Source organism: Phytophthora sojae (genome assembly GCF_000149755.1).
Source record: "Phytophthora sojae unplaced genomic scaffold PHYSOscaffold_9, whole genome shotgun sequence".
In the NCBI taxonomy this organism is placed as follows: Eukaryota; Oomycota; class Peronosporomycetes; order Peronosporales; family Peronosporaceae; genus Phytophthora; species Phytophthora sojae.
Genome location: NW_009258123.1, coordinates 2269373 through 2536439, shown reverse-complemented (window position 1 = coordinate 2536439; position 267067 = coordinate 2269373). Strand labels below are relative to the sequence as shown.

General features: G+C 54.9%; 76 protein-coding genes across 76 annotated transcripts in view; 34 read left to right on the top strand and 42 right to left on the bottom strand.

The window, feature by feature from the left end:
* The window catches only part of PHYSODRAFT_355843 (hypothetical protein), a 924-nt gene extending 503 nt beyond the window's left edge, over positions 1 to 421 (bottom strand). Inside the window, exons 1-3 of the mRNA XM_009536729.1 lie at positions 344 to 421; positions 212 to 239; positions 57 to 143 (exon numbers count right to left, since the gene is read on the bottom strand). Of these exons, the coding sequence (XP_009535024.1) occupies positions 57 to 143; positions 212 to 239; positions 344 to 376 (148 nt within the window). The 5' untranslated portion in view covers positions 377 to 421. The remainder of the gene's footprint in view (positions 1 to 56; positions 144 to 211; positions 240 to 343) is intronic.
* Positions 422 to 6728: 6307 nt separating this feature from the next.
* PHYSODRAFT_522365 (hypothetical protein) lies at positions 6729 to 9002 on the top strand (the record flags this gene model as incomplete). The annotated part of the gene is made up of 8 exons (XM_009536728.1): positions 6729 to 6825; positions 6892 to 7235; positions 7307 to 7369; positions 7435 to 7520; positions 7592 to 7747; positions 7820 to 8368; positions 8489 to 8885; positions 8949 to 9002. 8 exons carry the CDS (start codon positions 6729 to 6731, stop codon positions 9000 to 9002), a joined length of 1746 nt encoding a protein of 581 aa, XP_009535023.1.
* A 65-nt stretch (positions 9003 to 9067) lies between these two features.
* On the bottom strand, positions 9068 to 11029 carry PHYSODRAFT_523651 (hypothetical protein; the record flags this gene model as incomplete). The annotated part of the gene is made up of 5 exons (XM_009536727.1): positions 9068 to 9311; positions 9530 to 9609; positions 9677 to 9740; positions 9804 to 10591; positions 10697 to 11029. 5 exons carry the CDS (start codon positions 11027 to 11029, stop codon positions 9068 to 9070), a joined length of 1509 nt encoding a protein of 502 aa, XP_009535022.1.
* A 1232-nt stretch (positions 11030 to 12261) lies between these two features.
* On the top strand, positions 12262 to 13695 carry PHYSODRAFT_521681 (hypothetical protein; the record flags this gene model as incomplete). The annotated part of the gene is made up of 2 exons (XM_009536726.1): positions 12262 to 13251; positions 13384 to 13695. The coding sequence occupies 2 exons, from the start codon at positions 12262 to 12264 to the stop codon at positions 13693 to 13695; spliced, it is 1302 nt and encodes a 433-aa protein (XP_009535021.1).
* Positions 13696 to 15052: 1357 nt separating this feature from the next.
* On the top strand, positions 15053 to 16668 carry PHYSODRAFT_564447 (hypothetical protein; the record flags this gene model as incomplete). Its single annotated transcript, XM_009536725.1, has 1 exon — positions 15053 to 16668. The coding sequence occupies one exon, from the start codon at positions 15053 to 15055 to the stop codon at positions 16472 to 16474; it is 1422 nt and encodes a 473-aa protein (XP_009535020.1). The 3' UTR covers positions 16475 to 16668.
* PHYSODRAFT_564446 (hypothetical protein) lies at positions 16647 to 17211 on the bottom strand (the record flags this gene model as incomplete). Its single annotated transcript, XM_009536724.1, has 3 exons — positions 16647 to 16874; positions 16949 to 17026; positions 17134 to 17211. 3 exons carry the CDS (start codon positions 17209 to 17211, stop codon positions 16743 to 16745), a joined length of 288 nt encoding a protein of 95 aa, XP_009535019.1. The 3' UTR covers positions 16647 to 16742.
* Positions 17212 to 17439: 228 nt separating this feature from the next.
* PHYSODRAFT_347850 (hypothetical protein) lies at positions 17440 to 19321 on the top strand. Its single transcript, XM_009536723.1, has one exon. The coding sequence runs from the start codon at positions 17467 to 17469 to the stop codon at positions 19261 to 19263; it is 1797 nt and encodes a 598-aa protein (XP_009535018.1). The 5' UTR covers positions 17440 to 17466; the 3' UTR covers positions 19264 to 19321.
* Positions 19322 to 20229: 908 nt separating this feature from the next.
* On the bottom strand, positions 20230 to 22895 carry PHYSODRAFT_523343 (hypothetical protein; the record flags this gene model as incomplete). Its single annotated transcript, XM_009536722.1, has 3 exons — positions 20230 to 20419; positions 20483 to 21021; positions 21093 to 22895. 3 exons carry the CDS (start codon positions 22893 to 22895, stop codon positions 20230 to 20232), a joined length of 2532 nt encoding a protein of 843 aa, XP_009535017.1.
* A 101-nt stretch (positions 22896 to 22996) lies between these two features.
* PHYSODRAFT_523501 (hypothetical protein) lies at positions 22997 to 28586 on the top strand (the record flags this gene model as incomplete). The annotated part of the gene is made up of 10 exons (XM_009536721.1): positions 22997 to 23098; positions 23184 to 23255; positions 23333 to 24351; positions 24412 to 24499; positions 24569 to 25443; positions 25528 to 25822; positions 25900 to 25940; positions 26045 to 27102; positions 27214 to 27799; positions 27965 to 28586. The coding sequence occupies 10 exons, from the start codon at positions 22997 to 22999 to the stop codon at positions 28584 to 28586; spliced, it is 4758 nt and encodes a 1585-aa protein (XP_009535016.1).
* PHYSODRAFT_564443 (hypothetical protein) lies at positions 28552 to 29601 on the bottom strand (the record flags this gene model as incomplete). The annotated part of the gene is made up of 1 exon (XM_009536720.1): positions 28552 to 29601. One exon carries the CDS (start codon positions 29599 to 29601, stop codon positions 28588 to 28590), a length of 1014 nt encoding a protein of 337 aa, XP_009535015.1. The 3' UTR covers positions 28552 to 28587.
* A 691-nt stretch (positions 29602 to 30292) lies between these two features.
* On the bottom strand, positions 30293 to 31183 carry PHYSODRAFT_523774 (hypothetical protein; the record flags this gene model as incomplete). Its single annotated transcript, XM_009536719.1, has 3 exons — positions 30293 to 30594; positions 30674 to 30737; positions 30812 to 31183. 3 exons carry the CDS (start codon positions 31181 to 31183, stop codon positions 30293 to 30295), a joined length of 738 nt encoding a protein of 245 aa, XP_009535014.1.
* A 2730-nt stretch (positions 31184 to 33913) lies between these two features.
* PHYSODRAFT_355840 (ATP synthase beta subunit) lies at positions 33914 to 38426 on the bottom strand. Its single transcript, XM_009536718.1, has 2 exons — positions 38107 to 38426; positions 33914 to 37993 (listed from the first exon to the last, which is right to left on the bottom strand). Exons 1-2 carry the CDS (start codon positions 38398 to 38400, stop codon positions 36791 to 36793), a joined length of 1497 nt encoding a protein of 498 aa, XP_009535013.1. The 5' UTR covers positions 38401 to 38426; the 3' UTR covers positions 33914 to 36790.
* Positions 38427 to 39587: 1161 nt separating this feature from the next.
* On the bottom strand, positions 39588 to 41822 carry PHYSODRAFT_564434 (hypothetical protein; the record flags this gene model as incomplete). The annotated part of the gene is made up of 7 exons (XM_009536717.1): positions 39588 to 40009; positions 40139 to 40488; positions 40565 to 40699; positions 40801 to 40879; positions 40969 to 41108; positions 41213 to 41409; positions 41495 to 41822. 7 exons carry the CDS (start codon positions 41820 to 41822, stop codon positions 39931 to 39933), a joined length of 1308 nt encoding a protein of 435 aa, XP_009535012.1. The 3' UTR covers positions 39588 to 39930.
* Positions 41823 to 43129: 1307 nt separating this feature from the next.
* PHYSODRAFT_521892 (hypothetical protein) lies at positions 43130 to 44959 on the top strand (the record flags this gene model as incomplete). Its single annotated transcript, XM_009536716.1, has 2 exons — positions 43130 to 43369; positions 43502 to 44959. The coding sequence occupies 2 exons, from the start codon at positions 43130 to 43132 to the stop codon at positions 44957 to 44959; spliced, it is 1698 nt and encodes a 565-aa protein (XP_009535011.1).
* A 941-nt stretch (positions 44960 to 45900) lies between these two features.
* Positions 45901 to 46764, bottom strand: PHYSODRAFT_338833 (hypothetical protein; the record flags this gene model as incomplete). The annotated part of the gene is made up of 4 exons (XM_009536715.1): positions 45901 to 46080; positions 46149 to 46311; positions 46340 to 46512; positions 46615 to 46764. The coding sequence occupies 4 exons, from the start codon at positions 46762 to 46764 to the stop codon at positions 45901 to 45903; spliced, it is 666 nt and encodes a 221-aa protein (XP_009535010.1).
* Positions 46765 to 46796: 32 nt separating this feature from the next.
* PHYSODRAFT_256403 (hypothetical protein) lies at positions 46797 to 48143 on the bottom strand (the record flags this gene model as incomplete). The annotated part of the gene is made up of 1 exon (XM_009536714.1): positions 46797 to 48143. The coding sequence occupies one exon, from the start codon at positions 48141 to 48143 to the stop codon at positions 46797 to 46799; it is 1347 nt and encodes a 448-aa protein (XP_009535009.1).
* A 935-nt stretch (positions 48144 to 49078) lies between these two features.
* On the bottom strand, positions 49079 to 49873 carry PHYSODRAFT_523321 (hypothetical protein; the record flags this gene model as incomplete). The annotated part of the gene is made up of 1 exon (XM_009536713.1): positions 49079 to 49873. One exon carries the CDS (start codon positions 49871 to 49873, stop codon positions 49079 to 49081), a length of 795 nt encoding a protein of 264 aa, XP_009535008.1.
* Positions 49874 to 51533: 1660 nt separating this feature from the next.
* PHYSODRAFT_256379 (hypothetical protein) lies at positions 51534 to 52141 on the top strand (the record flags this gene model as incomplete). Its single annotated transcript, XM_009536712.1, has 2 exons — positions 51534 to 51985; positions 52132 to 52141. The coding sequence occupies 2 exons, from the start codon at positions 51534 to 51536 to the stop codon at positions 52139 to 52141; spliced, it is 462 nt and encodes a 153-aa protein (XP_009535007.1).
* Positions 52142 to 52154: 13 nt separating this feature from the next.
* On the top strand, positions 52155 to 53644 carry PHYSODRAFT_523571 (hypothetical protein; the record flags this gene model as incomplete). Its single annotated transcript, XM_009536711.1, has 2 exons — positions 52155 to 52527; positions 53403 to 53644. The coding sequence occupies 2 exons, from the start codon at positions 52155 to 52157 to the stop codon at positions 53642 to 53644; spliced, it is 615 nt and encodes a 204-aa protein (XP_009535006.1).
* A 373-nt stretch (positions 53645 to 54017) lies between these two features.
* PHYSODRAFT_305407 (hypothetical protein) lies at positions 54018 to 56032 on the bottom strand (the record flags this gene model as incomplete). The annotated part of the gene is made up of 2 exons (XM_009536710.1): positions 54018 to 54547; positions 54670 to 56032. The coding sequence occupies 2 exons, from the start codon at positions 56030 to 56032 to the stop codon at positions 54018 to 54020; spliced, it is 1893 nt and encodes a 630-aa protein (XP_009535005.1).
* A 1919-nt stretch (positions 56033 to 57951) lies between these two features.
* PHYSODRAFT_407169 (hypothetical protein) lies at positions 57952 to 58704 on the top strand (the record flags this gene model as incomplete). The annotated part of the gene is made up of 2 exons (XM_009536709.1): positions 57952 to 58125; positions 58603 to 58704. Coding segments are annotated over 2 exons (276 nt in total), but the record flags the coding sequence as incomplete, so codon positions are not given.
* A 2131-nt stretch (positions 58705 to 60835) lies between these two features.
* Positions 60836 to 62616, bottom strand: PHYSODRAFT_423295 (hypothetical protein; the record flags this gene model as incomplete). Its single annotated transcript, XM_009536708.1, has 2 exons — positions 60836 to 61168; positions 62464 to 62616. Coding segments are annotated over 2 exons (486 nt in total), but the record flags the coding sequence as incomplete, so codon positions are not given.
* A 1831-nt stretch (positions 62617 to 64447) lies between these two features.
* PHYSODRAFT_305404 (hypothetical protein) lies at positions 64448 to 65131 on the bottom strand (the record flags this gene model as incomplete). Its single annotated transcript, XM_009536707.1, has 1 exon — positions 64448 to 65131. The coding sequence occupies one exon, from the start codon at positions 65129 to 65131 to the stop codon at positions 64448 to 64450; it is 684 nt and encodes a 227-aa protein (XP_009535002.1).
* A 437-nt stretch (positions 65132 to 65568) lies between these two features.
* On the bottom strand, positions 65569 to 65979 carry PHYSODRAFT_305403 (hypothetical protein; the record flags this gene model as incomplete). Its single annotated transcript, XM_009536706.1, has 1 exon — positions 65569 to 65979. The coding sequence occupies one exon, from the start codon at positions 65977 to 65979 to the stop codon at positions 65569 to 65571; it is 411 nt and encodes a 136-aa protein (XP_009535001.1).
* A 1808-nt stretch (positions 65980 to 67787) lies between these two features.
* Positions 67788 to 69854, top strand: PHYSODRAFT_338826 (hypothetical protein; the record flags this gene model as incomplete). The annotated part of the gene is made up of 4 exons (XM_009536705.1): positions 67788 to 67906; positions 67954 to 68164; positions 68324 to 68537; positions 68680 to 69854. The coding sequence occupies 4 exons, from the start codon at positions 67788 to 67790 to the stop codon at positions 69852 to 69854; spliced, it is 1719 nt and encodes a 572-aa protein (XP_009535000.1).
* A 2931-nt stretch (positions 69855 to 72785) lies between these two features.
* On the top strand, positions 72786 to 74534 carry PHYSODRAFT_305401 (hypothetical protein; the record flags this gene model as incomplete). The annotated part of the gene is made up of 1 exon (XM_009536704.1): positions 72786 to 74534. One exon carries the CDS (start codon positions 72786 to 72788, stop codon positions 74532 to 74534), a length of 1749 nt encoding a protein of 582 aa, XP_009534999.1.
* A 579-nt stretch (positions 74535 to 75113) lies between these two features.
* On the top strand, positions 75114 to 77227 carry PHYSODRAFT_522882 (hypothetical protein; the record flags this gene model as incomplete). The annotated part of the gene is made up of 3 exons (XM_009536703.1): positions 75114 to 75276; positions 76237 to 76513; positions 77002 to 77227. 3 exons carry the CDS (start codon positions 75114 to 75116, stop codon positions 77225 to 77227), a joined length of 666 nt encoding a protein of 221 aa, XP_009534998.1.
* A 264-nt stretch (positions 77228 to 77491) lies between these two features.
* Positions 77492 to 78292, top strand: PHYSODRAFT_523238 (hypothetical protein; the record flags this gene model as incomplete). Its single annotated transcript, XM_009536702.1, has 2 exons — positions 77492 to 77809; positions 77870 to 78292. 2 exons carry the CDS (start codon positions 77492 to 77494, stop codon positions 78290 to 78292), a joined length of 741 nt encoding a protein of 246 aa, XP_009534997.1.
* A 6637-nt stretch (positions 78293 to 84929) lies between these two features.
* Positions 84930 to 86299, bottom strand: PHYSODRAFT_521961 (hypothetical protein; the record flags this gene model as incomplete). Its single annotated transcript, XM_009536701.1, is given in 2 exon segments — positions 84930 to 86099; positions 86111 to 86299. The coding sequence occupies 2 exon segments, from the start codon at positions 86297 to 86299 to the stop codon at positions 84930 to 84932; spliced, it is 1359 nt and encodes a 452-aa protein (XP_009534996.1).
* Positions 86300 to 87834: 1535 nt separating this feature from the next.
* On the bottom strand, positions 87835 to 88188 carry PHYSODRAFT_522554 (hypothetical protein; the record flags this gene model as incomplete). Its single annotated transcript, XM_009536700.1, has 1 exon — positions 87835 to 88188. A coding segment is annotated over one exon (354 nt), but the record flags the coding sequence as incomplete, so codon positions are not given.
* A 1249-nt stretch (positions 88189 to 89437) lies between these two features.
* On the bottom strand, positions 89438 to 93398 carry PHYSODRAFT_318494 (hypothetical protein; the record flags this gene model as incomplete). Its single annotated transcript, XM_009536699.1, has 5 exons — positions 89438 to 91746; positions 91813 to 92258; positions 92337 to 92514; positions 92590 to 92635; positions 92709 to 93398. 5 exons carry the CDS (start codon positions 93396 to 93398, stop codon positions 89438 to 89440), a joined length of 3669 nt encoding a protein of 1222 aa, XP_009534994.1.
* A 1615-nt stretch (positions 93399 to 95013) lies between these two features.
* Positions 95014 to 95256, top strand: PHYSODRAFT_374783 (hypothetical protein; the record flags this gene model as incomplete). Its single annotated transcript, XM_009536698.1, has 1 exon — positions 95014 to 95256. A coding segment is annotated over one exon (243 nt), but the record flags the coding sequence as incomplete, so codon positions are not given.
* A 2017-nt stretch (positions 95257 to 97273) lies between these two features.
* On the bottom strand, positions 97274 to 97489 carry PHYSODRAFT_523032 (hypothetical protein; the record flags this gene model as incomplete). Its single annotated transcript, XM_009536697.1, has 1 exon — positions 97274 to 97489. The coding sequence occupies one exon, from the start codon at positions 97487 to 97489 to the stop codon at positions 97274 to 97276; it is 216 nt and encodes a 71-aa protein (XP_009534992.1).
* Positions 97490 to 100614: 3125 nt separating this feature from the next.
* PHYSODRAFT_288549 (hypothetical protein) lies at positions 100615 to 101421 on the top strand. The gene has a single exon (XM_009536696.1). It carries the CDS (start codon positions 100693 to 100695, stop codon positions 101287 to 101289), a length of 597 nt encoding a protein of 198 aa, XP_009534991.1. The 5' UTR covers positions 100615 to 100692; the 3' UTR covers positions 101290 to 101421.
* A 146-nt stretch (positions 101422 to 101567) lies between these two features.
* On the top strand, positions 101568 to 102953 carry PHYSODRAFT_256397 (hypothetical protein; the record flags this gene model as incomplete). Its single annotated transcript, XM_009536695.1, has 1 exon — positions 101568 to 102953. One exon carries the CDS (start codon positions 101568 to 101570, stop codon positions 102951 to 102953), a length of 1386 nt encoding a protein of 461 aa, XP_009534990.1.
* Positions 102954 to 103286: 333 nt separating this feature from the next.
* Positions 103287 to 103939, top strand: PHYSODRAFT_355836 (hypothetical protein). The gene has a single exon (XM_009536694.1). It carries the CDS (start codon positions 103321 to 103323, stop codon positions 103918 to 103920), a length of 600 nt encoding a protein of 199 aa, XP_009534989.1. The 5' UTR covers positions 103287 to 103320; the 3' UTR covers positions 103921 to 103939.
* Positions 103940 to 104047: 108 nt separating this feature from the next.
* PHYSODRAFT_338817 (hypothetical protein) lies at positions 104048 to 107907 on the bottom strand (the record flags this gene model as incomplete). The annotated part of the gene is made up of 5 exons (XM_009536693.1): positions 104048 to 106781; positions 106846 to 107020; positions 107086 to 107131; positions 107204 to 107574; positions 107667 to 107907. 5 exons carry the CDS (start codon positions 107905 to 107907, stop codon positions 104048 to 104050), a joined length of 3567 nt encoding a protein of 1188 aa, XP_009534988.1.
* A 703-nt stretch (positions 107908 to 108610) lies between these two features.
* PHYSODRAFT_318491 (hypothetical protein) lies at positions 108611 to 110543 on the top strand (the record flags this gene model as incomplete). The annotated part of the gene is made up of 4 exons (XM_009536692.1): positions 108611 to 108993; positions 109068 to 109327; positions 109353 to 109531; positions 109596 to 110543. The coding sequence occupies 4 exons, from the start codon at positions 108611 to 108613 to the stop codon at positions 110541 to 110543; spliced, it is 1770 nt and encodes a 589-aa protein (XP_009534987.1).
* Positions 110544 to 110637: 94 nt separating this feature from the next.
* On the bottom strand, positions 110638 to 111188 carry SOL5 (elicitin; the record flags this gene model as incomplete). The annotated part of the gene is made up of 1 exon (XM_009536691.1): positions 110638 to 111188. Exon 1 carries the CDS (start codon positions 111163 to 111165, stop codon positions 110638 to 110640), a length of 528 nt encoding a protein of 175 aa, XP_009534986.1. The 5' UTR covers positions 111166 to 111188.
* Positions 111189 to 111662: 474 nt separating this feature from the next.
* On the bottom strand, positions 111663 to 111930 carry PHYSODRAFT_338814 (hypothetical protein; the record flags this gene model as incomplete). The annotated part of the gene is made up of 2 exons (XM_009536690.1): positions 111663 to 111677; positions 111766 to 111930. 2 exons carry the CDS (start codon positions 111928 to 111930, stop codon positions 111663 to 111665), a joined length of 180 nt encoding a protein of 59 aa, XP_009534985.1.
* A 3359-nt stretch (positions 111931 to 115289) lies between these two features.
* On the top strand, positions 115290 to 115490 carry PHYSODRAFT_522299 (hypothetical protein; the record flags this gene model as incomplete). The annotated part of the gene is made up of 1 exon (XM_009536689.1): positions 115290 to 115490. A coding segment is annotated over one exon (201 nt), but the record flags the coding sequence as incomplete, so codon positions are not given.
* A 3497-nt stretch (positions 115491 to 118987) lies between these two features.
* On the top strand, positions 118988 to 120910 carry PHYSODRAFT_338812 (hypothetical protein; the record flags this gene model as incomplete). Its single annotated transcript, XM_009536688.1, has 6 exons — positions 118988 to 119140; positions 119229 to 119343; positions 119414 to 119615; positions 119948 to 120017; positions 120093 to 120653; positions 120701 to 120910. The coding sequence occupies 6 exons, from the start codon at positions 118988 to 118990 to the stop codon at positions 120908 to 120910; spliced, it is 1311 nt and encodes a 436-aa protein (XP_009534983.1).
* Positions 120911 to 121655: 745 nt separating this feature from the next.
* On the bottom strand, positions 121656 to 129962 carry PHYSODRAFT_352612 (hypothetical protein; the record flags this gene model as incomplete). The annotated part of the gene is made up of 6 exons (XM_009536687.1): positions 129509 to 129962; positions 129319 to 129448; positions 128998 to 129204; positions 122343 to 122720; positions 121849 to 122228; positions 121656 to 121779 (listed from the first exon to the last, which is right to left on the bottom strand). Exons 1-6 carry the CDS (start codon positions 129862 to 129864, stop codon positions 121656 to 121658), a joined length of 1575 nt encoding a protein of 524 aa, XP_009534982.1. The 5' UTR covers positions 129865 to 129962.
* A 1960-nt stretch (positions 129963 to 131922) lies between these two features.
* Positions 131923 to 132273, bottom strand: PHYSODRAFT_305391 (hypothetical protein; the record flags this gene model as incomplete). Its single annotated transcript, XM_009536686.1, has 1 exon — positions 131923 to 132273. The coding sequence occupies one exon, from the start codon at positions 132271 to 132273 to the stop codon at positions 131923 to 131925; it is 351 nt and encodes a 116-aa protein (XP_009534981.1).
* A 374-nt stretch (positions 132274 to 132647) lies between these two features.
* On the top strand, positions 132648 to 132818 carry PHYSODRAFT_457550 (hypothetical protein; the record flags this gene model as incomplete). Its single annotated transcript, XM_009536685.1, has 1 exon — positions 132648 to 132818. A coding segment is annotated over one exon (171 nt), but the record flags the coding sequence as incomplete, so codon positions are not given.
* Positions 132819 to 136485: 3667 nt separating this feature from the next.
* On the top strand, positions 136486 to 136851 carry PHYSODRAFT_521470 (hypothetical protein; the record flags this gene model as incomplete). Its single annotated transcript, XM_009536684.1, has 2 exons — positions 136486 to 136602; positions 136711 to 136851. 2 exons carry the CDS (start codon positions 136486 to 136488, stop codon positions 136849 to 136851), a joined length of 258 nt encoding a protein of 85 aa, XP_009534979.1.
* Positions 136852 to 141092: 4241 nt separating this feature from the next.
* PHYSODRAFT_305390 (hypothetical protein) lies at positions 141093 to 141539 on the bottom strand (the record flags this gene model as incomplete). Its single annotated transcript, XM_009536683.1, has 1 exon — positions 141093 to 141539. One exon carries the CDS (start codon positions 141537 to 141539, stop codon positions 141093 to 141095), a length of 447 nt encoding a protein of 148 aa, XP_009534978.1.
* Positions 141540 to 141682: 143 nt separating this feature from the next.
* PHYSODRAFT_305389 (hypothetical protein) lies at positions 141683 to 143175 on the bottom strand (the record flags this gene model as incomplete). The annotated part of the gene is made up of 3 exons (XM_009536682.1): positions 141683 to 142312; positions 142380 to 142685; positions 142711 to 143175. 3 exons carry the CDS (start codon positions 143173 to 143175, stop codon positions 141683 to 141685), a joined length of 1401 nt encoding a protein of 466 aa, XP_009534977.1.
* A 666-nt stretch (positions 143176 to 143841) lies between these two features.
* PHYSODRAFT_256409 (hypothetical protein) lies at positions 143842 to 144194 on the bottom strand (the record flags this gene model as incomplete). Its single annotated transcript, XM_009536681.1, has 2 exons — positions 143842 to 143865; positions 143892 to 144194. The coding sequence occupies 2 exons, from the start codon at positions 144192 to 144194 to the stop codon at positions 143842 to 143844; spliced, it is 327 nt and encodes a 108-aa protein (XP_009534976.1).
* Positions 144195 to 145513: 1319 nt separating this feature from the next.
* On the top strand, positions 145514 to 145744 carry PHYSODRAFT_522612 (hypothetical protein; the record flags this gene model as incomplete). Its single annotated transcript, XM_009536680.1, has 1 exon — positions 145514 to 145744. The coding sequence occupies one exon, from the start codon at positions 145514 to 145516 to the stop codon at positions 145742 to 145744; it is 231 nt and encodes a 76-aa protein (XP_009534975.1).
* Positions 145745 to 146787: 1043 nt separating this feature from the next.
* PHYSODRAFT_338803 (hypothetical protein) lies at positions 146788 to 148164 on the top strand (the record flags this gene model as incomplete). The annotated part of the gene is made up of 4 exons (XM_009536679.1): positions 146788 to 146856; positions 146943 to 147399; positions 147478 to 147563; positions 147598 to 148164. 4 exons carry the CDS (start codon positions 146788 to 146790, stop codon positions 148162 to 148164), a joined length of 1179 nt encoding a protein of 392 aa, XP_009534974.1.
* A 6358-nt stretch (positions 148165 to 154522) lies between these two features.
* PHYSODRAFT_256424 (hypothetical protein) lies at positions 154523 to 156940 on the bottom strand (the record flags this gene model as incomplete). The annotated part of the gene is made up of 2 exons (XM_009536678.1): positions 154523 to 154956; positions 155104 to 156940. 2 exons carry the CDS (start codon positions 156938 to 156940, stop codon positions 154523 to 154525), a joined length of 2271 nt encoding a protein of 756 aa, XP_009534973.1.
* Positions 156941 to 158165: 1225 nt separating this feature from the next.
* PHYSODRAFT_256385 (hypothetical protein) lies at positions 158166 to 158812 on the top strand (the record flags this gene model as incomplete). Its single annotated transcript, XM_009536677.1, has 2 exons — positions 158166 to 158382; positions 158580 to 158812. The coding sequence occupies 2 exons, from the start codon at positions 158166 to 158168 to the stop codon at positions 158810 to 158812; spliced, it is 450 nt and encodes a 149-aa protein (XP_009534972.1).
* A 3175-nt stretch (positions 158813 to 161987) lies between these two features.
* On the bottom strand, positions 161988 to 162494 carry PHYSODRAFT_338800 (hypothetical protein; the record flags this gene model as incomplete). Its single annotated transcript, XM_009536676.1, has 1 exon — positions 161988 to 162494. The coding sequence occupies one exon, from the start codon at positions 162492 to 162494 to the stop codon at positions 161988 to 161990; it is 507 nt and encodes a 168-aa protein (XP_009534971.1).
* A 302-nt stretch (positions 162495 to 162796) lies between these two features.
* Positions 162797 to 164431, bottom strand: PHYSODRAFT_521544 (hypothetical protein; the record flags this gene model as incomplete). Its single annotated transcript, XM_009536675.1, has 1 exon — positions 162797 to 164431. The coding sequence occupies one exon, from the start codon at positions 164429 to 164431 to the stop codon at positions 162797 to 162799; it is 1635 nt and encodes a 544-aa protein (XP_009534970.1).
* Positions 164432 to 166273: 1842 nt separating this feature from the next.
* Positions 166274 to 166756, top strand: PHYSODRAFT_338798 (hypothetical protein; the record flags this gene model as incomplete). The annotated part of the gene is made up of 1 exon (XM_009536674.1): positions 166274 to 166756. The coding sequence occupies one exon, from the start codon at positions 166274 to 166276 to the stop codon at positions 166754 to 166756; it is 483 nt and encodes a 160-aa protein (XP_009534969.1).
* A 987-nt stretch (positions 166757 to 167743) lies between these two features.
* PHYSODRAFT_522617 (hypothetical protein) lies at positions 167744 to 168355 on the bottom strand (the record flags this gene model as incomplete). The annotated part of the gene is made up of 1 exon (XM_009536673.1): positions 167744 to 168355. The coding sequence occupies one exon, from the start codon at positions 168353 to 168355 to the stop codon at positions 167744 to 167746; it is 612 nt and encodes a 203-aa protein (XP_009534968.1).
* Positions 168356 to 170295: 1940 nt separating this feature from the next.
* On the bottom strand, positions 170296 to 171951 carry PHYSODRAFT_549331 (hypothetical protein). The gene is made up of 2 exons (XM_009536672.1): positions 171140 to 171951; positions 170296 to 171088 (listed from the first exon to the last, which is right to left on the bottom strand). The coding sequence occupies exons 1-2, from the start codon at positions 171476 to 171478 to the stop codon at positions 170339 to 170341; spliced, it is 1089 nt and encodes a 362-aa protein (XP_009534967.1). The 5' UTR covers positions 171479 to 171951; the 3' UTR covers positions 170296 to 170338.
* A 1254-nt stretch (positions 171952 to 173205) lies between these two features.
* PHYSODRAFT_338794 (hypothetical protein) lies at positions 173206 to 179642 on the bottom strand (the record flags this gene model as incomplete). Its single annotated transcript, XM_009536671.1, has 11 exons — positions 173206 to 173234; positions 173325 to 173406; positions 173497 to 173769; positions 174535 to 175190; positions 175239 to 175412; positions 175639 to 175888; positions 176030 to 176119; positions 176197 to 176386; positions 177264 to 177723; positions 178349 to 179478; positions 179560 to 179642. The coding sequence occupies 11 exons, from the start codon at positions 179640 to 179642 to the stop codon at positions 173206 to 173208; spliced, it is 3417 nt and encodes a 1138-aa protein (XP_009534966.1).
* Positions 179643 to 180891: 1249 nt separating this feature from the next.
* Positions 180892 to 182832, bottom strand: PHYSODRAFT_521906 (hypothetical protein; the record flags this gene model as incomplete). The annotated part of the gene is made up of 3 exons (XM_009536670.1): positions 180892 to 181002; positions 181159 to 181503; positions 182068 to 182832. Coding segments are annotated over 3 exons (1221 nt in total), but the record flags the coding sequence as incomplete, so codon positions are not given.
* An 849-nt stretch (positions 182833 to 183681) lies between these two features.
* On the top strand, positions 183682 to 184140 carry PHYSODRAFT_420806 (hypothetical protein; the record flags this gene model as incomplete). Its single annotated transcript, XM_009536669.1, has 1 exon — positions 183682 to 184140. A coding segment is annotated over one exon (459 nt), but the record flags the coding sequence as incomplete, so codon positions are not given.
* Positions 184141 to 184625: 485 nt separating this feature from the next.
* On the top strand, positions 184626 to 185249 carry PHYSODRAFT_452102 (hypothetical protein; the record flags this gene model as incomplete). Its single annotated transcript, XM_009536668.1, has 1 exon — positions 184626 to 185249. A coding segment is annotated over one exon (624 nt), but the record flags the coding sequence as incomplete, so codon positions are not given.
* Positions 185250 to 186079: 830 nt separating this feature from the next.
* On the top strand, positions 186080 to 187402 carry PHYSODRAFT_522600 (hypothetical protein; the record flags this gene model as incomplete). The annotated part of the gene is made up of 2 exons (XM_009536667.1): positions 186080 to 186496; positions 186545 to 187402. The coding sequence occupies 2 exons, from the start codon at positions 186080 to 186082 to the stop codon at positions 187400 to 187402; spliced, it is 1275 nt and encodes a 424-aa protein (XP_009534962.1).
* Positions 187403 to 187472: 70 nt separating this feature from the next.
* PHYSODRAFT_256392 (hypothetical protein) lies at positions 187473 to 188804 on the bottom strand (the record flags this gene model as incomplete). The annotated part of the gene is made up of 1 exon (XM_009536666.1): positions 187473 to 188804. The coding sequence occupies one exon, from the start codon at positions 188802 to 188804 to the stop codon at positions 187473 to 187475; it is 1332 nt and encodes a 443-aa protein (XP_009534961.1).
* Positions 188805 to 189060: 256 nt separating this feature from the next.
* On the top strand, positions 189061 to 190212 carry PHYSODRAFT_318485 (hypothetical protein; the record flags this gene model as incomplete). The annotated part of the gene is made up of 7 exons (XM_009536665.1): positions 189061 to 189251; positions 189330 to 189372; positions 189446 to 189506; positions 189573 to 189648; positions 189833 to 189917; positions 189984 to 190054; positions 190131 to 190212. 7 exons carry the CDS (start codon positions 189061 to 189063, stop codon positions 190210 to 190212), a joined length of 609 nt encoding a protein of 202 aa, XP_009534960.1.
* Positions 190213 to 190489: 277 nt separating this feature from the next.
* On the bottom strand, positions 190490 to 191827 carry PHYSODRAFT_338788 (hypothetical protein; the record flags this gene model as incomplete). Its single annotated transcript, XM_009536664.1, has 2 exons — positions 190490 to 191647; positions 191714 to 191827. 2 exons carry the CDS (start codon positions 191825 to 191827, stop codon positions 190490 to 190492), a joined length of 1272 nt encoding a protein of 423 aa, XP_009534959.1.
* A 2361-nt stretch (positions 191828 to 194188) lies between these two features.
* On the top strand, positions 194189 to 194941 carry PHYSODRAFT_393864 (serine protease trypsin-like protein; the record flags this gene model as incomplete). The annotated part of the gene is made up of 1 exon (XM_009536663.1): positions 194189 to 194941. A coding segment is annotated over one exon (753 nt), but the record flags the coding sequence as incomplete, so codon positions are not given.
* A 362-nt stretch (positions 194942 to 195303) lies between these two features.
* Positions 195304 to 196663, bottom strand: PHYSODRAFT_521989 (hypothetical protein; the record flags this gene model as incomplete). Its single annotated transcript, XM_009536662.1, has 2 exons — positions 195304 to 196479; positions 196550 to 196663. 2 exons carry the CDS (start codon positions 196661 to 196663, stop codon positions 195304 to 195306), a joined length of 1290 nt encoding a protein of 429 aa, XP_009534957.1.
* A 680-nt stretch (positions 196664 to 197343) lies between these two features.
* On the top strand, positions 197344 to 198648 carry PHYSODRAFT_338785 (hypothetical protein; the record flags this gene model as incomplete). Its single annotated transcript, XM_009536661.1, has 4 exons — positions 197344 to 197565; positions 197636 to 197692; positions 197763 to 198396; positions 198470 to 198648. 4 exons carry the CDS (start codon positions 197344 to 197346, stop codon positions 198646 to 198648), a joined length of 1092 nt encoding a protein of 363 aa, XP_009534956.1.
* Positions 198649 to 198796: 148 nt separating this feature from the next.
* On the bottom strand, positions 198797 to 200797 carry PHYSODRAFT_522340 (hypothetical protein; the record flags this gene model as incomplete). The annotated part of the gene is made up of 1 exon (XM_009536660.1): positions 198797 to 200797. One exon carries the CDS (start codon positions 200795 to 200797, stop codon positions 198797 to 198799), a length of 2001 nt encoding a protein of 666 aa, XP_009534955.1.
* Positions 200798 to 201167: 370 nt separating this feature from the next.
* Positions 201168 to 202235, top strand: PHYSODRAFT_338783 (hypothetical protein; the record flags this gene model as incomplete). Its single annotated transcript, XM_009536659.1, has 1 exon — positions 201168 to 202235. One exon carries the CDS (start codon positions 201168 to 201170, stop codon positions 202233 to 202235), a length of 1068 nt encoding a protein of 355 aa, XP_009534954.1.
* Positions 202236 to 202367: 132 nt separating this feature from the next.
* PHYSODRAFT_523711 (hypothetical protein) lies at positions 202368 to 204211 on the bottom strand (the record flags this gene model as incomplete). Its single annotated transcript, XM_009536658.1, has 5 exons — positions 202368 to 202494; positions 202560 to 202787; positions 202852 to 203303; positions 203382 to 203431; positions 203494 to 204211. The coding sequence occupies 5 exons, from the start codon at positions 204209 to 204211 to the stop codon at positions 202368 to 202370; spliced, it is 1575 nt and encodes a 524-aa protein (XP_009534953.1).
* Positions 204212 to 204749: 538 nt separating this feature from the next.
* Positions 204750 to 205871, bottom strand: PHYSODRAFT_338781 (hypothetical protein; the record flags this gene model as incomplete). Its single annotated transcript, XM_009536657.1, has 1 exon — positions 204750 to 205871. One exon carries the CDS (start codon positions 205869 to 205871, stop codon positions 204750 to 204752), a length of 1122 nt encoding a protein of 373 aa, XP_009534952.1.
* A 451-nt stretch (positions 205872 to 206322) lies between these two features.
* Positions 206323 to 208116, bottom strand: PHYSODRAFT_338780 (hypothetical protein; the record flags this gene model as incomplete). The annotated part of the gene is made up of 3 exons (XM_009536656.1): positions 206323 to 207454; positions 207499 to 208080; positions 208112 to 208116. 3 exons carry the CDS (start codon positions 208114 to 208116, stop codon positions 206323 to 206325), a joined length of 1719 nt encoding a protein of 572 aa, XP_009534951.1.
* Positions 208117 to 210121: 2005 nt separating this feature from the next.
* Positions 210122 to 211081, top strand: PHYSODRAFT_523701 (hypothetical protein; the record flags this gene model as incomplete). The annotated part of the gene is made up of 4 exons (XM_009536655.1): positions 210122 to 210381; positions 210445 to 210544; positions 210596 to 210655; positions 210713 to 211081. The coding sequence occupies 4 exons, from the start codon at positions 210122 to 210124 to the stop codon at positions 211079 to 211081; spliced, it is 789 nt and encodes a 262-aa protein (XP_009534950.1).
* A 10404-nt stretch (positions 211082 to 221485) lies between these two features.
* Positions 221486 to 243561, bottom strand: PHYSODRAFT_256420 (hypothetical protein; the record flags this gene model as incomplete). Its single annotated transcript, XM_009536654.1, has 7 exons — positions 221486 to 222049; positions 222104 to 222156; positions 222351 to 222782; positions 222851 to 223039; positions 223101 to 223344; positions 223366 to 223417; positions 243497 to 243561. Coding segments are annotated over 7 exons (1599 nt in total), but the record flags the coding sequence as incomplete, so codon positions are not given.
* Positions 243562 to 267067: the final 23506 nt, after the last annotated feature.

Sequence of the window (267067 nt, the reverse complement as noted above, 5' to 3'; positions counted from 1 at the left end):
CCCTATCAACGCCTGCACCCCTCTGCAGTTATATCGCAAGGACAGGACCCACGTACTCTCGTAGGGCGACGACTGCGGGCCGGCGATCACCACCTGGAAGTAGCGGAGGTTGTCTTCGTACGGCGTGGCGCTGATACCGGCGACTGCATACGAGAACATCACTCCGTTAGCGCACAACATCATCCCCTCCAAGTAATCATACTCCACACACCAGGCTCAGCGAGCAGCCGTTGGGTTTCCTGCAGATACGCGCAGTGTCAGTCTCTCGATCCGACGGATCCAGCGCCCCACAGGGAGGAGAGGGGGGGGGGGGGGGTAGCAAGGCGCCGTTAGAGCCGCGTACCTTGACGATGCGGCGCGGGAGGGCACTGGCCATGGTGTCTTTCTTCTTGAGGGGCTTCCGGTCCACGCACGCGGCCGCGCACTAGCTCGAGCTTGCTTCAGTCTGTAGATTCCCACTGAACTTCTTGGAAGGAGTTCTATTACGGGTGGACGACCTCGTTTGATGCTGATTTGACTAAGTACGGAAATATGCAACTTAACGATGGGCGATCCAGAGCGGCACTCTGGGGCGTGGAGTATCCGCGCAGCGGCTCGTCGAGTCATCCTCAGGGCCGAAGACAAGGCGCTGGATGAAGGAGTACAGAGTGGCTGTGTCGACCTTGACCATGTGGCGTCGACGGTTGAGCGAGCGCAAATGGGCAATGAAGGAGGACTTGACGCCGGCAGCAATGACCTTGGGGCTAGCAGCTTCCCGACCGAAAGCGTCGTTGGTTCGGTTGATCCAGGTGGCTCGCATGAAAATGCCGCGGATTATCAGCCACAAGCCGTATGCCAGTTCGTGGTGCGCTGCCCAGCTCGAGTGAAGCAGCTCCGTGGTCCCGAGGAGAAAGCCCAACCAGGAGGGCGTGCAACGGAGTAGCAGGGACCAGATTGGACGTAGTGCAGACCACGTCTGCTGAGTTGGTGAGCAGAGCCAAAAGCAGTGGGCCAGACTCTCGCGCTGGTAGCAATCTTGTCTGGGGCAGGTGGTCGGGTCGCGGCGTCCGGTTTGGAGAAAGAAACGCTTGCTGTTCACGTGCATCAGCTCATGGAGCACCCGAAACTGGATGTCGTAGGTGGTAGGCAGCATCCATCGCTTGACTAGCGCCAGTCGGTTGGAGTGACCTTTGAGCGCGCTAACTTCGCAATGAAGGCGTTTGGCTCGAGACTCCCATGCCGAGGTCGGAGGACGGAGGAGCGCGGTCCAATCTTGCTTGCGGAGATGAGGAAAGAACCGAAAGCGTGACTGTGTCGTGACGCCGAGTAGACCGGCGACTGAGTCTGGACGTTGGAGAACGACGAGTAGACCACCGGTGCTGGTTGTAATGGCGTGGATCACCACGGACAGTCTCTGAAAGACTCTCATCAACAAAGCGTGGGCATCACGAAACCGGAACAGTTCATGGCGGCCGAGAAACCAGTGCATGAAGTCAGCTAGAGAGAAAGTGGCTCCAATAGGTTCCAGAAAGTCGAAGAGAGACCGGTAACACTGGCGCCACGCCCATTTCCACCATGACGTGACGTGGCCAGGTTGACGACCACGGGCGGATAGGTAGAATATGTCGTCGAGACGGGTCGAGCGTGAAATCTCACCGCCGTTGGCGGCCCAAAGGGGGAGAACTGCCCAGAGCGGAATCGTAGATGTGGTCGACAATTCGACCGTCGCTGCAAACTCTTGGAATAGTCGCATCTTGTGGCGTGAAGAACAAGGCGAGTTCTGGGACACCGAGGCCTCCTTGCGCTGTCGGAGTCACTGCCAATTCTGCGGTGGTAAGGCGGATCCGAGCTGAGGCGGGTGGTACTTTCTTGTAAACGACGAAGTCAATGATCATGCGCTGTCATCTGTGCATCGTGGTCGGACGGATGACGAGATGAAGGGCGTTGTACCAGAGCAAGGAGAGTACCATCGTCGTCACTATCAGTTTGCGGCCTTCGAAAGTGCGGGCGCGATACTGCCATCGTCGCAGTGCTTGGCTCAGCTTCTGGTCAAGGTCCCGCTCCGTGGCCTCGGCGTTAACATTATACCCAAAGTCGATGCCTAGTTATCGAACACGTTCATCGGCTGCGACTACCGGCAGCGGAGCCGAAGTTATCCTGGCGGAGGTGCCAGACAGCGGAAGCAGTCTAGACTTGGAGGCATTTAATTTGGCTCCGGAGCCCGCGCAATAGACTTGGTCTGTCTGAAGTTGGGCGTGTACCCCCTCGATGGACGCTGCGAGGAGCAACGAGTCATCCGCGAAGAAGAGGCTTGTAGCAATGCGACGCATAGGCAGAGGGATACCTACGCCCGGTTGACGGCGAAGCATCACTCCCAGAGGGACCATTGCCAGCAGGAACAAGTACGGCGAGAGCGGATCACCCTGCTTCACACCACGAGACGGGAATAATTTGGGTTGGCTCCAGCCGTCCAGCATGAGGGAGCAAGCTGGTTTCGAGTAAAGAATGTGGATCCACTTGAGGAAGCGGGGACCAAACCCTTGTCGTTCCATGACACGAAGCAAGTACTTCCAATCGACTCGGTCGTAAGCCTTCTCGAAGTCTAGAAAAGCGGCGAACCCCGATTGACCCGTGGACTGGCAGAAGGCTTGCAGGTCCAAAAGCAACAACAGGTGGTGATGGAGCGAGCGACCGGGGATGAAACCTTGCTGGTCCTCATGGACCAACTTGTGCATCAGAGGCTTTAAGCGCTCGACGAGAACCCTGGAAAGCACTTTTACCTCCACTGGCATCAACGATATCGGTCGGTAGTTCTCCACGCGCGCTCTCGACCCTTTCTTGTGCAGCAAGAAGACTTCGGAAAGGTTCTGGTGGCTTAACAGAGTGCCGCGCTGGAACTGACCGTCGAATACCCGAGCCAAAACTTCCCCAAAGATGTCTGGAGCGATTTGATAGAAGCGTGCCGTTAATCCGTCGGGGCCCGGTGTACCGTCGCTCCGCATCGAAATGATCGCCTCTGTAAATTCCTCTGGTAACTCGCTGTCGTGGTCCAGAGCCTCGGCTGGTGCAAGCACATCTTCCACTGCATTGAGAGCTGGTCCTGAGCAGACAGGTCGACAGCGACGTCTTGTGAGTCCGTGACAAATCGTTTATCGCCGAAGATACAGCCCCATTTCTGCTGGAAAGTCTCGTAGATGGTTGCCGGATCCGTGGATACGGTCCCATCCTGCAGCTCGACGCGATCGAGCGGTACCCGCCGCGCAGGCTCCGGTGGACGAAAGAAGGCCGACGAGTTGGTCTCCAGTGCAGTCGCTAAATAGTCAAATCGATAGCTTCTCCTGTAGACTTCACGTTCCTCCAACATGAGTTCGACGTCCCGCTTGGCACTATACCATGCGATGGCCACCGCTGGGGAGGAGTCCACTGCTCGCAGCGATGACAGCCTTTCCAGACGGCGGACAAGGGCGTCGTGAACATGACGATTTCGCGCGCGGAGGAAACTGCATTGGCGTTGGAGGTACTTACGGACCCGGTATTTCCAGGCTGACCAGAGGACGCCTGGATTGTCAGAGCTAGGGAGGCTACGCAGCAGCTCGGCGGCCGCCGTACGAATTTCCTCTCGGATACCTTCGTTGTCGAGTAACCACCGGGGCACCCACCATGAAGCCGGACCGCGTGGATGATGCCAACTGGTTAGCTGGAGCTGGACGCCGAGGTGATCTCCTCCTTTGTCCAGGTTCACGTACGCGGAGTCAGCGTACTGATGAGTGCAGAGGTCCTCCGAGACGGCGATGTAGTCTATCCTGTTTGCCCTTGTGGGCCCGGAGAAAACATAGTCCGCTGGATGATGGGTCCGCCAACAGTCCTCCAGTGCCAGGGCAGTCATCCAGTCCCGACATTCAGCTTGGCTCGGGTCTGACGCGGGTCGTAGCGCGTCAAGCGAGGGGTTCAGCGTCAAGTTGAAGTCGCCACACGCAATGTGGACAACATCCTCAGGGAAAGACCGAGGTAACGTTGCGAAGAAGTTATTGCGCTCCCTGCTGTCATTGGGGGCATATATGTTGTGGATATACACCACCGAAGGCCCGATCACCAGTCGTACGATTGAGTATCTGCCCTCGCGACGGTGCTGAACAAGTTCCTCCGCAGATGATAAACCGGGTAAGCTGGGGTCAATGACCGTCACGATGCCACCGCTACGAGTGGCCCTTGAGCCCGAGTGATTTTCGTTCCTGTCATTGATGAAAGCTTTGCGCTTGGCCGAAGCCTCCACCACGAAACGCAACGTCGAGGCTTGAGACGCATCACGCAGCTTGGATTCCTGGATACACACAATGGCATGGCGCCGGGCGAGGTGGGCCACTTCCGTGCCAGTTGGCGATATCCCGTTCAAATTGGCGGAGAGCACGCTGAGGTTATGCCAGTCCGGCAAGACCTTAGCTGCGGTCGGGGCCCATATCCTGGTCAGCCGTCGCTGGGTTCACCTCTGACAGCGTCAGGTCCATCCAGACCGTGTCGGCGGAAGCTTGCAACCCAGAGAGCTCGAGTAGAGTGGCGAGGCCTGGCAGCCGAAAAAGGCTTTCCGTGACAACCGTGACACCGTAGCTGGAGTGGATCAGATCTCGCAACGTGGCTTCCGCCAGAAGACGCAGCCCTTTACGCTTCAAGAAGGACGGGGAGCTGGTCGCGAAGATGGCGAGCCACGAGTCGTCTCGAAACGTGTGAGTAGCCATAAGAATCAATAGTAGCTCGAAGAGACTGACACATCGCGCGTGGAGCCAGCCAATGCGACCTTCTTCGGATGACCCTGCCGCAGCTGTGATAGAGGCAATGAGTTGAGAGCGGGACCCAGAGTGGAACTGATCGACAGTCGCGAGCCGTGCTGTAAACGACTTGGAGCTGGCGTTTGGCAGGCGGAGCAATTGCCGGTTCAGAGCGTGTAGCGAGATGAAGTCTTCGAACTGATCGACCACCTCGGAAGCTTGGAGTGCAAGTTGCCAGGCATGAGGAGCCGCCACTATCGAATTAAGTAGACTCTCCGCGCTTTTGGCCCTGGATAACTCCAACTTGACCGCCTTGACGTGGCGTTCGGCCACCCCTATGGCGTCGGCGTCCACTGCCGCTTGAGCTGTTAGCGATGTCTCCTCGAGTTCCTGCAGAGCTTTGGTGATGGCTTCATCGGCGTCGGGGTCTCGGGAACCAGACGAGTGCTTTGGGCGCTTCGACATGAAGCGGTGGCGGACTCGGGCTTTAGTAGCTGCAGACACCCTAGGCAGAATCTGATAGATGACAGCGTCCTCCTCGTTGGCTGTGGCGACTTCTAGGTCGGCATCGCCGTCGAAATCATCAAGTACGTTAAAGCGATTTTTAACCCGCAGCGTTGGGGAGCGAGGCGGAGAATGGCTCGGCGAGTGAGCGCGCTTCCCCCCCCCCCCCCCCCCCCCGAGACTTGCTCCAGCATTGCCTCGTCATCGTGGACCGGCTCCACCGCACCGACCACCTCCCTGCCCAACATGGAGCGTGCGCGCGAGTCTGCCGACTGAGTCGGCACCCCACCACCCTCCTCAGGCTGGGGTGAGTGACTCGACGGTACAGCTTCCTGGGGAGCGACAGTCTGTCCTGGATCTGAAGGAGCTGGCGTGGCCACAGCAGCGTTTCCGGTGACTGCAGCCGTGGGTCCGTCGTCACCACTTGATTCTCTCGTGCGCTGATGCACACGCAGTGCCGGGGTTTCCCCCGGTGGGTTTTGACGGCGAGGTCGGCCGCCAGACGCGTCATTCTTACCGAAGCATCGGTAGGATTTCCTCCCCACACGGACGTAGGAGCGTAGGCTCCCATCGCGGAAGAGGCTTGGTGGAGCCTCTTCCCCTGGAAAGTAGAAACGCCACGTTGTAGAGCAAAGGCCTGAGACCTTATCGTAGGCAGCAGGTCGGAAGTACACAGGTTTAGCCCCACGAGAGGCCAGGGACCCGATCACGGTGGGTGCCTCCTCCGCGGGTGTGAGGCCGATCAAGGAAGAAGCATTGAGCCAGAGGCGATTCTAGCCCAATCCGGAACTTCCTCCCCATGATCGATACCTCTTCGCCATTCAAAGCTTGCTGCGCTTCGCTTGTGCGAACCAGGATGCGTAAGCCGCCATCTCGGCGTTTGTCGATCGCGCCGAAAGCATGCTCACGCAGTAGACGTTTGAGAACCGAGTTCCCGTTGTCCCGAATAAGAGAGTCCATGATGCGTGGCATCGACACCCCTTGGAAGAAGTTGCCGGAGTCAAGCATCAATGGAAAGGTGGCAGTGGCCGTGCCAGTAGGCCGAGTCTCACACACCCGACGGAGGAAGTCCTCAAGGGGAACATCAGCCCGGTGATGGTCGAAGAGCTCTTGAAGCTGCGCAGGCGAGGGGAGTGGTTCCTGAAAGTCAGGTCGAGCACCGCCGCGCAGGCCGTGGAGGTGTTCAGCCATCGATGGCCCCACCGAGGGGATCACGGTGGCAGACATGGTTGGTCTTAGTTCGTTGGTGTCCGTTGGTTGGAGCGACTGGTCCTCTCTAACCGCATATCGTATTCTATCCAAAAGGTTTCCAGGAGTGATGGTCATGAAGTTGCAGTTGCCTTTTATTATCCTCCATCGCCCTATATTTAGCGCCGATTGAGCGGCGCCGCGCTGGGATGCGGCCGAGAACGGAAACGGGCGTCAAAGAGCAGCGAGCGACGAGCGCCGGCGGATGCCGCGGGGCTGAGTACGGGGCTCAACATGGCGGACTTCGACGACATGGACGACTTCAGCGACCACGCGGTGCAGGGGAAGCCCATCAAGGCCTTCAAGAACGGCCACTTCGACAACCCCAAAGGTGGCCCTATAAGCGATCCCTAGTACAATTGAGAGCAGAATGCTAATATTTAGTACTGTGTTGCAGTGCTGTTCGTGCAGCACCACTGGACGTGGGACGAGTTCCTGTGCGCGGCGTCGCAGCGGCTGGAGATGGTGCCCATGGCCTCGCGGGTCTTCAACGCGGACGGCGCCGAGATCGACGACATCATGTGCATCGAGGAGAACGACATGCTCTTCTTCTCCACCGGGAGGTCCTTCAAGGCGCCCAACTCGGGGGCCGAGGACGCGCAGAACAGCACGGACGAGAAGGTGGCCAACGTGGTGGGGGGCTACAAGGTGACCACGCTGCTGGGCAGAGGGGGCTTCGGAGAAGTGCGACTCGGGGTTCACCAGCTCACGAACGATAAAGTGGCGCTCAAGTTCATTCTGGTGAGGGCTGGCAGGGTGAAGGAGATTGTTGGTTGTGGAGTATTATATTGACGCAGTGTTTTATAATGTAGAAAAGCGAGATGGGGTCGTTGGGAGACGTGGAGCGCACTACGACGGAGATCCAATGTCTGACGGTATGTATAGCTGCTATACTTGTTCTATGGTATTCGGTGCAGGATTGACGAAGCTATGATGCTAGGCGCTGAATCACCCGAGCATTATTAAGTTGCTGCGCGTGATCAACGAACCCAACCATATTGTGTTGGTGTTTGAGCTGCTGGAAGGGTAAGTGAATCAATGTCCAGAGCTTATTGTTTTCGATAAACGGTTGCTGATATTGTGTTTTATGTGTACAGTGGCGATCTGTTTCACTACATCAAGCAATTTCCGGGTGGTCTGTCGGAAGAGGATGGCGTTGGGCTATTCTCTCAGATCCTTGGAGGTGTTGGCTATGCTCACAACCAACACATTTGCCACAGAGATCTCAAACTGGAAAACATCCTACTCACCAAGTACGTTTGTACCAATTTCAATTGCCTAAACGTCCTACAACGCTAAAGTCTGCAAAATCTTGTCTTTGCCAGTAAAAACGATATTTCCACAGCCAAGATCGCCGACTTTGGTTTGAGCGATTTCTACAAGCCGGGTGCGATGATGAAAACGAGCTGCGGATCTATATCGTACTTGGCACCGGAAGTTTTTCGTGGCACGTCCAATGCAGGTCCGCCGCTCGATGTGTGGAGTCTCGGTGTAATTCTGTTTGCAATCGTGTGCGGCCGGCTCCCCTTCGAAGGCCCTGATCTTCAAGGGACTAATCGACCGAGGGAAAACGTCATTCGGAACCGAATCATGCGATGTCAGTTTAAGCTGGACCCAGACTTGAGTCCTGCGCTCACAGATCTTGTAATTCGGATGCTCAAGCCTGACCCAAACGAGCGAGCCACTATCCCCGAGATTTTCAGTCACCCATGGGTGCGCGGCACGGCCGGCGCATCTGGTTGCCTCCCCACTGCTTTTGCGTGTGCTTCTTTGCAAGATAATGTTGACGAAGATGATGATGACGACGGGAGCTTCGCGATCACATATACGCCTGCACCTGCGTCCATGGCAGCCAAAACTAACGACGATGACAAGTTACCATCGATTGTTCCGCGGCTTTCTCGGACGGATCTCGCGGGACTAATTGGAAATGCCCAGGGTGCTTCAGGGCCATCTAATGGTGGCGGTAACACGGCGGTAAACTCAAGCGGGAGCCCTTCGCCGTCTACGGGAACACCGACAGGAGGGCGGTCACGCGGTGGGAGGATCATGGATAACCCACTTCAGCCGAAGGGGGCATTAAGAGCAGACAAGCAGTCACCACGACCAAGTGGAACCGGGAGCACAGGAACGATGACTACGCCAATGCCAGTAGCGTTAAGTCCTAATCATCCTGTCACCTTCAAGCGGTATGCCTCGTCCACGGGTAATACTCGTGCGCGGCCACGGCAACCTGTGTCATCTCCTACAAGTAGTTCAAGTGGTGCAAATTCAAATAGCAACGGAAGTGACAAGTCGCATGCCGAACGAGCTCCAGCGCACGCCGACTCGGAGCGATTGCCGGTTGCCCACCACAAACACTCAAGACGACGGTCCGATAACTTTGATGATGTGGATTCAGCCCACCACGGCGCGAAAGCATCGCACACAGGACTGGGCTCACAGCCACTAGAGACCATAGGTAGAAAGCACCACACCCACGCAGAACCTCCGCAAGCAAGCGAATAAGTGAAGCGAAAGGAACCAAGACAGCGAACAGTAAGGATACCCAACGTATAAGTTAAAGCTCCCACTCACCCACTCACATCGTTCCAACTTCCCCAAACTTTGCTCCTACCTCCAACCACCAGATGAAAAGTACGATTTGTGAGTGAGTAAATGTCGTGCATCAGACGTTGACCTGCTTCCAAATGCTCGGTGTGCTGCTTGGTGCGGAATAACGGTTGCTCAATCTCGACTTGATCACTTCGAAGCCGACGCTGCAATTGTAAGAGAACGGAAGGTGTCGATGACAGATACACTATAATCAAAGACATACTCGTTCATACATGATTGAAAGTCAGACTTACGGTTGGTTAGTGCACAACCGAATGTAGTTGGAGCCCGTACCTGCTAGATCCTCATATTCCTTGCGACTAAAGGTGACCAGCTCTGGCATGCCTAGATTTTCCAGTAGTGAGAGTCCCACGCGGCTGGCACAGTCAACCCAGGGTTAGCCAAACAACTTAGAAAAAAAACGCCGTACAACGAAGCACCTTGCGAAAGAGTCACCGGCTAGTGTCAACACAGGAAGTCCGGCATAAAGCGCGTCGGTCGCGGTGGAATGCGCTCCATACTACATGCAGGGGGCATTTGAAAACAGTAAGTAATATGTCCGAATTCAAAGAGATTATTCAACGTACAATAAAAGTGTCAAGGAAGAGCCCTCCCGTACGGTGCCGTTGAAGGTGTTCAAGCTTTGGGGTTCTGGGTTGGCAGTATACAGTTAGATAACTAGCTTCGCAACGTTAACGCTCGTATTCGACTCACCTGGACACAAATCGGATTCTCCTGGTTGAAATTCCTTGTGCTTGGGCCTCCCTCCAGAGGTTCTTCCTAATTTCATGACTCGTGACGGATTGAGTCATATTACCATCCAGCACGTGTCTTCCAGGGTCCAGCAACAACAGCGAACTCCGAGGTACACGCCGCAAAATGCCCATCCACGTGCTGAATACGGATGCCTCTAATTTGTCGATTTTGTTGAAATTCACGAACAAGAATCCATCGTCCTCATCTTCCTTGTCATCGTCAGCTCGCCACAAATCGGATCGACGAGATATCCTTTCGGACTGCCGGAGTACTTGTTTGTAGTAGTTCACCTGATAGGAGTGAGGCATCACCACAAGTTTTTCCGTAAATGCCGAGGCTAATTCTGCAGGAGGTGCCACGAACTTGTCGACGAGCACATAGTCCACAAAAGGTGCCCCAGAGGTTCCAGGATACACCAGATAATTTACAACGATTGGCGCAGGCCGGGCTGCCACAATTTGCATGCGACCTCTGCGCGTGTGTCCTTGAGCATCCATAACAATGTGTATATGTTCACTCCGAATTCGCGCAGCACTCTCTTCGAAGGACACTGTAGACAAATCGACAAATTTGTCGACACTCTCGACCACTCGCTGGCGGAATGCGCTGCCATCATCTCGTCCGTATCCAAACGCTACAATATTCATCGAATCTCGATCTCTGGTCGCGAATGTGCCCTCCATCAGGTGAGTAGTTGGGTGGTCCGAGTAGTCATACGATAGATATCCAACATTCAGCCTGGTCAACTGCTCGGTACGTTTGTTTTCGGGTGGCTTCACTTGAAACGCAGTCGATAAACTGTCGTTCTTCTTGTTAGCGAGATCGACATCGTACTTCATAGAGAAATGCACAGCCAGCGCTTTCCTTTCTTGAGGTGAAATCGGGTGTAGCAACGAGTCGAACGGCGTCAAGACATACAGATTGCCCACTGTCATTTGCAGGTTGGTCACCGTCGCCCACAGAGAGTCAAAGTCGTTTTCTGCGTCTGTCCACACGCAGGCGCTCAGCTTGGCCCTCGCCATGTGCACCATGAGATGCAGCCGTGACGACTGAGTCGTAAATCTGTCTGTGAAGATGATTTCTGAAGAGGAATTGATTTCTTCTAGTGCCCGCTCGTACCAGCTCAACGCGTTCACAATGTCGCTGGAGACTTCATAGGCTGCACCGACATTGCCCATAGCCATGATCCTGAGGTTCGCTGGTGTTGACGGCGAGTTAATCACATGCTGCAGCAACAAGTTAGCCTTCACTGCTCGATAACCCTAAATCAGTAGACAAAACGCACCAGATACTGAGGAATGGACTCGTTCACGTCGCCATACTGGTGATGAAGTGCGGCGATGTTAATCCTCGCTTCTGCCTGGTTCGGATCAATGTCAAGTGCCTGGTTGTACGCATCCCCTGCCGCCAAAATCTGCCCCACCCAAACATTTCCGTCAGTCTTTTCCGGCTAGCAACGCTGATAAAGTATCAACGACATACGCGCCTTGCCGAGTTTCTCCAAAGTCACTCCGAAGTCGAAGTAGAACGCTGCAGTGCGCCCTCTTTCGCCCACACGACCGAACAACGTCTCCGCCGTGGCGAAGTCTCCTCCATGGTGATATGCCAACGCCAAGCGGTGCGACAGGTCGCCCACCTCGTCTGTATCCATTGTATGCATTTGCAGCTCTGCAGCGTGGAGAAACTCCAGCGCCTTGGGGATCTCGCGCTTGTCCGTGTAGACTTCGCCGATCCTCTGCAGCACCTTGGGGTCTTCTGGTGTTTGGGCTAATACTACGTCCAGCAACTCCAATGCCCGATCAAAGTCCCTCCGTCCCTGGAAAATCGACGCCATCCCCACGAGAGCAAATCGATCTCCTGGCTGCAGCGTCTCAATGCGCTGCAGGACGGTCATGGCCGAGTCCAGGTCGTCGGACTGCCACAACTTGTCCGCCGTTTGCCACATCTCGTCGATGCTCGACGACGTTGCATAGCAGAAGAAGCCACAGCTCCAAAGCAGCAACGCAGTGAACCAGCGACGAGTTGACATGGATATCTCTTCAGCTTTTGACCTCCGTTTGGATCTTTGTTGACCCAGAATAAGTGCATACTAGGCCTCCAGTATTGAGCTGACTACTTATTGCGGAGCAGATACTTTGGATCATGAAACGACACAAAGCCGTTCACAACCATGGGCGGTACAGCGGTAGAAGTGAAGGACGATGCCAAGTTGGACTCGACGTCGCTGGCGGAACTATTGCGGTGCGTAAGTGAGGACTCGAGTGTGACCAAGTTGAGCTTGCGCCGCTGTGGAGTGACCCCCAGTCTGGCGGTGCAGCTCGCAGACTTTCTGGAGACCAACTCGACCCTCGCCCACGTGGATCTGTCCGGGAACCGACTGGGCGAGCATGGCGCGGCTTGTCTAGCCACGTCGCTGATGAAGAACCGTACAGTCACGACGCTGGTGCTGGCTGACTGCGGGTTGAACTGCGAGGCGTTGACGGAGTGGGTCGCCTTTTTCCGAGCTGGGACCAACACGACGCTGCGCTCCCTCAATCTGGCTGACAACCAGATCGACGACGACGGAGCTGGGGCTCTTGGTAAAATGCTGCAGGCTGCCAAGGCGCGGGGCATGAGCTTTGATTTGCGCGGCAATGAACTGTCGACCCTGGGGCTGCAGATGTTAGCCGACGCGATGAAGAATTCGTGCCCGACGGCAGTCACTGCTATTCAGGTGCAGAACAACCAGGATGACGACGAACCGGACGCTCTGTTGTATCGATCAAGGATGGAGTTTTACCTACGCAGGAACAAAGCAGCAATTGAGCGAGAGGTGCTCCGCGAGACGGTTATGTGGGTTGAAATGTCGTCGTTAGAGCTGGAGGTTTGCCATTTGAAGCACGTCGTACTGACGATAGCCGAGGCGGATTCTCTCGGTGCTGCGCTGCGTAATAACCATTCGGTTACCGAGTTGAGACTTGAAGACAATGCGTTGCCTGAAGAGGGCACGAGGCGTATACTGCGTGCACTGCGCTCCAATCGTAGCGTGCGGACTTTGTCTCTAGCGGACAACAACATCGGTGACGGCGGATTTCGTGCACTGAGTGAGTTGCTTCGAGTACCAACGACGGCGATCAGGACTGTTACTGTTGCCAACCCAACACAGTTGACCCCACGTCTCGAAGCCATCGCGCCACGCACTGGCAGCGCTTTGCACTACACTTTGGCCAACTACGCTCTTCTCACAGCACTTTCGCTTGCTAACTGTGGGCTGGACGATCTTATGGTTGGTGTGCTGGTCTCTGGTATTGCTTGGAGTGGAAGAATTGAAGCTCTCGACCTGCAACGCAACAGTTTTGGCAATCGAAGTGTTCACGTACTTGTGCGCATGATGCAGCGGTGCTTGAGGCTCTATCGACTGGATCTGGTACGATCATGTTACTCTGTTGTTGAAATCTAATGCGCCTACTAATTTGTTCCTCTTTTCTGTCAGTCCGGCAACGACTTTACTCCCGACGGTCTGCTTCCACTGCTCTCTATTGTTGCCTCTCACCCGCAGCTCCGTGTGCTACTTTTCGGTCGCTTTGACAGTTGCGAGCAGCACACAATGAACAAAATCGTCCAAGCAGCAGAGCAAAGTCAGACACTGGTACAGTTGGAGTTGGTGACGACGAGCCGAAGGACGAGCACGAGGGAGCGCATTGCTAGCCTCAATACTAGACTGCGTGCGGCTGACTTCGAGCAGGAACGGCAATCGCGCAAACACCAGCTAGAGATGCATGCGATGAGGTGCCGCCGACGCGCACTTGTGCATCAGCAGGCGAGAGAGGTGGCTGCTCAAGCACTGTCAACGTTCAAGCCGCTTGAGTGATGGCAGTGGATTCTCTTACCTCACTTGCATGGCCACTCAAGCGCACACGGGCGAGTGACGGTTTGGGATGTTGAGGGCGCCATAAGCGAGTTTCGTCGGCTAGTGCGAGACGGTGGACACGACGTGGAGGTTCTCCTGGCGACGAGCGTTTATCTGAAGAAGTGGCGACGAAACTCCTTCGGGAACACCTTAACAACTTCGAAAGTTTCATAATCGAGGCTCGCTACTTTGGAGATGGCACAGATCCGCTGACGACGGTCGATCTGTGCGTCACCAAGGCAAGATACCGAACGCACGAGGAGATTCTCATACGGATACAATGCCAGCTCCAAGCCTACGACCCCACCAACTTCGTCGCATGTGCTGAGCTCATGGACATGGTATGTCAAGGGACGCAGTATCGCGTCGTGCGTTATCCCGACACGGCCCTCGTGCCGAAGACTTCCCTGGCGGGTGAAAACCCCGTTCAGCCTCGACTGATAGTCGAGCTCGAGTTCTACAGAAGCTTGGAGGGGTCCCAGCAGTACTGTTGCGACTACTTCCAGTTGATCCCGCAGCTACGCGCGCTGCTGCTGCTCAAGATTTTCCGTCGTGGGGCAGATCGAACGTTCGCGTGCCTGGCGATTTTGTATCGCCGTGTCTTAGACAGCGGGGAGATCACGGTCGCAGATGTTGTGAGCTTTGGCAGCACCCCACTCAGTTCTGCCGCGAGTGGTAGACCCTTCTCCGTCGCAACCTGCCATTTCCTCCAGCGAGTTCCTGAATTGCCCCTGGACTGCCAACGATCGACCGTTTGTGAAGATTCCTGCCGCTGATCTGTACTCGAACGTGTCCGTGGGTGAAGCCAACCCGGAGCGAAGTGACCTCCGGGTCGATCTCTGGCAGATCGGCCTTTTGGCGCGGTTGCCATTGCTCCGACTCAAGAGCCACGAAGCGCTCGGTGGGTCAACTTCAACGCGTGTGCCACACAAAGAAAAGGATCGCTTCAGCTTTAACAAACCTCTGTCTCCTAATACCCGTCTATCTCCTTCCTACCGGTTTTACCATTTCGAGCCAAATACATACAATCGCTACCTGTCCGGATGGCTGCATCGGAGACGCGCCCCTTCCCTGGTCAGGATCTCGCTCGATGGGCAGCGCCAATTGGTCAGCGGAGCGGCGCCCTGCACAATTGCATTGCTGCCTTCAAGAGCTCAAAGCCGAGCCACACCCTCACACGTCACCCGCTCTCGAAGCTGCGGCCAGGATTCGTTCGGGCGCCCGCTTCCCCCTCAGTCTCGCAATCACGTCGGACCCCACTCGCACCCCCGCAGCAGCAGACATGCTCTCCGCCGCCGTCAGCAAAGCCTCCTCGCGCATGACCGTCAAGGCCGTGCGCGCCGCCAGCACCTTCCGCGTCGAGACGGACTCGATCGGCGAGGTCAAGGTGGACGACTCCAAGTACTGGGGCGCGCAGACGCAGCGCAGCCTCGAGAACTTCCCCATCGGCGGCGCGCGCGAGCGCATGCCCATGCCCGTGATCAAGGCCTTCGGCGTGGTCAAGAAGTGCGCGGCCAAGTACAACCTCGAGAAGGGCAAGCTGGACGCCGCCGTGGCCGAGAAGATCATCGCCGCGGCCGACGACGTGATCGCCGGCAAGCTGGACGACCACTTCCCGCTCGTGGTCTTCCAGACGGGCTCGGGCACCCAGTCCAACATGAACACGAACGAGGTCATCTCGAACCGCGCCATTGAGCTCGCGGGCGGCGAGCTGGGCAGCAAGTCGCCCGTGCACCCGAACGACCACGTCAACATGGGCCAGTCGTCCAACGACTCGTTCCCCACGGCCATGCACATCGCCGCCGTGCAGGAGATCCACCGCGTGCTGCTGCCGGGTCTGCACAAGCTGCACGACGCCCTGGACGCCAAGGTCAAGGAGTTCGACGACATCATCAAGATCGGCCGCACCCACACCCAGGACGCCACGCCGCTCACGCTCGGACAGGAGTTCTCGGGCTACCGCGAGCAGATCGCCCTCTCCATTGAGCGCGTGGAGCGCGTGCTGCCCAACCTGTGCAAGCTCGCGCTGGGCGGTACTGCTGTGGGCACGGGCCTCAACACGTCCAAGGGCTACGACGCCGAGATCGCCAAGATCATCGCCGAGGAGACCAAGCTGCCCTTCGTCACGGCCCCCAACAAGTTCGAGGCCCTCGCTGCCCACGACGCCGTCGTGGAGGCCAGCGGCGCCATGAACACCATTGCCTGCTCGCTCATGAAGATCGCCAACGACATCCGCTTCCTCGGCTCGGGCCCGCGCAGTGGCCTGGGTGAGCTGACGCTGCCCGCCAACGAGCCCGGCTCGTCCATCATGCCCGGCAAGGTGAACCCCACGCAGTGCGAGGCCATCACGATGGTGTGCGCGCAGGTCATGGGCAACCACGTGGCCGTGACCGTGGGCGGCTCCAACGGCCACTTCGAGCTCAACGTGTTCAAGCCCGTGATGATCAGCAACCTGCTGTCCTCGATCCGCCTGATCGGCGACAGCTGCAGCGCCTTCACGGACAACTGCATCGTGGGCATCGAGGCCAACCGCGAGAAGATCGACCAGCTCATGAAGAACTCGCTCATGCTCGTGACCGCGCTGAACCCGCACATCGGCTACGACAAGGCCTCCAAGGTGGCCAAGAAGGCCCACCAGGACGGCGCCACCCTGCGCGAGACCGTCATCGCTCTGGGCTACCTGACCGGCGAGGAGTTCGACCGCTTCGTGCGCCCCGAGGAGATGGTGGGCCCCAACTAAGCTCCCTATAAACTCCCTCCTCGGCTGACTGCATAGCAGCCAGGACGCGCAGAGCGCGCTGCAAACGACGGGTCCGTCTCGCCTTCATCTCGCCATGTGTGTTTGACGTGGTAGCTCGACCGTTCGTCCGACCCAGTGCACTTGTGTAAGAACAGCAACAAAACAAGCAAATAAACAACAAAACTACAGACTACATACACGCACCATCAACTGGCCATTGCTCTATCAGTCACACAAGCTACAGGAAGTGGAAGTCGTCGCTCAGCGTCTACAGCTCTGTCCGCTGGGCATCGGGCGTGGCAACGGCCGTCACTGTCGGCACTGACAGCGTCGTCCTCCGGCGGTCGCTAGAGCTCTGCATCGCATAAATAGCGGCTTGGAAAGGAAGATACAGCGCGTTCTGGCAGCGAAAAATGACACACACAAGCTCTATCAGACCCTGCCTGCGTCTTCAGCTCTGCTACAGCCACTCACCAGCTGCCTCTCGGCCGTGCCCAGCTCCTTGGACAGCTCCACAGTTTGTCGGTTGAGCTTGGCCAGCACCTGATTGAACTGCAGCAGCACAGAAGCAAAGAGCACAAAATGTGTCAATGTCAGAGAATCTGCCAGTCTATTCGGTATAGCTCCCGCCTCAGAGCGCGTTCCGAGCGCGCGCTCACCTGCTGCATGGCGGTGGACACGCTGCCCATTGCCTCCAGCAGGCGCAGCTCCTCTTCCGCCGCGTCCTCGCCCTCCATCCAGCGCTCGCCGTCGCTCTCGTCCATCGCCCTCTTCTGAACCTTCTCGCGCGTCTAAAAAAAGTTTGTCGGAGTGATGGTCTCCACAAAAACCCCACAGTCGCCGTTCCTTATTGGTCAAAACCCCGCTTCAACCTCTCTCATTGGCTGAAACCGCTTCGATAATCAGATGCTTTTCAACTGGGGAGAGGTCTGTCACAAAATCTTCACATTTCCACATCGATCACTAAGACCTCAAGTCCTCCACCTCTAGCCATGTGGATGCAGAAGTCCGTCGGGGGCGGCGGCTCCTCCAGCTTCTCGTCGAGCGGCAACTTCCACGACCGCAACCGCTTCGGCTCCCCGTACGGCCAGGGCGGATCCTACGGCGGAGGAGGCGCCAGCAGCGCCGCGCACGACGCCGGCGACTGGAAGAGCAAGATCCTGGAGAGCGGCCAGTGGCTCGGCGGCAAGGTCATCGAGTACGGCGGCAAGCTGGCGCGCGGGCCCAACTCGGACGCCATCCCGGAGCACTACGCGCAGCAGATGCCGCGCAATGACGGTCGCGCCAACTGGATGGCGAATATCCGCAGTTCGTCGTCGTCCTACTCGGGCGGAGGCGGCGCTGGGGGCTACAACGCCGGCTACAATGGCAGCGGAGGGGGTTACCAGAATGACTTTGCCACGGAGAGGCCCAAGGCCTACTCGGACTACACGAGCAACGCGTCCAAGGCGTACGAGCCCAAGAGTCTGAGCTCGACGGACCACCACCACCACCACGGCAAGAGTCGCCACGCTAAGAAGAAGAGCGACTCGAAGAAGAGTAAGAAGAGCAGCAAGAAGAGCAAGAAGAAGCAGCAGAGCGAGAATGAGTCGGAAAGCGACGCGTCGCAGCAGAGCGAGAGTGAGGAGCTGTCGATTTCCGAGTCTTCCGAGACGGAGTCGGCGGATGAACGACGTCACAAGAGCAAGGCCAAGGCAAAGAAGAAGAGCAAGAGCAAGAAGCAAAGCGGATTCTACTCGGAGGAGAGCGAGAGCGACGAGGAGGACAGGAAAAAGGCTCCGGCCAACTATTCGTACTCCTTCGACCCGGCCAAGCTGCCGCCCCCGCCTGTCGAGGAAGAGAAGGAGACGTCCAAGAAGTCCAAGTCCAAGTCGAAGAAGAGCAAGAAGGAGAAATCCGGCAAGAAGTCGCGAACACGGCGGCAGTCGATGGCGTCGACGGATGACGAGTCAACCTCGGAGCAGGAGAGCAGTCGCAAGGCGAAGAAGCGCGGAAGCAAGAAGGCGACTGCGGCCGCGGCTGCTAGCAGCGCGAGTGTCGATCTGTTGGGCGTGGATCTGGATGTGCAGCCTGCGGCCCAGCCCGCCAGTGCTGCTCAGGAGATGCAGCCTTCGATCTTCGATGCGCCGCAGAGCCAAAACCCTCTGCAGGATCTTGCGGGTCTGAGCTTCGCACCTGCTCCCGTCCAAGCTCATGCCCCTGTGCAGCAGTCTGTATTCGACGGCAGCTCTCAAGCCCCAGCTTCTAATGTGGCAGCTCAGTCGCAGCAGCAAGCGGATGCGTTCCGCACAAACCTCCTGCCGGAGAACAACATCGTAGACTTTGACTCTCTGGCGAGCGAGAAGAAGAAGACCCTGTCCGCCAACCCGGAGGAGAAGCGGACACTGAACGACTTGCAGAAGGCTCGCGGCGCTGATCAGCCCACGCCTGTGATGGCCATGCCGATGCAGGGACAGCAGCAGATGCAGCCGAACATGATGCAGCTGAGCATGAACATGAACCAGCTTCAGCTCACCGACGGCTCGACGGGCATGCAGCAGCAAATGTATCCGAACATGCAGATGCCGATGCAAGGAATGAGCCAGCACCAGATGCAGCCTGGAATGATGATGCATCCGCAGATGAGCATGATGGCGCAGCCCCAGATGATGAACATGCAAATGATGCAGCAGCAGTTCGCGCAAGGCGGCGCGTCCATGGGCCAGTCGGCAGGAGCGCAGCCTTCGCAGGCCATGATGAGCGGAGCGTCTTCCTCCAACAGCTCAGATCCGTTCCACCAGCTCCCGTAAATGTGAACATGACGTGGGATGAAAGCCAAGTTGACTAGCTACAGCTTTGTGTCTTGTCATTTGAGTACGATGAGCATGTTACCCGTTCCAACTCTATCCTATCCGAAAAACTTCCATCTACAACTCGTGTTCAAGCATGTATGGGGCTTTCCATGGCCCAAGCCAATTGCAGCGAGAACTCCACCTAATATCCCCGGGACTCGCTATCTGCCGAGTCACCTCGAGGCGCTCTCCTCGTGCTCGGTTAACCTCGCCACCAGCTTACTAGGCAGTCGTTCAGCTTCTTAGGGAACACCGGGCAGCGTGGGAAGCCTCCAGCGAGAGCGCTCTCCACCCAATCGACACCGCCTCCCTCCCCGAAAGGAGAAGAGGCGCAAGAGGTCTCGAGCGCTTGTCGGCCAAACGCGCACAAGAACGAATAGATTCATGTATTGTATTGACTCGATGCATGTCTGGAGCGTTTCATGGTCCGAGCAAATTGCAGCAAGAACTCCACACAATATCTCCAGATACTTCGCTATCTGCCAGCGCAGCCCGAGGGGCCCTCCTCCATGCCCAGGATCTCGACAGGGTATGCCGCTTTTCAGCAACTGCCCCACCCACCCAGACACCAAGGCAAGCAATCCTCGGCAGAACTCTACGCCCAACCAGGGGCGCCTTCAGAGAAGGCGCAAGAGGCATCAAGCTCCTGCCGGCAAAAGCACATACAACAAGGGGCACAACTTCCTGCGACGTACGATTCTTCGCGATGAAAATGGCATGAGGATCCCCTCAGATCTCTCGGATTTAGTGCGGACGTGTACTGACCAGTCGTTTTGCTAAATTCGATCTGAGTGGTTACCATATTCTAAAGGTGTTTGCAAAGATATTTTCAAAGATCTCGGTATGTGATTTTTAAGGCTATTATATTTCTGATCCCTGTCAACGTCATTCAAACTACTTTGAAAGGGGATCTTGTCGGAATGGCTACATTTCGTCTTCAACGTTGTAACGCGCGTCGATGTCGTGCAGCAATGTCTGCGTGTGCAGGTACGAGTTGTACAGCGCGTTCTCGTCGTCGGCCTCGACGCAGGCGACGTAGAGCTCGCGGAGGAATGCGGAGTATTGAGTTTCGTCGGCCTGTTTCACCAACTGGCCGATGAGCTTGGCCATGAACCTGAGCACAGCAAACAACACTTGTCAGCCTTCAACCAAGTGAAAACAGTGCGTTAGCACTTACACAGCGATACGGGTGTCGCAAGCTTGCAGGAACGGAGTCAAAGCTGTCAGGCCCCCGAGCTTGGCGAGTGCGGTGTTGTTATCCGACAGAGCATCGGTGAGAATGAGCGCCGTGCACGCTGCAACGTCCCCGACCAGAGACCTCTCCACTCCACAGCAGACCCGACGACATTCAATAGACTGGTGGCTGTTGGAGCTCTCGTGGAGTACTCTCAGTACGTGCAACAAGAACTCCGTGTCAATCTGCCGCAGCAGAGATTTGTCCAGTGCCACGTCCCCATTCAGCACCCTCGACGCCAACGAGTCCGACCACGCCACCCGCTTGTAGGTGTCTTCGTGCTGGTTATCGCTAGAAATAGAAGACGAGGAGAAGTCCCTCTGCTGCCATCGCTTGTCGATGTATGACAACTCGCATTGGCAAATATCAAGGATGAGTAGCATCACGGGTATCAACACTGCTGGTTCGCTCTCTTGATGATCGAGAAGCACGCGCAAACACGTGTTGATCTCTTCGATCGTCGTCACCTCTGCTTTACCCGACTGCACATAGCACATAAGACACCATTAATCTACTACATCAATAGCCACGCTAACGAGAGTCTCATACTTACGCTGAGTTGCAGCTTTCGTCTAACAAACAGTGTCAACACCCTTGCAAAGGATTCACGGAGTGCGGGAGGGTTTGTCCGCGACGCTAACTCCCAGAATTTCGCTTGAGCTGCTAGGCCGATCTCTCCCCCTTCGTCATAACAGAACGTCTCTTCAAGCTCTTCTCCAGCAGGGGGACTTTGAGCAGCAGCTTCAGGCTTTGGGCGGACTAGAACTGCTTCAGGGTGCTTGCGGACGGACCCTATAGTCGTGGTTGCCTTGCTGTCATACGACGTGAAGACGTCGTCGTCCTGTCCGTACGTTAGAAGCTCCGCCAGCCAGCGCTCACCACGATAGCGTTCCACGGCGCGATTCGAGAGCAGCTGCTTGGACACTTGCTCGAGCACTTCTTCCGAGATACTGCCGTTACTATGGCTCTTGGCCACTTTGATAGCCTTGTCCATGCTTGGATTCACGCCGAAGTACGCGTCGATCTGAGTGAGCAAGCGGAACTGGTTCACGAACGCATTGAGCTGCTTCTCCGGCACCAACGAGCAGCTCGGGACCAGTTGCTTCACAACCCGAGCGCTCGAAATATATGGCGAGAGTAAAGCCTGCCGTATGCCAGTGGACGGGTCTTCCCACTCCACAAACGTGCGCCATATCTGATCGAGACCTGCCGTGCTGATGCCTTCCCGGCTGCCAGTGCGTCGGAGCTGCTCGCACACTAAGTCCACAAGAACCATGCAAGCCAAGCGCTGCAAGCGAGCGATCGGAGCGTTGTAGAAATGATACAGCAGCAACTCGAGACTCACGTATTGCTCCACCGCAGCGACTGGCAGGCCACAATTCCAAACCGTGTGGTCCTTGCTCGGTTGTTGCCACTCTGGACCGACCGATTTCCCGGCCGGGACGACTTTGAACGCGTACATCGTCGCGACAACGAGCTCAATCGCCTTCTGCTGAAGCTCAGAATCTATGCGACTTCGGTTGCTAGCCTCAGCCACCAAGAAGAGAAGCGTGTGTTCATCTAACGCCCTCAGTCGGTCCGAGGAGTAGCTCCCGTTCGCCTTCTTGACGAAAAACTCCAGACACCCGACCGCTTGTTCGACCCAATCGAGACCACGACGCCTACCTCGAAGGCTGGATAACAGTTCGTCCCCTAGAGTCGTCGTTGACACCACGACAGCCTTGCCCAGCATCTCTCGGAGCAGCTTGAACAAATTAACATCGAGGTGCTGAGCTCGAGCAATCGACGAGTCTTCCAACGACGACAATATCGCTGCAACTGAGGCGATGCTTGCGTTCAAGAACAATGTAAACGCTAGACAGCGCCACTGCTCGGTCGGCCGCACCGCCAGCTCCAGAAGCTTCACTCTCACACCCGAAGCGTCCAGATCTCCACGGTCACCACTCAAGCAAGCGTGCGTTAAGGTCCTCACTGCAGCTTTGGTAAGTAACTCGGCGTACTTTTGCTCCCGAAGCGAGAGTATCACTTCGTCACCGCGTTGGTACAGTTCATGCAGCTCGCGAACGATCTCTTCCAGCTCGTCCCATGTCGGGCTCTGCCCCTTTTGGTTGCTCGTAGCTGATGGGATAGCACACTCTGCTGCTTCTTCGCTGTGAGGGTGGAGAGCTCGCTCCGTTGCTGCCAATTCACGAGCCAAATCATGGAGGTTGGTCACAGCGAGAGTTGGGCCTTCGGCCCCTAGTCGTCGACTCTTGATAGATTGAGGCCGTGCTCCTGGCGGTTGGCTGACGTATCCATTGCAGCGTTGAAAGAGGCGAGAGAGCAGCTCATCCGAGTCTTCTTCATGCAGCACCATGGCCGTCGAAGAGGCGGTGGAGGAGTGGATAGATAACTCGCTAAAAACGACAGACTCTAGTAACTTGGTGTCGTTTCACGGTTCACAGATTTGGGGATGCAATGGACGCTGACTCCAATGCGGTGACCTCCGCTCGCGAGTGGGACGCACTGAAAGACGAAGATGTGACGCCACTGCCGGCGTCCAAGCCCCACGTCGTGTTTGTACGATCAACTTGGCAATCGGAAGTTAAAGTGTCCATTTTGTTGTTGATAAAGCATGACGTTAAATTGTTTTCCTTTGTTGCAGAGACTCCGACGAGATGAAGACGAGAACGTGCCGTGGATCGTCGAGCTCGTGTTCCTCCTGTTCAACGCGCAGGTGCAAGACACAAACTGAAAAATTGGCTTCCAATCGGACACTTTGATTGACACCATGGGCTTGAATTAATCGTTCAGGGCGATGTCTTGCAGGTTGTTCGTGGTGCCCGATCTACCGACACGTCCTCAAGGAGCCACCACACCAGCTCAAGTCCCAATGCTTCCTTCTTCGGGGAGGACAATTTCCGAGCAACCCGCGCCAAGTCGAAGGAGGCGAACGAGCGGGAGGTTGTGCGGTTCTCCATGGCCAAACTGCACCCGTATGTCGAGGTCGTGGGCTGCTTGGTCACGTACGCAGAGGACGAGATCGCTGGATCCCCTCAGCTGAACGCGTTCTCGCTCACCTGCGACCTGCACGCAGTCGACAGCGCTCAAGCTGAAGCCGAAGCACAAGCACTGGCTGCAGGCGGCAAGAGATTCGTGTTTGATGCAGGGGAACGCATTCGTTTATTCGGAATCTCGCACGACCCGAAATCTGTACGAAGACAGATCGGCAAGCAGCCGAATGTCGTGGTGCTGTGTAAAATCTTCCGACGCCACGGGAACCACCACGACTGGGCCTTCCACGCTGCCACCGACGACCGCAGCAACGTTGTGGTCCGAAGCGCAGTCACGGCGTCTCTGATTGAAAGCATGCAGATTTTCCTCTTGGACCTCATGCCCGACATCAAGATCCCCAATCGGAACCCGCTGTCGAGCGTTGCTGGGATCTGTGCCGCTCTCAGTTGCAACGAGTTCCTCGGGATCGAACGGTATTTCCCCGACGACGATGGGCTTCCCAAAGTCGAGTTTGCTCGACTTCTGCTCTGGGAGTTGATGCGCAGTCGACCGAGTCTGATGCAGCATCTCGGCCGCGCGACTGCGTTGGTTGGTCTGCTGTTCGAGATGTTTGAGCAGATCGACATCAATGGCGATGCAGTTGTGGACTGGGAGGAGTTCACGTCGTTTTGTGTCGCGATTGGACTGGTGGCTACGCGGATACCTCATGACGAGAATGATCATGACCAGGGACAAACCCACGGGGATCCGGATGATGCCCCTCCGCGATCGACGATAGTCTACCGGCAAGAACCTCTCAGCAGCGGCACGGCAGCACGGTACGAGGTGTTCATGTAGTAAATTCTTGCTATATTTTACTGACAATTGACATAATACAGGACTTTTCCGTACCAAGTGAGCAAGTTGAAGGCCTTCCCACAACTAAAGCGTCTTGCACTGATCGAACACAAGTCTCCACGCATTCTAGTACGTGAGATGTGATGCTCAAGTCTGTATTGAGACTGCAAAAACTTACAGAACTTTTTTTTGCTGTAGATGTTCGACCTCGACATGAACTTCCTTCATGAACTCAACTGCAGCGAGAAGTTGGCTGCGGAGAAGAAGGCGGGCGAGAAACAAGTGGACGTGTTTGACTCTCTCGAAGTTATGGACGCCGAGCACGTTCCGTCTCGGAACGCGTTGGCCATCGCTAGCAGCGACCTGTGCATCTCGCTCTGGTCGATCATCGACGCCACTGTCGGCTCCTACGTCTTCAATGGAAAACTGGTCGGTCGCTTCCCAGCGCTCTTCGTCAAGTGGTGTCCCCCTCCACTCAAGCGCTTGTTTGTCGCTGGCGGATCCACCGATCAGGTTCAGCTCTGGGACCTCGAGGTACCGATGCACGCTGGTGCAGCCCCTCCACCGCCTCCGATGCTTCTCCCCCGACATCACACGGAGCGCTTAGCTGCGTGTTTAGACATCCCAGAGACGCCCTACGTTGCTACGGCCTCGTTCGACCACACGATCACGGTCTGGGAGACTGTAGCAGGCACCAATTCCTCTGTCGGAGGCCCATCCGCTGTGTTAACCGTCTCGTTCGTACTGCGAGGCCACCAGCAAGCCGTCTTGACGCTGGACTCCGCTCACACTTTACTGTTGAGCTCTGGGTTCGAGTACCAAGCCTACTGCTGGGGGATTCCCGGTAGAACGCTCAAGACGAAGTTGGGAGGGCACCACCACTGCCTGATGGGCGCCAAGTTCGTGTCTTCTTCTACTTGTCTGGCGGTAACGGGGGATCAAAGCGGACATTTCAAGCTTTGGGACATCACGCGCTGCGCCAAGGGCTTCTCTGGGAACCATCTCGCCTCGATGCTGCAGACTTTCGAGCTCCACACGCCCAATTTGTGTCGCTTTCGGATGTTCATGACCTCGTCGAACGGACCAGGAGGGGGAACAAGCTCCGAGAAGGCTCACGAGCCGCACCACGAGCCAGCAGCGAGCATAGCGTCTGATAGCCCAGCGTGCGATATCATCACGGGGAACTTGCGCTTGTATCGCTTCAGTGCCGTGATGCAGTCGGTCGGACAAGAGGACGCAGCGGTGGACGACTCGCCTGGCACCGCCCCCACACGGTTCGTGGTGTTCAACACCGTGGCCAATACGTTCGTTGGGGTCGTCGAGAACCGCATCACCGTGTGGAGTGCCAACTCGGGGGCGAAGATCGAGGAGCCGGTCTCCATCAGAGATGCTGATGTCTGTGCTATTGCATTTGATAGCCCTCGTGAGCGAAAGCTTTACGTGGCGACAAATGTACGCATCTCGTTAGAGAAAATGTCTAACGAGGCCATGCATTGCAGCTAACTGTGAATGACTGTACTATTATACAGGACGGTGCAATTCGACTGTACAACCCGGTAACTGGAGCTTTGTTGACGAAGACAATGGTGCACAACGGCACCGTCACCTCGCTCGTGTTCTGCTCTCATGCCAATGTAAGCTCCTTGTATTTAGCAGATAGTATTCCAGCTCGAGTTCTCACTCGATGTGTTTGCAGTGTTTAGTATCAACGGGCGAAGATCGGATGATCTGCGTCTTGGATTCGCCGCCAGGAGAGTCGAATCTGGAAGTGGTGCACTTTATAGAGAAGGCGCACAAGTCGAGTATCACGTGCTGCACGTGTTCACCTCCGCCATCGTCAACCGAGTTGCATACCACGAGGTTCGTCGCTACAGCGGACGACGCTGGCGGGGTACAAGTCTACGATCTCCGCCGTATCACGCTGTTATTTCGTTGCGCTTCTGTCCACACTCGAGAGATCCGAGCGCTTCACTTTCCCCCTGCAACGCCCGGACTACTAGTCTCCGCCGACGTGACAGGAGGCATCTTCGTCTGGCCAACGATCGGCGTTCGCAGCAGCATCGCTTACCCCCTCATGCGACTCGTGATGGTCGAGTCCACCCCGTCCCGGCCTCTACAAAGCAAACTCGAGCTGGACGGCGTCACTTCCATTTGCTCGACCAGCGTCTCACCTGAACCATCACACGCAGCTACCAGTACACACCCAGAGATGCTGTACGTTGGCATTGAAACGGGCCAGATCTTCGCTTGGGATCTCCGCTTCCTCACTGGGAATCCTCAGTCTGAAACACAACCAACGAGACGCTCGGCGATTCTGCGTCGTCGATCATCCAACGCACAGTACAACCACGTTGACATTCAAGCGATTGAAGGGGGAGTTGCCAGTCGTCGGGCGTCGATAGTCGAAGGACCAGCAGCTCTCCCAGTGGTGTCGTCGACCAAGTCCTGGATGGCGCACCATGCCGGTGTCTTGTCACTGCAGAGAGTTCCGTGGCCTGGTGAACTGCTCTCGTTAGGCGCCGATGGCGTGGTCAAGATCTGGGACCAAACAGCAACGTGTGTCGGCCACATCTTGACCACAGGAGAGCAGTCGTCTGCCTCTGCTTCGGCCTGGAAGTTCGTCCGTCGCGATCACACCGTGGGTGGAGACAGGAAGGAGCTGTTCGAACGCATCGCCCGCGAAGTTATCGCCAAGCACCAGCGTCGCCTGAAGAAGGAGCAGAGGAGGCAGCGTAAAGCAGGACATCAGCAACAGCCTCAAAGCGATCAGGTGGCTCCTGATACTTCCTTCGCTACGCCGTCGTCGCTGTTGGAGGCTGAATCTCCGTCGAAGATGACGGAAGCTCCGTTGTTCCCCGACGCGTCGACGGCTTTGACCCACGCAGCGAACGTCTTGCTAATGCAAGCGCCGTTCTCCGTGACTTCGGTCACTTCAGGCGTTCAACATGGGGTCTTTGGACCGGAAGAAGCGCAACATCTCCGTTGTATCGCGAAGAACTCAACTGCGTTGCTGGCGGACGTCGCGGACAAGAAGAAGCGCGTGGCGGCGCTCGCTCCGCTGTTCTCCACGCCGGAAGAAATGGGCAGGGCGAGGGCCAAAGCGAAGGCCAAAGCTCGTGCCATGGTGAACCACAGTCCACAACCAACCCCGGAACTCTCTTCAGCAGCGTCGAAAACGTTGACCAATTATCCTCTGGAGGTTGAACGTCGTGCGGCTGCGGTGGCTAAAGCTTCGGTCGGAGCCTTCAGGAGGTTAGATGTCGAGCCGTCCCAGTTCTTGCGCGATAAGCTGCAGGACGCTGCCTCCCCATTGAGCAAATCAGTTAAATCCACACCAACGAAGCGCCTGCAACTGCAACGCTCGTCAATGGAGTCGACCGGTTTAAACATCAAAATGGACGCGAGTGTCATCGTCCTCGCTCGCAACGTGTCTCTCCCCAAGCTCACACCGTCCTCATCCGCTGTACAAGTGCAAGAACTCGACCATCCTGATGCTTTATCATCTTCTCTAAACTCGAGTGCATCGGCGCCAATACTACAGCAATCCACAGCCGAGTCGCCGCCTACCAGCCCGGAGAAACTGCGTCGCAACAGCAACATCGAACGCAAGATCAAGTTGTGCCAGAAGATCGTCGCGAACGTCTGTCTCTTGAGTTCCAAGCCTAAAGTGCCTAAAGAACACGCAGAGCAGCGCCAACCGATATCTCCGACTGCGAGCAGTATGCGTCGCTCTACATCCACGCCAGCATTGTCACCGGGCAAGAACCCGTTCGGACCTCACTACACTGTAAAACAAGTCGAGCAACTCGCTGTAGGTCTCGCTCGACTCGATGAAGACGGATCCGGGGACTTGAACCAACAAGAATGGACGCAGTTGGTCAGGTTCTGCGGTCTCGAGGGCAGCGACCGAAGGAACAGCGCTACGAGCGTCGAGAACCTCTTCTACTCCATCGACAGGGACTCCAACGGCACCATCAGCCTCAAAGAGCTGCTCCCGACACTTGTACGTTATGAATATGGCTATTGTATTATCCTTGTTTGTAGTATCCTAACACCTTTTCATGCTTTTGTATTAGTTCCGCCAAGCTTCACCCGAGCAGCTCCAGCAGATGCGAACGTTGATCCAGACGCGCATGAAGGTGCTGCGAGCAAGACGAAGTCGAGTCAGAAGCAGCAGCCCCGCCCTCATCGAAGAAAGCGACCAATAGTCTCCTGATCTACTTCATCATGGCCGTAGACGCAGCGATACAGTCCGGAGACTCGGCCACGAGCGTTCCAATAGGGACGCGGTGCAGCTCCCCCTTGGCGTCATGCACCAGCACGGGCGTGTCGAGGAAGCCGAACTCGAAGAAATAGGCTCGTGCGCGTGCAAACGGCGCGTGGAGGATGCCGAACTGGTCCACCTGCATCAGGAACTCGGGCTTGGCGGGTTGTTGCGTATTGTACTGCTTGTCCTCGACGAACGGGATGAGCTTGGAGATGGCGTCCAGGGAGCTGCCGTACTCGAGCGTCTTGTGTTGCCACGTGACGCGCACGTCCCCGTCCGAGAACTTTGTGCCCGCCGCGTACCTCAACGGGAAGAGGTCGTCCCTTGAGTCTCTCTCCGTCGCCTTTAGAGCTCGCAAGTACACTTCCTGTTCGTCCGGAGACATGCGAGAGAGCTGCAACTTGATGAACGGAGTGACGAGTGTCTCCCCCTCTTGCGGTTGCAGGTTACTACTACTACTGCCAGCGAATTGGCAGCAAAAGTTGCGGGCGAACGGCAACACTTGAGTGCGGGGCAGTCGGTCGTAGAGCGACGGGAACGGGTACAGCTCCTTCAACGTGGTGACGCACGGGCGGCAATTCTTGGCGCGTGACACGAACGGCGTGTCCTCGCTGATCAAGGGGCTGGAGAGCAGGAACTCGCGACACAGAGTGCCGGGTGTTAAACACTGCGGCGAGTCCGACACGATGTAGATCTTGCGCACGCGCTTGACGGGCAGCAGCTGCAGCTGCGCCATGGCCGCGCGCTCGGCGCACGTGGCGCCGCCGATGTTGGCGCACTCGGCGTTGGCCCCCACCACGAACTTGTCGGCGGTCTGGCCGTCTACGTCATCGTCATCGTACGAGAAGAGCGCGAGGACTCGGAAGTTGGAGAGCAATGGCGCATGGGTGAAGTGCTGGTCGCGACGAGCTTCCAGCAGGGACAGGTACTGCTCGTCCTCGGGGGTTAACAGAGCCTCGCGCATGGCAATGGATTGAGGGGGGGGGTGAGAGTGTGAGAGGTCGCTGGTGGAGAGACGCGGAGGAATGGGAAGTGATGCAATTGTGGTGGGGGATTTAGAGAGGAGGATGGAGGGTAAGCATTGCTGCGTTGACTTGACGCATCTGCTGCAGCGTGAATGCATGGTGACGTGCATAGATACGGCTGGAAGTTGAAGTTGGCGACCTGCAGACGAATAGAGCCACTTGCGATGACGAAGCAGCATGGAGTTCGGTTCGCTGCAGTTACGATGATAGCGATGGCATTAATCGTGAGGGGGGGGGTACTTGAGGTGATGGAGTGTGTGCATTTGGAGGTTGGTGAGCTGGTGCGGTCTGGTTTGATGCCGACGAAGAAGGGATGGACGCTCGCAATGCATGGAGACATGGTGAAATTGTGCAAAATAGACGAGGTGCGGTCAGTGCAGTTGAAGCATGGGCTTCAACGGCAAGTTGTAATCTGCGACGTCGAGCGTGGCGGCCTCCACCGTGGAGGCTCCACGTAGGTGGAGGCGGAGACAGGCGATATAGTATTCGTGATTTGACTAAACTGACCATGGCGCACCGGTGTATTTGATCGTCTACTGGAAAGGAAGTGAAACATGGTGACGCTCATGGCGGCAAGCTTTACATGATGTTTCATACTTTCAACGTCTACGATCGATTTCATAGCGCGCCTCATTCTCCGTAAAAGTGGCGGAGCAAGCTCTTCCGAGTGGCATGGAGGAACTGAGCAACGTCCGCTTGGCTGTCTGGACTGGCAGGAGTGCTCGAGTCACCGAGCGCCACGGCAACAGAGCCAGCAGCTCCTTCTCCGTCGAGCATCGCCACCTGCAAGTCGCTCGTGCAGTTCGTCAAGAAGAACGCGGCCGTGAACTGCAGCCGCAACACGATGATACGCAGTGGGGACTGCGCGTCCAACTGCTCCTGAAGCATGAAAAACACCTGCGAAAAGTCCACGGCGTCGTACTCTAAAACTACTCAAAAGAACAAAGCCAAACTATAGGTTAGACAAACACCCATCAGAGCGACACTGAATGTACAGTACTACACGCTTACCTATCACGTGGCGACGCAGTTCTGCAATAAATTCTTTGCGCCTCCTCCACTGTTGGAGAAACATCTACAGTACACAGTCGATTTCTCATCAGCAACAATGCACAAGCCTCAATACAAACACTCCAAATGAAAACTCACCTTTTTGCAGGACGCGATTAATTCGACGGAAGATTGTGCCTTACTTGACGGCGGAGTCTGCGTCACTTGGCTCGACAGCAACATCCTAGCGGGCCACTCGACGAAAAGCGGCCACGCGCCGTCAAGTTTCATGTCAGCATCATCTTTTAGAGGATATCCGATGGAAATCGTCAATCCGTCCGTTGCAGTCGAGAAGTTGGGGGCGTGGAATCCGTGAGGGATGAAAACCAGCTCCGGGTCCTCTGTCTCTAACAATTTCTTCGGATCCCATTGAGGTTTGTCTCCCAGTAATGGTAGAGCAAAGAGCACGTAGCTTCCACTACTGGAGCTGGTTAACACCAGCACCTCCAGGTCGGGATGATGTTGCAGCATCTCGTACTCGAATTTCGCTCGCTGCGATGTTGCAGCTTGCAATGCCTACAGTAAAAAATATTGAATTAAGGTTAATTCATCGGTTAAGTGAACCTTGCAGTTGCCATTGCCATTGCAACTCACTTGCACTTGCACCTCCTGAAACGCGGCAACAAGTTGCGTTACCACTTCTTCCAGTGTTGCAGTCAACTCGTCGCCTGTCAACGCCGGCAGCTCATCCCCCCTAGAGGAAACCTTTATCCCAAGTGGCTTGACTTGCTGCAACTTTTCCATTGCCTCTTCACTCGGCGCCTCCAATGCAACATCGTTTAGAGACTCGTGAAGATACGCACCCCCCGCCTTCACTGCCAAATATTGTATCATAATCTGATTAATTAAAGTTGCGTTGCCGAGATTACTGCCATTTGCATTTGCATTTGCATTTGCACCTTGGCGGAAGCAAGTGTCTCTGATCGTCCAGATGTCCACGCGCACTGCCAGCCAAGCGTTGCGCGCGTGCAGAACCTCCACGTAGCCGGCGAACAACGGCGTCCTGTCGCCCTCTGCGCTCGCGGCGCCGCTACCATTGCCAGTCCGGACGGTGCTTGAGCTGCTGGACGCTGCGGCGCCCACCGTCACGAACTCGGCCACGCGCACGCAGCGTCGGCAGCGCCGCGAGAGCTCGCGCTCCATGGGCGTAAATCGGCGTCTAAATCGCCCATGCGATTGCTATTTCCTGCCTCAACCAGGTGGCGTGAGGATCCCCTATCCGCTACACAAACCACTTGAGTTTTGTATAGTGCCAATCGGCCAGCCGGCAGTCGTACTGTAGCGGTTTTCATATAGATAGATACTTAATGTAACATATTATCAAGGCGATTGGTTTTGATAGGTGATAACCGATTGTAAAAGGGATGGTATAATATCGTTTATCCAAGGGTATTTGGTTATATGAAGTAAACTGGGTGTGCGTGGAGGGCGAAAGGGGGGAGGAAAAGGAAGGAAAGAAAACGCGACTGAGAGACTCGCAAGGGAAGCCAGCGGACGGCCACCAGCAGCACGCAGTCGCAAGTAGCCAGCCAGCCCCCCCGCGCAGTCACCGGCGGCCAGCAGCTCCATCTCTCAGCGTACGTACGCGCGCGTGTGTTGTCTTCGTCGGTTGCACCTCCGTCGGGCCTCTTTTGCCGGTCGGTTAGGTTTGACTCGCCCCGCCATCTTTACCCACCCTGTCGCTTTAAGTGGTGCTAAAAGTCTGGCGTGGCAAAAAGTGGCTAACCTGGTGTTGCCAAGTTGCCATTCATCACTCACTCACTTTTTCCTCTCTCTCATTTACAGTGCGGAAACGACCTGATTTGGGTTTTGAAAATCCTCAACTGGGTGGGTGAGTGAGAGAGTTCCCCCCCCATCGGACTAGAAGACACGCTGGCGGGGTAACTAAGCGATGAAGGGGATGCTGCAAACGGTGAAACGGAAGCTTAGCAACAACGGAGAGCACCTGGGCGCCAACTCCCCCGATCGGATGGACGTGGACGGCGCGGCCAAGGGCGTTGGCGCCGGCTCGCCCGTGGGCGAAGTGGCGCGCTCGGACGTGTCGCTGCCCAAGCGCGAGCGCCGCCGCTCGTTCATGGCGCGCAACCAGAAGATCCAGGCGCTCAAGGACCTGCCGCACCTCAAGGACACGTCGCTGCAGCGGCGAGAGGCGCTGTTCCAGCAGAAGCTCGAGCTCTGCTCGGTCATCTTCAATTTCGACGACCCCACCTCGGACAAGCGGTGAGTTTTATTCTGCCTTTAGAGACAGATTTTTGGGTTTTACTTATCCAGAAACTCGGTTTTATCTAACCGGGTCTTATTTTGCAGGGGCAAGGACCTGAAGCGCCAGACGCTGCTGGAGCTGGTAGATTACGTGAACAACCCCGGAGGCCAGAAGATCTTCACGGAGACGCTCATGCCCGACATCATGTCGATGGTGTCGGTCAACATTTGCCGCGCGCTGCCCCCGCAGACGGAGGACTTTGACCCGGAGGAGGACGAGCCCGTGCTGGAAGCCTCGTGGCCACATCTTCAAGTGGTGTATGAATTTTTCCTGCGCTTCATCGTGTCGGGCGAGGTGAACGCCAAGGTGGCCAAGAAGTACGTGGACCAGAAGTTCTGCCTGGCGGTCATCGACCTGTTCGACAGCGAGGACCCGCGCGAGCGGGATTACCTCAAGACCATCCTGCACCGCATCTACGGCAAGTTTATGTCGCACCGGTCCTTCATCCGCAAGGCCATCAGCAACGTCTTCTACCGGTTCGTGTACGAGACGGAGCGGCACAACGGCATCGGCGAGCTGCTGGAGATCCTGGGCAGTATCATCAACGGCTTCGCCATGCCGCTCAAGGCCGAGCACCTGCAGTTCCTCGTGCGCGCGCTCGTGCCGCTGCACAAGCCCAAGTGCGTATCAATGTACCACCAGCAGCTTTCCTATTGCATCACGCAGTACGTAGAAAAGGACCCGGAGACAGCAGTGCCCATTATCCAGGGCATCATCAAGTTCTGGCCGTGGTCGTGCTCGTCCAAGCAGGTGATCTTCCTGAACGAGCTGGAGGAGATCCTGGAGCTTATGGGCAGCGAGCAGCTGCAGCAGGTGCACAAGCCACTCTTCAACGGCCTGGCCAAGTGGCTCGGCAGCCAGCACTTCCAGGTCTCGGAGCGGTCGCTGTTCCTGTGGAACAACGAGCACCTGGTGAACAACGGATGCTTGAGCAAGCAGCACGCGCACCTGATCCTGCCGGTCATTTACGGCCCCCTCCATAGAAACTCGCTGGGACACTGGAACACGACAGTCGAAGGCCTCGCCCAGAACGTGCTGAAGCTCTACATGGACTACGACATGGCGCTTTATGACCAGTGTGCAAAGGAGTACTCGCTGAAGGAGCAAGCGATGGCCGACGTGAAGGACAAAGAGCAGGAGAAGTGGCGGAAAATAGAGTCGATGGCAGCATCGAAGGCTCCATCGTCAACGGCCTAAGTTGCGTCTTTTTGCAGAGCAGATCGCGGCGAGCGCCTTGCACGAGCTTGCCTGCGGACACTATAGCAGCGAATGATAACGAGTTGGACCAAGCGGGCGGAGATGGGGTAGAGCGAAGATCGCAGTAGGGGGAAGGAGGAGAGGGGACGACGACCAAGAGGAGGCGAGGGCTCCATTGTTACTGCTGTGGCCGGATGACGCTCGCGCTGCAAAGTCTGGCGGATCCGGCGCGGCGGCGACTGTGTAGCTCTGTCCTCTGCTTGCGACGATCCTGTCACAACACTCCTCGCGCAGAGCGCGGGAGAAACAGCAGCACATGAGAGAGAGGAGGTGGCAGGCAGGCAGATAGGTTTTCATGAACGGCGATTGCATTTAGATGACGGACGACCTGGTTTGCGGACGCACGAGTGCGAGCCAGGAGGACTGAAGTTACTTTTTCATTCGCTGTGGCCGCTAGTGTACTGGTTTATTATGAACCAACTTCAACTTGGATGTGTGCATTTTGTGTGTATTTTATGTAGTGTACACAGACTTGCAACACCATATTTTTATCCAATGGACGCGTTCGTGGAGGGGTCCACACGAGATAGGCGAACAGCTCCGCTGTCAACCACAGAAGCAAACCCCCGAGCAGCGAGCGGTGGAGGAGCATCCGAGAGACGTCAAGATGGTGCGCGTGTGGCTTCGTCCCTGCGCGTCTGCGATCGCTGGTGCGTGTTGCGGCGGTTAAGTGGTGCTAAATTTTAGGCTAGTGCTGAACTCCCTAACCCGATCTCTCTCTAAACGTGCGTATCAATGCATTAGCGCTGGGTCGTCGTGCCGGTCCTGGCGCCAAGTCCGCCGTGCTGCGTGCGCAGCTCCCGCGCTCATTGGCCGTGCACAACGATGCGCTGTCTGTGATTGGCGGCGTCCGCTCGATGGCCACCAAGGGCAAGGACGACGGCAAGAAGGGTGCGTATCCAAAGTCACAAACCTTTTAGGCTAGTGTTAACCTGTTGCAACGCAACGCAACAGGTTTACCACTAGTGCATAACCAGATAAACCAGTGCTAACCTTTGTTGCTACTGTATTATATTCTAGATTTCAAGAAGAAGTCGACGTTCGACAAGGTGGAGGACGACGAGGACCTGACGGAGCTGCCGGACGCGGTCAAGTACCTGAGTCAGCAGCTCGACGAGAGCGACCTCAAGTTCGCCGAGGAGTTCGACGACGACGACGATGACGAGGACGGCGATGAGGACGCCGAGCTGAGCCCCGCCGAGTGGGCCAAGAAGTTCGAGCGCGAGGTGGCCGAGTGGGACCAGGAGGCGCAGGACGGCGAGTACGACGACGAGGAGGGCGTGGCCCTAGGCAGCTACACGGGCGACGTGGAGGACGACCGCCTGTACGTGGAGATGCCGGGCTACGACGCGTCCCTGAGCCTCGCGGAGAGTCAGATCGGCGTGAACGCGGACGAGGACGTGGCCGACCCGTTCCAGCACTGGCAGCAGGGCTACGCCGTCTCGCCCGAGATGCTCAACTGGATGCTGCCTGCCGAGAAGAGGAAGCCCTTCCGGAAGGACAAGACCAAGCCGTGGAAGTACTTCGTGGCCGCTAACCACCCGGACGTCGTGGAGCTGGCGCTGGACGTGGACCTGCTGCGGCTGTTCATCTCCCCCACGGGCCGCATCCGCCCGCGCCGGTTCACAGGCCTCACGGCCAAGCAGCAGCGCAAGGTGGCTCAGGCCATCAAGATCTCGCGTCAGCTGGCATTGCTGCCGTACCTGTCCCGGTACCCGGAGCCCACGCCCGAGCAGTGGAAGGCTATCGACGAAGAAATCATCGCGGCCGCGGAGCTCGAGGACGACGACGAGATTGTGGACGACGATGACGACGACGAGGACTTCGATGAGGACTTCGAATATGATTAGAAAATAGAAGAGAGGAGCGTGGCGTGGCGTGGTGTAGCTGCCCAAGGACTGTCCTCTGTGTTGCGCCGCAATTCGTGATCGTCATAAATCGAGAAACAGCAAAAGACGCGTGCGTTCGGGGTCTCTCAATGATGACTGTACTGTAGGCTAGGCTCGTTCTGTGCACACCGCTGGAAAAGGTAGGTGATCGGTCCACTATGAACTGAAGCAATACACCTGCTGCTGTCCATGTGCACTTCTGCGTCTCGACAAGTGCCGACAAGCCACAGTAGATTATCAGAAGAGTGTGAGGACTCAAGACCACGGCAACACGACTTTGTGCCAGAAACCACCACCTTGGGTCCGACGATCCGCCTCGACCACACGTGTCGAGCGGTGAATGAACAAGTCGCCACGCACTCTTGAACGTTTTGACGTAGCGTAGCTGTAGCTTCATGGCGGAATGAATGAACAACGAACGACAGGAGTGTTTGAGTTATGTTTTTCATTGCTTTATGGGAGAAGGTTGGAGCTCGTACACATCACGTCGAAATGAAATGAGAAGCAGCAGATACAAAGAAAGCTAGTCCAATTACAAACCGCAGAGGCCTGCTCGAGTACTTTGTTGCTTTTTCAATTTCCGGTCTCACGTGCCGCACACTAGACGCCGCTTTCTTCCGCTGGAAGGAGTTGGGTTGCTTTTCCGCTCTGCATATCGAACCGAGTAACTTATTCGTCGAGCTCGGCCGCCAGCTCAGCAGCCTTCGCCTTCACCTCCTCGATGCCACCGACCATGTAGAAGGCGGCCTCCGGAAGGTCGTCGTAGTTGCCGGCGATGATGTCCTTGAACGACGAGATCGTGTCGACGAGCGGCACGAACTTGCCGGCCTTGCCCGTGAACACCTCAGCCACGTGCAGCGGCTGCGACATGAACTTCTGCACCTTACGGGCGCGAGCCACGGTGAGCTTGTCGTCCTCCGACAGCTCGTCCATACCCAGAATGGCGATAATGTCCTGCAGACCCTTGTAGTCCTGCAGCAGCTTCTGGGTGGCACGGGCCACGTCGTAGTGCTCCTGGCCGATAATGCGGGGGTCGAGCATACGCGACTTGGAGTCGAGGGGGTCCACGGCCGGGTAGATACCGAGCTCGGAAATCTGACGCGACAGCACGGTCGTGGCGTCCAGGTGGGAGAACGTGGTGGCCGGGGCCGGGTCCGTCAGGTCATCGGCGGGCACGTAAATGGCCTGCACCGAGGTAATGGAGCCCTTCTTGGTCGAGGTAATACGCTCCTGCAGAGCACCCAGGTCCGTGGCCAGCGTCGGCTGGTAACCCACAGCGGACGGGATACGGCCCAGCAGAGCCGACACCTCCGAGCACGCCTGCGTGAAGCGGAAAATGTTGTCGACGAACAGCAGCACGTCCTGGCCCTCGACGTCACGGAAGTACTCGGCGACGGTCAGACCGGTCAGGCCGACGCGGGCACGGGCTCCAGGGGGCTCGTTCATCTGGCCGTACACCAGGGCGGCCTTGGAGCCGGTGGTCGTGCCGTCCTCGTTGATCTTGATCACACCCGACTCGATCATCTCGTAGTACAGGTCGTTACCCTCACGGGTGCGCTCGCCCACGCCGGCGAACACCGACACACCACCGTGGTTGTTGGCCACGTTGTTAATGAGCTCCATGATGACGACCGTCTTGCCGACACCGGCACCGCCGAAGAGACCGATCTTGCCACCCTTGGCGTACGGGGCCAGCAGGTCCACGACCTTCATGCCCGTCACCAGGATCTCGGCGCCAGAGCCCTGCTCCGTCAGCAGCGGGGCCGACGTGTGGATGGGCGCGTAACGCTTGGCGTTGATGGGGCCGCGCTCGTCCACGGACTCGCCGATCACGTTCATGATACGGCCGAGCGTCTCGGGACCCACGGGGACCTAAAACCGCGTTCCAAATAAGAAAAAAAATACAGAATAAATATATAAATAACTTTGATCTAGACTTGTGCTAAACAAAAATCTGAAGAGGTATCTGAAAATTTGAAACGTACCATGATGGGGTTGCCCGTGTCGACGCACTCCTGGCCGCGGACGAGACCGTCCGTGCCCTCCATGGCGATGGTGCGGACCGTGTTCTCACCCAGGTGCTGGGCGACCTCGAGCACGATGCGCGTGTTGTCCTGGGTCTTGATCTCCAGGGCGTTCAGGATGGGGGGCAGGTTGTCCTTGAACTGGACATCCACGACGGCACCAATGATCTGCGTGATCTGGCCCACCGAGCCCGAGGCCTTCTTGGCGTCGGTCGCGAACGAGCGCGCACCGGCGCGCACCACACGAGACAGCATCTTTTCTTCCTTAGGTCGTCTGCGGCCGAAAGCGGAAATGAACCAAAGAGCCCTCAGCCGCACACCGGGGGGGCGATCCGCCCCGGGGGGAGCCAATGAGGACCACACAAGCCAATTTACTTGGGTTTTGTATGCTGACGGAGGGGGTGAAAGGACCGCCAAAAACAGCGCCGAGTTAAAAATCGCTGATTGGGTAATTCTACGCGGGTTTCGCGGGCTGAACCCGTTCGATAGGGTTAATTAGACGCTTAACGGGCCTTAACGGATACGGGCGTGCCTTCAACCAACGCGGCCGCGCCTGTGACGTGTGCGGCTGGAAATGCCCGCGAGGGGGGGAGCAATGACGTCGTGCTGCAGCTCGATGCCACAACCGGCATGGCCTTGCGTCGACGCGGCCATTGCTGTGCTGCTGCTTACTGTTGTTGCTCCTGCCGTTGGTGTTCCTCAGTGGCACGAATGGTGGGGTCATCTCCAGCGGCATCGCCGTCGAAGCTTCAATGTCTGCGCGTATCCTCGTTAGCAGCTGAATGACGTCCGTCTCGCACTGATCCGCTGAAGCGACCTCCGACGGAATGCCGCGATCGCTGTGAGGTACCTGGTGGTTGTAGCCTCCATTGCCAGCATCAGCGACATCAGCAGTGTTGGGATCCTGATTCCCTGGCTCAACATCCACTCGAAGGGCACTGCTGACAACGGTCTCAGCTTCGGTGCCCACCTCAAACGCGGAGGCACTGTCAGCAGCGTCAAACCTGAGCGCATAGTTGGGAACACGATTGCCATGCATACGGCGAACACGCTCGGCTATTAGACCCAGTCTGTAGGGGCTCGCTGCGACCCTCGCATTACGAAGCGTGTTCCGCAGTGATGTTGGCGAGGAAGTCACGTTCCGCAACACGCTGTGGGGGTGTCATGGCACTCGCCAGTCGTTCGATCGATCTGCCTCCTAGTCGGGGAATTCCAGACTGAGCAGTCTGAGCAAAGGTGCACGACGGTGGCAATTCCAGACGTTCCATCGATGTATGGCGTCATTAGGTGTCCAGTGTGGTGCTCCCTTCGATTACCCGTAGCTATTGCGGCAACTTCAAGCCGTACGACACTTGCGCTGATGTCCTGGAGCTCCATGCCATGCACTGCGATGGTTGAAACACTTGGATAACTTCCTTCACAATGAAAAGCTATTGATACGAGCGGGTCGAGGCGTTGATACGTTATGTGGGCACCTCGAAGCGCAATGCAAAAAAGGCAAGAGATAGAGAAACATGCAAAACGCGGCGCGCGCACAAGACAAAAGCGGCGGGCGATGGGGCGAGAGCGAGCGGCTTGCACTGGCGCGTCCGTCATGCCTGCCTATCTACTCGAGCCGATAAAATGAATATACCAACCGTTTGCAGATCGGACAGACGCCTGACTCGCCGCACTGCTCGCGCCGCCGCCCTCCGCAGTCGGGTGTGATGTGATGGCGTGGCTGTATCGCGTTATTTGTAGTTGTCATCGTTCGGTGGCGGCAGCAACGGACTTCGTGCGCTTCTGTCACATTGGTCCCTGCGCCTGCAAGCGGTGTTCTAAGGCTGCCCACTTGAACTGGCGCTGCTCCGTCGTCTGCTGCGCTCTGTAGTCAGGAAGGACACATAAACACATAAATACCGTTAGCGATGCAGATCGGGGATTTTGTTAAACGAGAGTGAGCCCGTGCAAGAGCAGGGCTGCGCAGACGTTGCATGCATGAATGCTGACTCACCTTCCTTCGCGCTCCTCGAACTGCGCTGAGCACTGGTCGAAGAGCTGCGAGTCCATTTCCATGAAGAGCTTGAGCACGTTGTACGTCAACGTCTGCACGGTGCTGTGCCAGTGGTTCTCGCAGTTGCGGTACAGCGCGCCGAAGATCAGCGGCAGGATCTCGGCCCGCCGTGCACTCACGAGCCGCACCAGAGCCTCGTTATTCCATAAATATAAGGCGCGCTGAGAGACCTGGAAGTGGCTGCTGCACACAGCCTGCGATATCCGCAGGAAGAGCGGCCGCATTACTGCCGCGAACTGCTCCATCTGGATCATTTCGATGATCTCCTCGAGCTCATTCAGGAACAGGATCTACAGTAGAACAGAAACACGCATGAGTGACAAGACCCGAATAACCCGCTTGACAGGCATCCAGACAATGCAATACCTCTTTGGCGCTAGCAGTAACCGGCCAGTACTTGAGCAGCCCCCTAATGATCGGCTCCGCGGTCTGAGGGTCCTTCTCCACGAACTGCGTGGTGCAGTAAGCCAGTTGCTGGTGAAACATGGCTAGATTTCCTGCCTACTCGCCAGATCACACGACGATAGCAGCGGTTAGTTAGATATCTTAGATCTATCGGATACCCTGTTTGCTCATTACGTGGAGAAATAAAGAGAACGCACCGTGTGAAGCGGGATCAGCGCGCGCTCCAGGAAGTGTTGGTGCTCCGGCTTGAGCGGTAGTGCAAAACCATTGATAATACTGCATGGTCAAGACGCAAGGGGTGAGCCACTGCCCATCACGGCCTAACTCAGCGTAACGCAACCCAACGGGCATCTACGCAAACGCACCTTCCCAAGATTTCCAACAGCTCGCCCACGCCTTGAAGTGATTCCGTTTCGTACACAAACGTGTAGAACATGTCGTTCATGGAGCGGCGGATGAAGGAACGCAGCGCCATCGACTTGCCGTAAATGCGGTGCAGAATCGTCTGCAACATACACCGAATAAAAGTATCCGAGCAACAATTCACGAATCCAGTCAGTGAGCGATCCACGACTCCCCTCTTTGAGCCATGACCAGACACTCCCGGACCTTCAGGTAGTCCCTCTCCCTGGGGTCCTCCGAGTCGAACAGATTCAGCAGCTTAATCATGAACTTCTTGCTGAAGTACTCCTTGGCCGTCCTCGAGTCCACCTCCTTCGACAGCACGAAGCGCAGCAGGATCTCGTACACCAACTGCATGTGCGGCCACGAGGGCTCCAGCATCGGCTCGTCATCCTCCGGCGCGGCTGCAATAGATAAACACCACCAATACATTAGGGGGGGGGCAAGAGAGAGGAAGGTAGAGCAGAGTGGGGGGATATCCTCCCTCACCTTCGACGTTCCCGTTGGCGTTGACCGTCGTGGGGTTGGAGCTGCGCCCCAAGTGGCGGAAGATGTTGGCGCCCACGCACTCGAGCAGGTCGGCCACCACCGAGGGGTCCCAGGCCACCTTCCCGGCCGAGATGTACTCGACGATCTGCAGCAGCGCGTTGCGCTTGGCCTCCTTCTCGCGCACCTGCTTGCGCATGTCGCTGAAGTCGTAGAGCGCGCAGCAGAGCTTGAGCTTCTGGCGGAACAGCCGCATGCGCTCGCTCGGGGGCACGTCCTCCAGCGCCGGCAGCTCCCCCAGCTTGACCACCCCGTTGGCCATGGACGTCATGATCTCCTCGTCCTGCTCCTCCTCCTCGGCGGGGACCGGCTTTCGATAAGGCGCTCGTTAGCTCGGGCAAAAAGAGGTGTGGACCACGCAAATGTAGTGTACCTGTACCAAGCGCAAGTCAAGGCGTCACCATGACGATGGCGGTGCCACTCCCCACTCCGCGGGATTGGGACTTGAGCGGCTCGCAACGTTGCCGCGCCACAAGTTGCAGTGCGCGACGTCGCGACGCTGCCTAGAGAGATTCGTGTAAAATGCTGGAGCTTGAGCGTGTCCAACAGCCTCAACTCAAGACGGGCCAAGATATGCCTGCCGGTCGGCGCGTGTTTGCAAGGTCGAGTCGAGATGGAGCTGGTCATCTAGGTACTGCTGCTGCATGGTACTAGAGTAGGTATCTGAGAGCTCTGGCGGGTGCTTGGTCATGACAGGCTAGGTGTCCTGACCCGCCTGGTATCCACGACCTTCTTATCGGAGACCGTCGAGTCGATCTCCTTCGGACGCACGCCAGCGATGGCACTTGAGAGCCGGGCGAGCGACTCGCGCCTGGTGCTTGCGCAGCAACTGATACACTGAAACCGGGCCATTGGCCTGGGGAGGAACTTGCGGTCCGAAAGGTGATGAGGCTCACCAAGAAGAAGCCCTAACATCTTCGCTTGACGAGACCTTCTTGAAGTCAATGGTGAGCGAGGCTGTAACACTGGTGGTGCTGCTGCGGCTTCAAGCAAGCAAGCGAGCGAGTCGCACGCTGCTTGGTTTGGCGTCGGTGCCCTGCCAATTAATTCGGTGCTCCGTTCCGGATGTCGGAAGTTGCTCTTCCGTCTGTTTGGCCGAAAATTCAGGTTTCGCTAGATAGACTTGGCGGTGCGCCGCGCGTCAGAGCACGGCGCACGCTGCAAGCAACTGCCGAGCGCCGCATGGCGTGCAGCAGGCGGCGCTTGACCGGCCAGGTGGGCCTCTGCGTGGAGAACACGGCGGGAGCTGCGCCGCGAGCGCGGCAATGCCCATGATCAGTCCACATCTTCTTGGTTTGGCGTGGTGGCATCTCAAATCTCAAATCCTTATGCAGCGGTACAGTACCCGCCAAAACGTTTTGTTCATTCCTGCACTTTCACATAACCTTGTATAACGCGTCACATGTTAAATGAGCAAAAGCTCTAAACGACACGGTAAAACTTTATCATAATTCTACAAAATTGACGCGCAACGGTACTTCTACCGCAACTGCTTTTCTGCTCTTCAGATGGGACCATCGCCGGGCTCACTAAAGAATTGGCCGCGCTGCTGCCACATTCATTCTTGGCGTGTTGAACATGGCGGCTTCGAGTCCGCCGCCGCTGGAGAACGAGCTGCTGCGCGACGAGGACTTCGCCGAGCTGTCGCTGGAGCCCGCGGCCGTGGACCGGCTCATGGGCGGCAAGTGCCTCGTGGAGCAGCTCTCGGCGTCCCAGGGCCGCAAGCGCCGGCGCGCGCCCACGCTCGACCAGGACGTGGAGCTGCAGGACCCCGCCGCGGCCGAGCCCGAGGCCGAGCCGCTCTGCTGCCTCAGCGACGTGGAGGACAGCGACGAGGACGCCACGGACGCAGACGACGACGACGGCGCGGACGCGCTCATCGCCGCCTTCGGGCCGGCCCAGGACCAGAATCAGAATCAGGACCACCAGCAGCGCTGCACCGCCGGCAAGGCGCTGCCGCGCACGGCGTCGGCCTCGGCCATGCGCCTGTGTCACTGCGGCCGCGTGAGCCGCGGCTCCTCGCTGGATGAGGAGGAGACGGCCAGGCAGGAGGCCTTTGACCCGCACTGCGCGTCGAGAGAGTACCTGGACCTGCACATCCGCTACGCCGTGGTGGTGCGCGTCGTGCGGGTGGAGAACGTGGAGGGCCACGACCTGTTTGTGCTCAAGGTGTCGGACGCGGAGACGCAGAAGCGCTGGGAGGTCAGGAAGACGCTCAAGGAGATGATGCAGTTCTACTCGCAGATCCAGCAGATCAGCTTGGCCGACGCACCCGTCAAGAGAGCGCTGTGGGGCACGTTCAGAGGCCTGAGGAGGTTCCGACTGCCCAAGAAATTCTTCCACTTCCGAGGCTCGCTGAACACGCAGAGACGCGTGGTGTTTGACTCGTTCTTGAGGCAGACGGCGGCGCTCGTGGCGCCTGCGCCCCTTGGACCACGCCGGAGGAAGGCCGTGCTGCTTCTGCAGGAGTTCGTGGGCGTGCACCGCCATTGTGACGTCTTTGATCGCGGTGGTTGCAGATGTTTCCTGCTCAAGAACCAAGTGAACGCGTCGCACTTGGTGGCGGAGATTTTCGCGGCGCCTAGCCACAAGGTCGCGCGTGCATGCGAGTCGTTTGTGGCTGCACTCGTGCGCATGAGTGTTGACGACAAGCACGTGGTCATGCCGGAGCGTAAGGCGCGGACGTTGCTGAACACCGTGTCGAGGAAGATGGGTGAGATCAAGGACGTGATGCTCAGGGACGAGGTGCTGCTTAGTCAGCTTGCAGTGGCCCGCTCGGAGCGCACAGAGCCGGACTACGACGAGTTCTTGGACGAGATCAAGCACGCAGTGTGTGGATTTGTGCAGAAGCGCGTGCTTGTGCCCCTGGAGGACCATGTTCACGAAGCGCTGCACACGCTTACGGACTGTGACGACGAAGGAGCTTTGAAAAACAAGATCAAGGTGCTTCAGACCAAGCCTCAGTCCTTTTTCGGCGTGCCGCCGCACATTGTGGCCGGATCGGGAAGCGATTGGGAGGATGCTCGTCGCGAGCTTCGCCGCGTGAACGACTACGCGCTGCCGCTCGACAAACTCAAGTGCCTGGCTCGTGCTGCGGGGGCTATTTTCCAGACGTGTGGGTCGTCCCGTTCTCCGTCATCCGTTGGAACGACTAGCAGCCTCACTTCCGTTGAGGAGCTGGACATGGTGCTGCGGCCTTCGATGACCACGGACGAGTTCATTTCGGTGCACTTGTTCGCGCTGGTCACGAGCAATATGTCGCAGCTGTTGATCACGCGCGAGTTTCTGCGGGTGATGTGCGACCCTCAAGACATCACTGGCGAGCTCGGCTACTATCTCACAACGTTTGAGGTGGCAGTGGATCTGCTCACCAACCACGCGGACCCCCAGCAACCGATGCTGCCGTAAGCTTCGTGAGCCAAGTATGTGTCGTCCCAGTAGCGTTCAAGAGGGTTGGTAACATTAGTTGTTGTGTCGTGAGCCTGTATAATAATATATTAGGTATGAATACGAATCCATTTTCTTTGAAAGACCAGCATGTCTGCGTTCAATCGTGGCTTCACTCGTGACGATGCCTGCGGCAGTACTTTTCGGGCTCGCTTCTTGCAGCCAGGTTGCTTGCACTGAGAGCATTTATCGTAGAGTTTCATCGGCTTAGCAGGCTCAATAGACTTCGACTGCTCCGACTCGGTTGATACGCCTTTTGGTGTAGAATCGTCACTCTGCAGTGCCTTGTCTTGATGATCGCTGCAGTATCTGCTGTCTCCATTCCGCATTCCCCACTTCATGCAATCCTTGGCTTGGCATGTTGTGTGCCTAGAACGCTTACCAATGGAGCTTCACTTTGCTGCTCCATCTCAATGTTGTTGGATCTGTCACCCTGATCGAGTTCAGCAGCTTGGAGACCATGGTAGGACCGTGACGAAAGCACCGATACCAGGACACCGCCCTTTGGTCGCAACCATCAGCCTTGCACATGCGGTAGCTGCCGTGACGGCAACACAAACCCTTTACTTGGGGGCCGTTTTGGCAATTAGGGTCCCGGTCTTGCGTTTGAGTGGAGATCTACCCGCCGCAGCGCTACGGTACTCAGCACCTTCAATCGGCTCGACTCCTACGGCTGAATCCTCATCAGTGTTCTTCGGTGACTTGAGCTCTTCCTGAATCTCGTCGTCAGCTTTAGTTTCGGCGATAGGAATTATCACAGCTCACTTGCACATTGCAATGCTTTACTCGCTTCTCATCATCGCTGCCTTCAACGCTCCGTTCAGCAAAAACAACTTCGTGTTCCAAACCACAGCCGTCTTTGATGATCACTCGCCGCTCTTGTTGTCTTTGCGTCTGTCGATCTACTCTCCGTCGTCACGAAAATTCGATGGTTCTTTTCGATTGGGGCGTGCTCGGTGCCACGGCAGCGTCGATTGATGCTCGTGGGGCTCGCTTGAGCCACTTACTCCCATTTTTTCGCCACAGTTACGCTTCTTGCAGTCGATTTCCTCCACCTGCAGCTCTTGAATATTGTTCTGGCTCTGATCTCTCGACTCGAGATTTCCCCCTCTGTTGGTGTCGCCTCTCGCACAGTGCATAAATACCCCACCTCACTTGGCCCGCTGCTCTCGTTCATCGTCCCTCGCCGCTCCTGGAGCCATTGCAATGCTCGTTGCAGGCCCACAACCTCGCGTCTCTGGCTCTGCAACTTCTCACGCACAGCTCGAGTCGACTCGAAGGTTCGGAGGAAGAAGTCCAAGTCAGCCATCGTTCTGTCCACAATGTGGATGTGGACTCCACATCGTCTCCAGCCTGTTCATCGTCCGGTAAGCAGAAGTCGCCGTCTTCTTCTTCTTTGCTCGGCGCTGCAACGTGACACGGACCGCATACGTTGAGCCGAAGTTGTCCAGGAAGAAGCCCAGGTCCTCCAGGACTTCGTCCTGCTGCGTGGGCGTCAGCTCCGAGCCCACGGACTTCACATCGAGCAAAAACGTTTTAGTCTTTCAACTCCAACTTGTTGCCTTTTACCTAGAGAACTCGAGTGCGGCTTGGCAACTCATTTAGGCGTGGCGGACCTGCTTTCTGAGGTGCTGCTGCTCTCCAGGATGTGGAGTGAGCAGTAGCGTCGAGAAGCCTTGGCCGGGTTCGGGCAGCCTTCCACGCCGCACTTGTGGTAACCTCCGTGGGCTCGGCATAGCCCCTTCAATTGACGCTGCTTGGGGCATCCTGGTACGATGCAGGTGACGCCACCGCCGTGTTAAAAGCAGTAGCCCCTCTTGTCTCCGTAGACATATCCCTGCTTGCTGCATCCTGGTTCTTTGCAGAGGACGGGGCTTTTGTAGTCGCGCTGGACGTCCTTTTCGCCATTGAATTCCGTGGCCTCCACTTGCTCAACACTCGACTCGTCCTCGGAGTGGGTGAATGATGCCACGCTACTTCCTCTCGAGATCACTGAGCTGCCGTCTTGGGCTCGGTGAAGGACGCAGTACTCGCTCGGGTCTCCATCTCTCATCACCCACTTCATACACCCAAGCCACTTGCACACGCTGTGGCGACGATAACGACGATCGGTAGCGCGGATGGTCTCATGCGGCTGCGCTTGACTCGATGCTTCGGCTGCGTGATCTCCATCCAGTTCCTCTTCATCCAAGTGCTTATCGCAGTAGTCGAGTTGGACCCACACCTTTTGGTTCTTCGCGCTCTTTCCATTACCGTCGTATTCAGCAGTGTGCAGATCATTCGTGTCGCTGGATACGGCGCGTTTGCGATGAAAAGCTCGTACAGCAGCCCTCCGGTTACAACCAAGAGCATAGCACACCTGATATCCGCCGTGAGCGTAGCAGAAGCCGTTCGCTTGAGCCGTGTTGGTGCAGTCTGACAAGAGACAAGTTCCATCTTCAAAGTCCTCGTCTTGCCACTCGTGCTCGGAGGAAGCGATGACCACAGCCTCAGCCTTCTCAATGATGCCACCGTCCCCAATGCCTCTGACCATCTCCATCTCTACGCCAGCGTCTTCAATCTCCATGCTGCTGCCATCACTTTCGTCGCTCGAGCCCACGATCTCATCGACCTCACGACTCCAGTTCATGATGCAAGGGCCACCTTGCGGTTCCATCTCTAGCTTCTCTCCCCGCATCGAACGCGTTGCTGGCTTGGTCAAGTATTCCACATCACTCGAGTCATCGCTCTGCTGCCGCTCTCTACGCCGCTCTTCCAGCCACTGCACCGTCCGCTTCAAGCCCACAATCTCCCGCTTCTGTTGCCACAACTTGTCACGCGCCGCACGCGTGGAGCCGAAGGTTCTCAAGAAGAAATCCACGTCTACCATGATCTCGTCAACGCCATTCCCCCCAATTTCCTCGTCACCATCTTCCACCGCCGCGGCAACTTCCTCCTCCTCTTCACTCTGCAACCCCTCGCCTGTCGGGGTCAAAAGACGTTGCACTTGCTCCTTGAGGCCCCGGATGCTGCTCTCTTGCTCTTGCAGTGCAGCACGAACAGCTCCAGTCGAGCCGAACTCGTCGAGGAAGAAATGAAGGTCGTCCATGGTTTCATCTCGCTGCGCGGGCGTCAACTCAGCGCCCACCGTCTTGACGTCCAGCATCGTGTTGGTTGAATGAGTTGCCGGATCTCGTGGATCACGCGTGCTTTCTACTGAAAAATCCGATCTGGCGGCCTTCTTCTCTTCTGTAGGGGAAACTTCAACTTACTCTATTAACCACTGGTCAACACCCCGTTCGAATACCTACTGTCCGATTGCTCAACACTACTGTGTTGGTAACAGTAGCCTCTCACAAACGCACGCTTGCCGCATCCTGCTGTCTTGCACACGTGGAAGCCGCCATGAGCAGCACACAGCCCCTTTAGCGCGCGTTCCTTGTTACAACCAGGCTGACGGCAAGTAAACCCACCGCCGTGCTCGAAGCAGAAACCTTTCTTGACTCCGTAGTTTTTCCCGACCTTCAGACATCCAGGTTGTTTGCAGGTGGGGCGGGGCGTCCGTTGTTACCTTGGTCTTTGGGCTTGATGTCGCCTTGCTCGTCTTGGTTGCTGTTGGAGTCCCTGGGACTGTCGTCACGCGATGCTGAAGGACATCTGTGGTGGACGCAGTACTCACTGTCATCCCCGTTTCGCTTGACCCACTTCATGCATCCTAGGGCTCTGCACGTGGCGTGGCTGCGAGTTGCGGAAATGGCCCCCCCCCCCCTCCACCGAACGATTGCGCTCGCTTCTGTGATTCTTGCTTGTCCTTATCAGACCGACTGTGCTCGCGGCAATAAAAATTGCTCACTCGAAAGTCGCTGCACCCCGGCACTTTGCAGATGAGCTTGGGCAACACTCCGTATTCGCGAGCATGTCTGGTGCAATGTCCTTTGCCACTAGATTGTGCGATCTTGTTACAACCATCGATCTTGCACTTGGTACCCCCACCATGCTTGAAGCAACGGTTCTGCGAGGCGACTTTCTTGTTGCAGCCATGGACCTCACACGGGCGGAAGCCGCCGTGAGCGACGCACAAGTGCTTTAGCTTGGCATATTTCACACAGTCGGGAACTCCACAGAGAACGCCGACTTTACCGACCGACATCCGCTGTGAGGGGTGGAGTCGCTCTCGTCAGCAACACTGCTGGCACTAGAAGCACCACATTCATCTTCTCTCGGGGCCATCACTTTGCGCTGCATCTCTGTTGGCTCCACGTCGGCTCCTTCCGCCTTCTTATCTTCTGCATTCCGCCCACGTGAAGTCATCACAACGTCGCCATCATCTCCAGGCTCTTCATGCTCGCTGCCGTCTCCGTTGTCCGTCCCGTCGACATCTTCATCTTCGTCTTGAGAAATGCCGCTCTCTGTTATATCAGCCTTTGACGCCGGCCCCGTGCCCAAGTACTCCACATCACGAGAGTCATCGCAGCTCTCCTCGGTCGGCTTCCAACGCTCTTGAAGCCACTTGGCGGTGTGCTGCAACCCCACGATCCTCTGGCTCTGAGCTTCCAGTTTCTCTCGAACCGCTCGAGTGGAGCCGAAGGTGCGCAGGAAGAAGTCCACGTCGACCATCGTCTCGTCGACGCCTTCTTGTGCTTGTCCTTCTCTTTGCTGTTCTTCTCGTTCTTCTCGTTCTTCTTCTTTTTCTTCTTCTTCCGATTGATGCAAGTTTTTGTCGCGCGGGAGGAGCACTTTCCGGTCGAGGCGCTTGATGTCGCTTTCCTGCGCTCGCAGCTTGGCGCGGACGGCACGCGTGGAGCCGAAGGTGTCCAGGAAGAAGGCCAGGTCGCTCAGCGTCTCCTCCAGCTGTGCAGGTGTCAGATCGGAGCCAACCGACGTCACATCTAGCATTTCGTAAGGGTCGTGCCTGTTGTACTCGAAAGCAAGATTCTGAAATATGGTCAGACGACTGGAAATATCTCCACAAGGTGCTGTTTCTTGCGTTATCTTTATTGCTGCTCGACTGGCACTCCACCATTTGAAGTTGACTTGAGTTCATTGAAGTGCACGTGACAACATCCGCTCAAGATTGATCGCTTCTTGCATCCGTCCACTTTGCATTCGTAGTAGCCGCGCACAGACCGTGTCGCTGGCGTTGCTTGGTACAGCCTGGTTGGCTGCAGGTCACCCCACCGCCATGTCGGAAGCAGTAGCCCTTCTTCGGCCCGTCATTTTTCGCAAACTTGGTGCAGTTTGGCTCCTGGCACAAACCACGACCACCCCTCGCTACTTTGGAGACAGGCCCGTTCTCATTCTGGATGACAGACACACCAGCGGGCTCATGCAATGTCGTTGTTTGTCGGTGCTTGACACAGATTTCGCTCAGGTCTCCGTTGCGCTTCACCCACTTCATGCAGCCAACGGCTCTGCAGGTTACGTGGGGACCTCGACGCTTTATCGTCTTGGTGTTTGAACCGGGTTGGCTGGAGGAGGTATCTACTCGCTCTGAAGATGGAGCTGGTAGTGGTGATGCTTCCTTGCATGCATCAAGTCGGCTTGACCTCGTGAGACTGGTGGTCTTCGCAGTACCCCTGACCTCTGTGAAGATTCTGGCACCCCTCGAACCCGCATCTGGTCACGATTTCTCGTTCTGTAGCGTACCACCGCCAAGTTTTTACAGTCTTCAACGCTGCACTTCTCGTCCGTGAAGCTAATGACGTTCTCTCGAGCATGTCGACGGCAATAGCCTTGTCCATGGGCGACCGCAAATTTTTCACAGCCGTCGATGCTACACCGCTTGCCAATTATTACAACCACGATACCATTCTCCCTTGCGTGTCTGCGGCAATACCCACGACCATTACCAACCGCAAGCAATTTACAGTCTTCAACGCGGCACGGCTTGTCACCTCTAACGACGATGCCGTTCTCTCGAGCGTGTCTTCGGCAATAACCCTTCGCATGAACTTTTCACAGCCGTCAAGACTACATTTCTTGCCAGGACTAACGATGATACCATGCTTCCTTGCGTGTCTGCAGCAGTAACCTGCAGCGCGACCTCGGGCGAACGCTTCACAGCCGTCAGCACGACACTTCTTAGCATTTATAACGGCAATGCCCTTCTCCCGAGCGTGCCTACAGCAATACCCGTGCCCATTGGCACTAAGCTTAGCAAACTTTCCACAACCGTCAATGTTGCATATCCAGCCGCTCTTGACTGGGAAGCCGTGGTCGCGAGCGTGTTTACAGCAATAACCGTGACCGTGACCTCGAGCGAACGTTTCACAGCCGTCAAGAGAAGAACTTTATCCCGCCTTGGTCAGTTGAAAAGCTGTTGAGCCAAGCACAGATTGAGAACGCCAAAAAGACTGCGAAGTGATTCGATGAATACAAGGCTGGGAGATACCAGGATGAACAAAAAGATAAAGGTAAGGCGCAGGCTTGATACACTGGGGGTGCAAGTTGAAGATTGTCTGCTGTATAAGGTATTGAAGGTATGTTGCGTATCGTTTGTATACAATTTGACAGTTGCTAGTCAACTTCTTGCAGGGACTTCCCAGCTCACCTGGCCATGGACGTCACGGCGGTGGGCGTCGGGCTGACGCCTGCGCAGCGGGACGAGACGATGACGGATCTGAGTTTCTTCCTGGACGAGTTCGGGTCCACGCGCGCCGCCCGTATCAAGTTACAGGAGCAGCAGCGGGAGATCGGGATCCTCGAGACGCAAGTGCGATATCTCCTCATGGATCGGAACCGTGGCTTGCCTTCTCCCCAGGAGGAGGGCAAGACGACAGATAGCGAGAACCAGTCGCCAGGCAATTATGAATTTTCAGAGGAGAGTGTAGACGACACTATGGCGGACTTGGACTTCTTTTTAAGAATTTTCGGATCCACTCGAGCGGTGCGTGAAAAACTTGAAAATCAAGAACGGAAGGTCGTGGGGCTGCGACGCACCGTGCAATGGTTCCAAGATCGCAGAGGGGAAGATGACGATAGTGATAGTGCTGGATCAAGCGACGTGGAGTACCTGGGGACCGATCCTGCTCTGTCTGGGCGTCAATTGGCGGTGAGCCGTGAAAATGATGATGACAATGATCAAGTGGTTATTGTTCTGGACGACGACGACGACGATAATGATGGAGGTGACGACCCTGCTGAACCGTGGGTAGACGATGGTAAGCTTACTGAAGGTATGAAGCGACGTGAAAGCCAACCCAAAGACTCGAACGAGGGAGTAGCGAAGAAACCTGCGTCCACGAAGTGCAGAGTTGGCGACGTTGATGAGCTGGCCGTGGCTGGCAGTGGAATCCGCGATCAAGAGCAGGAGAACAGGACCTCGCGGGTGGAGGGGAAACGCCGTGTATGCAAGGAGCCAGGGTGTACGAAAAGGGCGAGATACGGTGGTCCTAAGCCAGGTTGCTGCTTTCCCCATGGTGGGGGGCCAAGGTGCACGGTGCCGGATTGCAACAAAAAGCGGGTGCTGAAGGGCCTCTGCATTGCCCATGGAGGATACCGAGAGTGCAAAATCGATGGATGCTGCAGACGTTCATACACCAAAGGGTTATGTCCACCGCACCGCCTCCTCCAGATTTTTGAGCCGTTGGAATAGTACAGTCGAAGAGGGTATCGAATTCCCGCCCTGCTGGAGGACAGATTATAACTATTATGTTGCGCAAAAGCAGGAATGGAACAAGACGAGAAGTGTGTCATAAATAGCACTAAAATGCTTTGGGCACTGCGTGAACCTTACCTAGATAATTTACTGTCGTCCTTATCCCCAACACGATCATAATAGACGCGAGATGATTCCCGCTTCACACGTGGATTTCGCTTGTCGGTCGCGTCGGAAGTTCACATGGTGAACGTCAAAGCGGTTGGTGCCGACCTGACACCAGCGCAACAGGATGAAGTTATGGAGGATCTTTCCTTCTTTCTGGACGAGTTCGGCTCCACGTCCGCTGTTCGTCTCGAGTTGAGAAGCAGGAGGTAGACATCAAACGTCTCGAGCGCCATGTGAATTATCTGCCAAACCCTCAACAAAATGCGAGTTCGCACCAAGAAGAGGGCGAATTTGACAGCACGGACCATCACAACGGAAATGGTGCAGAAGGTGTCCATGAGACCATGACAAACGTGGAATTCTTCCTTCGAACCTTCGGCTCCACGCGAGCAGTGCGCGACAAGTTGCGGATCCAGAAGCTGAAGATAGTAGGATTGCGACGGACATTGGACTGGTGCCAACGAAAGCAGAGAACCGACAACGACGTGGCATTGGTACCACCTGCGGAGGCAAAGGGCAAAGTGGTTCGAACGCCAGTTCAGACGGAGATATTGCAGGTTGGCCAAAGGCCTGCTTCTGAACAGTCTGCACCACCACCCGCAGCTTTTTCAACGCACCCCACGCAGGTAGATGTCATCGAGCTTGGAGTGTCGGGGCGAGCGAGCGGTAAACGAAAACGCAACCTCTGCAAGGAACCAGGATGCACAAAGTTGGGGAGGTTTGATGGAGAGAAGAAGGGCTGCTGCTTTCGGCACGGAGGTGGACAAACCTGCAGCGAACCTGGATGCACCAGGGCGCGACTTGTAAAAGGTCTATGCGGTGCCCATGGAGGCTATTACGAGTGCAAGGTGGACGGATGTACCAAGCGCAAGCACAGCCGCGGCTACTGCTACGCACACTAACGCGAATATGAGACGGCGGCGAGCAATGGACAGAGTTCATCTTCCGTGATACCGATATAAGCTCTCGAGTTCAACATTCAAACAAGCGATTCGGTGGTGCACGTACCTACCGATTCCTGATCCAGTGGTCCACCAGGATTATTACACGCAAGTGTAGTACGTTGGGGAAATGTTGTTGTCACTATGCCGTTCTTCCGAATGGGCTACAAGCGAGTTTGTAGGCGTTCGGACGAAGTCAAGTGCGGTGCAAGGTGTCGAATCCTCACTTTGCTAATTCACATCGATTCCAATAAGAGTGCCATGTTCTCAAAACATTAAGCAAGGAATTTAATGCCAGTTCTCATAATGTAGCACAATCCCCTTCATGCTAACGTTATTCAATATCGCTAGGGGAGATGATTCTCACACTTCGAATGGCATGATTCGCCGCAAACTCAAAAATCTTGGTGATCACGTGCGTGTCTGGGGCATGTAGCCGAAAACGTTCGGGTTGGTCTTTCGCTTGCTTCTTCAAAGGTGGGCGCGCTTCATCGGCGTGAAAAACACTCAAGAACGCCAACTTGCACGCGACCTGCAGCTCTCCGTTGCCTTCGAGCTCCTGAAGATGGAACTGCATCAATCCAGCTTTTAACGTTGGTAGATAATATCGGTCCCCAACCACTGTCAAGTAGCGCAGCACTGTATTCTCACTCAGCATACGAGTCAAGGCCCCAAATGTCGCCCTAAAATTCCTGAACCGCTCCAAACTGCAGTGCCACCAGCGAAGGTTATTCGTCAGCATACTCGACTCATCACTCAAATGTCTCGGCGACAACGCGGATATCGTCGAAGTGGCACTCAAGACGACGGAGTGGCGGATTGTACTGCTTGCACGCCCGAACAAAAGCATCAGCGGAGATATTGCTATTGCGTAGTGTCAGCTCCTACATGTTTCAAAAATTCCTTGGGTATTGATGGGTCGGCCTCGCAAAGGAAAATCAATCCAAAGACTGCATAGCTGTCCTCCAGCACGTCCACCCACTCACTAAAGCCGTTATCGTTGGGGTTTACCAGCCTTACACCGCCAACTCCACCTTGTCGAAGTATATCCGCCGAGTTCCATGATACCACACGGCCGTTTGTTTGTTCAGTAACTTGCACCACTGCATTCTGCTTCAAATGGTACTCGCGTGTGTCACGAGCAGTGTTACTTGTGCTGTCCAGCCCCGTAGCAACAGTGAATAGTTCCTTCTCCGTATTGGTGGCTGTTAGAATCCTAGATATCGTATCCAGTATGACGCGACTTAGACGAGCGTTGTAGATCGTAACTTGCTTCACAGAGGAGCGCAGGCGAGCTCGGCTCGAGAAAAATGCGTACGCCATCCACATCCAGGTTTTCACTTCCGAAGCCGAGCCTTCCGGGCAGAGGCTGAAGGCGAACGACCGACAGGAGCGAGTCACCACCAGCGCTGAGCAAAGCGCATTCATTTCCACGCCGCTCTCTTTTTGAAAGGTGACGCACCCAAAATTCACGAACGCGCCGCGTTGATCATCCACGCAAGTCATCTCACAAAATAACGTTGAGATCATGCGGCACGCGATTTGAGAATCGTGTCGTGGCACGAGGCAGAAACTTAGTGCCGATAAGAGAACTCCACGACTCATTTCCGTCACCAACTTCATAAAGACAGCACTGGAGCCAGCGCGCGTACGCACGTTCATTGCGTTGATGGAGTTGATGAGGTAAGAGGCGTAACATGCGGACCTGGGTCTTCTCGCCATTGTGGAATTCCTGCTCAAGATCGGCGTAAACCACCCCCACTGGACTTGGTCAGGGTTTAATGCGCTCTTTATGGCATTCCAAACTCGCTGAGACGCAGTGCCTCCAGCTTTCGAGTACTCCGGTTTGCCAATAATGATCCGAATCGGAATTGCGAGACCCCTCAACGACTGCGACTCGGTTGTAGAGTGCATTTCAATTTTTGCCCATGCCTCCTGGAATGCCTCGCTGGTATTTTGCTCGTCCAGCTGGCAGCAGAGCGATACGAGATCGTCCTCAACCCACGCGAAGTCTTTGCTTGGGTCTTTGGACAGCTTCCGAGTCACTCCGATCTCAACGAACACAGGCAGCTCGGCCATCATAAACGCGTGTCTTCGCATCTCTCTCTTAACTGCGCATACCCCTTTGGACTGCAGCAGTGAGACCAGTGCGTCTGCATCAATCCACGCCACTGCCGCGAATAGAGCGAGTCCCTCACGGAGTGTCCGAAGCTGCTCTGCGCGTTCAAATGAAGTCAACTCGCTGTCTCTCGGGGGAACTGGAGAGCTGGATTGTAGTCTGGGCCCCACTGCCATACCGTCGCGGAGCTCCCCGTGTCTGTAAACAGTGCTCGCATCGCTCCACACCATTCGTCCAGGAACGCCCACTCCTCTAGAGTCATTGTTTCAGTTGCTACCCAAAAGTGTGTTTGGCCTCAAAAAGATCATCGTGACGCGAAATTCTCGGGTCTTTCTGCGTAGTCAACATCTATGTATCATAAATCTTGCGTGAAGTGAAAAGGATTGATTTTGACAACTGCAAAGAGCTGTCACGTGTTTACCTATCCTGTGTTTCTGACTTGCCAATTTACTGCGCTTGTCAACTTCTACGAGCGGATCTTAAGTCTGGTAGACCCCTTTTCAACACAATGTTTGTTAGCAAAGACCACGCCGATGAAATGCTTCGCGCACAACCTTCAGCGTTGCATGACTGTGCTGGTTTGAGACTTTTCGATGGCGTGCCGACGGCAGTACCCCCTCGCCGCATCGCCTTCCGTTCCTGCACTCTTCGATTCGACACATCAATCCTCGAGCGTGAACGCCACAGAGGACCTTGAAGCAAGCCTTTTCGTCGCATCCTTCAGTCATGAAAAACACAACATTCATTTTCTTCGGCAGCGTCGGACGCAGTCAGGGAACTTGCAGCACTTCCAACCGCCATGACGACAATGCAACCCTCCCCAACACCGCTCGGAAATTTCTCACTTATGTATGATCGTTTGTATTATGTAAAAAACAATACTATTTGAAATGAACGAAATAGAAATGAATATTGTGCTTTAGGTCTATTTTGGGTCCGTTATTTTAAAATAATGGAACCAAAAACCATTTCTCAATAGTGTATAAATATAAAGAGACTAAACTTAGAGATAAAAATAAAGAGACATGGTAGCCAGAACAATCCCGTCCTATCAAAATTCACCAGTCACGCAACAAGCTGCTGGAAGGAAGGTGTGCGCGAAATAACAATGCTGGACCCCACGGCTGTCGGTGCCAACCTGACGCCGGAGCAGCAGAGAGAGACGATGGCGGACTTGGTCTTCTTCATGGACGAGTTCGGCTCCACGCGCGCCGTGCGCGACCAGTTGCAAGCCCAGGAGAGCGACATCGAGCGGCTCCAGAAGCAGGTGTGGCAGCTGCTGGGCAGTCAGAGCGACACAAGTGCGCAGCAACAAGAAGAAGATCATCATCACGAACACACAAAGTCCGGGGAAAATGCTACAAAACGCTGCGAGGAGGAGCCGGAACACGTAGACGACATCATGACAAACGTGGACTTTTTCCTCCGAACCTTCGGCTCGACCCGCGCCGTGCGCGACAGGCTACAAAGTCAAAGCCAACTGATCGCGGGCTTAAAGTGCACGGTGAACTGGTTCCAGGAGCTAAGGAAAAGCGGGAAACCAGGTTCGGCCCCTCAACTGACGTCAAATCTGATGGAAAAGTTGGCGAGTGCCTTGAGGTCGGTACCGGTACTAGAAGATTCCGCACAATCAAGGACTCAGCAGGAAGGGATCGTCCGAGTTGATGGAGAAGCTAAAGGAACGAGGGCTGTCAGGGGCAAGGATGCAAAAGCGGGTGAGGCTGTAAATGCTGCGTCTCACCATCGTGATGAGGACAAGGCGGCGTCGCCGAGTGCTGCCCCCGGTAAGGCGAGTCAAAAGGAAGTGGACGTCATGCTGAAGCTGCTGTCTCCAGTTCGAAAAGAGCGAGGTGCAAAGGACGAGCGTGGCGGTCGTAGTCTTCAATCTGCGACTAATATCGCGTCGTTGGTGGGCACCGAGTTTGTCAACAGTTCCGTCGTCACTGCCTACTTGAACGCACTCAAATGCGTAAATGAGGTATGCGCCGAGGCGAGAAGTTTAAATAACAATAACTCCAGCGACCCTGTTGAGTTGCCCAAGCAGATCAAGGAGATTCAGCCCATCTCGAAGAAAAACGTGTCCGTGACGAACAACGAGAAGACAAACGTCAGCGCAGGGAAGGAACCAGCGAGCAAGTTCAAGTATACATGCTCTCAAGAGGGATGCAGCTCGAGAGTTCAAGTTAACGGGCTGTGCTATCGTCATGGCGGCTACTACACGTGCAGAGAAGACGGCTGCGATAGGAAAGCCATCACGCGTCAACTGTGCCGGCTACATGGAGGAGGCAGTTTGTGCCACGTCCCTCACTGCACAAAGCTCATCGTCTCCGGCGGCAAGGGATTTTGTGCCACTCATGCTCGAAACAAAGGTGCTTTGGCCAAGTACAAGTGCAAGGTGCAGGGGTGCACCAAGACTCAAGTGAGCCAAGGCTTCTGCCATAGGCACAACGCTGAGAGTAAAGTGGGTCAGGCTCGAGCGCCGCCAACCCCAGGGAAGCTTACGAGTTCGAGTAATTTGGCTCGGATTCCCAGAGGCCACCACGAAACCTGCAAGGTCATTGGCTGCATGAAGTGGGTGAAGCGCGACGGAGACGCGAGTGAGTTCTGTGACAAGCACCGGCATGTGTTCACCACGCAAGAGCCCAAGGACGGACTTATCCCGGACGCAACCACGACGAGGCATAACTTGTGCAAGGAACCGGAATGCACGAACCACGCCAAAAACTATGGACCGAAGAAGGGCTACTGCTTTCGGCATGGCGGTGGCTTGCCCTGCACCCAACCCAACTGCAACAAGCAGCGCCAGCGAAATGGCCTGTGCGCTGCTCACGGAGGCTACTACGAATGCAAAGTGGAGGGATGCAAGAAGCGTGCCGCTGCTCGGGGCTTCTGTCGCAGTCACTGCCAGGAAAGCCTTTCGGTATCAAAGTCGGATAGGGAACTGTAGAGACAAGGATACGCTGGTCAAGTTGAAACGATGCTGGACGTCAAGGCGGTGGGGTCGGACCTGACCCCTGCGCAGCAGGACGAGGTCATTGCAGACCTGGCCTTCTTCCTGGACGAGTTCGGCTCCACGCGCGCTGTGCGCGCCAAGTTGCACGAGCAGCAGAGCGAGATCAAGCGCCTGCGACGTCTCGTGAGCCATGATTACCAAATCTTGCAAGAAGAAGACTCGAAAGAGGGAGCGTTTGCCATACGCAGCAGCGAGAAGGAGTCTGAAGAAGTGGACGAGATCATGGTGGACTTGAGTTTCTTACTGGGGGCCTTTGGGTCGACGCGAGCGGTTCGTGAGAAGCTGGAGGATCAAAAGCAGGAGATTGTGGCCTTGCAACGTGCACTGCAGTGGGTGTTGGAGATTCAACAGGCGGGTGGTGGGCCTCCTGTTGACTCAAATAAGAGAAGACTGGGAGATGTCGAGCAAGTGACACAGCATGCGGCCACGGAGCGGGAGCCGGAAAGTGGAATTGGTGGAGATATTGGCAGCAAGAACTGTGAAGTTGGCAGCACCAACATCAATACTGGAGTTAAGATTGTATTGGCGTCACCACAGCCAGAGACAACCCGTGCGGTTACGAAGTGGACCAACGTGGCTGACATCGTGGATCAGGTGATGAAGGCCAGTCTGACTGTGCGCAATGTGGAGATTGGCATCGCAATGCCTTCGGTACTGGATAGGAGCACGAAACCAGCCGAGGGGCAAGCTGATGTTGCCCGCGAAGGTCGCAATGCGACGGAAGTTGGCGTACGGGGCCCCTTTGCATGGAGGCTCTGTCGTTATCCAGGCTGCACCAAGCAAATTCAGGCTCGCGGCTTGTGCTGCAGTCATGGAGGGTACCACATTTGCCAGGTTGAGGGCTGCACCCGGAGAGCAGTCACAAAGCATTTATGCCGCCATCACGGTGCGGAAAATTGAGTGCTTCTGGGTGCAAGGGGTACTGCTACAGACATGCTCGTGAACAAGGCACAGTTCCACTCCGACGTAAGTGCAAGATTGAAGGGTGCCACAAGCGGCAACAGCAAGATTGTTGCCAGGAGCACAGTTCTGAGGCTAAGCTGAACGAGATGCGTGCGAACGAAATCGAAGGGTATCAAACACCACCGCAAGCTGAGTCCAAAGACGATTTGATCGGCTCTCACCCAAGTTGCAGCGAAAACCTTCCAAGCAATTCAAATATTCGTCACGGTGGTGGCCATACAACGTGCAGAGCCGTCGGCTGCCTGCAGTGGGTGCAACGAAATGGAGACCCAAGCGAGTTCTGCGTCCTCCACAGAGGTGCTCCTGATTCGCTTGGAGGCAATCTGGCCAAAGAATCGACGACTCTGCTTGTCCATCTCGATGGCCCGCTGACCGTATCTGGCGTTCGTGAGACCGAAGCTTCAAGTTACTGCAAGGCTCAATGGTGCACTAACATGATAGTTCTGTCCGGAGCTATGAGGGGATATTGTTTCCGGCATGGTGGTGGTGTTACCTCCAAACAACCGGGCTGCCCGAAGTGACATCAAGGCGATGAAGGCTGCGAGAAACATGTTGCCCAGCAAGGTTACTGTTGGGAGCATCGGCACCAAGTGTTGTTGAGCCGAACTTGTTACTTAAAGTATCATTGTTGTATGACAGTATTTTTACAGTGAATTTTCAAGTTTCAATATAAAAATAAAGAGGTCGTTCGATATTCGACGTTTTTCAGCTTAGAGACTGTTGCAGCATTCCCCACAATTTCACCACCAGTTGCCTCTTTTTCGGGTTCATCTTGTGATATTTCATGTTCAGCGCGAATGGCTAGAAATTGCTGAACGATTGCCCAGGCGCGCGATGACTCTCTCCAGCAACTTGGCGCGGACAGCGCGCGTGGAGCCAAACTCGTCCAGGAAGAAGCCCAAGTCGGCCAGCGTCTCTGCCTGCTGCGCGCAGACCCTTTTGTTGCACCCCTCAATCTTGCAGGGCTTGAAGCCTCCGTGCCAGACGCCTTGGTAGCGTACGGTATGCTTGCGTACGTTGAGCAGCCTGGGAATGAGCACTTCTCATTGGGTTTGCTATGGAAAGCACACTTTCCTTCTGAGACCGCAGCATTGTGGCAGTTGACACGAGAGCATCGAGACTCATTGGCGTGCACCATGCAACTGCCGTCAGACTTGCCAGCGTTGACACATCCTGGGTACCAGCATTTAACCCTTCCAGCATGCGCAGCGCATTTACCTTCAGACACGGCGCACCTTTCACATTCCGGCTCGCAACACCTGGTCCCTCCTCCGTGCTTGAGGCAGTTTCCCTTCAACGCCACATGCTTCCCGCATCCTGGGTACTCGCATCGAGGGCCATGCGCACGACATCTTCCTCCGGAGAATGCCAACCTGGAACATTTCGGGTACTCGCACACAGCACTGCGCCTTTTACCACTTTCGGTTTTGATCACAGTCGAGACGGGAGCTACGCGGTGTGCATCCTTCGCGTCTCCATGGTGTTCGCCAATTTCTTTGTCCTCTATGGCATCACTGGGTGTCGTCTTGCTGTTTTCGTCAGCAATGGACAAGTCACGCGTATAACCCCCGAGCTTGAACCGCTCGCCCTCCCACGATGCTTGGTGCATTTACCCCCATTTGACAACGCATACCCGTCACAGCCTGGAATCGCGCATGAAGGATTGTGTCGACGACATTTGCCTCTGAAAGATGCCAAGTTGACGCACCTTGGATACTGACACAACTTCTTGCCATTGCGTCTTCGTGTACGGTCATCCGTGCCGAGCGTGCTTGATAGTCTTGAAACAGGAGCTGCGCACCGGGCATCCTTCACATCACCGCCATTGCCGCCAACTGCTTGGTCTTGTGCGTCCTGAGTCGATGCCTCCTCTTCGCTGGTCTTCGGACTTCCGTCCGCAATGGGCATGATAATGCCCGGTGACCTGTCGACATCGCTCCCCCACACGAACCCATTCTCCATACATGGCTTGGTCTCGGCAGTCTCACTGCTAACAGGGTCGACAATCTCCTTCTTGAAGAATTCGTCCAGGAAAAACTCGTGGTCTCTATCGGAAGTGGCCGCGCGTTCTAGCGGATCAGATGCTAGAGGTTCACGCCACGCCTGTGAGTGTGGCCCCTGGTTGAGGAACTGGTTCGGGCGTAGCAACCCTGCGCTGCTGGTAGCAACGGGAACAAACATCCACCGACTCCTGCGCAATGCCCTTATCGGTTCTGTAACGGTTTAGTTCGAATCGGATTCAAGAGGAATTTTTATGGGGTGCATATATTAAATTACTCAATTTCTCGGAAACAATTCCCAAACATTCTTTACGAAGCCAACTTCGGGGTGCATTGCTTGCGTACTGTGGCCTTTGCTTCGACTGTGCTAGACTGGTGCCTCCGTCCGTGCAATTTTCTTCAATAACAACTACAAATATATTGGCGTTTTGTCCTTACCAGTACCCCACAACTTCTACGACCGGACGGTCTTGATAAACCTCTTCATGATACAATGTCTGTAGCAGTAGCTGCGGCTGCAGATGGCTCGTCGACAACCTTTTTCCTTGCATGCCTTCGTTGGCTTCAGGCCCCTTTCGATCGCGTGTTGACGGCAGTAGCGCTCGCAATAGCTTCCTTTCTCGCATCCTTCAGTGGCACACAGCAAATGTCGAGCGTGAGAGCTGTAGAGGCCCAGAAGACAAACTTTTTCGTCGCATCCTTCCGTCTTGCATTGCTTGAAGCCTCCATGCCAGACACAAAAGCCGTTCTCCTCCGCACCAATGACACAGCCAGAAAGCGAACAGTATTCCCAGCCACCGTGATCGTGGCACTTGCCCTTCCGTCCGGCAGCCTGACAGGGTTGCCTTTATTTTGGTTCTTATGCAGATCAGGTCTGGGATTTGAACATGCTGATTATGAGACCGAATCGGTAGATCTGAACGAAACAGCCACAGCAGTGGAACATGACACGACAATTCTTCTCCATGCTCCGTTCAACGTTCTGCCCTGCCAAGTAATGGCAGGACTTCTTGTAGGTGAAGGTGGTCTACGTTGAATGAGCAGACATTATGCAGTAGCAAGGCCCCGATGCCTTACAATCACGTCTTTAGTCATTTCTTAAAGCCTGCACCTCACTTTGCAGTATTCTGCTGCTTTATCGAGCTGGTAGTCGCAGCAAGATGCATAGACGGTAACCTTACATGATGGGCTCTCTTATATAGTGAGGCAATTGTATTCGATTCGATATGTAAACTATGCATTGGACGTAGCAATGACTTATACGCTACCGTGTAAGGCAGCACGGTCTAGTCGCTCCTGCGAGCGCCTTCGAGCAGTATGGCAGCCAACCCTCAGTGTTCACGCCGCTTGACATGCTTCGCGCTCCCATGCGATGCCAGCGCTCTGCAGGGTGAAGAATTCGCCTGCACGAACCTCGCGTTGCCCCTCCGTAGCGAATATGACAACCGACGAGAAGTGCTTGGCGAAGCTTATCACGCAGTCACGGGCTTGGGTGCCACGAATTATCCTTCTCATTCTTGTAGCGGGTGCGCGGAGTGGCGCACGGGTGCCCCAAAAACGTGCTGACCGCTTGGGAGTGCGGCGAGACTTGACCTACAACTCATCAACGAGGCGAACTGCGTCTTCCCCACCACTCCGAATCCTCGTCGTAGAGCTTGGACAGCACAGTATGTCGAGCTGCACGAAGCGTGGGCGAACTTGAGTCTGTAGTTGTCGTGGAATACTCGAGGTCAATGCTGCGGCGATGGCGGGCGAGGGCGGGCCGACCGCCGTCATGGCCTTGGTGTCCTCATGCTCCATTCATCTTGTCCGCGTCTATCGTCGCCGTAGACGGCGTCGTAGGCTACGACTCGTAACGCCTTGTCTTCGTCCGAAGAGCTCGTGAGCGGGGAAGCAGTAGCTGCCACCTCTGACCGTCGTACGGGAACACGGGCCTAGGGCGCAACACACGCCGAAGTCGTCGCCCGCGCAGCGAAATTCAGACGGGTGTCATTTGCCGTAGCAGGACCTGAGCGCCGCGGTGCCCACGGTGAGCTCCACAGACCTGCGACTCTCCTTCTGCAGGATGGACATCCACGGGCTCGGGCGACATCGAAAGCATCGAGACGAGCTCCGCCGCGGCGGCTCACGATCACGAGGGGCGTGCCGCGCTTCACACGACGAGCGCACCCACGCCCACCTTCTTCTTGGAGCGGAGGAGTTGTCTCGTGCAAGCGGCGACTTGATAAGCGACGAGCTCGAGGGAGCCTCGGGCGCCTTACGCCGGCGTGCCGCGGCCTGCTGCTGCATCTTCCAGCTCCATGTCCAGCAGCTCGCTCTGGCAGCCTGGGTGGAGAGGAGGCTCGGTCCATAGCGGGTTGGACGACCAGGGCTGGAAGACCCCGCATCACCTAGCTGCTCGCAACTTGGTGATACCGGTACCCACCAGCGCCATTGCAGCCACTGCGGTGAGCTCGAGGTCGTTCGTAGTCTACGGTGAAGTGGCTTTTGTCGTCAAAACATGATCCAATCACGAGATCATAGAAAAAGTACGCTATGATCAAATCCAAGACCTGTTCTGCATAAGACCCATTTAAAAATCTTCCCGTTGCGCTTTTGAACCTTTTCAACTTTGATCACGGCTGTAGCTTTTGAAGCCGTCGAGGCAGGAGCTGCGCACTGCGCATCCTTCACGTCTCCACCACTGTCGTCCTTCTCTTTGCTGCACTCGATGCCGTCTTGGTGCTCTTGTTACTTTCGTCAGCAATGGGCATGGCGCGCTTTATATACTTCTGGCTTGATCGCTTCGCCCTTCCGCCATGCTTGATGCATTTACCATTTGACCGCACGTAGTCCCCACATCCTGGACGCGCGCACTTAGGATTGTGCCGACGGCATTTACCTCGGAAGAATTCCAAGTTGACACACCCTGGCATTGCGTCTTCGTGTACAGTCATCAGTACCGAGCGTGCTTGATAGTCTCGAAACAGGAGCTGCGCACTGGGCATCTTTCGCGTCACCGCCACCAGCTCCTTGGTCCTTTGTGACTTGAGTCGATGCCTTCTCGCTGGCCTTCGTACTCTCGTCTGCAATGGGCATGACAATGCCCGGTGACCTGTCGACATCGCTCCCCCACACGAACCCATTCTCCATACATGGCTTGGTCTCCTGCTAACAGGGTCGACAATCTCCTTCTTGAAGAATTCGTTCAGGAAAAACTCTTCGTCGCCTTCGAAGCCGTCCGAGCTCTCGTCGAGCACTTGCAAACGAGTCTTTTGAGGCTCAGATGACTCTGGTAATGGACTGAGGAACTTCGCTAGATGTAGCAGCTCCGGGCTGCCGAGAGCAATCGGGACAAGCAGCCACCCCTCCATTCTAGACTCAGGAAAAGCAGTGCGGAGTCGGCAGGCAAATGCATCGCGAAAGTTGCCTTATCCTAGTAAGGCAGCTACCATATCAAACGCACTACTAGTAGTATAATACAGTTCCTATCATGTTCTACAGAACAGCAGCATAAAGTAGCTGAGGATCAGGGATCACATCGTGCAACTAATATGCTTCATTGCGCGTAGGAAACCCAGCGAATTACGACCACCTAATCTCTGGAGACTGCTTCTCTCGGACATCAACTCCTTAATCACGTTGGCGACGGTCTTCACTGATATTTCGCGAAACCAATGAACGGGCTACGACCAGACCCCAGCGAGCGTCAACTTGATGGGCTTACTACGAATTAAACGCTGTACTCCAACCTTTTATATCCTCTCCTTCCCCATCGAGCTACTTTATGACCGCTTTGACGCTTTCCAGCTTATAGCCCACTTTTGCACCACTCGATACCGAAGAACGTGGAGACGTCGAACATCGGGCCTCGAGGATCAATATTATCCAAGCGACCTTGCGGTAGCGCAGTACCTTGACAGCGATCTGGGCATCGTTGGAGTTGGCGTGCGGGTCTTCGAGCGCGGCTATCAAGAGTCGGTGAGCATTGGCGCAGAATCGATCGAATGCCTTCGTCATTGTAGTACAGGCGTATGCGCGGCGGGTTTGATGCGCTCTCGGCTCTCCCGTCGAGGTGTCGCCGCTTGGTGTTGTTTCGCAAGGCGCGAAGCTTCTCGTTCAAGTGGTCCAACATGTCATGTCCGAGGGCACCGCCGAGATCAGTGCTGCTTGACTGCAAAAAATTCGGGATGCCGTTGATGTCCGGGTGATCCTGCGTCATGTTGCTCCTGTGTGGTACTCAGTTATTGTGCGTGGATGTGTCTCTTAGGGCCCTTTCTCGGGCCGTAGTCGTGTGTCCGGCCGATCGAGAATACAGAAATGAGCCCCGTGGGTCTTGCTTACCTAAGTTTTTACAGACCTCTGCGATAAACTGACGGCCGGAAAGATATGGCCGAACGACGTCGATGACGTTCGTCGAGGACCCACTGTGACGGAAAGCATCTTCCTCGGAATGAGCTGCAGTTCCTAGGATCACGTAACTGCTGAAAGCAACTGCCCGGCATGGATGGCTGTACCATGAGTTATGGCTTTGCTGTGCCATGAGTTATGGCAAATTCTTATGTCTCTCTAATTGTTATCGACCTTTTAGCGGAAAATTCCATTGTTTTTATTAAGGACTGCAGTAAAGATCTCCGATGTCAAGCAGGAGAACATCGCTGGTAATTGCTACTTAAGTACTTATTGAGAAGCGAGTCTCGAAGTTTTAGAATATTGAAGGTTTTGTCAGCCCCTCAACAAGTTTGGTAGGACTGAAATAGCAAACTAATGGTCAGCTAGCCAGCGTTGATATCTGGATACCATCTGCCAGCAATGAAAGTGCTGTCTTGCTGCGCCACCAGTATATTCTCACCATTTTGCTCTGGGTTCGATTGTTGCTGACGATCGGCCACCGACTTTGAATCTTCACAGTCCACAGTACCCGCTTTCGCTACGTAGGTCCAGTCGCGCAAACCGATGCACTCGGCTATGAATATACCGAGATCCGTGTGGTGTTAATTTAAATCCAAGTTCAACGACGTTGCGGACAGGCAAAATTGTTGGATAAACCACAGGTCGAGATATCGAGATAACCAGCAGTATTATTGCACAAAGTTGAAAGGCAACGGGAAGGAAAGAGTGCAAGACTTTCACGAATGCGTTGCGTTAGAACTCCGACATGCAGTATTGATTCGGAGTATCGGCACCAGTGCTTTGCTGATTTTTGTGTACTTTAAAAGCAAAGTCGGCTACTTGGGGGACACACTTCGGAGTTCTAGAACTCTGCGCTTCTTCGCAATAATGTGGGGTTTGCCATGGATGCAAGGTGGCTTTCAGCCATGTAGTCAGAAATCTACTAAAACTCGAGGGCAACGTCAGCGAAGTGAGATATTCTCAAACCTATTGCGCTTTGCATCGGTAACGTTAGTTGAGGCTCGTCGTAGCGACTAGCGGCGGGGGTTACTGTACTGTACCGCTGTGCCGCACGAGGGGACGGACATCCCCGTTGAATGAGTGAACAGCACGGCAATGGATTGCTTACGTGCAATGGCCGTCGCAGCCTGGTGCGTGCAGCTGCAATGACAGCATCTCGCAGCGCATGATGCGGCGGACATCCCCCCCCCCCTCCGTGAGAGAAGGCACCGCTAAAGGAAACTGAGTACGTGAGTATGTAAATAGATGACGGAAATGTAGAGCAGTTGTCCTTCGCGGTAACAGATCCAGGTCGGGACCTCCCGCTGAGGGGCCGAGCGGGTCCCAGGAAAAATCTTCGACCTCTTTTGCGGGCCCGCACGGCAAGATACCATTGCATACCATTGCTAGTCTGCAAGTGAGGGGACTGGCTCAAACGAGAGCGGTTACAGGCGATGGTGCTGGGCTGCAAGAGGCAATAGGGCTCCGGAGCTGAACTCTGGGCATGATTTCTCCCTACTGAAAAAACGCCCGACTTGCGCATGTAACGTCTGACGTGTGATGTTCTTACCGCTTCGACTGTGCTCCTTGCCCACCGATCTTCCCGCACTTAGCGCGACGGGTGTGAAGTTTCTCGGTATGACGGAAGACCAGTGTGATCAAAGCAACATGGTGGATTCCAAGTCGCCACGCAACGCTGACATCGACAGGCTGCACGAAAAGCTTCAGACCTTGCGAGACCAACAAAACCTCGACGGGTCTGCGGAGATCGCATCAACGCAGCCCCGCGTCCACTTATTTACAGCGACAAACACTTCCGCGATCGATTCTGCGCCAACACTCAGCGACTCCTGCAAGCTGCGCTCGAAGACCCGCACGCCAACTCCAGCGATGCCCAGATCGCTCTCAAGGCACTCCGCTACCGCAAGGTCCTGCACCGCCTGGATGGACTTGACCCTCAAGACCCGACCTTCGGCGTCTCCACGTTCTTCGGCGTCGAGTGGTGCAAAGGACCTGTGTGCCAAGAAGACTCGTGTAAAATAGTGATGAAGTGAAGTAAGCTTAAACTGCGAACTCAATGTCCTTGTAGATATTTTAGAGCCACCGGCCTCTGATCTATCTTGGTCTGGGAGATGATTGGCCCAAGTGCATTGTCAAATCCCTGTGATATGGAGGCCTTGGCGACATCGGTGGGCGGCGTCCTCGGCGCTCCGATATGTGCAACGCCAGAGGTGCAGCAATCCGTAGTCGAGGAACTCAACCTTCAAGACGCACTACCGTCGACAACGGAGACGCTTGCAGATAGCGGAGACCGTGACCAATATTCCGCGTTGGGCGGCGACAGAGAGTTTTTCCTGGACGAATTCGACACGGATAGCACCTTCATCAGTGGCGTGGAACAGCCACCCAGCCAAGACCCAAGCACGAGATTCTATCTAACACAGATACTTGTACCAGTGCAGACTAGAGTGCAGTCACAAGGGAGTGAGGGAAGTCTGGCGGTGCGATGCTCCCTGTCCGTTGCCCGTAGCAACGCCTCGAGTCTTGAGTCAAGAAGACGAACACGAGGTCGTGGGATACTTGAGTCGAGGTGTGTTCATGCGCGGCTCTCGCTCGGCCACGCAGCAGGCTAAAGGAGAGTTGGCTCTTCAGATGTGGTGGGGGGAAAAGTTCGCCGCTGGTCGACTGCACTCCATGATCAGGTGCATGGAATCTAGCTCTCTTTCAGACGACGAGGAAGACGATCAGACCTCGTCTCGGCTAACAGCTACCGGACGGCCTTGTTGCTCCGAGCCAGGGTGTACCAACCAGGTCCAGATGAAGGGCAAGTGCATGCGTCACGAAGGAGTCTCGCACTGTAAACATCCAGGCTGTGAATCCACCGCTCGCTGGCACGGTGTGTGCGTTGAGCACGGCGGGCGTCGCGTGTGCTCGGAAGATAACTGCTCCAAGCTCATCCGAAGCGCCGGAAAGTGCGAAGAGCATGGTGGTCGTTGCTATAAGCAGTGTTCGCATCCGGGCTGCACCTCAAAGGTCCAAAAGCGCGGCTTGTGTGTGCCCCATGGAGGGTTTGCTGTGTGCAAGACTGAGGGCTGCGAGGCTCGAGCTTCCAGCAAAGGCCTCTGCAAACGCCATGGAGGAGCCAAGATGTGCCAGGTTGAAGGCTGCGAGAAGGCCATGTCGAACCGCGGCTACTGCTACAAGCACGGCGTCGAGAAGGGCGTGGTTAAGGTTCATCAGAAGCCGAAGTGTAAGGCGGACGGGTGTCTGAAGATTCAAATGTGCCACGGATTCTGCTCCAGGCACGCCCAGGAGCGTGGGTTCACTGTCGGCAAGACGTGCAAAGTTAAGGGCTGCACGAAGATCTCACAGTCCCGAGGCTGCTGCTTAAGTCACGGAGGAGGCACGCGCTGCAAAATCTCCGACTGCAACCGGCCGATTGTCACGAAAGGCTTGTGTGCTGCTCATGGCGGCCGCAAGACTTGCAAGGTGGAGGGCTGTGAGAAGTGGGGGCTAAGTTCGGGTCAGCTAAAGGGATACTGCGTCCAGCACGGCGGAGGCACTCGATGCAAGCACCCAGGCTGCAACAAGAGCGTCCAATACAAGGGGCTGTGCTGCGTTCATGGAGGCAAACTCAAGTGTGACGCGGAGGGATGCGACACAAATGTTAGGGTGAAAGGCTACTGCGCTGTCCACGAGCGATAAAACGCTATTGAATCCAAGTAGAGAAGTACACTACACTACGAGAAAACGTTACTACTACTTCCAAAAGTCGCTCAGTACACGACTTCCTGATCCTCGCAGAAGCTTTTCGCTCCCAATGGACGCATCGGACGTCAACGACTTCGTAGCGCAGCTCCACGATATGGAGGAGCTCCAGCAGCTCATAGAGCGCGCGTGCAAGCCCAAGACTGGACGCCACCCAAGTACCGAACTCGAAGAGAAAGCAGCAGCTCCTACTACGTGCGAGTGGCAGATTTCTACGTCAAGCGGCGACCGCGAGTTCTTCCTGGACGAGTTCGATAACGCGGATGCAAGCCAACAAGTTCCCGAAGATACGAGGCTATTCAGCTCGAGTACACCAAAGACTGCCAACGTCAGCTCTAACTCGACGATGTCCCCGAGCGATCGGACGTATGCCGAGGTTCTCAACAGTGTCTTATCCAATATGGAAATAGGTGGAATAATCCCACCAAGTAGCGTTGCTGTGCGCTACATGGATTGCTCTCACCCTGGGTGCACCAGATACGCGAAGGCTTTTGGTAAATGTAGAGCTCATGGCGGAATTACGCGGTGCAAACACCCGGGATGCACTCAAGAAGGTCGCTGGAGAGGTTGCTGCGATAAGCATGATGGGCGGCGTGAGTGTTCGGAGGAAAACTGCAAAAACGTCATAAGAAGTATTAGTGGCAAGTGTGCGAAGCATGAGAAGAAGTGCTCGTTGCCAGAATGCACGAGGAAAGCTCAAGAGAGGGGGCTGTGTATTGCTCACGGCGGCTTCCCAGTGTGCAGCTTCGAAGGATGCGAAGCGAGGGCTGTCACGAAAGGACTGTGCCACCTCCACGGCGGAGACGATCGTTGCAAGGTCGAGGGATGTGAGAAGGTGCGTCAAAAGCGCGGCTACTGCTACAAGCATGGTGTGGAGAATGGCGTTGTCAAGGTTACTCCCAAGGGCAAATGCAGAGCTGAAGGGTGCTTAAAGATCCAAATCTGTCGAGGGTTCTGCGTCAAGCACGCCAAGGAGTTGGGTCTCTTCCTGAAAGTCACGTGCCGCACCGAAGGATGCGAGAAGTCAGCTCAATCTGGAGGGCATTGCATTGTTCACGGAGGTGGGGCTCGTTGCCAGCACTTAGGCTGCGAGAAACCAGTCTCCTCGAAAGGGTTTTGCTCTGCTCATGGCGGCCGCGTACTGTGCAAAGTGGAAGGCTGCAAGAAGTGGGGTCTCTCTAGAGGGCTTTTGAAGGGATATTGCGTCGCCCACGGCGGAGGGAAACGCTGCAAGCACCCTGGATGCACTAAAAGTGTCCAATGCAAGGGTTTGTGCTGTATGCATGGCGGCTGGAATGCTTGCAAAGTAGAAGGCTGCAACAAGCGCGTAAAATCACAGGGACTCTGCGTCAGTCATCACAAGACCGCGGAAGATGGAGGAATAGCAGAGGAGTAGAGGCTCTAGTCTTTAAGAGTTAATTGCTTTACCATAGATAAAAAGATACCTTGCAGGCACACCGTATAGCCAGCTGCATGCAATAAAATGTTTAAGATAGATGTCAAAGTAGGCGTCTGCCTTCTTTTTTTTTACGGAAATGGTTTCATACTTTTTTTTCGAACGGACGCCAAGGACCTCGATAACGCAGCCCAGATATGTGAGCTACCAGCGATGCAGTCTGCGGTGGAACAAGATCTGAATCGCGAGCGAAAGCAAGAGGAGGACATGCCTACAAGGAATCGATTGACCCACCAGCCAGGCTGACACCGGTGCTGCAAGCCGACAAAGAGTTCTTCCTGGATGGATTTGACTGGGAAAATACGCTTTTGCAGTTCCCTGCGAGTGCAAGTACCCAACATGTCGACAACAATGCAGCAGAAGAGGTCAAGAAGCTGCCCGTAGGGTTGGCCTCAGTTGCTGGCGTGATGGCTCAATCTCAACTTGGAACCAACTTACGACTCTGTCACCCTCAAACTGAGCGCGACTTGACCTCAATACGCCAGCACGGCGGTGCTGCTACCGCTGCTCGCTGCGTAATAACCGAGGACGATGCGGCTCGTGTGGAAAGTGACGCTTTGGCAAGACTGTTTGCCTCCAGAGGAGACGTTGGCGTAGCAAAAAGCTTGGCAATTTGTAGACGGCGCTGCTCTCATCCAGAATGTACAAAACAAGCTCAAGCCAAAGGGAAGTGCATCAGTCACGGTGGAGTTCTGGACAGCAAGCATCCAAACTGCTGCGGAAAGCAACACCCCCCGCGGTAGCCTATATCGCTGTCGTCTTAGTTACTTGGCTCTTGTGTCCATCACTTGCCGCGGTTTCAGTAATATTAGCTGGAATTTCTTCCCTGCCAGCAGTCCCAGGATCATTCTTTCCTCGTGTAGCCTCTTCTTCTCGAAGCGAAGCCGCAAATCTGCCTGCACGAACTTCCTGTTGCTCGTCCTGTATTGCCACAATATTGTCAAATATTTTAGGCTCAGGCTTACACCTGCCGTAGCGTTCTCGAAACCACTGTATCGCACTGGTAGGTCGCAGGACCGCGATCTCCTTGCTCTGCGCCTTCAACTTTTCACGTACTGCGCGTGTACTATACAGCGTGTAGACCTGAAAGCTTTGAGAAAGAAATCCATCTCGTTCGCATCTTCTACTATCAGCTGCTCCTCACCGCTTGTTGTACCGCTACGCGTAGTTTTATGGCCGCCAACACTCATTCTCCTGCTCAAGCGACGATCCTGGCACACTTCCGCTTGACACAGGTCTCTCTAAAATTATACTGAGAGACGTAAAAAAAGGTACTGTAGACATCAAAATCAATATCAAAAACTACAAATCGATCGCTAAGTACGACATAAGTACGATGTAAGTACGCGAGTTATCCGCAATTATCTGGTAATGCGACATTACATTCAGAACAAAACTCAAACGCTAATGTCATGGACGGACCGAATGTGAATTCCTTCCCGGCCGCCGCCGCCGCTCACGCGCTCGAGGCACCGGCGATACAGCTCCCTGCCCAGCAGCTAATAGTCCGCGTGTCCAAGAACCAGCGCCCAACGCTCAGTATTAGCGCCGGAAAGCCGCCTCCGCCACGTGTCGAGAGCATCGGAGACCGTGGAACAACCGCGACTTCTTCACCCAGCGGCGACCGCGAGTTTTTCCTCGACGAGTTCAACGCGGAAAATGGCAACACGCTCGTGGACAGCAATGAGAAAATTGTTCAAGGTAATGGGGGGAAAGCGAGAGCTTCTCCTCCAAGTTCAAGTCGCTTCGAGACGGTGAGAATTGTACCGGATCACTCGAGTTCGAAGGCGTGGGCAGCAGACGGACTGATCAAGCTCAGCGCCACGGGAGGGGAGGGGGGAAGTTTATCGGTGAAAGTTTCAATGAGCAAGAAGCGCACGTTGCCATTTGTGCCGACGATGGAGAAGCAAGAACAAGAAGGAAGAGAAGAAGAAGAAGCAAAAAATGAAGAAGAGGATCCAGAGAAATGGAGTCGGGACGAGTTCATGGCGAGCACTCGGTCAGCGTCACAGCAAGCTTCAATCGAGTTTGGGGTGCAGATGGCGTGGGGTCTCAAGTTCGCTGCTGGTCGCGTGCACTCCATGATAAGGTGCAGCGAGCAGATTCATGCGACGTGCTCAGAGCTCGCCAATGAGTTTCTAGCCGTCACAGCCGACAATCAAGATGCTGAACCGGCGCAGCTTCTCACCGAGACGGGTAGAGCTTGCTGCTCGCATCCAGGATGCTCGAAGCAAGCTCAAGCCAAGGGGAAATGTATCGCTCACGGCGGGGTCAGAGAATGCACGTATCCGGATTGCACAGCGATATCTCGCTGGCGTGGTCGCTGCGCCGCTCATGGTGGAAGAAATACTTGCTCCGTGGAGAATTGCGACAAGCTGGTGCGATCTCACGGCAAATGCGAGGAGCACGGAGGAGGCGGCAGCAAGAAGAACTGCTCGGTGCCAGGTTGTACGAAGCGGTATCAAGCCCGAGGCCTGTGCACCACTCACGGAGGTTCTGTTATGTGCAAGACGGAAGGTTGTGGCAAGAAAGCTCTCTCTAAAGGGTTGTGTCGAACCCACGGAGGTGGCACACTATGCAAAATTGAAGGCTGCGAGAAAATCGGTAGTGTTCAAGGCTATTGCCATCGACATGGTGCTGAGCACGGAGTGGTCAAGCGTAAGGGTACGTGCAAGGTCGAGGGGTGTCCGAAATACAGGCTGAACGGTGGGTACTGCACGAAACACGCCAAGGAGAGGGGCATCGCTGTGGGGCGCAAGTGTCAAACTGAGGGGTGCGAGAAATCGGCGCAAGTCGGTGGGCACTGCATCAGTCATGGGGGTGGCGCTCGATGCACTCATCCTGATTGCTCGAAGTTGGCGATTTCAAAGGGTTTATGCAGCACTCACGGCGGCCGGATTACATGTAAAGCAGAGGGCTGCGTGAAGTGGGGGCTGTCGAAGGGAGATATGAAGGGGTACTGCATCGAGCATGGAGGTGGCAAGCGTTGCAAGCACCCGGGCTGTATAAAAAGCGTTCAATTCAAGGGTCTCTGTTGCACCCATGGCGGCTGGAGCACGTGCAAAGCCAAAGGATGCAGCAAAAGAGCGAACACAAAAGGCTTCTGCTCAAGCCACCGAGATAGTGAGACGGCAAATTCAGTGGGTGACGAAGGTTTTTAGAGAAAGACTAAGGGCTGTAATTTTTAAGGTTCGACTCCCCCTATTAGGGGGAGTCGAACCTTAAAAATGGCGACAAAAATATCAACAGAGACGGGGCCGAATAATCAGCAACGTTCTGTCCCCAAAATCAACAAATCAAAGTAGGGTACTCACTCCGTTTTCGCATGTAGTTGGTGAAAACAGCGAATTATCACTTCCTTTCTCGCCAGCACGCGCAGGCTCTTGCTTAGTGCATATACATCTTCTTATATTCAGCTTTATACCTAGCAATGGCCGACTCCAACGTAACACTGTCCAGCAGCTCACAACGTCTCCATCTTCGCGAGTTGACATCTAAAACTTGTTTAAAGCGATAGTGTGAAAACTTGCCTAAACACATACACAACAATTTCTAGGTGAGGAAGGAATTCAAAAACAGCTGAAATTGTATCAGAGGTCGAGGAGGGAACAGCAAGCGGTACCACTTGAAGTTCGACATCATCATGATGATTTTTCAAATCAACAAGATTTCGCCGAAATAATCAACATCAATTTTTGGTTGGGGTTGGGGTGACGCCCCCCCCGGAACGCGTGGCCAGCATGATGCTAGCTACGCGCTTCCGGCAGGTGCTCTCGGGCATCTGTACGTCCCTAGCGGGTCTTTCCTTCGCCCCCAAGCCGGCAGCACTAGCGACAACTACACCTCCCACCCTCTTATCGCGCTCTCCTCGCCGCGCGCATCAAACTAACCGTTTTAGGATAGGTTCGTTTAATGTCCAGTTGTTAGGTTCGACCCGCAAGCAGCAGGACACGCTCTCCCAGGACCTCCGGCGCTACCGCATCGACGTTCTCGGCATCCAAGTAACACGCATCTGCACCCTCGACAAGAAACGTATCGGAGACTACACGCTACTCACACTACCAGCCGTACAGGAGCGCCACGGGATCGGCTTTACCATCTCCCCCCGCGTCCGCCCCTACTTACACTGCTATTGGGCACACTGCGATCGAATCGGCGTCGTTCAGCTCTTACTCCCCCACGCAGGCGCCGTGAACATCGTCACGGCGTATGCTCCCCACAGCGGTCGGCCTCTCGCCGAAGTAGATCGATTCTACGCTGATCTCAGCGACACACTTGACCAACTACCAAGGCGCAACATCGCGTTCGTGACCGGCGACTTCAACGCCAAGCTCGGACAACAGATCAACGGAGAGGCATTCATGGGACCACATGCACGAGGCATACGCAACCGAAACGGCCACGCACTAGCTGACTTCTGTTCTACTCACCTTCTCTTTGCCACTAACACAGGTTTTCAAAAGCGAGCCCGCCACAAAACAACATGGAGTCAGCGCCGGACGAATCACTGTATTTACAACCAGATCGACTATATCCTATGCCCTCAGAACTGCCGACGGCTCTGCATGGACGCACGATCCTGGGGTGGAACGTTGACGGCGTCGGACCACAAGCTCGTCACCGCCGACTTCATCCTGAACGCGGCCACTCACCGTCTCCGCTACAGCACGGTCAAGCCAGATCCAGCACTCAAGTTAGCACGAGATCATCTCATCTACGACGACACAGCACGAGACGACTACACGAACGCGCTTCAGGCAGCGCTTTCACAGCCAACAGCATAAGGCAGCACCGTTCTCCAGCGCTGGACAGACACGCTCGATCGAATCCGAGAAGCAGCCGAGGGGACTATAGGATTCGCAGGTCCTAACCACCGCCACGTACGACATCACGACGATGAACTTCAGCTGCTCTCTGAGGCCCAGCGGGCGCTTCAGCTTCGAATCTACAACGACTGCGCCGCTAACACGATCGAGCTCCGAGCCGCCCGCAACAAGATTCTCCATCAAATCCGAGTGCGATGCCGAGCCATCGCATCTCGCAAACTGGACGAGCGGATTACACGCATCGAAAATCTGAGCGACTCGGCACGAATGTATGCAGCAGTTGGAGACATTAGCCCCCATCGACCCCAACCGCTGTTACTCCACGACCAAGAAGGTAAGTATATCCTGCGGCAACAAACTACTAACAAGATGATCACCGATCACTTCCGAACGCTGTTTTATGACCCGGGGCGGCCACATCCTGTTCCGGATCGTGAACCGCGATCTCTAACCCGTCCTGTTACAGCAACAGAAGTCGAAGCAGCCTTTCGGCGCCTCAACAACAGACGCGCCGCTGGGCCAGATGAGCTCCCAGCAGAACTTCTTAAGTACGGGGCTTCAGTCCTCGCGCCTCTCTTCGCAGACCTCGTCAACTGCAGCTTCGAGCAAGGCACCCCCCTCGCACTCGGTGAAGGAACATGCCCAAGCCCAACAAGCCCCGAGGTGTATGTTCCAGTCTCCGCCCCATCGTGCTGTTAAGCAGCATTCGCAAGGCCTTATCTCTCGTCGTACTCGCACGGATATCCGCTGCGGTGGACACATTCCTGTCCCCCAATCAAAGCGGATTCCGCAAACACAGAAGCACTGCTGACGCCGTGTGGGCGCACAAATGGCTCTGTGCCCGCGTGCAACGCTATCGTGAAACCATACATGTCCTCGGCATCGACCTCTCGCGCGCGTTCGACACAATCGACCGCGTCAAGCTTGTAGAAGTACTCCAGACATTCTTACACGACGACGAGGTCCGATTGATCAAGGTTTTGCTCGCCGACACCAAGCTCTCTCTGCGCTCCGGGTCCAAGGCTTAACACAGCTTCGATAGCAACATCGGAACGCCGCAGGGCGATGCGCTTTCACCGGTCCTGTTCGTCATCTACGTGGAAGCTGCGTTACGCGACCTCGCATCCCACCTCGGAGTGAATCGGACCCTTCTCGACCAAATGATCGTCTATGCTGATGATGCAGACTTTGTCTGCCGCGATACCGAGCTGGTCCAGCGCATCCAAGCCGAAGCACCAGCAGTGTTCGCACGCTGGTCCCTCCAGATGAATGCAACCAAGACAGAACTAACCATGATTCAGCGATGTACAGGCTCGTCGGGCTACTCCCGACACGCTCGGGCGACAGAAGAGGCGTGGCGCTCCACACAGAAGCTTGGCAGTCTACTCGGCGACTCAGAAGATCTGACACGACGCAAAATACTCGCAGCAGGCGCGCTACGTCGGCTCTGGACAATATGGATCCGGCCCCAGTACGTCAGTGACGCCACCAGAGTCCGGCTGTATAACTGCTATGTGCTTCCTGTTCTGCTGTACAACAGCGGAACGTGGGCACTGACGCCGTCCGAGCTGAGCGGGCTCGAAAGCTTCCACCGCCGACAACTACGTAGCGTACTAAACATTCGCTACCCTCAGCGAATCTCTAACGCCACGCTCTACGAAATCTGTCAGGAACGCCCGCTCCGCCACAGAATCACAGCAGCACGATGGCGTCTGTTCGGCCACATCCTGCGCCGGCCCGAAATCCCAGCGTACACCCAGATGGTCGCCTACTTCGACTCGTCGTCCAAGGGAACCTGGCGTGGACGCCCACGCACGACCCTACCGACTGTGCTCGATGCGGACCTTATCTCGAGCGGATACGCCTATCGCCTCGAGACCCGCCGTGACCTGGACCAACTTCGGCTGCTTGCACAAGAGAAACCTAAATGGAAAGCCCTCGAGAGGGCAATTGTCGCCACACTGCCGGCGAAGAAGGACCCGACGTATGCGGACACCACCTTATGCCGTCGACTAGCAAAGCTGAGCCTAGCTGTGGCAACGCGAAAACGTAATACATTACACTACATTACAATCAACATCAAATCGCCCTAAAACTCAGCACGTTTTTTGCCAGGATCGACTCCCCCTAATAATACTACGGGTATTTTCAGCCTGGCCAGTTTAGTGTTAGCACTGTGTACATGCAGGAAATGTCCGTGCATATAGTATGCATCATTATTGTATTGTGAACGCGTTACGCGAGCCGTCTTACCACCTTGGTGGGTCAACTTCCGCATGCGTCGGGTTATCTCTCATCTCTCTAATTCTCTCTCTGCTCTCGACCAGAGTCCGTCAATCGGCACGTACGCAAGTAGGGCCTCCGTCAGGTGCTTCCAGCTTTTTCGATCCTGCGCGCAAAGGCGAAGGAGGTAAAGATCGGAAGAACGACGAAGACGGTGCCCGGAAGAAAGAGTCTGGAGGTCGGCGTCGAGGACCATCGGAAGCGTGAGCCGTTGTCTGCCTCTCCATTTGCTTGACTCGCTCGGCCTGAACTAAGCGTCCATGTAGCGGTATGCAGGGATAGTTGCGGGCCGGCGAAGGATATGGCCGAACAATCGCCATCGGCTGCGCAGGAGGTGATAGCGTAGCGGTTCCGTCCCGGTAAGGTCGTATAGCTTGGTGTTGGAAATCTTTCGAGGGTAGACCACGCCGATGACTTTGCGGAGTTGTTGGCGGTGAAAACTTTCGAGGCCAAGGAGGTCAGTGTGTTAACGCCAATGTCCCGCAGTTGTAAAGCAGGATGGGCAATACGTAGCTGTTGTAGAGGCGGACTCGAGTCGCTTGCGAGGTTTTTGACGGCCGAAGCCAGATCTTCCACATCCGGTGGAGCGCTGCGGTGGCTAGGTTTTTACGGCGCGATAGATCTTCGGTGTCGCCGAGGAGAGAGCCGAGCTTGCGAGTGTTGCGCCAGGCTTCATCCTTGGCACGAGCGATCCGAGTGGTGTGGGCTGTCGGGCTGCGGTGAACAATTGTGTGTTCCGTTTTGGAAGCGTTCATCTTGAGTGGAGTATGGCTGGTGCTTGAGTTCGATCAGGGTAGCGATATCTTCGTGTCTGCAAATGAAGTCAGCGTCGTCGGCGTATACAATCATGTCCGCGAGGAGGTCGTGGGGGACGTCAAGTTGGCCGGCAAGATCGCGTAAGGCTGTAACAGGGTTACACGCACAAGTGGCTACAGTCACTTGTAACTCTAACAGACACGACGTCTGTTAGAGGTTCGAAAGACTTTCTCGACCTTGGTGTAGACACACCAAATGCTACATACATTTACGACCACCACGACGGGTGGTCCATAGAGACTTAGGATTCCTATTGGCTGAGAGCAGCATCTCTTAGCCAATGAGCGACATGCATAGCATTGGAATTCTGCCAACCAGCCGTTGGCAGATTCCTATCTTAGAATATTACATTTAGAGGAAGTCAGAAACATAAAACAAAAATAGCAGTTCTCATTTTAACCCAAAACATTATTTGGATCGTTTATTTAGATTAATCTATACTCGGAGGCCCGAGTATAATTAACTCTAAGTTAAACTAAGCTACGCTTCCTCACATACCCGCGCACACGTGTAAGCTAACGTAGTGAGCCAAAGTAGGCCCATTACACCTGGTAGCACTTTGTAGTCCGTCCAACGACCGACTACCTGAGTTCGTACGTCACCGCACGAACGCGGAGCTGAGAACCTTCCCATGGATACAGAGGTGCCCATGGAAAGCTCCACTACGCCTGCAACTCACGTTGCACGCGCTGACTGCCCCCACCTGTCGGATCCAGAGTGGAAGGCCCTCCAACGACTGCCAACAGTCATTGGTGAGGCGGCTGTAGCTACGATGCTGCGTACGCTAACGCCGACAGAGCAACACGGTGTTGCTCTGAGTTTCATCCTGAAGGAGCAACGCGATGTTGCTGCTACTACCGCGGTGTCGTCCGGGACGACACCACGCGCGCAATCGCTGAAGCTCAATGTGAGCAACTATGTCGGAAGAGAGGGCGAACCTCTCCTCCGTTGGCTTGTCGAACTCGACACTGCCATTGCGGCTCGACGTATCGTCGACCCGTTGTCGAAGGTTGCGTTCGCCATGTCATGTCTTGGCGGACGTGCAAGAAGTTGGGCGTATGGACGCCGACTCTCGGATCCTACGTGCTTTAGCACGTACGAGGGTTTCAAGGAGGAGCTCAGACAAGCGTTTGAGCCCCCGCAAAACGAGTTCCGGTCGAGGGCGGAGTTCCTCGACCTGCAGCAGGGCAAGCATGATGTCCATGCTTTCGCTCAGAGAGCACGGTACTTGGTCTCGAACATCGTGACCAATCCGATCGACGAGGTGACCAAGGTCGTCACGTTCATGAAGGGACTGAGAGATGGGCCTGTGAAGACCTATCTCTTCCGAGAGTACCCGAGTACTCTCGAAGCTGCAATTACTCTTGCAATACAGGAGGAGTTTAGCCTGCGGCAGGCTAAGCTGCATGCAAATGTGCCGAGGCCACAGCCACGACCGGTAGTGAGGACGGGAGGCCCAGAACCCATGGACCTCTCGAGTGCTGCAACTGCTGGACCCCAGCAGTCGCAGGGAAACAATGTGCGATGCTACCGTTGCGGTAGAGTCGGTCACTTTGCTCGGGAGTGCACGGCCCCCGTGCACCAGCAGGGTGGCTATCGCGGCGGTGCCGGGCACCGTCGCAACCAAACAAAAAACGCTGGACGCCAGTAGGCGCGGGGCGCCCTACTGGTAATGCAGTTCCGCGTGCCGACCTTGGACACGCGAAACTGAGGACTGCAGCCCCCAGTGAGGTTCATCCTCACTGCAAGAACCAAGATGACAAGCCTGACCTTGTCATCCTGAATGTGAACTCGATGAGAACAAGCGGCTCTCGCCGTGCTTTGGTAGATTCTGGCGCGTCGAAGAACATTGTTCGACTGCGAATTCTATCAAGACTGGACTTCGAGGATTTAAAGATACCTCGAAGCATGTTGGAAGTACGACTGGCAACGAGTGCCGTCGTGAAGACCGAGAAGCGCATGGTACGCGTGCGCTTCACGTATGAAGACCAAGAGTTTGTCGAGACCTTTATCGTCCTGGATCTGGACGATAAGTTTGACATTGTATTGGGCATGCCGTGGCTTGCACGGCATGATCCGGTCATCGATTGGGAGAAGCGCACTCTCGTGCGCTTCGGTCGCGACAGCGGAACACTGAGCGATGGCCCTGTTGCCGCTACGCACGCACCGACAGGTGCGCGCGACTCCCCACTCGAGACAGCGCCTAATGCCGCTGTCCCGGAGCGCCCTGGGCGCGCGCGAGCACGCGCGCAAGAGCAGCAAGCGTCGGCGTCGCCGCCGACGGCTGAAGGAGAAAATGTGTTGATCTCAGAGATCGACACCCGCTTTTCAGCAAATCAGGAAGAGTCTCTGACCTCAAGGGGCACGGATGACGCAGGCGAGTCACACGCCTCAGCCGTGGAGGCTGACGCGAATCTGATTGGATCAGTTTTGGCCAATAATAAGAGCCAAGGTGATGAAACGCCGTCGACTCCGGGAGTCGATGGCTTGGGTGAATTTGATTCGTCGGCTCGGGGAGCCGACGCACCCTCCGTAATGGAGGGCTCCGCCAATAACAGGCGTCGAGGTGAAGATGGCGTGTTGGCTCCGGGAGCCGACGCTGCAGGCGGTGCGGACGGTTGCAAACGTCCCGCACCGGAAAAACTTGCATGCTGTCGTGCAGCCGGGCTGCACGACGAAGCGCCGGGCGACCAAGCCGGGCTTGAAGTCGCTCGCCCGCGGGATGAACCCGCCGGCGGTACTAAAGCAGAACACCCGTCCACGGCTGGGCCTGGACGAGGTCAAGAACCAAGCGGAGCCGGGCTCCGCAAAACAAGAAGACGGCGCATGCGAAGGTCGCTGCGCAAGTCTCGGCCTGGGGCCGAGACGCTACAAGGAATGTCTGCCGGGCAGACGGAGGCTGAGAAGCCGGACGTCGAGACGTTGAACGTCTTGACGCGTACCTGTGCCGGGTTCCGGTACAGGGAGATAACTCTCGCTAATCCTCCGACGCAAGCGTCGGAGTTGACTTCGCTTCCAGTCATGAGCTGGAAGCGCTTCGCGCGTGACTTGCACGATGGACGCATTGACCAATATGCGTTCTCTCGGACGCCGAGAGAACGAAGAGCGAGTATGAAGAACTGAGGCAGTTCTTCATGGAGACCACCACTGAGAGCGAGGACACTCTCAGTGCGAAGACGAAGAAGGAGCGCTTTGAAGAGCAGAGCTGGGACTCGTTGAAAACGAGTCCCTACTACGAGATCTTACGGGAGTACGCGGACGTACTTCCGGAAGAGATTCCTGCGGAGCTTCCGCAGGACAAGGGAATCCAGCACGAGATTGATCTCGTGCCTGGGACGAAGTACCGTGTCACGCGGCAGTGGCCACTGCCGCGAGAGCAGGTCAAGGCGACCGACGACTTCTTTGAGAGTCGTCGCAAAGCTGGACAAGTGCGGGAATCGAAATCCCCGCACAGTGCTCCGACGTTCTGTGTCAAGAAGCCACAGGGCGGTTGGCGCATCGTTCATGCATACAACAAGCTGAACGATGCGACGATACCGGCGCAGACACCGATACCGCGAAAAGATGTCATCATCGATTCGATGGCCAGGAACACTATCTACAGTGCTCTTGATCTGTACGATGGATTCTATCAGATCCTCATGCGTGAGAGCGATATCCCTCTCACGGCCGTGAGCACGCCGAGCCGCATGCTCTGGGAGTGGCTAGTGATGCCGCAGGGTCTGAAGAGCCCCTGCGACCTTCAACAGGTGCGTGACGCACTTGTTGCGCTCGGTGCGCGACTTCGCACCGAGCTACTTCGACGATGTGTTCGCCCACAGCCGGGCTACGGACGGGGTGAGCGATGTTGAGATGCACAAGGTGCATCTCCGGAAGCTGCTTGCGCTCATGCGCAAGCACAAGATCTATGCGAACCTGAAGAAGTGCATCTTCGGGGCGAGCGAGATACCCGTGCTCGGGTGTCTCGTCGGGAAGAACGGTGTCCGCCCTGACCCTGGGAAGGTCAGAGTGATCAATGAGTGGCCGACGCCGTCGAACGTCAAGGAACTGCGGCAGTTCCTTGGCTTGGCCACGTACTTGTGCAAGTACGTGAACAACTACGCGGGCATGATACGCCCGCTGTCACAGCTCCTGAAGAAGGACGCCGAGTGGGTTTGGGCTGCTGAGTGTCAGCAGGCCTTCGATGCAGTCAAGCGGGGCTTGACTGAGGCGCCGATCTTGGCGGTGGCCGACCAAGATCGCCCATTCCACGTTGTGTGTGTGACGCTTCCGACTTCGCAATCGGATGTGCGTTGATGCAGCACGACCACGAGGGCCGTGATCGTGTCGTCTACTACCAATCGCGTCAGCTGAAGCCAGCTGAGCGCAACTACCCGGTACATGACAAGGAACTCCTTGCCATGAAGTACGCACTCGCGAAGTTCCGAGTGTATCAACTCGGAAGCAAACCGTTCGTGGTCTACACAGACCACGCGTCGCTGCGGACGGCTGTGAAGTCGCCGCACATCTCGCAACGGATGGCGAGATGGCTCTCATTCTTCGCAGAGTATAACTTCCGGGTTGAGTACAAACCCGGAAGACTCAATGTGGTGGCCGACGCGCTCTCGCGTCGACCGGACTACGCCACGACTGATGCCGACGTCAATGCCATTGACGCCATGCGATCGAGCACCCTAACGTCGTCACTGTTGGACGACGTGAAGGTCGCGTTCGCGCACGACGCGGACGCGAAGCTCTTGCTGGCCTACGGCTCAGCGCCTTCTGACAAAGCTCGTCAGAAGCTGCCGAAGCATCTTCGTGCTCGTGCACACCGTTATCGGGTGCATGACGGGTTATTACTCTACAGTGCAGTCGACGACAACGCGGACCGCGTTGTCGTGCCCAATGATCATGACCTGCGACTCAGGATCATGTATGAGTATCACGATGCACCGACTGCGGGGCATCCGGGCTGTGAGAAGACATACCTTCTTCTCACGCGGGACTTCTACTGGGCCCACCAGTATAAATGGGTGTGCAAGTACGTCCGTGCTTGCGAGGTTTGTCAACGTGTGAAGCCTGCGCCTTTCGCGCAGGCTCCCTTGCAGTCACTACCAACTCCACGAGAGTGTTGGCAGTCCATGTCTTTGGACTTCGTGATCGGTCTTCCCCCGGACAGCCAGAGGAACACGGACGTTGTGGTCTTTGTTGACCGCTTCAGCAAGATGGTACATCTTGCTGCTGTACCCGCTGAAGTGACTGCGAAGCAGACAGCGCGTCTGTTCGTTGACATGGTGTTCAAACACCATGGCATGCCGATCGACATTGTGTCGGATCGGGACCCGCGCTTCACTGCACACCTTTGGCAAGAAGTGTTTACACTTCTTGGGAGTCAACTTTCGATGTCGACTGCGGACCATCCGCAGACGGACGGGCAGACCGAGGGCGTGAACCGCGTGCTCGTAGACGTGCTTAAGAGCTACGCTCACTCGTTCCAACACTGGAGCGAGTGCCTGCCGATGGCGGAGTTCGCCATCAACAACTCGGTGCATGCCTCGACCGGGCATACACCGTTCTACGTGAATGCCATCTGGCACCCACGCCTCCCGAGTCTACTCGGGATGGTGGCTCCTTCCTTAAGTGGGGGAGGATCTACGACTGCAACGCAGCAGCCGCAGAATGCCGCTGACACTTGTACAGTGTCAGCCGCAACGACACGAAGTAAAGCCAAGAACCGCGCGTCTGTGCCCTGCACAGACGCGCGGGGCGTGTTCCCACCACCGACGCCTCCGATCCGCGACGTCCGCGGCTCAACACGCTGGATTGTTGAGCGTATTGTGAACCATAGTATCCCGAAAAGGAAGCGGCAGCCGGTTCGTTATCGTATTCGTTGGAGAGGGTTTCCGCCCCACCAAGATACATGGGAGCCACGGGACGCCCTGCTGCAGGACGTTCCGGAAATGGTGAGGGAGTACGAAGCTCACCACGCACTGCCGACGCGAAGGTAGTGCGAGCGCTGTGGTCACCTACAGCGCCCGAGGCCCCACGATCGTCGCGTTCCTCACGTGCCAAGAACTTGGCACGGAGATCCTTGAGACTCGCAGGTACACGAATCGTCGTGTACCCGTTTAGGTCGCGGTCGCTCAAGCACGCCGCACCCGGAAGATACAACGTGCACTGTTGGCCTTCGGGCACAGCGCATGGAATACCAGTGTCCACAGAAGATCTGTGGAGCTGCTCCAACCTCCCGCGCGTCGAGAATGTCTCGAAGCGTTCACGGGCGTGCTTAACCCGCTCACGGTAAGCAGCCGGCTTCTTGTTGAAGTTCTCAACAAAAGCATTCCAACTTTGACAAAGTGCCTGCCACTCAGGCACTTTGCTGCGAGAAGAGGTCTTCTTGCTGGAGAAGTATCGGAGCTCGTGAAAGAGTCCGATATAGTAATCGCGCCTTTGATTCGTTAACGGATCAAAGTGCTGCTCCTCCGCCACAGCATCATCGTGGATCCCGCTGCATACGTACAGCGGGATTTCGTTTGGAGGCACAGTGTTGCCCACACGGTCTGCGATCTCTGACGTAGACGGCATCCACGGATCGCGCGCTGCCTGAGCAGCGCGCGGAGAACTTGAAGACGCCACCTCACGCGGGGAGCTTAAAGCCTCAGCAGCGGAGAGCGAAGTTTCGCTCTCGCCGCGCGAACGCTTCGAGCTCGAAGCGTCCGAGTCGTCTCTTTCACGAGGGCGTCTCGACCCGGCATGCGGGTCTAGACTATCGCTGTCGATAGACTCCTTGCGCTTGCTAGAAGAGGCCTCGCCCTCTTCCATCTCCAAACTACGTCGTCACTCCCATAGTCAACGGCGTCGTTGACTACAGAGGAACCTTCGAGGACAATCTCCGACTGAGTTGTCCCCGACGCGGCCTTAACAGCGAGCGCGTCGCGCTTTGCCTGCTGGCGCTCATGGTACTGAGCAACAGAGAGATGACCCTCTGTTGCGGCGGTAGTCTTCTTCTGCGGCGAGCTCATTGCGGAATGAGCTCGAGTTTTCTTTCTCCCAACGTGAAGAATTGACGAATGGTCAATTTCCTGATTGGCGTGCCGTGACTCGGCGCGTCTAACCTTGAGGGGGGGATGGTGTGACAGGGTTACACGCACAAGTGGCTACAGTCACTTGTAACTCTAACAGACACGACGTCTGTTAGAGATTCGAAAGACTTTCTCGACCTTGGTGTAGACACACCAAATGCTACATACATTTACGACCACCACGACGGGTGGTCCATAGAGACTTAGGATTCCTATTGGCTGAGAGCAGCATCTCTTAGCCAATGAGCGACATGCATAGCATTGGAATTCTGCCAACCAGCCGTTGGCAGATTCCTATCTTAGAATATTACATTTAGAGGAAGTCAGAAACATAAAACAAAAATAGCAGTTCTCATTTTAACCCAAAACATTATTTGGATCGTTTATTTAGATTAATCTATACTCGGAGGCCCGAGTATAATTAACTCTAAGGTAAACTAAGCTACGCTTCTTCACATACCCGCGCACACGTGTAAGCTAAAGTAGTGAGCCAAAGTAGGCCCATTACAAAGGCTGCTTCGAGGTAAACAACAAAAAGAACAGGGGAGAGTGAGTAACCTTGGGGGGGGGGTACCTGTGTTGCTCTCAAACGGAGAGAGCAAGTCGTTGCCGAATCGGAGGGCGAGCTTGGTGTCTTGTAGGAGTAGTCGGATCAGGCGAAGCTCATCGCTGCTGACAATCGACTCGAGAACCAGAAGGAGATTGTCGCGGTTGATTGTGTCAAAAGCACGGGAGAGATCGATCCCCAGTATGTGGAACCGTTCCGTGAATCTCTGCGCCCGTGCTGCTAACCACCTGTGGGCCCATACTGCATCGGCAGTACTGCGACTGGGTCGGAACCCGCTCTGGTGAGGGGACAGAAAGCGTTCGACCTTCGGGGAGATGCGCTCGAGAACGACGAGCGAGATGGCCTTGCGAATGCTGTTGAGCAGCACAATTGGTCGAAGGCTGGCACATTGACCAGCCGGCTTGTTTGGCTTTGGAAGTCCAAGGAGAATTCCGTCGCCCAGATGAATGTTTGCTCCAGTAGAGAACCCGTCGTTGAGTATGGCAGCGAGAGGTTGAGCTAGTGTCGTAGATCCGTACTTGAGTAGCTCAGCTGGGATGGCGTCAGGTCGCCATTGCGAAGGCGATGGAAGGCGCGTGCGAGCTCGTCGGCTGTAATGGGCCTCTCCAGAGGGCGAGCCACGCTGTCGCTGGGGACGGGCTGTCGGCTCGGGTCGTAAAACTGTTCCTTGAAGTGTTGTCTGATCTTGGCTCCTGCTGTTTTGCGGTGGAGAATGTATTTACCTGTGGAGTCACATAGAGACGTTAGTGGTGAGCGCTGTCGAAGCAGCACTCGCGTTGCCTCGAACATCCTAGCCGAATGGCTAGAGCAGTCTATGGCGGTTAGTTTCTCGTCAATATAAGTGCGAGCAAGGTGTCTGCTGCGCTCCCTGATTTTGTGAAGTACGTGGTTGCGTCGGCGGCGGAGGTCATCGACGTCCAGCGCACGGTCGTTGTAGATGGCTAGACGGAGTCGTCGTTGTTCGCAGGAGAGACGTGCTAGTTCTGGATCCGGCATTTTGGCGCTTTTGGCGAGTGGAAGGTATCCAATCGAGTCTGCTGCTGATTCCAGTGCTGTGTTCAGCGTCGTCGCCCAGCGCTGATTTGGCGAACCCCCCTTGTGTGATCGTAGCGGATAGTAGATGGCGGTATTGTAGTCGGGAGCGTTGGTCGTGCACTAGGAGGTGCGTGGCGAGGCGAGTCTCGGCGTTGTTGAAGTGGACTCTGGCAACTCGACGCCGGAGCCCACCGAGTGCGCGGAGATCAAAGTCCAGCGTGACCAGCTTGTGGTCGGTCGGTGTGAGGATACTGCTCCACGACTGTGCGTTGGCACACAGGGATTTATTCTGCTGGCTGCAAATGATGTAGTCAATTTGGTTGAAGATGCTGTGTTGCGTGAGTCGGAGCGTCCACGTCGTGATGTTGCAAGCGCGCTTTCGGAAAGCAGTGTTAGAAATAAACAAGTCATTAGCGCCACAAAAGGAGGCGAGTACGTGGCCGTTGCGGTCGCGTCGGCCACGTCCCCATTGTCCTAAGAAGGGTTCGTGTTCGCGTTGCTGTCCAATTTTTGCGTTGAAGTCGTCCAGTATAAATGTCGTATCGCGCTGTGAGAGTTAGGTTAGCATTGCATGAAGATCCTCGTAGAAACGGTCGACCTCGATAGAGGTGTAGCCACTGTGCGGTGAGTACACATTGATGATGTTCGCTCGCTGGACCTTGGGCATGCGTAGTTGGACGACTCCAACACGGTCCGAATAGGCCCAGTACTTATACAGGAACTTACGCAGGTGAGGTACAATAGCAAAACCAATGCCATGCCATCGGTTGGATGTCGGTAGAGTCAGGAGATGGTACTTGCCAGCCTTCTGCTCACTTTGATAGGGTATGCGGGTTTCTTGGAGACCTAATACGTCGACGCGGTAGGCCGACAGGTCTCGAGGGAGCGTCTCATGTTGCTTGCGCTGGGAGCCAACGGATTGCACGTTTAACGTACCTAGCCGGAGATGGCGAGCGGGCTTCCGCGGGCGGCGTCGTGGCTGCGTTGCTGGGAGCTGGGGGTGAGAGGGGTGGTTAGAGAGAGATGTGGGGAGGGAGAGACCCGTCAAAGACTGACAGACGCCGTGAAGCGTCTGCCGGAAGCGTTGGGCGAGCAGCATGCTTGCCCAGGCTTCCCGGGAGGGCGTCACCCCAACCCGACCAGGATATGCATCATTAATTACTGTAAAACTGTAATTATGCCCCGTGGGGTATTGCAGCAGTACCCCCCTGCCAACCTGGGGCATTGTTACAAGGGGGGCACTATTAAAGGGAGTGGGCACCAAAACCAACTAGCGTTAAAAAGTCTATTTACAGAATGAATTTGACAGTAATCACTGATATTGGTAAGTCGACATACAAACCTTAATAAGATTATGATGTGAAACATTTGGAATTTACGAGGAAAAACTCAGAATCAAATTCGAGTAGTTAGAAGTATGCACAACTTTTCACTTTTCAATTCAATCCATAGTTCTCGCTTGGCAGGCAGCCATTTTATGAGGCTGCCAGCGTATTCAGGCGAGTTAAATTCTCGACGATACTTTCACAAGCGCTGATGACGCAGCTCATGACGATGAAGTCCTCCATCGTAACACGTCTGCTATGGTCGTCGACGTACCCCAGCAGGCATTCGCCGTAGCTCTGCTTCAATGCCGCCGCCGCTTCTGTGAGAGTGAATGCCTCGACATTCAGCAAAGCTTCAGGAGCCGAGCTCTCGCTTGCCGAAGACATACCGCGGAAGCGATACGGACGACTTCCAGTGGCATTTTTTGCTTGGGTGTTAGGTTCCGTGGGGTCAAACGCACTCGGATCGGACTTTGTGGTCTCAAACACCGACATGTCGACGAAGTTCGACGACGCGCGGGGTCGCGAGTCGGGAGGCGGAGGTGACACAACGGTGACGCGTTTGTGTCTTCCAGGGGTGGAGGGATCCTCCGATCCATCGGTCTGAGTCGATTGAATTGAGTTTCGACGGCCTAGCGAACTCTTGCGAATTAGACGCACACTCTGTGAGTGCGTGAGCTGAGCTCCGTTCGAGCCACTAACCACGTCGGCCACTGGCACCTGTGGCTGATCATCGTAAATCTCCAACTCCAGTCGAAAGCCTTCGTTCAACGCCTGCATGAACTCGTTGAACGAGATCTTCCCGTCGTGATCCTTGTCCACCAACTGCATGAATTCATCAACGTATTGCTCCATTCCTTCTACCCCTTGACTGCCTGAGTACGGCATTAGTTTCTCCAGCAATAGACTGAGCTCGGAGACATCCACGACGCCGCGACGGTGAACGTCGGCGATACGGAAGGCCTCTTTCATTTGCAGGTAAATGGCGTGGTCTTCCGCCGTAGAACCCGAAAATTCTTCTCCGAAGAGAGTTACGAGCGTGTCAAAAGCTTCTTCGACGCCTGCCTCAACCACAGCTAAGCTTTGGTCCCACTTGATCTTCGCTATAGCAGGAGGTGTAGTAGTAACGTTGGGCAGCGACGAGGACGGAGCAGGCGAAGGGGGTTTCTCGGCGGTATCGTCCCCTCCCACCATCTCTGTGACGGCTGCGGAGGTGGGAGAAGGAGGTTCCTGCGCTGCAGTGAATGCGGCAGTACACTCGGCGTCTATCCGACTTTGATCCCAGCGACGCAACGGCATGTCTTTCGCGCTGTTTCGGCGATTCTCAGCCCAATCCACTAGATCTACCAGAACATCCAGTCTGTCGAGGAGCTCGCGGCAAACGTTCAGGACCTTCGTGTACTTGGACGTGGAGAATGGAGGCTTCCACAACGTTGGCTCCATGGCGGAATCGTTGACCAGTTTGGCTTGAGTTTTTAGCAACTGGGGGATTGTGACCTTCAGTTGGTCCTTCAGCACCTTCACGTTGCTGCGACCAAGCAGCGCGTTGGCTATCTCGATGTCCTCCTCGGTGAGAGGCCCCACAGCGATTCGAGTAGGCTGGTTGTACGCAACGTGGTGGCGAAATACGTCGTGGAAAACGCCACAATACTGCGTCAAGAGCTGCTGGATGTTGCTACGGAGTAATCCACGAGAGCTGCGCGGGTGAATCACGACTTCCACGATCATAAGGATGAGGATACCCAAGGCGTTCTGCGTAAGGCTGGCGTAAGACACCGTCATTGAGGTCGATGTGCTACGACAGCTGTGGTCAAGCAGGACCGACGCTGCCATGAAGGCGGACACCATGCCTGCGAGCGCCATATAGCGGCCACTGAACCACACGTACATGGACCCCACAGTCCAAATGAACAGCACGATGTTGTTGAGCGTGTTGTACACGTAGTCGCTCGATACTTTGCAGACGAAGAAGCTGAAGATGGACGGCACTACGGTTCCAGCCACCAAACCTCCCACACGGTTCACCGTGTTACCGTAAGTTCCGCCGATGTTGTCTTCAGCAACCATCGCGATAGCCGTCGGCGCAGTGGAGCTGAACGCGAAGATGAAGGTCGCGCAACAGATTCCAATGATGATCGCCAATGTTGTTCGGAATGCGAAGATGATCAGCCGTCGTGGGTAGTTGATGGGCTGCAGCAGACTGCGGCACGTCAGCTTGAGGAAGTTCTTGACTCGGTATCGCGCCGAAAAGTTTTTCTTGTTGAATTTCTTCTCGAATTCCAGCAGCGAGATCACGAACACGTGGAACGAGTACACGAACACGTTCAGAGGCATCGTTTTGCCCACATCGTCGGCGGTGTGGACGTCAGCAGAAAGCAGATTCCCATAGAGCGAAGTATACTTTGTCATGAGACGTTCTAACGCCTGCTCCAGACTGGCAAATTTCGGCGAGGACATACCTAAAAATCAATCAGAAACTGTTAGATTGATGAAATAATACAAACAACAACGCCATTGGTACATACTTCGCGATGAACGCACGATCTTCAGTGAAATGTCTTCCAGCAGATCGTTCGCTTCCACTTGAAGCACGTAGAATCGTGTCTGCATCTTCTTGAGCAGCGCAACGTGTGTCCAGTGGCACGTTTCGGCCTCAATAGCGAACTTCATCGCGTGCAGATCTGCCAGTAGTTTTGCGTACAACTTCACCAACTGCTTGGCGACGGTCTTGTTGAAGTGAAAGCACACTCCGAGCCCCACGAGCTCCTCCCACCAGCAGTCGTTCAGCAGCGATTCCATCGTAGCGAGACGTTCATGCGCATTATCCAGCAACCGGTCAAGGCGCAGCTTGAAGAAGTCCATCTTCTTGATATCCTTCGCGCGGAAGCAGTACGAGTCGACAATCAAGTTGAGGATATCGCGGATGTCATGCGGCGAAGCCGCCATGTGCTTCCGGAGCTTCCGCATCGCACTACACGGACACACAACATCAAATGTAAGTAAGTACTCGCAGTCTACTACAAGGCTACCTCATTGTTGTCGATCGTACAAAATCGGGTAAGGCAGCACCATGACCACTAGAGCGATCAAAGTGCCCACAACGCCAACCGCGCTGTAAATGGCGAGCTGCTTCAACAGGTTGTCCGTGCCGTAGTAGCTGTTACCACTCGAGTTGTCCTTGAGAATTGTCGTGAAAATAGGGTTCATCGGGTCAACCAGAGTCAGCGCTGCATAAAAAAACAAAAACAAGAAAGGTTAGTCGATCCACTAACAATTAGTTTCAACGTACGGCGGCAACTTACTGAAGTACAAGTTCGTGCTCACTGCGAATTTCTTGACATTTGTTTGCTTAAGTATCCCAAATCACAACAAAACAGGTTAGCTCAAGAACTTCTTACAACAAACCAGCTTATAACTGTACCATCGGCGACAGCAGCACGACCAGCGTGAAGAGTGCGAGTAGCGGGAGTGTGACGCCCCAGTCGTGCAAACTCACGTAATACGTGCTGCCGTTGATGTTCTTGGACACGGTCATGAGGTCGCCCTGGGTGATCGGCACACAGGCGAACACGACGAAGTTGTAGAGCAACGCGATGGCGACGCCCACGTCGATCTGCCAGACCTGCTCCAGCACGCCGCCCACGGTGTTGGCTGCTGCGTAGATGACCATCATGGAGGCGACCGTGAGGCCTCCCAAGTAGTAGCTGGCCGGCAGGAACAGCCACTCCCGGTCGGACCCGTGAGTCTGCACCACGCCAGCGAGCATGACGCCGACCGCGATGCGCACCGCGAGCTGCAGCTGCCGCTTGAACACTCGCACCTCCTTCGTGTGTTTGTTCTTCTTGACGCGAGCCACTCGCCGGCGGAGGTTCTCGGCCGCCTCGGCCGATAGCATCGAGTTGTTGGACGCCTGCTTGCGGAGTCGCAGCCGCATCGACTGCGTCTGAGGCGGAGGCGACTGCAGGTCGACGTAGAAGTCGCTGGCGGACGTCATGGGGACGCCGGAGGAGTCGATGTCCAGGTTCACGGACAGGTGGTGGTCACCATTGGACGGACTCGAAGATCCTCCGTTCGCTGCCGCATGGTTGCTGTCGTATTGGCAAGGTGCCATGAGCGCTGCTCTGGAATTGCGGGTGTGATGGTACGCTGGCGCTCGCGCAGGTTTGGCTCTCCGTTAGTCGCTGCGTGCGGCGAAAGTGAGCCGTCACGTCTGACTGATGGGCAAAATGAAATCCAATACCTCTCTAAGACGTTATGAACTGGTTTTATCAGATGTGTATTCTAAACTTAATATATAGATTGAAAATAGATACCCGAGATAAATGATTTTGTACAATATCGAGATAGAAAGGTATGTCCAGAAAATTGCTGCTTGTCTCAGCACGACCACCGATGGCGAGATGGCGTCCATTGAGCGAGGACTGCTCGGTACGCGGTTGCTACCAATGATTAGAGCTGTCGACGTCCGGCTTCTGGACGTCGACTGGACGTCAGCAACACCTGGTGAAGGGTCGTTATCGACGTCGCCTTGACACCCTACCAAATTAAGCCATATAATTGGTCAAAAAGGTTATTTGAACGCCAATCAGAAGCACGCCATGTCTTAGCTCGTCAATGCCACATTCACGAAGCAAGCTGCGCCACATCAAGTGCTCGGGATGGACAAGAACTCAAATGCCGGAGCGCCGTCCATTTCCTGCGTGAGTGAGCTTCAGATCAACGACCAGTGGTCTGTTGTCGGCCTCATCCTCCAATTCGCCGCCCAGATCGAAGTCCACACTCACGGGCCTGTGAGCATGGAAGCTCATTCCGATATGCGAGGCCACGTCTGGCCGGTGGCTAGCCCCCCTCCAAGAAGCTGCGCAACACCGTCGTCTTCAAGAAGCCGTCCAGCGTCGTCTCCAAGAAGCCGCCCAGCGTTGTTGCCAAAGCCACCTCGGAAAAAGGCAAGAAAACCAACTCCAACAATAACCTCTCCGCGGAGACCAGCACGAAAGCGCCCAACTCCATCCAAGACAGCTACACCAAGAGGAGCTCTTTCAACGACAAGTACCCCGTCGGGACCAACGCGTGCAAGGCTGACTGCGCCATCCGAAACCCGCATGCAAAATGCAGCCCGGTTAAACCATTCAGCTTTCAGCCCAAGCTCACACGAACAACTTCAACAGGTCCCGACCGCCAAAGGCGTCACGAGTTGCCCGGCTGGAAGGGCATTTGAGGCCCCTAAGCAGCGGGACAAGGCGTACTGGCAGTTCGTCGTATGTGTGGTAGACGACAAGTACAAAGATATTCCAAGGCAAGACCTCACCCGCGACCACGCCAAAAGCTTTTATTGCTTTGGATGCAAGGAGGAGCTTTCCATCAAGAAGGGAAAGAGTTTGTTTGGCCCCCACATGCGGAAATCCCACATCGAGGCCTTACGGGCTTTCAAAGAAAATGAGCGGCGTGAAGCAGCCCTGAAAGAATCGAACCAACTGGTGAACTTGTTTGAACGAGAAGATGAATCGTAACAGAGCTTCTTCGAGGGCATTTTGTCGGAATGGGTGGGTACGGATTTGCGACCTACAAGTATCATCGGCGACAGAGGATTCGCGAAGGCGATAAGGTTTGCAAACAGCGCAACCACTGTTCTTAAGATCCCGTCGAGACAAACGGTCGCGCTCCGTGTCCACGAGAATGCTTCAGAGCGCCGTTTGTCACTGCGAGTGATGCTGGTGAGCGACGACGAATGTGACTTCTATTCGGCCTCGTCGGATATTTGGACTTCGATAAAGTGTGAAAGCTTTATAAGCTTAACTGTTCACTACCTTGACAGCCTGTTCAACATAAAGTCGTGGACACTTGAAGTTACCTCTATTCCTGGAAAACACGATGGAGAAGCCATTGCAGATGTACTGTTACGTTGCTTTGCGTGGTGGCGTCTGGACCCCAAGAAGTGTGTTCGATTTCTACGAGATGCTGCGTCGAACATGAAACGTGGATGCACCCTCCTTGGGCTCAATCATCGATCATGCGCAGCGCACTCACTTCACCTCGTTGTAGCCGCAGCGCTTCTGCAGAAAGGAGATGAAACAAATGAAGGCGATAGCAGTTACTGATGCTGCCAGCACCGGTGTTAGTCCTGGCGAAGTTGGCAGTACTCTCGGCAACGACGTCTGTGTGCGCAGTGAGCAGTATGTGGAAACGGAAACCCAGTGGATAGATGAGCAGCTGGATGCCTTGGAAAATGACCCGGACTCGGACGACGACGGTGAAGACGAAGAGTTTATTAGTGAAGCTGATATTGATGCGCTTTGCGGGGAAGTTGCCAGTTTTGTTGCAGAAGCCGAGAAATCGGCGGCTATGGAAATTAGCTCGGCTGATATGGAGCTGGTTAGCAAAGCGGTTCGAAGGTTCCGAAAGCTGGCGGACTACTTCCATCGCTCACAAAAGGCTTGAAATCGACTAGATGAGCTGCAGTCTACTCGAAAAGAGCCCCTAAAAGTGTTGATTGATTGCCCGACGAGATGGAACAGCACAATGGTTATGCTCCAGCGCTTTTTGGATTTGCAGCCTGCGGTGAAAGATTTTTTCCTGTACATTAAGTCGGAAGAAGGCGAGAAGGAGTTTAACGATCGATCTACAAAAAAGTTGAAGCTTCCAAGTGCCAAGCAGTGGTTCATGATTCAGTGCCTGGTCGAGCTGTTGGTCCCGTTCAGCGTTGCCACCACTATGCTCGATGGAGAGACCTATCCTACGCTGATATCTGTTCATCTTTTCATCTCTTCACTCAAACGATCGCTGGACAACCAACAAATATATGATGTTCTCTATACAAGTGTCGAGAAGGAGGCATACGCAATGGAAGTGCTATCCATCATGCAATCCGTCCGCCGAAGCTTTTCAGCCTTGTTGAAGCAGCGGTTTGATAAGTAGGCAGACCCCGACCTTTTGTGGATATCGTTGCTTGACCCCTACATGACGAATTCGGCGATTTTCACTGCGGATGAATATGAGAAGGCGCGGGAGCAGTTTGCCGATGCGATGTTCGTGCTAAAGAAGAAGTCTGCTTTGGTTCACAACGACGCAGCTCGTTCTCAAAGCCCTGAAAAGCGAATGACTGATGCTACAGACCGCGCTCGACAGAGCTTCCTAAAGATGTTGTACGGATCGAGAACGTCAAGATCATCAGCTGCGACGGACGACAAGTTAAAGACTGACTGCGAGTGGGAGCTAAGCAGCTACTTGATGCAGTCGAGCGAGGCGGAGGTCAAAGATCTCGACAAGCCCCCATCAGCTTTGTCGTGGTGGAAGCAGAACCATTCAAAATTTCCGACTATTGCTGTTCTTGCTCGCAAGTGGCTTGGATGCATCGCTACATCGGTGCCCTCAGAGCGCGCGTTTTCCACTGCAGGTAACACAGTTACAAAACGACGTTGTTCGCTGAAGGCTAGCACAGTTCGGGATATGGTGTTTATGGCTCAAAATGGAGCAGCATGATATATCTAGTTAGTGATGACAACACTGTAACTAACATGTATAATGTTTGTATGCGTCTTCATAACGAAACTTCTTCACGTATGTAACTCATTTCAATGGTGCTTCTGCGATAGTATTGAATGAAGATGGTAGAGCGCTTCTGCAATTTTGGGCCACTCCGTCGGATCCAGAGACACACAAGCCGTGCACAAGTCCGGCATCGATTGAACTAACCTGATGAAAACTAAACAGCGCCACCATCTACATGATGACCACCTCAGAGACTTTGTGGTCTGAGTCAATATCCCCGCAGCCTTTTGCGTGTGAACACGAAATGACATGCTGATCCAACACGGGCAGTACGACTCCGACCAAGAACATGTCGACGTACACACACCACCTCCAGCGCCATCCACCGCGACATGCCAACGCCGGCCGTCATCTCTTCGTCTTCTCGCTTAGCTGTGAGATTGGTCTCTAGGCTGGAGGCGAGCTGGACGTTATCGACTTCAGGTCTCGATGCAGTACTTAAGTCTCAAGCGAGTGGAGGCACGTGAGCACGTACGCCGCGTTCCGAGCGATCGTCAACTTGCTGAGCTCGAAGCCTGTGGTGTTTTCACACACACTCAGCAACGCGCGTAAGTCGCCGCCCTCCATAATCTCCGAGACGGCGCACAAGTCCGTCAGTGAGTCCCAAGCCATGCCCGCGAACGGGACACTGCGCGCGTGCTCGAGCGTCGTCATGAGCTTCACGTCGGCCAGGAGTGCGTCCAGCAGCAGCATCTAGACCGAAACGAGCCGATGGTTGAACAGGCGTCTCTGGAGTCGTCGATGGACTTGGCTTCCGACTCCATGAGGGAGAATGGGACCTGTGAAGCCGTTCTCTTCCTCCGGCTCACTGGTTAGTCTGGCCGACTGTCGGTCATTGCCGCACGTTGTACGGGCCTACTCAGAGGAGGGGTCAGCTGAATTGACAATCAACTTAGCCACGTTGGCGGCTAGGTATGGCGTGTCTGTCACCACGAAGTTGTAGCCTTCCTGCAAGTCACGGGAATACAACCTAGAGATGATGTGAGTTCGCTGACAACGCATCAGGCCACAAGACAAGCGGCACAGCACACGACCAAGAGAGTTCTGCTATCTGAGACTACTTGTGTATTATCGGTGCGTAGGCCTAAGGGTAGAGAATCCGATCCCTTAGAAGGTGGCAATCTAGCGTTCCTGAGCTTGTAGTCAACTACGGTAGTCGAGCTAACATGCCACAAAATAGAATGCGAGCCGCCATATGCAATGAAGCAGCCCCCACAAGTGGCATCTCACTATTTCGAAATAGTGACCAAGCGGGTGGTGTCAAGGGGGCGTTGATTTGGCGACTTTTGACGTCTGGGTGTTAACCTTCGATAACACCGGACGTCGACAGCTCTACCTATGATAGCTCGGCGAGCGATCACCATGAGCTGGCTGCTGAGAAAATGGCCGATCCGCAACGCTCCGGCTTTCGCACTGGAATGGCCGGCGCCAACGTGCGAGCACGGCTCTCGTCGCCGTTCCAACGTGAGACTCATCGAGCAAGCGTGCGTGTATTCCCTCCACTGGAACCCTTCAATGTGGTCTGCGTCGCCCAGCTGCGAGCGGCGCTGCTGCTGCTGCTGAATGCCTCACAGCGTTGCTGCACAGGGGGAGGAGTGAAACATTGCAACAAATTTAAGGCCATTGCACCGGAAAGGACCGGCCGTACCAAGCTTGATGCACGTAGCGGGACTGTACACCACTATTCACGTGGCGCCAGAGATTTTTCACTGTGAAAGTTTAACAGTGTGAAATTGACACCACTCTAAAGCGGTGGCATCCAAGGTTTGGTTGCCCCGTCATCGACGCAGTCAGGCGCCCTGTCTTCCGTGCACCCGCCAAGATTGCTTGATGAAACATCTCGGTGAAGCGGGATTCGTACACAATTGGCTCCACCAGCCCGCGCCGCGGTGGATACATGCACGAGCTCGGGTGGTGCCGGCGGGCGGAACGACGACATTGCACCAGCGACTGGGGGCCATCAGATAAATTGAAGTTGTCATGAGTCATCGCGTGGGCCATGATATTAGCATCAACAGCATCAGGACAAGCTGTCTTTGGTCGATGTGCTGCGGTACCGAAAGGAGTGAACCGAGTACAGTGCATGTACACAGCTCTCGCCGAGCACATAGAGCACATAGTCAGCGGCGCATTCCGCCGTTGCAAGCTCGGAAAATCTTACCCACCACGCGAACGCGAGGGCGAAGTTGCCTTTCGCCCTGTCACAGAGACCAATTCTTGCGGATCACCAGATTTTTGTCCAATTTGTGTTAAATGCGCGTCCAAAAGGGCAAATTTATGCGAAAAAAGAGTGAAAGAATGCATTATGTGAGTTTGGCATCATCACGTTTATGCGGTGGCGGTACCGCCAAATGGGGGAGATACCGCCAAATGGGCTCTTATTCTCAATAACTGTACCGACGGAATTCGTTCAATGTTGTTAAATATTTTGCCGCCCGATTTGACGTGTTATCTCGGAGTCCGATTTTTATAAAATGGAGCTTCTACATGATCGGTTAGTCCAATTTAGCTATATCTGACCTGAGTTAGTAGCATAAGGCTCAGAGGGGAGGCATTCCAAGTTGGCCATACCTCCTCACCTCTCATGACGCATTAGAACTGCAAAACATTGGGGACAATAGTACACTGTATATAGCCACTTCATAGCACTATGGCCAGCTAAATCACCTGTGTGATCATCTACGGCCGCTACAACCTCGATCTGAGAGGGCCCCAGACATGTTTTCGCGGCGGTCCCTTTTGCCGGCGAAAAGCGGCATTTCTGGCCCCTGCTTCGCAACTCGCAGCCCCCAGACGCAAATCGGGCCAGATATAGTCAGCCCCTCCTGCTAAATCGGAGCCCTCCAGCAAATCGGGCCCGATATATCGGATCTTGGACCACCCGATTTGCCAAAACGGATGAAAGCCACAATAACAAAAAAATAGCTAGCAATACGTACACTGGATGTTTTTAAACCACAAAACCACAATAAAAAATCTCCAAATATCGTAACGTCGAAAACTATTGCGTCACATTTTCTTGAGCTCCATGCAGTGGCTGTCTCTGCTGGATTGAGAGAGCTTAATCGAGCGTTCTTCAGCTAGATTTCATTAAATATTTGTTGCGGCATGCTGAAGTATTGGAGGGGCTCATTAAGACTCTAGTGCGGCTTCCAGCAGCACGTGTCCTTCAATAAAATAATGCATGCACTAAATGTTGCGCTCAATGTATTGTATCTTTCCTTCATGCCAACCTTGACAATCCACAGGATACGACACTTCTTTACCTTCATGGGCACGTAGTTCCCTCATCTTTTTAAAAATCACTAGTAGAGAGCTGTTGAGTGAAATGCGTAGGCGAGCTCATCTCGAGAACCCCTCGGCAACCTGTTTCACTGCCATTTTGCTCGCCCAGGGCCTGGTACTATCATAATGCCGTAGTTTAACTAGAAAAAAACTACGACACTACTACCGCCAGAATTAAAATTCCGCGGAGCCAGAGTGCGACCTCCGTGAAGAAACCTCCGTGCTGCAGCTGAGAGAAGGATGCCCGGGGCCACGCTGACATGCACGTCGTGCCTTTGCCGTGCTCGGAGCCCAATTTGGGTCTCTAGACCCATTTCCCGTTAAAGAGACCCCGTCGCAAGAGAAACGCAGTGCGACGTGGCCAATCAGCGCGCTCGGTGGACGCGTCCAAGCACAGGGTGAGCTGTCGTCCCCGTCGTCTTCAGCGCCGAAGCTGAAGCTCAGAGAGGTCCTGGGCCACACGCACAACGAGGCCCATAATCCAAGTCTCCGTCAAGAGCTCAAGCCTGCACGTGTGCGTGTGTGTACATCCATCCACCCCCCTTAGACTCCATACCCCCATCAACATCACCATGAGCGCCATCGACGCCAGCCCCGAGCACTCGTCCTGGAAGACGGAGAATCCCAACAAGGCGCGCGACGCCATCTCGTGGCACGCCTACACGAGCGGCATGAAGATGGGCGCCGTGGCCACGGCCATCGCGGGCGCCGCCGTGTTCACGGCCAACGCGCGCTGGCCGGCCTTCCGCAACCGCCTCAACACGAGCGGCAAGACGGCGCTGGTCATCTCGCCCGGCCTGGGCGCCTTCACGCTCGAGGCCGAGACGCGCCTCATGCACGGCGCGCGCAACCCGGAGATGTACATGGCCAGCATGGACGGCACGTACGTGGAGCCGAAGCAGGAGGCGTCCAAGCTCAAGTTCTGGCAGAAGAGCGCCAACTTCCTGTACGACCACCCGTACCGCGCGCTCGTGACGGTCGGCGCCCCCATCGTGGGCGGCATCTACGCGTACCAGCACATGAACAAGGGCATCTCGGCCTCGCAGCAGATCATGCACACGCGTATCTACGGCCAGGCGTCCGTGGTCGTGCTGCTGCTGAGCTCCATGGCGTTCCACGACTACATGGCCAAGCGCGGCAAGTTCACGGTCGAGGACAACGAGGAGTAAGGCGGCCCCGACGGCAAAGGCTAGCATTGCACTCTCCTCCCCACCTGTCTTGAAGTCCAAGGCTCCAAGTTGCAGGAAGCGTAGCCGCTGGCGACCTGACAGAAATACAGCAACACATTTTTATTAGTATCCATCCGAGCCCGTGTGTATAATTGGGAGGGGTTTCAGGCTTCTCGTGACAACCAACATCACGGTTGTTGGTTTCTCCATTGCTGCAACGTACCTCGCTCGAAGTGCCCTCAGTTGGGAGAACGCAGCGCACTTAGCACCGCTGCAAGATGACGGCCAAGCCTCTCGTTCGACCGAGCGATGTGGACGTGCAGTCGCTCGTCATGCCGCTGCCTCAAGGCGTGGAGATGCCCCGCGTAGCGTCTCGCCGTTCGTCGCCCAAGGCAAGACGTCGACGCAGCAGCAGTGGCAGCAAGAAGAACGCCCCCACCAAGTCCGCACTCAACAGCAACGCGAACACCAACCGCCCCGATGGATCTCGCATGACTCAGCAGCAACTGCACATGTGGGAGCCCGTGCTCACGCTCGGATGGTCCATTGGCATCTGCTACACGATAGCGACCATGTGCATCGCACTCGGTGTCGTGATCGCCTACACCTCCAGCACACTCACGACGTTGCGCGTGGTCTACGACGGCAACCCAGGAACCGAGGCGGCCAACGCCGTCCAGGCCGACGGCAACGTCACGCAGCTCTCCAATTGCCGACTGGACTCGGCCGACGACGCCAATTCGTTCCACGCCGACCACACGTGCTTCGTGAACCTCAAGCTGCCGAAAGACGTCAAGAGTCCCGTGCGCGTGTTCTACGAGCTGGACGGGTACTACCAGAACCACCGGCGCTTCGTTTCGTCCATCATCCGCACACAGTTCACGGACGAGTACCGCCCCGACGCCGGCACGTCCATGCTCGAGTGTTACCCCATGAAGTCGACGGTCTCCGAGTTGTGCACTGTCGGCGCGTGCGAGTCAAGATCGGCCGCCAAGCAGCGCGAGCTCTTTCCGTGCGGCATCGTGGCCAATACCTTGTTCAACGACATCTTCTGGCTGCATGAGGGGGCTCTGCCGTCGGGTGAGAAGCTCTCGCGGACTGACTTGACGTCCAAGGGCATCGGACGCATCTACGCGGCGCACAACAACAAGAACCCGACATGGGACGTCTCCTCCAGCGCGTACCTGCCCGTGTGGCACAACCCGAACATGAGTCGCATCATCCCGCCGCCCAACGGCCCGACGGACCCGTACATCACTGCGGACTACACGAACAGCACCGCGTGGGTGCATGACGCGCTGGATCCGGACTATGGCGTGGGCACGGGGGTCGAGAACGAGTTCTGGCGCGTGTGGGTCGAAGGCGCCGCCATGCACCCGTTCCGCAAGCCGTACGGCCGCATCGAGCGCGATCTGCCCGCCAACACGACGCTCACGTTCGCCGTGCAGTCTAACTTCTTCGTGCGCTCCTTCAGCGGCACCAAGGCGCTGGTGCTGGAAGAGGTGGGCTGGTTCGGCAGCGCCAATTACGTCCTTGGTGCGTTCTTCCTGGGCGTCGGCGGCATCTTCTTCGCGGCTGGAGTGTTCTTCATGGGCCGCAAACTGCACAACCCTCGCGCGCTCGGAGACGCATCAGCCCTAGCGTGGAAGAAGAAGTCGCAGTAGTGGGGGCTAGGCCCTTGATGTATTTGAATAGTGGATGAAAGAGTACAAACTACAGCGCCTGCACACGCTTCAGTCCTTCAAGCTCATGACAACCATGCAAAGCGTGATCGGCGTGATTGCTCTAGGGACGCCCATCTATGTCCACTTCTGACGTACTTTTGCTTCCTGGTAGACTAAATTTGCATTCCAGATAATCAAAATGAGTGTTCACCCTAGCCGAATGTTTATGTATGCCCCGTCTCGCATCACCTCCACTGCATGAGCTGTCCGACCCAGCACCATCGAAACGAAAGCTGCGCCGCAAGTCGGCAGCCATTCCCCAATTGAACACGTCCACACCAAGTCGCCCCCCCCCCACACACACACCATGAGCTCCATCGAACACAACGCGTCCTGGGAGGCCAGCAACCCGAACGAGCGCCGTGACGCCATCTCGTGGCACGCCTACACGAGCGGCATGAAGACCGGCGCCGTCGTCGCCTCCGTCGTGGGCGCCGGCGTGCTCACGGCCAACAAGCACTGGCCGACCTTCCGCAACCGTCTGAACGCCAGTGCCAAGACGGCGCTCGTGGCCATGTCCTTCCTGGCCTCCTTCACGGTGGAGGCCGAGAACCGCCTGGTCCGCGGCGCGCACAACCCCGACATGTACATGGCGACCATGGACGGCACGTACGTGGAGCAGAAGCAGGAGGCGTCCAAGCTCAAGGCGTGGCAGCGCGCAGCCAACTTCCTGTACGACCACCCGTACCGCGCGTTGGCGACGGTGGGTGTGCCGGTGGTCGGCAGCATCTACGCGTACCAGCACCTGAACAAGGGCATCTCGTCGTCGCAGCAGATCATGCACACGCGTATCTACGGCCAGGCGTCCGTTGTTGTGCTGCTGCTGAGCTCCATGGCGTTCCACGACTTCATGGCCAAGCGCGGCAAGTACGGCGAGGAGAAGGAGGAAGAGGAGGCCCGCGCCTAAGGTGACGAGGCAGTCAAGCTAGGACAACGCAGCGCAGGACGAGACACGATGGCAGGGGCGGAAGGCGCTCTGCAGTAGAATATATCGCTTATTTGGATTTCTTTTGCTGTTTCGTAGCATTTACCGTCTACGATGCAGCGAGTGTGTTGAGTCGAGTCAAGTTGGCGGCAATGTCTTCACACGCGCTGATGAGGCAGCTCATGACGATGAAATCTTCCATCGTTACGTACTGGTCTTCATCGTCCAGCGAGCGGAGCAAGAGCTCCCCATAGCTCTGCTTCAACGTCGCGGCAGCCTCGTTCAAGGAGAAGGACTCGACGTTGAGTAGCGCGACACCAGCACTATCGGTACGATGCTGAGCCCACCAGCGCCGCCGACTACTCTTAGTGATACTTGGTGGAGCTATTTCTCGTTCATCGCCACTACTGCCAAGCACGTACGACCCAATGCCCGATGAAGAAGACGGCGGAGTGAAGAACACGGTCGATCTAGGGGGAGGCACCCTTGAGCTCGAAGCAGGTAGCGTCAACACGGCGTCGCTAGTAGCTGCACTCGATTCCAGCATGTCAACAGCGGAGCTGTCGTCCGATACGGCCATTGAACAAGCAGCTTCGTGTCTCCGAATTGCGGCAGTCGCATCGCCTAGCTGGTGAACCGTGTTGCTCGGGATCATCTGCGCCGTGTTCTCATAGATCTCAAGCTCAAGCCGAAAGCCGTCGTTGAGGGCCTGCATGAACTCAGCGAACGTGATCTGCCCGTCGTGGTTCTTGTCGACGAGCCTCATGAACTCATCCACGTATTGATCCATGTGGACATTCCCCTGGTCTCCGGTGTACGGCATCAATTTTTCAAGCAACACGTCCAATTCTGACGTGTCCACAGTCCCGCTGCGGTCTTTATCTGCGATTCGGAACGCTTCCTTCATCTGCAAGTAAATGGCGTAGTCGTCGGCTGTTTTGTACGTGAAATCCTGGCTGAAGAGCGTCGCGAGGGACTCGAAAGACTCCACGACCACAGACTCGTAGGCATTTTGACTGCGATCCCACCGAGCTTTAGCTGCTGCTGGCGTTGCGTTTGAAGGCAGCGGTGGCAATGGTGCTTCTGGAATAATATCGTCTGTTGCCGGAGCTCTCGCCGTATAGTAGACGGTTTCTGGTTGGTTAGCGCGCTCTTCTTCTTGCTCCTTGAAGGCAGCGGTACACTCGTCGTTGAGACTGCCAGCATTCCTGCGCTTAAGGCGGTAGCCTCCGTGATCGCAGTCTTTACTCGACCTTTCTTGCCATTCCACGAGGTCGGAAAGCAGTCGAAGTCTGTCGAGCAAAGTCCAGCACACAGCTAGTACCTGCGTGTACTGCTCATTGGAGAACTTGGATTTCCACAAGCTGGGCTCGGCCGTGGCATCGTGCACGAGCTTCTTCTGTTGTTTCAAGATCGCTGGCAACGTGACGGAAATCTCCTTGTGTAGAGATCGCGTTCCCTCTTCGTCCAACTTGGCTGTCGATGGATTGACCGAAGCTGTCTCGTTCACTGTTGGTAGATCTCTGACGCTGGGTGCAGTCGCGCGCGTGCTCGTGATGTGATGCGCAAATACTCGACCAAAGACTTTGCTGTATGCTCCAAGAAGCTGCTGGATGTTGGAGCGAAGCAGACCGCGAGCACTCTTTGGTTGAAGACTGGCTTCGACAAGCATCAAGATGATGATGGCCATGGAGTTTTCAGTCAGGCTTGAGTACGAAAGAGCTTTGGTGGTTGTTCGACAGCTGTGATCCAGCAATACCGAAGCAGCCATGTACGCGGATACCATTCCCGCCATACGCAAGTACGAAGAGCTATAGCACACGTACATGGACCCCACGATCCACACGAACAGCACGGCGTTGTTGACCGCATTGTAGAACACGACGTCTGAGATCTTGCAGATGAAGAAGTGAAGAATGGACGGAACGACAGTGCCTGCTACGAGCCCAGCCATGCGATTCTTCATGTTCCCATAGGTGCCTCCGACGTGGAACTGCGCCACCATAGCGATGGCGGTGGGCCCAGTCGCACTGAAGGCGAAGATGAACGTGGAGGCGCAGTACGCGATCAGCACGGCTAGTGTCGTACGGACGGCGAATATCGTCATTTTTCTCATGTACATCGTTCCTTGGTAGACACTGCACCACATCACGTGAAAGAACTTCCAAATGCGATATCGGCAAGTGAAATTCTTGTGGTTGAAGCGCTCTTCAAACTCGCACAATGTGTGGACGAACGAGTGGAACGAGTAGATGAACACGTTCAGCGACATGGTCTTCCCCACGTCACCAGGCGTATGAACCTCCGCTGAGAGCATTGCGCCGTATAATTTCGTGTACTTATTCATGAAATGGTCCACGGTTTGTTCCAAGTGGACAAACCTGGGCGCCGGCATATCCGTCGAGGCTTCCAGCACTCTGTTTGCGACCTCCCGCAATAAATCATTCGCTTCTGCCTGCATTAGATGGAGACTTTGCTGCATCCTCTTCATCAGAACCACGTGAGTCCAATGGCCGTTCTCAGCTTCGATGGAGAATTTCATAGCTCGTAGATCCTTCAGAAGCCGCGCGTAAAGCTTCACGAATTGCTTGGCGATGTTCTTGTTGAATGTGAGACACAAGCCCACGCCCACGATCTCCTCCCACCAGCAGTCGTCCAGAAGTTCCTCCATCTCGGACAATCTGTGTTGCGCCGCTCCTAATAGTCGGTCAAGCCGCAGCCGAAAGAAATCCATCTTCTTTATGTCCTTCACGCGGAAGCAATACGAGTCCATGATCAAGTTCAGGATCTTGCGGATGTCATTCGGTGCGTGAGCCATGTGCCGCATCACCTTCTTGGTGGCACTAGCATAAAACATTTGAACGTTAGTGCGAGGCACGAACTTTCGTTCCTAATTGCGAGACTTACAAGAGCGGAGTGGGCAATAGTACCGTCATGAGCGAGATGAGCGTGCCGACCACGCCTACGATGCTGTACACAGCCAGATTCTTCATGAGCCCCAACGTGGCGTAGTCACTGTTGTTGAGATCCTTCAAACCGGTGCCATCAACCCTCGGATTCATGGGATCGATGAACTTTAACACTAAATTCAGACAAAGTTTTGTTAGCTACCAAGCTAAGCAAGTGTTTTTTTAGTAAATAACGTACTGAAGAAAGCATTAGACATCACCGCAAACTTTTTGACGTTGTGTTGCTGCAACACAGCCAGAGCCTTGTAGTTAGTACAGTTCTTGATGAATGTCAAACACAGTCAAGCTTCACTTACGATGGGCAGTAAGAAGACCACGAACGTGAACACGAGCATGAAGGGCAAGACGAGTCCCCAGTCGTGCAAACTGACGAAATACAGCGTGTCGTTGAGGTTCTCCGGCACTGAAACGAGGTTTCCCTGCGTGATGGGGATCCACAAGAACACTGCGAAATTGTACAGCAGTGCGAGGCCCACGCCCAAGTCGATCTGCCAGATTTGCTGTACAACCCCGCCAACCGTAGGCGCTGAGGCGTAAATTACCATGATGGCAGCGTAAGCCAGCCCACCCAAATAGTAGAAGGAAGGCAGGAGCTTGGAGCCATTCGATGAGGCCGAAGATCCCGTCTGAATCACACCCGCGAGCAACACCCCAGCCGCAGCGCGAGCTGCACACCCAATGTGCCGGCGGAATACTGTTCATAAATTAAGTATTTCAGATAATGAGCTTGTAAATTTCTTAGTAAATAGGAAACGTTACCTCTCTCTTCGGGTCGTCGACTGGGTTTCTTGACTATGGTCTTAAGACCTTGAGTCTCCTCGTTTGCCATGGACGATGAGGCAGTGGACGGGTGTTTCCGAAGGCGCAGTTGCATGGATCGAGTCGTTGGCGTCGTGGGCGAGTCCATGTCCATGTAGTGCTCCCCCACGCCTGTTATGCCGGTCGCGGCCTCCCATGCGGAGGGACTTCGCGCCCGCGTTTCCTTCTTGAGCGGCGTCATGAGAGAGAGAGAGAGAGAGAGAGAGAAATTGTAAGTGAAGAGCTCACGCACGGCACAGCTGGCGAGCGGTTGGCAGGATGGGCGAAACTTCACTTCGCGTCCATTATCACCTGGGAGAGAAACGACCGACTTCAGAATAGGCAGTGTATTGAAATCTTCGAGCAAGTCAAACGTGGCGATCGTACAGCACAATGCCACAGTCCGAAGGCAGCATTCTTGTCGAACGATCTGGCATTGTGAATATGCAACGCAAAAGTCGTTCTTGGGCGGTAGCCAAGAAGCACAACTCTATCGCCAGTCTCTCCTTCCTTTAAAGTGCACAGCTCCTGGCCTTGACGCTTCTCAACTTGGCGTCCCCTGTTCGCCCGCTTGGCAACGGAATGGCGTTCTGCATTAACATTTTTGTGCGTCCTGGAGTCATGTCCTGCCTGCCGAACAGCTGAAAGTGCCCATTTTGCGTTAAATAGACGATGCAGACGTCCGGCTTCGGTCTAGGATATTATTCCTCTTCAGTTGTTGTGACCAGGAAATCCAGAATCCAGCACCTCGAATCGATGGCAGCAGCTCGCTTCCATGGTGTCAGATAGCCACGGCCACGAAGCGGCCATCAGTTGCCTGCGTGTCTAAGATCCGCTGTCCCTTCATTCCTCAATCCGCCGTCTGTCCAGCAACAGGATACGACCCGTAGCACCCCCTCCGTTGTATGGCCCCACCAACTGCGCCGATGAAGCAGTTTTCGTACGAGCTGGAAGGCACCGCCACGGCCACGCACGGCGCCGTGCGCATGGGCCACCTCAAGAGCGGCTTCACGCCGGACATGACGCTGTTCAAGAACCTGCGCGAGCTGCGCCGCAAGTTCGACCCGAGCGGCACCAACAAGCTCTTCGGCTGGCGGAAGGCCGACCCTGGCGCGGGCAAACGGGGGGCCTACGAGTGGGTGACGCTCAACGACTTCCTGCCGGTCGTGGAGGCCGCCGCGTCGGGCATGAGCCACATCCTCAAGCTGCAGCGCGGCGCCATCGTCGGCGTCTTCGCCAAGAACTGCTACCAGTGGTCCATCGTCGAGCACAGCGCCAGCCGCATGGCGTACACGCTGGGCCGCTCTACGACACGCTGGGCCCCACTGCGATCCCGTTCATCCTGAACCACACCGAGATGAGCGTCGTCTTCTGCGGGAAGGAGCAGTTCAAGGTCCTCATGGGCGTCGTGCACGAGTGTCCAAGCGTCAAGACGGTGGTGCAGTTCGAAGACGACATTGATGAAGAGGAGAAAGCGCTAGCTCAGGAGCACAAGGTGAAGCTCATGACGCTCGACCAGCTGATCGAAGACGGCAAGAAGAACGTCGTGCCGGCAGATCCGCCACTTCCCAGTGACCTGGCCACGATCTGCTACACTTCGGGCACGACGGGCGATCCGAAGGGTGCCATACTCACACATGCTAGCAGCTTGTGCTCTGGACTTCACGCTGGTCTTGCCGACGGACATTCACTTGTCGTGTCTGCCATTAGCGCATTGCTTCGAGCGCGTGATCCAGACGACGTTCATCTACAATGGAGCGGCGGTGGGGTACTACTCGGGAGACGTCAAGCTGCTAATGGACGACTTGGGAGAGCTGCAGCCGACGGTGTTCCCTTCGATGCCGCGCTTATTGAATCGGATCCATGACAAGATTACTCAAGGTGCTGCAGCGGCGGGAGTGGCTATTTGACACGGCGTACGCTTCCAAGAAGTACTATCTCAAGGACGGCTACAAGACGCACGCGTTCTGGGACTTCCTGGTCTTCAGCAAGGCTCAGCAAGCTTTAGGCGGGCGTGTGAGGCGGATGATGAACGGGTCTGCGCCGCTGTCTAAGGATGTAAAGGAGTTCTGCCAGATTGTGTTCGGTGCGACGATGCTCGAAGGCTATGGCCTGACAGAGACTGGAGCTGTGATCTCCTGCTCGACGGACGAGATTCCGCCTGGTGACCACATCGGAATCCCTCTGGGTAACGTGCAGATTTGCCTGGAGGACGTGCCCGAGATGAACTACACGAGCCACGACAAACCCTGTCCTCGAGGCGAGATCCTCATGAAGGGCGACAACCTCTTCGTCGGATACTACAAGCAGCCAGAGCTGACGAAGGAGGTGATCGACGCCGACGCCTGGCTGCACACGGGCGATATCGGCTGCTGGAACGCGGACGGCACGCTGCGCATTATCGACCGCAAGAAGAACATCTTCAAACTGTCCCAGGGCGAGTACGTCGCGCCCGAGAAGATCGAGGGCATCTACATCAAGAGTCCGCTGATCGCTCAGGCGTTCGTCCACGGCGATTCGCTCAAGAACTACCTCGTGGCAATTATCGTCCCCGACTCCGAGGTCGTCGCTAAGTGGGCGAAAGACAAGGGCCTCAAGGCCTCGTTCGAGGAGCTCTGCACTGCGGATTCACCCGCTGGCGCCGAGTTGAAGGCCGACATCGCCCGCGAGATGGAGAGGCTGGCAACAGAGTACAAACTCTTCGGCTTCGAGCGCGTCAAGAAGTTCCACGTCCACTCGGAGCAGTTCACGCCCGAGAACGACTTCGCCACGCCGACGTTCAAGCTCAAGCGCCCGCTCATTGTCAAGCACTTTGGCCCCGAGCTTGAAAGCATGTAGACGGAGTAAATGTGATGGCATGGTCATTTGAAGTTAGATTGAGAACTGGCCTACATGTAGTTAATGACTAACGCAATTGGACACTTTCATCTGCTTAGTGCACGAGAAGGAGGCCCACAGAGATGGCAATGGCGACGACCGAGACGGCAGACGCTTGTACAGTGCTAGCAGCAGCGTTGGAGGAGCCGCTGGCGCTCGAGTCGGACGTGGCGCTGTCCTCGTCGCCGACGGTGACGGCGTCGTCGCTGCCGACACGGGAGCTGCCGGCGATGTCGATGCCCATGGCCGTGCACTTGTCCACTACGGGGTCCACGAGGTTGCTCATGAGGTTGAGGTTCTCGTTCAGCGGCAGCGTGCAGTCCTCCGGGTCGATGGCGAGGATCGCGGCCATGAGCGACAGACACGTGTCGGTCTCACAAAAACTCGTCAACTGCGCGTCCGACGGCGTGCCGTCCAGGTCGGCGAACACGACGCCTGAGTCGCTGGCGCACGCCGTCGTGTTGGGGTTCGTGAGCAGCGAGCCCAGCTCCGACTGCTTGCAGACGCCGACGGCGGCGGCCTGCTGGGCTGCGAGCAGGCACGTGAGGACGAGAGTCAAGGCGAGCGCGAGGACTTGGTTCATTGCTGAGCGGAAGGATGAGCATCCGAGGAGGAGGATTGAATAATGGCGAAGGGAGCGCCGCACGCTTTGCGCCTCATAAGAGTGTGCGGGTGCCTTGATCCTTGACAGGCACTCGGCCGTGATCGTCCCACTAAAGTCAGCAGCGGGACGGACCGAGAGACGATCGCGATTTGCATCGATGTCGCGTTGTGTGCAGCTTGTGCCCTCGGTTGATAAGCTTCTGGCGCGTGGGGTGTTTGAAGCTCAGCCTCGAGCGCTGGACAAGCCGCTGGTGTCATGTCCATTATCCTTAATGGACATTGAACATCAAGAGTGGTTGGTCTCATTCTAGGTGAATACAAGCGATGCCAGCAACCTTAGGCGTGGATACCACACTTCTTGCGTCGAGCTTGCCTATTGCAAGGCTGCGAGGCGTCCGATTGACTTTCTCGTTACACGGCTTGCTAAGTATAATACACCCGAGAGATAGAAACCCGATCAGCCTCTGCTCTCGTCCATCACAACTTCATCTCCTCGTCATCACGATTCCATCACTTCGAGTCCGAGTTGCTCACGGAGAAGTCGATGTAGCCGCGAGGACCGGGCATGCGCGTGCCGAACCGTGTACATGCAGGGCGCGCCGTACCATCCGAAGCTTTGGACGGAGACGGCGAGGGCTTCCGTGACGATGAGTCCGGCGCCGGCACGCTGCGAGTAGTACTCGACTTGCATGGGTCCTGCCTCGTGGGTCACGGGGTCGCATCGGGCACGCGTGAGCGGGGACATGACGAGGCGGTTCTTGAGCTAGTTTTTTTGCTGAGCTGGTGGGCTTGAAGAGCGTGTAGTCCTTGAGCGCCACCGTCATGGGTAGGCGGGTTCTTGGCGGATGGAGTGAACCACTTGTACTTGACTGAGCAAAAGACAGAATGTCATTGAATTGAGGTTAGCGAGTAGCAACAAGTACCGGTAGCTAGCTCTGAGGGGCGTCTCCAGGGGGAGATGCTGCTAATGCAACACGAAAGCCAGGTTGAAGCCTGGTACAAGCAGAGATTCGCCGAGCACGAAGTAGTGACTTGGAGCGGAGTTGAACGGAGACTGGTCCACGTCTCTGGAGCAGAGTGACTCATCTGGAGGCGAGCTTCGATTGGTACTGCGTCGACACGGGAACCGCTGACGAGATCGATGTCGAGACGGGCGCTTGTCCACGTAGACTTAGACCAGTACATCCCCCGCGACTCAATTCGCTGTTCGTCGGCGGAATGCAGCGAGGAGCTCTCGCCAGCGGGACACGTGATTAATTTCGGTGACGAACTCCCATGAGTTCTCGCTTGTCGGCAGGTCTGCCCACTGCACGAGGTACTGCACCCGTCCAGGACGCCGGCGTTTCCGTAACAATGCTGCGACGACGTAAATCCGATTTCCAGTGTCGTCGAATAGAACAGGCGCTGCACGTCGAATTGGGCGCCCGATGAACTGCGGAGGGCACCCAACGGAAAGCTTGATCTGGTCAACGTTGAACGACCGGTGCGAACGCAAGACTTCGGGCAACACGAGCCGGTATGTTGACGGCCCCAGCACTTTCTCGATCGGAAATGGCCCCAGCCACTTAGGCAGCAGTTTGTTCACTGTCGGATCTCGCTCAGGATCGTAGTCTGGCCGGGCCATCCGATTGGTGTTCAGGAGCTGAGCCTTGACGTACACGAAGTCGCCCACGTTGAAGTGCACATTGCGCCGACCCCTGTCATAGTACCGTCGCTGGCGTTCTTGCGCTTGAGCCAGATGGCGCCGAGGGGACTCAATTGCCTCCGCCCTGGTACTCACGAACGAAGCTTGATCTTCAGCAACCCAAAGTGCAGGAATTGGTCGTCGTCCCGTGTCGACTTCCATGAGGCTGCGTCCTGTCGAGGTGTTGATGCCAGTGGCGTGCGCAAACTCGATGCACGGGAGCCAGTCGGCCCAGTCGTCACCATAGTGAGAGACGGAGCATCGCAGCGCGTCTTCCAGCGTTCTGATCTGCCTCTCACTCTGGCCGTCCGCTTGGGCACGGTGTGACACGGTCATGCGCAGCTCAATCTGCATGATCTTGGCCATGAAAGTCCACAGATCACTCAGGAACTTTGGATCTCTGTCCGAGACGATCGAGCGCGGTGTACCGTGGATCACCACGATGTTGTAGAAGAAGAGTTGGGCGACGTCGTTCGCTGTAGCATCCTTTCGGGTAGGCAAGTAGCGCGAACGCTTACTTAGACGGCAGACCACAACGTAAATCGCATCAAATCCTTTCGAGAGAGGCAAACCAGTCACAATGTCCATCGAAATATCCGTCCAGCTTGCCGTCGGAATTGGAAGAGGTTGCAGCAGACCTCTGCGCCGATCACCAGATTTGTTGCGAGCACAAGTCTCGCACGTACGGATGTATTCATCGACTGTCGAGCGCATGCCACGCCACAGAAAATGCTGGCGCAAAGCCAGAAACGTCCGCACAGCCCCAGTGTGAGCCACGACGGCATTGTCGTGGTAGTGCACCAACACGTCCAGCATCAACCGGTCATCTTGAGGGAGCACGACTCTCTTACCCTTGCGCAGGATAATCAACCCGTCCTGGAGATCATACTTCGCGGTCGCGCTTTCCTCTGTGGTGGAGTCCCTCAGATAAAACCTAATAAACTCCCACACGTGTCCTGCCACGCAACTACGGGGGGGGGGGGGTACCCCTGCAAGCCAAATACCCAAAGACAACGAGAACTAGTCCCGAGATCTCTAGGCCTCACCTTGTGTAGCAAGACTCGGATCTTTATCTAGCGTAATTCCTAGAAGACGTGTAATATGAAGGGGTGAATATGGGGTTCCTTACACTCGCAGGCAGAGACTTAGGTTAACTCTGTCGCGGATGCACTTGTACAGCGAGGTAACTCTTCCCACTGTACGACAACTTGTTGTACAATATTTACGAGATCTACTGGAGATCTCCTGCCGCAGCTAGTCTGCGGGTCCAAACCAAAGTGCGAGACGCACACCAATACCTTACTAAACCGTTTAGAGTGTCCTACTGTCGAACACTGAGAGCTGATCTCCTGAGTCCAGACAATGCAACACACTACGCTACTAGAAGGTTACCGGGGAGGCCAAATCAATCCAGAACCCCGAGTACACTTCGCAAGTAGGTAGGAAACAGTCACAGTACACACGTAGGCGCTAACCGCACAACACAAAGACTAATATGAAGAAGTACCTTGTCTCGTTGTTGGAAATTCTGAACTGAACAGCCTGGGTTTCGTAATCAGTCGCCGGCCTTCTATACGGGACGCTGAGCTAGGTGTCCCATAATTCAAGTGGCTCACTCTCGGGTCACCTTCGGGTACCCTCCGGGTCACCTTCGGGTACCCTCCGGGTCCATCGCCTCACAATCCTTCAACCCGCATTACGATACCCGCCCTCTCTTCGCGTGAGGCTATCGAGCAGGTGGCTGCCACGCGTAGAGCTCCTGCACCATGTCTGCTTCTCCACCCACGTCGTCGCCTTCGTCGTCGGCCGCCGGCGTCCCTCTGCTGAGTGCTGCCCCGTCGTCAACCTACAGCCACGGAGATTGCACCGCCTGTCACTCCCTTGGTCGATCTATACCGGCCGCGGCTCCATCCTCCGGTTCGCAGCCATCTCTATCGGAACGCGCGCGCATTATCCAGGCTGCTCAAGTCACCGCGGCCCTCGATCACGAGGTGCTGGATCTCCGGGGCCGTCTTGACGTCGCCCAGGATCTTCTTGAAGCATCTGGTCGCCACACTGCAAGTCTTCATCGAGCCATCCATGATCGCGATCTGGAGGTTCAACGCGTGCGCAACGAAGCCGATGGTCGTCTCCGAGATCTCTAGCAGGCCCAGAACACCGAAGTAGAACACCGTCAGCAAGCCGAAGCTGCTGAACAACAAGTACGCGCAGATCTCGCACGGGTCGTCGCTCGCTCAGCTGATGCCGATGAAGTCACTCCGTCCGCTGCAGCATCGCCCTCTAACGTCATCCCCAGTCAGTTGGAGATCGCCCTCGGAGATCCGGATGATCTACGAGCCGAGCTGGCAGATATCAAGGCTACCTGGACCCCTCCTCCTACTGCATCGGTGACCCCAGGTGGCCGACTGTTGGCTGCCAGCGAAGCTGCCACCCCATGGACATGCCCTCAACCGACATGGGCATGCTGGGAAAAATTTCATCGTTATTACAGTGAGAAGAAACTGTTCTCCCCCAAGGGCAATATCAATCGTGGATCTGTCCGCGCAAAGCTCCGCCAAGAGGCTACTGCGAAAATGACAACCTCCAACTTACCCGAGGCATCGACTGCCCAGCTCATTTGAGTCATTCCTGTCGTAAACGATGCATCGTCCGGTCAGCATTCCAATTTCAGTATCTACAACATTCAGCAAATTGTCTGTTCAACGATAGTATATGCTGACGTAACATTCACCCCAGGCCGATTGCGCTAATTTCACGCAAGTACTGAAATATAGTTGTGGGTTCCACTAATGTAGGGCGAACGCGTTGAGCCAGCGTTTATACCGTCCACGGAGAAGCGCTATTTCCTTCATTAGTTGCAGGCCGGCGTTCATCGATATTGTACGATGCCAACGCGCTAAAGATGGCGATTGCTGTGCTGCCGTCCGGTTGGGATGGACTCAGATGTCGGCGGGTGTTGACAGCCGCCAACCCTTCACTTCGTTGCAGTGCCTGCGCACTTGGGAGGTGAGAACAATGAACAAGACCATAATGGCGTCAATAGTGATCACTGGATCGCCTTTATCATGGCCAGTTGTCTCGATTCTATGAAGTTGGAGGTGGCAGAGGAGCAGGTGATTTCACAAGATCTTTTTAATTTGTGCGAACCCTATCTCAACCACTTCGTGCTCCGCATCAATAACGACTGCTGCGTTACCTTTACACTCACAAGCCTGTTCGGCTGCAAGGAGCCAGCATCATTTCCCACACAAGGGTCGGCATGGCTTCCTCCGTGCTCATTGGGTCCGTCGCAAGTCATATACCCACAGCTACTCTTCTGAACTGTGCTTCACACTACCTGGCGGCTGACTCGCCCCCCGAGCAACAAAACCGAGAGGATACTTGACCTCTTTCCGAAGGAGTAGAGTCCGTAGTGCCAAGCCCCAGGACTCCCGACTCCCCAACGTCGACCTACCCACAGCTCGAAGTCGAACCCGTTCGCCAAGGCCCACGTTCGACAACAACCCCATCGGACCCGCTTCTCGACCAACGTCACCATACCATTCCAGTGTGGCGACTCGTGGAGTACATGCCTGATGCAGCCGGATACAGACCGAACCGCATAAGGCATCCTCTCTACGAGTTTCCCATCGTTCACCTTCAAGACGCGAGCGACAGAGCGAGGATGGCTTCGTGACGTCTATCATCGGCCGAAATGGAGCGAACGGCGAGGACGACTGGTTCGCTGTTTTCAACATCCGCTACAGTGAGTTCCGGCAGAAGAACCTGATCGGTGTGAAGTGGAGACTGCATGAGCTTTGCGCCGAGCGGAATCTCGGTTGTCCCTTGCCCAAGAGGGAGTGTCCATTTTGCTACGGCAATTATCCACGGATGACGACGGAAGTCGAAGAGTCTCCAAGATTCAAGAAAGAATACAGGTTGCTATTTCGAAAATACAAGCAGGTCAAGCAAGAAAGGCACCCGAAACTAGTGCTATCTAAATCAATACAGATGAATGAATCTATACAAAATTCACTTGCGTATGCTGCTCTTCCATCATACCAAGAGGGGAAAATAGACGTGAGAGACAGCGCATACTCTGTACTAATGACTGGTGTTGTTCAGAGGCACATGAATCGATTTATGACAGCTTTTAGCCATCGTGAACACAAGTACAAATGCTGGTACCCAAAGGCTCCTTCACATTGAACGGTCATGGTAGTGACGACGGTAGAAAAGCGCGATTGCTGGCATTCTCCACAGTAGAGGTCCTGATGCACAAGCTCGTACTCTTGAACTTCTATTATTACCCTCAAGTGGCCTCGAGGTTAGTCCCCTTCGATCTCAAAGGGTCCAGAGCTTCTCTTCTGGATAATGGGATCGGCAAGCTGCAAATGTATTGCGCTGTGCAGGGTCGGCCTGACGGCGGCTTGATGTTGCCTCAGGCGGTGCTTCCGCTGCATCACGTGGGTCCCCAACAGCCGTGCTGCTGGCCCTTATGTCGCGAGCAGGGTCGCGGTCGCTGGTGTTGTTGGCCGCCCTCCTTCTGGCCAGCTCTTCGTCTATTGTACGCAAAAACGCCATAGGGGTTAGCGACGGAGGGAAAAGGAAAATGAACTTCAGTGCGCGCGACACCATACCTGCTTCTCGCTCGACGATTTGAATAGTGACCTGATTTCGCTTGGGCTAGATTTTTAAAGGAGGAGTGACAGTTCTACCTGTTTTAGTTTTTGTATGGCTAAAGGAGGGGCGACATGAAAGCGTAATTACCCATGTAAAAACTACGTCATGGCGTGACGTCATAGAGTAGCTTGAATACGGGGCGGTGTGACAACCATACATATACTGACTTCAGTATTGAAGTAGGACGGATGTATTCTTCGCTTCTCTGGCATACAATCCCAGACACAAAGCAATTCTTGTAAGGGTGTCGCCCCGCCTGCCCAAAAAGTGGGTAATGTTTAGGCTCTATCAATGTTATAGACGGTCCGTTGTTACCTTTTTCACTGAAGGAGGGGTGACAGCTATACAAGTACTTTTGTTTTGTATGTCGGTAAGTGGTTCAGCAGAATGACACCGTTGAAGCACCTGGATAAATCGCGCTGCCCTCATTCCTCAACTTGCTCGGACGCACGGAACTCGAAACTCCCGACACGAATCACACTCTAAACCACTCCAATCTTCGGCGGCGCAGCGAGCCGATGTGGCTAATGAGGCCTCGGAGTTGTCGGTACCGTGTCCGTGTAACCGCCGCTGCGACGGTCGTCATGAGCGGAACATGTAGTGCAGCACAGCCGCCCGCTGATGACCGGCACTGCATACCGCTATCTCGCCTACGACGGCGGGCTGTTCCTAATCTTTTCTTAGGGTGCTTCTTGCCGGCATCATTACCGAGTGGATCTGTTACCTGCGCTAAGGATAATAATGAATCTATAATTGGAATCGCACAGCAGTTCAGAACAAGATGCTCTGCTTATTTAATTGGGTTGTCCGTTGCCAAAGCACTTCCTGGTGATTTTCCGTTTGGCAGTTTGGAGGGCCTCACGTTCCCTCGGTCAGCCCTTGAATCGTACGCGAAAACGTGGATCGTCCACTCGCCTCTTCATCCTCTGCTCCCTCATTTCCTGTCAAACCTCTCTCTATCACCACATATGTCAACGTTGTGAGGTGCACGCGGGCCTTACATACTTGGGCTCGTTACCGCACTACGCTACCACCCCGAACGCTTGCAACAGACGAAGTCGCTCTCTCGTGCATAATCATTGTGCGATCATGACCCCAGTACTTCTCAACTTGGGGTTCGACCAGCTTCCAACATCTTCGAGCTTGCCAACAACAGTTGATGGCGCTGACCAAGACCAAGCGAAGCCAGACAGAAGATTCGTCGCCACAGCCGAAGCCAGGCAGGAGTGGGTCGCCACAGCCGTAGCCAGGCAGGTGTGGGTCGCCACAGCCGAAGCCAGGCAGGAGGAGATGGCGCTACAGCCGGAACCAGGCAGGCAGGAGTGGGTGGGGCGTCGCAGTTGAAGTCTGGAATATATGGGAGGCCAAAAACGATAAATACGTTCTCCTCCCTTTCTCGGATTTCTCTAATTCTTCACACTCTCGTTCTTTTGTTGCTTTCATTCTTCATTTCAACATGTTGGCCGGATCCTACAACAAGGCTCGGTTCAACGAGCTGTGCCAGCACCTAAAAAAACGCCGGACCAAAATCAATGGCGGAGGCGTAGCAGCGCTGCGAACCATGTTTCTGAAGCAGGGAGTGGACAAACACGAGGTGCCCATCGTATCCGTGAGTTCTTGAGTAGTCATGAAGGATATATCAACAAGAAGGGGTGTATTTCCGAGTGTAGCGGGGAAATTAGGTTTTCCGATGGAAGGATAAAGCCACGTTGAAGAAGGACGAAGTGACCGTGGACGGCGAGCCGCACGCGGACGCCAAGGCGCGCGTTGACACCAAGATGCACACGCACACCAAGCCGCGCGCGGTCACCAGTAGGTTTAGTATGCCATTCAAGCGGGCGGTTTTCTTGGACCGGGCAACCGGTACGTGTTTTGTCCCCAGCCGAACGTGGCATTGAGCAGTTCGTTCTGGGCCAGTCAAGAGTTTGCACCGTCGGGCGCAAGGCCCCTGCAGCCCCGACACACCACCACGGCACGCTCGACCGCACGCCCGGCGGCACGCACCCGACTCTTCGGCACAGCAGGCGGCCCCCGCTCACTATTCCTACCTCCTATACTGGGGGCAGCTCGCGTCTCCACCCGCGGTACGTACTGCAACGCATTGACCCAACCTTCTCGGCTATCAGTCTGCTGCTCGGCGGCACCGTCGTTCCCAGCAACCCACCATCAGACAACAACACGCCCACGCTGCTGAGTTGCTCCACGGTTACGCCCGCAAGGACCTAGCTTCCTACCATGCTCAGCAACAACCAACACCGGCTGCTCGTCCACGCTCGGGGCCAAGTAGCGCAAGATCATCAGTTCGAGCATGGGTGGGTAGCTGTATCCGCAACGGGCACGTTATCCATGCACTACATGCTCTCTCTAGTTCTCACTGCTATCTCATGCTACTAACGTTATGCGTGTGCTCGGACAGTTGGGCCAGCAGCTCGTTCCCGATCACCTCGGCGAATTATTCGGGGGCAGCCCCAACTCGCACTCGCTCCGTGAGCTTGATGGGGCTCGCCTTCAATAATCCTGAACGACTGCTGACCCCCCAACGTGCTTTAGTATGCTCAAAGGAAATGGTTCAAGACGCTTTTCGTAAGCCCGAGCAAGTCGGCCCAGCTGCACTCCAAGAGCGGGCTCAGCTACCGCAGGTTGCAGCAGCAGAGACCCAAGCAGAAGATGTGAATGCAGGCGCGGTCAGCGAAGAAACACCGTTCGGGTCTGATGGCGGCGATGGGAGCGCGCCGAGCGAGTCTGAGGAGTCCTTAGAGAACGCGTTTCGTGAGCTCTCGCAAGCCGGTCCAGCTTCACGCCAAGATTGCACCCAGTTACTACAGCATACAACAGCAGAGACACAAGCAGAAGATGTGAATGCGGAGAGCGCCGGCAGAAATGCTGTTTACACTCCGTTCTGCAGTCCTGATTGCGGTGACGAGACTGATGCTTTGGGTGGGGTGATCGGGTTGATGAAGGAATGTTCGCGTATGAGCGCGTGTGCTGCTGGAAATACGGTCCGAATGGACGGATTCTGGCAGGCGTTCACTGGCGCCCCTCATTTATTGACGCGGCCTTGCTACACCCGCGGGATCGCAAAACACTTCAAGACGAAGCGCACAACCGAAGAGCGACACAACGTCAAGCAGCCTGCATAGTATTGTTGGGCATGAACTTGGCCACCCAGAAGGTCATGTGGAAAGTCCTGACCAAGCGGATCGTGGACGAGTCGCTGCAAGGCGCGACGGTGGTGAGCCGCAGCATATGCAACAGGAGCGTCGCAGCGGACAACGAGAGCAAGCGCGGGCAGTTGGCCACGACCAAGCACGCGATCCTCGTAACGAAGAAGGTCATGTGGCAAATGCTGATCAAGCGCATCGTAGTGGACTCGGTGTAAAACGGGTTCGCGAGGACGGTAATGAAACGCAGCGTACGCAAAACGAACGTTGCGCTGGACGAGGAGTGCGAATGGGTGCAGTTAGATGCCAGAAATATGGTCCTGCGGCACATTCTGACCAAGCGGAGTGTCTTCCACACTCTGCGAAACGTGCCCGGCTAGCCGACCTACAACATGGAGAAGGAATGCGTTTCCTAAGCGCGTAGAACGCAGGTGGTCTTGTTGATACTCAAGCTGGAATTTTCGGAGTCGCTAAGGGCTAAGGTAGTGTTGTGGGTAAGCTCTACATGTGGAAGAATCTGCAATGAAAGTGTTGTTGTTGGCGCTTCTCTATAGTCAATGCTGCACTCGATCTTCGGGTTGTGCATGACAAGAGGCTAGAATGCCCGCCCGGATGAGGAGATGGCCAGGCAACGTCACCATCAGCTAGAATGTTCCAAGAAAAGTGTGTTCAAGTATCGCTGCGTTTGAAGTCTTGCTTCTCCATCCTTTAGATTTTCGTGTTCTTTATGGCAAAGACACGAATGATTTCAAGACATATTTTCATGAAGCGATACATATGCATTCACGTCTTCACTGCCTACTAACTCATACACGACACCTGCAAAACAATCCCTGCCCTAACGGCTCGGCCTTACTTGTGGAAGATGGATCCCCGGCGCAGCACGACCACAGTCTCTTGTCGCTCAGCAGGTTGAGCACCTCCAGGATGCCGGCCACAGTGGCCTATGGTTCTTGCGACCGATCACCACGACCTGCAAGCCTCGCAGCGCGAGGCCATCTGCTCCTGGTGGAGCTTGGCCACGCACGAAGCGATCCACTCTGTGTCGCTCGACAGCCAGCACGTCTGAGTCGCCATGCGACCAGATCTCGAACACCGTCCTGCTGACGCGGCACACAGCCACCGTTCACAGCCCAGCCCTGGATCACCTACTCACGAGCACAAGAAGACCGTCGGGCGCGAGCCGCCAGCGCTGGCTGCGTGGCGGTGCAGCGTGAGCTCGGGGAGCTGACGCTTGAGACGCCAACAGAAGAACTTGCCTGATTTCGGCCAGGGCACAACCTGGCGGATGCGGTCGATGGACTTCATGCGGTCAGGCGAGTCGTGCAGGTCGTCGAACGCCATGGCCATCTGCACGTGGATCGGCAGCAGCGTTTCTTCGCAGGTCTTGATATCAGCTGCCATCTTGGCGCTTTTGGACTCCTTCTTCTCGGGCGACAGCTCGGCACGTGCGGTCAGCTGCTCGAGCATGTCGTCGAGACGGCTGTTTCTTGCGGTCGCAATGAGACCGGCTGGCTCGAGTAGACCACCGCGTCCCTTCGGCGTACATCACCATGATACCTTCGTTGTGGGATATACCACGGCCCACGCGCCACCACGCAGTTCGGCGAACGGCGGGATGTACACGAACATGGGCTACTCGTAGTTGACGAGGCCATCCACGATGGCTGCACCGAGCTTGGGCAGCTCGTCGATCATGTCGCGCTGGCGGCCGGAGAAACCACGCCAGTTGGCCAGGATGAACAGTGGCAGGTCCTCACCCTTGAAGTCCTCGACGGCAGTCGCCGTCTTGTGGGCCGAGTCGGGGAACCACACCTGACCAGTCTGCGGCATCAGGTTCTCCTGCGAGGCAGGCGCCGCCGGGTCGGCAGGGATGACCTTCTCGGACGTGCGCACCTCCGTGACGACCACACGGCACGGAATGTCACCAAGGCGGCCGCGGCCGACGATCACGCTCTTGGCCCAGCCGTCAAGCGTCTCACGGAACGAATCCTTGTCCATGAGGCCCGAGACCCACTTGCCCGTGGCCTACCGGCCAGCAGCGCGCGCGGGTCGTACTGTGTGCTCTTGTCGGCAGGGCCGATGTAATGATCTGCACGTGCAAGAGCAGAACACAATCACACCATCAGTTGAGTCCGCACGCAGAGAGCCCAAGTCGTCGTCTGCATACTCACCGGTTGCGCAAGCTCCTGCTCCGGCACGCCTCAGCCAACCACTTCATGTTTAGGACCGAGCGCCATGAGGGCGTCCTCGGGTAGATGGATAGCAGCAAACAGACAAAGACATCAATTCAGTTTCCATTTTACTCGCAACACAACAAGCACAACCAGAACCTTACACTTGGTTGCACTTGCGCCTCCAGCGCGCGCTTCCGTCCAGTTCCAGTTCCAGTCTCCGTTCGAGTTCCAGTTCCAGTCCAGTCCTGCTGCGCGTCGCTAGTGTGCACGCCGTCCAGCCTACTCCATCCCGCGTTGCCGTTGCGCACGCCGTCTTCCTCGCCTACGTTCTTCGGTGCGCCGCACCTGTACCTCTCGCCGTTCAGCTTCTCCGGGTGCGCCGCGTGCTTTGCCTCGTCCGCAGCTTCGTTCCGCTCGTCGCCGACGGGACCTCTATTTTCGCCTGGCTCGCTCCTTTTCTTTCTGGGGGAGGAGTGGGGACGCGCATTGTCACACGTCACATCTCATTGGTGCATTTAGCCCAATCACTCCCGCGTGTGCATACGCGACACCCACCTCGACCTTCCGCTTGTCGCCTCGGCTGTCACTTGCAAACAGTGCGCAGCCGAGTGTAACATCCGCGTCGGTGGCCGTTACGAGTCTAGTAGTAGGAGTCTTTGTGCTCCGAGGCGGGCTCGAGCTAGCGCCGGACGGAATTGCACCAGTTGCTTCCTTCGGGACGCTGGAGCAAGTGGTTGGTACTTGTCGGAAACAGAGCTCCAGGACGAGCTTCTGTGACTTCGTTGGGGCTTACAGACATTGTCGGAAGCAGCGCTGCTGGGAGTGCCTGCGACTTCAAATTTGATTGATTTGGCTGAGGAGCTTGCGCGCCCCAGCCATCTATTAACGACGTGTCTAGCGTAGGCGCAAACATGGATGAAGCAGCGATGCAGCACGCGGACAGCGTGCAGCAGATGTTCGCCTCGCTCGCGGCGATGATGCGCGAGCAGCAGCAGTTTATGGCACAGACAGCCGAGCTGGAGCGCCAGATGGCGGTGACACTGCAACAGCAACAGCAGCAGCAATCCACCTCGCAGCAGCAGCAACCGTCGGTGGCCGACTCTTCGTCGCCAGACACGCGCGAGTACCGGGCCGAGGGCATCACCATGCCGAAGTTCTCCGGCACCAAGGACGACGACGTCGCGGACTACCTCTTCAGCGCCAAGCTCTACTTTGAGTCGAAGAACATCAAGTACGGCGCCGACTCGCCGCAGCAGCGCCCCTTGTCGCTCTTGGTGGCAAACTTGAAGGGACCAGCAGCGGCTTGGTACCGCGAGTACGTCTCCCACAACGGGAACTTCCTGCACTCGGTCACGCAGTTCGAGGAGCTGCTGACCAGCGAGTTCACGACACCCGATCGGCAAGAGCACCTGCGTGACCAGCTCCTACGCCTGCGCCAGAACAACTTCACCTGTCTTGAAGATTACGTGTCGGCCTTCCGGCGCATCATCTGCAAGGTAGAGGAGATGAGCGACATCGACAAGGTCATGCATTTCCAGAAGGGGTTAGTCGTAGAGATCAAACAAGAGGTGAAGCTGCGCCAGTTCAGGAACACGACAGACGCAATTTCGTTTGCACTCATGTACGACCGCACGCACGCTGTAGGATCGCGTCGAACCAACGTGAACCGCGGAGGCCAAGGTCCACAACGCCTTCAGCAGTCGTCACATCATGTCGAGGAGCCGACCCCAATGGAGATCGGGAGTTCGCGCTTCGTGTCTCGCGAAGAGTGTCTGCGAAGTAATCTTTGCTTTTACTGCAAGGAGCCCGGACACCGCCTGGCTACGTGTCCTAAGCGGCCAGCGCGTAACAACCCCCGAGGCTCATCTCGTCCTCCACAAGGGCGCGGTTCTTTCCGCGCAAACCAGGGCTCGTTTCGCCGCATTGTTGAAGACGACGACGCATCCGACGACGATGACGACGCCTACGCAGACAACCGCGACGACCACGTCGAGGTCATCGACAGTTTGCAGCTGAACATGGTGTCTCTCGACGCGAAGTTGTCGCCCAATCGTGAACTGTTGAGGTTCGAGGGAGCGATGAGCGGCCAGGCAGTGCGAGTCTTGATCGACAGTGGTGCAGAGCGCAACATTGTGCGTCCGGGCCTCGTGCAGCACTACGTTGAGGCCACCAAGGTCACGGCCCAGCGCTTTGATGGCACGACAACCCCGGCGCGTACCGCACAGCAATGTTTGGAGACTGTCTGCTTTGATGGAAGAGTCTTCAACGATGTTTCTCTCATTGAATGGGAGGTATCTTCAAACCAAGACGTGATTCTCGGCCACCCGTGGTTAGTGCAGTTCAGCCCGATCATCAATTGGCAAACCGGAGTGATGCGCTTCCCCAACCAGCGTGTAGTACATGACTTCGGTTCCGTGAACAGCAGTCTTGAGGTGGCGGGACCGACGGTGGCTTCAGTGGAAGTGAAACCGGAATTTCTTCAGCACCCGCTTCCCCCGAACCTGCGGCAGCAGCTCGATGACCATGTGCAGGCAGGCTACTTCAGTATGCCGTTGGGACCGAGCTCACTAGCAACGCTGGGACACCAGACCTTACCACGCATCTTTGACGACGGTGGCGATGGTACAGGCGCGTCGCCGCTGTGTGTTCTTGCGGCTGCGGAGTTCGAGACGAAGGTGAAGGCTGACGAGTACGTCGAACTGTATCATGTCACAGTGAAGACGTCGCCCAAGGTGAAGTCCGTGCCATTGCAGCTTCAAGCGGTTCTTGAAGAGTTCGCAGATGTCTTTCCAGCAGAGCTGCCACCTGGATTACCACCAAGCCGCTCCATCGAGCACGAAGTGGTCTTGAAACCAGGGGTGACGCCAAGCAACCGAGCTCCCTTCTGCCTCTCGAAGATTGAGCAGGAAGCATTGGACATCTTTGTGGCAGAGCTGCTGAAGAAGAACTGGGTCGAAGTGTCGGACTCTCCCTGGGTATCGAACATCTTCGGCGTGCCGAAAAAGGATCCCGCGACGGGCAAGTTCCTATCCCGCTTTGGAGTGGTTGCGCTCGAACAACCCGCACATGCCGATTCGATGGGTCATCGACTATCGATTGGTGAATGCCGCCTCGGATGTGGCTAAGATCCCGCTACCGCACATCGAACAACTCTTCGATCGCATGGTGGGCGCAATGGGCTTCTCTATTCTCGACCTCGCGAGTGGATACCACCAAATGCGCATGTCTCCGACGTCAAAACAGTACACGGCATTCAGGACGAACCATGAGATCTATCATTGGAACGTGGCGCCCATGGGCCTGGCCGGCATGCCAGGCACCTGGACACGCCTGATGTGCAAGCTGCTGAGTCATCTACTGTTCGTGGTCGTTTATCTTGACGACATCTGCATCTTCTCGCGATCGATGGCTGACCACGTTGAGCACTTACGACAAGTCTGCGAAGTCCTGCGCGCTAACAAGCTTTACGCCCGTCCTGACAAGTGCGACTTCGGACAAGCCTCGGTGGACTTCCTTGGCCACACCATCTCTGCTGATGGGTTGCACGTGGACGCTCGCAAGACTCGAGCCATCGCAGAGTGGAACGAGCCATGCAACATCATAGACCTCCAACGCTTCTTGGGCCTCGCCGGGTACTATCGTCGCTTCATCCACCAGTTTGCGACGTTGGTACTGCCCCTGAGCTCTCTGGTCAAGAAGGATGTCGCTTGGGTATGGAACGAACACCAGCGCCAAGCTTTCAATGCCATTAAGCTCGCGCTCCAGCACGCTCCGGTGCTTCGTCTGCCGGACTTTGAAAAAACATTCATCGTGACAACGGATGCCAGCCATGCGTGCATTGGTGGAGTGCTCTCTCAGATGCATGATGGCAACGATCTCCCCGTGGCTTTCTTCAGCAAGAAGCTGGGACCTCACGAGCTGAACTGGCCTGTCCACGAGAAGGAGCTCTTTGCGATCAAGCAGGCGCTTACACGTTGGCGTCATTACCTCCATGGAGTCTCGTTTGAAGTGTACACGGACAATTCGGCGTGCAAGTGGTTTTTGCAGCATCCACGCCTGTCGGGTCGCCTGGCCAGCTGGGTCGACTTCTTTGCGTCCTTCCAGTTCACACTGCATCATCGTCCAGGAGCTTTGAATGTCGTTGCGGACGCGTTGTCACGCCCCCCTGATGCTTCATCGAGTCCGGGGGAGGGGCAGGAGGATTGTGAGTCCAAGCCCGAGCCGGTTGTAGTGTGTACGGCGTGTTTGACGTCTACCACATGCACGAACATTCGAGACGTGGTCTCACGACGTACCATGGCTACGGCGAAGCTCCAAAGCATACCGTCCCGGGATCAAGCTGTGATGCTGGCCGTCAAACCGCCAGCCACAAAGGCACTCGGAGTTGGCACAGCACAGTGGTGCATGAGGTTGAACGCAGCGTCAATGGAGGACAGCACGGTGATCAGCTCACTTCAGCTGGATAACCAAACGAAGCGGGCGTTTCAGAAGGCATACGGCAGAGATCCAGTCTTCAAGCCACTGTGGAAGTCCAGACGCTCGTCGGAAGAGTACGAAGTCATTCACGGGTTGATCTATTTGAAGAGCAACGACAGCCTACGCCGTCTCTGTGTGCCAAACAACCGGAAACTTCGGCTCGATGTCATTCACAACGCGCATGATGCGGCGATCATGGCGCACCCAGGCATCCGTCGCACTCAGCTTGCTGCGGCACAGTGGTACTTCTGGCCGAGAATGGATCTGGACATCAAAGCCTACGTTCAGAGTTGTGAGTCATGCATGAGGTACAAGTCAAGCACCGGACGAAGAGCAGGAAAGCTTCAGCCGATCCGTTGCCCGCTGCGTGTTGGGATGTTGTCTCGACTGACTTCATCACGCATTTGCCTGTGTCCGACGGCTTTGATGCGATCATGGTCGTGGTGGACAAGTTGTCAAAGCGTCCAGTCTACATCCCGACGCACACCACGGCGACTGCGGAAGACATTGCCAAGCTATTCTTCAACAACGTCATCCTGTACTATGGTATCCCATCGACCATCATCTTCGACCGGAACCCGAAGTTCACGTCGAAGTTCTGGAAAGCACTGGTACAGCTGATGAAGATCAAGACAGCGATGACGACTGCCCACCGAGCGCAGGCCGATGGCCAAACTGAGCGTCAGAATCGGACTCTCGAGGACTCGTTGCGATGCTCTGTTTTGTACCATGGCAACGACTGGAATGAGCACCTGCCCATGATTGAGTATGTGCACGCAACACTGGTGTCCAGCTCGTCGAAGCTGTCGCCCTTCTTCGTCGACTCTGGTCGTCACCCTAAGAACCCATTGGGTAGTGTGGAGAGCGATCAGCCGGTGGCGAGGTCTCGTGTGGAGTACGCGTCTCGATTTGTTCAGCATCGTCAAGAGGTGATCGAACGTGCTCGGAAGGATCTGTGGGATGCGCAAGAGGATCAAAAGAAGTTCTACGACCGGCGTCGTGCAGCAAACCCATTCAAGGTCGGTGATCTAGCCTTACTGTCGACGCAGGACCTGAACATCTCGCACGCCACCGCGGAAACGACGCTTCGCTCACGGAAGTTCATCCCGCGCTTCATCGGTCCGTACCCGATCCTGGAACTTCACGGCAACGTCGCGCTGCTGGCTCTACCGGCCAACTTGAAGCACATCAGCCCACGCTTCAACATCGACAAGCTCAAGGTATACAACAGCAACCCTGATCGCTTCGTCGGCCGTCTGATCCCGAAGTCGACTCCCGTGATTTTCGACGACGATGGCGAGCCACTACACGTTGTCGAAGCTCTGGTCAAGAAGCGCATCTTCAGCCGCCAACCTGAGTACTTGGTCAAGTGGCACGGGCTCCCTCAACAAGTCGGGGGGAGTGTAATGATCTGCACGTGCAAGAGCAGAACACAACCACACCATCAGTTGAGTCCGCACGCAGAGAGCCCAAGTCGTCGTCTGCATACTCACCGGTTGCGCAAGCTCCTGCTCCGGCACGCCTCAGCCAACCACTTCATGTTTAGGACCGAGCGCCATGAGGGCGCCCTCGGGTAGATGGATAGCAGCAAACAGACAAAGACATCAATTTAGTTTCCATTTTACTCGCAACACAACAAGCACAACCAGAACCTTACAGCCGAAGTCCACCGTGCGCTCGATCTCGTCCACGCCCGTCAGGTCGCGGATCGGAAGCTGGCCGCGGCGAACCATCGGCACGAAGGCCAGCCACTCGAGGATCGAGTAGATGCCCAAGAGGTGGTTCGTGGCCGTCAGGTGCGTTACACCGTTCGTGTGCATGATCTTCACGCCACCCAGCTGGTCGTTCGAGGTGTACACCTCGGCTCCTGGTAACCGGTCAGGATGATCGGCGAGTGCGTGGCGTTCTGCACCGTACGGTGGCCCAGACGCACCAGGTAGGCACCGATGCCGACACTGCGGTCGCAGGCGTACGTCAGCGTGAACACGTCCTGGTATGCGCGAAGTCTTACCAGCAATGGTACCACTGCCGCGCAGGCACTCGACACCGAGGCCGATCACACGGCCCACGATGTCGTTCAGCCCGTAGCGCTCCTCGCCCGTGCTGGTGGCGGCGTTCACAGAGCCCTCGGCTGAGGCAACGTTTTAGTCCTCGGGGGTCTACTCGAAGCCCTTGGTCGGGTTGGTCTCGTCCTCCCAGCACACCTTGTACAGGGCTTTGATGGGCTCGGCCATGCCGATGCGGGCACCAGCGTTGGCCGAGAAGAAGAAGCGCGGGATGCCCTTCGAGCGAGCCAGCTTCGACGCCAGGTCGAACAGCGTGTCCTCGCGGGTACCGAAGGAACCGGCCTTGAACGTGATGTCGTTGGCGATGATGATGATCGCACGTCCATCCGGGAACTCCGGCGTGTACAGCGCCAACAGCCACGCCACCATACCGATGTCGTTCTGGCCACGCGGGCGCGTCGTCTCCGTCAGAGACTTGCCCGTGGTATCCCGGATCAGCTCGCGCGTCTCCATCAGCAGATTCGGGATGGTGATTTTGGCACCGCCACCGCGCGTACGCTGCTGCACGTATTTGCGCCACTGGCGCAGCAGGTTGTACTCGATTAGCTCCAAGAAGTCGTACAAGTACACCGTGTTCGACATGGCCTTGGCCATCTGACGCTTCTTGTCGAACGGGAACACCACCGGGTATGGCGTCGTCATCGGCATGCCGTCAAGCTCGCCGTGGGTCTCGTCGCGCGGTGGAGGTGAAGATAGGCTCATCGTGGCCAGCGGCCTCGACGTACGCCTGCACGCGGACCACGTAGTCCGTGGGGTTCTCAGCCACAAGATGCACAGGAATGATCGGGGCCTCGCTGTTGAAGCGCGCAATGATCTTGAGCTCCACCGTCGACACCCGCAGCTGCTCCAGACGCTCGGCGTAGCGGTAGGCCATAATGCGGATCACACCCTCGAGTTACTGCGGGTCCACGATAGCCTGGGGCAGGATGTTCAGGTACACGTGGTTGTTCTTGGTCGGCAGCGACGACTTCTTGACCAGAGGGTTGGCAAGGTTCACCTCCAGGGCATTCAGAGCGTCAACCAGCGAGCGCTTGGGGCCCGGGTAGGTGTCGTACTGCGAGCGAGAGCCGCTGCCATCGTGGTCCAGCTGACGCACGAAGATGCGCTGGAAGCGGTCGGTCACGATGTGCGAGTCGGACTCCTTCATCTTGGCCAGGTACAGGTGAACTTTCTTGTTCTCGGACGTCAACGGGGTGACGCTGTAGTTCTGGAGGCGACGCAGCTCCAGCTTGTAGGCGAGCGGCGCCTCCAATGTTGTCCTCGCTATTGTTCAGGCGGCCGGGGGACGTGTAGATGTTCGGGTACAGCGCGATGTAGGCGTTGTGCACCGAGACGTTCTCAATGTTCTGCGGGCGGACCGAGAACGTCACGACGGATGTTGTGCGCCCGCAGATCCTGGCCCACCGCCTTGAGGTAAGCCTCAACCCGCTCCAGAAGCGCAGTCTCCTCCGCGTTCTCGTCCACCAGATGACGTGCTGGGGGTCCTTGCGCACCGACAGCGCCTTCTTGGTCAGCGGGAATAGGGTCATGATGCGAGAAGATATTTTTTTTACTCCCGTAAAATACGACGTATGGTACGTGGAACCCATTTAATTTGGGTAGTCGTATGGTATGGAAATTTTTGGCGAATCAAAAACTACCACTCGAAGTACAGTAAATATCTAGAAGGGCGCACTCTGCGCCCTTCTAGAGAACCGACTGTCTATATCACAAGCCCAGACATCGTGCATTCGCCATCGTACATGTACCGTGATTTACTAAAAGAGCGCTTTTAGCGCCCTTTTACACGAAAATAGCTCACATTTGTATAGTATAATTTAAGTAAGAGGTCGACGAAAGGGCTAACCACTAGCGGTGATGACATTCACCTGTGGGCTGCATACTTTGCGGCAAACCTCAAAATCATGGTGGCTACGTGGTTGTCAGGGGCGTGGAGGCGAACACGTTCCGACTGGTCTTTCGCTTGCTTCTTCGGTGGCGAGTGCGCTTCATAGGTGTGGAAAACACTCAAGAAGGCCAACTTTCCAACTCGCCATGTCCTTCGAGCTCCTGGTGGTTGAACTGCATCAACCCAGCTCCAATTGTGTCGATCTCAGGCGCCACTACCGCAACGCCTTATTTCCGGGCAGCCTTTGCGTCAAGGCTTGCACCGCTTCAGCATAGGCCTGGCCTGGCATCAACGTAAGGTCATAGTGCAACCAGCGGAACGTCCTATACGTCCGCTTTTCATCACCGCTGCAAGAATGTTGATGTTGTCGATGCGACACTCCAGACGTCTCAGTGTCGTGTTGTGCTGTTCACATGCCCGAACCAAAGCAGAGGTCCTAATAGAGACCTGATTATTACGGATCGCTAGTTCCTGTAGGTGTGGACACGACTACAAAATTACAGCAACATCGACGCCAAGACTCCACGAAGGAAAATCAAGCCAAAGGCTGCGCAGATGGCCCCCAATCAGTTGCAATAACCTCGTAAGACATTCGCTACTCGAGATATCCCAGGGTTTGAGCTTTAGTTCCAGATCGGGTTCATTTCCGAGATCCTCGCGTGGTCGCACACTACGAGACTACTGCGTTGGACTTGGCACAAACCAATTCCAGAGATCAGCATGTCGACCCACTCAGTGGGAACATCATCCTCGGACTTTACCAAAACGACCCCACCAACTTCCCCGTGCTGGAAAATATCTGCTGAATTCCACGAAACCACGCGACGGTCGATTTCTTCTGTAACTCGGACGATAGCGTCCCGACGCAAGTGGTACTCGCGCGCGTCGCGTGCCGTGAAACTTGAGCTACCCAGCCCTTTAGCAACGGCGAGAAGCTCCTGCTCCGTGTTGGAGGCTGTTAGGATCCTTGACATTGTCTCCAGTTCTCTGGACTTTAGATCCAGAGTTTCTCCAGCGACGCGATTCGACCCGAACTTACCGTAGATGATAAAAAGCACACCCGCCGTAAACGTATCGAATTGTGATGACAAAAGTAGGTCATTTTCGTGACAATAAAAATGTCCAGTTGTTTGACAAAAGACAGAATTTTCAAAATGTTTACTTAACTACTGTATTTTTTAGCTGCATCATACAAATTAGAAGTATAATTATCATAGAAAACACATGACATAATTGAAGTGTGAGGACAACATATTCTGATGACAAAAAATAGCATTTCAGTACACAGAAATGACAAAAATATGCATTTTCGTACTATCGTCGATGTCACTGTTGCTGGGGGCGCCGCGATTCGGTGAAGTTGGACTTGATGCTGCAGACAATTGCTGGTCCAGTCCACCTCACTGAAGTGACCTGCCTCATGTTTGAAGGTGACGAGGAAGATTTCATTTTGGGCAACGGCATGACTGTCTATCTCGGCATTGATGTGAGCGCACAGCTATCTCACTTGGCTGGAGGTCGAGTCATGGAGGACCATGGCTCTTTTGAAGTTGATGAACCTTGAGCCAATGCTCTGGCTGAAGTGCATGACCTACTTAAGACCATGGTGGTTACGGCTGGTGATGAAGGGTTCCCGGTCGAGTACGTCCTGCACTGCTCGATCTAGTGCTGGAGTACGAAGACGTTTTCCGCATTGATCTGGGGGATGATCCCCCGGCCAACGTCGAGGCGCTGCATATCACGATTCGCGAAGGTGCTCAGCCATATCGAACACGGCCTCGGTGCTATGCTGCTGCGCAGAGTGATTTCCTTCGCGATCACACGCAGCAGCTACTGGACATGGAGTTTATAGGCAACCCGGAGCGTTGCCCCGGGAGGGTACACAGGTCGACGAATAGTTTCATGGACGATGATAATGGATAATAATTGAGTAAATCCTAAAGTTGTTTTCTTTTTAATCCTTAAAAGCACTACCAGCCCAACTCTCTAGTTGATTCTAACGTGGGCATCTACTGCGCCCCGCAGCATCTTCCCGAGAATGCGTAATTGAACAAATAGTTGCATCATCTTCCCGAGAATGCGTAATTGAACAAATAGTTGCGCACGTCGAAGTGTATCGATACGGAAATGATGTTTCAGCCAAACCTTTGTGAGGCTGGTAACCAGCAAGCCCCGCTCTTCTTTATCGTGGTGGGTTCTCAGGAACCGAAAGTCGCCAATTGAGGTTGCCTGGTCTGATGAGGCCATCGGTGACATATGTTATGCCTTCGAACACTGACCAGAGTGTTATGTCACATAACACCCTGGTCAGCGTCCAATGGCTGCGTTGGCCCCAGCAACGAGAGAGCTATTTCATTCACTTTGCAGGTAAGGTATACTGTGCTCATTTTTGAACTAGGTTGTGTGCTAACGATCAGACGAGAGAGCAACAGTAGCGGAACGAAGGAGAGGCGCATGGTGCGCTGATCTTGACCTTTTAACTTGAGGATGTTAGCTAAGTGACAATAATGATCCTCAATTCAATAACAAAACAAACAAACAAACAAACTTTTAACTTGAGGGCTTGGGGTAAATTGCGGAATGAGAAATACGCTAATGGGCCAATTCCTTGGAAGTGGATGCTTCAACGCAGGGAAAAAAGTCTTATTCAAACGAACGATGCTCGTGTCACTGTCGAGTTGAGCTGATTGGTTTGGCGACAGAAACGAGGTTGGGCATCTTCGGCTAAGAGTGATTGGGTATTGAGCAAATTGACATGTAAAAAATGCAGCCTGCACCTACATAAATCGTGTTGGTCATCTTCAGCTAAGCTTGGTCGATTATGGCGCAAATTGGTACGCCTTCAGCGAAGCCATTAGTGTACTGGACGTCCGTAAGTGCTTGAATGCAGGTTTTGGTAAATAGTGTGCATAAATCTTAGCATTTATCGACGGGTACCCGATTCCGGCAGATATTAGCTTAAACATTACAATTAAGAAAGAGAGACCCGGTTTGGTACCCGGTTTTGGAATGTTACAAGTTTTTTGCCGGGGCCAAGCACATGTCTTCGACCTGTGAATACGCCGAAACCAGCAAAGCCATTGGGCTTGTGCTGCGGTATCAGTGCCGAAGGCTGGTTGGCCGAATGAATTCAGGTTGAATATCGACTACAGGCCTGTCAATACTGTGACCGTGCCGATCGCTGGCACGGCGCCGGATCTGGCTGCTGCCGCCCGCAACTTCAGGGCTTGGACATGACCAAAGGTTTCACGCAACTTCCGCTTCACCCCGACAGTCAAGAGCTGATGAGGTTCGTGACGGATGATGCTGTCTACACTCCGACCCGTGTTCCGCAGGGCGCCACTGATTCGGCGCTCCATTTCCAAAACCAGATGGAGGTGGCCTTCAGGAACATGTACGTGAAGCTTCTCGCCTGGATCGACGACCTGTTGGTCTATTCTCGCTCGCCCACGGAGTTCCTTGGTGCGCTGCGTGAAATTTTAGTGCGTCCAGGAGGCTCGGCTCACGCTTAGCCTGCGCAAGAGCTGTCTCTTCAAGAAGACGACGAAGTGGTGTGGACGATTGTTTAGCGGCGAGGTTATTGAGCATGACCCTGCTCGTGTCAGCGCCCTACGGAACCTCCCATTACCAGTGACTGCCGCCGACCTACCGTGGTTCCTCTGCGCTGCCGGCTGGCTACGTGACTCAATTATGGTCTACAGCAGGACCAGGCAGCCACTCCATGAAATGCTAGAGGCCGCGCTGAAGCAAGTGGATCGCACGAAGCGCCTGGCCGCAGAATTTATGTTGACGTGGACAGTCAATGAGAGGTCGGCGTTTGATACGGCTCGGCCGCTTCTCGCAACCAAGCAGCTGCTGCACTTCCCGGAGGACACTGCGAATATCTTCGTTTTCAGTGACGCTTCTGAACGAGGCTGGGGACTAGTAACATCTCAAGTCAGGGTATGGGATGATGCCCTACCGGTTGTGGAACAGCGTCATGAGTTGCTGCTTTGCAAGAGTGGAGTGTTCAGTGACACGGAGCAGCGGTGGAGCATTATTGAAATGGAAGCTTATCCAATCATCTACGCGGGGGCTACCTGTTGGCTCGCCGTGGAGGCTTCCGCCTTTATTGCGACCACAAGAATATAGCCTTAGTCTTTGCACCGGAGAAGGAGGTGAAACGCCATGTACGCGGGAAGCTACAGCGCTCGGCGCTGTCGCTCACTGGCCTGGCCTTCCAGGTTGAGCACATTGATGGTGTGGATAATCTGTGGGCCGATCTCCTTTCTAGGTGTGATCTTCCCGTTAAGGAGGTGGGTGTTAGGGTGCAGTGCAAGTTCATCACGAGAAGTCGGGCTCACGAACTCGCCGAAGCTGCGACTAGATTGTATCACAAGCTACGGAGGCGGATGTTGATGCGCCTACTGAAGCCGACCAATACCAACCTGGAGCCGCTTCATCACAACCTCACATGATGCCAGCTGACTTTGAAGTCCCTTCGCTCGATGCAGTTCGAGCTGCACAAAAACAACTCGGGGTGGTCAGACGCAGGGTACTGAGTGTGATGAAAGCGGTTTACTGTTGGTGGTTGACCGCATCTGAGTTCCTGCGAGCGCTGTTGAGCTACTCCAGCATATTCTCATGGTGAGACACTGTAGTGTGCAGGGCCATCGTGGCCTGGGGCCAATGGTTTCGACGGTCCAGTCGGTGTTCTGGATCAGCGGTTTGGTATCATTGTGCCGGCGGTTCCTCAGTCGCTATCTGCTCTGCAAGCACATGAAGGGTGCTAACATCATCACACGTCCGTGGGGCCCCACCTACAACGCAACGGAGTGAAAAGAACTACTGCACTGGGATTTTCTCTACATGGGGCAGAATGCAGGCGCCAGCAAGTACATCTTAGTGCTGAAGGACGGTCTCTCGCAATACTGCGAGTTGTGGCGTGTGATTCCGCGACCAGCACCATGGTAGCAACGGCTCTCGTGGACTTGTGGAAGCGGTTCGGTGTTCCTTCGCTGCTGATTTCTGACGAGGGAAGTCACTTCAAGAATGATGACCAAGTCTGCAAACAGCTACAAATACTACAGGAGCTGGTGGTGGCGTACTCGCCATGGATCAACGGGACAGTGGAGAGGGTCAACCACCACCTGTTGCAGGTGATGTGGGTACCATTGATGGAGTTCAAGCTGGACACTCATGCATGGATGTATCTGCAACCTCTGGAGCAGGGCAACCTGAACCACACTCCGGTGGCCTCGCTGGGCAATCGATCACCTGCAGAGCTGTTTACGGGTCTTCGCCGGTCCACTCCGTTTGAACCGGTTGTGGTGGAGAGGGATGGGAAGCATGTCTTGATCACGGAGGACACTCAGTTGCCACACAAACGGCTCGACTGCCGTCGTTCCGACCTTGCTGCGATGCATCGTGAGGTGATCGACATACGTGAGAAGCGACGTCTCGCCAACATGCAGCGCTCCAAGGACTCGCCGTGCAACTTCACCTTTGGTGACTACGCGCTTTGGTCTCGCATCGACCAGAGACTTGCGGTGAACAAACTACTGGCTAGATGAGTTGGAACCTTCGAGGTGATGGAAACTCGGCCCCATTCGTTTGTCATCTGGCACTTGGTGACGAACCAGACCTTCGAAGTGCATGGTTCGCGTCTGAAATTCTACAGCGACAGCAGTCTCGATGTGAACGAGAAGATGCTTGCGCAGGTTGGGAACCAAGGAATGCTTCTTGGTGTGGAGTCCATCAAGGAGCACCGCAAAGCGCGCGGTGGGTGGCAGCTACTGGTGTCTTGCGTCGGCCTCCAAGACGAAGATGATTCGTGGGAGCCATTGACCGCCATTGATGATCAAGTTCCGACCAAAGTGGCTCACTACACCTCGAGGATTGCCGATGAAGTCTTTCCGTTGCCTACAACAACCTATAGCATGTAACCGGGCAAGCTGTTCTGTCTCCGGCTTGCTGATCACCTAGCGACGGGGTCCTTGGGAGGCTGTGTGGGGATTCGTCAGGATTCGCAGTGCAGAAGCAGCAGAGCACATCCGTTGCGGTTGCCGCAGCGTGGAAACAGCAAAAATCCGATCGTGCTTTGGTTGCCGCGCCGCGGAGACGCATGGGAGCAGATCGGGTACCCTTGCCGCAGCGCGGAGACGCACAGCGCGATGAAGATGCGCGACAAGGAGTAGCAGGAGAAACACTACATAGGAAGGGATTGGTTCGAATATTCTGAGGCATAACTAGTCAATCTCAGTTTTGCATTTACTCTCAAGCTACAAAGCAACAAGCAAGCGCGAAACAGCACACAGCCTCCACCAAACAAATTTAAGAGATGGGGTGCTACACGTAGGAGTTCACGAGAACTTCGGTTTTATCTGTACGGTCATACCGAGGCCTTCAATAGTGAGAATACAATCCCAGCTTAAGCATGCGCCTGTACAAGTACTATTCAACTTCTAACGCAGTACTGAACTATAGACGATGAACGGCATAATAATCTATCGGAGCCTTTATTTTGAGGAAACTTGATTCTGGAGAACGTTTAATATTTAATGCACAAAAATTGTGAAGTATGTAACGATTAACGAGAAACATGGTACTGTCCAGGCGTATGCGACTTCAACATTTGCGCGGCGTTTTGGTGGCAGAGCCTAGTTAGTCGTTAGCTAGCTAGTATCTGCACATGATGGGAGTGGGTAGCGTGACATGACTAGCCGAAGCATAGCCTGGGGTCATCATTGGTTACTTTACAATCCAAACTAGCAACACCTCAAATGCTGCAAGATTATTATTTTGGGATCATAACAGCGCACGTAACCACATTCATTTATTACATTGTAGAGCGTAGCTTCTGGAGCCATACACGATATTTCGAAACTGATTAGAAATTAGATTTCATCACCCATCAAGCCGAGACTTGTCAGGGGCAAAAGTCTGACAAGTGGATGCGACGAATGCAACCAAATGTGATTTCGGTGTGACTTGGACATCTAGAGGGTTGCACTATCTAACATTAGAAGGATTGCTTCGCTGTGTTTGGCTTTCGAAGTTCGAAATTCGAACTCTGCGTATTCAACCAACGGGGATATTAATAGTAAATCCGACTTAAACTTACTCCAACGTATTGCACGTAAAACCCAAACTAGCGCAAGATGCCCAAACCTAAGTACGATAAACTAACGGATAGCGGTAAATAGCGTACCCTTCTCGAATTGAATATCTCCTTTCGAATCTGATACTAGGGCTCCGCGAAGGCTGGGATAGGAGAATTTTAGTATAAACCCTTCTTTTTATTTTTCATTATTTTTTATTAGCTACGGTCATCTCCTGCGCCTGCTTCGCAGCCGCAGCATCTGCCCGGATATTTGCCAGTTCAAACTGTCTACCGGCAATGCTTTACAAAATTAAAAATGCGAACCTTGGTTGAGATCTGTTTTGCAGCTTGTAGAAAATGCAAATACTTATTGAGTACCTCTAGTGCTATTGTACAGTCCAAGCGTTCTCTTCGTCCATCCGTACCCTGCTCAATATATGCACTGATTCATACCAGTGTCGTCGGTATTACACCGGTTCAATCTGCCCTGGAGGGCCCAGGGCGGCACCAGAGCCGTACCGGTTTCAAGAAATATACCAGTTAGATGTCAAGAGGGGTCATCGTTTGACTTGATGTACCACGGATATAATCCTATTTGGTCTGCGATAGCAGCACTAACGTTGCTTCCTATCTCAGTATAATTAGCTCAATATGCAAAGCTATTGTACCTAAGCCAATATGTATACCTCAACCAAACCGTGCCTACTCTATAACTTTATAGAAACAGCAAACTTGATGTTAAGTTTAGCATGTTAACATTTCGGACTGGCTAAAAGACATCTTAACATTGAAAATCACATGATCAAGGCTTCAAAACACTCCTTCTATTTTTGTTTACATTTTGCACCATGTATATTTTGTCAAATACGGCAAGCAGGATCCGGTCGTTTTATCTTCAAAATTACACTTGTCTTTGGTATTGTGCTTTGCAGAGTTTGGCAATATGAGGCGAGATTTGCTGTATTTATAGCGACCACCTGCTAGATTTACGATAAATCGAGGTGCATAAATGGGTGGAGGCCTAGAATTACGCTAAAAGCGCCACAATTGCACTTTGGAAAGTGCAATTGTGGGTGTGCAGCTGCAATTCTGTCGGTTTTTATGCACAAACACCTACACACACGGCAATTATGCATAAGAGGGTGGATGTGCTGGGGATCATGGACGGTGGTGTACTGGGCCAATGCATGGCTGCTGACAGGCCCTCCCAAGTCGATATATATATGAGGAGGTGGATTTATGCATAATTTTAGCAGGTCGTGTATCTTCTTTCCCACATATTTAGGAGCAGGATTTGCCATATTTTGCGTCTAAAATGGTCTGCAAAATAACAGCAAATCACAATACCGTTTGCCTTTTTAGAAACGTTACGCAAAATTACCGTAAGTACCGACAGATAAAAAGTAGTTTGGTCCAAGTTCTGCTTGCTAGGGAGAACACTAACGGCATGAAAGGCGTTGTGAACCGGCTCTGCGCAACGTTTGGGTGCTTCCATGGTTCGAAGACTTGCACATGCCAGGACGTCATCAAAGTGGTTTTGTAGTACGTAACTAGCTTACTACAAAATATTCAGACCTGTATGTCACGGAGCTATATCTCCTCCTATTTGTATGTCTTTCTAATAATTAAAGTGGTCATTTCAATAATAAGCGATATACAAATTTACGTTTTCCGTTAACTCGGACCTCGATCTTCGTGGTGTATTAAGAACCCAACTGATACTCGAACCCAATCTAGTGGAGTTTCTCTCCTATAGTACATTGAAATACTCGTTATAGAAGGTTGTAGCGAGAATGAACGATCGAAAGTACGATGCTTCAACATTTAAAACCCGCCTTGCACAACATGATCTGTAAATTACTACAGGCCTAATGGATTTATAGATATTGAACGTCGTCCGAAGCTAAATGTATATTAAAAAAATATTTTGTTTACGGAGCGTCTACCTCCTCTTACACATCGGATTTGGATGTCAAGGATTTAGTATGTAAACTGTAGGTATTTTGTAGTTAGTAGAACATTTATCGATAACTACTCACCCAACGTGTTTTCCATCCTTCAAGAATGTTGTAGAAAGCAGAAGTCGGCGCGAGTACCTGGTGCGCCACAGGTGCCAAGTTGCTTGCAACACTCGAATGCGCACTTAATTTCCCTTAATTTTCCTTTTTTGCGCAATAGCTAGATTAAAAAAATACTGATCAAGTGTACAACACATACAAAAATAACAAAAGTTGAAGAAAATCCAGAGCTTCCCCGTGGTAAGCACGGCATTAGTATTTTGAAATTCAGACGAGCGTTACAGATTCTGACTTGCTTCATGGAGGAGCGCGATCGAGCTCGGGTCGAGTAAAACGCGTAAGCCACCCATTGACACACTTTCGGCGAGTCATACGAAAGAGGTTGAATCTGATTGCTCGGCACGAACGCGTGACTGCCAAAGCCGAGCAAAGCGCATTCATTTCCACTCCATTCCTCTCTTGCCACTCGCGCATGACCCACAGTCCACGGCTGGACCGTGACAAGTGTCCTCACAAAGCAGTTTTGATATCATGCGGCAAACCTGTTGGGAGTCCCGTTGACGCATGGGGAATAAGGTTACATTAGAGAGGGTCCTTTGTCGGACCTCAAGCGTACGACGCTCTTCTGAAAACTATCGGATTCTACCTACATTGGTACCGCGACGAGCCCTTATCGTCCACGATCCCGCAATATCTAGACTCCGCGTGCAAACTCTGATCGTCTAGGATGTCCGTTGAAGCGATCCTTGGGTAGTGTCATGATGTTGTGCGCAGCGTTGACGTCACGGTCCCAGATGAACGTCTCGCATTGACTGCGGAAGTAGCACAAGACGTTCTTGGTCCTCTTGATAGTAGCTGCGAAGCTGCCGTTCTTCCGTGTTGGAAGGTAGGGTTCCGTCAAGGGTTGATAGCATCGAGAGCACAGCTTGCTCGTGCGGAACTCGTCCACGAGCACGACACTGGCGAGGCGAGCGAGTGCTTCCTTAACGCCTTCACTGGTCCCGGTGCGCGGCTGGAGACGCCCTGCGACCGGCTCCAGTTGCCGTAGCCGACCGGCCCTCTCGGACTGGCAACGGGTACGATGCGAGACGCGAGGGTGTCCAGGGCCTTCACCTTCGTTCTCTTCTGGAAGAACCTCCATTTCAGAAATCCGTGAGTCCGCGAAAACTCCTGTAGAAAGTCCATGCGATGCAGCAATACCTGTAGGCGCTCCAGGTAAATGTCATAGGATGCCGTTTTGTAGAACGGCACCGGGTTGATTGCTTGAGCGTACCGAGGCTCTCGCTACTTCAGCCCTTCAAACCAGTGCATGGCTTTGTTGAAGCCAGCGAGATGTCGGTACTCGCGGGTCTTAATGGAGATGACGGTCTCGTCACCAACATGACGCACGCGTGGGGAGGTTGGAGGACGCCGAGCTTGTCTCTTTGCGCGCTTGATTCGAGCACGGGTTCTCCTCGACAACCGTTTCCTCCGCCGGGCGATCCGTAGCAGTGCCTTGCGACGTGCAGCCCGCCGACGATTGCGACGCCTGTTGCGCTGACGCCTCTGCTCCATGGCGGTCTCGTCCATTGGTGCGATGTCTTCACACACCGCCGTAGCCATGGCCCGCATTCCAGGGTCAATCGCGACCAACCTGTCGGCCTCGTAATCCGCTGGCAGAATGTTCCAGTCGTTGGGAAGCGGTTGCTGGCGGTCTGAGCGCGAGGTACATTGACGGCCACGAGGGTTCTTGCGCGTTTGAGCCTTGCGCAGCCTTGCTCGCTTCGCCGCCTGATCATTGATTTCTTGGGTTCGTGTAGCTTTGAGTCGCTCGAGCTCGACCTCAATCGCGTTCTTCGGTCTTGTCAAGAGTATCGAAACCGAGTACCCGTTCGGCGCGACGCGATATGCGAACTTGCAGTTCTCGGTCTCAAACTACAGCAAATGCTCTGCGAAGATAAAAGTCGACCAGCTGCGTGACGACTTGCGGTCTTGCAAGTACCCCGTGCGCTCCGACAGGGATCCCGACAGGGTTGGACCAAGTTCTGTTGTAAAGCCGAGCGCAGAACCCCTGCAACGTGAAGCCGTCGAAGGCCACGTCCATCGGCACAAACGAGGTCGAGACTGGCAAAAGCGTGAATGCCCGGAGTCCCTTTCGGGAACGCAGCTCCTGGATGAAGTCCTCATCCGATTCGGGCTCGTCGCCCAGAGCAACTTCGTCTTGCGGTGACACATTGAGATCGACTCCACCTGAAGACCCGGGTAACTCTGCCATCTCACGGCGTAGGGCCTCGATATGGCCAAGGATCTCATGAAGTTCAGGTCAGAGTCACAGACATGCTTCGCTTGAGCTCGTCCTTGTAGGGGCGGAAACCCAGCCACTCTCGAAGCTCATGTTCGTCTTCCGCATAGTCGCCATCATCAGGACCAAAGCACGCAGTTCGAAGACGCTCCACCTCGGATCGGGGTGCCGCACCGGTCCGACGAAACAACTCGAGGCGAATATACGCCGTCAGACGCTTCATGAAGTGCTCCTGCACCATGACCACCGCGTTGCCGACCATGTCCGCGGTCATGGCACTGACCCCCCCCTGTCCACTGTAAGGTAACTGGAGTGGGGGATGTAGTCTGCAACGGCGGATCGCATCTCGCGGTAGATCGTGACTGTCTCGCGAGCCGCTGGGTCGACGGGGCGATTCAGAGCGCGTTGTCGTTCGGCTTCCGGCTTTTGAGACTTGCGATCGCGCTCTTGAAGACCTTCCGCGCACACTCCCCTGATGCACCACATGAGCAGGCATGTCCGGAGGGGGTAGTGTGGACAGAAAAAGAACGAAATACCCCTTTTAAAGTTGCCAAGAGTGCCCCCTCTTAACTAAGGAAATCCTGGTGATGAAGGGAATATGTTGTACGTTTCGTCACATTTTCGACCTAGTAGCGTAAGTTAGGACGCCAGCACATGCATATATGCGACTGTACTAGCAAATAGGTCACCAGAACTGGCACGTTGTCATTACTTCGCCTACTTCAGATTACTCCCTGAAATGGGCATGATAGACCGCCATACAAACCTTCCTACTATAGTTGTCTGTTAAGCTACTTGGACAACGCTCACAGCGCGAAGCAAGGTTCGCAATCGCGATACTCGCTCTGGGTGGGTTTGTGCGAACGATGCAGTATAAACACGAGAGGAACACGGAAAACGGCTCTATGAATGTGGACAAGATCAAAGCGACCAACCGCCTTAAGTAGTGCTCATTCAATTCTATAGCGCTATTTAACAGTACGACCGTCGGAGAGCAGAGAAATGAGACCACCACACAGGGCCGTTGCCGTAAGATGTGCTTAACAAGTTCTTACCGCTTACCTTCCAGCCCACTAACTTCTGACGATGAATAACCTTTATCAGTGAAGTGATGGTGATAGCTCTGCTGCCTCGTGGCGAATGTAGACATAGGTTACTGAAGTCATAGCGTTGGGTGTACGGAAACCTAGAGCAGGTTACAAAGTTGTGTACGCATGCCGCGTACGACGGGTAGCCGCTGGCTGAATCCTTCTGGAAACCGCCACCAGCGCCGTTCTCGAGGAGGTGGATGTCTAGCGACAGTCGCCGTGTGTGGCCGTTGGGCCACATGTGCACGCCTGAGCCGCGCAGCAGGCCGAACCACTTCTTCACGTTGTACTTGACGAAGTGGTGGTGCGTGCTGTAGTGCGCGTTGACGATCTTCCACGTGGCCGTGGACTGCTTGGACTGCTGAGCGATCTTGGTGCGCGCGTCAGCGCCCCACGCGTTCAACGTGCTCATGCGCTGGTCGAACATAACATTGTCGCCCTCGCAGCAGTACTGGTGGCCGCGACCGACGTTGCGCCAGGTGGAGTTGTAGCCGTTCGAGTAGCCCTAGCACTGGCAGCAGATCGGCATGGCGCCGTGGATGCCGGCGTCGGTCGTGTCCACGTTGAAGATCTCGATACTGACGCTAGAGACCCACGCAGTGGAGAGTGACCACAGCACGCTGAAGCGTACGACGGGCCTACATCGTGGTAGGAATAGCAACTACGCGATGGAAGGTGAGTCGCAATCTCGACAATACTTTGAGCCGATGCCAGACGAGATGTCCAGGTAGGCAGTTGTCTAGTGCTTGTCGCCCTCCAAGCCGAGCACTCTAGCGTAGGTCACCACCTATACATTCTTATACAGGTTCGTAGTGCCCCTTTCTAGTTTTGTATACACAGACATACAATACTGATCGGGTACCCCTTTGAAAAGTCCCAGGTGTACCCCGTATTACCAAAAGGGGCATGATTTGCAAAATGCCCCCTGCGGACATGCCTGCACATGAGGAAAGTGCCGTCGATCTTGGGCAGCGGGACCCCCCCCCCCCCTCGAGGCACCGAAGAACGTAAGGTTGGCGACGTGTGAAGCTTCCAGTTACCACTGTTTGAAGACTTGACAGCATCGCTGGATTTTCTCCATTATGTCCTAGTGGAGACAGGCCCGGGCCTGGACGCGAGACTCCATGAAGACCACATCTTCGTCCGTGCGCTTGCGCTTCCCCATTGTTGCTTGACAGGGGGAGTTGAAGAATGAGGAACTTGAGGGTGCATTCCCAGAACACCAGTCATGGACATGGCGCTCCTTCTATCACCCTCTCCTAGATGCCCTAACCCGTCCGCTAGCGTGACAACCCTCTATTAACATCGCCTCTGGGCTATCCAAAGGCCTCTTGTCTTCCGTACCCACACTGTGTGGGCCACGCTGCTACCAAAGATATCAGTGTACCATTATACTGGAACACACAGATGTGTAACTGTATGTTGCCATCGACCAGAACATTCTCACGATTCTTCTGTTAAGTAGATCGACCCGTTTCATCAACTAAGTGAGTGTACTACACCTTTGCCACTTCAAGGTGGTCTTAGTGCAATTCAATTTGGCAAATATACCTGTAACGATGGAAATTCAAATGTCATTTTAAACTTTAAGTTTTAGGTCAAAGCGGAATTTCTAAAGTTCAAACGGACTACGACTGGATGCGGAGACCCCGCGTGCACGCACCAGCAATCGAGAACGACTGGAGAGCAGAACTCGAGCGCCAGCACTCAGAGTGCTGTCACTTTTCAACTCACCTCGACTGGCTCATGCCTAAGGAGCCCAAGCACAGCCTCGCAGCTCGCGCGCGGGTCCAAGACGCCCATCAGCAGGGGGTGGACTGGGAACTTGTCGTCAAGCACAATGGCATCCCCCGGACTACTGCTCGCCGCATCGTCATGAGCGGGAGCCCGGAGGTGAAGCAGCGCGGCGGCTCTCGGGCGGCGAACATCAAGTGCACCCCAGAGATTGAGGCGGCGCTGGTCGCCTATGTAGTCTAGGAAAACACGAGTTTACGACTCCTCGCCCTATCAACCGAAGTCTCTAGGACGAGCCCTACCAACAACACACGCCGTCTCCGAAGAGTCGGCGATAGATTGTCGGGATAATAAACCTGAAGACCAGGTCCGATCCCTTATACGGGCTGGAATGTGCCTCCCTGTGTGCTGCGGGTCAGGTAGGTTTACCCTTCGTTATAATATAAGAGCACCCTTAGCCACGAGCCACGGCTAGGATGCAATGTGTAATACGTGCTTTCGCACTAAACCTCTGTGGTCCCTCAGAAAGGATGGGTACCAGGCCAATCGAAGCCTCTTACAGGGGCGCCGGGGCGAAGCCTCGGCTAGAAGTCAAATACACTGGGGGGGGGGGGTCCTTGCCTCACACCCAGTCAAACGTACAACTGCACACAGAGGTCTCTAATACCTCCCAACACTCGGCCACCTACTCACTCTTGGCCTTACCAGGATGAACACTCGGTCATTGCACCTTATGCTCACCGGCAGACATACCCCGTGCAGCCGAGTGTATCCAGACCCTATGCTAAGCTTAGCGACTTACCGTAGACGGACTTGACCCTTGTGTAGCTTGGGGGGGAATTCTGCTCTGTTTAATGGTTTAGAGGCTGTCAGGCCTCTCCTATAGCTAATCCCTAAGGTCTATACAAATATCAACGTGGACCGAGCTTTCGAGCTGATCCTACAACCGGACGAAACTTCGTCCTAAATCCGAACTCCTACTGGGCATAAAGTGTACCCACTATGAAACTTCGGAGGCCTCGGCAGGCGGTTTATTTTGACCCGCCGAGACCCTCCTGTCACTCCGTAGTCTCTATCAATCTTCTGGGCACTAACGCGCGGGGAATGTGGCCGACCAATCAGAGCCCTCGGTCAGCCATCACTCGCAAGCTCAAGGCAGTTAGACCTCGGCCGGAACTCGCCCGGCCGAGGTCATTTCTCGATATCACAGCGGCCCCCAACTCGGCCCGAGCCGTCCCAAGTGGTGAGTGCCGTGTTGGCTTCGTGCCCCTCTGCGCTCCGACGCCATGCAGTCCTCCGGTGGTCCTGGCAGCGCGCCGCCCTTCACCTTCCCGGACCTCGGTCCAGTCGTCCAGGTGAGTCTTCGTGCGAGGTGCTTGAGTGCTGTGTTTGATCTCTTCATCGCGTCTAACCGTCTTCAACTTGCTACATCTTGCTGCAGGACACTCAATTGCGTGGCCCCACGGGGCAGGTCATCGACTCGTCGGAGCCGGCCTCGGAGGCCTCGGCGGTGCCAACTCCCGCCTCTGCGTCAGCAAGCGGGGCGCCCCGACGGCTCCAGGCTTCGACTGCAGTTTCTGTAGCTTCAGCGCCATCGTCTGGTGCTGGTGGCAGCGCCGGACCTGCTCCGTCACCAACTCCCGCCTCTGCAGGAGCACGCGGGGTGGCGGGCGGTCTCCAGGCCGCACCTTCGGTCGTCGCGCACCATGCTTTGGCTGCAAGCACCGGAGAGACCTCGGCTTCGAGTGCAGTGGCTCCGACGTTGCCACCTCCCGCTTTGCCGTCCGCTAGCTGGGCTTCGTCGGACCCTGCGTGTACTCAGCTGGTCCTCAGGTCCTCGCCCGACTCCAGTCCTCTGCACGAGCCTTCGTCAAATACTGCACACTTCTGCCGCACGGGTGACCCGCTGCCTGCAACTGCGCACGAGGCTTAGGGACTTCCTCCGCGTTCTTCTGCGCAGTGGTACGCTGTCGAAGACATCGTCCACCACGAGGTGCAGGCTGAGGTCAAAGAGCTCCGCGAACATTCGGAACGACGCTTCGCAAACTTCGCTCAGCTGATGGTCGACTTGGTGCGTCACCGATGTGCCGTCCGAGCACCCGTACAACACAACCTTCGCTCCGTGTAACCCCAGGGTTCCACTCTTCGTCCCGCGTGGCATGACTGTTCGTGAAGTCGCGACAGCTATTACGGTCAACCCAGTGCTGGACCCTCGCCGTGTTACGGCTCCGTGGGTGCGTGAGTTCACGAACTTTCACGGGCCTCCTTTCGGTCTGCAGGAGGCCGGGCAGCCGGGTGAAGACGAAATCTCGGAAGAGGAGGAGGTCGAGGAGCTGATCGAAGAGATCGAGTCTCCGGTTGCTGAAGAGTCTTCGGAAGAGGTTCAGGACGAATCTCGCCGCGCCGTGGATGCTCAAGAGACCTCGGTCGAAGCTACACAAGCGCTAGGAGCTCAAGATGCAGCAACAGCAACGCAGGACTCGGTTCAAGATCGCGTCGCGGTTACGGAGGGCCCTTCTGAGGAGGCCCCAGCCAGCGGGACTCTGGCTGACGCGCCACGTTCGCCTCCCAGTGCTGCTGATCAAGCTGCGACGCCAGCCGACGCTTCTCCGGCTGCGCGTCTCTGCGTTTTGGCCAAGGTTGCCTCGTCTTCGGGCGCCTAAACTTCGTTCCAGTTCTCCATCGTTCCTTCATGTTTGTGTCGAGCTAGATCAAGGTATTCAGACAGTTCGTTCGTAGTATAACTAGCTCGCCCATGCAATTCAGTAGTCGTTTGTCCTTCTTCAGCTGTTCTCCATAGTTTCTCCAGTCGTGATCTCCACTTCGTAAAGTCTTGTCCACTTCAACATACAAATATACAATCTTCTTCCCGCAGTAACATGTTTCGTCTGCTGGGGTAGGCTGCGTAGCCCTGCCGGCAGTTCATCATTGTGAGAGGGGTGCAACTAGTCCTCGTCAGCGACTTGGACCATTTGCAACCTTCGGTCACGTCATTTCTCGCGTAGATAGTCATACAGCAGTCCGCCACAAGACAGATTCGACGCGGGCTCCCACGAGGGTTCGTCATAGCCGACCCACTTCACCTTGAACTCTTGGACGGCTCGCTCAGTGCTCGTCGAGAGGGGAATTCGGTCATCCAGGATGGCTTCAACCTCATACTCGCCCGCCAGGTGGTCGGGTTCCCAACTATCCTCCGGGAGTAACTCCTCGTCGAAGTCTAGTCGCGTCTCCTCGGTAACCTCAGCGGCGAGTCGAGTCTTCGGTCGATCGCCAAACTCGTTCACCGCCTCAACCGAGACACATGCACTACCGGGTAGAACCGATAACCACTCTTGTCAGGCAAATCCAATTCGTACGCATACTCGTCAACCTTCTGTTTGATGCGGGAGGGACCATGCCATCGATGGGCCAACTTCTTGGTCAACCCTGGCTTGACGCGTTCCATGTAAAGCCACGCACGATCACCAGGCTGGAAGAGAGACTTCGGTGCGGGGTCTGGTGAGTCACCCTCACCCTCTGCACCTGTCGGAACACCTTCCGAGGTTTCACCAGTCGCGGAAGGTGGAAGCGCAGCACGTTCCGCTCGGCTCAAAGCCTCGTTATGCTTTTGGGCACGCCGAGCTTTCTCGACTGCTTGGTACTCTTTAGCCATTTCCAACGCAACCGCCTGTTGCCTGTTGACCCCTCGGCGCCACGCCAATGCATCGGACTGTCCCCCGACACCTCGCTTCAGTGATGAGGACATTGCTCGGAGGGTGGACCTTGCGTCCCATCCGTGTACCAAGTAAAAGGGCGTGTCCTTCCTCGTGGCGTTCTGTGAGTTGTTAATCGCAAAGATCAACTTCTCCACAATTTCATCCCAGTCTTGTTGCAGCGGGTCCTCCGCGTACACTCGCACCGATTGCATTACGGTCTTGACCGAGCGTTCCTGCTGGCCGTTAGCCTGCGGCCGATAGCTCAACGTAGCCCTAGATCTCGACTGCATCATCTCGGCGAAGGTTTGGAAGACCTCGCTCATGAAGCGCGGGTCTCGGTCATGCCTGATCAGAGACGGCGCTCCGAACCTTCGGTACACGCACTCTTCGAATGCTTGTGCTACACAGAGTGCAGATGTGTCCGCCATCGCCTTGCCCATGACGAATCCAGTGAACGCACACTGAAACAGTAGCAGTGCGGTATTGCCCCGCCGAGTCTTCGGTAGGGGTATCACAAAATCCATCGAGACAATTTGTAGCGGACGCTCGGCCAGAATGTTGCCTGGGGAGTACCCACGTAGCTGCGGGCGACTCTTGCTTGAGCTACAGTCTGGACACGAGCGTACGTGTTTCTCCACATCGGCGAACAAGCCAATCCAATAGTAGTCAGCCTTGACTCGGTGGTAGGTTCGGACGATACCTTGGTGGCCGCCCTCCAACGAGTCATGACAGTTCTGTCGGATCTCCTGAACCATCGTTGTTGGCACCACTAGGCGTAGTGTCGTCTCCTCGGCCCGGTCGCGACCCCACCGACGGTTCGCACCAAGGAAATACAGCAAGCCATCTTCGCTTAACAGGAACTTGTCAGCCATCTTCCAGGCTTCGCGTGCAGCTTTGTAGGCAAGCTTCGCTTCTTCTCCCTTTAGCACCGTCTTGAGGTTTGACCACCGGAGCTCCTCATCCTGGCTGTGCCAATGCGCCTGCGCCGTTCTTCCTGCACAGCTAGTGGGTCGATGTCGTCAGCACTCGGTTCATGGACCACCGTTGCGTCAGGTCTCGGTTGGTCTGGAAGTTCGTTAGACTCTTCGTTGCTGACATTATTACCTTCGTCTCCTTCGGCTCCCTCTTCTGGTTCATCACCCGAAGTTTCATCGGCAAAGCGCACTTGTTTCGCGCGCGCGCGGGCTTGTTGCCTCGTTACCGCGGCTACATGCCCAGTATCCCATACAAAATCGAAAAAAATCTTACTACTGTCACTGTCACGCGTATCCATCACACGTATCGAGTTCACGTGACGCGTTACGACTTCTCCAGAAGCTTCAGAGGCTTCGGCTGACGGTTCATAGAGCACTTCTCGGATCCGATTTAATTCCATCAACTCTCGTTTTCGGTCTTCGCTGTTCACCGTCATCGACACCTTCTTCTCCAAGGTTTCGCTCGCCAAAGAGTCTGCAGCTGCATTGAACTCTCGGATAGCATGTAGGTACTTCACGGACCGAAGTCTCGCGGTCAGTTCCTTGTGCTTGTTCAGTTGTGCCATCAGCGACTCCTTACGGCAAGCGATCACCCCTAGGGATTGCTGGATTGCGAGTCTCGAGTCCCCGACATTGACTAAGTCCTCGGCCCCATGTTCTAGGGCGGCAGAGACCCCGTTGTTCATTCCGGTGTACTCAGCGAGGTTTACAGTCGTGGTCCCGAGATACGCACTCGCAGCGATCACTACACTCCATTCAGGAAGTCGCCATAGTATCCAGGCGCAATTGCCACAGCCACCATGCTTCTCGATCTTCGCCGAGCCATCAAACGAAAGTACGTAGCCACTGTATGTACGTGGCAACCGTGCATAAAGCAAATGCAGATCCATCCGAACACTCGGCGAGCTTTTGGCTCGAGGGGTCACTGGTGCCAACGAGGCTTCGAGGTCAACGAAGCTTGTGATCGTCGACTGTAAGAGCTGCGCGAAGGCGCAATCCTTTTCCTTGACTCGTTGCACCACTAGACTCCACGGAGACAGTAAGACGGAAAATTGCGTTGCACGTCCGGAGAGTGTCTTCGACTTGTGGACCCAGTCGAGCGTCGAAAACCGCGTGTAGACATGTATGGTCCGACCGGCCAGCTGGGTGTAACACACCTTCAACAGCTGTAGCAAAGCCAGTACCTCCTTTTCCGCCGGCTGGTAGTTCATCTCGGCGTCCTTGAGCACTCGGCCGCAGAAACGCACAGGGTGCATCAGGCCATCGTGCTCCTGCATGAGCGTGGTGCTCACTGCCCATTCATTTGCAAACAGCGTCACATGGACCTCTCGGTCACGGTCGAAGTGTCGGAGGACAGGTGCCTCACCGACCTTTCGTTGCAATGCCGCAAAGCTTCGCTTGGCTGCAGAGAGGTCACCCCCTGGTGCGAAGTCTTCGTCTCGCAGCTGGTATAGCGCGTCACCGTAGACAGCAAAGTCCTGTATGAAGCGGCTGTAGTAGTTCAGAGCGCCAAGGAAATCTTGCACTCCCTTCTTGGACCTTGGGAAGGACAGCTCGGTGATAGCCTTCAACTTCTTTGGGTCCACTCTAATACCACTCCGGGACACTTCGTGAGACGGGAAGTCCACCTTGGGCTGCGCAAAAATGCTCTTGGTGAAACTCACGCTGATCCGACATTCCTCGAACCGGGCGAGTAGTCGATCGAGCGTCGCTAGACATATATCGAAAGACTCGCCGCTAAAGCAAATGTCGTCAACGCACGAACGCCGTTCGAAAACCGGCACCAACGAAGACTCGTCGGGCTCTCCATTCGCGAACATGTCCGCAATAGGACTGTTAATTAATTCCGAGACCGAGCTTTCGTTCGATCCGAGTCCAAGTCCCGCTTCAAACTTCGTAGGCGACTGGTCCGGGTCGGACGACTCTTCATGTGACTGTTCGGTCGAGGCGTCGGTGAGTTCACGGTCGCGTGCTTCAGCTTCTGCCACCAGACGCGCATAATGCTTCCAGGCACCCTTCGGCTGAACAAAGCCCCACAGAGCGTTGTCGAGCATTCGTTGGTAGATCATAGGTGCATTTTTAAGCCCAAAGGGCATTCTGAGCCACTCTAAATGACCCAGTGCACACACAAAAGCAGCGATCTGACGAGCCCTCTGTGTCATCATGATTGCCCAGAACCCACTCGCTGCATCAAGCGAGCAGTACCACAGACTCCAGGTCTGTGAGCAGATCATCCACAAGGGGCATTGCATACTCCATGATAGCGGTGACTGCGTTCACCATCTTGTAATCAATGCATAGTCTGATATCTACGCCATTCTTCTTCAGCACAATCACGATCGGTGACGACCATGGGCTGTTGGAGAACGCGATCAGACCGGCCTTGAGCAAACCTCGCAAAAGCTCGTAGAGCTTCTTGAGATGTCGGAGGGGAATCCTCCGTGCTCGTTGCTTGATAGGCGCATGGCCCTGTACATCGATGTCGCACACTACACCGTACGCAGGCGGTGGTAGAGCATTCCCACTAGAGATCATGATCTTCTCATGTTTCTTCAGAACCTTCACTAAGCGATCCTTCCATCCTCTACTCAGTTCCGGATGCCGGACATTCTCAGCCGAGTAGTCCAGTTCCGTGACCGAGGCTTCTGTAAGGTCGGGCAGGAAAGCTAGTTCATGAGCGTAATCTTCCAAGTTGATCTCATTGGGCAAGTGTTCGGCTCGGGCATTGACAGCTTCGACGTCAGCTTCTCCAACCCCAACGTCGACAACGGCGGGGGCCGACAGATAATTGCGTGTCAGCACTGCTACCGAGGCTTCATCTTGGGCTGAGTCTTCGGACCCCGGGGACTGTTCACTCTGAACGGTCCTCCGTTACGTCAGAGGGTTCGGCTGGCACTTGGCTCGCTATCACCCCTAGGTCCGAGGCGTCGTCATCGGTGCTGGCATCCGAAGCTCCTTCACTCTCAGACTCGATTGAACCTTCGGTACTAGTGTCATCGGCTTCCATGTGCACGGGAGGGAGCGCCACCGGACCATCACCCACTGGTGAGCCGTCGGTCGCGAGTTGCTCCTGCTCCTCACGCTTAGCGATTTCACGTTCCCACTGCTCGGCACAACTCAGCTGGCGGCCGTGCGTCTGGGAGGCTTCGGGTGGCTGGGGTAATACTCCGGTCGCTCCACAGCCGAAGGCTGAGAGGCCAGCCAATCCGCATATGCATCACACTCACGCTTGAACACCGTTTCATCCCGACTTCCGTCATACGCCAACTTCTGCCAGTCCTCGTATCGTTCCGAACTGAGTCGAACATAACCTTCAGACTTCGGGAGATCTCCGATCGTACCCACATTAGCATAGGTGAGTGAGCACGGCAAACCGTAAAACGTTTCGACACGTTCGTCAACCGCACTCTCTCGACCTTGCCTCGCCGAAACTTCGTTACCGTAGGCAACAGAGACTTCGTGCGACGTACCCACACCTCGTGTGTATCCAGAGGTGGTTGACGCCTCGGTACTCTGTACTCTGCGAACTCTCGGCTCTCAATGATTAGGTCCTCGGACGGACCACCGTTGACGTGCGGGCCTTCACCTTGGTCATTCAGCATATTCAGCGTCTTCATGAGTGGAATACTCACCTTGTCCGGCAACCTCGCGGTCGCGTGGAACAAGTCCAAGCGCACTCCTGCAGGAATCATGATGTCGGTGCCGAGGACTACATCCACACCAGCACCATGATCCATAATCCACAATTCGAATGCGTACACTCTGCTCCAGCCGAGGGTTACTTTCACGAGAGTTCGTCTCTCGGTTGTCATGGTTCCTTTCGTAAAACCCTTAACCTCCATACAGCGGCCGTGGCCTTGGATATCACGCAACCGCAACTGCTTCGCGAACCGTTCGGAGACCACACTAACATTCGCGCCAGTGTCCAATAGAATCCTCGTTCGCGTGTCATTTACCGCGCCCTTGACCAGAGCTCTCATCCGAGCTCTCTTATCAAACTTCTGCACGGACCACCACCCCAGCCTCTCGCCTGGGAGTAACTTCGTCACCCCACTGGGCGTTCGGCCAGGGTGTCCTTCTTGCACCACACTTGAGACCCAAGCCTCGGTGTCATCTTCATCATCTTCATCATCATTTATTTCACTTGTTACACCTCCACCGAGGGTTGCTCCTTTCTCCTTTTCATTTTCCGTCGTTTTCACACATTCCTTGTCCTTGTCGTTCGGCCGTTTACTTTCGCCCACGAATGCGTAGACACAGTCTGCATCAATCGCGGGCTCAGCTGTGGCAGCCCGATTGGGACCAACCCAGTTTCAGTTGGCGGGCTGCCTAGTTTAAATTGCCACTGAAGACTAGGCTTTGGAGCTCTGGCGAGAGGTCCTTCTTCTCGGCCTTCGTTTTGATGAACGAAGTGAGGGCTTGAAGTGCTTCGCACTTGCCGATGTCATGCACCTGCTGGCACAGTCGGCAGCGGCAGTAGCAGTAGTGAGCCGAATGCCCGGCTCCACCACAAGCTGCGCACGGTCCGTACTGACGCGGACGACCATCACGGTTGTCTCAGCCGGAGTGGCGGTTACTCCGGTCGAATCCTCGGCCGGGTTCACCACCCTTGCGTTGACGTTGGTCAGGGCGAGCGTACGTTCCTTCAGCTGCTTGGCGTCGCTCGCGTTCATTGGCAGCAGCGACGTGAGCTCCTTCCTCACCAGAGCTGCTAACGTCACTGTAGCCACCATCACTCGGATCGCTCTCGGAGTAATGATAATCACTGGTGTCACTCTCGCTGTCGCTGTACGGGGTACGGCGTGGCGACGAGCGCTCGGCTCTACCACCCTTGGTACCGCGGCCTTGCAGTTCAGCGACCAAGTCTGACAGCGAAGCTTCAGCTAGCGAAATGCGCGGAACATGGCGCGAGTCATCTCGGCGGCGAGAGTACGTTCGTAACCACGGTCGCGGCGGTAACTGTCACGCGAAGCTTCGTGGCAACGGTCATCACGACGACGCGGTTGGTCTCGACTGCGCGAGTGGTGAGACGAGGTCTCGCGCGACTGCCCACGCTCTGCAGACTTGAAGATGTCGTTGATCATGTCCTCGAGTTCGTGAATGTCCTTCACCCGAACGTGGCAAAGCCGGCGTTCGAGGCTTCGGTCACCGCACGTCTCGAGGAACCGCTGTGCATGGTCCTTCGCATCGCGACCACCCCTCTCGAACTGTAGGCCAGCATTATGGGCGTAACCATTCAGTCGGTTGAGGTAGTCACAAAGGTGTTCCGAGGACTCGCGCTTCGCAGAGTAGTAGCGAGCCTTCGCAGACTGGCTATACTGCGAGCAGTAGTACTTGATAAACGCATCGCTCAGTCGCTTCCACTGACGCTTAGTCCTCTTCGGGAGTTGACGGTACCAGTGAAGGGCACCGTCCCGAAGGCTCAGCTCGAAAGCCATGCACCACTCGTTAGGCGGAGTGTGCGTTCCCTTCATCTCGTAGACGAAAGCTCGGAGCCACTGCATAGCGTTTTCACTCCGATTGCGGGCTCCTGAGAAATTCTTGATCTGCGCAAGCGGCCGGTGTGTGGCGATCTCGAGCCGAGGAGTCGAACTCAGTCGCTCCATCTCACTCACTTCGCGCACTTGACGGACCAACTCATCGCTCGGGCTGTCAAACCCATCTTCATAGTCGATGTTGTCATTGTCGTCCTCGTCGGACGAGGAGTCATCGCGCGGTGTAAACCGGCGGCTTGAGCGTAGTGTGGAGCTTCGTTGCGTGCTCCGCTCGCGTCGCGAACTTTCGGACTCACGTGCAATACGGTCGGCTCGACTCGCCGACCTAGGAGTCACCATGTGCGAGTCTTGGAAGTACGGCGAACCTTCGGTCTTGGCGGAGAACACTCCGTCCGTCACTTGGCTTTGGTTTGACCGCTCGGCGGACTTCTTGGGTGTCTGTGGCAGTGGGAACTTCGAAGGATCAGCTTGCTCCCTCGCGGGGCGAGCACTCGGGGGGCGTCCCAGAGTCAGGCCCGACTCCCCGAAGCTCAGGCGAAGCTTCCTCTTCCACTTATGCAGCTCCTTGCCGGCGAGACCCGGTGTCCAACTCTTGATCGAGACTTCGGACGGACGAGTCCTTGGCTCGCAGCCCATCGCTCGTAGAAGAGACACCGTGTCCTCGGCTACCTGAGTAACTGAGGTCGACTCAACGGGGTGTTGCAACTCCTCCTTCAGCTCAGCCCAAGTCGCTTGACGCGTCATCTCGGGATTGAACTGCCATATCCACTCGCTCGACTCCACCATCTGCTCGAGCATTCTGCCGAGCACCTTGTTCGCAGCTGGAGTGCTGCTGTTCATAGCGGGCCGACTTCCGCGGGATTCTTGGGGACCCTTAGTAACCTGCACCAGAGCCCTCGAAGCCGAGGTCTCGGTGCCATCCTCAAAGTCGTCATCCGCATGGTCGGGTTTCGCCACTTCATCAAATTCCGCGACGAGGTTCCGGGACAAGGAGCGCGAGCCTCCGCTACGTCCCGCGGACAGCATCGCATCTTCTTCATCTCCGAACTCCTGCGTCGTCGTTGGAGTCTTCTCCTCCAGGTCATCATAGTCCATCATCATGTCATCCTTGGCGTCCGAATCTTCGTCGACCGACTCTTCAAAACTGACCGACCTTTCGGAGAACGTCGACAACCGAGACGTTAAGTCACTCGCGATCGTTGACGAACCTTCGGCCGATCCTCGTCCCGACTTCACCGGCGTAGCTGGTACCGCTGACTTGGATCCTTTCGCCATCTTGTTCTTGTTCTTGTTTTTGTTTCTTCTTCTCTTCTCTCCTCAATGCTCGTTGGGAAAACCTACACAGACCACAACACACAATCGGTCACACCAGTCCCGGGTCGCGGCACCAGTTGTCGTGTAGGAAAACACGAGTTTACGAGTCCTCGCCCTATCAACCGAAGTCTCTAGGACGAGCCCTACCAACAACACACGCCGTCTCCGAAGAGTCGGCGATAGATTGTCGGGATAATAAACCTGAAGACCAGGTCCGATCCCTTATACGGGCTGGAATGTGCCTCCCATTCCCGACAGCATCTAAACCATTAAACAGAGCAGAATTCCCCCCCCCCCCAAGCCACACAAGGGTCAAGTCCGTCTATGGTAAGTCGCTAAGCTTAGCGTAGGGTCTGGATACACTCGGCTGCACGGGGTATGTCTGCCGGTGAGCATAAGGTGCATTGACCGAGTGTTCATCCTGGTAAGGCCAAGAGTGAGTAGGTGGCCGAGTGTTGGGAGGTATTAGAGACCTCTGTGTACAGTTGTACGTTTGACTGGGTGTGAGGCAAGGACCCCCCCTCCAGTGTATTTGACTTCTAGCCGAGGCTACGCCCCGGCGCCCCTGTAAGAGGCTTCGATTGGCCTGGTACCCTTCCTTTCTGAGGGACCACAGAGGTTTAGTGCGAAAGCACGTATTACACATTGCATCCTAGCCGTGGCTCGTGGCTAAGGGTGCTCTTATATTTTAACGAAGGGTAAACCTACCTGACCCGCAACAGGCCTCTCCTATAGCTAATCCCTAAGGTCTATACAAATATCAAGCTTGGACCGAGCTTTCGAGCTGATCCTACAACCGGACGAAACTTCGTCCTAAATCCGAACTCCTACTGGGCATAAAGTGTACCCACTATGAAACTTCGGAAGCCTCGGCAGGCGGTTTATTTTGACCCTCCTGTCACTCCGTAGTCTCTATCAATCTTCTGGGCACTAACGCGCGGGGAATGTGACCGACCAATCAGAGCCCTCGGTCAGCCATCACTCGCAAGCTCAAGGCAGTTAGACCTCGGCCGGAATTCGCCCGGCCGCAGTCATTTACCGATATCACACCTACGTAGAGGCAAACTGATTGCTCATACTTGAGCAGCTGAAGACGATGGTGTGGGTGGGCATCGGTGTGGACTTGAGCACGTTTTTGCTCATTGTGTACTACGATGAAGCAAACTACAATCTGTACTGAAAGCGCATGCAGGGCCGGGCGCTCAAGGGCAAGCGCGCCATAGTGAAGCTGCCGCCCAGCAAGGGCAAGAATCTGCAAATTCAGTGCGCGGTCTCTACCGATGTAGGTCTGCTGCACTACGAGACTCAGCGCGGGAGCATCAAGATGGAGGAGAACGCTGCGTCCGTCAACACTGTCTACGACGCTGCGAAGGCGCACCCGACCTACCAGCAGCACTTTGCTTGTAAGCCGGTCGTCATTGTGCTTGACATACCCCGGCCCACACCCAGACCGAGGAGCTGGTGCGCGAGCGTGACGACCTTGTGCTCCTCCGACTCGCGCCGTATTCTCCTATGTGCATCCGATTGAAGGTGCGTCCAACACTTCTACGGCTACTCTATGCGTTCATACTAACGCTGGTCCTGTACGGTTCTGTTGTAGGTTGCTTCAGCGTGCTGAAAGCTGCGATCAAGCGCTTCCTCGCGCTGAGTCACGACGAGATGCTTAGTGCTCCCCGCGGTCAGATGACGGAGCTGCGCATGCAGTTACTGGAGCAAGCAGCGGAGGTTTGCATGAACTGCATGGACCTACGCCTTGTAAACAAGATGGCGCTTCACTGCGCCCAGGTAGTCGCTGCTGCGAAGCGCGGTGAGCCGATGGAGTACGGCAGTTGACCACTTTGGTGCGTACAGCATCCACTTTGAGGCAAAGTCAAAGTTTTGAATTTCTATTTCTAATTCTATTTTAGAAATGAAATAGAAAATTCCAAAGTGAACAGCACTTTGTGTTGTAATTTGGTCGGTTTGAGCTGGCAAAGGTGTAGTATAGAATACTGATCATCAGCGTGTTGGCTGATATGTACTGCATTTACTGAGTAAATATGGAGGTCTGCACTGATTGCCTGATATTGCTTGCACCGTTCCAACTGCGACACCTAAGACTGAAAATGGCGTAAGACGCAAAAATGCGTAAGATGCGAGAGTGCGCATTTCTATTTCTATTTTCATTTCTAAATCAGAATTTATTTTCTACATCCACCTGTGCTTAGAATACCAGGAGAACAAGTTCCGATGTGCCGAGTGCAATAAACCTTCACGCGTATGACCTGAATACTCGCCACCTCCCTAAATGCTTGGACAAGAAGCGTCGCGCCGAGGAGATCAAGGCGCGCAAGGCTGAGCGGCGTAGCGCTACGAAGAGCGCTACCAGGTCAGAATCAAAGAGCGTAGGGCAGCTCGCGTTGCAGCTGAGCGTAGGGCAGCACGCCTCGCCGCACAGCAAGAAGAAGTGCGCATCGCCGTAGAAGAATCCCTCTGAGCAGCAGTGGAGGAAGTTGGGCGCACCGCCGCCATGGAGAAAGCTATCTCCACAAGCAAGGACCACTTGTGCCCATGGTGTAGGCGTGAACTGGCTGGGACAATGCACGTGTTCCTGCTTCAATGACTTTGTTCCTGCGGGCTCCGAGTATCCATGGCCTCAGTGCTACACGAGCTCTCTCGAAAACTACACCTTTGCTGAAGTTTACATGTAGTTCTGAAAACTGGACCTCCCGGCCCATACCATGGTATCTGTCACCAACTCCATGAAGGCAGCACTTACTGCGTTCGTCGGCTTGATCGCATCGACGACGTATGAGGCGTAGAAGGCAGAGCGGTATCTTCTCGCCAGGGTAGAAGGACTGCCCAACAACGACGAAAACCACCCCCATTGCACTTGATCAGGATTTAGCGTGTACTTTGTGGTATCCCAAACACGCCGCGATGCAGTGCTCCAAGTTCTTGTGCGGTCTAGTCTGCCAATAACGACTCGAATGGGAATCGTCAGCCCCTTCAACTCGGTATTGCCAAACCGTGAATGCCAAAGAACGCGTCGAACCCTTTCTCAAAATCTGTATTGTGGTCGGTTTACCTCGCAAAAAGTTTTACGATTTCGGATCAGAGAGGTTTTGACGCAGTTGAAAAGCATCAGAAATTGGGCATGTGCCGCGCTTTTAGAGTCTATCTAGCTTCGACCACAGAGGTTCACCAATCTTCGTCTAACAGCAACAGCTTCGTAGTCGAGCGAACCCGAATTTCAACTTTTTGTGTTAAAACTACCGAAACCAATGCCTGCAAACACTCAACGGCTAGGGTCGATGATGACATTCACCTTTCGCATTGCATGCTTCGCGGCAAACGCAAAAATCTTGGGGGTCACGTAAATATCTGGGGCGTGCAAACGAAAATGCTCCAGGTGATCTGTTGTTTGCTTCTTCAGTGGTGAGTGCGCTCCATCAGGGCGGAAGACACTGAGGAAGGCTAACTTGCATGCGGCCGGCATCTCCTCAATTTCTTCGACATCCTGAAGATGGAACTGCTTCAGTCCAACTCTTAAACATTTCCATTTGAAGTGCATCAACGACTACTGTCAAGTAGCGCATTACTCTATTCCCACTCAGCATACGGGTCAAGACGTGCAGCGCCTCAGAAGAACCCATACCTGGTAGCGTGAACAAGTCGCAGTGTAACCAGCGCAGCGTCCTTGTCAGAGTTTTGGATTCATCCGTCAGTGCCGCTACGAGAACTTGGATGTCGTCGAAATGACAGTCCAGACGATGAAGTGTCATGTTATACCGTTCGCACGCCCGAACCAACCCATCAGAAGAGATGATGCCGTTGTGAAGAGTTAATTCCTTCAGATGCGGACAGGCCCCCAAGATCCCCGAAAAACGTAGTAAAACCCCAGCTCTCCATACAGGAAACTCGATCCAAAGGCTGCACAAATACGCTCCAACCAGCCTCAGTAAACTCGTAAGATGCCCATTATTGGTGAAGTTTGAGAATTGAAGTTCCAGCTCCAGATCAGGTTGCACTTCCGATATCCTCACGTTGTCGCTCACTACGAGATTGTTGCGTTGAACTTGACACAAGCCAACTCCGGGAACTAGCACGTCGACCCACTCAATGGATTCTTCATCGTCATTGGGATTCACGAGCACCACTCCACATACTCCCCCTTGCTGGAAAATATCTGCTGAATTCCACGAAACCACACGGCCGGTAGTCTCTTCAGTACTCTGGATCGCTGCATTCTTTCGCAAACGGTATTCGCGTGGGTCAGTTGTAGTGTTACTTGTCCGCCCGGTCCCCTTAGCAGCGGTAAACAGCTCTTGCTCCGCATTGACGCTTGTTAGGATTTTGGACAGAGCATGCAGTGTGTTGGAATCGAGCCATGCGTTGTAGATTGTGACTTGCTTCACAGAGGACCGCGATCGAGCCCGATTCGAGAAGAACGCGTACGCGATCCACCTCCACATTTTCACGTTTGATTCAGTATCGTACGAGCCCAGCGTGAAGAAGATGGACTGGCAGGAGCGCGTCACCGCCAAAGCCGAGCACAGCGCATTCATTTCGCGTCCAATCTCGTCTTGAAAGCTCACGGCCGCATAATCCACACCTGAATGCCCCACTACGGCTGCATTGGGGCAAGTATCATTGCAAAATAGACTTGCAATCGTTCGGCAAACTTTCAGGGGGTCTTGGCGTGGCATGAAACATACATTTATCGCTGAAAATCGGACCTCACGACCCATTTCAGCGAGCAATGTCATGAAGGCAGTACTGGTACCATTGGAAGTCGACGCGTTCTTCGCGTTCACGGCGTCCGCAACAAACGAGGCGTAAAAAGAAGAGCGACATGTTCTCGTCAGCGTGACAGAGCTGCCCAACTTCGGCTTGAACCATCCCCATTGGACTTGATCAGGTCTAAGCACGTTCTTCATGACGTTCCAAACATGCTGCGACGCACTCCCCGATTTTTTAAAGTACTCTGGCTTACCGATAACTACTCGGACAGGAATGACCATACCCCTCAGAGGATGTGACTTGTTTCTACAGAGCCCTTCAACTTTCGTCCACGCCTCCTGGAATGCTTGACTGGTATTACGTTGGTCCAGTTGGCAACACAGAGATACGAGGTCTTCTTGTACCCACGAGATCCCCTGCTTTGGTCACTGCAGAGCTTGCTCGTTACTTCGAGCTCAACGAATACGGGCAGCTCCGCCATCATGAACTCGTGGTGCTGCACCTCTTCTCTGGGTTCGCACACGCCATTTGACTTGAGCAAGGAGATCAGTGCGTCAACGTTGATCCACGCCACTGCAGCAAATAGAGCGAGCCCCTCACGAAGTGTCTTGAGCTGCTTTAAACGTTCATTTGGAGTCAACTTCTTGGTTCGAGGGGGAACGATGGTGAATCGTAGTGCTAGGCTGTAGTCCGGTCCCCACTGCCACACTGTCGCGGAGCTCTCCGTGGATGCAAAGAGTTCCCTCATCGCTCCGCACCATTCGTCCAGGAACGCCCACTCCTCAACCTTCATTGTCTTGTTGCTGCCAAATCGTGAATGCAAGAGGAAGAATCGTTCTTGTAGGCAAACAAAAGACTCTTTTCAGGAAAAGCGCTGACTCTGATGGATGTAAAAAACTAGTACCGTAGTCAAGACTCGTCAAGACTCACGCGACGCAGCACACGCATGGACAGACTAAAGACAACTAACCCAGGCGTCTCGTCACCCCATCAATATCGACATGGCCTCGGATTAGCTCACGTTTCAACACTTCTACCTTTCAATCTCATTCACGAATCGCCGCCTTCATTGGAACTTCATAACTATTTTGTGCCTCACTTACAAGCCGAGGACGCCCGCTTTAAGGGCGTCAGCGGCGTGACCTCCACGCTCAGTCCTCCCTTGACTGGCATGGTGAGCGAGAACTCGTACGTGATCTCCCATGGGTCCTCCACCGTCTTGATGTCAAACTTGCTGTAGAGCGTGGCCAGCGTTGTCTTGATCTCCATCATGGCGAACTTCTGGCCGATACACACGTGCTGGCCCGCGCCAAAGCCGCTGAAGACGTAGGGCGACAGCACGCGCAGCTTGCCCGTCTCGGGGTCGATCATGCGCTCCGGCTTGAACTCGAGGCAGTCGTCGCCCCACGTCCTCTTGTTGCGCGCGTTGCAGTAGGACGAGATCATGAGCGTCTGGCCCTTCTCAACAAACGTGCCGTCCACCAGCGTCGTGTTGTCCATAGCTTCACGCATGATGAACGCCGTGGACGGGTGGAGCCGCATGTTCTCCTTCATCACCGCCTCCAGGTAGACGAGATCACGGAGCTGCTCCTGCGTGGGCACCCTGATCTCACCCGTGAGGAGACCAGGCAGTTTCTCCTTCATTTCTTCGCGGATCTTCTTCAAAACTTCAGGATAGCGGTTCATGTTGACGATGAACCAACACATGTTGTCTGCTGTCGAGTCCTTGCCGGCAAACGCGAAGGACATGACCATATCTCTCATGATCGTAGCGTCATCATCCGCGATGTGGATGTCCTCACTGTGCCTCAAATTGCTCTCCATGAAGAGCGTAATGAGGTCCCTCGCCACCATCTTCTCGCCCTTAGCAGAATACTCCGCCTTCTTGTTCATGGACTGCACGATCACGTCGTTGATGAAGTTCTGGATGATCGTGTTGTTCTCCTTGAAGACCTTCTCCCAGCCCACGTTCAGGTATCTCTTGAGTCTCCAGAGCCACATGGGGGACTGGATACGCACACCAAACGCCACGCAGGCCTTGTTAAATGCCTTCAGGAACTCGTGGTCGTCCTCCCGGTCCGGACTGTCCTTCAGCGTGTTGAGCTCAATGGAGAAGGCGATCTTGGCGATGACGTCCATGGTGAAGTGGCTCAGCTCCTGCTTGGCGCTGAACTGCTGGCCGCGCTGGTGGTAGACGCCCAGCACATCCAGGAACACGGCCAGCTTCTCGCGTACAGTGGCCTCCATCACGTCCTTCATCATCTGCATGGAGAAGAGGTGGCTGGCCGTCTTGCGGTGGTAGAACCACAGGTCTCCGTCCGTGATGACCATGCCGTTGCCGAACAGGTCGAAGCTGATGTACTGGCCGCTGGGGCCGCGCAGGAACACGTCGTCCTGGGTCTTGAGCACGTCCTCGAACATTTCAGGGGACGAGAGCACGATGGTGGCGGGGCGACCGGGAATCGAGAGCATCCACGGGCGGTTGTCGAACTCGATGGACTGCTCGTTGAGCCAGTCGTGGAAGCGCTCGGCGTTGCCACCGGCGTCCAGGATGTTCTTGAGAATGGGGAGCGTGGTCTTGGGCATGGGCGGGAGCTTGCGAGTGTCGCTCATCTTGCTCTTCTTGGTGCTGTGCAGGAGGAGGGAGAGCCCCAGACCCACGGTCACTGCAGCCGCAGCGGTGACAGCCACGTCGCTCCTGTCGCCGAACAACTCCGAGACGGACTTCATAGCTGCGGATTCCGACGGTTTGTGGCGGATGCGGGTCAAAAGCTCAAGTGAGACCGTGGGAAGGGAAGCGCATCGACAGTGAGGACACTTCCAGATGCTGCGGACGCATGCATGGAGAAAAGAGCCGCCGCGTGTGGTAGAATGGTCAAGTAGGGGGTCCCTCCCTCCGACGCGTCTGCCGAGCTTTCCCGGGGGTCCCTGGCACATTGAAGCCACACGCACGCACATTACATGAGACGATGTAGTCTACATCGTCTCGATCTTTGTGGGCGCGAACGCATGAAGGGGGCCAGGAGCTGCGTCTGTTCCTAAGCTTAGGAGTCCCTTCGTCAGAATCTCAAGTATCTGGACAAGGGAAAGTTGATAGTGTGCAATCTGTGCATGAAATTTCAAACCTGTTTTGTAAGCGACTTGGGGGGAGCCACATCTGTGTCGATTAATTCTTTCTAACTTATCCATAGGTAAAACTCCGCAGGAAGGATCAATAATGACATTAGAAACGCGTTGGCACGAAGATTTAAAGAGGTCGGTTTAATCTTCTTTTCAGCTTACCTTATCACAAAAACTCGAAATCCTATTTTCCTTACGCAGTGCCGTACTTAAGTATTAAGTACAACATCCAGCCGTCTACATCAAAATTCAAGAGCAAATACTTCGAAGCACAACGTTAACAGACTCAAAGACACCTCGTTTAGTTGTTCTTCACCGTCATCCGCCTGCTGCTCCCAGCAGCTCATAGTGGGCAAGATCGCCACCAGTTCCTGCACCTACGAGCTCCACGGGTTTATCAGCTCAAAAGATCAACCAATTGCGAGGCTCCGCATATTGCAACATACACTTGCTGTAGGCTAGTAAAGAAGTTTATGCACAAGGTGCATTGCACAGTACTGATACAGTGGAAATGGACTGGTCTGGCGCTAGATTTAAAGCAATTCGACATGCATTTTCCCTTGTAGTTGAAAACGCGACTATCAATTCAGCCTCGGTTGTTGCAGCTGGAGCCACGTTGCGGTAAAGCCAAAGGCCTCCTAAAGCTGCAAGGGCCTCAAGAAGCCGCTTACGACCGATACGGTTATGTATAATTGCCCATATGAAGCTATTGGCCGGACCCCGGGGTCCCGCATCATGTACCGATGGCGACCGGAATTATTTATTTTTATCGGCGGGGCAGTGATAATACATGTATATATAGGTTGTGACAATTTTGTGATAATTTTTCGAGTTTAGCTAGAGCTCATTTCACCTTCAAGCATCTTGCATCCAGTATGAAGTCTAGGTGAACGGAGGTGCAGAGGTTCCTCGGCGCAAACGTGATATTGAAATCGTCGTTACCGCAAAGCTGCTGCATTCGTTCGTTCGGTTAAGCGTTTTGGTGAAGATACGACCAAACAGATTCAAGCTGACTGCTAGAAGCTAGCGCCTACCACAGCAGCAGCGGCGTCGAGCACGCAAAGTTGCGAACTCTGCAGCTCTGTGCAACTCGAGAGTCGATACTTCAAGAGATACATAGCATAGATACATACATCTAGCACTTGAATTTACCGAATATACCGGTTGCTTATGGGGCAAGCGGGGACCCCGGGGTCCCGCCAAATGCTTCATATGACTACTGTGAAGATAAAAAATGAGATAGGCCATTGTATGCCGATACAGGCAATACATGTGCACAGTACAAGGGTTTATCGCGTAGTTTACGAACAGCACGATTCGTCCTGGTAAGATTACTCGGAGGAGAATCCAGGTTTCATGTTCATTGTGGAATTTACCGCACGGCGGCCATTCACCAACCCAAGCCGAAGCAGTCTATCAGCTTCTCACTCAAGACCCCCTCCCCCTCCAACAATGACGAAGCTCAATCAAGTGGGCGCGTATGCCATGTTACTGGTGGCAGCTATGAACGCCTACTCCTTCCCGGATACGACGAGGGCGTCAGTGTCGGCCCCCGCTACCGTCCGCAGTTCCGACACCGGCATGACGGCGGACGACGAATCCCGAATCTACGGCGGCAAGAACGTGGACCTCAAGGAATACCCGTACATTGTGAGTCTGCGCGCGAACGTTTCCGACAGTGAAACTTTTTGCGCTGGCACACTGATTGCTCCACGCTACGTACTGGCGTCAGCTCAGTGTATGGACTGGTACCTGTACGATGTGTATGCCTCCATCGGATCAAAGCATGGGTCTGGCCGGGGCTCGGGAAGGTCCGAGCAAATTCGTGTCGTGGAGGCTTTCAGTCTCCCAGAGTACAATCCGCTGGATACGTCGGTAGCTGGTTGTGCTCAAGCTCGAAAACTCATCGAAGTATACACCCGCGCGTTTGCCTAAGGCGGACGGGTCCAACAACAGACCCGGTACGATGGCAACCATTCTCGGGTGGGGCGGGATTATCTACAACGACCCTAAAAAAGACACTCTTCAAGCGGTGGACGTCGAGATCATTACGAATAAGCAGTGTCGCAAATTATACACCGCTGACGGATACGGAGACATGGTGGACGACTCTGTCATTTTGAATTTGTTGCGGTTTAGACGGCTAGCTCACCCGATGCCGCGCACTGCTGCAGCTTGGCCTACGGATCACGGGCCTCCAGGGCGCGTGCCCGTGGTAGTAGCCCAAACACACGGGTACACACCAACCAAATGCCACTAGGGCATTCGACCGAGATATACCCCTACGATATGCAATTGCTAAACGAGATATGCAACACCTCCTTTTCGCGCTTCGTCGGTCCGGAGTCCACCACCTCGACGCGTCCCTCCAACACATTGTTCACCCGTGTCCCCTCTTGTCCTTCTCTTCCGTCCCGCTCTTCATCAATCCAGCAGTCACCTCTGCGCCGCGCTCGTCGGAATTCGATCCCGACGCCACGATTGCCTCTCAAGGCAGCGTGGCCAGCGGTCTGCACTCTTTCCGCTATCTCGCGCTTCGTCGTCACCAATACACCCTGTTTTTCGTTTCTGTTTCGCCTACCGTCTTGATCAGCCTGTTGTGCCACGAGGTCGTCGAACCTGACCACCTTGAAGATGCCATTACTGTCGTCTTGCTCCGCCTGGGCTCCCGAGGGAGGATTCCTCCCAGGAAGGCCAAGGACCCGGAGATCCTTGGAGGCGACCCCTGACACTTCTCCGAAATTTTGGAATCTGGAGGGTAACCGATAAATTAGGTCAAATGGCATAGTTGGTCACGTCGTTAGGTCACGTGACCTGATTACAGTTGGTCACGTACGTAATGAATGAGATGTATTATGTGTTATGCTCACTGCCCTCTTCATACTGCGCGGTCACGTCCGTGATGTAGGTGTCGGAGGCTCTCTACGTCTCGCCGTCGTACTCGAAGGAGTGATCCGGCTGAATGTACTCGCTGTCCTCACCGGGTTCCACGTTTTCGTCACCCGCCGAGGACATAGCGCTGCTGTATGGTTCCGAGTCCGCGTCAGCATCGACTATTTCACCCTCACCGTCGCTGCTGGCTAGCGAGTCGACGATGTCGCTCACCTCTGGCAGCTTTGGCTGTCTTGGTAGGACGAATCCTTTACGCTCAGGTGGCTTGGCTAAGCCTGAGATGACAGTCGTCCGTTGCGCAACGTACTCGCGAGCAAGGTTTTCTAGCGAAGTCACGAAAGTTTTCATGGGCGGATGAGCATTAAACCACTTGTTTAGTTCACGGTGAAATCGCTCTAATGGGTTGTTCGTCCGGCTGATGATGTCACGCCTCATGCCGAACACACTCCAGTATTCCGGCGGGTATGTCTCCAACCAAGTCCTCTGAAAGTAGCTCCAAAACGTTCGCCACTTGCTGCGAGAGTACTCCAGATCTTTCACCTCACACACGCTGCGAATCTTGGCCTTCACCCAAGCGATTCCCTGCACAGCAATTTTGGTGGGATCAATGACGGTAAGTATGTCAAAGACATTACGCGACATAGCAACCTTGATTTCACCAACTGGTAGCCCAATGCTTTTCATCTTGCGACGGCATGCCTGTTTAAAATGAAACAGGCACCCGATAATATGGTGACGTCAGGAAAGAACTCGCGAAGTGCTCCAATCAGTGAACTCTCAAAGTCACACACCACATCTTTTGGAACCAGTTTGCTCCCCACAGCATCTTGTACACATTGCAGCAGTCGGACGTAGGATTTTCTCGTCATAGATGTAGTTGCCGCATGCCAGCGCAGGCGTGTCTGGTTCAGTATCGCGAATCCCCATCAGAAGTCCATGCCGAGTCACGACGGCTGCGGACACCTCGCTATCAGGGACGTCACTCGATGCGTGGTTGTTTCGGCGTGTTGAACGCGACGTCGGCGCCTGTGTTCCTGCCCGTAACTCTTGGGAAGCCAAGATGGCGTCGGACAGTTCTCTTTCAAGAACGTCACTCGTCGCGCGACTGCTTCGACGAGTCGGACGCGAAGTCGGAGCAAATTGAGATTGCCCAGAGAACGAGATGGGGCTGGATCTGGGGAAGACGTAGAGGCTCCTCGGCGCCGAGCCATCTTGGGTTACGTTAGTGGTTGGCGCGTGACTTGAAGGCTGTGTTTGTGAAGGGAGAAGTCCCAATGGCCCACTGGTCGCATGCTTTCTATTGGATCATGTTGGTTTCAAAAACCCCAGAGTTTAGGACAGGTACAACGGCCAGAAATAGCTACTCGGCATGTTGTACTTTACCGTAGTAATGAAGGGAACGACTTGGGTGATGCTGGGGCGCTAAAGCTTGTTCTAGCAGCTTCACGTGACCTAAGTGCCAAATGTGTGACCTATCCGTGATCTATCTTCAAGATTTGGCCTTGACCAAGTTTGCGATTTGACCTAATTTAGTCGCTCCCATCTGGAGACTCTGTCATTTGTGCCGGTAGTGGGGATGGCAAAGGCTTGTGCCCAGGCAATACCGGAGGCCCACTTGCTGTTAATGGGGTGGTCGTTGGTGTTGTGCGGGTGTGGTGTTTTGCCTGCAAATTGCGCCCGCGTCACGTATGATCTGGATTTCATCAACGACATCCTGAACGGCGGATCCACCGGCAATGTGACGAAGTTGCTGACCTCTGGGACGAGCGTCTTCGACGTCTACTTGCCTATGCTTCAAGATGCCTCAGCGACGGGCTCGAGCGACGTTGAGAAGGAATCGGGGGGGGGGGGGCAAGCAATGACAGACCTGAGTTGATGTATCAGGCGCTTGGTGGAACCAACACTAGAATCGTTAACGAAATCTAATAGCGACGTCCTGTGCTGTTACATCTCACTATATATTTTTTACCTTAGATTACGTGTTGCTCGTCTATTGTAAGTCTATGTACATGTTGATGTTTACCTTCCTGCTACGTGGTACTACTTCGTACATGCTTTGAACGGCGACATAATGCTGGTAACACGAAACTCCACGACGTCAAACTACTTCATCATTTCTTCGACTATTAACTTGATGTTTTGTGTCCTGATTACTCCAGCCATTGCCCGTACGTGTCGAAGCCATAGGTATTGCAAGGACTTAAAGTTGAATAAGCTAACGAGCATAATGGTTGAAAAACTTTCTTAGTTGTATGTCTCTTCGTTTCAGGTTTCACATGTCAACTTATTTTTAATTGGTGAAAAACTCGTTACGATAATAATATTATCAATCGATCGATATATTATATCGATTGAATACCTGCGTAACATCATTACTATTATCTCAAGTTCAAGTTCGTTTCATTGCGCCAGTCAAGCGATGGCAGCCTGGGGACGTCGGTCACGAAGACCAAGAGGATGAAGCACGACGCTCAAAAAGAAGCTCGTCAACGATCCAGTTGGTACAGTGCAGTGAATTCATGCAGTCTGGAAGTTTTTTTGATAGAAACGTATAGAGAAGATATCTCGATTGGCTAAGACCTAGGGAACTAACAGAGTTCGTTTTCGGTATTCATAACTGTCATCTCACTTAGGTGGTGTCAAAGGGGTCAGGGGCGTGACTTCCACGTCCAGAGGGCCCTTGACCGGGATCGTCAGCGAAAACTCGTACGTGAGCTTCCACGGGTCCTCCACCGTCTTGATATCAAACTTACTGAAGAGAGTAGCCATTGCCATCTTGATCTCCATCTGTGCGAACTTCTGGCCAATGCACACGTGCTGGCCCGATCCAAAGCCACTAAAAACGTAAGGCGACAGCACACGCAGCTTGCCCGTCTCAGGGTCGATCATGCGCTCAGGCTTGAACTCGAGGCAGTCGTCGCCCCACGTCTTCTTGTTGCGCGCGTTGCAGTAGGACGAGACCATGAGCGTCTGACCCTTCTCAACAAACGTGCCGTCCACCAACGTTGTATCCTGCATGGTCTCTCGCACAATGAAGCCCGTAGACGGGTGAAGACGAATGTTCTCCTTCACGACGGCTTCCAGGTACACCAGATCCTTGATCTGCTCCTGCATCGGCACCCTGATCTCGCCCGTGAGAAGGCCCGGCAGCTTCTCCTTCATCTCTTCACGGATCTTCTTCAGCACATCCGGGTAGCGGTTCATGTTGACGATAAACCAGCCCATACTGTGCGCCGTCGAGTCCTTGCCAGCGAAGACAAATGTCATCACCATATCGCGCATGATCGTAGCGTCATCGTCCTCGATGTGCATGTCCTCCGTCTGTCGGAGCTTGCTCTCCATGAGGAGCGTGACGAGGTCTCTGGCCTCCATCTTCTCCCCCTTCGCAGCCAGCTCCGCCTTCTTGTTCATCGAGTCGAGGATGACCTTGTTGATGAACTGATGCATGATCTTGGTGTTGTCCATGAGCACCTTCTCCCAGCCAACGTTCAAGTACTTCTTGAGCTCCCAGAGCCACAGCGGCGACTGGATGCGCACACCAAACGGCACCGATCCCTTGTTGAAGGCCTCCAGGAACTCGTGGTCCTCTTCACGGTCCGGACTGTTCTTCAACGTGTCCATGTCGAGGCCGAAGCCGATCTTGGCGATGGCGTCCATGGTGAAGTGGCTCAGCTCCTGCTTGATGCTGAAGGGCTTGCCGCGCTTGTGGTAGATGTCCAGCACATCCAGGAACACCCCCAGTTTGTCATGCACTGTGGCCTCCATCACGTCCCTCGCTTCGCAGTGGCCGTGAGTCTGGGGCTCTCCCTCCTCCTGCACAGCACCAAGAAGAGCAAGAAGAGCGACGCTCGCAAGCTCCCGCCCATGCCCAAGACCACGCTCCCCATTCTCAAGAACATCCTGGACGACGGGGGCAACGCCGAGCGCTTCCACGACTGGCTCAACGAGCAGTCCATCGAGTTCGGCAACCGCCCGTGGATGTTCTCCATCCCCGGTCGCCCCGCCACCATCGTGCTCTCGTCCCCTGAAATGTTCGAGGACGTGCTGGTGACGCAGGACGACGTGTTCCTGCGCGGCCCCAGCGGCCAGTACATCAGCTTCGACCTGTTCGGCAACGGCATGGTCATCACGGACGGAGACCTGTGGTTCTACCACCGCAAGACGGCCAGCCACCTCTTCTCCATGCAGATGACCGTGGGGGAGGGAAGCGCGTTTTTGAGGCGGAGGCCCTCCGCCGGAGGGGGCTGCGACAGGAATCGACAGACAGTCGAGAGGTTCCGGAGGTTCACTCTTGTCATGGCATGACACGCACGCCACTTCCCTCGGCGAGACGGGCCGCTTGCTGCCACCGTCGCATGAAAAACGACGGGGTCTCGAAGACTCTCCCGATCTCCGCCGATCTGGTCTCGAAGACTCTCCCGATCTCCGCCGATCTGGTCGGGCTCGTATTATTTTTTAAATTTAAATAATTGTATCTATCAATAGTACTACTATCCAGCACTACTATCAAATCATATTGGTGCAAATGCTTCTTTTTAAGGAAAGCATCATAATCACTCGTATTAAAATGCATCATATTAATATAGTCACAAATAACAGTAACATTTTTGTGGAAACTACTTTATAGTATTATACGAAGACTATTTGATGAATACTAAGTTTTGGTTCTATGCTTCATTGATACAATATACAATGCTAGGATCGGGCGTATTGCATACAGCCTGTATGCAATACGCCCGATCCAGCTGACTTTTACTCTACACGTCGTGCCATTATTAGGTGACTATACCGCTAATGTGTTCTAACCACAGTGGACGTCTATGGAATGATGACAGCGAGCCGTGTCAATACCGCCGTACTTCCGGGGTCATGAGAACGTAACTAACGCCACCGTTCCGTAGTCGTTATTGGGTTACACAGCTCACTGACTGAACAGTAAAAAATGAGATATAATTCAGCCTTTAGATTATTGGAAGAAGGTTTTTCTTTGTATTAACTACTACAGATGTAAAAAATATCGATCATATTGACTACTATTATTACTCATATTTTGGTGGTCTTAATTAGAATATGCAATTTAAATAATAGTACTATTCTGATACTAATTGTATATATTAACATTTACCTAGTAAAGAATATAATTTAAAAAACTTGGAATAATTCGTTTCCGTCACTAAAGGCATGTATTCCTCTATTTTATGATTTTTTGGTTGGGAACAATTTGTTCCGAACAAACAGCTTCATTACCGGCCAAAAATAAGTGTTGTGCTTGCAAATGTTTGGACCTAACTAATTATCATGCATGTTTCAGGAGAAATTTAAGAAACAAAATGTATCAGGGGGCTCGGTTTGCTACATAATATGTAGGTGTGGGGCACTGCGTAATTAGATAGTTACAGGTCGTAATTGGATCTGATAGCGATCACGAGCCCAAGAAAGACGAGCGCATGCTATTACGTGCAATTCCTACTCGTAGCGCTAAACTTGTTGTCTTACGGGTGGACGATTTTCACACTTCGTACTGCACGGCCGGTAGCAAACTGGAAAATCCTTGACAAACAAAAGTCATCGGGGGCTCTGAGCGTTTCATCTGACCGTTTTTTAAACGGACGAGGCTCCTCCCTCGATCTGAACACGCTCAGGAATGCCAGCTTGCAGGTTGTCGACAACTTGTCAGCCTCCACGTCGAGTTGCTGTCCGTTGTACCCCATCAATATTTTTGCTGACGGGTTCTCCGTGCTTTTGGGTGTATCGACTGTTAACCACCTCAGCGACCGATTTACGTCGAGCATTTCTTCCAACGGCACCACTGGTTCCAATTCCAGACGAAAACGATAGCAATACCACCACCGAAGATGCTTGGTCAGCTGGAGCGAGTCGTCCTTCAGCGCATTGGCCACGACCCTGTAATCGTCGAACATCACTTGAAGACGACGCAGTCGAGACTTGTTCTCCTCACAGCTCCGCACAAATGCTTCGGCAGATACGGTTCGCTGCTGTAGTGTTAGCTCCTCCAGGTTGGGGCACGATGAAAGAATCGAAGACACGTCAAAAACCTCAGTTAAACGATAAAGTGATGTTAGCCGTAGACACTGCAGGGTGGGCCCAACAAGCTCCAGGAGTCGAGGAACGCCATCGCATGAACGATACGTTTCCAGATCTAATCGCAACGGATTCGGTCTGTTGTGGAGATTTCTTGAATGGCACCGTTGTAGACTCCTACGCTGGAGCTTACACAATCCAAAGCCAGGAACAAGAGCGTCCACCGACTCACTTGCGCCGTCGTCCCCTACGAGTCTTACACCACAAGTAAGTCCACGTTGCGAAACCTCGGACGATTCAAACAGTAACGATTCCTCATCGTAAACCCGGACGACCGTGTTTCCATCCACATGATAATCCCATCATTTGAAAATACATCTCCAATATGCGCGTCACATCTCAATAATTCGTGCTCCGGGTTCTCACTCGTGATAATTTTTGCCATTGCGTCTGCGTCTTCAAGGGTCAGATCGGCTTCCGTAAGCTTGATTCTCCTCACTGGGGAGTACTTAGTATGCACGCGCCCGCTTCGAGAAACAAGCGTAGGCTAACCATTGCCACGCCATCGCTCTCGTGGAGTTGACCTTGCTGTCGAACGGGAAAATGTGAATCGACTGGCACGACTGACTCACCGCAAGAGCCGCACAAAATGCGCTGAATTGCCTGGTGGTGGTGCAGCGTACGGCCAGAACATTCGTCGCGTATTAGCCTTCCAGGACTCGATGGGAGCAAGAATAGGAGCAAAGGATCCTGGAAACCATTCGACCGAAACGTCCGACTGCAGTCGCTTCTTTCTCGACAAGCAACAGCGGGAACGTGACGTCCGAAAAGTGAACGCGGCCGGCCATCTCACCCACGAGGTCGACAAACTGGGTCATTATCTTGCCAAGGTAGAAGGCGTTCTCCGGGCTGAGATGCTGTGCGGAGATCGAGTCCACAGTGAAAGAGGTGAAACAGTCTCGTCGCGAGCCTATTGAGCAGCAAAGAGGCTTCTCTAGGATCGACGACGCCCACCCCCAGGAGATTTGATTCTTGTCCATGACCTCCCGTATCACCTCCCACGTCTGAGCCAACACAGCTCCCCCCGGTCCATCGTCGTCAAATTCGTCAACAACGAGCCGCACCGGAGTCTTGAGAGCCATTAAGGATCGCGTAGATATATTACTTGATGCACCGAGTAAGCGCTCGATCTCTGCCCACGTTTCTCTGAATTCGCTGCTTGTATTTTGCGGATCCAGTCTGCAGCACATGGAGGTAATCATCTCGTTCACCCAGGCCACATCTTCAGGCACATCTCGCCACTTTGACAGGTTCAACTCCACACACACTGGTAGGACGGGTATTCCGGACTCGTGGGCCCAATACGCTTCTTCAGGCTTGCATGCAAGCGTGGTGAGTAGACCGGCGGATGCTTCGGAATCGATCCACGCCAGGGCTGTAAACAGTGAAATCCCCTCGCGAAGAATCCTAAGATCAGCTCTACGCTCCTCCACCGTCATGAGTAGGAAACTCGGAGACACAACAGTGAACTGAATGGCCGCTTTGTTGTCTGGACCCCAGCGCCAGACTTTCACCTCGCTCCTCGTGTCCTCGAGAAATTTCTCCATGCGTCGACACCAAGGCTGCATGAATTCCACGGCTTGAAGCGCCATGACCCCTAGCACTTCCAAATGAAAAGTGCCGAGAAAGAAAAAACTCCAGCGCACCTGATTGACAAGAAGCGACGAAATATTATATTTTTTCATACTGTCGTCGTCTGAAAAAATGTGCATTCAATTTTTATCGGGCACTAAAAAACTCAAATGTCGACACGTCTCGAAGATTTCTGCAGTTTTAACGTCGCGATTCCACAGCGGAAAATTGATCCAAAGAACAGACCAGACCGAACGTCTTCGTCTGCATGCTCCAGACGTCCCCGTGGCGAAGAACATATTTGAGTTTGCGAAGCAAGCGGTGCGAAAGGTGAACGTCATTGCTTCGTAGCTGCTGATCAGGCGTTTTGGAGTACAGGAATTGACGCTGCGCGATGACGTTATCTCCGCTCAAGCTTTTGCTGCAGCGTGTCAGCAGCACAACCCGCAGCTTCGTCGTCTCGAGTGTCATTTCGACGACGTCCGAGTGCTCGCAGCTACGCTGAGTAATGGGTCAAGTACGCTCACAAGGAACCTTCGCTGGTGGCACTGCAACTCGGAGCCAATGTTATCATATGGGACTTATGCTGGAGCGTTGCAGGGCTTGACTCGTATCCTGAATGGGAATAAAGTTCTGCAGTACCTGACCGTGGTGGTCGATCCGTCGCACGTGGGTAGCTTTGAAGACGGATTGAGGCGCTTCGATCGTCTGGAGGTCGAAGGAGATGGAGAACTGTCGGCCGCATGCAAGTTGGTCTTCATGAGTGTGTTTCATGGCGATGGAGCACTCTCACCTATGAAGAAGCGAACGCTGCGCAGATGCTTCCCAACAAGCCTCAGGAACCTCGTCAGGTGTCCACGGCCCAAGGAGTGCCGGAAATGAATCTCCAGCTCCAGATTCGGTTGGAGGTCCGAGTTTTTCCCGTGGTCGCACACACCGAGGTCGGAGCGTTGGACTTTACAGAAGCCAATGCCAGGAACCAGCACGTCCACCCACTCACTGGAGCCATCATCCGAAAGATTGACCAGCACCACTCCTCCAGCTTCACTTTGCTGAAAAATATCTGTCAATTTCCATGAGCTCACACGGCCGGTAGCTTATTCAGTAACTTGGATGACTGCATTCTCACGCAAATGATACTCGCGCGCGTCATGCCCAGTGCTCATTGTGGTTTCCAGCCCCATAGCGACTGCGAATAGTACCAGCTCCGTATTGGGAGAAGTCAGGATCCTCGACACCGTTTCCAGTACTCTAAAATTCAGATGGGCGTTATAGATTGTTACGTGCTGCACAGAAGATCGTGATGGCGCTCGGTTCGAGAAAAACGCGTAGGCCACACTTTCACCATCGAGGGCGAGTCATACGAACAGAGGTTGAAGGTGAACGACCGACACGAACGCGTGACCGCCAAGGCTGAACAAAGCGCGTTCATTTCCAGTCCACTCTCGGCTTGAAAGTCCACGCACGCATAGTCCACCGCTCGGGGTTCAATAGTGACATCACTGGGGCAAGTGTTACCACCAAATAGACCTGATATCATGCGGCAAACACGTTGGGAGTCCCAGTGTGGCACAAGACAGAAATTCATCGCTGAAAGATGAGCCTCAGGACCCATTTCAGTCACCAACTTCATGAAGGCAGCACTGGCGCCATTGAAAGTCACTGCGTTCTTTGCGTTAATGCAAGTGACAACAAATGAGGCGTAATAGGTAGACCGGAATCTTCTCGCCAGGGTGGAAGAACTGCCCACCAGCGACGAAAACCACCCCCACTGGACTCGGGCAGGATTCAATGTCTTCCTTACGACATCCCACACGCGCCCAGATGCAGTGTCCGACCCTTTCGAGTACTCTGGTTTGCCAATAATCACCCGAACAGGTATTGCCAGCCCCTCAGCCGCTTCGAGTCGGTTCTGGAGAACACTTCGACCTTCGCCCATGCCTCATGGAACGCTTCGCTAGTGTTTTGCTCGTCCAGTTCACAGCAGAGAGATACGAGATCGTCCTTGACCCACGCGAAACTTTTGCTTGGGTCATTGCTCAGCTTCCGAGCCACTTCGATCTCAACGAACACAGGCAGCTCTGCCATTATAAACGCGTGACTTCGTGTCTCGTCTTGGACTTGGCAAACCCCCTTCGTTTTCAGCAGATAGATGAGTGCTTTAACATCGATCCAAGCCACTGCAGCGAATAGAGCGAGTCCCTCACGAAGTGTTTGGAGTTGCTTGGTGCGTTCAATCGAGGGTAACTTCCTGTCTCTCGGGGGAACGATGGTGAACTGGAGAGCTGGGTTGTAGTCCGGCCCCCACCGCCACACTATCGCGGAGCTCCCCGTGGCTGTAAACAGAGTGCTCATCGTCCCGCACCATTCGTCCAGGAATGCCCACTCTTCGAATGCCATTGTCCCGTTACTGCCAAACCGTGAATGTGTTCCGTCGAAAACTTTCTCAAAATCTGAATTGTGGTCGGTTTACCTCACAGAAAGTTTTACAGAGAGCCACGCTAACCTAAAGCTGTAGTCATAACCTGCAATATACAGCACGAAACTAGCATTAGGCTTGCCAGGTTCCTCAGACGAAGCAATAGTTGCTGACCCATGTGCTGCAGCGAGCTCTGCACGTTGTCAGAATACGATGGAAATTTGCACGAAGTCGACTTGCTTTTCCAGAACAAAGGCGATATGTTTAATCGGAGATAGTCCCAGCATGCAGCGGAGCATGAAGACCAAGAGGAAAAGCGAGGCCATCTGAAGAATGCAGTAGAGCAACACATTCTGCAGCGTCTGGAAGAGCTGGTGATGGTCCATGCCATTATAGATAGCGTGCGGTAGTAGTCGCGGTTGGGCAGGTAGTACGTAGCTACGAGGTAAATAGCTAAAGTGATCACAAACCCATGTTATTGCTCACACGCGACATAGTACAGTACGAGCTGAAGAAAAAACTAGCAGTACTTAAGTACTTACAGAAGACGAGCGGGATCATGGCTTCGACGTAGTTGAGAAGCAGCTGAAATTCTGCCATGTACAATAGTCTCCGCACCTTTAAAGTGTAGCTGGCTTCAACGACCGCGGTTGGTGATCTTCGCCCAACAGCAACAGCTCCGTGATCGGCGGGATGAATATCGATCATGCGGTTTTTGTTGGCCACATCCACGATATCGATACTAGGGCCGTACTCTGCTGCTGTCTGGTCCAATAGAATACTCGCGCGCTCCAGCGTAGTTGGCACGCGTCTTCCTAAACTGATGTGACCCACCGCTCCACCATGACTCCGCCATACGCGCGCCTTGTCTAGCTGGCGCTCCATTTCTTTCAACTCTTTTTGCGCGATATGGACATCCCGCAGTGATATCGCCATGGTTATCACATCTAGGGTCATTATGCCCGTCATTGTCCAGGTCGAGGGCGACCTCTGCATACAGTACGACATGAAGAGCGATCCGAACACGTCGGCGTTGAAGACAACCAGCCCAGGCGTCTCGTCGCCGAGATGCTGGACTGCTCGAGAGAAGAGCTTCCTCATCAGCGCTTTAATGACTGGGAGGAGCAGTACGAATACGATTTTCCCTTTGGTCGCTAGTGACGAGAAGACGTAGAAGTACGGCGGGTAGATGAACCCAAGCAGGAAATCGCACACCCAAAGCTTCACCATTCCGATCGACATCGGCATGGCGCCAACAGTTTCTCGGATAATCCTCGCCCATTGAACCGCCAAACAAACGACGATCAACACAGCCCACGGTGGCACCAACGTCAGCGTCGTGAACGGGAGAGGAAAGCCAACGACCGATATGAACGCGTACAAAAGACCAATACTCAGCCCCGGCACTAGGAGTGTGTCCCTGAAAAGCTTCCTGGTAGGGTATGGTAGCACCGGGATTCCCTTACGAAATTGGTGGAGGGCGAGCAACGTCATGACCAGGTACGCGTAGAACTCTCGCAATAGGAAGAGTCTGTTGGCGATGATACCCTCCGACGGGGGCGAAAGAGGCAACAAGTCGATGAAGAGAGTGACAGCTAGGCATGGCAACGGGGTCGCCAGCACCACGGCAACTGCACGCGTAGTGCTCGCCAACCGCTCGTACTGGCCAAGTCTTGCACCCTCCCGGCTGAGTAGCTACCATGCTGCTTCACTTGCAACGACCTCCACAAGTTGAAAAGGACGTGGCACCTACGTGTAGACCCCATCGGGCAGGTCCAACCGAATGGACGGAGGAGTGTCTGCCCGAGCTAAAATAGTGTCCTTGGCAACGAACATCCTGGGGACGAACGACACATTTAGCCAGGCGAATCGAGTTTCATCTTTTCGTGTACATTGGTGCTCTTCAACCTAGAACGGTCTCCTGCATTCAACACAGTCGACCTCATTCACAATCTTAAGCGATAAAGCGCACGGTTCTCGTGACTCCAGCTCGTGAACTGCGCGTGTTAATCAATTTATAATACTTTGAGAAGAATCCTTTAGGAAACTCTGTGCAAAAGAAAAACTTCAAAACGCGTCATATCTGGTTAACATTATCCCTTGTCGCCCATACTCTCCTTTGAGGCAACAACCTGTCCATTATCAACGACGAAATCACCATCTTCTAGCTCGTCAATCAGTGCACTAGCAGCTACTGAGATCGTTTCCTTCCTTTACATGCGAGGACCAGTTTGGGGCAAAGCAGTACGTTCTTGGTTATCGAAGGAAAGCCTCGGGGGGGGGGGGGGGGGCTCATGAGTGAGCCGAGCTGAGGTAGCCTAGGGAGTGGTGTGGTGGGTCTAAAAACTGATGGCGCACGCGGCATCGTGTCGGTGCTTGGAGTTCCTTCCTGGCCGTCGCTCCAAGAACGACTGCTTTATCTTTCCTACAACAGCCGGGTCAGAACCGAGGGTCGGGCCCGGTTGCCAGCTGACCCGCCTGCGACTTCGCAGCTTGTTGGTCGGGTTGAACGGAGACTTGGGGAGCTGAAGTCTTGACAAACGTGGTCCTCTTCTTCTTCCAGGAAAACTTAATTTCCGTCTTCGCCGGAAATACCGATTTCGGCTTTTGACGTCACCACGCCTTCTCCATCCGAACCCACAGCACTGCGTATAAGTGCCATGGGAGTCCGGACGAACGACGCCAAATTCACCAATTCGGTCGCCTCCGACTCCTTCATGACCTGATAAGTGTGCGTTCCGATCGAGAACTTCCAGGTACTTACCGAGCGTACATGAAGCGAGAACACTGGCGTGTTCATATTCCAAGTTGCACCTCCTTCAGCCACAAAGTACCGATCCGCTTCAGACTGTGGCACGGTCTCTCCTGAGGCCATGCGCACGTAGATCACGTCGTGCAAAATACTCGCTCGAAGTGGGTTGTCGTCCGATAGGAATTGGACTCGATTCGTATCCTCCAAACCCGTGCGTTTGCTGCCACCTTCCACACAATCCGTCACTTGAACCAGTATAAATGACACCTCTGATTCCCCACGAAACATCGGTAGTATCAGGCAGGCCTCTTCCACATCTCGCGAAAGCACACCAGCCGCGTGGCGGCCCAGCAAAAACCACAGTGTCTGCTCCGTCGGCTCGAGCGTCAACTGAATAAAGTGGCTGAACCCCATTTTCCAGCCAGCCCACCTCGACTTCCACGTCTCAAACGCAACTTTGATGTCTTCATCAGTTCGCGCCGTCAGTTCTGTGGTTAGTACAGGCGGATCCGAGCCGCCCAGCACCATCATAAACGTCCCAACTCTCACGTGTTGACCCCCAAAGTGACACTGGCTATGATATTTTGCCTCCGCCTCCACCACCACACACAAATCTACCGCCAGAAGCAGCACGACGCGGGCCACCAGCTCATCAGTTTTATCCACATCCAACACTTCTTGCACCAACAGATTCTTCAGCTGCGGTAGGACACACTCCGATAACGATGACTTCCCATCGAAAGGCCCCCATACATGCCACAAGTCGGCTGCTCCCAGCGCCAGCACCGGGTCGGACGTGTACGCACTCACCAGCCCATCATAATCGCGACTCACGTACGCTAGAACCGCCATGAACCTTTCGACAGCGCGGGATGCGAGAGATGGTGTGAAGCGCGGACGCAGTCCCAGTCGACACAGCAATGACGCGATGCCGAACATGGTGTCCTCGTTATAACTGGCCGGGATCAACGGTGCCAGACCCACCAACAACTTACTCGACGCCAGCCGAACCATCTCGTCAAAGACGCCACTCGCACCGACCAATTCCCACCTACCGATGCCAGTAGTACGGTCCTCCTGGATTGAAGCGTGGAAGAAGCTCGCCCAGAGAGGCCGGCCCATTGACACCAAAGCTCTCACAGTTTCGTTCTTGTTGCCCTGGGTCACCACGAACTTGTACGCGGAAATCTCATCCATCCCCAACTTGCTGGAGTAATCGCGCCAGAACACGTCCATCGTGTCGGTCAGCACGAACGGAGGGAACATGGTGAAGTCGCTCGCTTTGGGCGTATCGTGTGGCGGTGGTGGAAGTCGCAAACCCGTGATCTCCGGATTCGTATCGACAAGAAAAGCGAACATTCCTCCGCCTGGAAACAAAGCTCAAATGCTGTTGTTGGCAGCAATCAGAGCTCCTTGGAGCAGATCGATCCCACCGTTCTCTACTGTCAGCAGAGCGCTAGCTTCGTCCAGCACTAGAATCACCGCCCGTCCAGTTGTACCATACTTCACCGCCTTCACTCCTGTGAGCTTTTGCTCTGTGGGTCGGTCCGCGAAGGGGTTCGTAAAGAGCTCGATCCACTCGTACCCAACCGTCGACCAGTTCTGCTGCGCGTAGTGGTAGATAGCTTCGAGCTGGCGACTGAGCTTCTGCTGCGTCTGACCGCTCTCAAACAGCATCGAACGGAGATTCACAGTCGCCTCGGGGAACCCCGACGACTTGTGCAAGCGAGTGCAAATGTAGAGCACTCGCATGCCCAACTCCTCCCGGTCGATGGTCTGTCGAGCTAGCTGGTACAACAGCCGACTCTTGCCGAAGCCCGAGCTCTGCACGACGGTAGTGCACGGCGCCAACTGCACTTCATTGCCTTGCTGGTACACCGCCCAGCACCGCTGCAAGTAGCGGATGAACCTTTCGTCTGCGTCGCCCAGATAGTCCATCTCGGCGAACGAAATGAGCAAACTCTGGCGTAGATGTACCTTTTCATTGTGCCACAGAGAGCTCTTAAGCGCGCTGTGCACTTGAGCTGCGGAGTGTTGGGCCACCTCGCTGGCGACAAGTTGATTGGGGGCGTAAACGGCTTCGATGCGGGTCTGGAGCAAGACGCGCAGCCCCGCGAGTCCATACGAGCTCAAGATCCGTATCGCTAGGAAGTTGCTCACATCCAGCGACTTACTGTCGGTATCGAGTGGAGTTGACAGCTTCTGGGTAAGCAACGCACGCACGATCTCGTCCACCGTCCGAGTTTCGTCCCGGTTAGTGCCACGCCGCGACATGGTAAATTACCAACTGGAAAGTACCTGCTGTAAAAACTGCAATTATGCCCCCTCCCTCTAATAGTGCCCCACACCATGAAATTTGACGTCTTTGGCTCAGGACTTGCGATAGTGCCCCACCCTCAAATAGAGCCCCACCCCAACCTTTTATCTGAAAAAATGAATTTGATTCTGAGTTTTTCCTCATAAATTCCAAATGTTTCATATCATAATCGTAAGGTTTGTATGTCGACTTACCAATGTCAGTGATTACTGTCAAATTCATTCTGTAAATAGAGTTTTTAACGCTTGTAACAATGCCCCATGTTGGCAGGGGGGTACTGCTGCAGTACCCCAAGGAGCATAATTACAGTTTTTACAGTAAGTAAGTGAGAAAGTCTCCAGTCGTGAAAACGTCAATCACCATTTGGGCATGACCAATCTTAGTTTACTTGGTTATTGTATGGTCCACAAAACTGGCAAGTTGAAGCTGGACCAAAAAGCCTCAAAGGAGAAGAGAGATCCCACAGATGGGCACTGGTGTCTGCAGGGGGAGTGAGCGCCCAAGCTGAGTCTATATAGTGGAGACAATGTGTGCTCCAGACGGAAGAGTATCAATTGAGTTCCAAGACTTGGACACACTATGTCCACCCAATTCGGACCATATCTCGGATCCCTCCCTCTCCTCCCTCTTCGGATCACTTCCCGATTTCGACGACCTTCGCGCCGCGATGGAGCCGTCACCTGTGGAATCGATGTCGGAATATGTGGGACAACTCGAGCTACGAGAGGGACCCAGACATTTCGCCCATCTGCACAATGATAGACTGGCAGATCACCGAGCTATGCGAATCTTACGAGAGTAGAGGGCTGGTGTTTAAAGCTCACCCCTTGCTCCACCGCTTCCCTTGGGAGGTTCCGGAAACTGTGTCAAACTGCAATGTCTTGTCTGCAATCAAGAAACTACCATTCAAAGCGTTCAAGCAAGAATTAGGAAGCGAGCTACGGTCTGTGGTCGCACGCTTGGAAACAACTGCAGCAGCGGATCCATGGCAGCGCGGAGCTATGCAACAAACACCGAAGCAACTGTGGGCTCACAAGAATTCGATTACGGAATATCAAGTATGGGTAAGTTACAGAGCGGCAACGAAGCAACTCAATCTCTTCTTCGACGGCCGTCAAATGGATGCAAGCTGTCGCAAGCTTCAAAGCTGTCAGCACCGAAAGGAGACACTCACGCACCTACTTTGGGAGTGTCCGTGCGCCCAAGCATGCTGGAAATATCTTATCAGCTGCTGGGGTAGACGAAGGTGTGATGACCAGCAGCTTCTTCGGTATACGGCGATTGCGCGTCTCGAGTATCACCACCGTTTACAACAGACCTGCGTCGTCGATTTAGCAGCGCGTTTCCCGATCAGACCGACGACCACGCGCGTGAATGGAAACGGATATGGTGGGTTATGAGCACAGTATGCATGACAGTCCTATGGACCCAACGAAACCAAGTGGTTCACAATGGGGGCAAGGTTACCATTGCAAGCAGCGTCGCAGCATTCCAACAGGCTGGACTCCGGCAACTACGAGCACTAGCACGTAGGGAACGCAGAAATCCAAGGACAATAGTTCAAGGCACAAGATTACTTATCTGTTTGGATCTCTTCCAGCGGACACCAAGAGAGGACCTCGACCAGAGGCGAGCCACGTACAGCCACCGGGATCATCTCAGGTACCGGCGCTGATCACCTGGCTTAGGACATTCCAGACAATCTCATAACATAAGTTGAATAGACTAGTCTGAACCTCCTCCTCGCGAATCTTACGAGAGTGAGCGCAACCCTCTTCTTCGCTTGGCTCGCACAGGTTTCGTAATGAAGCGGATGGCCGATCTTCACGTTCTGATGGACGAGGCGGCTGAAACGTATGGAATCCCCGAGTCAGAGTTTCTGAAAGATTGGCGGCGGGATCTCAAGGCCGAGCGAGACTGGAGGATGCAGGTGTATGCCTCGAGCCTGGAGGAGCCTGGTCAAGCAGTTGAGCTGTTGGAAAAACATCGGGGAAATGCATTCGAACTGCTCACGTTGTTGGCGTACGACTTTGGAAAATATTCAGAGGACGTCTACACTGCAGCCGAACGCGAGGTTATCGCCGCAGTCTACGAGGAAGTTTGCCGCTGCAGTGGCACCTGTGTGGTCTCGGTGCCCAAGTGGTTCATCCCGCGTCATGAGATTACGGAGCGAAATGGCGACTTATTGTGGCAAAACGTTAACGTCAAGACGGCTGCAGCCTCTGGAGGGGAAGCGTGCGTTTACCAGACCGCGATTTGGTCGGAGCTCAACCACCCGCACGTTACGCGACTACTAGGCGCTTGTCATGTTGGGTATCCAGCGTTCTTCGTGGTTGAGGAGGCAGATGAAATCACACAAAACGTTCTGCGCAGACTTCCCGCGCCTGGAGTATCTGCAAACCTCCGGGCGACGAACACCCCCCACAAGTCGATCTGGGAACTTTTGCTGGGTATCGCGCTGGGCCTACAGTACCTACACGAGAGGGGGATTGTGTGCGGTGGAGTTGCTCCAGACAAGTTATTGGTGAGTACGACCAGCAATACGGCAAACTTGTTGGGTGGAGATCTGGTACTGCTTGGTCGCGTTCATCCAGTTGTGGTTTGTCTATCCTTACTATTCTCCACGACATCGCGACTGCAGAAGACGTCTCGGCCTGGTCTTGGTGTACGCCACAGATGATCAAAACCCTCCCAGAGCGTCCAAGCTACGTTGAAGACGACTTCGTGTGGCATCTTCTATCCAAGATGTGCGTTGCGGACCCCGCCGAGCGAGTTGACATGAAATATGTCGTCCAGCAACTGCAGAGCGTTGTCAATGGCGCAAGTATTCTTCCAGAGAACCAATTTGATTCATCACCTGGCACCGACAATGGCCGACGTGACTTGCAAGCTTCAACCCTCAACAAACGTGCTGATAGTGGTCCAGATCAAGCTAGCGAAAGCGACTCTGATGGCGATTTTTCTGATTGTGACAGTGATTTCTTCAGTAAATCCCCTACGAGCAAACCTGAAGCCGTGCTCAAACGTCTTACCGAGCTGACCGAGCTGGGAGTGTTTGGGGGATCAAGTGGTGATGGCAGCTCAGAGCTGGTCTTCGTAGCGACGGTTGATGAATACGAACATCCAGACTTTCAGCGCACGATCAAGGAGTTGATGAAAGAGATTGAGGAACGGTTGGATGACATCGAGTGCCCCGCCAGTCCAATGGATCGTCACGTATATGAGCGTTTGGCGAGTATACACGCGTATCTCCAGTCTCTCTCGCAGTGTCGGCAAGACCTATTACAGGTTGTTATCGCTCTGGCTTCGTCGTGTAAGTGGTCACTTGCAGATCGTGTGGACTCCACAAACCTCGCTTCGAGAACCATTGTATCACGTGGGATTGGCCATCGAAGCTTGGCGTTCCATCACAGCATTGATCACTTGTTGGTGCGTTTCGATTTGCCCGAAGCGGCTAGCCACATTCACAGCTGGAAGCATCGCTGGGATTGGGACCACCTAACGGAGCTGAACGATTTCGACACCATGCTCCAGGATCCGGAATATTTTGCTGGTCTCCGAGACGAAGAGGAACGGATTGAAGTCGCTACACTGCTTGCCTTTGAAATCGATCGACGCAGAGTCATCTATAGCGCTGATACTCTTGACGCAATGACACGTGCAATCCAGGGTCTTAGCGGTGATGCGGCGATTCCAGTTCTTCCACGTTGGCATGTTCCTTGGCATGAGATCGATGTACGTGGATACATCAGCTCCGGGTCGTTCGGATCAGTGCATTGTGGCAAGTGGTTCGAGGCAGATGTAGCAGTGAAACTATTGTTCCAAGCTGACAAGGCGGACTTTTTCCACGAGATCGACGTGTGGTTTTCGCTAAACCACCCTAACGTGGTCAAGCTCTTCGGAGCGTGCCATGTTGGAACCCCATTCTTTTTGTGCGAGTACGCGGAGAACGGAACTCTTCCCCAGTTCGCTCGTGATCAAAAGTGGCAGGATTGGATTCCGGGCTATTCGCTATTCGGTCGCCCGCGCAACCCAGTGTGGGCTGCGCTGTACAACGCAGCGAAGGGACTCCAGCATCTACACCAGCGTGGAGTAATTCATGGAGACCTCATGGGGAATAACATTCTAGTGGGCGCCGATCGGAAGGCCAAACTGACCGATTTCGGTCTCAGCGTGTTCGCTCAGAACCTGAACCCCCAAGCTGCCGAGCCCGTCGGTGCAGTGCGCTGGAAAGCACCGGAGAGACTAGGAAAAGTTGACAGTGGACCGTCCTTCAAGTCCGACATTTTCTCGTTTGGAATGTTCATCGTGGAGCTACTGAGTGGCCAGTTACCTTGGATCAATATTGGGCTTGATGCTGGTGTTCGACAAGAGGTGTTACGAGGGAAACTCCCTCACCGCCCACCTCAATTCGCAGATGATGAATGGAACCTCGCGCGCCGAATGTACTGCTTCGATCCGTCTGAAAGGATCGACAGTTTCTCTGTGGTGATGACACTGCGCTCTTACGTCGGAAGGCTAGCCTAAACAGTCCGCCATAGTAGCTGTAGCAAAACGAATGCACGCTATCAAGAAGAAGAAAAATGGTTAGATTTACCTATTGAAACGACCCCCACGCAAAGTCGTCTGCTCCCTTGTCCGATGCTTTGGCCGCTGATGTCTCCGTTGTCCCCACAGCTGGAGCTGCAGGCGACGATCCAAAGCCAAAGGGGTCATTCGAATTCGACGCCGGAGCGCTATCAGCCTTCACCCCGAAGGGTTGGGGAGGGGCAGGGTCGTGAGACGCAGCAGCGCCGAACGTGCCCCAGCCCCCACTCGACGCACTGTTGTGTGACTGCATCAACGCTGGACTCGCGCCTTTCGGAGGCGTCGTCGACGCCGAGGCCGTGCCGAGCTCCCCCACCGTGAGTGCGCCCTTGGACAGCGCGAACGCCGGGTTGTTCGACTCCATAAAGCCCGCACCCGCCGTCTGCTGGATAATACCCCCCGCCGCTGACCCTCCAGACTTGACCGCTACAAGTCGTCCCATCACGTTCGCCTTCTTGGCCATGAGCTGTGCCGTGTGGTGCTGCAGCGCGATGAGCTCCTGCGTGAGCTCGCCCGCCACCTTCAGCGGGTCTTCCCGCGGCCCCTGCTCCTCGGAGGCCACGCTCCGCATCTGCGCGTCGATCTGCATGCTCTGGATCTCCTGCTTGGCGGCGTGCACGTGCTTCTGCAGCAGGTTCTTGAGTGCGTCCAGCGACCTGGCCGAGCTCGGCACGGGGAAGCCCAGGCCGTCCACCTGGTCTGCGATGCGCTCCACACAGGCCTGCAGGCTCTGCACCGCCCTGGCCGCCGCCTGGTCCACGCGCGACAGCACCTCCGTCTCGTGCTGCTGCGTGCGGATCTGCGTCGTCACGAGCTCCGTGAGCGACGAAGCGTCCGCCGCGGACGTGGCGGGCGACGTGGCAATGAACGACAGCGGCGCGTCATCCAGCGCTGAAGCCGAAGCTGATGAAGCTGCTGGGGGCGCGTCCACAATGGGCGCGCGCTCCTGCGTCTGCGTCTGCGGCGTGAGGTCGAGCGTGGGGAAGAGCGACGTGGGGAAGGCCGCGGGGATGCGCGCGAGCCCGCGCTTGGTCATGCACACGATGAGGTGCATGCCCATGACGAACTCGGTCTCGCCCACGCGCTCGCTGCCGGGCAGCAGGCGCAGCGCCTTGAGCCGCGCGTAGAGCTCCTGCACCTGCTCCTCCGAGAGACTCGACTTGCGGAAGAACTCGAGCGCCGCGTCGCGCGCGATGGGCGCGCCGCTGCCCTGCGTGAGCTTGGCGAAGAAGGCGCGGTAGCGGCTGCCCTCCAGCTCGATCATGGTGTACAGCTGCGCGTCCAGCGGCGCGTCATCGAAGGCGGAGAGGGTGGGGGCGTCGGGGAAGGCCGCGAACGACATGGCGAACGGCGATACTGTAGCCTAATGCTGATGCGCCACTTCACTTTGGGCTTTAGAAACGTTTAGGTTAGCTACGGTGCTTACCCTAGCAACGTTTCTTACACAACTTGTACGTAGCGTCCGTTTCTAACTGAACGTGGAAGTTCAATTTTGAAACGGCTGAAAGTTGAGGCGCGAAAAAACAGGCACCAGAGCACAGTCAATGACCGACCGGAAGCGTACGAGGCATGGCTCTATGCGTACGAGGCATGGCTCTATGCGTCCAAGGCACAAGAAGGAGGAGAAGGGGAAGGAGTTGAGGGACGAGGGGGTGAAGGCCATTGGGTTCCAGGTGCGGTCGGCCTCGGGGGCTGCGGGCACGGGCGCGACCAACCACCTGCTGGTCTACTCGACCCGTTCGTGCTGGCAGAGCTACGTGCGCCCCAAGGAGACGCTCGTGCTGGCGCTGTGCGTAGAGTTGCTGGTGGTTGAATACGGGTGATGATCGTTATTTAACGGTTGGGGGCTCGTTGGGGCTAATCGCAGTGAGTGCAAGGCGCTGCTGTCGGAAGTCCGGATTCTGAACAAGGTGGGGAGGAGGGGGCTGAACAAGTTCAATAGATGCAATAGGGGACTGATGTTGGCGATGGTTTGTGCTGTAGAACGCGTGCGCAGTGAGTGTGAGTGTGGCGGTGGAGAACCGACCGAGGTCCTATGTCCATGGTGCGTCGTACGGTACTGTGTTGGTGGTGCTGTTGGTGGAAATTCTCATTTGTGACGGTCCTGCAGTGAAAAGAGTGGAGAATTTACCGCACAACCGGGAGGTGGGCGTGACGCTGCCGTTCTTCCCCTGCAATTTTGTGCGGTAGGTTGTCGCTGTGAACTTTGCTTTGATTGGTGTATAGAGCTAACTCGGTTCAATTCCCTTGGGCAGACTGCAATTCGAGCGCCAAGCACAACCTTCAATAGCTGTATACGCGTACGTATCCCTACGGTTGATCATGTGCTTAATGTGAGGTCGCTTACGGAAGGTTGCTTTGTATACCCAGAGTCCAGCCTTTGGGCATCCCAAGCGACGACATTGAGGCCGAGTCTGGACCCTCACTGTGCACCGTGCTCAGTCATACGACCGAGGTACGTTCTCAAGATGATCGACTTTGAGTTGCATTGAGCTCACTGTTGACATGTGTGCTCATACAGAATATCCTGTTCGGATCCTCCTTACGTGCCAGTCAACCTTTCATGGACTGCCTCAGCGACCACCACTCAGGGTATGCCCGTCCTCTAATCAGCGTTCAGAGTGATCAAAAGGCTAACGCTTCTTTTATTTTATTTTCTGCCTTTCAGCTCACCTGAGTGGATGGCTAGACAACGTGGATACCTGCTAGACGAGCGAATAGCGCGATTAGAAGCAGCGCTATTCAATTGAAAACTAATCGGATACTACACGATTTTGATGTTTAAAATTTTCGGTCAAGCTAACGAATAAAGGCAAGTCATTCACGTTTTGTCTCCCTCAGGTTGCATCGACCACCGGCACGAAGAAATCCAATTACAAGTTGTCATTTCGAGTGAAAGTTACAAATGAAAGGTACGATGTGCATTTGAAAAAGTTTATGAAATTCAAAGACTACGGAAGACAAAGTAAAAATTATTGTCGTGCAGAAGGAAGCTGGAGCTGCGATCTGAGGTCATTGGTCCGGCGATTATTTGCTTACTTGAACGGGGGACGCGATTCCCTCAACGAGGTGTTCCTCCAAATCCACGGCGGCGCTGGCATGACGACGGGCCAGCCACGCAAACACGCCGACAAGAACAAGCAATGCTGGGACGATCCCGTACGTGCTGAGCTTCCACATCGTACGCACCCCGTACTCGTCGTAGATATGGCCACCAACAAGGGATGCAATGCCAGCCCCAACGCCCCGCTGGAAAGCAGATATCAAACCAATCATTGTACCAGCTGCCCCTTTCGGTGCCGCTGCGTAGAGATACGTGGTCAACGACGCTGCCAGCAACCCGAACGTCACGCCGTGCAGCATTTCAAGTGGCACGACGTACCAAGGCTGTGTCATGTAAGCGTAAACTACCCCGCGAACGAAGAAAGCGGCAATGACGACAACGATGCACAGCGCCGTCCCAAGTCTCTCAATCATGGAGTTGGACAGGAAAAAGATCGGTATCTCGGACAGCGTCTCCACCGCAACGAAGACACTTACGATGGTCTCTCCGTCGTCCGACAGGTCGTACACGTTCAGGAAAAGGTAGCTATCGATGAATCCACCGCTGATGCCAGCCCCCAGAGCCACAACAAATAGCACGAGAACGTCGGGCCGTCGGGCGATGACCTTCGCACTGCTCCGCAGTAGTCCTTTGTGGCTTGTCGGCTCGTTGTCGTCCCCATAGCCGGAGGGGATGTAGTACATCAGCACGAACAACGAGATGCACGCCATCCCGAGCATCATCGTGAAGCACCAATCAATTCCGACTGCAGATGCCATCATACCGGAGATATACCCGCCGACGCCATAACCGAAAGCTCCATAGAGCCTCTGCTTGCCGAAATCGCCTCCGTATCGACCAGTGAGCTTCATCGCGGCGAGGTCCAGCATCGCGTTGGTGGGCATCATCTGGAGATACGCCACGAAAATCGTCGCGCACATGAGCGGAAACGAATCCACAAACTGGATGGCGAACACGAGAAGTGCAGCTGTGATGTGGCACAACACGTGAACTTGCTTGTGGCGGCGTAGCGTATCCGCTATCGCTCCCCATATCGGAGGTCCGAGCAGCGTGCACAGACACGGAAGCGCAAGCAGAATGCCGATTTTACTGGTGGAGAAGCCCTTCCCTTCGAAGAAAATCTAATAAAACCAACGCGAACTGTAAGCAAATTTTCATATTTTTGCTTTTATGGAAGTTCAACGCACCGATAAATATGCAATGAGCGAGTTGCAGTAGTAGTGCGTGACGAACAGCATCTTGAGCGGTACGAGTTCTTTGGCCTCGCCCGCGTCGAGCAGGAACATGGGGCGACAGCGCATTGTCGGTTGCAGACGACTGGTAAATAACGAAATGAGCCGAGGCGCTCTAAGAAATGAGAAGCCTTTGAGTATCGATTTTGTTTACCCCGAGATCCTTGCGTGCGGTACACACGACAATGGTGGCAATCGCGGTTCGTGCTTGCCACGAAACGGTGGTATCCTACGTCCACTTCAAGTTCATCCACTAATCAAAGTTGTCGATGATTCAAAGTGTAGGTCGCTTAGTCTTCTTCTCAGATTTTGCACTCATCTAATCATCACAACTCGTAATTCGATCATCATCATTACAAGGGAAACTGATCAACTAGGAACAGTTTAGGGTAACTCATTTAGACGTCAAAGTGCCAGCTTCCAGCAGGCTCCGAAATAAGGGCCTAAATATACGCCATACCTGGTGCCTTCTCTCTCTCATCATCATTACGCAGCGTTATTATTTTTTTAAATATTTTTTGGGTGCGGTTCTTCAACTATTTACTATATAGTTTTGAAATAGCCACATGTGGCTATTTTTGACCCAAAAAGTGCCTTAGCTCAAAATTAAAATGACTACCCCAAATAAGTTTTGGACTAGCTACTTTTCAGTTTACCTGGGTTTACGACCGCGTACTACGCACACGGATCTTAAATCACAGAAAGCGTTCTAGTTTGAACATTAAGTCGCCTTGGCATTATAACAACACCCTGATCCCTAAAAAACCCTTTACCCTTGGGGCCTAGACCCCCCTCTACCTCCCCCGGAGAGGGAGCACATCGCTTCGCTCGGTAGTCGGCAGGACCCGCCTGCGGCGGGCGTTGGTGCTATCGTTGTCATTTAAGGAAGACACCAAGTATCTATCGGGTACGAAAAAAGTGGCTATTTTGTTAATCAATTTCAGAAGTGGCTAGTCAGCAATCAAAAAGTAGCTACTTCAAAATAAATACCCATATTTTTTTACGGGGATAGGAAGCAACCTACCGCAGACCAAATCGGATTATATCCGTGGTACATCAAGTCAAACGCTTGACATTTTCTCGAAACCGGTACGACTCCGGTCCTCCAAAACTTTTATGTGCGTTGGGCAGACTGGGGCGGTATGATATTCATCACACCGGTATGACCCCGGTGTCGCACTAGGCCCCCTAGGCAAATCGAACCGGTGTGCTACCGACGATACTGATATGAATCAGTACATATATTTGGTTGGTTGAAGTGGAGTACATGTAAAGAGAACGCTTGAGGGGACTGTACAACAGCACTCGAGGTAAGCATTTACATTTTCTACAAGCTACAAACAGATCTCAACCAAGGTTCGATTTTTTTTAATTTGTAAAGCATTGCCGGTTGATATCTTGCATCTACAGATTTAACGCAAATTTCCGGACAGATACTGCGGCTGCGAAGCAGGCGCAGGAGATGACCGTACCTAAACAAAATAATTAATAAAAAAAAGGAAGGCTATACCAAAATCCTTCTATCCCAGCCTTCGCGAAGCCCTAGTAAAATAATAACGCTGTTATTAAAATACCGCCTCCATCCAACAGTACGGCAATATGCCTAATACTGACCCCTTCTCTTGAATGAATTTTCCTGAAAATTCATCGATACTCATTTGGACGAGGATTGGTCATAAGGGCGAAGTAATACGGAAATATCGCTTTTTTCACTTTCAGGCCTTGCCGCTACTTCAGGCCGATCGACATGCAGCCTTCTCCATTTTGGGGGTTTGCAGGACCTGTACATACATTTTCATTCTCCTGCTTTACGAAGACTCTAATTAAATCCTTGTCCGGTGTAATTATCTCAAAGGGAGACGGTCTTCTCTAGCAAACGTGACAATGCAAATGTATCTCTCGTGTCTGTATGTACATGTACTGTAATTGAAAAGTCTACACCTTTGCCAATGTAGTCGGGCTCTCAATTAGCTTTTTTCAAAAGGTACCTTTTAAAAGATATAGGGAATCGAGGAATTTGCCTTAATTTGGGAGGCCTGGGTAATGAATGAGTCATTGTATTAATACTGTATACATTTCCATTACTAATGACTAAAAAGAGATGCTACAATTGTGGATGATTGGCCCTATAATAGTGATTCACTGTGAGATACTCAAGTCATGTACATGTAATACGTACGGTGCAGTACACTGTACAATAATGTATGGTCACGCCGGGAGTCCAGGGGCTGGACTCGTGGTCCTGGATTGGTTCTTTGACGAGATCATTTTGGTTTTACCTTCCAGCTTCTCACTGAAGGCGTCCTCTCTCCAACCATGAAGTTCGATCAAGTAGCCATGTGTACCATGTTAATGATGGCAATTGTGAACGCCTACTCCTTCTCGGATATGACGAGAGCGGCCCCGGCTTCCGCCCCCAACAATGGCACCGACATGACGGCAGACGAAGAATCTCGAATCTACGGCGGCAAGAGCGCGAAGTTCAAGAACTACCCGTACATGGCGAGTCTGCGCGCGAACGGCTCCGTCAGTGGCACGTTTTGCGGTGGCACACTGATTGCCCCGCAGTACGTACTAACGGCAGCTCATTGCACCGACTGGTACCTGTACGACGTGTACGTCTCCCTCGGATCGAAGCATAGATCTGGTCGAGACTCAGGAAAGTCCGAACAAATTCGTGTCGTCGAGGCTTTCCGTCACCCGGAATACCGCCTCTTCAACATATCGGCAGGGACCCACGACGTGGCAATGCTCAAGCTGGAAAGACCCACCACTTATTCCCCCGCGCTTTTGCCCAACGCAAACGGATCCAACAATAAGCCTGACAATACGGCCACCACCCTCGGGTGGGGGTTAATAAACAACGAGACTTTGAGTGAAACACTTCGAGCCGTGGACGTGAACATCATTTCGAACACGAAGTGCAGCAAACTATACATGGGGGAAGAAAGCATCGTGGACGACTCCGTCATTTGTGCCGGATCAGGAGGTGGCAAAGACTCGCGCGCAGGTGATTCAGGTGGCCCCCTTGTTGTTATTGAGGTGGTGGTGGGCATCGTGAGCGCCGGGGCCGACGACTGTGGTGTTTTGCCTGGAATCTACGCGCGCGTCACTTATGCACTGGATTTCATCAATGACATCCTGAACGGCGGATCCACCGGTAATGTTACGGAGTTACTGACCGCTGGAGCGATGATCTTCGATGAGAACGTCTATACGTCTCAAGATGCTTCTGCGATGGACTCGATCGACGTTGAGTAGGCAAAAACGGACAGCTTGATATGGTGCAGATATTAGGCATTAGGAATCGTTTTAACGAAGTCCAATAACAAATGTGCCTTACTGCAGTCCCCTACGTTATTTTTCGGCATAAGTTGACGTGAAGAGACGGCACAGTTATTCGTGTTGTAGACAACAGCGAGAAAAAAATGTAATTACGGAAGTAGTATTATAGAATGTGTATCTTACGTTGTGCCCACCAGCATCGCTCTGTATCGATTTAACTCAAGAACGACCTATAGTCCAATCTTGTGTCACCTAATTATTCAAACCTGCTGCGGTGATACCTTGTTGATCTCGATCGGGGATTCGAGCTCATCGACGAGCTGCTTTTCAAGTTCTCTCTCCGCCGCATTATGCCGATGAGCCAGCCACGCAAAACCACCAACAAGTAGAAATGATGCTGGAACGAGGCCATACGCACCGATCTTCCACATCGTGCGCACGCCGTATTCATCGCAAATATATCCGCCGACGAGAGATGCAATGCCTGCCCCAATACCACGCAAGAAGGCTGAAAGAAGTCCGATCATAGTCCTAGTAACTCCTTTCGGAGCTGCGTCGAAGAGATAAGTAGTCATCGATGCGAGTAACAACCCAAATGTAACTCCGTGAAGCAGCTCGAGCGGCACGATGAACCATGGTTGCTCCATGTAGGCGTACACGATATCGCGAGTGAAGAAGGCGACGACGACGATGGAGAGGCAAACCGCAGCACCGAATCGCTTGATCAGTGCACTGGATAGGAAAAAGACTGGAATCTCGGACAGTGTCTGCACCGCCACAAACACGCTGACGATCGTAGCGCCGTCGTCTGACAAGTCGTACACGTTCAAAAAGAGGTAGCTATCGATAAACCCACCACTAATGCCCATCACCAGCGCTACAGCAAACAATACGAGCACATCAGGACGTTGCCCAATATGCTTCACACTGCTGCGAAGAAGCCCCTTTTGTCTTGGTTGATCTGCATCATCTCCATAGCCAGAAGGAATGTACAAAATCAACAGCAGCAGAGAGATGCAGGACACCCCAAGCATCATCGTGAAGCACCATTTGATTCCAATCGAGGACGTCATCATACTGGAGATATAGCCGCCAACACCATATCCGAAAGCTCCGTAAAGTCTCTGCTTGCCATAGTCACCTCCATAGCGACCAGTGAGCTTCATCGCCGCAAGATCCAGCAGCGCCAGAGTTGGAACCATTTGGCAGTAGACCGCGAACACGGTGACGCACATGAGCGGGAACGAGTTCACGAACTGGATCGAGAAGATGAACAATGCCGATGAAATGTGGCACAAGATGTGAACTTCCTTGTGGCGGTGCTGTACGTCGGCGATTGCTCCCCAGACCGGCGGCCCGATAATCGTGCAGAGGCGTGGAATTGCGAGAAGAATGCCAATTTCACTCTTCGAGAAGTTCGAGTCCTCGAAGAAAATCTACATCAACACAAAGATGGTGAATGTCCGAACAAAACATCCCAAGCAAGTCGACAGCTGCACAACTCACTGGAAGGTAGGCGACCAGTGAATAACAGTAGTTGTGCACCATGAAGAGCATTTTGAGAGGCACAAGCTCCTTGGCCTCGCCAGCGTCGAGCAAAACCATCGGGCGACACCCCATCGCGCCGGTACTTGTTAGTGCCGCGCGAAACTCGAAGTGAGTCGTGCCTCCAAGGTCGACAAAAGGGTACAGTATTCGTCGACACACAGCATTGATGACGGCGTGAGTCAGCGTTGAAGTTGCGCTAACTCGACGCCAGCGGTATTTTGCACGCAGTTTGCCATAACCAGGTTTGCGGCGTGGTTACCTGTTCCCGCGGGTATAGCAAAATCTCGTTCATGCTTGCTCATTCATTTTCATGCGCGGCAGTATAAGCGTGACTTTGCGATTTAACAGAGCAACCCCACTTACACCATAAGTAAGCCGTATATCTTCATCCACGAATCAAAGTCAATCAAAAGCTGCAATTTATCGCGTGACAGCATTCAGTTGTAACATTCAGTTGTAACTGAATGCTGTAGCCACGATCCACGCAATAAAATATGCTGGGCTGCAGCTTTTTTGTTGTTGTTGTGAGTTTAGCCGAAAATTCTTCCCAGGATGCAGCTCTGACGCCAAGCAGAGGCTGTTTCCGCTTTAACCGACGCTTGTTTGACGTTTAATGCGTGCGCGAGTAGCCACTCATCAAGGATGAATCCCTTCAAGTACAGGGTACAGTGGAGAAGATATGACCGTTCGAGATTCTTCATTTGAAGATTTCCTTGGCCCAAGCCACCCAATCCGTAGTGGCAGCGATATCAATGGAGGTTTCTGCGCCGTCAAACGAGCGTACGCCCCTTCTGCATTCATCCGGCAAGGCACAGCAGAGTAGCTCTTACTTCCACCGGTTGGGTTTGGCTGCAATCTTTGGTACGGGGGTAGCAGCGTTTTCCAGCATTGGCTCGATTGTGGTGGCTCTGACGACTCTCTTAGTGCTGGTGTGGGTTTGTGTCACTCAGGCGGAAGCGTCTCAAGCCCTTCAGGTGAATCCCTTTGTTGCTGCTAATTGCATTCACGCAAAACCTTCTAACTCAACATCGTTATCGACTGTAGGCAACAAGTCACTTCAGGAAGCCATTCTTCATCACCTGCCTGGACCATGCCATCACGGTAGGCATCTCTGTGCGGATTCCCCATTAGAAGACCCCTGGAATTGCCATTTACTCTTCGCTTACGGCAGGTCGTGATTCTACCAGGAATTTACCTCTTCCACCGAGTGAGCGAGTACAATGCTGGCGTACGGACTGACAAGTGGGGAGTTGCCGACGTGCTGCAACGACACTCAGCGCTTCCTGTGCGCAAACTGCTGAAATTGGCAGCGGTGCTGAACTCCGTCTACCTCATCGCGGACTACATGTGGTTCGCCGCTTTGGGGATGATCAGCGTCGCTGCGGGCACGTCCATCGGCAGCACGTCTCCCTTTTTCGTGTATCTCTTCTCGATGTGTTTTCTCCACGAGCGAGCGAGCTGGAAAAAACTGATCGGAGTTCTCGTCTCGTTCGTTGGCGTCGCGCTTGTTGCCGTTTACCAAGATGGCGCAGTCGAAAGCTCTCAAAATTCAAGCTTCCTAGCTTGTGCATTGGTGCTGAGTGCGACTATCATCGTGTCGGGATACCAAGTCGCGTACTGCGTGCTTGTCGGCGAAGGTGCAATGGACGCATCAACGCTTTTAACCCTGACGGGTTTGTGCGGATTGATGACGATTCCAGTCTGGGTTGTCGGAAGCTTGGTGCTTGCGGTGTGCCCCATTGAAGCATTGGTAGAGCCGCTGGGGTTGCCGGACACGGAATGGGGGTTCTTCCTGCTCGTCGTGAGTGGAACACTGGCCGGAGTTTTCACCGTACTGCAGTCGTTCGCTATGTGCTGGACGACTCCGCTCATAACGAGTGTGGGGGGGCATGATGACGATCCCGTTGTCCTTGATCTGGGACGCAACGATCAACCACCGGGTGTTCTCCTGGGAGTGTCTTCTCGGAGCGATCTTGGTGATGGCCGGCTTTGGCATCCTCGAGTACAGCTCGCCAAAACAACAAGCCAAAATACAGGCTGGTGCCAGCATCGCCTAATAACATGAATGAAGTACGACAGGGTTGAGTTGCAGCAGACAGAAGATATGACAGTAGCTGTTAACCTCAAGACATGTATTAGACCCAACCTTGCCGACACCTTCAACTGGGTGGTGCCGGCCGATATTTTCGCATTCTTGTGTGTGCGTTACTGGAGCTCCTCGTACATGTGTTTGATCTCTGCCTGGAAGCGCGCCTTCAACTGCGGACGCTTTAATTTGAACGTGGGCGTGATCAGGCCGTCCTCCATCGAGAAAGCGTCCGGGTGGAAGTGCACCTTTTTGACAAACTCAAAGCCACGAAGCTGGGCTTCTTTTCCGGTCGCCTGCATATCTTCCATAACCTCCTTCTGAAAGGCGGCGTTGTGGACCAGTTGAGCAACTGTGAGGTGCTCACCAGACAATCCCTTGGAGTGGCCCCACGCTTCAGCAGTTTCGGGGTCAGGCACGACAATTGCGACGAGGCAGCTCTGAAGCGAGTCTCCGTACACGAAGATCTGCGCGACGTACTTGCTCTTGAGGTACACTCCCTCGATCTTCTCGGCAGCAACGTACTCGCCCTGAGAGAGCTTGAAAATGTTCTTCTTGCGGTCGATAATGCTCAACGTGCCATCAGCGTTCCAGCAGCCAATGTCTCCCGTGTGGAACCAGCCGTTCTCGTCGATCACCTCGGCCGTCTTCTCCGGTTGCTTGTAGTACCCGGCAAACACCAACGGGCCCTTGGTGAGGATCTCACCACGCGGACGAGGTTTGTCCTTGCTGGTGTACCCCATTTCAGGCACGTCTTCCAGGCAAACCTGCATACGAACAAGCGGCGGGCCAACATGGGGGCCCAACGGCATGTCACCAGAGGCAAGGCACAGTCCAGCCGCCGTCTCACTCAGTCCGTATCCCTCGACAACATCGCAGCAGAAGACAATCTTCATGAACTCCTTGACGTCAGCGCTCAGCGGAGCAGATCCAGACAGAATGCACCTGACTCGTCCTCCCAAAACTTGACGGATCTTCGCAAAGATCAGCGCGTCCCAAAGCGCGTGGGTTTTGTACCCAGCACTTAGCCCCGCCTTCTTACTAGCATAAGCCTGGTCGAACATCAGCTTCTTCAACCCGCCAGCGGCTGCCACTCCCTGGACGATCTTGTCGTACACGCGGTTGAACAGTCTCGGCACTGATACGAACAGCGTCGGGGCCAGCTCGGCCAGGTCCTCCATCAGGAACAGCACGTCTCCCTGGTAGAAGCCCGCAGCAGCGCTATTCTGCAGAATAGATCCAATCACCGCCCTCTCGAACACGTGAGGCAGTGGCAAGTAGGACAAATGCACGTCTGTCGGACACACACTTAGTCTCTCTCCTGCCAGCGCACTGATGATGGTAAAGTTGCGGTGCAGCAGGATCACTCCCTTGGGGTCGCCCGTCGTGCCCGACGTGTAGCACAGCGTCGAGATGTCCGTGGGGAGCGGCGGGTCAGCAGGCAGCGGCTCCGCGCGACCAATCAGCTCCAGATCACTCAGACTCTTGAGCTCAATGTTCTTGGCCGCCGCGACGTGGCGCTGCTCCTCCGTGACGGGCTCGAACTGCACCACGGTCTGCAGCTTGGGGCAGGCGTCTCTGCAGTCCATGACGACGTGAAACTGGTCCATGCCGCAGAATAACACGCGCAGCTCCGTGTGGTTGGCGATGTAGGGCACGGCGTCGGGTCCGAGCGTGTCGTAGAGCGGCACCAGCACGTAGGCCATGCGGTCGCAGGCGTGCGCCACGAGGCACCACTCGATCTGGTTCTTGGCGAAGATGCCGACGTTCTCCTGGCGCTGGAGACCGCACGCGCGCGTCATTCCGGACGCCAGGTCGTCCATGCGACGCTTCACCTCGTCGTAGCTGAGCCACTGGAACGCACCCACCTTGCCCGTGGCCGGGTCCACGGCGCGGCGGCCGTAGCAGGGGCGCGCGCCGCCCTCGCGGCTCCAGCCGCGCAGGAAGTTGTGGTACAGCGTCTGCTGCGCCTCGTCCACGGGCACCGTGTTGGGCACCTCGTAGGTCGGGCCGTGCGTGGCGTCGCCCGTGTTGGGCACGGCCGTCGTGTAGCGCAGCCCCGTGTACGAGTCGAAGTCGATCTCGCTCATGGGGCGCTCGGTGCTGCTGGCGGCGCCCATGCTGCTGCTAACGGTTGGGGAGGCGAGAGTGATGGTCACGCGCACAGTGCGGAATGCGGAATGGGCCCCTGGGAGACTCTTGGCTGTTGTTTACACGAAGATTTGTTCCTGCTTCAAGCGTTAAACGTCCCGGTTCTGCTTGGAACCCGACGTGCGCACTTCAAGCTCGACACATGGCGATTGTATGGGAGGCGGCTAAGTGCGAAAAGAGACATGGTCATGCTGTAAATTGTGTGTCTTTGAATCTTTATAGTTTTACAAAGTCTAAGCCTTTTTATTCTACTAGATCGGTAATTACGTCATGTATGTCCTATCACTTGCCCGATGGCTACACTTTACATTGCATCCCGCATTCCGCATTCCGCCCAGCATGGTGAGCGTCGACGTGCTGCTGGGCTACGCGGCGCTGGTCTTCTGCGCCTGGAAGCTCGTATCCTCCGTCGCCGCCGCAATGTCGGGCGCGTCGCATCAGTTCCCACCCGTGCCCAAGGGCGTTCGCCCCCCTCCGGGTCACGTGGACGTACTGCAGCGGTTCTTCGTGACGTCTGGCGGTTTGGCGCTTTATGTGCACAAGTGGCTGCCGCGCTTCGACCGCGCGCCTCGAGGCGTGTTCTTCATTCTACACGGACTGGGGGAGCACGGGGGCCGCTACGACCACGTGGGTAGAGCGCTGGCCAAGGAGGGGTTCGCCGTCTTCATGGTGGACCACCAGGGCCACGGAATGAGCGACGGCGAGCGCATGTACGCGAACGAGGTGCGGGACCTGTCCAAGGACTTCATGGAGTTCGTGCAACACGTGCTCAACGGCCCTGAGCCTGGTAGCAAGAACGCCCCGGTGGTGGACCCTGAGCTGGAGGCGCACGCTGACGTGAAGTGGAAAGATCTGCCGAGATTCGTGCTCGGTCACTCGATGGGGGGAGTGCTGGTGCTGCAGCTCGTGGAGCTGTCCATGCAGCAAGGACTGAGCTGGAACGGGGTCATTGTATCCTCTGCGCCGTTCTGGACGGTTCCGGAGGGAGGTGTCGCGGGCTTTCTGGGGGGTCTCGCTCGGATGCTGCCCAGGATGCACGTCCTGGGGCTCGAGTTCCCGAAACTGGGCAACGATTACGAAGTGTACAAACGCTGGACGCGGGATGAGTTGATGCCCAAGCATGGATCTACGTTGCGGCTCATGTACAGTCTCCTGAGTGAAGGAGATCGGTTCGCGCAAAGTGACAACGAGCTGGCGAAGAACTTTCCGGCGCCGCTGTATGTGCTCCACGGAGAGAAAGACACTATTACGTTTCCTCAGGGAAGTATCAACTTCTACACCGCCTGCACGCAGAAGGACAAGACCATCAACATCGTTCCGGATGCGTTGCACGAGGTGCTTAATCTTGAGGGATACGAGAAGATTCTGAACAATTTTGTGGAGTGGATGACGGCGCGACTCCAGTGATTAGTCTGGTGCAGCCGCAGGGCTGTACTCTGTAGCTATGAAAACGGAGCTACCTGAACAGCTGAGTACTAATGCTGTCGATACAAAAGCGTATTATTGCGATAATTTCCTCACACACTAACCACGCGCAAACTACAATTGCATTCTCTTATCTCTACAATGCTGAAGCTGTTCTTTTCCTGAGGGGAGATAGGAATCGTCAAAAAGATTGCGAAGAGCGGTATCCGGGCGTGCTGTATTAGGATGGGTATCATCGGTTCTAGAACCACAATAAAGAAAACAGAAATGTCAGAAACCTCTTACTCCTCAATGGAACATCACAACAAAGCATGCCTTGGGATTCTCAATGGTGGTGCCCGTGCTGTTGAAGCTTTGCGCGGAAGCATGCCGCGAGACGGTGTTCGCTTTGCTCCAGTCCTACCGTTGCTGCTATTGGGGGTTGGAGATTGGCGGGGTGGAGCGCTGTCGCACTTGGAGATATCTGTAGCTAGGTGACCTCGTTGGCCACATCTTGGACAAGGAACATTCGACATCCGCATCAGATGCCACGTGCTGTAGATAGTTGTTAGTATACACTCGTTAGTTGATGCAATAAATCTGAGGAAAGTAAACTCACATATTAACATGGGCGCTCGGGTACGAAATCCCGCACTCCATTCGTTGCTGGCGCCAATCTTCGCGATCTTGACTGAACTTCCGCAACTTTTTCATTGTTGCATGGACCTCGGGCTTATTTTCTCGGGTTGCCGTCAGCATCACCGTTTCATAGTATCGTCGATCGATAGCTAGTGCTTGCACATCCGTGACGGCCTTGATGTCAAAGATCGCCCCACGCTTTGAGGTAATAAACGGTAGCTCGCCAGCGATATCTCCAGGACCGATTAGAGTAAGCTCAACATTTACGATTTTCTCTGGGTTCTTGCGTGAAGAGGGCTGGGACATCAGAAGACGGCGCATTGTAGCGTCATTCCCTGCTGCTTCAAGAGTCCAATTGATTCGCTCCATGACTTCTCCTGCTGTTATAATATACATCCACTTGGCATCCGTTCCAGCTCGGTACAGATAATCCTGTCGAAAGTACAAAGCAAACGCATTAAAATTAGTCGGTGAAGTCATCTCGTTTGGTGGGAACGATGCCTTTCTTACGTTGCTTGTGAAATGGCGTGACCTCATCGCACTTACGAGGCGCATTTTTTCTTAGCAAAACTTATGTTAGAAATCAAATACCACGTCCGACCAACAATGGGCTTTTACTCACCATGCTTAACCCAGTCTCTGAAGAGGAACATTCGATCTAGCACCTCCGCATTGTTATAGTGCGAAGCTTCCATCGATGCTGTTCGAACGAGACGGATGTAATCTGCGCGCTCAAGGCAAATTAAATCGCAGCTTTCCGTGAATTGTGAAGCTTTGATAGTCGCATTTCGCCTTGCAGAGGGATTCAGCAGCACAATTTCGCCAAACATCGCTCCTGGTCCAAGATTGGCCACCATGGCACCGAAGTCCACCGGTGCTGCATTAGCTTCCGAACTCATTCGCCGAGACATGCGTCGCTGCTTCATTACCGAAAGCATTGGAGGTGGGGAAGTCGGGGCCACGACAGCATCGACCGGCTTCTCCGCCTTAATGTAAACGTCCACCAACCCGTCCACGACAATATAACATCTATCTCCTGTGTCGCCCTGACGGATAACGAGGCCTCCACTTTTCACCTTGATGAGCCTCATCTGGCGACAAATCTCACGTCGAATATATTCTGGCGCAGCACCGAAGATGTTGTTGCTGTACTGCTTGCAGTTCTGCAGCATCCAGCTGTAGACCAGGTCCAAGCTCTGTTCGTTTCGCAATGCGGGTTCGTCCATGAGGATGGCCTTAGCTGCTGCGACGCGCTGCTGCTCTTCCGGCGTTTTCTGCAGTAACTTCTGCAAGTGAGGAGGGACTTCAGGCTTGAAAACAGTCCCGTGACGCGACGTCATTCGCCTCATGCTGCCGCGCGAAAGAAGGCGGCGTGAGGACTGTCGACGTATTGCCCCTGGAGGGTCGAACAGCCTCGGAAGCTCTTGGAGCTCGGACATCAGCGCACACGGGGCCCAAAAACAACGAGATAGCACACACAGCCAGCTCTTAGTACGACGCCTGAACACGAGCAAGCCGAAAACTACTATTTATATGACGCCCAGCTCGATTCACAACTGTGTTTGGTAAATTAACCCATGCCTTCACAGTCGAAGGTTCGTCGCCTGGTCAAACATTTACTTACCTAAGTACACTCTCAGTTTAGATTTTGTGAAATGGTACGGGCGAAAAATACGCAATGAAACTTGGCGATTAGGACCCGGTTTTCACTTGCATCGACACAGCTTCATTTTCATTCTTCAAACGAGGTATATTGCGTCCACTTAGTGCTATCCTGCCCTAACGATCATCGACACAGCTTCGCTTGTTTAGTTTTCTCAACAGACAATGTCACTATCGGGAACCTCCAACTTCATCTCCCTGTCGTCACGATTCAAATCACTTCGAGTCCGGGTTGTACACCGTAAAGTCGATGTAGCCGCGAGGACCGGGCATGCGCGTGCCGAACCACGTGTCGTACCCGGCCGGCGCGTTCAGCGGCCAGTCGTTGATGAAGCGCTCCGCCAGGTCCGGGTTCGAGATGTACGGGCGGCCGAAGCCCACGAGGTCGGCCGCACCGCTGAGCAAGACGCCCTCGGCCGTGTCGCGCGTGTAGCTGTTGGCGGCCATGACGGTGCCCCTGAAGTTCTTCTTGACGTCGAAGGGCTTGGTGAGCGGGCCCTTGTCCTGGAAGCCGAAGCCGAAGCCGTCCAGCGTGGCCAGGTACGCGAGTCCATACGAGCTGAGCTTGTCGGCCACGTAGCAGCACATGTCGTAGTTGTCGGCGCTGCCGGTGTCGCCGTAGAAACCGTTGGGCGACAGTCGCAGGCCGATGCGGTCGGCGGGCCACTCCTTCTGCAGCGCCTCCACCAGCTCCAGCAGGAAGCGCGCGCGGTTCTCGATGGAGCCGCCGTACTTGTCCGTGCGCGTGTTGGTGACCGACTGCAGGAACGTGTCGGGCAGGTATCCGTTGGCTGCGTGGATATCGACGCCGTCGACGCCGGCCTCCTTGGCCAGACGCGCGGCCTTGCAGAAGTCGTTGATGATCTCGGGAATTTCGTCGGTGCGCAGCTCACGGCAGACTTCGTACGGAGCTTGCTCGGCGTTCACGTCGCGGGTGTGGCCCGACACAGGTGCGATGGCGGAGGGTCCCACGACGTCTCCGCTGAAGCTCGGGTGGCCCTGGCGGCCGATGTGCCATATCTGCAGGAAGATTTTGGCTCCTTTGGTGTGGACGGCGTCCACGACGGGCTTCCACGAGTCTCGGTGGGCCTCCGTGTACATGCATGGGGCGCCGTACCATCCGAAGCCTTGCACGGACACGGCGACGGCTTCCGTGACGATGAGTCCGGCGCCGGCACGCTGCGAGTAGTACTCGACTTGCATGGGTCCTGCCTCGTGGGTCACGGGGTCGCATCGGGCGCGCGTGAGCGGGGACATGACTATGCGGTTTTTGAGCTCGAGGTTTTTACTGAGCTGGTAGGGCTTAAAGAGCGTGTAGTCCTTGAGCGGCACCGTCATGGGTAGGCCGAGTTCTTGACAGGGGTCTGCGAGTTGATGGAGTGAGTGGGGATAGTGTTGCGTTACTTGGGGAGAGCAAATTGAAAAGTGAATTGGAGTGCGGTGACAGGAATTCGACTGGCGAGAGGAGCATGTTGAAGGATTTGCAAGTGCAATCTCGATGATGACCACAGGACCGATGATTATTCCTGCCAGCGTTTCGGTTTGCATCGATCGCCGGATGATTGGCAGAATTGAGAGCAATTGGAGTCGTGAGTTCAAACACGCATCCGACAGACAGGCAATAGCGCCAATTTCGTTGAGGTCGGTAGAGATATTCACTGTACAGTACCAAGGGAGAATCTCGCTTCAACAGTCCCAGCAAGGCCCTACTTGTTCAAGTAGATACTGCTGCACCTTTAATCCGTTTTAAATTTGTGCTTTTACGGTATTCCTCTCAACGACTTGCGCTTCAGTGCTGCAGACCTTCCGCGTACAAACCCTTCACCACATCAGCGAAGTGTTTGGTTAGATTCGTGCGCTTCGGCTTCAACGTTGGGGTAACCAGATCGTTCTCGACCGTGAAGGCCTCAGTAGTCAAGAAGACCTTCTTGACGCGCTCGAAGCCGTGCAGTCCATCCGCACCCGCTACGATGTCCATGTTTTCGAGCACTGCCTTCTCCAGTCCGTGCCTTTGCTTTTCATCCGTCTCCCAGTCCGGGAATGGCGAGTGCGCGACAACAGACGCATCCGGAACAACAACCGCGACGAGATAGCTCTGCAGTGAGTCTCCATCAACGAACACTTGACCAACGAACCTGCTTTTCTGGTAGACGCCCTCCACTTTCTCCGGAGCGATGTGCTCTCCCTGGGAAAGCTTGAAAATGTGCTTCTTGCGGTCGATGATGCTCAGCGTACCGTCGGCATTCCAGCGGCCAATGTCACCCGTGGCATACCACCCATCAGCATCCAGGACCTCTCGCGTTAGCTCGGGCTGCTTGTAGTAACCGGGAAACACGTTCGGCCCCTTCATGAGCACTTCGCCGCGGCCATCCTCGCTTGAGTAGTTCATCTCTGGAACATCTGCAAGTTGAATGGCAAGGCCTGGAAGCGGAACGCCCACGTGAGGGCCTTGGGGCATCGATGCACTAGAGCAGGCGACGCCGCCCGATGCCTCAGTAATCCCATAGGCTTCTAGTACGGGAACACCAAAGACGTACTGGAAGAACTCCTTCACTTCACTCGTGATGGGGGCGGCACCCGTAAGAATCTGCCGCACACGACCGCCTAATACAGGCTGGAAGCGGTCGAACAATTCAGCGTCGAACTTGTCGTGCTTCAGACCACTCAATCGCTTCTTCTCCTCCAGAGCGCGGTAGAAATACTCAATCTGCTCCGCATTTCCGCTTGCGGCGACCTCGTGCTTCAACTGGTCGAAGATGCGGTTCATGAGTCGAGGCACAGCTACGAACACCGTCGGGTGCAGCGCTTGCACGTCCTCGAGAATTCGCGCCACACTTCCGTGGTAGAATCCAATGGCAGCTTCCTCCGTGATCATCATCGCGTGCAAGAAGTGCTCCGCCACATGTGGCAGTGGCAGGAAGCTGAAGTACACGTCGTCGCGGTTCGCCCTGATTGTGGCCGGTACGCGTTCACAGCACTGGCAAAGTTGGCGTGGGTGACCAACACACCCTTGGGCGTCCCCGTAGTGCCCGATGTGTAGCAAATGGTGCTCAGATCCTCGGGCTTGGGTGGGTCCGCTTCCGCTGGATGAATCCTGCCAACCTCCACGACCTCTTCCAGTGTCCAAATCTTCACTCCACGCGCTTTCGCTTCCGCCACTTGCTCTTCATCCAAGAAGCCCTCATACTGAACGATTGTCTTCAGGTGCGGACATTGGGGTAAACAACGCAGCAGTATCGCCGCCTGCTCCTTGGCACAGAATACCACGCGCATTTCGGTATGATTGAGGATGTACGGCACCGTGCTGGGTCCCAATGTGTCGTACAGCGGCACGAGCGTGTAGGCCATGCGGTTGCAGCTCTGCTCCACGAGCGTCCACTCGTACTGCGAGCGGCTAAAGACTCCGACCATTTCTTGGCGTTTGAGCCCCAGCACGCGCTTCATGCCGGCCGCGGTCTCATCCACGTGGTCCAAGAACTCGGCAAACGTGCGCCACTCGTAGTCGCCGACAGCCAGGGCGTCGGGATGTGGCACGCGCGAGCAGGACCTCGACCAACAACGCGAGGTTCTGTCGGGACATCATGGGTGTAGGAGCCCTTGGAGGTTGAGAATGTGCGCAGCCAACGTGGTGGCAACCGAGCGGTGAGGCCAACGCGGGTCGAGCGCTGCAGAAACAGCACGCCGATGAAGTGCGGTCTTGCGGGGGGCTCGACAATGATCGGAGCCCGTGGGCACCACTCTGCCTGCAAAGATGCGCGTCACGCAATAAATCTGTGACGTGTGTTGACATGGATTTAGTATCGAGAGATCAGTTATCTTTGCGTCACGTCATTGGCATCTAATGAATGTACCCTATATGACGGAGTATCCATATAGAATGGATGAATCATTTACGAACATTGTAAAAACAAGTGCAACTTTGAAAGTTGAAGTATCGTCACTTATGTTGCTGCAGCCGATCCAGTAGCAACAATGGGAATCAGCTCGGACACACGGCATCAACAAACTAGGATATTGTGCCTAATGCCCATTTGGACTTGAAATCGGCACTTTGGAAATCTTGAATTAGGCACCATACAAAGATCTATATATTAGTATGGCAAGTGAAGCATATGATTTAGAGAATGTGTTCTTCAAGTCGCTATCAACAGTGTTTGTGTTCCTGGCAAGAGATATATTCATGGGGCCGAGTGTGAATCGTTCTCACACCGAGACTAATTCACGGGTGGTCCCGACACTGCGTCGATCAAGAATTTCAGTCTGTGTGGTGGTGATGCCAGGTCCACCAAGCTAGAGAGCTGTTGTTACCCATAATATCTGATAAATTCCATGATGCACAACAGAGCGTAGGTACAGTGTAGCTGCTCCTTGCTCGTTCTGTGGTATCCACAAGCCAATGTAAGGTAACAAAGATTTGATAATAAGTCGGTTGCCAGGTTACATGTAGTTAGTTTATTATTTAAAATACTTGCTTTGGTATATTGGTCTGTTACGATTGCCTGGTCGACCCAGCTCCATCTCATAATTTGGCAGGTCACGGAATGCGCTGTCATGTATGAGAGCTTCACTGGCGTGCCAAATGCACAGAGCAGAGGGAGGTCGAGCTGGCACGAATTATATTGGCGCGAAGCTTGAAGGCATAGAGACGAAAGTAACGGGAGGAGGGTGGTGGCAGCGGTTAATGTAGTGGCGACGGAATGAGTGGTTCTAGTAGTTCTAGTCCAGTTGCTACTGCGCTAGATAAGATAAAAGCACCGAGAAATACATGTACCAACGACATAACCATCAATGGGCCACTATTTACTATTGAACCGAGCCTGAAGCCATTCTCTTAAACAAGGACATTTTGAAAACTCCATTTAGGTACTTATGATTGTTTATGTACCAAGTGCCTAGTTTGTTGATGCCTGCGGATACATCGTCTACACCACTTTTAGACTCGGACCCGAGAAGTTGCTCACAGATAGGTTGCTGTCTTAGCTGTAGACCTCCGGTCGACCACGATCCCATGAGGTTGCCATCCTACCACCGCCGTCGTCTCCTCCAACCTTCGCTTTTGAATTAACCACAACCAACCGACCGACCTCCGCTGTAATGGTCTAAGTCTACGTGGACAAGCGCCCGTCTCGACATCGATCTCGTCAGCGGTTCCCGTGTCGACGCACTGCCAATCGAAGCTCGCCTCCAGATGAGTCACTCTGCTCCAGAGACGTGGACCAGTCTCCGTTCAACTCCGCTCCAAGTCACTACTTCGTGCTCGGCGAATCTCTGCTTGTACCAGGCTTCAACCTGGCTTTCGTGTTGCATTAGCAGCGTCTCCCTCTGGAGACCCCTCAGAGCTAGTTACCGGTACTTGTTGCTACTCGCTAACCTCAATTCAATGGCATTCTGTCTTTTGCTCAGTCAAGTACAAGTGGTTCACTCCAATTGGTAGCACTTCTTCGTTGTGGGTGAGGGTACGACACATCTGCTTCTTCTCCTGGTCGACTCTCTACGCACAAGCTTCGGGAACCACTGCTACTTCCCGACCGCGCTCTTCATTGGCAAGGTCCAAGTGATCACTGTCTACTGCCGCCGTCGCCTCTACGATGGAGGAGCGCGCTGACCAACCAACCGCCGGAGGCGCTGCCCCGAACCCGTTCGACCATTTCGTCCAAGCGATCGATCGTATTGCTGTGGGGCTGAGCCAGCAGAACGCTCGGATGTACCAAGATTTCCAGGCTCAGCTGCACGCCTACCAGCAGCAGCTGCAGCAACGCGTGTCTGTTCCTCAACCACCTCGAGAGTACCGACTGGAAGGGGTTACCATGCCGACCTTCTACGGGAAACCGACCGAGTCGGTGGACGAGTTCATTTTCCGAGCGAAGCTATTGATGGAGGGCCAGTGCATTGACTACACGGCTGCCTCCAGCCAGCAGCGCGTGATCGCCATCCTCGCTGCCAACCTGAGGGAGGGAGCTGCATCCTGGTACCATGCCCAAGTCGCGATCGACCACATCCGCATCAACGACGTGGACTCCTTCGCCAACGCTCTGCGCCGTGAGTTCGTGCCTCCTGACTAGCAGTTTCGTCTGCGTGCAGAGCTGAAGGCTTGCCGCCAGCGCAGTTCTGTCGAAGAATATGTTCGTGATTTTCGTCGACTCATGGCTCAAATACGGAACATGAGTGCTATGGACCAGGTCGACCGATTTTGCGACGGCCTGAAGTCGGAGACGCGCAAAGAGATGATGTACCTGCGCTGCGGTACGCTTTCTGAAGTCATCTCGGCTGCTCAAGCATTTGAGCGCACTCATTTCCACTCGTCGGACCGCAATCGAGCCTCCAGCAACTCAAGGAACCACGGGAATGCGCATCGTGCAGCTACGGATGGGCCAACTCCGATGGATGTCTCCGCGGTTGACACTCGCTCGATATGCAAGGAGCAGTGCAGGCGTCAAAATCTGTGCTTCTACTGCAAGGGCAGTGGCCATCGCATCGGCCAGTGTCCTCATCGCAAACCCGCTCGTGGACAACAGCATCAGGGAAACGACTCAGCTCGGCGGATGTAAATGGAGTATCCGTCGAGCGTGTGGTGAGTCCTGAATCTCCTACTGTACTACCGTCATCGAGATGGCGGAAATGTCGACGACCGAAATGTCGGTCACACCCAGAGCGGTGACGTCGGCGACTCCTTTCCTGGTGAAGGTGACGATTATAGGCCAAGAATGCTCCATGCTGGTGGACTCGGGTGCGTCACATTGCGTGTTGTCGGGGCGCGGTTTTGACACTGCAGGAATGCAGACTACGAACCTCGTGGCGCGCGGATTCGATGGCCGTGCACAGCAGCGGAATGTAGCTATCGCCGACCTGGAGGTGACATGCAGCAGTTCGGTCGTGACTGTGCCTTTCGTGTTTTGGAGGCTACAGTATGGTTATGACGGGATCCTTGGCCGCCCCTGGCTCGAAGCCAGCAATCCGAACATTGACTGGCCCACGCGAACATTGACGTGGCATGCGGACCGCCAAGAACCACCGCCACCTCCTGATGAGGACGAGGACAAGGGTTGGCCGATCGGCTCGGACGAGCACATACATCCTGTGCTCTGTCGCAGCAAGAAGCTACTCGCACCAGTGGAGGTCTCGCTGCAGTCGTTCCGAGAACGTCTCGCTAACCACGAGTACCTGGAGATTTTTCGGCTAGTGCTGGAATAGGCGTATTACCGAAACCAACGCCACGGGACGTCGTCGTGCTCTTGAACGAGTTCGACGACGGGTTCCCATCTTCGCTTCCTAACGAGCTCCCACCTGAACGAGAAATCCAGCACGACATCGTGTTGAAGCCTGACGCAACACCTTCGGCCCGATCTCCCTTCCGTCATGCTCGCATTGAAGAGCGAGAGCTAGCCAAGTTCGTGAAGGAGCTGCTGGGAAAGAACAACATCGAGGAGTCTAACTCCGCCTGGGTCTCCAATATTTTCGCCATTCCGAAGAAAGTGGCGGCGACAGGCGAGGCTCCGACGCGAGCAGAGTGGCTACGCAGCGGTGATGCAGGTGTACCCATTCGCTGAGTCATCGATTATCGGCATGTCAATTCGCAGAGTGTGATTCCCAAGATTCCTCTCCCAAGGGTGGACGACATTTTCGACAAGCTCAGCGGTGCAGCTTATTTCTCGACACTGGACTTGATGTCCGGCTACCACCAGATGCTGCTCGAACCCCGTGCACGCGAGCTGACGGCGTTCCAGGCCAACGGTGAGCTATATCAATGGGTTGTCGCGCCTATGGGACTTGCTGTTATGCCTGGATCGTGGTCCAGACTGATGCGGCACCTACTCGGACGCCCAAAGTTCCAAGCCTTCTGCGTCGTCTACCTAGATGACATCTGTGTGTTCTCGGCGACTCTAGAGGATCACATTGTGCACCTTCGTGAAGTGTTTCTCGTCCTTCGCGAGGCCAAGTTGTACGCACGCAAGGAGAAGTGCAAGTGGGCGCAGCGATCGATTGTGTTTTTGGGTCACCAGATTTCTGCCTCGACAATCACGTTGGACCCGTCGAAGACGAAGGCAATGAGCAGGATGCAACCGCAACGGAACCGCAAGGAGCTGCAGCGTTTCCTGGGATTGTGCGGGTACTATCGACGATTCATCCCTCAGTACTCAGGCCTCGTGTATCCACTGACGGAGCTAGTGAAGACGACGACGTGATGGCGCTGGGGTACAGAGGAGATCAAGGCATTCGACGATGTGCGTTCACTGCTACAACGCTCTCCTGTTCTGCGTCTCCCCAATTTCTCGCTGCCATTTTTCGTCACCACGGCTGCCTCGGATGTTGCAGTCGGCGGCGTACTCAGCCAAGTCTTCGATGGTGTGGAGCACCCACTGGCATTTTTGAGTCGTAAACTGAGCAACGTCGAAAAGCGTTGGCCGGCTCATGAGAAAGAACTGTTCGGCGTCAAGTTCTGTCTGGAGAAATGGCGTGTCTACCTGCTGGGCAACGTTTTCACGGTCTACACGGACAATTCGGCCTGTGTCTGGTTCTTCACCAAGCCGACGCCATCGCCTAAGCTTCTTCGATGGCTTGATTTCTTCAACCAGTTTACGTTCAAGGTGTTTCACAAACCGAGGCGCACGGATACGGTCGCTGACGCTCTGTCTCGACCAGTTGAATTCAGCGCTGTGGCCATCACGGGACCCGACCCAACGCTTTCGCCTCGCATTAAGTCGCTGGATGCTGAGGACGACTTCTGCTCTACGCTGCTCGAGCAACTTCGTGCGAGGGAGGTGTCGTAATGCGGGTTGAAGGATTGTGAGGCGATGGACCCGGAGGGTACCCGAAGGTGACCCGAGAGTGAGCCACTTGAATTATGGGACGCCCTAGCTCGGCGTCCCGTATAGTAGGCCGGCGACTGATTACGAAACCCAGGCTGTTCAGTTCAGAATTTCCAACAACGAGACAAGGTACTTCTTCATATTAGTCTTTGTGTTGTGCGGTTAGCGCCTACGTGTGTACTGTGACTGTTTCCTACCTACTTGCGAAGTGTACTCGGGGTTCTGGATTGATTTGGCCTCCTTGGTAACCTTCTAGTAGCGTAGTGTGTTGCATTGTCTGGACTCAGGAGATCAGCTCTCAGTGTTCGACAGTAGGACACTCTAAACGGTTTAGTAAGGTATTGGTGTGCGTCTCGCACTTTGGTTTGGACCCGCAGACTAGCTGCGGCAGGAGATCTCCAGTAGATCTCGTACATATTGTACAACAAGTTGTCGTACAGTGGGAAGAGTTACCTCGCTGTACAAGTGCATCCGCGACAGAGTTAACCTAAGTCTCTGCCTGCGAGTGTAAGGAACCCCATATTCACCCCTTCATATTACACGTCTTCTAGGAATTACGCTAGATAAAGATCCGAGTCTTGCTACACAAGGTGAGGCCTAGAGATCTCGGGACTAGTTCTCGTTGTCTTTGGGTATTTGGCTTGCAGGGGTAACCCCCCCCCCCCGTAGTTGCGTGGCAGGACACGTGTGGGAGTTTATTAGGTTTTATCTGAGGGACTCCACCACAATGGTGCGCGTGCCCGGGTCTACTAGTCCGAAAGGGGACGTGAAGGTGAAGGGAGAGGTGAAGGAAGACGGAACTCCGCTGGGACCGGCGGAAGTTAAACGTGAAAACACTAGGTCCACCGACGGACAGGCAATGGCGACGCCTGGGCCGTAGGATTTCGTTTACGAAGAGAAGTTCCCCGTTAAGGCTCCGAAAGGAGCCGTCCGGGACTCGGTCCAAAAACCGAGTTCCATTGGACCTGCTGCTAAGCGGGACCCCGGCGTCGCTGAAAAGCGAGGTCGAAACCTGGAGCGCGAGCATCTGAAAGGGGTCATCCGCGACCTCGCTGCCCGAAGCGATGCTCTAGACGCTGCGATGGACTACATGGAAGTCGAAGATGCGAAGGAGAAAGCCGAGAAGAAAACGGAGAAATTGGAGATCTCGGCGCAAGCGGTCCATGGCCCCAGCAACGACACTCACGATGAAGACAAACGATTTCGTGAAGCCGAAGTCAACTACTTCCGTCAAGAGCTTGCGTTCCTGCTCCAGAGAGATCCGCTCTTGCGTAAGTTGGGGCTGACGATGCCATGGCCTCTCACGTGTCCAGTTCGCAACCCGCGCACGCTAACAATCCGAGATCCGCTTCACGCCGTCACGATGCTGTTCTGCGTGCTCGAAGATGCTGGTTCAAGGTACATGAACAGCGGATCTCCACCGATGTACGCGAGTACGATCTGGAAACTACCGTCCTTACGCTCGCGCGGGTGTACACAGTGTTGCAGAAGCTCGTCCCGAGTGCAGATGACTCATCCGCGCCGTTGCCGACCGGAGACCTCACACCTCCTCGGTTGGACGATTCGCGGATCTCCTTCAAGTTTGAAGATGACGGTGACGCTCTCATGAGGAGCACTACCTCAACCAAGAAGCCTCCACCGGCCCCACCTGTGCCCCGCCGAGAACAACGTGCGCAAGGGGTCCCAGCGATCGCTGCAAACGATGTAGGACGCGGGAAGTCTGCGCAAGTGTCAAATATTGTGCAGACTCGCCCAGCGAGAGGACCACGTGGGAGGATCCAGGAAGCTCAAGAGGTTGCAACAGAGCCCGATCGCCCCGGCGGTGTGGCTGAAGACCTTCTTTACCAGTTTGCGAACGAGCGAGACGAGCCTGAAGACGTTGAGATGCAACCAGTCACTGCGTCTCCCGCTCGGCCACGTATCGGGTACCGATCCCAGACACAACCGGAATACCAAGGAGATCTCCATGACCTATTCGATGACCTCGGCTATGATGGAGGTGGCGGAACCGGAGGTCGTGTCGCAGCTGTGTCCACGGCGACTAGGTTGCGAGCATCGGCTGTGTCCGAACTGAAGAACTTCAGCGGCAAGGAACATGACGAAGAAGCCGCCCGAGTCTGGTTCAACAAGGTTAGAACGGCTTTCCGACGGGATCGGATGCAGCCAGACGAGATGTGCTTGACATTTGCCGATTTGATGATAGGCCCTGCGCGCAATTGGTATTACCAGCTGAGCCGCACCGCTTGCGCGTCGTGGACTTACCTGGGTGAACAGTTCCAGATCCACTTTTGCGGTAAAGGGATCTCCCTCGCGCGCAAGTACTACCACATGCGGCGCGGGAGTCAGGAAGACCCACTGGATTACTTATACCGGCTGAATCTGGCCGGGATACGTGCAAACTTGAAGATCCATGATGGCACCAAGGAAGAACGACGTGAACACGTCGACCACTACATGGATACAGTCCAAGATGACGATCTCGCCGGATCTCTGGTAGTGTTGAGGCTGCCTGACTCAGAAGCTCTCGAAAGCGTTGTGTTGGCCAGGCGACGCCGCCACCAACGTCACAAGATTGAGACCCAAGGTTCGAAATACCGCCAAAAGGCTCCCGCCCCTGCAGCCTCCTCGAGGGCGGTGCGGGTTGTGACTACTGGCCGCGGACGCCGCGGAGATCACGGAGATCTCAATGAGTTCGAGGGCGAATCAAGCAGTTCCGATAGCGAATCTGAAGACGAAAGAGCGCACGTGTTTTCGGCAGCTAGGACGCCTACACCAGGAGATGGTGAAAAGCCAGGGGCGCGCCAAGACCGCGAAGACCAAATGGGGCGTCCGAAGTACGGCACTCGATGCTCACACTGCGGATCTCGCAAGCATACGGATCTGGGGTGCTGGAAGAGGCTCACGTGCCAGAAGTGTGGATGCATGGACCATCCTACCGACAAGTGCTTCTACGTCTGCAAGTGCTGTGGAGACGTTCACGAAGCAGGTCAGTGTAAATCGGCGACTTCTTCGATGCTGTTCGCCAATGGTACAACCCAACTCGCCATGCCGGACTGCTGCCCGAGAGCGTCGAGAAGGCGTTAAACTAGACCGCTCGCCAGGCCTGAACAGCCTGGTACGTAACGAGCGATCGAAGTTCTGCATTTATGCGTATGTTCAGAGGAAGGCGCGAGCGTTAGAAGACCCAACTTCCTGCAATGCGGTGAATACAGTCAGATCTCTTACCTCGGATGAAGATGACTATTCGCGTCGCCCTTGTGTGATGGCCCTTCGACTGTCGCCGGGTGAACGCCGAGGTTACTGGAAGTATTACACTCCCTCCAAGTGGTTCAAGCAGTCGAAGGCGACCGGTGCGGTCAACAATGTCCGTGCCGTCCTACTCTTTGATACTGGAGCCGAAGTGTCGATAATCGACTCTACCTTTGTATGTAAGGTGGGTTGTGAAATTGATACAACACAGACAATGAATTGTGTTGGTGTGGGGGGTGCTGGGCACCGCACAGAAGGTTGAGCAGAAGTCAAGCTCACTCTGGCTGTACAAGTTCCGTGTGTGGGTTGGAGATCTCTCAGGACAAGACGTCATTCTCGGCATGGACTTTATGGTTCCTGCGGGGGTGAGGTTGGACCTGGCTGACGGAACGCTCTGTCTGCCGGACGAAGTTCACATCCAGATGACCGACCGTAAGCCACTGTATAGCAGCAAGGCTGACGCGGCCTACGCAACGGGATTCCATGAAGTCGGTCCTGGCCAATGGACAGAGATCTCACTCAAGTCCCACAACAAGCGGTTTGAACTGTGGGTAACGAGAGGGGAAAAATGGGTGATCACGGTGGTGAATGGTGGATTCAGTAACAAGTCATACCTCCGGATCACCAACATCAGCACGAGCCGCCTGGTACTGGGTCGTTTGGTGCGTTTGGCAATCTGGTTACCCGTTGGGCAGATCCCGCGTCGACCTGGATTCGCTAGGAAGAATTCAAACCGCTATCGGGAGTGGCAAGCACTTGCGTTCGAAGCAGCTGTGGACACTGGAGATGCAAACGAAGCGGAAGTTGAAGAGTCTAGACCGCTGGTCGAGCGTCCTAGCTACCGGACTCCGACTGCGATTTTAGCACGGCCTCCACAAGTGAAGACCGTTGAAGCAGCAGCAACGTCAGAAGAATGCACGCGACTCACACTTGACGACACACATCCTCAAATGCAGCTGATGAAAAGTTCGACTGATCCGACTAGGGTGACCGAAACCGAGGAGGACGTGATCTCTACCGACCCCGGTCAGGTGATCTCTGGTATGGACAGCGATGACTCCAGTCTACCGCGTTCGGAAAAACTCATGCAGGCGAGGAGAGCGGCCTATCCTTTACGAACAGTGGCGAAACACCGGTAGGCTTTGCGTCGACTCCGGCAAATGTGGCTGAGGCCGAGCTCCGCAAGGTGTTCCCAGAATATACCCCTGACCTCATGCCACAATCCAAAATACACCGAGGAAATGGTTCATCGCACGTTGTCGGTCATCGTTGAAAGCGACTGGAGCGACAGCTGTAGCTGTGCGTCCGAAAGCGCTGAGTCTACTAGTAGCTGGGGTAGTTTTGACTGGCAGACCGACGACGAGAAAGAAGAGGAGCCGGTGAGCGGAATGCTCCCAGTAACCCAGGTCGAACCAAGCCAAGGCGGAGATGCAACCGACATGGATGAAGCGAAGTATGTTCGTGAAGGGGCCGATCTCACTGCGGAAGACATCGAAAAGGAAATGGCGGTGTTACCAGAGATCTCCCTGACGGCAGAAGTTAAAAGGGAAGATCTCAAGGTCGAGGATCCAACTGAGAACACAGCAGAGGAGATTGATCGTCTGCGTGATATCATTTTGGGAGCGGCGGCACCTTCTCATCGGCAAAGGGGATGCTTTACCCCCTGCGGCGACGGGGGCGATCTGTGACGTCGACGTTGGTGGTGCACGACCGGTGGCTCAGCGTTGTCGCCGGATCCCGCCTCAGTTCCGTGAAAAGGTGTTCCAACTCGTCAAGGGCTACTGGGGGCGAAGATTATTCGGATCTCCACTTCTCCTTGGGCGTCTCCGATCGTTATCGTCGTCAAGAAGAACGGCGTGGACGTCCGACTCTGTATCGACCACCGTCTGGTCAATGCTCTGACACGACTGATGATCTACCCCATGCCGTTGATTGACGACCTCCTCGAAGATCTCGACAGTTTGCTGTGGTTCTGTTCTCACGACATGGCGAGTGGGTTCTGGGTGGTGAGTATGACCGATCGAGCCCGAGAGATCTCCGCGTTCATTACGCCGTTCGGCCTGTTCGAGTGGCTGCGAATGCCGTTTGGTCTGAAGAATGCCCCCCAAATCTATCGGCGGCTGATCGACAATGCGTTATATGGCGTGCTGCGGATCTCGCCGGGTCAAGATCGCGCGGATCTCGTCAACATTTTCGAGGAAGGTGTCCCTGAAGTTCGATCGCTGCCGTCGGTGCTGGGACGTCGCACTTACATCGACGACATCTTAGTTGGACAAGCTCGTGGGACGAACTGTGTGAGAAGGTCAAGAAGCTCCTAGAGGTTTGTGACCGCTGAAATCTGTCTATTAGCGCGGAGAAGAGCAGTTGGGGTATGAGCAAAGTCGACTATCTGGGGCATCAGATCTTCGGTGAAGGCCTGTTCACCAAGCCGAAAGATTTGGCAAGTCTGGAGGCGTTGAAGTTTCCCAAAACGCTTAAGGCTCTCCAGTCATTCCTCGGCAGTCTCAACTACTACAATCGCTTCATCGAAGATCTCGCAGTATATGCCACAGTGTTGTATGAGTTCGGAGATTCCGATTTCATCAAGGGTCGAGCCACAAACGTCAGCGGAAATCACGAGGCGACCGTGAGATAGGGCCACGCGCTACGAGCCATCGATACCCTGAAGTTCAAGATGATCAACGCACCCATGCTCTACCATTTTGCCCCATAGTTGGATCCTGTTGTGATTGTATACGCAAGCAAGTGGGCGATCTCTGTTCAGTGTCGTGATGGAGTGTACGTACCCGTCAAATTTACGAGTAGGACACTGCGGTCTCACGAGATCGGGCACGACATTGCGGAGAAGGAAGTACTGGCTATGCTAAGAATCCTCGATAGCTGCTTCACCATGCTGAGTGGTCGACACATCCGAGTGCTCACCAGACACACGACTCTCGCATGGCTCTTCCGCGCGAAAGGCTTGAAGGGCCGGCTAGCTCAGTGGGCGGCGCTGCTCTCCCCCCATTCGCTAGAGATCGAACGCTTAACGAAAGGCGAAGATGATCTACTAGGTTTGGTTGCCGCCAGTATCACTCCGCGCGCAGAGATGGATGCAGCGTTGGAGGAGATCTCTCCGCAGAAGAAGTCGACGAGAGCATTGGCTATCCCGATGCCGACTTTCACGCCCGGAGAAAACGTTTGCGTCGTCAGCTTTGACGGACCGGCCAAGCCGAAACGAGTTGGTGGAGCTTTCAGCGCTGTGGTATGGGATGCTCCTGGATGGAAGGTTGTCAAGGCTGAATCTGGCTATTTACCGGACCTCAGTGTTAACGAGGCCGAGTACCATGGCCTCCTTCTTGGACTTCGTTTGATTGCCGATCTCCAGATCGACCGTCTCATTGTGTGTGGCGACTCCAATTTAGTCATCCGTCAACTGCGTGGAGAGACGGAGCGCAAGTCATCGGGACTCCAGCTCTTGCGTGAGAAGGCCAGAGTGATTTTGCGGTCTTGGCCGCAATGCGAACTCATCCACGTAAAACGCGATTGGAACCAACCCGCGGATATGCTGGCGGGACAGGCGCTGCAGCGTGGTGCCGGGGTAGTTGTCGAGAGTCACACCGATTACACGGACCTCGAGCCTTGAATCGACTGGACGAGCTCCTCAAGACGCGCGAAGAACGTTACGCCCATCCGAAGGTAGGCGCTGTCACGCGAAGCCGATGTCGTACTGTCGCACCAGCCGTGTTGCAGGAAGACGTCGTCAAGCAGCTGCGCTTGGAACGTATTTGCCGTGCTCAAGACGAGGAGGTGTGGATCTGGTCACTGAAGTGTTTCCTGCACGGTGATCTCTCTCAGATCTCGAGCCGTCAAGCCAAGACGTGCAGTAAACTGGCTGACAGTTACGAGGTCGACGAGCATGGCCTCTTGATGTACTGTCCAGTCGAGGGGCGCGGTGATGATGTCGAGGACCGTGGATCTATGGTGAAACTGGTAATGCCGAGTACACTCCACGAAGATCTCCTGCATCATCTCCACACAAGTGTGGAGGGAGGTCATCAGGGCGTCAGCCGAACATTCCAAAAGCTTCGGAGGCATTTCTACTGGCGAGATATGTTCCGAAGTGTGCAGAAGTATGTCGGGGAGTGCGTCGACTGCTAGACGGGAAAAGAAAACCCACCTGGCGGGGGCGATCGCGGGATGGTATTTGTTGCACATTTACATTTGATTGAGTGGAAGAAGAAATGGAGAGAAGATCACGCGATGGAATGGAGAAACGAGGTTACTTGTGATGATCTGGTCGGATATTAGAATTACGACGAACGAGTACTCGGGGGCGATTTGGAGATCCAACCCGGTGTCGCAGTGCTGGAGGCACCTGGGGTGCGAACGCGCGTCCGACGGCTGCTGAAACGCCCTCGCCACGACGCGCTGGGTCTGTGCGATGGTGTAAACCGGCACCGTTCGTGTCGGAGACTACTTTCGCGTTCCGTCGATTTTGGCCGGATCGCTGTCGCCGCCGACTTGGAGATCCAGCCCGGAGCCGCAGTGCAGGAGACACCGAGGGCGTGAAGGCGTGGTCGGTGGCCGTCGGACTAAGTGCAGTCCTACGCCTGGAGTTTGTGCTATGGCCTTGATCACCACAAATCACTTCCCAGAATGCACGGCGACCTACGACATGCCTTCACATCACACACTCCAGTTGGGGAGATCTCCCAGTCATGACATTGACAGTGTACAATTAAGTTGTGGGGCGGGAGTTATATGAAATGGAGTCGAAGACGGTGTATTACGATGTCGATAAAGAAGATGTATGCTCGAGGAGACTACCCACTAGCTACGTACATTGGTGAAGGAAGAGATGTCGGACGCTGGAGATTTCCGGGGGTCCTCCTAGGTCTGTTCAGCTGACTCAGGCTAGGCGATTGACGAGGTCGCCTTGAACTTGCCCCGAAGGCGCGTGTGGATGGGTCCGTTCATCGATGGGTGTTTGGCACGAGCGTTCCAGTAGAACAGGCGCCACGGCTCCGCCTCGTCGGTTGTTCGTAAGACGTGTAACAGATCTCCAGAGGCACCAGAAGCTCCCTTAGGGAACCACGGGTACGTTGCGATCAGCGGCAGGAAGAACGGCTCCAGGAGAATGTCCAAGTCGCACACATGAGCCTTGCACAGGCGGGCCACCTCTTCGAACACCGGCAGCAGCATCTTCACAAAGTGGGATCTCCGATTCTTACGATCCGAAGTGAACTTCACCTCCCAAGACTCAGCGCTGGCCTTGGAAATGGAAATCTCGATGGAGTGGGTAATTTCCCAGAACACAAGCGCGCCACGATTATCGTTCCGAGTCAGCACATCGCGGATGATGGTCAGAAGAGGTTGGAAGCGGGGATCTCCAATGTCGAACGAGACTGGGTCGGGCATGTTATCCAGGAAGATCTTCCAGGGACTCGCTTTGTATAAAGCTTCGACCGAGGTTTGTGGCTAGGGCCGATAGTCAGCAGGAACGGACAGCTTCCCCTTCTTAGGGTTGCACACCCCGGCGGGTAGCAGCCAGTCGTGTGGTAAGAACTTCGAAGTGATGTCTTTGGCTGTAAGCAGGTCAAGGCGGTGACCTGCAACAACCTCCCACAGCCACGGCGTGACATCGGCAGGGCGCGCAGCTTCGCTGAACTCAGGTGGAATTGCGTGCGTGAATGGGCTTCGGGCTGATACAGAGATCCACGGGCTGTCAGACGGAGATCTATGAAAGTCGCTTGTCTGACAATGAGGAGGAGCTACGTACGCATCGCCGTAGAGGAAGCCAACTCAGCTGGCGCTCCCTCGGTAGTCGCAACGGCGCGCTTTGCACGCTTCGACTGTGACGTTGGATCAGAAGAGAGATCTCCACTTCGCTTTGCCGAGCCAGACGGGAGCTGCTGCGAAGATGTTCGCGCTGGAGGATCAGAGGAGACAAGGCTCATGGCCGTTGACGCCAGTGTGGCAAGAGACGAACTGGAAGAGGCCGACGCCACGCATCGTTCCACCTCAGGTTGCGGAGTCGGCGCAGGTACCAGATTGATCAAGTTGCGCAACGCTCCGAGGTGTTCCTCACGCTCCGCTATTTTGCTGTGGATATCAGCAGAAGAAGCCTGCTCCTTCAGCAGCGACTGTCGACTCGCATCTAGCTCCGCCTGCAAGTCGTCGCGAGCGAGGGAGGCCTCCGCTCGCTCTCGTTCTACAAAGTAATAAACGCACAGGTCAGCACAAGAGTCAACCCGCCACATTTGCACGCGCGATCATGACCTGCAGCCACTGCGCGATCCTGAGCTGTTGCGAGATCAGCCTGACGATGTTCCAAGCTATTCTTGAAGTCGACGTTCTCACGCCGTAGAACGGTGTTATGCTGAGTCAGCCGAGTGATTTTCCTCTCCAACTCCTCCAGTCGCTTCCCAGCCACCTTATGCCGCTGTGCGAGATCCGATAACGCTGTCGCTGTGGAGATCAAGGCGTTAGTGATGCAACATCAACAACCTCAGCACTTGGGACGACTTACCACCGTCTTGCGCCGTCTTCGACGCCGCCGCCGCTTCTCGTCGTGCTGCTTCTGCGTCCTCACGAACTTTGGACGCATCCAAGCGAAGGGCGTCCATCCGTGGCGCTGCGTTGTTGACCAGCGTGCGCGATTGCGCCAACTCGGTCTGCAACCTGTCAAATACAGCTCTTTTTGCGTCACGGTCCTCCACCGCGTAGCCGCCTATTGAGGTCACGGTGACCACAGTTCGGATCTTTGGCGGCGTCTGTTGTACGCGTGCACTCACAGAAGCAAGCTCCGCAAGCGTGTCCGCGTCGGATTCCAAATGGCCGTTTGCACTGTGTGCGATTCCTATCGTAGGTTTTCAAATACAGCTCTTTTTGCGTCACGGTCCTCCACCGCGTAGCCGCCTATTGAGGTCACGGTGACCACAGTTCGGAGCTTTGGCGGCGTCTGTTATACGCGTGCACTCACAGAATCAAGCTCCGCAAGCGTGTCCGCGTCGGATTCCAAATGGCCGTTTGCACTGTGTGCGATTCCTATCGTAGGTTTTCAAATACAGCTCTTTTTGCGTCACGGTCCTCCACCGCGTAGCCGCCTATTGAGGTCACGGCGACCACAGTTCGGAGCTTTGGCGGCGTCTGTTGTACGCGTGCACACACGGAATCAAGCTCCGCAAGCGTGTCCGCGTCGGATTCCAAATGGCCGTTTGCACTGTGTGCGATTCCTATCGTAGGTTTTCAAATACAGCTCTTTTTGCGTCACGGTCCTCCACCGCGTAGCCGCCTATTGAGGTCACGGTGACCACAGTTCGGAGCTTTGGCGGCGTCTGTTATACGCGTGCACTCACAGAATCAAGCTCCGCAAGCGTGTCCGCGTCGGATTCCAAATGGCCGTTTGCACTGTGTGCGATTCCTATCGTAGGTTTTCAAATACAGCTCTTTTTGCGTCACGGTCCTCCACCGCGTAGCCGCCTATTGAGGTCACGGCGACCACAGTTCGGAGCTTTGGCGGCGTCTGTTGTACGCGTGCACTGACAGAATCAAGCTCCGCAAGCGTGTCCGCGTCGGATTCCAAATGGCCGTTTGCACTGTGTGCGATTCCTATCGTAGGTTTTCAAATACAGCTCTTTTTGCGTCACGGTCCTCCACCGCGTAGCCGCCTATTGAGGTCACGGCGACCACAGTTCGGATCTTTGGCGGCGTCTGTTGTACGCGTGCACTCACAGAATCAAGCTCCGCAAGCGTGTCCGCGTCGGATTCCAAATGGCCGTTTGCACTGTGTGCGATTCCTATCGTAGGTTTTCAAATACAGCTCTTTTTGCGTCACGGTCCTCCACCGCGTAGCCGCCTATTGAGGTCACGGCGACCACAGTTCGGAGCTTTGGCGGCGTCTGTTGTACGCGTGCACACACGGAATCAAGCTCCGCAAGCGTGTCCGCGTCGGATTCCAAATGGCCGTTTGCACTGTGTGCGATTCCTATCGTAGGTTTTCAAATACAGCTCTTTTTGCGTCACGGTCCTCCACCGCGTAGCCGCCTATTGAGGTCACGGCGACCACAGTTCGGATCTTTGGCGGCGTCTGTTGTACGCGTGCACACACGGAATCAAGCTCCGCAAGCGTGTCCGCGTCGGATTCCAAATGGCCGTTTGCACTGTGTGCGATTCCTATCGTAGGTTTTCAAATACAGCTCTTTTTGCGTCACGGTCCTCCACCGCGTAGCCGCCTATTGAGGTCACGGCGACCACAGTTCGGATCTTTGGCGGCGTCTGTTGTACGCGTGCACTCACAGAATCAAGCTCCGCAAGCGTGTCCGCGTCGGATTCCAAATGGCCGTTTGCACTGTGTGCGATTCCTATCGTAGGTTTTCAAATACAGCTCTTTTTGCGTCACGGTCCTCCACCGCGTAGCCGCCTATTGAGGTCACGGCGACCACAGTTCGGATCTTTGGCGGCGTCTGTTGTACGCGTGCACTCACAGAATCAAGCTCCGCAAGCGTGTCCGCGTCGGATTCCAAATGGCCGTTTGCACTGTGTGCGATTCCTATCGTAGGTTTTCAAATACAGCTCTTTTTGCGTCACGGTCCTCCACCGCGTAGCCGCCTATTGAGGTCACGGCGACCACAGTTCGGATCTTTGGCGGCGTCTGTTGTACGCGTGCACACACGGAATCAAGCTCCGCAAGCGTGTCCGCGTCGGATTCCAAATGGCCGTTTGCACTGTGTGCGATTCCTATCGTAGGTTTTCAAATACAGCTCTTTTTGCGTCACGGTCCTCCACCGCGTAGCCGCCTATTGAGGTCACGGCGACCACAGTTCGGATCTTTGGCGGCGTCTGTTGTACGCGTGCACTCACAGAATCAAGCTCCGCAAGCGTGTCCGCGTCGGATTCCAAATGGCCGTTTGCACTGTGTGCGATTCCTATCGTAGGTTTTCAAATACAGCTCTTTTTGCGTCACGGTCCTCCACCGCGTAGCCGCCTATTGAGGTCACGGCGACCACAGTTCGGAGCTTTGGCGGCGTCTGTTGTACACGGAATCAAGCTCCGCAAGCGTGTCCGCGTCGGATTCCAAATGGCCGTTTGCACTGTGTGCGATTCCTATCGTAGGTTTTCAAATACAGCTCTTTTTGCGTCACGGTCCTCCACCGCGTAGCCGCCTATTGAGGTCACGGTGACCACAGTTCGGATCTTTGGCGGCGTCTGTTGTACGCGTGCACTCACAGAATCAAGCTCCGCAAGCGTGTCCGCGTCGGATTCCAAATGGCCGTTTGCACTGTGTGCGATTCCTATCGTAGGTTTTCAAATACAGCTCTTTTTGCGTCACGGTCCTCCACCGCGTAGCCGCCTATTGAGGTCACGGCGACCACAGTTCGGAGCTTTGGCGGCGTCTATTGTACGCGTGCACTGACAGAATCAAGCTCCGCAAGCGTGTCCGCGTCGGATTCCAAATGGCCGTTTGCACTGTGTGCGATTCCTATCGTAGGTTTTCAAATACAGCTCTTTTTGCGTCACGGTCCTCCACCGCGTAGCCGCCTATTGAGGTCACGGCGACCACAGTTCGGAGCTTTGGCGGCGTCTGTTGTACGCGTGCACACACGGAATCAAGCTCCGCAAGCGTGTCCGCGTCGGATTCCAAATGGCCGTTTGCACTGTGTGCGATTCCTATCGTAGGTTTTCAAATACAGCTCTTTTTGCGTCACGGTCCTCCACCGCGTAGCCGCCTATTGAGGTCACGGCGACCACAGTTCGGAGCTTTGGCGGCGTCTGTTGTACGCGTGCACTCACAGAATCAAGCTCCGCAAGCGTGTCCGCGTCGGATTCCAAATGGCCGTTTGCACTGTGTGCGATTCCTATCGTAGGTTTTCAAATACAGCTCTTTTTGCGTCACGGTCCTCCACCGCGTAGCCGCCTATTGAGGTCACGGCGACCACAGTTCGGAGCTTTGGCGGCGTCTGTTGTACGCGTGCACTCACAGAATCAAGCTCCGCAAGCGTGTCCGCGTCGGATTCCAAATGGCCGTTTGCACTGTGTGCGATTCCTATCGTAGGTTTTCAAATACAGCTCTTTTTGCGTCACGGTCCTCCACCGCGTAGCCGCCTATTGAGGTCACGGCGACCACAGTTCGGAGCTTTGGCGGCGTCTGTTGTACGCGTGCACTCACAGAATCAAGCTCCGCAAGCGTGTCCGCGTCGGATTCCAAATGGCCGTTTGCACTGTGTGCGATTCCTATCGTAGGTTTTCAAATACAGCTCTTTTTGCGTCACGGTCCGCCACCGCGTAGCCGCCTATTGAGGTCACGGCGACCACAGTTCGGAGCTTTGGCGGCGTCTGTTGTACGCGTGCACTGACAGAATCAAGCTCCGCAAGCGTGTCCGCGTCGGATTCCAAATGGCCGTTTGCACTGTGTGCGATTCCTATCGTAGGTTTTCAAATACAGCTCTTTTTGCGTCACGGTCCTCCACCGCGTAGCCGCCTATTGAGGTCACGGCGACCACAGTTCGGAGCTTTGGCGGCGTCTGTTGTACGCGTGCACCCACAGAATCAAGCTCCGCAAGCGTGTCCGCGTCGGATTCCAAATGGCCGTTTGCACTGTGTGCGATTCCTATCGTAGGTTTTCAAATACAGCTCTTTTTGCGTCTCGGTCCTCCACCGCGTAGCCGCCTATTGAGGTCACGGCGACCACAGTTCGGAGCTTTGGCGGCGTCTGTTGTACGCGTGCACCCACAGAATCAAGCTCCGCAAGCGTGTCCGCGTCGGATTCCAAATGGCCGTTTGCACTGTGTGCGATTCCTATCGTAGGTTTTCAAATACAGCTCTTTTTGCGTCACGGTCCTCCACCGCGTAGCCGCCTATTGAGGTCACGGCGACCACAGTTCGGAGCTTTGGCGGCGTCTGTTGTACGCGTGCACTCACAGAATCAAGCTCCGCAAGCGTGTCCGCGTCGGATTCCAAATGGCCGTTTGCACTGTGTGCGATTCCTATCGTAGGTTTTCAAATACAGCTCTTTTTGCGTCACGGTCCTCCACCGCGTAGCCGCCTATTGAGGTCACGGCGACCACAGTTCGGAGCTTTGGCGGCGTCTGTTGTACGCGTGCACCCACAGAATCAAGCTCCGCAAGCGTGTCCGCGTCGGATTCCAAATGGCCGTTTGCACTGTGTGCGATTCCTATCGTAGGTTTTCAAATACAGCTCTTTGTGCGTCACGGTCCTCCACCGCGTAGCCGCCTATTGAGGTCACGGCGACCACAGTTCGGAGCTTTGGCGGCGTCTGTTGTACGCGTGCACTGACAGAATCAAGCTCCGCAAGCGTGTCCGCGTCGGATTCCAAATGGCCGTTTGCACTGTGTGCGATTCCTATCGTAGGTTTTCAAATACAGCTCTTTTTGCGTCACGGTCCTCCACCGCGTAGCCGCCTATTGAGGTCACGGCGACCACAGTTCGGAGCTTTGGCGGCGTCTGTTGTACGCGTGCACTCACAGAATCAAGCTCCGCAAGCGTGTCCGCGTCGGATTCCAAATGGCCGTTTGCACTGTGTGCGATTCCTATCGTAGGTTTTCAAATACAGCTCTTTTTGCGTCACGGTCCTCCACCGCGTAGCCGCCTATTGAGGTCACGGCGACCACAGTTCGGAGCTTTGGCGGCGTCTGTTGTACGCGTGCACTCACAGAATCAAGCTCCGCAAGCGTGTCCGCGTCGGATTCCAAATGGCCGTTTGCACTGTGTGCGATTCCTATCGTAGGTTTTCAAATACAGCTCTTTTTGCGTCTCGGTCCTCCACCGCGTAGCCGCCTATTGAGGTCACGGCGACCACAGTTCGGAGCTTTGGCGGCGTCTGTTGTACGCGTGCACCCACAGAATCAAGCTCCGCAAGCGTGTCCGCGTCGGATTCCAAATGGCCGTTTGCACTGTGTGCGATTCCTATCGTAGGTTTTCAAATACAGCTCTTTTTGCGTCACGGTCCTCCACCGCGTAGCCGCCTATTGAGGTCACGGTGACCACAGTTCGGAGCTTTGGCGGCGTCTGTTGTACGCGTGCACTCACAGAATCAAGCTCCGCAAGCGTGTCCGCGTCGGATTCCAAATGGCCGTTTGCACTGTGTGCGATTCCTATCGTAGGTTTTCAAATACAGCTCTTTTTGCGTCACGGTCCTCCACCGCGTAGCCGCCTATTGAGGTCACGGCGACCACAGTTCGGAGCTTTGGCGGCGTCTGTTGTACGCGTGCACTCACAGAATCAAGCTCCGCAAGCGTGTCCGCGTCGGATTCCAAATGGCCGTTTGCACTGTGTGCGATTCCTATCGTAGGTTTTCAAATACAGCTCTTTTTGCGTCTCGGTCCTCCACCGCGTAGCCGCCTATTGAGGTCACGGCGACCACAGTTCGGAGCTTTGGCGGCGTCTGTTGTACGCGTGCACCCACAGAATCAAGCTCCGCAAGCGTGTCCGCGTCGGATTCCAAATGGCCGTTTGCACTGTGTGCGATTCCTATCGTAGGTTTTCAAATACAGCTCTTTTTGCGTCACGGTCCTCCACCGCGTAGCCGCCTATTGAGGTCACGGCGACCACAGTTCGGAGCTTTGGCGGCGTCTGTTGTACGCGTGCACTGACAGAATCAAGCTCCGCAAGCGTGTCCGCGTCGGATTCCAAATGGCCGTTTGCACTGTGTGCGATTCCTATCGTAGGTTTTCAAATACAGCTCTTTTTGCGTCACGGTCCTCCACCGCGTAGCCGCCTATTGAGGTCACGGCGACCACAGTTCGGAGCTTTGGCGGCGTCTGTTGTACGCGTGCACTCACAGAATCAAGCTCCGCAAGCGTGTCCGCGTCGGATTCCAAATGGCCGTTTGCACTGTGTGCGATTCCTATCGTAGGTTTTCAAATACAGCTCTTTTTGCGTCTCGGTCCTCCACCGCGTAGCCGCCTATTGAGGTCACGGCGACCACAGTTCGGAGCTTTGGCGGCGTCTGTTGTACGCGTGCACCCACAGAATCAAGCTCCGCAAGCGTGTCCGCGTCGGATTCCAAATGGCCGTTTGCACTGTGTGCGATTCCTATCGTAGGTTTTCAAATACAGCTCTTTTTGCGTCACGGTCCTCCACCGCGTAGCCGCCTATTGAGGTCACGGCGACCACAGTTCGGAGCTTTGGCGGCGTCTGTTGTACGCGTGCACTGACAGAATCAAGCTCCGCAAGCGTGTCCGCGTCGGATTCCAAATGGCCGTTTGCACTGTGTGCGATTCCTATCGTAGGTTTTCAAATACAGCTCTTTTTGCGTCACGGTCCTCCACCGCGTAGCCGCCTATTGAGGTCACGGCGACCACAGTTCGGAGCTTTGGCGGCGTCTGTTGTACGCGTGCACTCACAGAATCAAGCTCCGCAAGCGTGTCCGCGTCGGATTCCAAATGGCCGTTTGCACTGTGTGCGATTCCTATCGTAGGTTTTCAAATACAGCTCTTTTTGCGTCTCGGTCCTCCACCGCGTAGCCGCCTATTGAGGTCACGGCGACCACAGTTCGGAGCTTTGGCGGCGTCTGTTGTACGCGTGCACCCACAGAATCAAGCTCCGCAAGCGTGTCCGCGTCGGATTCCAAATGGCCGTTTGCACTGTGTGCGATTCCTATCGTAGGTTTTCAAATACAGCTCTTTTTGCGTCACGGTCCTCCACCGCGTAGCCGCCTATTGAGGTCACGGTGACCACAGTTCGGAGCTTTGGCGGCGTCTGTTGTACGCGTGCACTCACAGAATCAAGCTCCGCAAGCGTGTCCGCGTCGGATTCCAAATGGCCGTTTGCACTGTGTGCGATTCCTATCGTAGGTTTTCAAATACAGCTCTTTTTGCGTCACGGTCCTCCACCGCGTAGCCGCCTATTGAGGTCACGGCGACCACAGTTCGGAGCTTTGGCGGCGTCTGTTGTACGCGTGCACCCACAGAATCAAGCTCCGCAAGCGTGTCCGCGTCGGATTCCAAATGGCCGTTTGCACTGTGTGCGATTCCTATCGTAGGTTTTCAAATACAGCTCTTTGTGCGTCACGGTCCTCCACCGCGTAGCCGCCTATTGAGGTCACGGCGACCACAGTTCGGAGCTTTGGCGGCGTCTGTTGTACGCGTGCACCCACAGAATCAAGCTCCGCAAGCGTGTCCGCGTCGGATTCCAAATGGCCGTTTGCACTGTGTGCGATTCCTATCGTAGGTTTTCAAATACAGCTCTTTTGCGTCTCGGTCCTCCACCGCGTAGCCGCCTATTGAGGTCACGGCGACCACAGTTCGGAGCTTTGGCGGCGTCTGTTGTACGCGTGCACCCACAGAATCAAGCTCCGCAAGCGTGTCCGCGTCGGATTCCAAATGGCCGTTTGCACTGTGTGCGATTCCTATCGTAGGTTTTCAAATACAGCTCTTTTTGCGTCACGGTCCTCCACCGCGTAGCCGCCTATTGAGGTCACGGCGACCACAGTTCGGAGCTTTGGCGGCGTCTGTTGTACGCGTGCACCCACAGAATCAAGCTCCGCAAGCGTGTCCGCGTCGGATTCCAAATGGCCGTTTGCACTGTGTGCGATTCCTATCGTAGGTTTTCAAATACAGCTCTTTTTGCGTCACGGTCCTCCACCGCGTAGCCGCCTATTGAGGTCACGGCGACCACAGTTCGGAGCTTTGGCGGCGTCTGTTGTACGCGTGCACTCACAGAATCAAGCTCCGCAAGCGTGTCCGCGTCGGATTCCAAATGGCCGTTTGCACTGTGTGCGATTCCTATCGTAGGTTTTCAAATACAGCTCTTTTTGCGTCACGGTCCTCCACCGCGTAGCCGCCTATTGAGGTCACGGCGACCACAGTTCGGAGCTTTGGCGGCGTCTGTTGTACGCGTGCACCCACAGAATCAAGCTCCGCAAGCGTGTCCGCGTCGGATTCCAAATGGCCGTTTGCACTGTGTGCGATTCCTATTGTAGGTTTTCAAATACAGCTCTTTTTGCGTCACGGTCCTCCACCGCGTAGCCGCCTATTGAGGTCACGGCGACCACAGTTCGGAGCTTTGGCGGCGTCTGTTGTACGCGTGCACTCACAGAATCAAGCTCCGCAAGCGTGTCCGCGTCGGATTCCAAATGGCCGTTTGCACTGTGTGCGATTCCTATTGTAGGTTTTCAAATACAGCTCTTTTTGCGTCACGGTCCTCCACCGCGTAGCCGCCTATTGAGGTCACGGTGACCACAGTTCGGAGCTTTGGCGGCGTCTGTTGTACGCGTGCAGTCACAGAATCAAGCTCCGCAAGCGTGTCCGCGTCGGATTCCAAATGGCCGTTTGCACTGTGTGCGATTCCTATTGTAGGTTTTCAAATACAGCTCTTTTTGCGTCACGGTCCTCCACCGCGTAGCCGCCTATTGAGGTCACGGCGACCACAGTTCGGAGCTTTGGCGGCGTCTGTTGTACGCGTGCACTCACAGAATCAAGCTCCGCAAGCGTGTCCGCGTCGGATTCCAAATGGCCGTTTGCACTGTGTGCGATTCCTATCGTAGGTTTTCAAATACAGCTCTTTTTGCGTCACGGTCCTCCACCGCGTAGCCGCCTATTGAGGTCACGGTGACCACAGTTCGGAGCTTTGGCGGCGTCTGTTGTACGCGTGCACTCACAGAATCAAGCTCCGCAAGCGTGTCCGCGTCGGATTCCAAATCGCCGTTTGCACTGTGTGCGATTCCTATCGTAGGTTTTCAAATACAGCTCTTTTTGCGTCACGGTCCTCCACCGCGTAGCCGCCTATTGAGGTCACGGCGACCACAGTTCGGAGCTTTGGCGGCGTCTGTTGTACGCGTGCACTCACAGAATCAAGCTCCGCAAGCGTGTCCGCGTCGGATTCCAAATGGCCGTTTGCACTGTGTGCGATTCCTATCGTAGGTTTTCAAATACAGGTCTTTTTGCGTCACGGTCCTCCACCGCGTAGCCGCCTATTGAGGTCACGGTGACCACAGTTCGGAGCTTTGGCGGCGTCTGTTGTACGCGTGCACTCACAGAATCAAGCTCCGCAAGCGTGTCCGCGTCGGATTCCAAATGGCCGTTTGCACTGTGTGCGATTCCTATCGTAGGTTTTCAAATACAGCTCTTTTTGCGTCACGGTCCTCCACCGCGTAGCCGCCTATTGAGGTCACGGCGACCACAGTTCGGAGCTTTGGCGGCGTCTGTTGTACGCGTGCACTCACAGAATCAAGCTCCGCAAGCGTGTCCGCGTCGGATTCCAAATGGCCGTTTGCACTGTGTGCGATTCCTATCGTAGGTTTTCAAATACAGCTCTTTTTGCGTCACGGTCCTCCACCGCGTAGCCGCCTATTGAGGTCACGGTGACCACAGTTCGGAGCTTTGGCGGCGTCTGTTGTACGCGTGCACTCACAGAATCAAGCTCCGCAAGCGTGTCCGCGTCGGATTCCAAATGGCCGTTTGCACTGTGTGCGATTCCTATCGTAGGTTTTCAAATACAGCTCTTTTTGCGTCACGGTCCTCCACCGCGTAGCCGCCTATTGAGGTCACGGCGACCACAGTTCGGAGCTTTGGCGGCGTCTGTTGTACGCGTGCACTCACAGAATCAAGCTCCGCAAGCGTGTCCGCGTCGGATTCCAAATGGCCGTTTGCACTGTGTGCGATTCCTATCGTAGGTTTTCAAATACAGCTCTTTTTGCGTCACGGTCCTCCACCGCGTAGCCGCCTATTGAGGTCACGGCGACCACAGTTCGGAGCTTTGGCGGCGTCTGTTGTACGCGTGCAGTCACAGAATCAAGCTCCGCAAGCGTGTCCGCGTCGGATTCCAAATGGCCGTTTGCACTGTGTGCGATTCCTATCGTAGGTTTTCAAATACAGGTCTTTTTGCGTCACGGTCCTCCACCGCGTAGCCGCCTATTGAGGTCACGGCGACCACAGTTCGGAGCTTTGGCGGCGTCTGTTGTACGCGTGCAGTCACAGAATCAAGCTCCGCAAGCGTGTCCGCGTCGGATTCCAAATGGCCGTTTGCACTGTGTGCGATTCCTATCGTAGTAGGTTTTCAAATACAGCTCTTTTTGCGTCACGGTCCTCCACCGCGTAGCCGCCTATTGAGGTCACGGTGACCACAGTTCGGAGCTTTGGCGGCGTCTGTTGTACGCGTGCAGTCACAGAATCAAGCTCCGCAAGCGTGTCCGCGTCGGATTCCAAATGGCCGTTTGCACTGTGTGCGATTCCTATCGTAGGTTTTCAAATACAGCTCTTTTTGCGTCACGGTCCTCCACCGCGTAGCCGCCTATTGAGGTCACGGCGACCACAGTTCGGAGCTTTGGCGGCGTCTGTTGTACGCGTGCACACACGGAATCAAGCTCCGCAAGCGTGTCCGCGTCGGATTCCAAATGGCCGTTTGCACTGTGTGCGATTCCTATCGTAGGTTTTCAAATACAGCTCTTTTTGCGTCACGGTCCTCCACCGCGTAGCCGCCTATTGAGGTCACGGCGACCACAGTTCGGAGCTTTGGCGGCGTCTGTTGTACGCGTGCACTCACAGAATCAAGCTCCGCAAGCGTGTCCGCGTCGGATTCCAAATGGCCGTTTGCACTGTGTGCGATTCCTATCGTAGGTTTTCAAATACAGCTCTTTTTGCGTCACGGTCCTCCACCGCGTAGCCGCCTATTGAGGTCACGGCGACCACAGTTCGGAGCTTTGGCGGCGTCTGTTGTACGCGTGCAGTCACAGAATCAAGCTCCGCAAGCGTGTCCGCGTCGGATTCCAAATGGCCGTTTGCACTGTGTGCGATTCCTATCGTAGGTTTTCAAATACAGCTCTTTTTGCGTCACGGTCCTCCACCGCGTAGCCGCCTATTGAGGTCACGGCGACCACAGTTCGGAGCTTTGGCGGCGTCTGTTGTACGCGTGCACTCACAGAATCAAGCTCCGCAAGCGTGTCCGCGTCGGATTCCAAATGGCCGTTTGCACTGTGTGCGATTCCTATCGTAGGTTTTCAAATACAGCTCTTTTTGCGTCACGGTCCTCCACCGCGTAGCCGCCTATTGAGGTCACGGCGACCACAGTTCGGAGCTTTGGCGGCGTCTGTTGTACGCGTGCACTCACAGAATCAAGCTCCGCAAGCGTGTCCGCGTCGGATTCCAAATGGCCGTTTGCACTGTGTGCGATTCCTATCGTAGGTTTTCAAATACAGCTCTTTTTGCGTCACGGTCCTCCACCGCGTAGCCGCCTATTGAGGTCACGGCGACCACAGTTCGGAGCTTTGGCGGCGTCTGTTGTACGCGTGCACTCACAGAATCAAGCTCCGCAAGCGTGTCCGCGTCGGATTCCAAATGGCCGTTTGCACTGTGTGCGATTCCTATCGTAGGTTTTCAAATACAGCTCTTTTTGCGTCACGGTCCTCCACCGCGTAGCCGCCTATTGAGGTCACGGCGACCACAGTTCGGAGCTTTGGCGGCGTCTGTTGTACGCGTGCAGTCACAGAATCAAGCTCCGCAAGCGTGTCCGCGTCGGATTCCAAATGGCCGTTTGCACTGTGTGCGATTCCTATCGTAGGTTTTCAAATACAGGTCTTTTTGCGTCACGGTCCTCCACCGCGTAGCCGCCTATTGAGGTCACGGCGACCACAGTTCGGAGCTTTGGCGGCGTCTGTTGTACGCGTGCAGTCACAGAATCAAGCTCCGCAAGCGTGTCCGCGTCGGATTCCAAATGGCCGTTTGCACTGTGTGCGATTCCTATCGTAGGTTTTCAAATACAGCTCTTTTTGCGTCACGGTCCTCCACCGCGTAGCCGCCTATTGAGGTCACGGCGACCACAGTTCGGAGCTTTGGCGGCGTCTGTTGTACGCGTGCACTCACAGAATCAAGCTCCGCAAGCGTGTCCGCGTCGGATTCCAAATGGCCGTTTGCACTGTGTGCGATTCCTATCGTAGGTTTTCAAATACAGCTCTTTTTGCGTCACGGTCCTCCACCGCGTAGCCGCCTATTGAGGTCACGGCGACCACAGTTCGGAGCTTTGGCGGCGTCTGTTGTACGCGTGCACTCACAGAATCAAGCTCCGCAAGCGTGTCCGCGTCGGATTCCAAATGGCCGTTTGCACTGTGTGCGATTCCTATCGTAGGTTTTCAAATACAGCTCTTTTTGCGTCACGGTCCTCCACCGCGTAGCCGCCTATTGAGGTCACGGCGACCACAGTTCGGAGCTTTGGCGGCGTCTGTTGTACGCGTGCACTCACAGAATCAAGCTCCGCAAGCGTGTCCGCGTCGGATTCCAAATGGCCGTTTGCACTGTGTGCGATTCCTATCGTAGGTTTTCAAATACAGGTCTTTTTGCGTCACGGTCCTCCACCGCGTAGCCGCCTATTGAGGTCACGGCGACCACAGTTCGGAGCTTTGGCGGCGTCTGTTGTACGCGTGCAGTCACAGAATCAAGCTCCGCAAGCGTGTCCGCGTCGGATTCCAAATGGCCGTTTGCACTGTGTGCGATTCCTATCGTAGGTTTTCAAATACAGCTCTTTTTGCGTCACGGTCCTCCACCGCGTAGCCGCCTATTGAGGTCACGGCGACCACAGTTCGGAGCTTTGGCGGCGTCTGTTGTACGCGTGCAGTCACAGAATCAAGCTCCGCAAGCGTGTCCGCGTCGGATTCCAAATGGCCGTTTGCACTGTGTGCGATTCCTATCGTAGGTTTTCAAATACAGCTCTTTTTGCGTCACGGTCCTCCACCGCGTAGCCGCCTATTGAGGTCACGGCGACCACAGTTCGGAGCTTTGGCGGCGTCTGTTGTACGCGTGCAGTCACAGAATCAAGCTCCGCAAGCGTGTCCGCGTCGGATTCCAAATGGCCGTTTGCACTGTGTGCGATTCCTATCGTAGTAGGTTTTCAAATACAGCTCTTTTTGCGTCACGGTCCTCCACCGCGTAGCCGCCTATTGAGGTTACGGCGACCACAGTTCGGAGCTTTGGCGGCGTCTGTTGTACGCGTGCACTCACAGAATCAAGCTCCGCAAGCGTGTCCGCGTCGGATTCCAAATGGCCGTTTGCACTGTGTGCGATTCCTATCGTAGGTTTTCAAATACAGCTCTTTTTGCGTCACGGTCCTCCACCGCGTAGCCGCCTATTGAGGTCACGGCGACCACAGTTCGGAGCTTTGGCGGCGTCTGTTGTACGCGTGCACTCACAGAATCAAGCTCCGCAAGCGTGTCCGCGTCGGATTCCAAATGGCCGTTTGCACTGTGTGCGATTCCTATCGTAGTAGGTTTTCAAATACAGCACTTTTTGCGTCACGGTCCTCCACCGCGTAGCCGCCTATTGAGGTCACGGTGACCACAGTTCGGAGCTTTGGCGGCGTCTGTTGTACGCGTGCAGTCACAGAATCAAGCTCCGCAAGCGTGTCCGCGTCGGATTCCAAATGGCCGTTTGCACTGTGTGCGATTCCTATCGTAGGTTTTCAAATACAGCTCTTTTTGCGTCACGGTCCTCCACCGCGTAGCCGCCTATTGAGGTCACGGTGACCACAGTTCGGAGCTTTGGCGGCGTCTGTTGTACGCGTGCACTCACAGAATCAAGCTCCGCAAGCGTGTCCGCGTCGGATTCCAAATGGCCGTTTGCACTGTGTGCGATTCCTATCGTAGGTTTTCAAATACAGCTCTTTTTGCGTCACGGTCCTCCACCGCGTAGCCGCCTATTGAGGTCACGGCGACCACAGTTCGGAGCTTTGGCGGCGTCTGTTGTACGCGTGCACTCACAGAATCAAGCTCCGCAAGCGTGTCCGCGTCGGATTCCAAATGGCCGTTTGCACTGTGTGCGATTCCTATCGTAGGTTTTCAAATACAGCTCTTTTTGCGTCACGGTCCTCCACCGCGTAGCCGCCTATTGAGGTCACGGTGACCACAGTTCGGAGCTTTGGCGGCGTCTGTTGTACGCGTGCAGTCACAGAATCAAGCTCCGCAAGCGTGTCCGCGTCGGATTCCAAATGGCCGTTTGCACTGTGTGCGATTCCTATCGTAGGTTTTCAAATACAGGTCTTTTTGCGTCTCGGTCCTCCATCGCGTAGCCGCCTATTGAGGTCACGGCGACCACAGTTCGGAGCTTTGGCGGCGTCTGTTGTACGCGTGCACTCACAGAATCAAGCTCCGCAAGCGTGTCCGCGTCGGATTCCAAATGGCCGTTTGCACTGTGTGCGATTCCTATCGTAGTAGGTTTTCAAATACAGCTCTTTTTGCGTCACGGTCCTCCACCGCGTAGCCGCCTATTGAGGTCACGGTGACCACAGTTCGGAGCTTTGGCGGCGTCTGTTGTACGCGTGCAGTCACAGAATCAAGCTCCGCAAGCGTGTCCGCGTCGGATTCCAAATGGCCGTTTGCACTGTGTGCGATTCCTATCGTAGGTTTTCAAATACAGCTCTTTTTGCGTCTCGGTCCTCCATCGCGTAGCCGCCTATTGAGGTCACGGCGACCACAGTTCGGAGCTTTGGCGGCGTCTGTTGTACGCGTGCAGTCACAGAATCAAGCTCCGCAAGCGTGTCCGCGTCGGATTCCAAATGGCCGTTTGCACTGTGTGCGATTCCTATCGTAGGTTTTCAAATACAGCTCTTTTTGCGTCTCGGTCCTCCATCGCGTAGCCGCCTATTGAGGTCACGGCGACCACAGTTCGGAGCTTTGGCGGCGTCTGTTGTACGCGTGCACCCACAGAATCAAGCTCCGCAAGCGTGTCCGCGTCGGATTCCAAATGGCCGTTTGCACTGTGTGCGATTCCTATCGTAGTAGGTTTTCAAATACAGCTCTTTTTGCGTCACGGTCCTCCACCGCGTAGCCGCCTATTGAGGTCACGGCGACCACAGTTCGGAGCTTTGGCGGCGTCTGTTGTACGCGTGCACTCACAGAATCAAGCTCCGCAAGCGTGTCCGCGTCGGATTCCAAATGGCCGTTTGCACTGTGTGCGATTCCTATCGTAGGTTTTCAAATACAGGTCTTTTTGCGTCACGGTCCTCCACCGCGTAGCCGCCTATTGAGGTCACGGCGACCACAGTTCGGAGCTTTGGCGGCGTCTGTTGTACGCGTGCACTCACAGAATCAAGCTCCGCAAGCGTGTCCGCGTCGGATTCCAAATGGCCGTTTGCACTGTGTGCGATTCCTATCGTAGTAGGTTTTCAAATACAGCTCTTTTTGCGTCACGGTCCTCCACCGCGTAGCCGCCTATTGAGGTCACGGTGACCACAGTTCGGAGCTTTGGCGGCGTCTGTTGTACGCGTGCAGTCACAGAATCAAGCTCCGCAAGCGTGTCCGCGTCGGATTCCAAATGGCCGTTTGCACTGTGTGCGATTCCTATCGTAGGTTTTCAAATACAGCTCTTTTTGCGTCTCGGTCCTCCATCGCGTAGCCGCCTATTGAGGTCACGGCGACCACAGTTCGGAGCTTTGGCGGCGTCTGTTGTACGCGTGCACCCACAGAATCAAGCTCCGCAAGCGTGTCCGCGTCGGATTCCAAATGGCCGTTTGCACTGTGTGCGATTCCTATCGTAGTAGGTTTTCAAATACAGCTCTTTTTGCGTCACGGTCCTCCACCGCGTAGCCGCCTATTGAGGTCACGGTGACCACAGTTCGGAGCTTTGGCGGCGTCTGTTGTACGCGTGCAGTCACAGAATCAAGCTCCGCAAGCGTGTCCGCGTCGGATTCCAAATGGCCGTTTGCACTGTGTGCGATTCCTATCGTAGGTTTTCAAATACAGCTCTTTTTGCGTCTCGGTCCTCCATCGCGTAGCCGCCTATTGAGGTCACGGCGACCACAGTTCGGAGCTTTGGCGGCGTCTGTTGTACGCGTGCACCCACAGAATCAAGCTCCGCAAGCGTGTCCGCGTCGGATTCCAAATGGCCGTTTGCACTGTGTGCGATTCCTATCGTAGTAGGTTTTCAAATACAGCTCTTTTTGCGTCACGGTCCTCCACCGCGTAGCCGCCTATTGAGGTCACGGTGACCACAGTTCGGAGCTTTGGCGGCGTCTGTTGTACGCGTGCAGTCACAGAATCAAGCTCCGCAAGCGTGTCCGCGTCGGATTCCAAATGGCCGTTTGCACTGTGTGCGATTCCTATCGTAGGTTTTCAAATACAGCTCTTTTTGCGTCTCGGTCCTCCATCGCGTAGCCGCCTATTGAGGTCACGGCGACCACAGTTCGGAGCTTTGGCGGCGTCTGTTGTACGCGTGCACCCACAGAATCAAGCTCCGCAAGCGTGTCCGCGTCGGATTCCAAATGGCCGTTTGCACTGTGTGCGATTCCTATCGTAGGTTTTCAAATACAGCTCTTTTTGCGTCACGGTCCTCCACCGCGTAGCCGCCTATTGAGGTCACGGTGACCACAGTTCGGAGCTTTGGCGGCGTCTGTTGTACGCGTGCAGTCACAGAATCAAGCTCCGCAAGCGTGTCCGCGTCGGATTCCAAATGGCCGTTTGCACTGTGTGCGATTCCTATCGTAGGTTTTCAAATACAGCTCTTTTTGCGTCTCGGTCCTCCATCGCGTAGCCGCCTATTGAGGTCACGGCGACCACAGTTCGGAGCTTTGGCGGCGTCTGTTGTACGCGTGCACCCACAGAATCAAGCTCCGCAAGCGTGTCCGCGTCGGATTCCAAATGGCCGTTTGCACTGTGTGCGATTCCTATCGTAGTAGGTTTTCAAATACAGCTCTTTTTGCGTCACGGTCCTCCACCGCGTAGCCGCCTATTGAGGTCACGGTGACCACAGTTCGGAGCTTTGGCGGCGTCTGTTGTACGCGTGCAGTCACAGAATCAAGCTCCGCAAGCGTGTCCGCGTCGGATTCCAAATGGCCGTTTGCACTGTGTGCGATTCCTATCGTAGGTTTTCAAATACAGCTCTTTTTGCGTCTCGGTCCTCCATCGCGTAGCCGCCTATTGAGGTCACGGCGACCACAGTTCGGAGCTTTGGCGGCGTCTGTTGTACGCGTGCACCCACAGAATCAAGCTCCGCAAGCGTGTCCGCGTCGGATTCCAAATGGCCGTTTGCACTGTGTGCGATTCCTATCGTAGGTTTTCAAATACAGCTCTTTTGCGTCTCGGTCCTCCACCGCGTAGCCGCCTATTGAGGTCACGGCGACCACAGTTCGGAGCTTTGGCGGCGTCTGTTGTACGCGTGCACCCACAGAATCAAGCTCCGCAAGCGTGTCCGCGTCGGATTCCAAATGGCCGTTTGCACTGTGTGCGATTCCTATCGTAGGTTTTCAAATACAGCTCTTTTTGCGTCACGGTCCTCCACCGCGTAGCCGCCTATTGAGGTCACGGCGACCACAGTTCGGAGCTTTGGCGGCGTCTGTTGTACGCGTGCACCCACAGAATCAAGCTCCGCAAGCGTGTCCGCGTCGGATTCCAAATGGCCGTTTGCACTGTGTGCGATTCCTATCGTAGGTTTTCAAATACAGCTCTTTTTGCGTCACGGTCCTCCACCGCGTAGCCGCCTATTGAGGTCACGGCGACCACAGTTCGGAGCTTTGGCGGCGTCTGTTGTACGCGTGCACTCACAGAATCAAGCTCCGCAAGCGTGTCCGCGTCGGATTCCAAATGGCCGTTTGCACTGTGTGCGATTCCTATCGTAGGTTTTCAAATACAGCTCTTTTTGCGTCACGGTCCTCCACCGCGTAGCCGCCTATTGAGGTCACGGCGACCACAGTTCGGAGCTTTGGCGGCGTCTGTTGTACGCGTGCACCCACAGAATCAAGCTCCGCAAGCGTGTCCGCGTCGGATTCCAAATGGCCGTTTGCACTGTGTGCGATTCCTATCGTAGGTTTTCAAATACAGCTCTTTTTGCGTCACGGTCCTCCACCGCGTAGCCGCCTATTGAGGTCACGGCGACCACAGTTCGGAGCTTTGGCGGCGTCTGTTGTACGCGTGCACTCACAGAATCAAGCTCCGCAAGCGTGTCCGCGTCGGATTCCAAATGGCCGTTTGCACTGTGTGCGATTCCTATCGTAGGTTTTCAAATACAGCTCTTTTTGCGTCACGGTCCTCCACCGCGTAGCCGCCTATTGAGGTCACGGCGACCACAGTTCGGAGCTTTGGCGGCGTCTGTTGTACGCGTGCACCCACAGAATCAAGCTCCGCAAGCGTGTCCGCGTCGGATTCCAAATGGCCGTTTGCACTGTGTGCGATTCCTATCGTAGGTTTTCAAATACAGCTCTTTGTGCGTCACGGTCCTCCACCGCGTAGCCGCCTATTGAGGTCACGGCGACCACAGTTCGGAGCTTTGGCGGCGTCTGTTGTACGCGTGCACTCACAGAATCAAGCTCCGCAAGCGTGTCCGCGTCGGATTCCAAATGGCCGTTTGCACTGTGTGCGATTCCTATCGTAGGTTTTCAAATACAGCTCTTTTTGCGTCACGGTCCTCCACCGCGTAGCCGCCTATTGAGGTCACGGCGACCACAGTTCGGAGCTTTGGCGGCGTCTGTTGTACGCGTGCACCCACAGAATCAAGCTCCGCAAGCGTGTCCGCGTCGGATTCCAAATGGCCGTTTGCACTGTGTGCGATTCCTATCGTAGGTTTTCAAATACAGCTCTTTGTGCGTCACGGTCCTCCACCGCGTAGCCGCCTATTGAGGTCACGGCGACCACAGTTCGGAGCTTTGGCGGCGTCTGTTGTACGCGTGCACCCACAGAATCAAGCTCCGCAAGCGTGTCCGCGTCGGATTCCAAATGGCCGTTTGCACTGTGTGCGATTCCTATCGTAGGTTTTCAAATACAGCTCTTTGTGCGTCACGGTCCTCCACCGCGTAGCCGCCTATTGAGGTCACGGCGACCACAGTTCGGAGCTTTGGCGGCGTCTGTTGTACGCGTGCACCCACAGAATCAAGCTCCGCAAGCGTGTCCGCGTCGGATTCCAAATGGCCGTTTGCACTGTGTGCGATTCCTATCGTAGGTTTTCAAATACAGCTCTTTTTGCGTCACGGTCCTCCACCGCGTAGCCGCCTATTGAGGTCACGGCGACCACAGTTCGGAGCTTTGGCGGCGTCTGTTGTACGCGTGCACCCACAGAATCAAGCTCCGCAAGCGTGTCCGCGTCGGATTCCAAATGGCCGTTTGCACTGTGTGCGATTCCTATCGTAGGTTTTCAAATACAGCTCTTTTTGCGTCACGGTCCTCCACCGCGTAGCCGCCTATTGAGGTCACGGCGACCACAGTTCGGAGCTTTGGCGGCGTCTGTTGTACGCGTGCACTGACAGAATCAAGCTCCGCAAGCGTGTCCGCGTCGGATTCCAAATGGCCGTTTGCACTGTGTGCGATTCCTATCGTAGGTTTTCAAATACAGCTCTTTTTGCGTCACGGTCCTCCACCGCGTAGCCGCCTATTGAGGTCACGGCGACCACAGTTCGGAGCTTTGGCGGCGTCTATTGTACGCGTGCACTGACAGAATCAAGCTCCGCAAGCGTGTCCGCGTCGGATTCCAAATGGCCGTTTGCACTGTGTGCGATTCCTATCGTAGGTTTTCAAATACAGCTCTTTTTGCGTCACGGTCCTCCACCGCGTAGCCGCCTATTGAGGTCACGGCGACCACAGTTCGGAGCTTTGGCGGCGTCTGTTGTACGCGTGCACTGACAGAATCAAGCTCCGCAAGCGTGTCCGCGTCGGATTCCAAATGGCCGTTTGCACTGTGTGCGATTCCTATCGTAGGTTTTCAAATACAGCTCTTTTTGCGTCACGGTCCTCCACCGCGTAGCCGCCTATTGAGGTCACGGCGACCACAGTTCGGAGCTTTGGCGGCGTCTGTTGTACGCGTGCACTGACAGAATCAAGCTCCGCAAGCGTGTCCGCGTCGGATTCCAAATGGCCGTTTGCACTGTGTGCGATTCCTATCGTAGGTTTTCAAATACAGCTCTTTTTGCGTCACGGTCCTCCACCGCGTAGCCGCCTATTGAGGTCACGGCGACCACAGTTCGGAGCTTTGGCGGCGTCTGTTGTACGCGTGCACCCTAAGAATCAAGCTCCGCAAGCGTGTCCGCGTCGGATTCCAAATGGCCGTTTGCACTGTGTGCGATTCCTATCGTAGGTTTTCAAATACAGCTCTTTTTGCGTCACGGTCCTCCACCGCGTAGCCGCCTATTGAGGTCACGGCGACCACAGTTCGGAGCTTTGGCGGCGTCTGTTGTACGCGTGCACTGACAGAATCAAGCTCCGCAAGCGTGTCCGCGTCGGATTCCAAATGGCCGTTTGCACTGTGTGCGATTCCTATCGTAGGTTTTCAAATACAGCTCTTTTTGCGTCACGGTCCTCCACCGCGTAGCCGCCTATTGAGGTCACGGCGACCACAGTTCGGAGCTTTGGCGGCGTCTGTTATACGCGTGCACTCACAGAAGCAAGCTCCGCAAGCGTGTCCGCGTCGGATTCCAAATGGCCGTTTGCACTGTGTGCGATTCCTATCGTAGGTTTTCAAATACAGCTCTTTTTGCGTCTCGGTCCTCCACCGCGTAGCCGCCTATTGAGGTCACGGCGACCACAGTTCGGAGCTTTGGCGGCGTCTGTTGTACGCGTGCACTCACAGAATCAAGCTCCGCAAGCGTGTCCGCGTCGGATTCCAAATGGCCGTTTGCACTGTGTGCGATTCCTATCGTAGGTTTTCAAATACAGCTCTTTTTGCGTCACGGTCCTCCACCGCGTAGCCGCCTATTGAGGTCACGGTGACCACAGTTCGGAGCTTTGGCGGCGTCTGTTGTACGCGTGCACTCACAGAATCAAGCTCCGCAAGCGTGTCCGCGTCGGATTCCAAATGGCCGTTTGCACTGTGTGCGATTCCTATCGTAGGTTTTCAAATACAGCTCTTTTTGCGTCACGGTCCTCCACCGCGTAGCCGCCTATTGAGGTCACGGCGACCACAGTTCGGAGCTTTGGAGGCGTCTGTTGTACGCGTGCACTGACAGAATCAAGCTCCGCAAGCGTGTCCGCGTCGGATTCCAAATGGCCGTTTGCACTGTGTGCGATTCCTATCGTAGGTTTTCAAATACAGCTCTTTTTGCGTCACGGTCCTCCACCGCGTAGCCGCCTATTGAGGTCACGGCGACCACAGTTCGGAGCTTTGGCGGCGTCTATTGTACGCGTGCACTGACAGAATCAAGCTCCGCAAGCGTGTCCGCGTCGGATTCCAAATGGCCGTTTGCACTGTGTGCGATTCCTATCGTAGGTTTTCAAATACAGCTCTTTTTGCGTCACGGTCCTCCACCGCGTAGCCGCCTATTGAGGTCACGGCGACCACAGTTCGGAGCTTTGGAGGCGTCTGTTGTACGCGTGCACACACGGAATCAAGCTCCGCAAGCGTGTCCGCGTCGGATTCCAAATGGCCGTTTGCACTGTGTGCGATTCCTATCGTAGGTTTTCAAATACAGCTCTTTTTGCGTCACGGTCCTCCACCGCGTAGCCGCCTATTGAGGTCACGGCGACCACAGTTCGGAGCTTTGGCGGCGTCTGTTGTACGCGTGCACTCACAGAATCAAGCTCCGCAAGCGTGTCCGCGTCGGATTCCAAATGGCCGTTTGCACTGTGTGCGATTCCTATCGTAGGTTTTCAAATACAGCTCTTTTTGCGTCACGGTCCTCCACCGCGTAGCCGCCTATTGAGGTCACCGCGACCACAGTTCGGAGCTTTGGCGGCGTCTGTTGTACGCGTGCACTGACAGAATCAAGCTCCGCAAGCGTGTCCGCGTCGGATTCCAAATGGCCGTTTGCACTGTGTGCGATTCCTATCGTAGGTTTTCAAATACAGCTCTTTTTGCGTCACGGTCCTCCACCGCGTAGCCGCCTATTGAGGTCACGGCGACCACAGTTCGGAGCTTTGGCGGCGTCTGTTGTACGCGTGCACTCACAGAATCAAGCTCCGCAAGCGTGTCCGCGTCGGATTCCAAATGGCCGTTTGCACTGTGTGCGATTCCTATCGTAGGTTTTCAAATACAGCTCTTTTTGCGTCACGGTCCTCCACCGCGTAGCCGCCTATTGAGGTCACGGCGACCACAGTTCGGAGCTTTGGCGGCGTCTGTTGTACGCGTGCACTCACAGAATCAAGCTCCGCAAGCGTGTCCGCGTCGGATTCCAAATGGCCGTTTGCACTGTGTGCGATTCCTATCGTAGGTTTTCAAATACAGCTCTTTTTGCGTCACGGTCCTCCACCGCGTAGCCGCCTATTGAGGTCACGGCGACCACAGTTCGGATCTTTGGCGGCGTCTGTTGTACGCGTGCACTCACAGAATCAAGCTCCGCAAGCGTGTCCGCGTCGGATTCCAAATGGCCGTTTGCACTGTGTGCGATTCCTATCGTAGGTTTTCAATACAGCTCTTTTTGCGTCACGGTCCTCCACCGCGTAGCCGCCTATTGAGGTCACGGCGACCACAGTTCGGAGCTTTGGCGGCGTCTGTTGTACGCGTGCACTGACAGAATCAAGCTCCGCAAGCGTGTCCGCGTCGGATTCCAAATGGCCGTTTGCACTGTGTGCGATTCCTATCGTAGGTTTTCAAATACAGCTCTTTTTGCGTCACGGTCCTCCACCGCGTAGCCGCCTATTGAGGTCACCGCGACCACAGTTCGGAGCTTTGGCGGCGTCTGTTGTACGCGTGCACCCACAGAATCAAGCTCCGCAAGCGTGTCCGCGTCGGATTCCAAATGGCCGTTTGCACTGTGTGCGATTCCTATCGTAGGTTTTCAAATACAGCTCTTTTTGCGTCACGGTCCTCCACCGCGTAGCCGCCTATTGAGGTCACGGCGACCACAGTTCGGAGCTTTGGCGGCGTCTGTTGTACGCGTGCACTCACAGAATCAAGCTCCGCAAGCGTGTCCGCGTCGGATTCCAAATGGCCGTTTGCACTGTGTGCGATTCCTATCGTAGGTTTTCAAATACAGCTCTTTTTGCGTCACGGTCCTCCACCGCGTAGCCACCTATTGAGGTCACGGCGACCACAGTTCGGATCTTTGGCGGCGTCTGTTGTACGCGTGCACTCACAGAATCAAGCTCCGCAAGCGTGTCCGCGTCGGATTCCAAATGGCCGTTTGCACTGTGTGCGATTCCTATCGTAGGTTTTCAAATACAGCTCTTTTTGCGTCACGGTCCTCCACCGCGTAGCCGCCTATTGAGGTCACGGCGACCACAGTTCGGAGCTTTGGCGGCGTCTGTTGTACGCGTGCACTCACAGAATCAAGCTCCGCAAGCGTGTCCGCGTCGGATTCCAAATGGCCGTTTGCACTGTGTGCGATTCCTATCGTAGGTTTTCAAATACAGCTCTTTTTGCGTCACGGTCCTCCACCGCGTAGCCGCCTATTGAGGTCACGGCGACCACAGTTCGGAGCTTTGGCGGCGTCTGTTGTACGCGTGCACCCACAGAATCAAGCTCCGCAAGCGTGTCCGCGTCGGATTCCAAATGGCCGTTTGCACTGTGTGCGATTCCTATCGTAGGTTTTCAAATACAGCTCTTTTTGCGTCACGGTCCTCCACCGCGTAGCCGCCTATTGAGGTCACGGCGACCACAGTTCGGATCTTTGGCGGCGTCTGTTGTACGCGTGCACCCACAGAATCAAGCTCCGCAAGCGTGTCCGCGTCGGATTCCAAATGGCCGTTTGCACTGTGTGCGATTCCTATCGTAGGTTTTCAAATACAGCTCTTTTTGCGTCACGGTCCTCCACCGCGTAGCCGCCTATTGAGGTCACGGCGACCACAGTTCGGAGCTTTGGCGGCGTCTGTTGTACGCGTGCACTCACAGAATCAAGCTCCGCAAGCGTGTCCGCGTCGGATTCCAAATGGCCGTTTGCACTGTGTGCGATTCCTATCGTAGGTTTTCAAATACAGCTCTTTTTGCGTCACGGTCCTCCACCGCGTAGCCGCCTATTGAGGTCACGGCGACCACAGTTCGGAGCTTTGGCGGCGTCTGTTGTACGCGTGCACTCACAGAACCAAGCTCCGCAAGCGTGTCCGCGTCGGATTCCAAATGGCCGTTTGCACTGTGTGCGATTCCTATCGTAGGTTTTCAAATACAGCTCTTTTTGCGTCACGGTCCTCCACCGCGTAGCCGCCTATTGAGGTCACGGCGACCACAGTTCGGAGCTTTGGCGGCGTCTGTTGTACGCGTGCACTCACAGAATCAAGCTCCGCAAGCGTGTCCGCGTCGGATTCCAAATGGCCGTTTGCACTGTGTGCGATTCCTATCGTAGGTTTTCAAATACAGCTCTTTTTGCGTCACGGTCCTCCACCGCGTAGCCGCCTATTGAGGTCACGGCGACCACAGTTCGGATCTTTGGCGGCGTCTGTTGTACGCGTGCACTCACAGAATCAAGCTCCGCAAGCGTGTCCGCGTCGGATTCCAAATGGCCGTTTGCACTGTGTGCGATTCCTATCGTAGGTTTTCAAATACAGCTCTTTTTGCGTCACGGTCCTCCACCGCGTAGCCGCCTATTGAGGTCACGGCGACCACAGTTCGGATCTTTGGCGGCGTCTGTTGTACGCGTGCACTCACAGAATCAAGCTCCGCAAGCGTGTCCGCGTCGGATTCCAAATGGCCGTTTGCACTGTGTGCGATTCCTATCGTAGGTTTTCAAATACAGCTCTTTTTGCGTCACGGTCCTCCACCGCGTAGCCGCCTATTGAGGTCACGGCGACCACAGTTCGGATCTTTGGCGGCGTCTGTTGTACGCGTGCACACACGGAATCAAGCTCCGCAAGCGTGTCCGCGTCGGATTCCAAATGGCCGTTTGCACTGTGTGCGATTCCTATCGTAGTAGGTTTTCAAATACAGCTCTTTTTGCGTCACGGTCCTCCACCGCGTAGCCGCCTATTGAGGTCACGGCGACCACAGTTCGGAGCTTTGGCGGCGTCTGTTGTACGCGTGCACTCACAGAACCAAGCTCCGCAAGCGTGTCCGCGTCGGATTCCAAATGGCCGTTTGCACTGTGTGCGATTCCTATCGTAGGTTTTCAAATACAGCTCTTTTTGCGTCACGGTCCTCCACCGCGTAGCCGCCTATTGAGGTCACGGCGACCACAGTTCGGAGCTTTGGCGGCGTCTGTTGTACGCGTGCACTCACAGAACCAAGCTCCGCAAGCGTGTCCGCGTCGGATTCCAAATGGCCGTTTGCACTGTGTGCGATTCCTATCGTAGGTTTTCAAATACAGCTCTTTTTGCGTCACGGTCCTCCACCGCGTAGCCGCCTATTGAGGTCACGGCGACCACAGTTCGGAACTTTGGCGGCGTCTGTTGTACGCGTGCACACACGGAATCAAGCTCCGCAAGCGTGTCCGCGTCGGATTCCAAATGGCCGTTTGCACTGTGTGCGATTCCTATCGTAGGTTTTCAAATACAGCTCTTTTTGCGTCACGGTCCTCCACCGCGTAGCCGCCTATTGAGGTCACGGCGACCACAGTTCGGAACTTTGGCGGCGTCTGTTGTACGCGTGCACACACGGAATCAAGCTCCGCAAGCGTGTCCGCGTCGGATTCCAAATGGCCGTTTGCACTGTGTGCGATTCCTATCGTAGGTTTTCAAATACAGCTCTTTTTGCGTCACGGTCCTCCACCGCGTAGCCGCCTATTGAGGTCACGGCGACCACAGTTCGGAGCTTTGGTGGCGTCTGTTGTACGCGTGCACTCACAGAACCAAGCTCCGCAAGCGTGTCCGCGTCGGATTCCAAATGGCCGTTTGCACTGTGTGCGATTCCTATCGTAGGTTTTCAAATACAGCTCTTTTTGCGTCACGGTCCTCCACCGCGTAGCCGCCTATTGAGGTCACGGCGACCACAGTTCGGAGCTTTGGCGGCGTCTGTTGTACGCGTGCACTCACAGAACCAAGCTCCGCAAGCGTGTCCGCGTCGGATTCCAAATGGCCGTTTGCACTGTGTGCGATTCCTATCGTAGGTTTTCAAATACAGCTCTTTTTGCGTCTCGGTCCTCCACCGCGTAGCCGCCTATTGAGGTCACGGCGACCACAGTTCGGAACTTTGGCGGCGTCTGTTGTACGCGTGCACACACGGAATCAAGCTCCGCAAGCGTGTCCGCGTCGGATTCCAAATGGCCGTTTGCACTGTGTGCGATTCCTATCGTAGGTTTTCAAATACAGCTCTTTTTGCGTCACGGTCCTCCACCGCGTAGCCGCCTATTGAGGTCACGGCGACCACAGTTCGGAGCTTTGGCGGCGTCTGTTGTACGCGTGCACTCACAGAATCAAGCTCCGCAAGCGTGTCCGCGTCGGATTCCAAATGGCCGTTTGCACTGTGTGCGATTCCTATCGTAGGTTTTCAAATACAGCTCTTTTTGCGTCACGGTCCTCCACCGCGTAGCCGCCTATTGAGGTCACGGCGACCACAGTTCGGAGCTTTGGCGGCGTCTGTTGTACGCGTGCACACACGGAATCAAGCTCCGCAAGCGTGTCCGCGTCGGATTCCAAATGGCCGTTTGCACTGTGTGCGATTCCTATCGTAGGTTTTCAAATACAGCTCTTTTTGCGTCACGGTCCTCCACCGCGTAGCCGCCTATTGAGGTCACGGCGACCACAGTTCGGAGCTTTGGCGGCGTCTGTTGTACGCGTGCACTCACAGAATCAAGCTCCGCAAGCGTGTCCGCGTCGGATTCCAAATGGCCGTTTGCACTGTGTGCGATTCCTATCGTAGGTTTTCAAATACAGCTCTTTTTGCGTCACGGTCCTCCACCGCGTAGCCGCCTATTGAGGTCACGGCGACCACAGTTCGGAGCTTTGGCGGCGTCTGTTGTACGCGTGCAGTCACAGAATCAAGCTCCGCAAGCGTGTCCGCGTCGGATTCCAAATGGCCGTTTGCACTGTGTGCGATTCCTATCGTAGGTTTTCAAATACAGCTCTTTTTGCGTCACGGTCCTCCACCGCGTAGCCGCCTATTGAGGTCACGGCGACCACAGTTCGGATCTTTGGCGGCGTCTGTTGTACGCGTGCACCCACAGAATCAAGCTCCGCAAGCGTGTCCGCGTCGGATTCCAAATGGCCGTTTGCACTGTGTGCGATTCCTATCGTAGTAGGTTTTCAAATACAGCTCTTTTTTGCGTCACGGTCCTCCACCGCGTAGCCGCCTATTGAGGTCACGGCGACCACAGTTCGGATCTTTGGCGGCGTCTGTTGTACGCGTGCAGTCACAGAATCAAGCTCCGCAAGCGTGTCCGCGTCGGATTCCAAATGGCCGTTTGCACTGTGTGCGATTCCTATCGTAGGTTTTCAAATACAGCTCTTTTTGCGTCACGGTCCTCCACCGCGTAGCCGCCTATTGAGGTCACGGCGACCACAGTTCGGAGCTTTGGCGGCGTCTGTTGTACGCGTGCACTCACAGAATCAAGCTCCGCAAGCGTGTCCGCGTCGGATTCCAAATGGCCGTTTGCACTGTGTGCGATTCCTATCGTAGGTTTTCAAATACAGCTCTTTTTGCGTCACGGTCCTCCACCGCGTAGCCGCCTATTGAGGTCACGGCGACCACAGTTCGGAGCTTTGGCGGCGTCTGTTGTACGCGTGCACTCACAGAATCAAGCTCCGCAAGCGTGTCCGCGTCGGATTCCAAATGGCCGTTTGCACTGTGTGCGATTCCTATCGTAGGTTTTCAAATACAGCTCTTTTTGCGTCACGGTCCTCCACCGCGTAGCCGCCTATTGAGGTCACGGCGACCACAGTTCGGAGCTTTGGCGGCGTCTGTTGTACGCGTGCACTCACAGAATCAAGCTCCGCAAGCGTGTCCGCGTCGGATTCCAAATGGCCGTTTGCACTGTGTGCGATTCCTATCGTAGGTTTTCAAATACAGCTCTTTTTGCGTCACGGTCCTCCACCGCGTAGCCGCCTATTGAGGTCACGGCGACCACAGTTCGGAGCTTTGGCGGCGTCTGTTGTACGCGTGCACTCACAGAATCAAGCTCCGCAAGCGTGTCCGCGTCGGATTCCAAATGGCCGTTTGCACTGTGTGCGATTCCTATCGTAGGTTTTCAAATACAGCTCTTTTTGCGTCACGGTCCTCCACCGCGTAGCCGCCTATTGAGGTCACGGCGACCACAGTTCGGAGCTTTGGCGGCGTCTATTGTACGCGTGCACTGACAGAATCAAGCTCCGCAAGCGTGTCCGCGTCGGATTCCAAATGGCCGTTTGCACTGTGTGCGATTCCTATCGTAGGTTTTCAAATACAGCTCTTTTTGCGTCACGGTCCTCCACCGCGTAGCCGCCTATTGAGGTCACGGCGACCACAGTTCGGAGCTTTGGCGGCGTCTGTTGTACGCGTGCACTGACAGAATCAAGCTCCGCAAGCGTGTCCGCGTCGGATTCCAAATGGCCGTTTGCACTGTGTGCGATTCCTATCGTAGGTTTTCAAATACAGCTCTTTTTGCGTCACGGTCCTCCACCGCGTAGCCGCCTATTGAGGTCACGGCGACCACAGTTCGGAGCTTTGGCGGCGTCTGTTGTACGCGTGCACTCACAGAATCAAGCTCCGCAAGCGTGTCCGCGTCGGATTCCAAATGGCCGTTTGCACTGTGTGCGATTCCTATCGTAGGTTTTCAAATACAGCTCTTTTTGCGTCACGGTCCTCCACCGCGTAGCCGCCTATTGAGGTCACGGCGACCACAGTTCGGAGCTTTGGCGGCGTCTGTTGTACGCGTGCACTCACAGAATCAAGCTCCGCAAGCGTGTCCGCGTCGGATTCCAAATGGCCGTTTGCACTGTGTGCGATTCCTATCGTAGGTTTTCAAATACAGCTCTTTTTGCGTCACGGTCCTCCACCGCGTAGCCGCCTATTGAGGTCACGGCGACCACAGTTCGGAGCTTTGGCGGCGTCTGTTGTACGCGTGCACTCACAGAATCAAGCTCCGCAAGCGTGTCCGCGTCGGATTCCAAATGGCCGTTTGCACTGTGTGCGATTCCTATCGTAGGTTTTCAAATACAGCTCTTTTTGCGTCACGGTCCTCCACCGCGTAGCCGCCTATTGAGGTCACGGCGACCACAGTTCGGAGCTTTGGCGGCGTCTGTTGTACGCGTGCAGTCACAGAATCAAGCTCCGCAAGCGTGTCCGCGTCGGATTCCAAATGGCCGTTTGCACTGTGTGCGATTCCTATCGTAGTAGGTTTTCAAATACAGCTCTTTTTGCGTCACGGTCCTCCACCGCGTAGCCGCCTATTGAGGTCACGGTGACCACAGTTCGGAGCTTTGGCGGCGTCTGTTGTACGCGTGCAGTCACAGAATCAAGCTCCGCAAGCGTGTCCGCGTCGGATTCCAAATGGCCGTTTGCACTGTGTGCGATTCCTATCGTAGGTTTTCAAATACAGCTCTTTTTGCGTCACGGTCCTCCACCGCGTAGCCGCCTATTGAGGTCACGGCGACCACAGTTCGGAGCTTTGGCGGCGTCTGTTGTACGCGTGCACACACGGAATCAAGCTCCGCAAGCGTGTCCGCGTCGGATTCCAAATGGCCGTTTGCACTGTGTGCGATTCCTATCGTAGGTTTTCAAATACAGCTCTTTTTGCGTCACGGTCCTCCACCGCGTAGCCGCCTATTGAGGTCACGGCGACCACAGTTCGGAGCTTTGGCGGCGTCTGTTGTACGCGTGCACTCACAGAATCAAGCTCCGCAAGCGTGTCCGCGTCGGATTCCAAATGGCCGTTTGCACTGTGTGCGATTCCTATCGTAGGTTTTCAAATACAGCTCTTTTTGCGTCACGGTCCTCCACCGCGTAGCCACCTATTGAGGTCACGGCGACCACAGTTCGGATCTTTGGCGGCGTCTGTTGTACGCGTGCACTCACAGAATCAAGCTCCGCAAGCGTGTCCGCGTCGGATTCCAAATGGCCGTTTGCACTGTGTGCGATTCCTATCGTAGGTTTTCAAATACAGCTCTTTTTGCGTCACGGTCCTCCACCGCGTAGCCGCCTATTGAGGTCACGGCGACCACAGTTCGGAGCTTTGGCGGCGTCTGTTGTACGCGTGCACTCACAGAATCAAGCTCCGCAAGCGTGTCCGCGTCGGATTCCAAATGGCCGTTTGCACTGTGTGCGATTCCTATCGTAGGTTTTCAAATACAGCTCTTTTTGCGTCACGGTCCTCCACCGCGTAGCCGCCTATTGAGGTCACGGCGACCACAGTTCGGAGCTTTGGCGGCGTCTGTTGTACGCGTGCACTCACAGAATCAAGCTCCGCAAGCGTGTCCGCGTCGGATTCCAAATGGCCGTTTGCACTGTGTGCGATTCCTATCGTAGGTTTTCAAATACAGCTCTTTTTGCGTCACGGTCCTCCACCGCGTAGCCGCCTATTGAGGTCACGGCGACCACAGTTCGGAGCTTTGGCGGCGTCTGTTGTACGCGTGCACACACGGAATCAAGCTCCGCAAGCGTGTCCGCGTCGGATTCCAAATGGCCGTTTGCACTGTGTGCGATTCCTATCGTAGGTTTTCAAATACAGCTCTTTTTGCGTCACGGTCCTCCACCGCGTAGCCGCCTATTGAGGTCACGGCGACCACAGTTCGGAGCTTTGGCGGCGTCTGTTGTACGCGTGCACTCACAGAATCAAGCTCCGCAAGCGTGTCCGCGTCGGATTCCAAATGGCCGTTTGCACTGTGTGCGATTCCTATCGTAGGTTTTCAAATACAGCTCTTTTTGCGTCACGGTCCTCCACCGCGTAGCCGCCTATTGAGGTCACGGCGACCACAGTTCGGAGCTTTGGCGGCGTCTGTTGTACGCGTGCACTCACAGAATCAAGCTCCGCAAGCGTGTCCGCGTCGGATTCCAAATGGCCGTTTGCACTGTGTGCGATTCCTATCGTAGGTTTTCAAATACAGCTCTTTTTGCGTCACGGTCCTCCACCGCGTAGCCGCCTATTGAGGTCACGGCGACCACAGTTCGGAGCTTTGGCGGCGTCTGTTGTACGCGTGCACTGACAGAATCAAGCTCCGCAAGCGTGTCCGCGTCGGATTCCAAATGGCCGTTTGCACTGTGTGCGATTCCTATCGTAGGTTTTCAAATACAGCTCTTTTTGCGTCACGGTCCTCCACCGCGTAGCCGCCTATTGAGGTCACGGCGACCACAGTTCGGAGCTTTGGAGGCGTCTGTTGTACGCGTGCACACACGGAATCAAGCTCCGCAAGCGTGTCCGCGTCGGATTCCAAATGGCCGTTTGCACTGTGTGCGATTCCTATCGTAGGTTTTCAAATACAGCTCTTTTTGCGTCACGGTCCTCCACCGCGTAGCCGCCTATTGAGGTCACGGCGACCACAGTTCGGAGCTTTGGCGGCGTCTGTTGTACGCGTGCACTCACAGAATCAAGCTCCGCAAGCGTGTCCGCGTCGGATTCCAAATGGCCGTTTGCACTGTGTGCGATTCCTATCGTAGGTTTTCAAATACAGCTCTTTTTGCGTCACGGTCCTCCACCGCGTAGCCGCCTATTGAGGTCACCGCGACCACAGTTCGGAGCTTTGGCGGCGTCTGTTGTACGCGTGCACTGACAGAATCAAGCTCCGCAAGCGTGTCCGCGTCGGATTCCAAATGGCCGTTTGCACTGTGTGCGATTCCTATCGTAGGTTTTCAAATACAGCTCTTTTTGCGTCACGGTCCTCCACCGCGTAGCCGCCTATTGAGGTCACGGCGACCACAGTTCGGAGCTTTGGCGGCGTCTGTTGTACGCGTGCACTGACAGAATCAAGCTCCGCAAGCGTGTCCGCGTCGGATTCCAAATGGCCGTTTGCACTGTGTGCGATTCCTATCGTAGGTTTTCAAATACAGCTCTTTTTGCGTCACGGTCCTCCACCGCGTAGCCGCCTATTGAGGTCACGGCGACCACAGTTCGGAGCTTTGGCGGCGTCTGTTGTACGCGTGCACTCACAGAATCAAGCTCCGCAAGCGTGTCCGCGTCGGATTCCAAATGGCCGTTTGCACTGTGTGCGATTCCTATCGTAGGTTTTCAAATACAGCTCTTTTTGCGTCACGGTCCTCCACCGCGTAGCCGCCTATTGAGGTCACCGCGACCACAGTTCGGAGCTTTGGCGGCGTCTGTTGTACGCGTGCACTGACAGAATCAAGCTCCGCAAGCGTGTCCGCGTCGGATTCCAAATGGCCGTTTGCACTGTGTGCGATTCCTATCGTAGGTTTTCAAATACAGCTCTTTTTGCGTCACGGTCCTCCACCGCGTAGCCGCCTATTGAGGTCACGGCGACCACAGTTCGGAGCTTTGGCGGCGTCTGTTGTACGCGTGCACTCACAGAATCAAGCTCCGCAAGCGTGTCCGCGTCGGATTCCAAATGGCCGTTTGCACTGTGTGCGATTCCTATCGTAGGTTTTCAAATACAGCTCTTTTTGCGTCACGGTCCTCCACCGCGTAGCCGCCTATTGAGGTCACGGCGACCACAGTTCGGAGCTTTGGCGGCGTCTGTTGTACGCGTGCAGTCACAGAATCAAGCTCCGCAAGCGTGTCCGCGTCGGATTCCAAATGGCCGTTTGCACTGTGTGCGATTCCTATCGTAGGTTTTCAAATACAGGTCTTTTTGCGTCACGGTCCTCCACCGCGTAGCCGCCTATTGAGGTCACGGCGACCACAGTTCGGAGCTTTGGCGGCGTCTGTTGTACGCGTGCAGTCACAGAATCAAGCTCCGCAAGCGTGTCCGCGTCGGATTCCAAATGGCCGTTTGCACTGTGTGCGATTCCTATCGTAGGTTTTCAAATACAGCTCTTTTTGCGTCACGGTCCTCCACCGCGTAGCCGCCTATTGAGGTCACGGCGACCACAGTTCGGAGCTTTGGCGGCGTCTGTTGTACGCGTGCACTCACAGAATCAAGCTCCGCAAGCGTGTCCGCGTCGGATTCCAAATGGCCGTTTGCACTGTGTGCGATTCCTATCGTAGGTTTTCAAATACAGCTCTTTTTGCGTCACGGTCCTCCACCGCGTAGCCGCCTATTGAGGTCACGGCGACCACAGTTCGGAGCTTTGGCGGCGTCTGTTGTACGCGTGCACTCACAGAATCAAGCTCCGCAAGCGTGTCCGCGTCGGATTCCAAATGGCCGTTTGCACTGTGTGCGATTCCTATCGTAGGTTTTCAAATACAGCTCTTTTTGCGTCACGGTCCTCCACCGCGTAGCCGCCTATTGAGGTCACGGCGACCACAGTTCGGAGCTTTGGCGGCGTCTGTTGTACGCGTGCACTCACAGAATCAAGCTCCGCAAGCGTGTCCGCGTCGGATTCCAAATGGCCGTTTGCACTGTGTGCGATTCCTATCGTAGGTTTTCAAATACAGCTCTTTTTGCGTCACGGTCCTCCACCGCGTAGCCGCCTATTGAGGTCACGGCGACCACAGTTCGGAGCTTTGGCGGCGTCTGTTGTACGCGTGCACTCACAGAATCAAGCTCCGCAAGCGTGTCCGCGTCGGATTCCAAATGGCCGTTTGCACTGTGTGCGATTCCTATCGTAGGTTTTCAAATACAGCTCTTTTTGCGTCACGGTCCTCCACCGCGTAGCCGCCTATTGAGGTCACGGCGACCACAGTTCGGAGCTTTGGCGGCGTCTGTTGTACGCGTGCACTCACAGAATCAAGCTCCGCAAGCGTGTCCGCGTCGGATTCCAAATGGCCGTTTGCACTGTGTGCGATTCCTATCGTAGGTTTTCAAATACAGCTCTTTTTGCGTCACGGTCCTCCACCGCGTAGCCGCCTATTGAGGTCACGGCGACCACAGTTCGGAGCTTTGGCGGCGTCTGTTGTACGCGTGCACCCACAGAATCAAGCTCCGCAAGCGTGTCCGCGTCGGATTCCAAATGGCCGTTTGCACTGTGTGCGATTCCTATCGTAGGTTTTCAAATACAGCTCTTTTTGCGTCACGGTCCTCCACCGCGTAGCCGCCTATTGAGGTCACGGCGACCACAGTTCGGAGCTTTGGCGGCGTCTGTTGTACGCGTGCACTCACAGAATCAAGCTCCGCAAGCGTGTCCGCGTCGGATTCCAAATGGCCGTTTGCACTGTGTGCGATTCCTATCGTAGGTTTTCAAATACAGCTCTTTTTGCGTCACGGTCCTCCACCGCGTAGCCGCCTATTGAGGTCACGGCGACCACAGTTCGGAGCTTTGGCGGCGTCTGTTGTACGCGTGCACCCACAGAATCAAGCTCCGCAAGCGTGTCCGCGTCGGATTCCAAATGGCCGTTTGCACTGTGTGCGATTCCTATTGTAGGTTTTCAAATACAGCTCTTTTTGCGTCACGGTCCTCCACCGCGTAGCCGCCTATTGAGGTCACGGCGACCACAGTTCGGAGCTTTGGCGGCGTCTGTTGTACGCGTGCACTCACAGAATCAAGCTCCGCAAGCGTGTCCGCGTCGGATTCCAAATGGCCGTTTGCACTGTGTGCGATTCCTATTGTAGGTTTTCAAATACAGCTCTTTTTGCGTCACGGTCCTCCACCGCGTAGCCGCCTATTGAGGTCACGGTGACCACAGTTCGGAGCTTTGGCGGCGTCTGTTGTACGCGTGCAGTCACAGAATCAAGCTCCGCAAGCGTGTCCGCGTCGGATTCCAAATGGCCGTTTGCACTGTGTGCGATTCCTATTGTAGGTTTTCAAATACAGCTCTTTTTGCGTCACGGTCCTCCACCGCGTAGCCGCCTATTGAGGTCACGGCGACCACAGTTCGGAGCTTTGGCGGCGTCTGTTGTACGCGTGCACTCACAGAATCAAGCTCCGCAAGCGTGTCCGCGTCGGATTCCAAATGGCCGTTTGCACTGTGTGCGATTCCTATCGTAGTAGGTTTTCAAATACAGCTCTTTTTGCGTCACGGTCCTCCACCGCGTAGCCGCCTATTGAGGTCACGGTGACCAGTTCGGATCTTTGGCGGCGTCTGTTGTACGCGTGCACCCACAGAATCAAGCTCCGCAAGCGTGTCCGCGTCGGATTCCAAATGGCCGTTTGCACTGTGTGCGATTCCTATCGTAGGTTTTCAAATACAGCTCTTTTTGCGTCTCGGTCCTCCATCGCGTAGCCACCTATTGAGGTCACGGCGACCACAGTTCGGAGCTTTGGCGGCGTCTGTTGTACGCGTGCACCCACAGAATCAAGCTCCGCAAGCGTGTCCGCGTCGGATTCCAAATGGCCGTTTGCACTGTGTGCGATTCCTATCGTAGTAGGTTTTCAAATACAGCTCTTTTTGCGTCACGGTCCTCCACCGCGTAGCCGCCTATTGAGGTCACGGTGACCACAGTTCGGATCTTTGGCGGCGTCTGTTGTACGCGTGCACCCACAGAATCAAGCTCCGCAAGCGTGTCCGCGTCGGATTCCAAATGGCCGTTTGCACTGTGTGCGATTCCTATCGTAGGTTTTCAAATACAGCTCTTTTTGCGTCACGGTCCTCCACCGCGTAGCCGCCTATTGAGGTCACGGCGACCACAGTTCGGAGCTTTGGCGGCGTCTGTTGTACGCGTGCACTCACAGAATCAAGCTCCGCAAGCGTGTCCGCGTCGGATTCCAAATGGCCGTTTGCACTGTGTGCGATTCCTATCGTAGGTTTTCAAATACAGCTCTTTTTGCGTCACGGTCCTCCACCGCGTAGCCGCCTATTGAGGTCACGGCGACCACAGTTCGGAGCTTTGGCGGCGTCTGTTGTACGCGTGCACTCACAGAATCAAGCTCCGCAAGCGTGTCCGCGTCGGATTCCAAATGGCCGTTTGCACTGTGTGCGATTCCTATCGTAGGTTTTCAAATACAGCTCTTTTTGCGTCACGGTCCTCCACCGCGTAGCCGCCTATTGAGGTCACGGCGACCACAGTTCGGAGCTTTGGCGGCGTCTGTTGTACGCGTGCACTCACAGAATCAAGCTCCGCAAGCGTGTCCGCGTCGGATTCCAAATGGCCGTTTGCACTGTGTGCGATTCCTATCGTAGTAGGTTTTCAAATACAGCTCTTTTTGCGTCACGGTCCTCCACCGCGTAGCCGCCTATTGAGGTCACGGTGACCACAGTTCGGAGCTTTGGCGGCGTCTGTTGTACGCGTGCAGTCACAGAATCAAGCTCCGCAAGCGTGTCCGCGTCGGATTCCAAATGGCCGTTTGCACTGTGTGCGATTCCTATTGTAGGTTTTCAAATACAGCTCTTTTTGCGTCACGGTCCTCCACCGCGTAGCCGCCTATTGAGGTCACGGCGACCACAGTTCGGAGCTTTGGCGGCGTCTGTTGTACGCGTGCACTCACAGAATCAAGCTCCGCAAGCGTGTCCGCGTCGGATTCCAAATGGCCGTTTGCACTGTGTGCGATTCCTATCGTAGTAGGTTTTCAAATACAGCTCTTTTTGCGTCACGGTCCTCCACCGCGTAGCCGCCTATTGAGGTCACGGTGACCACAGTTCGGAGCTTTGGCGGCGTCTGTTGTACGCGTGCAGTCACAGAATCAAGCTCCGCAAGCGTGTCCGCGTCGGATTCCAAATGGCCGTTTGCACTGTGTGCGATTCCTATCGTAGGTTTTCAAATACAGCTCTTTTTGCGTCTCGGTCCTCCATCGCGTAGCCGCCTATTGAGGTCACGGCGACCACAGTTCGGAGCTTTGGCGGCGTCTGTTGTACGCGTGCACCCACAGAATCAAGCTCCGCAAGCGTGTCCGCGTCGGATTCCAAATGGCCGTTTGCACTGTGTGCGATTCCTATCGTAGGTTTTCAAATACAGCTCTTTTTGCGTCACGGTCCTCCACCGCGTAGCCGCCTATTGAGGTCACGGCGACCACAGTTCGGAGCTTTGGCGGCGTCTGTTGTACGCGTGCAGTCACAGAATCAAGCTCCGCAAGCGTGTCCGCGTCGGATTCCAAATGGCCGTTTGCACTGTGTGCGATTCCTATCGTAGGTTTTCAAATACAGCTCTTTTTGCGTCTCGGTCCTCCATCGCGTAGCCGCCTATTGAGGTCACGGCGACCACAGTTCGGAGCTTTGGCGGCGTCTGTTGTACGCGTGCACCCACAGAATCAAGCTCCGCAAGCGTGTCCGCGTCGGATTCCAAATGGCCGTTTGCACTGTGTGCGATTCCTATCGTAGGTTTTCAAATACAGCTCTTTTTGCGTCACGGTCCTCCACCGCGTAGCCGCCTATTGAGGTCACGGCGACCACAGTTCGGAGCTTTGGCGGCGTCTGTTGTACGCGTGCACTCACAGAATCAAGCTCCGCAAGCGTGTCCGCGTCGGATTCCAAATGGCCGTTTGCACTGTGTGCGATTCCTATCGTAGTAGGTTTTCAAATACAGCTCTTTTTGCGTCACGGTCCTCCACCGCGTAGCCGCCTATTGAGGTCACGGTGACCACAGTTCGGAGCTTTGGCGGCGTCTGTTGTACGCGTGCAGTCACAGAATCAAGCTCCGCAAGCGTGTCCGCGTCGGATTCCAAATGGCCGTTTGCACTGTGTGCGATTCCTATCGTAGGTTTTCAAATACAGCTCTTTTTGCGTCTCGGTCCTCCATCGCGTAGCCGCCTATTGAGGTCACGGCGACCACAGTTCGGAGCTTTGGCGGCGTCTGTTGTACGCGTGCACTCACAGAATCAAGCTCCGCAAGCGTGTCCGCGTCGGATTCCAAATGGCCGTTTGCACTGTGTGCGATTCCTATCGTAGTAGGTTTTCAAATACAGCTCTTTTTGCGTCACGGTCCTCCACCGCGTAGCCGCCTATTGAGGTCACGGTGACCACAGTTCGGAGCTTTGGCGGCGTCTGTTGTACGCGTGCAGTCACAGAATCAAGCTCCGCAAGCGTGTCCGCGTCGGATTCCAAATGGCCGTTTGCACTGTGTGCGATTCCTATCGTAGGTTTTCAAATACAGCTCTTTTTGCGTCTCGGTCCTCCATCGCGTAGCCGCCTATTGAGGTCACGGCGACCACAGTTCGGAGCTTTGGCGGCGTCTGTTGTACGCGTGCACCCACAGAATCAAGCTCCGCAAGCGTGTCCGCGTCGGATTCCAAATGGCCGTTTGCACTGTGTGCGATTCCTATCGTAGGTTTTCAAATACAGCTCTTTTTGCGTCACGGTCCTCCACCGCGTAGCCGCCTATTGAGGTCACGGCGACCACAGTTCGGAGCTTTGGCGGCGTCTGTTGTACGCGTGCACTCACAGAATCAAGCTCCGCAAGCGTGTCCGCGTCGGATTCCAAATGGCCGTTTGCACTGTGTGCGATTCCTATCGTAGGTTTTCAAATACAGCTCTTTTTGCGTCACGGTCCTCCACCGCGTAGCCGCCTATTGAGGTCACGGCGACCACAGTTCGGAGCTTTGGCGGCGTCTGTTGTACGCGTGCACTCACAGAATCAAGCTCCGCAAGCGTGTCCGCGTCGGATTCCAAATGGCCGTTTGCACTGTGTGCGATTCCTATCGTAGGTTTTCAAATACAGCTCTTTTTGCGTCACGGTCCTCCACCGCGTAGCCGCCTATTGAGGTCACGGCGACCACAGTTCGGAGCTTTGGCGGCGTCTGTTGTACGCGTGCACCCACAGAATCAAGCTCCGCAAGCGTGTCCGCGTCGGATTCCAAATGGCCGTTTGCACTGTGTGCGATTCCTATCGTAGGTTTTCAAATACAGCTCTTTTTGCGTCACGGTCCTCCACCGCGTAGCCGCCTATTGAGGTCACGGTGACCACAGTTCGGAGCTTTGGCGGCGTCTGTTGTACGCGTGCAGTCACAGAATCAAGCTCCGCAAGCGTGTCCGCGTCGGATTCCAAATGGCCGTTTGCACTGTGTGCGATTCCTATCGTAGGTTTTCAAATACAGCTCTTTTTGCGTCACGGTCCTCCACCGCGTAGCCGCCTATTGAGGTCACGGCGACCACAGTTCGGAGCTTTGGCGGCGTCTGTTGTACGCGTGCACTCACAGAATCAAGCTCCGCAAGCGTGTCCGCGTCGGATTCCAAATGGCCGTTTGCACTGTGTGCGATTCCTATCGTAGGTTTTCAAATACAGCTCTTTTTGCGTCACGGTCCTCCACCGCGTAGCCGCCTATTGAGGTCACGGCGACCACAGTTCGGAGCTTTGGCGGCGTCTGTTGTACGCGTGCACCCACAGAATCAAGCTCCGCAAGCGTGTCCGCGTCGGATTCCAAATGGCCGTTTGCACTGTGTGCGATTCCTATCGTAGGTTTTCAAATACAGCTCTTTTTGCGTCACGGTCCTCCACCGCGTAGCCGCCTATTGAGGTCACGGCGACCACAGTTCGGAGCTTTGGCGGCGTCTGTTGTACGCGTGCACTCACAGAATCAAGCTCCGCAAGCGTGTCCGCGTCGGATTCCAAATGGCCGTTTGCACTGTGTGCGATTCCTATCGTAGTAGGTTTTCAAATACAGCTCTTTTTGCGTCACGGTCCTCCACCGCGTAGCCGCCTATTGAGGTCACGGTGACCACAGTTCGGAGCTTTGGCGGCGTCTGTTGTACGCGTGCAGTCACAGAATCAAGCTCCGCAAGCGTGTCCGCGTCGGATTCCAAATGGCCGTTTGCACTGTGTGCGATTCCTATCGTAGGTTTTCAAATACAGCTCTTTTTGCGTCTCGGTCCTCCATCGCGTAGCCGCCTATTGAGGTCACGGCGACCACAGTTCGGAGCTTTGGCGGCGTCTGTTGTACGCGTGCACCCACAGAATCAAGCTCCGCAAGCGTGTCCGCGTCGGATTCCAAATGGCCGTTTGCACTGTGTGCGATTCCTATCGTAGGTTTTCAAATACAGCTCTTTTTGCGTCACGGTCCTCCACCGCGTAGCCGCCTATTGAGGTCACGGTGACCACAGTTCGGAGCTTTGGCGGCGTCTGTTGTACGCGTGCAGTCACAGAATCAAGCTCCGCAAGCGTGTCCGCGTCGGATTCCAAATGGCCGTTTGCACTGTGTGCGATTCCTATCGTAGGTTTTCAAATACAGCTCTTTTTGCGTCACGGTCCTCCACCGCGTAGCCGCCTATTGAGGTCACGGCGACCACAGTTCGGAGCTTTGGCGGCGTCTGTTGTACGCGTGCACCCACAGAATCAAGCTCCGCAAGCGTGTCCGCGTCGGATTCCAAATGGCCGTTTGCACTGTGTGCGATTCCTATCGTAGGTTTTCAAATACAGCTCTTTTTGCGTCACGGTCCTCCACCGCGTAGCCGCCTATTGAGGTCACGGCGACCACAGTTCGGAGCTTTGGCGGCGTCTGTTGTACGTGTGCACTCACAGAATCAAGCTCCGCAAGCGTGTCCGCGTCGGATTCCAAATGGCCGTTTGCACTGTGTGCGATTCCTATCGTAGTAGGTTTTCAAATACAGCTCTTTTTGCGTCACGGTCCTCCACCGCGTAGCCGCCTATTGAGGTCACGGTGACCACAGTTCGGAGCTTTGGCGGCGTCTGTTGTACGCGTGCAGTCACAGAATCAAGCTCCGCAAGCGTGTCCGCGTCGGATTCCAAATGGCCGTTTGCACTGTGTGCGATTCCTATCGTAGGTTTTCAAATACAGCTCTTTTTGCGTCACGGTCCTCCACCGCGTAGCCGCCTATTGAGGTCACGGTGACCACAGTTCGGAGCTTTGGCGGCGTCTGTTGTACGCGTGCAGTCACAGAATCAAGCTCCGCAAGCGTGTCCGCGTCGGATTCCAAATGGCCGTTTGCACTGTGTGCGATTCCTATCGTAGGTTTTCAAATACAGCTCTTTTTGCGTCACGGTCCTCCACCGCGTAGCCGCCTATTGAGGTCACGGCGACCACAGTTCGGAGCTTTGGCGGCGTCTGTTGTACGCGTGCACACACGGAATCAAGCTCCGCAAGCGTGTCCGCGTCGGATTCCAAATGGCCGTTTGCACTGTGTGCGATTCCTATCGTAGGTTTTCAAATACAGCTCTTTTTGCGTCACGGTCCTCCACCGCGTAGCCGCCTATTGAGGTCACGGCGACCACAGTTCGGAGCTTTGGCGGCGTCTGTTGTACGCGTGCACTCACAGAATCAAGCTCCGCAAGCGTGTCCGCGTCGGATTCCAAATGGCCGTTTGCACTGTGTGCGATTCCTATCGTAGGTTTTCAAATACAGCTCTTTTTGCGTCACGGTCCTCCACCGCGTAGCCGCCTATTGAGGTCACGGCGACCACAGTTCGGAGCTTTGGCGGCGTCTGTTGTACGCGTGCAGTCACAGAATCAAGCTCCGCAAGCGTGTCCGCGTCGGATTCCAAATGGCCGTTTGCACTGTGTGCGATTCCTATCGTAGGTTTTCAAATACAGCTCTTTTTGCGTCACGGTCCTCCACCGCGTAGCCGCCTATTGAGGTCACGGTGACCACAGTTCGGAGCTTTGGCGGCGTCTGTTGTACGCGTGCAGTCACAGAATCAAGCTCCGCAAGCGTGTCCGCGTCGGATTCCAAATGGCCGTTTGCACTGTGTGCGATTCCTATCGTAGGTTTTCAAATACAGCTCTTTTTGCGTCACGGTCCTCCACCGCGTAGCCGCCTATTGAGGTCACGGCGACCACAGTTCGGAGCTTTGGCGGCGTCTGTTGTACGCGTGCACTCACAGAATCAAGCTCCGCAAGCGTGTCCGCGTCGGATTCCAAATGGCCGTTTGCACTGTGTGCGATTCCTATCGTAGGTTTTCAAATACAGCTCTTTTTGCGTCACGGTCCTCCACCGCGTAGCCGCCTATTGAGGTCACGGCGACCACAGTTCGGAGCTTTGGCGGCGTCTGTTGTACGCGTGCACTCACAGAATCAAGCTCCGCAAGCGTGTCCGCGTCGGATTCCAAATGGCCGTTTGCACTGTGTGCGATTCCTATCGTAGTAGGTTTTCAAATACAGCTCTTTTTGCGTCACGGTCCTCCACCGCGTAGCCGCCTATTGAGGTCACGGTGACCACAGTTCGGAGCTTTGGCGGCGTCTGTTGTACGCGTGCAGTCACAGAATCAAGCTCCGCAAGCGTGTCCGCGTCGGATTCCAAATGGCCGTTTGCACTGTGTGCGATTCCTATCGTAGGTTTTCAAATACAGCTCTTTTTGCGTCTCGGTCCTCCATCGCGTAGCCGCCTATTGAGGTCACGGCGACCACAGTTCGGAGCTTTGGCGGCGTCTGTTGTACGCGTGCACCCACAGAATCAAGCTCCGCAAGCGTGTCCGCGTCGGATTCCAAATGGCCGTTTGCACTGTGTGCGATTCCTATCGTAGGTTTTCAAATACAGCTCTTTTTGCGTCACGGTCCTCCACCGCGTAGCCGCCTATTGAGGTCACGGCGACCACAGTTCGGATCTTTGGCGGCGTCTGTTGTACGCGTGCACCCACAGAATCAAGCTCCGCAAGCGTGTCCGCGTCGGATTCCAAATGGCCGTTTGCACTGTGTGCGATTCCTATCGTAGTAGGTTTTCAAATACAGCTCTTTTTTGCGTCACGGTCCTCCACCGCGTAGCCGCCTATTGAGGTCACGGCGACCACAGTTCGGATCTTTGGCGGCGTCTGTTGTACGCGTGCACACACGGAATCAAGCTCCGCAAGCGTGTCCGCGTCGGATTCCAAATGGCCGTTTGCACTGTGTGCGATTCCTATCGTAGGTTTTCAAATACAGCTCTTTTTTGCGTCACGGTCCTCCACCGCGTAGCCGCCTATTGAGGTCACGGCGACCACAGTTCGGATCTTTGGCGGCGTCTGTTGTACGCGTGCACTCACAGAATCAAGCTCCGCAAGCGTGTCCGCGTCGGATTCCAAATGGCCGTTTGCACTGTGTGCGATTCCTATCGTAGGTTTTCAAATACAGCTCTTTTTGCGTCACGGTCCTCCACCGCGTAGCCGCCTATTGAGGTCACGGCGACCACAGTTCGGAGCTTTGGCGGCGTCTGTTGTACGCGTGCACACACGGAATCAAGCTCCGCAAGCGTGTCCGCGTCGGATTCCAAATGGCCGTTTGCACTGTGTGCGATTCCTATCGTAGGTTTTCAAATACAGCTCTTTTTGCGTCACGGTCCTCCACCGCGTAGCCGCCTATTGAGGTCACGGTGACCACAGTTCGGAGCTTTGGCGGCGTCTGTTGTACGCGTGCAGTCACAGAATCAAGCTCCGCAAGCGTGTCCGCGTCGGATTCCAAATGGCCGTTTGCACTGTGTGCGATTCCTATCGTAGGTTTTCAAATACAGCTCTTTTTGCGTCACGGTCCTCCACCGCGTAGCCGCCTATTGAGGTCACGGCGACCACAGTTCGGAGCTTTGGCGGCGTCTGTTGTACGCGTGCACTCACAGAATCAAGCTCCGCAAGCGTGTCCGCGTCGGATTCCAAATGGCCGTTTGCACTGTGTGCGATTCCTATCGTAGTAGGTTTTCAAATACAGCTCTTTTTGCGTCACGGTCCTCCACCGCGTAGCCGCCTATTGAGGTCACGGTGACCACAGTTCGGAGCTTTGGCGGCGTCTGTTGTACGCGTGCAGTCACAGAATCAAGCTCCGCAAGCGTGTCCGCGTCGGATTCCAAATGGCCGTTTGCACTGTGTGCGATTCCTATCGTAGGTTTTCAAATACAGCTCTTTTTGCGTCACGGTCCTCCACCGCGTAGCCGCCTATTGAGGTCACGGCGACCACAGTTCGGAGCTTTGGCGGCGTCTGTTGTACGCGTGCACTCACAGAATCAAGCTCCGCAAGCGTGTCCGCGT

Bases quoted from the DNA above. Each gene is read 5' to 3' on its own strand.
- PHYSODRAFT_347850 (XM_009536723.1), top strand. From the start codon at position 17,467: ATGTGGATGCAGAAGTCCGTCGGGGGCGGCGGCTCCTCCAGCTTCTCG.
- PHYSODRAFT_355840 (XM_009536718.1), bottom strand. From the start codon at position 38,400: ATGCTGTCTCGTGTGGTGCGCGCCGGTGCGCGCTCGTTCGCGACCGAC. The intron at 37,994-38,106 runs GTACGTTTCAAA...ACGCGGTTTTAG, and splicing joins ACACGGGCAACCCCATCATG to GTCCCCGTGGGTCCCGAGAC.
- PHYSODRAFT_288549 (XM_009536696.1), top strand. From the start codon at position 100,693: ATGAGCGCCATCGACGCCAGCCCCGAGCACTCGTCCTGGAAGACGGAG.
- PHYSODRAFT_355836 (XM_009536694.1), top strand. From the start codon at position 103,321: ATGAGCTCCATCGAACACAACGCGTCCTGGGAGGCCAGCAACCCGAAC.
- PHYSODRAFT_549331 (XM_009536672.1), bottom strand. From the start codon at position 171,478: ATGGAGGCCACAGTGCATGACAAACTGGGGGTGTTCCTGGATGTGCTG. The intron at 171,089-171,139 runs GTCATCCTCGAC...GCGAAGGGGGAG, and splicing joins TGCATCAGTTCATCAACAAG to AAGATGGAGGCCAGAGACCT.